Genomic DNA, 272724 nt, shown 5'->3' with positions numbered 1-272724 from the left:
TTTAATTAATCACAATATAATTTAATGATGGATCTTTGATCCAAAATGTTGATGCAAATAAATGATACGTAGTTGTATTGAGAAGCTCAACTCAATTTTTATGTCATTATAGACTTTGGGGTAAGTGCACAAAGATGGGGGACCAAAAAGATGCCAAAAACTTTTTTGGCCCCATCAAGCCCTTTGGCGCACGCTAAATAAGGCATGTGCCCTATTTGGCGCATGCCAAACCTAAGGTTTGGTCATGCCAAATCTATATGGGGAGCACCAAATGGGATTGCATTTTTAGAATTGCATCTTCATTTTGAAAAGCACAAGTTGTCTTTCATTTTCACTCTTTCTCTCAGAAAATATACATAAAATGTAACATTTCTATTTGTCTTTTTCCTTTCTTATACTTTAAGTTATATTTTATGTATATATCGGTAGGATGTTTGAGAGTGGTTTCAGATCTCTAGGAGTTATGATGCAGATTCTAGTTTTTAGAGTATTCATATAAATTTCAGACTTAGTCAAATTTCTGTAATCAGCACTCTCATATCAACATTCTCTCTCTGGTCTCTTCCCTACATTCCCCCCCCCCCCCCTCTCTCTCTCTCTCTCTCTCTCTCTCTCTCTCTCTCTCTCTCTCTCTCTCTCTCTCTCTCTCTCTCTCTCTCTCTCTCTCTCTCTCTCTCAGGTCTATCCCTCTCTTAGGTATCTCTCCCTCTCTTAGGTATCTTTCCCTTTCTTTCCCATCTCCCTCACCCACTCTCTCTCTTTCGTCTATCCCTCTCTTTCCCTCTTTCACTTGGGCTCTCTCTTTCTCTCCCTCTCTCAAGTATCTCTATCTCTCACTCTCTCCCCCTATCTTAGGCGTGTCTCTCTCCCATTCTCTTCCTCTCCCCCTCCCTTTCTCTTCCTCTCTCAAGTCTTTCTTTCCTTAATGACACCATGTGATCCCTCAGGACACTAGGAGGGAGGGGGAGAAATAAAGGGAGGGAAAGAGGGATATGGAAGAGATAGGTTGGGGGAGGGAGAGAGAGAGAGAGAGGGTGAGAGGGAGAAAAAATCGAGAGAGAAAGAGAAAGGGAGATATACTTGAGAGAGAGAGAGAAAAGGGGACTGGGAGGGAGAGAGAGAGAGAGAGAGAGAGAGAGAGAGAGAGAGAGAGAGAGAGAGAGAGAGAGAGAGAGTATATGATGTCTTAAGGGGTCATATGGTGTTCTAACACATGTGTGGCCCCTTAGGACCCCTTATGATCCATAACGACACCATGTAACCCCTTAAGACACCATATGACCCCTTATGACACCATATGACCCCTTAGGACAATATATATGATGTCTTAAGGGGTCATATGGTGTTCTAACACATGTGTGGCCCCTTAGGACCCCTTATGATCCATAACGACACCATGTAACCCCTTAAGACACCATATGACCCCTTATGACACCATATGACCCCTTAGGACAATATGATGTCCTAATGGGTCATATGGTATGCTAAGAGGTCATATGGTCTCCTAAGGGGTCATATGGTGTGTTAGCACATATTTTTACAAAACATTTTGTGCTATATGGAGGCCTTTTTTCCTATCATATGAGCATTTATTGTTGGTTTGCATGTGCAAGAACCTTATTGGCACGAGTAAATTTTTATAAGGATCAGTTGTTTCAGGAGTATCAAGGTATCACTTGGACATACTAAGGGCATGCACTAAGTAAAGACTATATAAAGAGTCCATCATATCAGCATTCTGGCAGATATCAGAAGAGGAGTCAGTAGGATGAAATTAGAAGTGCCTTTGGCTTGCATATACCCTATATGAAGAATTGGAGCCATTAACATTTATGGTAATTTTCAAATTTATAGAATTTAAATTATCAGCATAGGTTATCCCGACAGGACTGCATAGCCAAGCGCAAAAGAAGTGAGACATTATTATCGGGGTAGCTTATACCGAGGAGTAAGTAAGAGGATGTATCCATCGGCAAAAGAGTTCAATATCGGAAGTGTGAGCAAGTTGTTACACTGATAGCTGATGGAGCTATTGGTATAACCCTCACCGATAGCTGATGGAGCTATCGGTATAACCCTCACTGATAAGGAAGAGTGTGATTGCAACATTTTAATTATCGGAGTATCGGGAGACAGGAATATTAGGTTACCCCGATGTTCGATAGGATGAATGGGGGAGACAAGAGGAAAAAGGGGCGAACCAGAAGTAAGGTGGTTTCATCAGAGAAAATGTTAACTTTTGGGAGGGAACCAAACTAGCTACACTGATACCCAATAAAGAAAAGCTAGGCGGGCAACAATATCGGCTGGAGTTATGCCGATAAAGAAGTGTTGAGCGTGGAGTTCAAAATATTATTGGGGTAACTTATATCCATTGGTGAGAGATGTTTACATGTTGTCCCGATGCCTGATGAAGAAGTTAAAGTAGAATGCAGACAAGGAGACCTTGTCGGGAAAAACTATGCCGATAGAGTAGAGCGGTAGAAAGGTTTTTGCAAGATAAAAGTCGGTGTCATTGGGTAATCGGTAAAACATCAACCGGGTTGTTCTGACACCCGATGAAGCAGCCAAGAGGAAATAAGTGCGAACCATAAAAGAGAACTCATTGGGGTAGCTTCTACTATCGGATGAGCATTTCTTGAGTTATGCCGATTTCCAATGGGTAGGATGCCATAGAGGAAAAAAAAAAGCGGATCTATCGGGGTGACTTACACCAATCAAAAGGACAAAAGGGAAATTAAAGAAGTGTAAATTATGGGTGGCGCCAAATAATTAAGTTTTCAGGCAGAGTTACACCGATTAGCTGTTAAGGAATCTGGTGTGAAAACAAACATGACAAGCATTATTTAATGCATCCAACGGATAGCCCTGAAATCGCACGAAGCAAATCTAACCAGGATTTTGTTTCAGATGTTAACTATGATGGAGATTAATTTATATATGAGGTCTCGTGTACATTTTTCTTTCACAAAGTAATCTATAAGAAGTTTTTTATCTTTGAAGTGCTAATTGAAGTTACAGAGTGCAGAACAAAGGATTTGTAAGATGGAGGGTTCAAGTGCGAAAGGAAAAAGGAAGGTCATAGAAATATCTAGTGACACATAGAAACAATCAAAGGCAGGAGAGGCTGCGAAGTAGAGAAAGCTAAAATCAGGACATGATCAATCAGATGAGTTCTCTGGGAGCTAAGTCTAGAAGGTCGAAGACAAATTTGCCAATTCATGATCAACTGGAGGATAGATATGAGGATATAGGTGATGTATGGATCAGAGTGCGAGGATACAAACTGTTCTTGTTTCATTACATGAGGAGAAACAACCTGATGCCTATATCTAACCCATGGAGCACTGGTCTAGGCGAACTCACGGTCCCTAATGTAATTGTAAACATAGACTTGCTCAAGCTCCTGGTCAAAAATTATGATGCCACTAAAAGATGCATCTTGTTACCTGACGGGACTGTTTTCATTCATTTCGCAACAGTGACAATTCAAGAAGTTTTTGGTTTAAATTATGAGATGGAGGTGCCTCTATCTTTCAATGATTTGGAGGAAGAATATAGAAAGATGGACACCACATATCAAGGGTGGAATTTGGTATTTCATAAGGCTGAGAAAGGAAGATTGATGGAGGAAGACGATCTGCCTTATGATATCAACATTTTCAAAAAATATTTTCAGTATACCTACATGGCTTGTGGACAAGTTGGAGGAGTCGAGGCTTCGGACGTAGCAAGAATGAGACTGCTAGTTTTGGCAGCTGATATCTAGAGGCATGAACCAAGAGCATTTGATTTCACTGCACATCTGGCAGACAGATTGCATGAGGGTTTTCTGAACCTGAAGAACAATCCTAATAAGCATTTCAAGCATTATTCTCTGTTAATGTGTATAATATTGTTTTTTGGTAAATTCAAAGGACTATGGTCTGAGGGTTTGAGAGTAAACCAGTTTGGAAAGAATGGATAGGAACAACCTATGCATCTATGGGTTTCTTTATGGGATTCTAGGTATGTGAGTTCCCATTATGTTAAGTTTGAAGAATTTTTTGTCAAACCCTTGTTCATAATGTATAATGAAACTATTGAAGGATCCTTTTCAGAAACTATTAAGAAGTTTCTTCGACCATTTGAGCACCATAATACCAAAGTGAATCATAATTGGGGTGATTGGTTTTCCTGTGCCAATTTCACTTTTGTTAGAGTGTTCGATTTCGAGGGTTCACCATATGTATTGCCTAAACCAACACCTGATCGTATTGCATTTTTAGAAATTGTTAGACAACTTAGTGTTTCCAATGCTCGTCACTTTGGGGATGCATGTAAGCAAGCCTTTTTGCTAGGGACTTTGGAGTTTGGAGATTTTAGGATTGTATCAACCAGGGCTTATGAAGCCATTGACAAAAAAATAGCAGATGAATATAATTTGTTGTTACACACACCCAGGAAGAATTATGATGCCGAGGGATATATAAACATGTGCAGGAAAGTGCAGACCCTAAAAGGTTATATCCATTTTATTGATGATATGGAAGATCTGTGCAAAAATAAGGAAGTGGAAGAATTGGTTGATGTGATGGAAGATTTGGAGAAAAGGTTACAAGAGAAAAAACAAAGGCTGGAGGACCTCCAAGGTGAAGAAGAGGAATGTGCATAAAGTGACTCGGGGGAGAATGAGGTTGTATCAAAATTACATGTATCTAATAGAGAAGAAGAGTCTGATGCACATGACAAATTAATCACAATATTGAATGCAGAGGTAGATGATAGAATGATTGAGCACACCACTTTTGTATCAGATGATCAATTCATAAAATCTAAAGAGTTCAAATCATTCCTGTATCATTTCAAAGGTAAGAAATTAAGGGAAGCAGTGCCAAATATTGCCCCTGAAAATGAAGCAAAAATGAAGAGGAGGTTGAAGAAAGACATCAATGCAGAAGTTGAGAATATGACCCCACAGAAGGGGAGGCAATTACTAGTGGAGGCTGGTATAATTGTGTTTCCAGGATGGGAGTTGAGTGCCTCATTTGTTTTTGATACTTTGTTGCACTCAGATAATAGGAATATGAAATTAGATATCCAAGGAGTAAAAGATGTTTTTATTGGATCAAGGTATGATCCAAATGAGGAAGAAATGTTGCTATGGGCCCTATACCCTCCCAATAAGAGACCTAAGATAATAGATGTAGATAAGGCTTTCAGTCATATGATGAGGTTGAAAGTTGGAGAGGTGGATCGTGTCACTTCAGATATAGGGATTGCCATTTCCAAGTTTAATAAGGCTCAGTTGAAATGGGAACTTGTTAAAAAGCATAAATACAAAGCAATGTATGAAGAAGATTTAAAAAGAGGAGGTCATCCAGTACCACAAATCACTAACTCTAGTGCCCAATGGAAAAGGAAGTTTGAGAAACTAGCCTTGGAACAAAATAAGATGAAGAAGCAAATGAAAACTATCAAGACGGATGTTGTCTATGTATTCATGACAAAGAGATATGAAAATCTGGAAAAGGTTTTGGTGAATTTTGGGGTGTATACCAGAAAAACATGGATAATATAGTCTCAAACCAGAGGATTTATGATAGATTCAATCTACTATTACAAGATGAGACATTGAAAGAAAAGTCTGTCAGAAGGATAACAGAGTTAATTGAAATTCATGAAAAGTATACAAAAGAGTTGAAGGAAGAGTTTCAAGAGTGCCAAGAGGTTTTGCAGAATGAGATTCCCGATTTGGTTGATGATGTAGGGGTTATCAAGGTGTTAGTGAACAGATTTGCTCTTTGTTTTTAAATGATTAATCTTAAACTCTGTTACCTTATTCTAAGAACAAATGATTCACTGAACAGTTGGGTAACTGTTGTTCTAATCACTTCCCTCTAAATTTTTGCATAGGTACAACTCCCTATCTTGGTTTTTCATGAAATGTGTTTTATTTTTATTTATATCTGAATGAAAGCTTTTAACCAGAAAGCGTGTAAGGCCTCCTATTTCATTCTTGGATGAAAGGCTACAACTTTTCTCATGTCTCATAAACAATGAAAGCTATTTCCTTAATTTTCAATGCATGTAACTACAACAACTGAAACAAAGTTCAATATACTTCTTCCACCTAATACTAATAAAAGACGAATAGATTCAAGGAAAATAAATCCACCCTCAATCATGAATCTTTTCTAGAGTAAACAACACATTCAAAGGAAATAACATCAGAGGAATAATGAAATACTGCAATGAAATGATCAATTACTGTTACTTGATCGGATGAACATATGCAAAGACATGTTATCTATTCGGATTCAAAATACACAGATCTTTCTTCTCCCCAAAAACAATATGATCAGATTTCATATATATATCCTTATGCAACAAAGGCACAAAAATACATCTACCAATCTTTTTCCATAATAGATCTCAATCATCCGATTCTTCCTTTGATTAAGAACATAAAATACCAAAACAAAAAAAAAACTTCAGTCGAAGTTCACAAAATTAGTTACTAAAATCTAACCCTTCTACCATCTGTTTTACTTAATTTATAGTCTAAACAGCGGAGGTCTCCCTAAAAACTTGACCACTCCCCGATAAAACAGTTACGAAACCAACGAAAAGTATTTTGGGACAGATGTCCCGAAGTTTTTGCATAACTATGAGAAATGTTTTTAAAAATAAAGGTGTAAAGCAGAAAAATCGAACCCTAGTCGTTCTCCCCTCCCCAACTCCGAGGAGAGAGAAGGGAGGGTCACTAGGGTTGATGGTTTTCACTTAGGAGAGACTTTACATTCAAAAGAGGGGTTGAAACCCACAAGATCCAATCCCACGAAATGCAAGATTGGATTCTATATGAGTTTCAAGGGTTAAGACATCAAGGATACCCTCTTTTATAAAGAAATGTAGATAGAAAGATTGAACTAGGAATGCATGAAAAGTGAGAAAGATTCACTTATAAACAGAGATAGGAATATAGGATGAAGCTGCGGACCTGGAATTAGCAGTAAAATGTCGAGACGGTGCTGTTCTGTAAATTTGAGCGAAAGTTGACGAGACGATGGCGCCCGGCGTGCACACGGTCCTCCGAAAAATCCGCGAAACGAAGGGGGATCTGTTCGTCTCTACACAAGGATTCCAGATCTTCAATTACAGCCGCGTACCTGCAACCTACACACAGAAAAGAGAGGACAATTGGGGGGTTAGGGATGAGGGGTTTGCCCTTAGGTCAAACCCCGGTTTTGGAATTAACCAAGAAATGAGAATGCTGTAAATGTAATGTAAACAAGTACTGATACCTTGTTGTAAGAATGTTTGTATTCTTACATGCGAAGGTGTAATGTATGTAGTATGTGATCTCCTCTTCAATGGTTGAATCCTTGTCTTGAATGCAACACTTAGCCTTGAATGAAGACTTAGAATGCTCAATTGCTTGAAGGAATGCTTGAATGCTTGAATGTTTGAATGCTTGAATATCGTTTCCGCCTTTTCCCCCTTACCAAAATGGGAGAGGAAATGTAGTTTATATACTTGTCAATTAGGGTTAAAAGACTGATTTTCCTGACCTTAGGCCGACCAGGAAATGTTATTTTCCAATTTGCAAACTTAAAGACCCGAAGCCCCATAAGAGACCGGGCCCAAAATAGGGCCAGGGACCAGGGCACTGGGCGCCATGGTCCTGGGGGACCAGGGCACTGGGCGCCATGGTCCCACCTCCAGGGGCAGCAGGGTGCAAGGAGGATCAAGCCAGGGTGCTGAGAAATGCAGTTTTTGATGTCATGAACAAGTTTTGGGGTCTCCATTCAGGTTCCGTGTTGCATCGCCATCGTGAAGACCCAAATGCAGTCAAAATTGCAAGTGTCACAATTTTAGGACGCTACATTTAGCCCCCACTTTAGCGGGAGTATAAGCGTACGCTCATACTTTCGGTAAAGTACAAGGAAACAACATTGAAAAACTTTCACCACATCAAGGAGGCAAGATACACCAAGCCCCCAGTGGACTAAGGATCTTACGACTTTGATTGAAAAAGTAAAAGGGAAGATCACGAGGGAGAACCATGACTGTCAGTAGTAAGGTTCCCTCACTATGAGTCATGCAAGAAAGATATCAAAAAAATTTCAAGGCAAAGCTAAATTTGTCAAGAAATTTTCAAGTATCTTGAAAAAGATATGAACGGGATGTATGCCCCCCTACGTTAAAGCGATCGCACACGCCTCACCGGGGGTGATTGCTTTAAGGTAGTGATACATATAAGAAATGAAAAAGGGAAAGGAGCACGTTATCACAAGGATTTAGCCCCCAAGTGTGAGATAAGCCCAAGGATAATAGACACAAAACACAAAGCACAAGGTGACTTTGCTTTCCTCGGGGTCAGTATGCTGTATGATTATTCATGTATATCATATGTATGTATGCATAATTGTTCTTCATTCCCCAATCAAGGAAGGTCACCTAGAAGAAGGGAACACATGTGTCTTTTGAGTCAACATGATAGAGATCGAGAGATCTCAATGCTTTGCATCGTCCTCAAGTAGACAACACTAAGGACAACAAATAGAAGAATGAGAATAACACATAGAAGAAGTAACAAAAGAGAGGAGGAGAGAATCTGCTATGCTAATGAACTAGTCTAGCACGTCATCTACCCCCCGATCTTGCTGATCAATGTTTCGGGAAGGTAGGGAACACGCTAGAGGAGGAACATCCAACACAGCAGATGGAGCTATCACAAGATCCAAACAAGGGCTATGTTCATATCCCAAGCCACGGTGTTCTTGTCTAGGAGCTAGGATAAGTGCTTTAGAAAATTCATTAGATAGATAATTATCAACATCAACATGTTCATATTCACTATCAAAATGAACAGGAGTAACATTTTCATCATGAATAACATTTTCATCTATATCATCATCAAGATTTATAAAAATAGGATCTTTAACTCGCACAGGATCAAGACCATCATGCATCTTATGTTTAGGAGATTTTGGCTCAATTGTCGGCTAAGGAGAAAATGGAATAATACTGGCTGAAGGTGTTTTTGGGGATTGCAAAGTTTGAGAAGCAGCTGCCTGAGCTCTAAGACGTCGCTTTCGTCGGCGTTCGCGTGCAGAACGATTTCGTCTAGTCTTAGTAGGAAGTTGAGAAGATTGAGGAGGAGGAATGTTCTCATCCTTATCACTTGGGTGTTTAGGTTGTGGTCTCTTAGGTTGAATAATAGGAGAAGAGAAAGATCTCTTCTCTCCATAAGAGGAAGGAGGAGGAACTGCTCCATATAAGGGAGGAATATTTGGTTTAGGAAGGAGACCAAGTCCATCATGATGAGGAGGTATAGGTCTACTTTTAGGAAGTTTATTAGATATAGGCATAGTCACATCCATAGGAATGGGTTGGGAATCTTCTTGAGGAAAGACATTAGTTTTATCTTTCAAAGGAAGAACTTCCTTCTCAAGAATGATAGGAATGTCAAGTTTGGGTGTTCTAGGTTCACTTAGAGAAAGGATCATATCTTTTTTCCACTTTTGATAAGATTTGAAAAGATGATCACTTCGCGGAGGAAGAGATTGGAATTGTTTAGGCCAAAAGTAATCAATAGGAACACTAGAAGTTCTTTCAGTTGGTTTAAAGAGACTATGATTGACAGTAACAACTTCACCATTATGGGGAAATTTCAAACACTTGTGAATAGGAGAAGCAATAGCTTTCATGGAAGATAGCCAAGGATAGCCTAGCTTCACACGAAATTGTTCAGATGATGGAATAATAGCAAAGTCCACATCAAGGGATTTGTTATGAACCTCAATAGGTAATGTAATAGAACCAATTGCAGGAGAAGAAAATGCATCAAATAGTTTCACAACCACATTCGTTTCATCATAGATCACTTGATTCAATTGCAAAGTAAAAAGAAATTCTTCAGTAATGACATTAACCATACAAGAAGGATCAATAAGCACTCCACGACAAGGTGTATTCTTGACCTTTGCAACTATATATAAAGGACCATCGGGTGCCCTGATAGTTTCACTGGAATCAAATGTGATGGAAGGTTCTTTAGGGATTTTCTGCTGCTCCACAAAGTTAATCACATTCGGAGTCATAGACACAAGATCATCAGGTGAGACAGAGGAATAAGTAGTATCAATCGCATTAGAGGTATGAGAAGGCAATGGATCAGTAAAAATCTGAAGATTTTGGTTAGGAGGAGCTACAGATGTATTGCCTTTATCATTCACACCAGAAACAGAGATAGTATTATTATCAATCAAATCTTGAATTTTCCCCTTTAAAGCAAAACATTTTTCAGTATCATGCCCAGGATGACGATGAAATTGACAAAAATATTTGTTATCAAAATAGGGTGAATTAATCCTTGCAGGATCTATTTTCCTTATAGGAGGGAGAGTAAGCACATTTTGTTCCAATAACTTATTCATAATACTATGCAATGATTCATTCAAAGGAGTAAACTTTCTTTCTTTCCTGAAAAACTTAGAAATAGGAGGCACACCTGATGCTCCATTCACATTGTTGTTGATGATGTTTTCATTGAATTTAATTGACTCTCTGTTCGGTTTAAACTTACCAAATGGTTGTTGACTACTATCACCCTTATCACTCGGAGCCATAGGATTTGCTTGTTCCATTTGGCTCACAGTCAGTTGATAATTGTGAACAGTTGCGCACAACTGTTGGAAAGAAGTAAACTCAGAAAACAGGAGTTTCTCTCTAATGTCTTTTTGTAAATTAGAAATAAAGATTCTTTGAATATCATTGTCAGGCACTGGAAAGGAGATTTGAGCATACAAATGCTTATATCTACCAATGAAATCAGTCACTTTTTCTTTAACACCTTGTTTACAATGCATTAAATCAATCAAAGTAACTTTAGGACTTATATTGTTTTGAAATTGTTGAATAAAAGCATTTGCAAGTTGTTCGAAAGAAGTAATAGAATAAGAAGGCAACGAGCAATACCATTGTAGGGCTTTATCTCTTAATGTTCTAGTAAACAGTTTTGCAAGCAACCTTTGGTCATAAGCAAAATCAGTACATATTGTTTGAAAGGTCTTAACATGTGTTAAAGGATCGCCCTTACCATTATAAAGCTCCAAATGCGGAATTTCAACATGTTTAGGGGGGATAGCTCGAACAATGTCAAGAGAAAGTGGGCTCGCAACATCAAATGTGGGCACACTAAACTTAGATTGATTCATAGAGGCAATTTGTTGCTGTAAAGAAGAGACAGTTTGTGCAAGATTGTTAATGGTCGCTTCAGTCAAAGAGTTCATATTAGATGTGTTAGATTGTGATGGAGGTGTTATGTTATTGAAAGAAGGTAGAGAGTAAGGTGGTGGGACACTATGATAGTTAGTCATAGGAGATGATTGGACAGGAGGAACACTACAAGGAGGAATGGAATGGTTAAATGAATTGCCCCCTTGCGTCATGTTCATTTGTAGAGATATAATAGGGACACTTATTGAAGGAATGAATGAAGAAGTTGGATTGAATGAAGGAAGAGGGTTGATTGAAGAAGAGGGATTGCCCCCATGACTGGTGATTATAGGAGGAATGTCTTGTATTGAAGTAGTCATTATGTTTGATGTAAAAGTAGGTATACTAGCAATAGGAGTTGTCAAAGGAATAGAATGATTGACTTGAGTAGGAGGTTGTGTATAACCTAAGGTTTCGGCACAACTCTTCATAGGAATCACATTCGAATCCACAATGTGTGCAATACCATGCAAAATATCAATTCCATTCTTATCACTTTGAACCATACGTTTTAGACCCTCAATTAATGAAAGAGCTTCGCTATCGGGGTATTCTTGAGACATCCATTGTCGAAAATCATCAAATTGGTTATCCAATTTCGAAAGTTGTTCTACAGAAACCTCATGGAGAGCTTCTTCATCATTAAGAGGATTGGAGGAATTACCCATGTCCTCGTTAAAAAGGCCATTCAAATTAGGTTCCATCTCCTCGGTAATTACACCTTGGAAAGACTTAATTCTAAGGCTTCGTCTAACGGGAATAGTGTAAGTAGGGCTTCTTGTTGTAAAACTCATGCACTAAAGAGAGAGAGAAGATTTTGAATTTTAGAGGTAGCAAATTTCAATAAAATTAGCCAATCTCCTAGATTTAAGCTGTAAAATGCAATCAGGACAATCTCCCGAAATTTCAGAAAAAATGTCCGGGACCGTGGCGCTCGGAGTGCACACGGTCCTCGCAACTTTTTTCAAAATTTTCAGGGATGAAAGTTATGATGATTTTAAAGCTAATCTGAAAAAATTGAGTGATTTTACGATCTGTAGATAGGCCAAATTAAAGTTGCAATCTCAAAATTGAACCCTACCAAGATTGTTGAAAAATGCAAATTTTGAATTTTGAAAAAGAGAGGGAAACTGAAATTTTGAATTTTATGATTTTAGAGAGAATACTAAAAGCAATGCAGATTTTGAAATTCAAAAGTTGACTCGATTTCATGCAAAATTCAAATTTGAAAGTGGAAACCAAAGTTGTTGCAATTAAACACTTAATTTCAAAAGTCACAAACTGCAAAAATTTGAATAAAGCACTGAAATTTCGAATGAATGCCAACACACTTTTCAGATTTAGGACTGTAAGAAACACAATTTCGACACAAATTTCAATTTCAACAATTTTTGAATGATTAGAAGCCTTAATCCAAGCAATCCCTAGACCAACTTTGACTTTAATTTTGAAGGTGTTAAATTTGATAAAATCAGCCAAAATTCTGGATTTTAGCAGAAAAATACAGTAAGATCTAGCTCCCGAAATTTCGGAAAAAATGTCGGGGACGATGGCGCTCGGGGTGCACACGATCCTCGCAACTTTTTTCCAAATTTTCAAGGATGAAAGATATTGTGATTTTATTGCGGAATCCAAAATTACAGCCGATTTGGAGGTGTTTTGATCAGTCAAATTATCAGTCAAAGGTTGAATCAAGAAGGTTTTAAAAATTAGGGTTTTGACACTTAACCACTTAATTTTCAGAATTAAAGCACAAATATGAATTGATAATTTGCAATAGAAGGGTAGATCTGAAACAAGCATTAACAATTAAACATTTCACAAGTTTAATTACTAAAAAGAAAATAGCCTCTAAAATTTGCAAAAGATCAAACATGGAAATGTAATTAAGGAAGCAAATTTTTCAGATCTAACCATGAATAATCAGAATGAGGATGTTCACGTCGGGTTCACCAAAATGTAAAGCGGAAAAATCGAACCCTAGTCATTCTCCCCTCCCCAACTCTGAGGAGAGAGAAGGGAGGGTCACTAGGGTTGATGGTTTTCACTTAGGAGAGACTTTACATTCAAAAGAGGGGTTGAAACCCACAAGATCCAATCCCACGCAATGCAAGATTGGATTCTATATGAGTTTCAAGGGTTAAGACATCAAGGATACCCTCTTTTATAAAGAAATGTAGATAGAATGATTGAACTAGGAATGCATGAAAAGTGAGAAAGATTCACTTATAAACAGAGATAGGAATATAGGATGAAGCTGCGGACCTGGAATTAGCAGTAAAATGTCGAGACGGTGCTGTTCTGTAAATTTGAGCGAAAGTTGACGGGACAATGGCGCCCGGCGTGCACACGGTCCTTCGAAAAATCCGCGAAACAAAGGGGGATCTGTTCGTCTCTGCACAAGGATTCTAGATCTTCAATTACAGCCGCGTACCTGCAACCTACACATAGAAAAGAGAGGACGATTGGGGGGTTAGGGATGAGGGGTTTGCCCTTAGGTCAAACCCCGGTTTTGGAATTAACCAAGAAATGAGAATGCTGTAAATGTAATGTAAACAAGTACTGATACCTTGTTGTAAGAATGTTTGTATTCTTACATGCGAAGGTGTAATGTATGTAGTATGTAATGTGTTGTAAGTGATCTCCTCTTCAATGGTTGAATCCTTGTCTTGAATGCAACACTTAGCCTTGAATGGAGACTTAGAATGCTCAATTGCTTGAAGGAATGCTTGAATGCTTGAATGTTTGAATGCTTGAATATCGTTTCCGCCTTTTCCCCCTTACCAAAATGGGACAGGAAATGTAGTTTATATACTTGTCAATTAGGGTTAAAAGACTGATTTTCCCGACCTTAGGCCGACCAGGAAATGTTATTTTCCAATTTGCAAACTTAAAGACCCGAAGCCCCATAAGAGACCGGGCGCAAAATAGGGCCAGGGACCAGGGCGATGGGCGCCATGGTCCCACCTCCAGGGGCAGTAGGGTGCAAGGAGGATCAGGCCAGGGTGCTGAGAAATGCAGTTTTTGATGTCATGAACAAGTTTCGGGGTCTCCATTCAGGTTCCGTGTTGCATCGCCATCATGAAGACCCAAATGCAGTCAAAATTGCAAGTGTCGCAATTTTAGGACGCTACAAAAGGAAACTAATCCTAAATTGATGCATTATGTCATATTCCATCATTGTCGTCTTCTCCGTCTTCATGAGCGTCATGAGCAGTTGTGAGTTCTTGAACCATGGATTGGCTCGAAACTTTCATTGCATTGAGTTTTGCCTTTGCCACCTCTTTATTCCACTTATGTTGCACCATCTTCTCTGAGTGTTTCGGCAGTTGATCATTCCCAATGAAAACCATAGATTCGATCCTAGCCACCTTGGTTATATCCTCCGGCGTGAAGCTACTCTTGACTCTGATCTTCTCCATGTTCAACCGAAAAGATTTGATTGCTTCCTGTGTGCTTGACCCGCAGATTCCTAACTCCCAGTCATGATCAAGATTAACCACTTTATTATCCTTGACTATACCACTTTGCAAATCCTGGAGTTCATAGACAGAGGGTCTTGCATCCGTAATCACCAACTGAAAGGTAAGCACTCACCACATGATAGTTTTCTTCAGCACGAAAAGTTGACATTCATCGGCCACCAGCTTAATTGAATGTTCTGTCAGAAACCTGGTAGTCCCATATTCTTCAATTTTGGCAAACAGAGGCAGGACATTTTGCCATTTGTGCTCTTCTTTCTCCCACGGTACAAGCTGGTTTTGGATTTCAGAAATCAGGCTCTGTACTTCATCACACAATTTTTGGGAGTCGGTAATGTACTTTTCACCATCTTTGATTATTTGTTCAATCCACTTCTCAACCGTTTCAGCGATGCTCTTAGCCCGTTGAACTTGGTTCATCAACTTCTTGTTTTCCGGAGAAGTTGGGTCAAAATTCTCAGTGGCATGGGATATTGGAATTGCTCCAAGGCAATCGATACTATCGATGAATTGAGCCAAAACACTTATGTGTCTTTTAAGTTCTCTTTTCTCCCGTCCATCCTTCTCTGAGCGAGTAAGCATTTTCTTTGTTGACACTTGGAAAAAATGGTTATCTGTATCTCTGCTCATCTTTCCCAACTCTACTTTTGTGATCTCAAAATCATCAGGACCAACCTCTCTATTTTCATCTTTCGGCTTGTATGAGGCAATTTCGGCCATCCATTTTCCAGTTTCTTCGTCATTGTTTAGGTGAGCAGTGGTCTTAAACCTTTTCGGCTTTGGATTCTTCTCGAAGTACTTAGCAACCATTTCCTGAATCAGAATGGTCACTGGAAGAAATCTCCTTTTCTTGTTCACTGAGGTTGTTAACCATTTAGGGGTCGTAGCGGAATGAGTAGTTCCTTCAATCATTTTTGGTGGTGGCGTCATTGCCACAGTCACTGTTTGGGAGTCTAGAGCACAAGCAACTTCACCATCCAAATCTTCAATTTCAAAAATCTGAGCCTCAAGCACGACATCCTTTACTCCCATATCCTTGACCAGGTCCATCTTCCTCTGGGCGACACTACGTGATCGAGTATGCTGAGGGGTACTGAAATCTAGAGTTGGGCTAGACCTACGTCTAGGCTAAGATGACTTGGTATCCTTACCTGCACGAACAGGAGCACTGTTAGAAGGACGTTTTGGTGAAGATAGAGGATCCTTATCATTTCTTGCAGAAAGGGACTTGGCACCTGACTTTATTGCTTTCTTTTTAGCCACCCATGCCACGGTTCTTTCTAGAACTCGTTCGGTCCTCAATTGTAGGTCATCATTTTCCTCCTCATCCCAATTAATTGGGAGCATTTCAGTCTCTGCATGGGCTAAATATCCTGGTTCAAACAATTCAAGATAATACTCTTCAAGTCCTTTAATGTCTAACTTTATTTGCAAAGAGACAACTTGTTCTAGCACCAATCTCATGTTTTCCCTTTTGAAAACTTCAAGTTCATCTGTACAGTCTTCCCAGAAATCTTCTAACTGTGGTGTGGGAAGATAAGGCATTAAGTTAAGGCTCTGAGAAAATCCCTTATTGTCAAACCCTTTCCTTTCAGAATACAGAGAGAAATTAAAATTCCTAAGGTCTGCTCCTATACTTAGTGCATCAGACATTGAATTACAAGACAACACCCCCAACTGTATTGGAAAATGACCTTCCCACTTGTCCTTAGGCTGTGCCTTCTTGATCACAGAGGTCAGTTGTCTGCATACTTCTGCTAGAACAAAACAATCAGAACATAAGTGGGGGAGCTTGAAGGGTTCCTCTTCAAAGCCTCCTACCCGTATATAGCAAAAGCGTGGGAACTGGATTTAAAAACTATCGAACTTCTTAATCAAGGTCTGTGCATCATCTAAAATCTATTTAGCCTTTGTACCCTTCAGTTCATGACACATATCACCCAGGAATGCATTGTGTATCCTTCTGAAATCTTGTAGGGCATTGTCTTTTTGCAGCATAGGATATAACTCATACACCGGAACATCTTCCTCAGTGAGCTGCTTTGGTACACCCGTTAACTCCTTAACACAAGCTAGACAATACAAGAGATATGAGGACATGGAGAAGTTTTGTTGAAACTGCTTGGCTAGACTCAACTGCTCTCATTGAATCAGCAATTAACTCTGCCCAGTCCAAATATTGTTTTCCTTCCAGAACTAATTTCACATAGCAATAAATCCAATCATCAAAGCTATAAGCTTTAGCAGAACCTCTGGCTCGATGCAACAGAAGCATCACATCATGGATATGTGGCAACATGTGGTTCTTGTTAGGATTTTTGGGTAACCTAGAACCACCTCTCTGAGGGACCTTCAACCATAATTTCGCCACATTATTTTGGTGTCCAGCTCTGTCTGCATTCAACTCACTAATTGACTGGGCAGGAGAGAAATTAGAAAACTGGTAATCCGGTATCTTGAAAACTGAAGCAATCGCCTCACGGTTAATGGCAAGAAGGGTTTCGCCATTATCTCTCTTAATAGTTTCAGATACTGGGTCATATCTAGCAATACACTCCCAAACCAACTCTGGACAAGGAATTGTTGGAGGAAAGGCTGCGGCTTCTAAAAGTCCACTACTCAAAATCTCTATACAAAAAGACTTATCAATACCCTTGAACACCCTTTCTTTCAAATCTTCAAGGTTCTCTCCTTTCAGGTCAATATCACTAACTATGGCTTCTATGGATACCAAGCTAAAGACGTTTCCAAACAAATGCAGAGTGGACTTCATAACTTCAAAACAAGAAACCTAAATTTGATTTTAGTGAAACCTTCTGTATGAGAGAAAATGCAAGGGAAAACACTCGAGAAAATAAGGAAAGACTCACCTTCACAGTTGCATAATCGGACGACGGCTAGTAGCAAGAAAGACTCCTATCCAGAGATAACATAAACAAAAGTCCAGTAGCAAGTAACAAATGCAGAACACAAATGATTTTCATACCTTATTGAGAAAGGTAATGATATAGATACATTAAATGCAATGATTTCACAATTTCAGTCTGGACGCGGCAAGTTGGTAGATTAGACCTTTGCACGCATGCATTGAATGCATGGCAGCGTGCTTTAAGAAACTGCCAGTTCCCGAAACATTCACTTACTTCGAAAAAGCCAAAGAATGACATCACTTTAAGATATGGTTCTGCCTCTTCGTATTTAGCAATGAATGCACTTCCCAAAACATTAGAAACTATGGGACCCACCAACATTGAACCCAGATGAACATCTTGAACCTACTTCTTGAGTGTTCAAGTAGTTCAAGATGTACACCGCGTCAAACTGTTGACCACTTGCTGCGTCAAACACGTTGAACATATTTGAACCCTTTGAACTCAGTTCAATAAGTTCAACACAAATGTTATATCACCGAACAGGAAAAACTTTTTGGAAGAGCTGCTGCAAAACACTTAGAGAAAATGTTAGTACAAAAAACTTTTTCTGAACACCTTGGAACCTATTGAACCTAAATGAACCTGTTGAACCCAGTTCAGAACGGTTCGACGTGTTTAAGGAGTTCAATCAATTGTCTGAACCTGACTTAAATGACTAGAAAAAGGATTTGAGGACGCATTAAAGACTTGAACCAAGGTAATATGGCATGAACTAGGACTCCAACATAAAAAGGAAAAGATGACCCACTCTTGCCATGAGGAATAAATGATGCGGTAACACAAGGACAAAGGTGCATGGCTCTCAGAATGTAAGGCTTTACTTAGTGCAGCCCCGAGTTAATTGAAATTCATGAAAAGTATACAAAAGAGTTGAAGGAAGAGTTCCAGGAGTGCCAAGAGGTTTTACAGGAATGAGATTCCTGATTTGGTTGATGATGTAGGGGTTATCAAGGACAAAGGTGCATGGCTCTCAGAATGTAAGGCTTTACTTAGTGCAGCCCTGAGTGTCGCCCAAGCAAGTGCCCTGGATGTGATTGAGATAGTGGACCACTTAGAGAACCTAATCAAGATAGAGATGGCACTTAGGGATACAATTTTTAATGCAGTTACATACAAGGATGAAGGCTACCTTAAACACATCTAGAAAATGCGGGAAGAGGCTAGATCCAAAGAATTGAAGTTTTTATTTCTCATGCTTTTATAATTGTCTTATGTTATCTTAGCAGTTGAGTTGTTAAGTGTTAGGTTCTAGTTAGATTTTAGTTTAGCAAAATGAAAGGGTGTGTCCTTTCATCTATGCCTATTGATTCACATATTTATAGTGAGTCATTATGTATGTAGATGAGATCTAGGATCTAGGATTTTTAGAAGAATTACAAAAAAGCAACAATCACTTCTGCCTGTAAGGGCTGTAAGTTATATGTATCAGGGAAGTCTATAGGAACAAGGATCATTTTTTTGTGCAAACAAACTGTAATGGAGCATCTTCAAGTGCACCTTATGTATGCAATCATTTCCTAAAGATTAATATACAAGGTTCATTGTTTCTTTTCCAAATATTGTGCATACTTTTGTGTTGATGAGTTATCTTTGTCCTCTTGATAAATTTGTCATTTGATTTGCCATGATGTGCCATCACATGCTGTTGCATTAAATATGAGATTGGGTTTTCATTTTTTGTGTGACACATACTGAAGCCTTCATAGTTGATAATTAATATTGTCTCTGGAGTTGATAACATCTCTTATCCACAAAGTTTCATAAATATCCCTAGATAGAGGCACTGGTCTGTTATTCATCTTTTAAGGTCCTGGTTTGTTATGCATTTAAGGTCCTTAATGAAGAAGGCATTCTTGCCAAATCCTATATGAACCGACATTTGCATATTTCTTTCAAGTCCTGAAAGCATTCTTATTCTTAATATACAATCTTAATCATTTCATTTTGTTTCAAAAGGCATTCACTTAAAGCACACAATAAAGCATAATTGCAGAACAATCATTTGCCAGTTTTGCATTTGCTAATCATAAGGCTTAAATCCACTTTAAATAACTCTTTTGTGCTTGAGAAGGAAAGGTATATCTACCTAGGTTCAGTGGAGCCATAAGTGCAGATGGATTTGGTATCCGACCATCCCTGTTCGTTGGCCAAGGCTAGTTGGATTAGTTGAGGATTTGGCAGACCCTTAAGTTTTCCAATCTGTGGTTTTGGGCACCAACATGGTGTTTGAACACGTGTGGGCCCTTAGGATCCCATATGATCCCTAATGACGCCATATGACCCCTTTTAACATCCTAGTACACGACATGACCCCTTATGACACCATATGATCCATTAGGACAATATGGTGTCCTAAGGGGTCATATGGTGTTCTAACACATGTGTGGGCCCTTAGGACCCCATATGACCCCTAACGACACCATATGACCCCTTAAGCCACCATATGATCACTGAGGACACCCTATGACCCCTTTTAACATATTAGCACATGACATGACCCCTTATGACACCATATGACCTCTTAGGACAATATGATGTCCTAATGGGTCATATGGTGTCCTAAGGGGTCATATGGTGTCATAAGGGGTCATATGATGTTCTAACACATGTGTGGGTTCTTAGGACCCCATATGACCCCTTAGGACACCATATGGCCCTTGAGGACACCATATGACCCATTTTAACATCCTAATACATGACATGACCCCTTATGATGCCATATGACCCCTTAGGACAATATGATGTCTTAAGGGGTCATATGGTGTTCGAACATGTGTGGCCCCTTAGGACCCCATGTGACCCCTAAAGACACCATGTGATCCCTTAGGACACCATATGACCCCTTATGACACCATATGGCCCATTAGGACAATGTTGTCCTAATGGGTCATATGGTGTCCTAAGGGGTGTATGGTGTCCTAAGGGGTTATATGGTGTTTGAACACGTGTGGGACCTTAGGACTCCATATGATCCCTAATGACACCATATGACCCCTTAGGACACCTTATGACCTCTTTTAACATCCTAGTACATGACATGACCCCTTATGACACCATATGACCCCTTAGGACAATATGGTGTCCTAAGGGTTCATATGGTGTTCTAACACATGTGTGGGCCCTTAGGACTCCATATGACCCCTTAGGACACCATATGATCCATGAGGACACCATATGACCCATTTTGACACCATATGACCCCTTAGGACAATATGATGTCCTAATGGGTCATATGGTGTCCTAAGGGGTCATATGGTGTTCTAACATATGTGTGGGACCTTAGGACCCCATCTAATCCCTAACAACACCATATGACCCCTTTCAAAAATTGAGTACATGGCATGACCCCTTAGGACAATATGATGTCCTAAGGGGTCATATGGTATTCTAATACATGTGTGGGTCCTTAGGACCCCAAATGACCCTTAACGACACCATATGACCCCTTAGGACACCATATGATCCCTTAGGACCATATGATGTACATATGGTATCCTAAGGGGTCATATGGTGTTATAACACATTTGTGGCCCCTTAGGACCCCACATGACCCCTAACGACACCATGTAACCCCTCGGGACACCATATGACTACTTATGACACCATATGACCCCTTAGGACAACATGATGTCCTAAGGGTTCATATGGTGTTGTAAGGAGACATGTGGTGTCCTAAGGGGCCATATGATTTTCTAACACATGTGTGGGAAATAAGGACACCATATGACCCTTTAGGACCATATGATGTCCATATGGTGTTCCAACACATGGGTGGCCCCTTAGGACCCCTTATGATCCCTAACAACCCCATGTGACATCTTATGACACCATATGAACCCTTAGGACAATATTATTTCCCAATGGGTCATATGGTGTCTTAAGGGGTTATATGGTGTTCTAACACATACCTGTCCCCTTAGGACCCCATATGACCCCTAACAACACCATGTGACCCCTCAAGACACTATATGACCCCTTAGGACAACATATGACCCCTTAAGACAATATGATGTCCTAATGGGTGATATGGTTTCCTATGGGGTCATACGGTGTTCCAACACATGTGTGGCCCCTTAAGACACCATATGACCCTAGAGAAGGAGGGGTGGGGAGGAGAGAGGGAGAGAATGGGAGAGGGATACACCTGAGAGAGGAGGAGAGTGAGATAGAGAGATAGAGGCTGAGAGGGAGAGACTTGAGAGAGAGAGAGAGAGAGAGAGAGAGAGAGAGAGAGAGAGAGAGAGAGAGAGAGAGAGAGAGAGAGAGAGAGAGAGAGAGAGAGAGAGAGAGAGAGAGAGAGCCCGAGTGAGAGAGAGGAAGGGTTTGAAGGAGAGTACAAGAGACTAGAGAGAGATGTGAAGAGAGGGAGAGAGTGAGAAAGAGAGATATGAGAAAGGGAGAGAGGGAGGGGGAGGAGAGAGGGAGATAATGGGACAAATACACCTAAGAGAGGAGGAGAGTGAGATAGAGAGATAGAGGCTAAGAGGGACATACTTAAGAGATAAAGAATGAGAGAGAGAGACTTAAGTAAAAAGAAAAAGGGAGGGGGAGGGAGAGAGGGAGAGAATGAGAGAGAGATACAATTGAGAGAGGAGGAGAGTGAGATAAAGAGATATAGGTAGAGAGGGAGAGATACTTGAGAGAGAAAGAGAGGGAAAGAGAGAGGGAAAAAGAGTTAGAGGGAAAGAGAGAGAAATAATGGGAGAGAGAGAGAGAGATAAATGTTGAGAGTGAGAGACTCGATCGAGAGGAGAGAGACTTGAGAGAAAGAGAAAGGGAGTGAGAGGGAGAGAGAGAGAAAGAGAGATAGAGGGAAAGAAAGACTCTAGAGAGGAAGATTAAGGGAAGGGGAGGGAGAGGGAGAGAGTGGGAGATAGAGACACCAAAGAGCGGGGGAGAGAGTGAGAGATAGAGATACTTGAGAGAGGGAGAGAAAGAGAGAGCCCAAGTGAAAAAGAGAGAGAGGGATAGACAAGAGAGAGAGAGAGAGGGTGAGGGAGATGGGAAAGAGAGGGATAGATACCTGAGAGAGGGAAGTAGAGAGGGAGATACCTAATAGAAAGAGAGAGGTAGGGCTTAAGGAAGAGAGAGGGGGAATGCATGGAAGAGACTAGAGAGATAATATTGATATGAGCATGCTAATTACTGAAATTTGATTAAGTCTAAAATTTATATGAATAATCTAAAAACTAGAATCTGCATTATAACTCATAGAGATTTGGAACCACTCTCAAACATCCTGACAATATATACATAAAATATAACTTAAAATATAACTTATACTTAAATGTTATATTTTATGTATATATTCCAAGAGAGAGATCACTTTGTGCTATCTAAGATGAAAAATTGCTATGAAATACATTTGGCGTATGTCAAATATGGCGCACGCCAAATGGATTTTTGAATGTTTTTTCATTTGGTGTATGTAATATTTGGCACCAAATGTGCTTCCTTGGAAAACACCAAGCCAAAGGCTTGGATTTGCCTTGGGCATCCAACCCAAAGGCTTGGATGCCCTTCTTAGGTCTGAGACGTGTTTTCCAGCAAATATTGAATTTTTTCTTACTTTTTTGTTCATGCTCTTCGTTAGGTTTGCACATGTTTCAATGTAATAAAAAACATCATACAATCCTCAAGCTCTCTCTTGGCTACCCAACCATATAATTATTTTCAAATTTGGATAATGTTAAGGTCTTTATCCATAATTTCTTTTGTTAGTGTGTCTGTTTTTTTTTCAAAAACCAGCATGTCGTATTTCAGCCATAGATTTTTACTTGTTTATCGAATTTTGAAAAAAAAAACTTTTTTAGAAACTAGAATCTATTCTACCCAATTTAAAAAAAAGAAATTTGATTTTTGATTAGTTTTCACAAACTTTTAGGTGGAGCGCACTCAATTTTTTGTTTTTTAGGATGTGTTCACTTTGAAAATTAGTAAAAAGCCATATATTCATTATAAAATTAGCCAAAAAATCTGGCATAAACTACATGGCGTTAGCTAATTTCTCACTAGAGCAATTTTAAAAATTCCAAAAAAAGTTGACATTTTAGGGGGAGCACACCAGGTGCTATGATATATTTTTCTAAAAAAACAACACCACTTTGTGTGGTCCCCCTTTTTGAAACCTTTAATCTCCACCATTTAATTTTTTTTTTATTAGTTTATAAAATAGGCTTGGAGCACTTCAACTCTTGTTCTTGTTGCACCCTCATATTTTGAGTGTAACTATCTTCATTTTCTTGTTGAAGTTCAGACTTTGTTGATTTCAGAAAAAAAAAGTGGCACCTTAAGACCCTTTTTTGGTCCCCCATCTTTGTGCACTTACCCTGTGAAAATCTCCAGTCTCTGAATATAATCTAAGATTAAGAGTCAAGGACTAATAATGATACTAAAATAAATAATAAGAATTAGAGAAACAAAATAATGACAGTACTTAGCTTTAGGCTCAATAAAGATTTGATTGTGATAAATGTCACAAATTGATTTGTCAATATATCACAAAATTGAATATTGACAAAAAAATTGAAACTATTAAACTAATTGTCTTGGAATTTATAAATCTAACATTTGTTATTTGGGTTCACTTATGTAGTTACAAAAGTGATCTTTCTACTTGCATATCTTAACTTTACGCATGAAACTAAACTCTACATATGGATCTAAACTGCATTGAAATCAATATCAAATATTAACTCACCTTGATATATGGAACTTACATCTAAAAGGTAATGGTATTATATGAAAACTTGGCTTCTTTGATTTTCTTTTGGATTCCATACTATTATTTTCATAAACAAGCAAATATTTGGTGGTATCCTATTTTTCAGAGTTAGAATCATCCTTTTGCGAAGGCTCTTTAAGTTCATGCTCCAAATTTTTTTTTTAAAGAGTATCTAAACACCATTGGATATCCTTTCCCAAATTGCTTGGAATCTCTTTTTCTCAAAATGAAGTCAAGTCTCAATATTTGCTTTCTAGCCAGGATCAAGAAACCTTTGACATAATTATAGAAATTATCCTAGCTTAAATGATTCCTAAAATTGGTATTAGATCATACAAACCTTGGTGGAAAGACTAAAAATGGGATCTAGATATTATTTTTCAAAATTATAAGCCTCAATAAGGGTATCATTGGCATTCCCTTTATTTTTCTATGGTGCCTATCTTGAATCAATGGGGGCATTTGTAGTCACTAGTGTTAGTCTACAATGCAGGCTAATCCTCCAAACATGGGACACTTGTGAGCACACTTGACAAGTGTGTGAGCAAGTGACTAACATATATGTAATAGGTGTCTCACTAAGTGAGTAAACATGTCTCAACTAGATGAAGCGAGACAAAATATTAAAACTCCCTAAGTGGAGACTTAAGCAATGCGAATAGGACTATCTCTAGTTATGTTATAAATTAACTAGTTTGGTAAAGTCATCATTTACACCAACACCCCCTTTAAGTGCAACTTAGGGAGTAATGTATGCATGATAATGAGTCTCAACTACTAGTCCATGTTAAGTACTCATATACAAATTTCTCATAAAACAAAGGAAAATACATAGTGGGTAGAAAACTCCTCTCCAAAAGAGAAATGATACAATATGAATGTACAGGTGAAGAAGATAAGCGATAGAAAGATTGATCAGGATCCCCCCAAGAAATATTTCTATGTGTAGTCACATAAATCTGTCCAATTTAATTAAATGAATATTTGCTATTTATTTGATTAAAAACCCACTAGCCATCAGTTAATTAAATTAATATTTAATTAATTCATCTTCAAAATATTCTCCTATTAATTAAATAAATTATTCAATTTATTTTAATTAATTCATTAAACCAAATAGACAAATCAATTAAATGAATAAATATTATTTATTTAATTTAATCCCCTTTCTTCTTTTAAATAAATAATTAAAAACATTTATTTAAATCATTTATCCCCCCACTTGCATTTTCCTACAAATGCAAGTTGCAACTACAAGTTGAAATATATTAATTTTTTTTAATTAAAATCCTATTTTCCCTCACCCACCAAATCCGCTTGCAATCCTAATCCCCTTCTAGATTCTTCTAAACCCCTTCCTTATTAATCTAATACATCCCCAAATTATTGTCACATTCCTAAGCAACTTGGAGTCACTTCTCAAAGACTTCAAAGTCTTTGAAAAGCATTCAATGCTTTGTGTGTTCAACAATTTAACCTCTAAAGTCTTCCAAACCACTTGTGGCTCTTACATGACCATTAATGGTTAAACCCACTTGCACCCATCGTTAGGGACTTTAACCCCTAACTCAACCCTCATGTGACCCATGTGTCTTCTCAAGCATTTATTGCTTTGACCATGGTTATCACTTTAACCTTTGCACAAGAATTTATCCACTGGATAAAAGCATTATTCTTTGAATAATAAATTTATTCACTCAACCCAACCTTGACCTTAACTCCCAAGTTAACTCTCAAGTCATGTCAAGCATTTAATGCTTCTTCCCTTTCCTCTCAACCTATCTTATATTGACACTTGTCATCCTGGGATTGGGTTGAAAGCCCTCACATGGATTGTATATCATTCAATCTTGGCCCTTGTTGAGATTACTCAATCTCAACCATCCATTGCTCCATTTTCCCTATAAATAGAGCCCAATTCTTCATAATCCCGATCCTAAAAACTTGTATGCATTTAACCTATAGTCAATTTTAGAGAGCACTTTAGCATAAAATCACTAATATATTGTCATTTTGGACTAAAATAAATCTTAGTTCATTTCATAGCATCTCATATTTAGCTTATTTTTACACTTGCATAGCTTAAGTTTAAAAGCATTTTCAATCTTGAATCTCCATAAGACATCCATAGTGCAAAAAGCTGCTAAGAGCTACACTAATTTGGAACTTGGAGAGGAGAGGAACAAGGGAGAATGAGCTAAGAGCATGGTAGAAGGCATTTGGAGATGCCTTGTTGTATTTACTTCCATAGTTAAATATTTTATCATGTTTTTAGTGTCTCTTTTGGTATGCCTACGTAGACTTGTTTTTGGTTGATTAACACTAACGTTTGTCTTTGTTTCTTATTTTTTTGTGTGTTATATGACCACTGACTTTTGTCTAATCTTGTCCATTTTGCAGAGCATCATTTGGTGAACCCAATGTGAATCGAAGAACAAATTTTTGAAACTACTAACTCGTTTGATTGTTTTGCTTGACACACAGGTCGTGCTTCGGCGCTTTTGTTCGTGCTTTAGTGCTATTGTTATTTGGTCTTCTAGCGCTTTTGTTTCTACATTAGTGCTATTGTCCAAATTTTAGCGTTGTTGTCTATATTATAGCGCTTCTGTATCTTAAGTAGCACTTTTGTACCTGTTCTAGCGCCTTTGATTTTTTATATAACTAAACTCTTGTAGCGTTGTTGTCTTTACTTTCGCACTTTTGTGTTAAGTAGCACTTCTGTTCTCACATAGAGTAGTGCTATTGTAATAGAGCGTTGTAGAAAAATACCTTGTAACCAAAAACTCAAAAAATTTAGGCTTGTGGAAGCCCCCCATACATGCGCATTTTTCTAACTTGTTTTCTTTTGTGCAGGTTTTATCTAACCCTTACAATAGAAATTTTAGTGATTTTTTTTAGCTTAGGGAGTAAATTTATTATTTAACTTTATCTTTCAAGTTGGGATAAAATAAACTCACTTTCCTTTTGGTTAAAAATACACTACATTTTGCTTTGGGCTTTAAAAATTCACTACATCTTTCATTTGGAGCTCTAAAAAGAACGTCATTGTTACAAGTTAAAAAGAACCACAAAAACAACTTTATTTCTTGCAAGATTAGGATTCATTTTTCTTTTGGTGATTAAAACAAGACAAGGCAAATCTCATTTCTTGCATCAAATTTAAGAAAATTCACAATCAACACTTCAATTTTTGTCTAGGTAAAAAGAACAATCAACTTGTCTCATTTTGCAAAATGATTTACTTCATGCATACGTGTTTCAATTTCAGTTGACCAGGATTTCAAATTCCTAGTTTACTCAAACATATTGCCTTTGAAGTTAAAAATAACATCATGGTTGTTGGAGCAACATCTCCAATTAGATAGAACATCATTTCAATGACAAGTTAAAAAGAACAAGTGTATTTTGTGTTTGGCACACTTGTGCAAAAGAGTTTGTCGAGTGGTCCTACTTCTAACACACACTATCCTCTCCCTTGGATTTCGTGGTCCTAGGTGCAAGAGAAAAGTGTTACTAACACTCAAATTTTATCTTTTTAAAAGAGGTCTTCCAAGAGACATATCACTCTTGGGAACGACTTCGCGCAGTAAATCCTTTGAGCCGCTATAGAAATCAGGTGGCCTTGGGTATAGCTGTTCCTACAATGTAACTTGCCAAAAGGACAAATGAGCCCCACCACAAGTTACAAGGCTCTTAAGTGAGTCACTACAGAATGAAATTATGTCCAAAAACATCAAAAATTACTAAACACCTTTAAGTAGTAGCCCACCCATTCTATTGATTGAGGATATTTGTGATAAATTCAGTGCAAGAGCATAGAAGGTTTTGCTCCCAAGATACTCACCATACATATTTCCTTGAGTAGAAACATAGCTTTTTGAAAGGTTACTTGTAACCCGATAAAAGTGATGACTCCCCCATCATAAGAATCATCTATTTGTTATGCTCGTGCAAGACTTAGTATATCACATCCTTACCTGCCACGACAAGATTCATAAGGTATGTAGTACCAAAGTTGAAAAAATATCAAGATGTGGGCTGAAATTATTACAACTGGCCATTTGACCTTAGGGATAAAGAGTGTTTGAAGTATTTTCGTTTTTGAGTCAAGACCAGTGCAAATTGAGCCGACTTCAGGCTTTGGAAACACCTAAAATACATTTGAAGGAAAGGGTCATAAAAAGCTCAAAATATTGGGTTGATCTAGACCCATACTTACTTGTGCCTTTTGAGGCAACATTCTTGTGTTTGTGTGCTTGCTTTGTTTTCTTGTCAAAGAAACATCATAAACCCAAATCAAAACAAGTATTCATCCAACACAAACATTTTCAAAAACACAAAAAGATCAAAAACAAAGAGCAACAACAAAAAGTATCAAACTATATGACCATTCTTCACATCTTGAGAAAGAAGAATCTTCATCAACACATCAACTTGAAGAAAAGACCATTAAGCTTAAAGGATTTTATCAAAAGGAGGAAATTCTTCTATCTTAATAGACAAATCTTTTTCTCTCATAGAACCTTCTTGCATCACATGCGTCTATACCTTCAAGTGAAATCAAATGAGTTTGATCAAGAATCATTAAACCACAGAGCTTTTACTCAATATAGAGCTTTGAGTTATCACCAAAATAAGGGAGGCAAGATCAATCCTGCCTTCTTTCGAGATATTTGTATCACATATAACTCAGCTAGGGAAGAACCACCAATCCAGAACAAGAAGAGGAAGAGTTTGTTCCTTTTGTAACACAAAGTTTCTATTGAAGTTAAACATGTCATCCATTATCATATTCATATCTCATCAAATCCATTCCAACTCTCAAAACATCAAAAGGTTTTTGTCCTAAGTTCTATTTTTGATATTGCTTGAATCAAACACAATACATCACTTTTTAGTGTTTCTCTACATCTAGGATAAACTCATCCTAAGAGACATTTCTACGCAGGTTAAAACTAGTCTATGAGTGAATCCTCTCATTACTAGGTAGTTGGGTCTGTAACAGATCTCGGATTTCTCTAAACCTTATCACATCAAACTTTGTCAATCAAACACAACAAGCAATTTAAGAAAGAACATTGATAGCATCTACCTTTAGTGTTCGAGATCCATATGCAAAACACTTCACCAAACATCAATATTTCATTTCATCACCAACTCATCATCATTTTCATCAAGCTTTAACAAAAACTTGTAAATAAAATGGCTCAAACCAGATCAAGGTCTAGACAACAAGAAATTGAGGAAGAAGAGGAGGAAAATATCAATGAATTTCAATAAGCTCTTGGAGGAATTCCAAATGATGAAAATCCAAATACTCCTACTCCTGCGGCAATAGAAAGGGCACAACACAACCCTCTCTTTAATAGACTTTTTGATGAAATACTCAGGAGCAATGTTGATGCTCACTTTTTAAGACTTTCTCAAGAGGGGGCTAAACTACCCTTTGACTTTGATGTTGCACAACTAAGACAAGCATCAGAATGCCAAAGTTGTAATGAGGATGAAAGAGGTTGAGATCACATCAGATATAAACTTCATCAAGGTAATCCCCCACCTCCTCCTCCTCCTCCAAATGAAATAGACATGTTGCAGCAACAAGTCAAAAATCTCGCCCAACATCTTCATGGTGGTGTAAAAACTAATCAATTTTCACTCAATGACATTTGTCCCTATCCCTTTGATAGGAATCTTCATATGCCACCTTTTCCATGAGGGTTTGAAACACCCAAGTTCGAAAAGTATAGAGGAAAAGGAGATCCTTGTGATAATGTTAGAGAATTCCATTCAACTTGCCTTGAAGTGGCATACAAGGATACATACCTAATGTGACTTTTTCCCCAAAGCTTGGGAGGAACAACCACATCATGGTTTTCCCGATTACTAGGTGCCATTAGGACCTTTGAAGAGCTAGTCCAGAAGTTCCTGGCACATTACTCACACAACATTGAATGTGATATCACCATGGCTGATCTATGTAACACTAAACAAAAACTGGGTGGGCTATTTTCAATCTTTTTGCAACGACAATGTCAAATGTCTAGCAGACGTTCTCTTCAGTTACCTGAACAAGAACTAGTGGAAATATTTATTTCCAACTTAAATGACAAAATGGAATTTCACCTAGACGTAAAAGACACAGATTCTTTCAATGACATGATCACCAACGGCTTAAAATGTGAGCGGGCTCTCATCAAAAAAGGGCTTATCAAGATATATAATGAGCCAAAGGATGGCCCTTGCCCACGCTTCAATAGCGACAAGCCTAAATTCTAGAACAAAAACAAAAATGTCATCAACGACGGGGTTGTGGATGCAAGAACTATCAAAAGTGCACAACCTGTAGTTCGATTTGCATGATAGAACCCCCCACCCAAGAATAACACAGTTGCTCGTCCAAATCAAGGACGCAATATATCTCAAGAGGAACCCAGACAATGTCAACAAAATTTTAAACCAAAATGAACATACACTCCCTTAGGGGAACCCATCGAAACAGTGTTACGTCAGTTGGTTTCTCAAAATCTGGTGACCTTACCCAAAACATCAAATTTGAACCTCAAGTCAAACCTTCATGGTGGAGGGATACTGAACATTGCAATTTCCATCAAGGGAAAGGGCATAGGACAAGCAATTATCATTGATTGAAAGATCTTATTCAGGATCTTATTGACCGAGGTGAAATCAAAATTGAAGGACATGACCCAAAAACAACAAAGAATGATCATCTTATGTTCAAAAATCCACTTTCATCCCAAGATCAAAGGGGTCCTGCCACTTTAGGGAGAAAAACAGATACCACTGATTATACACAAGCCGCGTATAATTACACTGTGAATCACCTATATGATGCCAGCAAACAAATTGCAACTATTACCATAAAAAATCCCATCTCCACTTGCAATGTTGTTACACGTCACGACAAGATTACCATAAAAGAAGCTCCACAAGGCACCCCATCTATCCCAAAGTAGTATAACCTTGTGGACCAATTAGATAAAATGCCCACACTGATATCTATCTTAGAGCTATTGTGCCTATCTCCATCCCATAAAACAATCTTGGATCAAGCTCTCCAAGAGGCGTCAATCCCTACAAACCTAAATATAGATCAATTCCAAGCAATGGTTGGAAACCTAAGATCATCACCTTGTCTCACTTTCTCGGAAAGTGACAATACATCCTTCGAGCAACCTCATAATGCCTCACTCCATATTGAAGGGTTTATCAACCAACATAGGATCAAGCGAGTCTTGATCGACAATGGAGTAGACCTAAAAACCTGTACACTACAATTAGTCACAACTTTGGGATATGCAAATGAATCAGTGGATCCCTGCAAGAAGATCACAATCAAAGCCTATGATGATGCAGAGCGTTCATCAAAAGGAGCTGTTGTGCTACCAATCCGAGTGGGCCATGTGGTGAAACACATCATTTGTCAAGTTCTGGACCTTCCTCTGCCATACAATTTGTTGTTAGGAAGACCTTGGATACACGCCATGCAAGCCGTTCCATCCACCTACCATCAGTGTATCAAGTTCCTGCATAATGGTATAGAAATCACAATCCTGGGCGATGCAAACCCCTTTGCATATTGTCATATTATAAGTCATCAACCAGAGCTTACCGTTCCCAACAATAGAGAAGCCATCTCATCCACATCATATGTAAGTCTAGCCTCTCTTTTTAGTTCAAACACTACTATACCCAAGCAAGAGAAGCCCAAGATGAAAATAGCAGAGGAAGGTCCGGGGGAGTACAATTTGAGTCAACTCTTTTGTGTTGGACAAATGCCTACTTCTCCTAGAACTCATGGTAAAGCTCAATGGTTACTTCAAACACCACTGATCAAGCCAGCCTGTACTTTGATACCTTTCATCCTTGGAAAGAGTCAAGAAGAAGAAACCAGAGATGAGGACTTAGCATAATGGATCTATAAAGACCCAATCACCACGAAAATCCCACAAGCTAAGCTTCCCACAGATCAGTATGGAAAAGGCTTTCTCATTATGCAAAGAATGGGTTATGATGGTCAGAGTGCTTTGGGGCCTTGCAAGCAAGGATGACATGAACCACTGTAGCTGGAATTAAAACCCAAAGATAACACAGGCTTAGGCTTTCAAAAGGAGATCCTTCCTAAACTCATATTCAAAGGAAAACCTAGCAAACCTCTATATTAGCCTAAAAACCTAAAGAGGTCACCTTTGATTATATTAGCAGCACCACGTGCCATAACAACTGCCCCATTGAGGCTAAAAATCCTAGCAAAATCATCTACAACACTAATTATCCCACCAATCAAACCAGCGATCCCATCAATGACAACAACCGCATCAATAACACCACTGGCACTATCAGAATCCCCAACAGTATCTATGACACCGACAATTCCAGCAGAAGCAACGGATTCAACACTACCAATACTCCCCATATCAGATTCATTGATCCCCATAATCCTTCCTACAACACCAATCATTTCATCTACAAAGGTACATCAACCAGTCACACCTGCAGTGTTTAACTCAAAGGACATCCCAGTATGGTATAGTAATCAGATACTGGAAAGCGACTCAGAGATTGAATCACATGAGTGGGAATTTGATTCCATCCAGCTTAATACTTCAGATGAGGAAGACACATCACTACCTCCACCCCGCAAAGACATCCCTGTTTACGAGGAAGCACAGATAAAGACCTCTTGGGTTCCTAAGCTGGAAACTTCTTCCATAGATCCTACGTCACATCCTATGCCTGATTCTGACAGGGAGAGTACCATCAACGACCTTCACCACAACGTCTTAACCCTCACTGACACATCTAACAAACTTAACCTAATCGATGAGGTAATGCCCATTATCCATCCTGAACTCATCAAATGGAACCAACCTAATCCCCCATGTCTTGACCATTTCCAAAACGATGAGGCGATCATTGAATTTTTGGAACTACGAGATAACATACCAAGCGGGGATCACAAAGTTGGATTTGCCATTGAACTTAATAGCGCAACATACTTCGGGGCAGATGCTAAACCTTTCAGCTGCAAAAATATAACAATAAAGCATGGATCTTCTAGTGAAAACCACACTGTGGCACTGTTTGATCTCGCAAAAGTAAAAAGAAAGAGCATATCCAATGGTGAAAACCTATTTGAGGTGCTGGAGGATGAAAGGTTTGACATTCTCCCTTCTAGTACATAGTAGGAACGATCAACAATCCTTATTGAAGAGACAAAAGAACACAATGTGGGGACTCTTGAAACTCCTCACCACATACATCTGGCATCTCTTTTAACTCCAGAGGAACAACCTAAGTTTGTCAAATTCTTCCAGAAGCGTCAGATCAACTTTGCATGGTCATATGCAGACATGCCTGGTCTTGATCCAGATTTAGTCATGCATCACCTCACCATAGTAGAAGGAGCCAAACCTGTCAAGCAGAAGCTTTGCAAGATGCATCCCCAGATTGTAGTACTCGTCAAAGCAGAACTCAAGAAACTCCTAGATGTTGGTTTTATTAGACCAATTGATTATGCGGATTGGATATCCAATATTGTGCATGTCGGCAAACCAAATGGGGACATTCGTATCTGTATTGACTTCAGAGATCTGAACAAGGCATGTCCTAAAGATGACTTCCCCCTACCAAACATTGACATAATAGTGGACCTAACAATAGGACATGCCATGCTTTCACTCATGGATGGCTTTTTAGGGTACAACTAGATAAAGATCGCACCAGAAGATCAACATAAGACAACCTTCACATGTCCATGGGGAACATATTGCTGGAATGTAATGCCTTTTGGTCTAAAGAATGCATGAGCGACCTATCAAAGAGAAATGACCACCATCTTCCATGATATGATGCATACTATAATGGAAGATTATGTTGATGACTTACTAGCAAAATCACTAACAAGAGAAGTTCATATGGAAATATTAGAGAAAATCTTTAACAGTCTGGAACAATATCATGTTCGACTCAACCCAAAGAAATGTGTCTTTGGAGTAACCTCAGGGAAGCTTCTAGGATACATTGTCTCAAGCAAAGGTATTGAGGTTGATCCTGCAAAGGTCAAGGAAATCATGGACATGCCACCACCAAAGAACATCAGTCAGCTACGGACATTACAAGGGCGCCTACAATCAATTCGGAGATTCATTGCACAACTAGCAGATAAGTGTCACCCATTTACACACCTGTTACACAAGAACATCCATTTTCAATGGGATACCAGATGCCAGCAAGCATTCTAGATGCTTAAAGACTACCTCATGAATACACCATTGCTAGTCCCACTAGATCCGAGTAAGCCTCTACTACTCTATATATCAGCAACAAATACAACATTGGGTGTACTATTGGCACAACACAATGCAGAAGGGAAAGAGTGTGCTATTTACTACATCTCTCGCACACTGGTTGGCTATGAAATCAATTACACACCTATTGAGCGAGCTTGTCTAGCAGTAATCTTGGTAGCCACTAAACTGAGGTACTATCTGTTAACACACAAAGTACAACTCATTGCAAAGATTGATCCACTAAAGTACTTACTCAACAAATTAGCATTGACAGGCCGCTTGGCCAAATGGGTGATGATTCTAAGTGAATTTGATAGCGAGTATGTGGACCGTAAGGCTATTAAGGGTCAAGTTATTGCAGATCAGTTGGCCGATGCACCTCTCATAGGTGATCATCCTCTCATTTCCAATTTTCTAGATGAAGAAATCTTCATGATCACAACAAAACAACCATGGAAACTATACTTTGATGGTTCATACACTAGGCATGGCTTGGGGGCAGACATTCTGTTTATCACACCTCAAGGTGACAACATCCCGAAGTCTTACAGGCTCACATTTCCATGCATAAACAACATAGCTGAATATGAGGCCTTGATCACATGACTCAAGCTAGCCATACAATGGAAGTTACAAGAACGACAAGTATATGGCGACTCCCAACTGGTCATTCAACAAGCAAAAAATGAATATTAGACCAAGGATGACAAACTTATGCCGTACAAACAAATGGTGGATAAATTAAAAACATCATTCACTACTATCACCTTTGAGAAAATACCCAGAGATCAGAATCAATCTGCTGATGCTATGGCTACCATTGCATCTCTCCTAGATCTTCCACATAATTCAACACACTACGAGTTCTTGGTCGAACAACTTTGGATTCCTGCTTATGATATCCCCAAATCTGGGATGATATGTCACCTTATCATTTTCGAATCCCCATCGTATGGTGAGTTCTACACCTACCTCCATGATCACACACTTCCTCCTAACCAATCAAATAACCAACGTAAAACCTTCATTCGCCAAACCACTCGATATACCATTATTGCTGAAACCCTATACCGACGCAGTCTTGATGGTACTCTCCTTCGATGTCTGGAACAAGATGAGATAACAAAGGCCTTGGAAGAGGTACATGAAGGAATTTGTGGAACTCATGCAAGCGGTCCATCACTAGCCAAGAAACTCCTGCGCACTGGATACTATTGGCCATCCATGGAAAAAGACTCCTACTATTTTGTCAGAAAATACAAGAAATGCCAAGTTCATGGAGACCTGATACATGCACCAGCATAGGAATTGCAACCAATCACAACACCATGGCCTTTTTGTCAATGGGGACTTGACCTTGTGGGTAAAATTCATCCATCTTCATCCAACGGCCATAAGTTCATCATTACCACTACCGAATACTTCATAAAGTGGATCGAAGCTGTTCCACTTACCCAGGTCACCGGCAAGCAGATCACCTCATTCATCCTTAATTACATCATTTGTCGGTATGGTGTACCCATGTCCATCATCATAGATAATGGTCTTCCTTTCAAAAATCAAGATGTCCGTGAGCTCTGTGAGAAGTTTCATATCCAACACCGCTTTTTCACGCTCTATTACCCAGAAGGAAATGGTTAGGCCAAAGCATCAAACAAGAACATATTGAGAATCCTCAAGAAGACAGTCAATGATGCCGACCGTGATTGGCATGTTCAATTGAATCCAACACTATGGGCATATCAAACTAGTAGTCAAACCCCTTCAGGCGTAACTCCCTACTCACTAGTCTATGGTGCAGAAGCTATTCTTCCTATTAAGGTCGAGATACCATCACTATGGGTTTCCTTGCACAATCTCATCGATGATGAAGCATACAGAGTATCCCATCTCCAAGACTTAGAGCTACTTGATGAGAAATGACAAGCTGCATACAATCACCTCAAAGCTTATCAGCAACACATGAGCAGAAGCTATAATCATTGAAGTTAGACCTCGTACATTTGAGGTAGGTGATCTTGTTCTTAGGGAAAATCCTTGTAACCAACCAAACAAAGAACATCAAGGAAAGTTTGAATCAAACCAACTGGGTCTATATGTTATCACTGCTGTATTTGGGTCCGGGGCATATCAGTTGGCTACTTCAGAAGGAGAACCGCTAGCAGATCCAATCAACAACATGCACCTCAAAAGGTTTTATACATAAGCTGCACAGAGCATCAGGCTCCCATACATACCAAAAAAACACCAAAAACATTTAAATAAATGTCCTGAAGAAAACACAAAAACATCAAAATAGTAAAGAAAAATCATGCATCCAAATGGTGAACAACCACTTTGGTGGCACCTTGGGTAAGTGTAATGGTGAAAACCTGGCAAACAGGCGCCACTCATAATGGCTATGGCTCCATTGTCTTTTAGACTTGTTGCGATCACATTCACTACATTCACTCATCCATCAGTCCAAAACCATGGCTTGTTATTAATCTGCAATCAAGGATAGTACTTCATACGTCTCGCATCCCTCTTTTTCAGTCATATCTAAATTGGGGGAAATGCCCTTAATCTAGTTGATGGAAGTGGATTCTACATTATTTTGTGATTCATTGAGTTCTTCACTCAAAACTATCTCACAAAATCCAAAAACATTTGGAAAATTGTCTCACAAAAACTCCAAAAAACATTCAAAACAATCATCAAAACTCCAAAAACATTGGAAAATTGTCTCACAAAAATAAAAAAACATCAGAAAGCATCAAAAACATGGCAAACACCTTGTACATATGTTTTTTAAAGTAGATACCAAACAAACATTATATAATAATCAAACGATGACCACTTATCCCATCAACCAAACAATCAACATCAAACACGCAAACTGTCTAGACAAGGATGCATCCTTCCTTACCAAAACAAAGACAAGATCACATTTTCTTTGACAAGAAAATTCTGTTTAAGTTATCAAGTACTTGGTTGATTTGTGGGTTATTTATTCATTTATATCAGGTTCCTACGCTACTCCGGGATATCCACAAGTGATTAGGGTGGTCGGGATGGTTCCTACACATTGTTTGTATGTCTTCTGCGAATTATTCTGATGAAGTTCTGGGGCATGTACTAATGGTGTCTACGTGGGAAGTTCACTAAGCTACGTGATCTCATGCAAAATACGGTCATGGATCACTAAGGCTTGCTGACTACAATGTATACCTTGACCATATGAGCATGAACCATTATCAAGGGTCCATATTCTTTATTTATGCTATTTGTTTGCAGGTACGATGATCCATCCTTGGTTCCTACTGCCTCATACAAGTTCGATATTATCATGCTCAATGATGAAAATAAAGCACTATGGATAGTCATTCCATCTCATCTGTTTATATTGCATTTCGTTGCATGTCACCCATCCATTTACTCACTCATTATTCATATGCATGGTTTTGTATGCAAGTGTGAACAAAGTTAATATGAGCAGTTATGTGAAAATTGAGTTGGTCTTGGATATAATCACGACAGAGTTCTCTGATACATCATCAGTGCATCATGCAAAAGTTTCAACAAGCTTGTATTAATTATCATAAATCACATCATCATTACATTTAGTTGCATTTGCATAAACCCAATTCATTTGCTTGCATATAGGTTTATTAAAAGCTTAAAAACTTCATTAACATACATTTCAAATCATTTAGTTGCATTTAAATACATATAGTTCATTATCATTCATCATTATATCATTTTATCATTACACAAATCATGACATTTAGATTCATTTATATATTCCTCATCATTGCATTTACTATCATTATTAGCCATTACTATGCATTCATTTAGTGTCAGTTACAGATCATCATTTATCATCATTTAAACACGTGTGTACCATACATTTGTTTAGAATTCCATAGTTGCATACATTTATTTATCTATCCATTGGTTAAGTGCATTCATTTATCCATTTAGTATATTTTCATACTCATTCATTTCATTTCATTTAGGATTCATTACAAAACATTCATTATCCTTTTAGTTGTATTAAGGTACAGTTATTCGTTACCCATGAGTTGCATTATCATTACATTATCATTTCACTTCATCATATTTTTCGCTATTTAGAATCATAACAAAACCATTTGTTTCCACATAGATTCATACATTATACATATGTATTCATTTAGAAATCATCATTTAAACGTTTGTACTTTACATTTTCTTATCCATATCACATTCATCTAAAAACCATCTAGATGCATTTACATAAATAAATCATTCATTCAACACATTATATCATAACATCATTGCATATCATTATCTCATTGTCTCATCAACATAAAATCCAAAGTACCATCATAATCATCATTTCATTATGCACATATAATCATCATAGCATTTACATACATGAAGCATTAACATCAACAAATCATGCATATCAACCTGCATCCGCATGTTAGCATCACATCATAAAATATGCATATGGACATTATCTAGGGATAAATCATCATGAAACATGCATAGACATGAGATCATCATATAGTAAGTACAAGCATCCATCTAAGCATAAATCATAAGATCATCATCTGGCATAAGTATCCATACATATCATCAAAATGCATATCAACAAAAGCATATGGGATCTCCTCATATATTATCTCATATCGCTAAAAACATACGTGTATCAAAGTACAATGAAGTCCAAAATATCGGTTACCAAGAGCCATCCAAGACACAGTCCAAAATGACAATATAAAAGCATACAAAAATGCCCTCTTAGATGCCACTCTGACTAGATGCTGCACCACCATCACCACCTGCTCCCCACTAGCTCCTGCACCACCTAATCTATCTCTCCATGGAAGACCCATCACACCACCATTGCTCTGCATCCTCTGCGATCACTTTGATATCGCCCGCCACATCTGGGAATAGCTCAGTGCTCGCTGACTAGCTGACACCACTTGCTCATATAACCCCCACCAATACTCTATCTCAGCCTGTGCTCGTCGAATCTCCCTCATCACCTCCCCAGTAGAACCCTGTGCTCCTACTCCAACTCGGACTCTCTCTTGCAGCTCTACTAATCTCTCCACTACATCATCCCTCTCTTGCAGCACTACCGTCAGCTCTGACTCTCGTACAAACAACTGCACATCTCTAGCGGCCACCTCTGCCTACATATCCTTGAGCCGAGTTTGCAAGAATAATATCATATGGTCTCGCAGATCTCCACATGTAGCTCCCTCCCCCATATCAATAGGTGCCTCTGCAGTGGCTCCCTCTCCTGTAGCTCCCTCCCCTGTATCCATAGGTGCTTGTCCCTCACCTGCATCCTTGCCACCTAATCTCATGCCTCCTTGCATCAAAGGTCCCCGAGATAGCCGCAAAGGTTGCCCACCTCTCCCTCTCCACTGTAATCGTCCACCCCCCCTCCACCTTCGAATCCACCACCTCCTCCAAAACCCCCACCCCCTCCTCCTCCTCCTCCATCCCCACCACCACCATCCCCTCTCCCTCGTCCACCTACCACTCCGCGACCTCCTCTCCTCCTCCATCTCCGTCCCTTATGCTCCTCAAAATCTGGAATCAGCCCTGCTGGATCTGATATCCTAGGAATCGAATGCGTTGCAATGTATTACGTGTACTCATCTGACACCCCAGCATCTACTACCCCTGGCCTCATCTGTGATGGTCTCACCTGTAATGTGTAAAACTCTGCCAATGCCTAATCATAAGGTAACACTAGCCCCCATAAGTACCTCTCTCGTACCACCTGAGCATACTCTTCAGAACCACTAGGCAATCCTTATCGCCGCCCAAACTCTCTCAAAACTCTACCAGGAAGTTGTCTCTCCACATTGTAGGTTGTCCTACCAATGAGGTATCGTGTCATGAACACATACGGCAACGCCTCTGCATCATCCTCCTAGGGCTCACACTTAATATATGGCCTCTAGATCACTGTATCCAAATCGTCCAGTGCCCGCCGCCACCACTCTAACTTCCCTAGGTGGGGCTAACTCATCATACCTCCATATATGTATACATATGGCTGGTCCACTGCTTGGAATCTCAGACTAACTAGTCGGGTAACGAGTAAGTGCTCCCACACCCAAATATGCAGCAACGTGATCCCCACTCCCAATGAGCCCACCCCTCGATATGCTACCTCATGTAGATCCCGATATAAGTGCGATAGCACACACGGTCCCCATGCAAACCGGGTCCCCTCTGAAATCATCTGCTCGATCACTTGAACCCACCCAATGACAAGTCCATGTGATCGTCGATCTGGACATAGCATTCCCCCAGCAATCCCTGATAGCACTGTTGGTAATGGCTCATACAAGGCTGCTATATCCTCCCAGGCTATCGATCCATCATCAATGAAGACATCCTCATCAAAAAATGTATACACTGCTGTTGTCCCCCACGCTCGGTCATACATCACTAGCTCTCCTCAAATAGGAATGTGCAGGATGCGCCATACATCCTCCAGTGTCACTGTCATCTCCCCCTGTGCTAAGTGAAACGTGCATGTCTTACTATGCCATCACTTTGCCAGTGCTGTGATCAACCCACGATTCATCTGAATCATGGGCATATACATAACATCATACAGGCCTGTCGCTGCAATGCAATCCACCTCGACCTCTGTCAATCGATCACACAACACTTGTGTTGCGAGATGCCTCTCGCGTATCTGTAAGATGCAAAGATCCTCCTATACACGTGCATTGACCATCATCATCAGTTGTTTTGTTTCAAAGTTTCTTAAGTTTAAACCTAGACTATCAACAGATACTTTGATCAAGTATCTTCGGGTCTCAACAGGTAAGCAATCATGGCACACCTAGACTACAATAGACATTTATCCTAATGACCCAAGTCTCATCAGGGCTACTATGGTTTAAAACAACTCTCACCTCACATCTCCATCCACCCCTCATTGGCATCAGGAGATTCTTTTTCAAACACATTGGGGCATCTATTTTCCTACACAAAAGCGCTAAATCAACTATGCAATAGCACTAAATCAACAATAGTGCTACATTGACTATACAATAGCGCCACCTCACAACAACAATGCTTAATCAACTACTTAATAGCGCTACACAACAAAAGCGCTAAAACAACTATACCATAGCGCTAGACTTGACAAAAGCGCGAAAACCACTATCCAATAGCGCTATAGCGGCATAATAGCGCTAATTTAGTTGACAACAATGCCAAAACATAGTTTTAGCGCTATTGTGTTGACTCAACTTGGACTAAGCAAAAAAAAAAACTAAAAATGCATGAAATTCAAAAATTCAAATTCACATACCGATGGTCTGTAGTTGTCTGGCTGCTAGAATCGATGGACTTGCTCTAAACGGTTCTCTACTATGGGAACCGACATCTTGACTGCTCCTTGCTCTTCCAAAAGGTCACTCTTAGAGCTCAAATTTCACTATGGAAGCGAATGTAAATGAACCTATTTTCACCCCTTCCCCCCCATATATACCCTTCACCGTAACCCTAATTTTCCCCTGCTCATTGCCGTGGTCCCCGTGAACTTCCCGAGCCTCCCATTTCTCATTTTATCTCCGATTTCTTCTATTTTTCACTAGTATTGCTAAAATCCTCTCTTCTACCACCTGCCAATTTTCATTCTTTTTCGAGAGATTGCCCGATTTTTTGAAATTTTTCGGCCCATCTCTCGAGGGGGCATACCACCCATTAAATTAACATTTTATGGTCATATCTCTTCACACCTATTTCTCTTTCTTTGAAACGACGCGATAAACTGCACCGTCTCAAAGAGGGCAAATGTAGTCACACAAATATGTCCATTTTAATTAAATTCATGAATATTTGCTATTTATTTGATTAAAAACCCACTAGCCATCAGTTAATTAAATTAATATTTAATTAATTCATCTTCAAAATATTCTCCTATTAATTAAATAAATTATTCAATTTATTTTAATTAATTCATTAAACCAAATTCATAAATCAATTAAATGAATAAATCTTATTTATTTAATTTAATCCCCTTTCTTCTTTTAAATAAATAATTTACCCCCCCACTTGCATTTTCCTACAAATGCAAGTTGCAACTACAAGTTGAAATAAATTAATTTTATTTTAATTAAAATCCTATTTTCCCTCACCCACCAAATCCACTTGCAATCCTAATCCCCTTCTAGATTCTTCTAAACCTCTTCCTAATTAACCTAATCCATCCCCTAATTATTGTCACATTCCTAAGCAACTTGGAGTCACTTCTCAAAGATTTCAAAGTCTTTGAAAAACATTTAATGCTTTGTGTGTTCAACAATTTAACCTCTAAAGTCTTCCAAACCACTTATGGCTCTTACATGACCATTAATGGTTAAATCCACTTGCACCCATGGTTAGGGACTTTAACCCCTAACTCAACCCTCATGTGACCCATGTGTCTTCTCAAGCATTTATTGCTTTGACCATGGTTATCACTTTAACCTTTGCACAAGAATTTATCCATTGGATAAAAGCATTATTCTTTGAATAATAAATTTATTCACTCAACCCAACCTTGACCTTAACTCCCAAGTTAACTCTTAGGTCATGTCAAACATTTAATGCTTCTTCCCTCTCCTCTCAACCTATCTTATATTGACACTTGTCATCCTGGGATTGGGTTGAAAGCTCTCACATGGATTGAATATCATTCAATCCTGACCCTTGTTGAGATTACTCAATCTCAACCATCCATTGCTCCATTTTTCCTATAAATAGAGCCCAATTCTTTATAATCCAGATCCTAAAAACTTGTATGCTTTTAATCTATAGTCAATTTTAGAGAGAACTTTAGCATAAAATCACTAATATATTGTTATTTTGGACTAAAATAAATCTTAGTTCATTTCATAGCATCTCATATTTAGCTTATTTTTACACTTGCATAGCTTAAGTTTAAAAGCATTTTCAATCTTGAATCTCCATAAGACATCCATAGTGCAAAAAGCTGCTGAGAGCTACACTAATTTGGAACTTGGAGAGGAGAGGAACAAGGGAGAAGGAGCTAAGAGCATGGTAGAAGGAATTTGGAGATGCCTTGTTGTATTTACTTCCATAGTTAAATATTTTATCATGTTTTTAGTGTCTCTTTTGGTATGCCTGCATAGACTTGTTTTTGGTTGATTAACACTAACGTTTGTCTTTGTTTCTTGTGTTTTTGTGTGTTATATGACCACAAGCTTTTGTCTAACATTGTCCATTTTCCAGAGCATCACTATGTACTGTGTATAATGAATGGCCCCCCCATATGAGAGAAATGAGAGACTATGCAACCCCAACATAATCTGATTCATATTGTCCTAGTATATGCTTAACATTGGATATTGAAGATGATCCACACTCGCTAAACAACAACACAAATGTGGGCAAGATGACTTCACATTCTGAATATTTAGGATGTAATATAACTATCTCTAATGTTTGCACATAATCCAAAGATGAAATGTCATCATACTAGTTTTCAAACCTACAATGCTAAAAACTAGTATGCATATCTTGTTGTAAGGAATTATTAATGCTTTTTGTGGAACATTTTTGGATTCATATGTAAATTGCAGTATATATCAAAGGACTACATTGTTCATCTTTATATAGTGATCAAGAAGGTGCGGAAGTGCTCAAAGACATGACATCATAGAAATTCTCAAAGGCATGACTCAAGACACACTCTTTGATTTAAAATCAAGTGAAACCTCATTTTTTTACACTTTATAACTTAGTGCTTTTTACAATGCATCAAGGTCGATTACATAGGTAATGTCAAAACATTTTTGCAAAAAAACGTGCTTAATTTTGAGCTACCATTTAGAAGTTATTCAACAATCAATTTCTCATAAAATAACCTATTTTTAATTACATCTAAATTTAAATAGTAAAAAATGCTCTAAATGAGATCAAACCTATGATTCCAACCACTCACTGGAATTGATATTGAAAAATATTTCCAATGAATATAAGTTTGTCAAAATTTTCCTCCATGGATAGAAATTATGACAAAATGAAAATGTACCCCCCTTTACATGCAATTAAACCCCCCTCCCCCCCACCTCGCCCCTCTTATACAAGATGTGGTTAACATATTGTGATTTTTAACATTTAGGGTAGGTCCCCATGCGTCTGCTTATCTTATTTTGGCTAGTAGGTATTGTTCAATTTTTTTTGTAGCAATTTGTGGAGCTGGTGACCCCATGGATAATCAAATTTGCTACTTGTTTTTAAACGGTTTTCTTAAATGATATTTTAAAATAAAATTTTAATAATATTTCATGCAAATAAAATTTGGATGCAAAATTGAAGGCAAGTAAAAAATGCTCTAAATGAGATCAAACCTATGATTCCAACCACTCACTGGAATTGATATTGAAAAATATTTCCAATGAATATAAGTTTGTCAAAATTTTCCTCCATGGATAGAAATTATGACAAAATGAAAATGTACCCCGCTTTACATGCAATTAAACCCCCCTCCCCCCCACCTCGCCCCTCTTATACAAGATGTGGTTAACATATTGTGATTTTTAACATTTAGGGCAGGTCCCCATGTGTCTGCTTATCTTATTTTGGCTAGCAGGTATTGTTCAATTTTTTTTGTAGCAATTTGTGGAGCTAGTGACCCCATGGATAATCAAATTTGCTACTTGTTTTTAAACGGTTTTCTTAAATGATATTTTAAAATAAAATTTTAATAATATTTCATGCAAATAAAATTTGGATGCAAAATCGAAGGCAAATAAAAGGATAGAAAAAAATGGAAAGAAGCCACGCCATTTTTTCCAATAAATAGTTGCTACTTATTTCTAGCCCCTCCTTTTTTCTTCAGCTTATTTTCAATTGTTAAGCAGCAACTGCTTCACAAAAGTAGAAAAATATTCCAATGTTTCCTTTCCCATAATTAAAAAATTACATGGCAACACTTTCACTGCTTAAAAATAAGGAGAAAATAGACTTAAGCAACCACATGGTAACATAAGATTAATATTGCAATTGCATCAATACTTTGAATGTAACCATAAAAGTTAAACAAAATGATGAAATTAACAATAAAAATAAAAGTAACTATATATGCAAAACCGTGTTGACGGAGTTGTGGAGGAGTCCATTAAGTAGTTGAAGCCCAAATTTGAGGAAAAGGAGTCGATGTGGTCAGTGCTGGTGAGAAATGAAGTCGTATGGGAGTCTCCCTCTACCAAGTCACATAATCAACTAGCTAAACCTTTGGATATGCCACTAATATGTAGCATGTGGTGACAGAAAGTATAGGTCTAATAGGAGGACAAAGACACGTTGAAGGGACTAACTAGCATTAGAGGAGGATATAGAGATTGAAAAAACATAAGACAAAGAACAATAGATGATTGGCTTAGAAGTATCAATTTTTAGCACATCTGAGAATGACGTGTTTATCATCATCTTTTTATTAGAAGGTTTGTGTATTCAATTTTGAAGGAAAATGCTATGCAATCGTGTCCACTCTCATGTTTTCTCTTATTTACAAATGCAAACAACAAAAAAATATTATATTTTGCAGCACATACAAATAACTATATGCATCTACTCATTTTCCCTTCAATTTATATGAACTATAGACATGGATGACATTACATGACAAGAAGGAATGGATTGCTATATATAGCTTGTCATGTTATTAAAAAAATCTATTAAATAAATAAATATTAGAGAAAAGTTTAAGTATTTAAATTTATACTATTATTATATATATGAAGACATTAATATAGACTAATTAGAGTCTAAATTTGACAATTGATCTTGCATGTCGACTAAACAGTTTTTTAATAAGTGCAAGAAGAATGAATGTAATCCTTTCACACATGGGAAGGAAAACCAAGGCTCACACTACCCACCTAGCCTGTGCAGGTTTTAAATCTTTTATTCTTCAAATACACAAGTTAATCATGGCCTGCCTGATGCAAAGGCATCTTAGCTTGCCTGGGGCATGTCCCTATGTAGTATTAAAGTAAGATGTACAATTTGATAGCTTGAACTTTGGCACCATGGTAAATGTAGAGGATGCATGGACTTTGAGTTTTGTGCTAGAGTTTGGGCTTTTGGCAAAAGTACTCCTGAACTTGGTGCCACCTCTTTTCTACGCAGCTTGCCTATAGCCTGAGAAGAAGCTCAAGAAAGTATTGGGTAAAATAGAATTGCATGTCCCATGATTTGGTTCATCACACAAAACATCTCTCCACCTTGGATGCCCAAAAGAGGCATTAATTGTAAATACAATTGACAGAGGGTGTGAGGTCACAATGGATGCTTGCAAGAGATTGACTAGATTTTAGTGTTGCTTATGCAGGGAAAGGAGATAAAGATGAATGAAAACCTGTTTATATTGAAGCATTTTGTGGGTTGATGGAAATGATCTTTGTATGGTGAGGTATGAAAGTGATTATTTGTAGGTTGAAGCACCCAAACAACAAAATCCTCACCTGTCACTAATGGAACATTGGATTGTGTGGAAGTGAATCTAGGTAATTCTGGAGAAAACCCTTAGTGCTTCTCTTTGGCTATATTTTTTTTTTGAGAGAATGAGGATCAAAATTCTATAAACTAGAAAAAATACTCAAACATATATTTTATTACTCACATCAAACTAAATTAATTTCACTCAAATAATGGTTGTACTGGAAACTCTTTGTATGAGGAACTCTTGATTAGACTATTGGGAAGGATTTTGTTAGCATCGATGTGATATCATGTTGACAAGTGTGTGAGAAAGTGGCTAGCGTATATGCAATATGTCTCTCAACAAGTAAATACACGTCTCAACTAGATGAAGTGAGACAAAATAAAAAAAGTCTCTAAGTGGAGACATCAACAATGTGAATAGGACTATCTCTAGTTGTACTATAAGCTTACTAGTTTGATAAAGTCACTATTTACACTAACATCTTCAACTCCCTCCTCTCAAGGTTGGTCTTCTTCTCAAGGACATCATCATGGTCATATCCAACCTACTTGTGAAAATCCAGATTCTCATTCATAGGTTTCTCTTCCTCTTATGAGAAGGGATTATGTTCAACGAGGTTGGTCATAGTCTAGTTATAGGCACTCTATCTCTGTACCACTTGCTAATAGAGGATCTTCAAGTTGGATAGACCTCAACAAATTCATCCATTTGACTCTTTCCATCTCTCCTATTTGAACATATAAAGAAGAAAACAAATTAGAAAAACCTTTTTTTAGTGAATATGTGTAACACCATTTTTTTAATGTTAACATAGATAATATTTTCGTCATTTTTTTTTTAAGAATTTGAATATAATAAAAAATGTAAAAGTGGTTTTGGAAAATAAATAGTAGTTTTTCACATTCAACTACAAGAAAGATAATGATAAAATTAGCAAGTAGTCATAGGAATGATAAAATGACTATTTTTAATTCTTTTACAAGTTTATTTTTATTTCTCTTATTTTCAAAAAATTATAATTATAAAGAGATAATCAAGGAGAACTAATTTATTAAAACAAAAATGAATTCTTATTTTTTAATCATATACTAAAATATTTAATTTCATTGTAAATAATGACTTGTCTAATCAAAATTCTTATTTAAGCAATTCTCAAAATGCTAGACTTTATTTAAATAATATAATAATTGTAGACAAAATATATTTTAACTCTTCAACGAGTGTCATTCTTATCTTCCTTAAATGCTACTCCTTTATACCATTTATCTTTTCATTAAGCATGTGATTTCTTAATATTTATTAAATTATTTTGTCCATTATACTCCTCAATACAAAAAACTCATTCAACAAAAAAATAGTCACCCAACTAGGTGAGAAAATGGCGCCTACCTTGTGTTTGAAAACCAAATGTATAAAAATCCAGAAAATACATAAGTATAATAAGATTTAATAAAAAATAGTCTAGTGTACAAAATATTACGTTTAAAATTTTGCACTTTCATTGATTTTGATAGATTCCCAAAGAGTCTTTCTAATCTCACACATTGTGCTTGAAGCTACAATTTTGTATTCTATAGTTTGCAAAATTTTCAACCAACATCTTTTGGTGACTTTGTTGGGGATACGATAAGCATCCAAAGGCCACATGCTTTTGGTTGAATTATACCAGTATCCTATTCATTATAATTTGTCAAGTTTCCACCAAGGACACATAAAATGGCTTCTCGAGGTCCTTGGGGGAATGCTTTTGGTCCATTGAATCTGACTCCACCTCTATATGCTCTTCCCGATGGCTCACGAAAGAATTTTCCCAATCTCTATGGGGATGGAAAACAACATCTAGATGAACATATTTCTACTTTTTACATTGCATGCAGTGTTCTCAGGGTTGAACATGAAGATGTTTCAATGAGATTGTTCATTGAGACATTCCAAGGTGCTACTATTGACTGGTTCTATCATCTTGCACCACAAACCATCACCAATTGGCAAAAACTCAAGACAAAGTTTGAAGAGAGGTTCGAACTCATAGAAGATGTGCATGCATTGTTAGCGCAATTGACTCAAATGTAAAAAAAGAACCACAGGAACCCATGCGGGAGTTTGTGGCTAAATTTAACAAGTTGTCTAACAAAATTCCAGCTATTGCTTAGCCAAACACTAAAAATTTGAAGTGCTTATTCATCAACGCTTAGTTTCCAGAGGTGAGTTTCTTGTTGAGAAGGGCAGTTCCAATGGACCTTGTAGTTGAAAAACCCTAGCAGTTGAGATTGAAGATGATCTTATCCTTACAAGTAAGATAAATATAGAGCCAAATGGGTCTAGAGAAAATTCTCCTTTGGAATCATTTTCTATCAAGAGAACAGATCCTATGGTGCAGAGGCTGGCTAATGAAGTATTAGCTCTTAAGAAACAATTATTACAAAGTTCTTCTTTTATCTCTTATAGAGATATCACAAGGACTTATCCAAATAATGCTTTCAATTATGATGAAGGGAATTAGAACAAGATTTCTTCACCACTAGAAAAGCTTGTACTTGAGGTGCCACCAACAAATGCAGTAGTGGGGAACTCCAAATCTGAACAAAGTGATCATGCTTATCTCTTTCAAGAGGAGGAAGCAAACATAACTAACGACTCTCATATATGGCTAGTGCATTATCAAGAAGCTGTTGAGAAAGATACCATGGGGAATAAATCTCTGGGTGATGAAAGTTGCTTTGCCAAAATATCAGTAAAGGAGGGAAATCATGTCATGAGATGTGAAATGATGGACATGCATGAAGGTACCATTCAAGTTGAACAAAATGAGAAGAATGCATCTATATTTCAAGGTCATGAACTTGAACATATTGTGAATGTGGAAGATAATAAGGAACTTGATGAAGACCTTTTCACAAGCATAATAGAGGAGTTTTGCTAAAGTCTTGATGACAATTCTCCCAAATTTGAAGTTGGTGAACAACGTGATGAAGCAAGTAGTGCAACCATGTTTCCACTTGAATCACACGAGGAAACTCATTCCACTCAACATGAGGTTGTGGTTGAAGAAGCAACCAATAAAGGCATAATAGGAAAGAAGAGCTCAAAGTTTCTCATATCAAGGGGATGTCCTATAAGAAATATAGCTTGGTTGGAAGTCAACAAGATGTCAAAGGCCACACTTGTTCCTGAATATGAAGATACAGTTTGGAGTGAGACCAAAGATTCTTTGGCAGTTGAGCAGGAGCAGTCTTGGTTCATTGATTCACTTTGGAGCAGCAATACATATGATCAACTTGAGGAAGCATGTCATTTTGTTCATTTCTTTCAAGAATCAATGCATCATCTCATGGTATTATTGCTCGTGCTACATCTACACCTGGCAGTCTATGCTCATGTCAAACATGGCACCTTGTTAAAGAAGGGCAAATACTTTGGAGTACTAGTTAATGGATTCATTTGAAGGATTTGTTGTTGTTGGTTAGTCTTTAGGTTAGGTTAGCTTCCCTTTCCAATAAGTGTAATTGCACAAAGTTGAGTCTTGTTTCAATAGGTTATTTTTAAAGTTGTTTCTTGTCATCCTTTTATCTTTTATGCATTTTGTTGCTTGAATTTGTATCCCCATGGATGATAAAGACACTTAGAGTTTTGGATTCTACTCCCTCCAATCTTTCCAATGGTTGAAGGAAGTTCCCCAGGCAGAGCCACTTGTTGTACTCATTTTTGGCTAAGTCACAAAAATAGGACAACCCCTACAAATTTTTTCTAATTTGTAGTCCATGTGCTTTAAGCATGCTTTTCGAGATAGTCTTTTCCCCCCCTCACATGTGATTTGGGACCTGAACCTTTGAATCAAGAATTGAGGGTCCCAAATCAAGAATTGGTAAAAGTTCTTAGAGTTGGTACAAATTGGGGTTATAACCCTGACTTGCACCATATTTATTTCTTAGGTGAAAATCGGAGTTATAACCCCGATTTGCACTAGAGTCGGTTTTTCTTCCCTTTGTTTTTGCATAAGTGCAAATCAAACTTATAAGTCCGATATGAACCTATATGAATATTGACCCTTCTCAAATGCAAATCAGCCTTACAACCTTGAAATGCAATTCTTCCACCCCTTTTGGTTGTTTTTTGCCCAACTTTGGGAATTATTCAAATCCATTTCTGCAACTCCACTCCAGATGCTAGATTCAACACATTGGGACCAGATGATTGTGAAATACAGGCTATCAAGCAAGAACATGAAGAATCCATTGGTCAATAATGTTAGAAACAAGACAAGGCTCCAAACACTTAGTCATTTTTATGCATCTCTAGTCTAGTGTCATTTTGTAATAAGGCTTCGACACTTCAAGTGTCATTTTTTATACACACTTATGCATCTATAAATTGCACATGTCCTAAGTCAAATCAAACTCTACCTTTGATTTGGTCATAAATTAGTTGTAACTTTCCTAGTTTCATGTTTCACCTCTCCTCTATATATAAGAGGTTGCTCATTGTAATTTGAAGGAGGGAATCTTTAATCTATATGTCAAAGCTCTGCCGAAGTGAAGAGCAAAAGTGAAACTTTGTGTTCCTCTTGCTGTGTTACAAACTTGATCAAATAAGAAGAAATCTTTGACATCTAGACTTTGTGTTGGATTCATTTGTGGTTTATGGTGAGAGCATTCTTATGACATTCTTGTTGTAAATTCTTATTTTGCTCAAGTAAAGGTGTTGTTTAGGATATATTGTTAAGGAGTAGAAACAATTGTTGGTTTGTGCACTTTGTGTTATATTTCAACTTTTATTTATTAGGATTAATAGAAAGAGATAATAACTTGAAGACTTTGAGTTTCTTATTGTTATTTCAAGAAAAGATTATCAAAACTTTTAATCTAGGATATCAAGATAAAGACTTTGTGCTTTACTTTGTTGTCTTATTACACAATTGTGGGATATAGAAGTTATTTGTAAAAGGTTGATAGGATTATAGTGACTACAAGACTTTGAGCTTGAACACTCTTTTCCCATCCCAGAGAAGCAATGAGGGACTTTGTGCCTTCAAGAAAACTTTGCTTCTTTACTTATTTGTATTTGTTCATTCCTACATTTTGGGTTAATTTGTAACATTGAAAGTGTATGAATTATTACTGCTCTATATTGTAAATCCTTTCCTGAAGAAATAGGAGAGAATAACATCTATTCTGAAAAAGAGGATAGGATAATGCACCACTCAAGCTTAGATTAGAAGTCAGAAGTTATATTCATTTTTAAATAGATAGAGTAGTAAGTTAGAAGGGGAGACTTCCCTAAGGAAGTAGGAGAGATTTAATCTCACACACTATGCTTGAAGCTAGATTTTTGTAAATTTCCAGAATTTGCAAAATTTTCAACCAACACTTAGAATTAGGTTCTTTGTCAATGCTCATTATTGCCCTATACAACCCTTTATTTATTAATGAAAGTTATACTTAATGTTTCCAATCATGATAGTTTAAGGGTGTTAGAGGTGTTTTAGTTTTATTTAAAATTCATTGCATAAATTAAATATTATAGAAATAGAAAGAAAATAGAGATGTTGAAACTAGGAAGTGCGAAAGAACATGACACACAACACCCCCATATTTTATCACTTTATAGTTTTAGTGCATAAATGTTCCTAATAGAACAATCATAAAAAGTCATGATTTTTAATTTTAGTGTGTAGATGTTCCCAATGGAACAAGTATGAAAAAATAACGACTATTGAAAAAATGACATGAAAAACTTAGCACCTTTGAAAATTAAAAAAGTTTTAAATTATAGCTTTTATTTTTGTATGAGTTACTCAAGTGAAATGCCTTGAGATTTTTAGATTATTTAGAGATAAAGTTTTTTTTTTTTTGTTATCTTTTTAATTAGGATATAAAATAATTCAATGTGAGGTGATATGGTTGGGCTTAAAATTCATAATTATTTATATACTAAATGAATTTAATCTAGGTTTTAATTGATTGCTATTTGGTTGCATTCATTTAGTGATCCTAGATTATTTTATATATTTAAATGTGTATAAACTATGTTGAAAGTTTCTACATTTTGATGAAATTTGTGCATGAAGTGAATTACATTTTGATTTATATTAATAGGTTTTAACATAATTTACTAGTTTCATTTACATTTAGTTATTTTTAGTTACATTATTTATTGCACATGCACAAGAACTATCTAGACAAATATATGTTCTAGATCACTTGTTTAGTTGTTTTAAATTTAAATTGAATGTACATCTAGTATTTCATTTCTTTAGATTCATAAAAGAACCTCATTGCTCCTTTAAGTACATCACATGGCATATGCAGGTTAGTTTCACTTGAGGAACTATTTTCACAAACTAATAATAAGATTAAGAAGTTGAGTGTCTTCAGACATGTAGTGTTGTAGTTAAAACACTTTATTGGTGAAGCGGCCACCAAGGTTCAATACCTTGATGGGCCACTATGCTTGCAGGCCTTGTGTCTTTGCTAGGTCATTGTGCTCACGGGTTTGAATAAGTGAAGTGTAGGGATGAGGTACCTCATTTATGGCCTTACCGATTCATAGCTTCAAGTCAAAAGCGTTTCACGTGGAGTTAGAGGGTGTGTCATGCCAGCGTTGTTGGTCATGTTAAAAAGTTTACGAGGCATTAATTTTTTTTAAAAAAAAGATTAAGAAATTGAGATTTTCTTTGGATAAGGGTACTAATACATGACACTTGCAAGTCCGTATTAGAAAGCCTAGAGAAAATTAGAGATAAAATTCATGAAACAAATGCATATTCCCCTAATATTGTAGTTGCTATTCTTGCCCACATGTGACTAGAACTCTATGGTGATGTTACCCTATGTCATATTTAGGGAAATACAAATGTTTTTCATACTATCAGAATAAAACTAAGGTGAGGACATCCCATGTTAGCAAATGTTTAGATGGTTCTATGGTCAATTCGGTCTACCCTTGGTTTCTTGCAACCCATGGTTGTTATCCAAATAACGACCAAATTCTCTTATATTTTGTATAATAGTTGTATGATGAGGTTCATTTGCACCTCAAAGTCAGCTATTGTGACCTTCCAGGATATCTTGGTCAAGGGCATGGTACAGTTGTCGATAGGGACCTTTATCGTTGAGAAGATCAGAGGGCCCCAATGTATAGGAAATTGGTTGGTGAAAGGTATCTTGCTATCTTCTTAGCCCTGGCACCATCAGTAGATTAGGTTGTCATTACTTCCCAAAGGGAAGCAATTGACAATGTCTATGATATTGTAGTTGTTGCCACTAGGCTAGCTAGTGATCATGTGGGCCAGTATTTGATGAGATGTCCATGATCTAGACCTTCATTTATAGCATAGTGTAGCAACACCGATCATGATCCTTATGCTATGGTGGGCATCCCTATACTCATAGACCTAGATATTTTTATAGGAGAGATGGCACAAAGTACTTTGACTTGTTTGGTAGAGGACCTCTTAGAGGCATTTGCCTTCATTGCATCATACCTTGGGATCTTTATAGACCAGGTCAAAGGTCATATAGGTACATCCTTTCATCTACTTTTAGGATCCTATAATTCTCATCACCTTGGTCCCAACACCAATGCATATCAAGATCCACCTACATATCATTTGATAGCTACATAGACTATTGATCCTTCAATGAGTGCTCAAGAGCATCATCATATGTCTAAGGATTTGGATTCAGTTAACTTGGAGAGGATGTAGTCTATAGGGTTTTTGGAATTGATGATGTGTTCAAAGTTGTCATTGATGTCAGCTTAGCTACATCGTCGCCTTCACTCATCATTACTAGGACATGTGAATAAGACAAATGTAGAACATGACAAGTATCAAATAGTTCATTTGGATGGTTTAGTGGAGGTAATCATTGTAAAGGGCTCAGATCCTATGCCACCTAATACATAGGTATGTATGTAGATGTATGTGTCTATGTGCATGTTCAATTCATTTAAATTTTTTTTTTTTAAAGTAAGTTTTACTTTAAATGATATATATTGTATTGCAGATGGAGATTCCTCATATTACACCTAGCTTGAGGTCAAAAAGTGAAAAAAATTGTTTTTCTCTTGGCATTTTTCACTTAAAATATATGTCAATATCACTCTTCTTGGAATAGACCTATCTACTAATCAAGATCCTTTCCTAATGTAGTCTAAACCTTTTTTAATATTTTCAACAATATCTTTTTCTAGGCATGAAGCTTTCCTCTTTTTCAATGTTGAATCTACACCCAACAATTGTAATGGTTCTTTTAGCTCATTACGAAGAAGTAAAAGTGATAATAGTTGGGTTTGATAAAGTGTACCATGATGATTGAAATAATAATTGATTATTTCCCTTACAGATTTATTCATTAACCTATTAGTAGCATTTCTAGGTTTTTTGAAATAACATTTTAATTTCTCCATATCCATTTCAAGTAAATGATTTGAATTTCTATAAGAATTTTTTCTTTTACCTCTTTAGCTAGATTCATACAATCATCCATATCGATATAAGGACCCCTCTCCAACAATCATTGTTTAAACTTGGGCTTCCTCCAAGGCTATCTTTAACTATGCGTTCTTTAGCCTCATTTGCTCTAATATCTAAATTTGGCTCAACTCCTACTTGAGAACAATCTACTTGTTGAGCTTGTTATACACACATAATGAGAGAGAGAGAGAGAGAGAGAGAGAGAGAGAGAGAGAGAGAGAGAGAGAGAGAGAGAGAGAGAGAGAGAGAGAGAGAGAGAGAGAGAGAGAGAGAGAGAGAGAGAGAGAGAGAGAGAGAGAGAGAGAGAGAGAGAGAGAGAGAAAGAGATTTAAAAATACTTAAGTTGACAGAGAGCGATCTAGATAGATAACCATCCTAATTACATCCCTTTAATCCATCCTAAGTAGAGATCCCCTTAAGACATCCTAATTATATCCCCTTAAGCCCTCTGAATGAGATGTCCCCTTAATCCATCCTAATTAGATTCCCTTAAGGCATCCTAATTAGATGTCCCCTTAAGCAATCCTAATTACATCTCCTTAAGCCATCCTAATTAGATGTACCCTTAAGCCATTATAATTAGGATGAGTTAAGGGGATCTCTAATTAGATTGAGAGAGAGAGAGAGCCAAATCAAAATCATCTTAACAATAATACTTCTCATTCCATAGATAGGGCTATGATTATAACTTACCAAAGTAGTATTTGGTTTGGTCTTGATCATTGTATCTCAATTCTTTCTTTTACACACTTACTCTCCTGCACACTCCAACCATAAACATAATTAGGTCACAATAATAAACCATGGTATTTGTTAGCTAAATTCTCATAGGCTTGAGAACCATTAGTGTAACATATGAATTACATCTTGTAATTATGATCATATAAAACAATTCTTACATGCACACACCTTATTAAATGATATTTAAATAAAATTTTATATAAATATGCAAGAGTTATCAATCCCCTATACCAGCCATTCGTAAAGATTGTTCAATTATCATCCTAGATTAAGTCAATTTTTTCTCAAGGCAATTCAAGGAAGAGGGAACCCACATAAGAGTTTAACCAATGAAAAAATAACCACATAACCCTTTATCTAAATATAGCCAGCCTAGATGTATTTATTATTTATGGTTGCAAGAAACCTTAATGAGGCAAGGTCTTACAATAACATTGCTAACTTTGGAATGAAATAAATGAGGAAGGGGTCCTTGGCAAAGGTTAAATGTAGGCCAAGGTTATAGATAAACAAACATCTATATACTACTATTCTAGTATACTTACCATTCATAGCTCTCTCCCATTTTCCCATGTCATATCCATACAACTCTATCTTTCTTCTATATTTGTTAGAAAATAATGTAGATTGGATTTCTTGCATTTAATTGTGTAAAAAGAAACAACATAAACTCTTAAATTTCCGTAGAAAAAAATAAATTTGATTTGAATTGCATTGGTATTTGAGGAGAACACAACCTTCACAATCTAATAGATTCTCCAAAGGTATTTAAAAACATCTCTTATTCTTATACAGATTTAAATTAAGGATATCAAATTTCCACAATCTATAATACTAGTACATAAGCAATTTTAAACATTAGATGTTTAAATAATAGAAATTGTGAGATTTTGCCAAGATCAAGAGCTCAATGAAAAGTACAAAATAGAGACAAAATATAGGAAAAGAATAAACTGTATTCTCATCAATAGATAAAAAAGATTGTTTATACAATGTAGATGAGCCTGCATATATAGGCAAGGCAATATGGATATGTGAGCACACAAACATAACATGTGGCTCAATAAGAAACAAGGGTAGGTAGGAAATAGGTGTGGGTAGGTAGGAGAAACAATAAAATATTCCACATGAGGTCGATCACCCACCAAAGGTGGAATTATCACTCCATAATAAGTGGATATGATATCTAGTTGTAACAAGATCAACACCATAAAAGGTGGAAACTCTCCTACACACAATATCCCAATGTGGCACAAACACCCAAGTGTCTCATACCCAAAATACTATGAAATGCATTTCCTAAGTAAACTTAAGTAAGGTGTAATAATATCCATGATGAATAATTATTTACACCAACATAAATGATGATGAACATGCAATTGTTAGGGTTAGGATGTCATTATAGTTAGGGTCAAGGTTGATGGTAGGCTAATAGTATTAATAACATTATACTATTAATAAATATTACATGTAATATAATATACAATAATATTATAACATCAATAAATAATAAATTATAATATAATAATATTATACTATTAATATATATATATAAAATATTATAATTTAATGTCATATAAAATAATAACAATATATATCTTTATATATATATTAGATACACATCTACCATTATGGGGGTAGTCCCTTTCATTGAAAACCAGAAAAAGAGTACATCATACAACATCAAACTACAATACAGAACACATCATCACACAACTTCCTAAACAAGACTAATACATCCAGTGAAGTATCTCTATAAGTCCTTCACTCGACATATTGGGCCTAGCTACCTTATCAATAGACTAAAGATATCCATTGATGCTTAAGAAATTGGCAAAAGACACCTTTTCGAAATCCAAAATCCCTTCTTTGAAAATCCCCAATGTCTCTGCCATCTTCTTCCCTTCTCCCACCGCTTCGGCATCAAATACGTCCGCCACTAACCCTTCCAACGGGTTGGGGGACACAAAGCACAAAGACACATATAGTGCTGCCTTGTACTTCTCCATCTAGCAAGCCTGTTTTTCACCCTCGCTGTCTTATCGCTGTGGCACGTCACCTCAGACACCATCCTGTAAAATTTCTCCAGAATTTCCCCATCGTGCTTTTGCCCTTCCACTAGAAACTCCTCTTTGATGACATTTCTCACCATTGGAAGCATAAATTCCTTCTTCAACATGAAGAGTCTCTGGATCTGCTCATCCACTTCCTCATCTGAGCAGACACATGTCACCCCAAACCACTTTCGTAGCCATCTCTGTTACAACTTTACTCCCAAAACCCAAACTCTATTTTACTTTAAATAACAAAGAACCTACTAGAAAATAACCCCCGATAATCACAAGGACAATCTCTTAGTCCAAAAGTACAATCAAATCTAGCCAAATCTGCCCCAAAAATCCGAATCGCAGATCGCCTCCATCTTCGCCTTCATACTTTTGTCCTCCCTTGCCGAAACCCATCTCATCCAGTCTGAGAACTATCACTCTTTAATGTCTTGATCTATCAAATCTGTCAACTCATTTGGAAAATCTAACCCAGACTGGACAATTTCACTGTTACTCTACAAAACTCCCATATTCGCTAAGACATCTGTGACTTAGTTCACTTCCCTATAAACACATGACATCGAAAACACCTCTAATTGGGAAAGAAGATTCCTAATATTTTCCACCCACTTCTCAGGTATCCAATTTTGAACTTGACCCCTATTGATAGCATTCACACAAAAAAGCAAATCTCCTTTGATTTCCACTCTGAGGAGTCTCTTCTTAATACATATAAGTATACCACTAGCTAGTGCTTCCATATCTGCCTCATTATTCAAGACTTTGTCGATTCTCCTTGATAATGTCCATAAGAATTTCCCTTCCCCATCTCTAATGATACATGCTGCTCTGGCCAGACCCAGATTTCCTCTTGAGGCCCCATCAAAATTAAGTTTGACGTGATCCACTTCAAAAGTGCACTTCCATTTTGCCTTTCTTCTCTCAATCCCTTTGTTCGATCTCACCCTTGAAGGTTTAATAAGAAATTTCCATCTTTTCTGAATCTCCTCATCTCACGAGTTGTAATATAATTTTTTTTTATCCCTTTGATTAGAATTGGAAACTTCACAAATAGCTATCAGAATCTTATTAACCAATTCTAAACTACTCATCTCCTTCTCTTTAATATTCTCCTATTCCTCTCTTTCCATAGACGCCAAACTAACAAAGATAGAGAGAGAATCTAAATTTCACTCCAAGTGTGCTTACCATCCTTATTTGCCAACTTGTTAGAAATTCTCATAGAGATTATTGTCTCACATCAAAACAACCTAGTGATTCCAACAACAACCTCCACACCTCATATGCATAGGCACATGCATAAAGAATGTGATTCACTGACTCTTCCCTAACTTAGCATAATGGACATCTAGTGGGCCCTGCAATGTCTATTTTCCAAAGCCTATCCCCTGTTAGAATCTTACCATGTAGAGCCATCCACAAGAACGCTCCTTCTTTTGGCAATACAAACTTGTGCCAACACAATTGTCTCAGCTAGTCCCCTCTCAATAAAGGTAAAATCTAAATCCAGTATCCAATTTTGGTGGAATACTTTCCAGATTTTGTTGTTGTCCAAAAAACCTCATCCTCTGAATCTAAAATCTTGATTCGCCTCCCATTTAGAATATCCCTAACCAACTCCCAATCTTTTAAAGGAATCCTATCTCCCAAGTCTATCCAACCATCAAAAACATTCCCTAGGTCGCACTTGACATAATCCCCAACTCAAGTTCCAACTTCTTCTTCAAGTGCTTGAATACAATTGAGATTGCCCAACAAATTAGTGGTACTTTCCTCCCCATTCCATGAATTGTGCCACATCTTGGCCTTCCTACCTTAACCCACCTTCCATGAAACATGATCTATCATAATTGGTCTACATTCACACATGAATAGCCATACCGCGGATCCTCCACTTGGATTCACCAAAGTCAATATTCTCTCTTTATCCTCAGAGTTCAAGTATTTTTGTTTGATCAACCTTGTCCACAATTTGTCCAACTCCTTGTAGATTTTCCAAATTAATTTGGCCCCTAGTACTCTATTCTGTTTATACATCCTGTGAAGCCCTGCACCTCCTTCATCTTTGGATTTTCAAGCTTAGTCCCATCCTACAATGTGCACTTTCTTCTTCTCTCCCTCCTTCACACTATGCTGGCCCATAGGATTTTTTTCAAAATTCCCTTCATGATCCATGTTGCCTTATTTGTAACTTTGAAGCATGACATAATGTGAATGGGAACTGCTGCCAATACCACTTTAATTAATTGTATTCTCCCTGCTAAGGAAAGCCACTTATGTTTCCAAGCCCCTATCTTATTTTTGCAATTAGTGATAGTGCTCTCCCATTGATCCATTCTGCATTCCCCAACTAGCAAAGGAGCTCCCAAATACTTTAAAGGAAGGTTGGAGATATTAAATCCAAGAATATCTAAGATTTTCTTCTGTTCTGATATCTTACAGTTGAAGAAGTATATAGTGGATTTCTCCTTGTTGATTAGCTGTCTTGATTGCCTCACATACTCCTCCAAATAGTTTCTGATAAGGTGTGCCTCCTGCACAATCGCCTCCCCAAACAATGTTGTGTCATCTACAAACTGGGAATGAGTCATTGTAGTTTCCTCTGTAACCTGAATTCCTTTCTATATTTTATTATCTTTTAATCCTTTGATCCTCCTTCCCATATGTATCTTCAGCCATTGTCACAAAAAGAAAGGGTGACAATGGATTCCCCTGCCTAATACTTTTTCTTGCTTCAAAAAATCCACACAAGGACTCATTGACAATAACAAAGTATCTATGGGAGGATACCCACCACTTAACCATTGGAATCCATCCTTCTGCAAATCCAAATCTTTGTAGAACCAATAAGATGAAATTCTAATTCACTCTGTCGTAGGCATTACTAATGTCTAATTTGATGATCATACCACTCTATCTCTTCTTCCAGATAGAATGGGCCACTTCATTAGTAATAATAATACTCTTAATAATCTCCCTTCTTGGAATGAATTCACTCTGTTCTTGGGATATGATTTTGTCCAAACATCTCTTGAATCTATTTGCCATTTCCTTAGTTATGATTTTATAAATAGTGTTATATAAGGAGATGGGCATGTAATCTCTAAAGTTCCTGCAAGAATCCTTTTTAGGTATAAGAGCAATCACCGAATTATTAACATCTGTTACAAATTTATTCTTCTTTCTGAAGTCCTCTGCAACCTTCTTTACATCCTCCCCTATAAAATCCTAACATTTTTGATAAAATTTTGTTGGGAATTTGTTTGGACTTGGGGACTTGTCTGGGTGAAGTTGAAACCTAGCCATTTCCAATTTTGATATAAAAAATTCTCTCAACAAGAAATCATTATCATCTTCGCCAATTAGAGATGGAATATCCTCCAATAGCCCCAAACTGCTTGGATATTCTTGCTTTCCGTTACTAGCTAGAAAAGATTGGAAATACAAAATTGCTTCCTGCTTGATATCTTCTTCCTCCATAATTTGATTGCCTTCTTTATCCTCAATGTTTGAGATCCAATTCCCATCTCTTTTGGATTTAACCAAAGCATGAAAGAACTTCATGTTCAAATCTTCTTCTACTAACCAATTTTCTCTAGCCTTTTCCTTCTAGTAAATATCCTCCCTCTTTAGAACTTCCATATGCATATTTAAAAGGCTTTTTCTTTAAAATAGTCTTCTTCAAACATCCCCGACTGGATCACCTTGCTATTTAAAATCTCTAATTCCTCTTCAATTCTAATTTTCTCTTCAAATATGTTTATAAAAACTTCCTCATTCCAAGTTTTTAGTTTTTGTTTTAGAAAACCAATCCTTCTCATAAAACAAAAAAATGGCATATTTTAAAAATACTTAGTTTCTATCCACCAGTCCTTCAAATTGTCCATCAAAATTTTATCTCTCCACCACATCTGAGAGAATTTGAAGTATCCATTCATCGACTTAGTCTCTCCTTAGAATTTCAAGGTTATTGGATAGTGATCGAAAGTTGATAATGGAATAATGTCAGACTCATACATTACAAAGTCCTTCACCCATTTTGGCCCCACCAAAAATCTATCCAAGCACTCCACAATGTTCATGAATCCGACCCTCCTATTTGTCCATGTAAATTCTCCTCTTTTTGGAATGTAGTCAACTACTTCCATTTCTAACACCATCTCCTAGAAATCACACATAGCTCTAAAGTTGCACCCAATACGTCCTCCTTTCTTCTCCGACGGATCCAATAGTGCATTGAAATCTCCCCTTATAACCACATTACCTCCAACAACCGATTTCTTGTCTACTATCTCTTGCCAAGTTGCCCTCTTATCTTCATTCTTCATAGGACCATAAATGTTAAAAATAAAAATTCCATTTTGATGACTTTATGTTTTATCTTATAGAGCATCCAATTACCCGATGAATAAACCAAATCCACCCGAACCAAGTCATTGTTCCATAACAATGCTAATCCCCCTAGTAACGATCCTATCGCATCTACAAATATTCCTTTCTAGTTAAAAAAGTAATATAGAAGGTGGTGCAGGGCACCTAGCACTCCAAGAATGTAAGATTTTATTTTATTTTAGTTTTGTGAGTTAATGTATGATGTAATAATGGACCAACCATTGAGGACTCAGTAGAGCCATGGTTGAGTTGTCCAAATTTTGGTTTGAGTCAATTGTGCTCAGGATGCTGTTAACCTGAGAAGTGAGATGCTTAGGTAGTTCGCAAGCAAAATAATCCAGATGAATGTATTCATGAATTAGGAGTTAATTGAGTTGTGTTTAAGTCTTTTAAGGTGTTTGAGGACCTTCAAGAGTCTTAGAATGCAATAGAATGCAAAATTGCATCCTGGAGCAAAAGTTGTAAAAAGTTGCTGAGCAACATTTTGCAATTTCTTGCAAAAGTTGCATTTTTGGTTATGGGCATTAGGTAGTTGGTTGAACATAATGAAACAAGTGGATATAAGCTAAATTTCACTTCATTGTATGGGTTGGAGGATTGGAAATGCAAGAGAAAGTTTTTGGTTTGTGAAGCAATCTTGTTCCCACCGATTTTTGGATAGTTTTGTCTTGTTTTCATTGCTTGTACGGTCCAGTATAGACTAGATGGTGTAAAATCATTTCAATCTTTGTATGTTCATTGTATTTTATATCAATAAGGTTTATTTGTAGGTTTGATTGTTCCAGGTTGTAAATATTTCTCTCATTCTTTGCAACTAGAAGCAAAACCCTTGCAAGTAGGGTTTAAGAGCAAGAAATGGCTCTAGCCTAGGAATTCTTTGATGGCACTTGTTGAAATAATTAAGAATGATAGGCTAGGGTATGTATATAGTTTTGGAATAGGGTTTTTGATGTTGTAGGTCCAGGAGGAGGAGAAACAATGAAGACCTAGGGCTCAGCGCTGGGAGTAGGTGAGTTAGGACAGTAAGTAAAGTGCAATTTGTGAGCACTTGGAGATTGTTGTAGGCCCAAGTGGCATATGTATGGAAATCCCTCAGAGTGTCCTTGAAGGTTCCCAAGGTGTTTAGAGTAGGATTTTTTACTGGTGAAAGGTTCTAGACCAAGTTTGTCAATTCACCGGTTAAGCCTAAAACCCCACAAAATAGTGCAACATTGGAAACCACACCTATACAAATAACCCAGATGCAATTTTCTAGTATTGTTTATAACTTCCAAAAGGGTATCTGAATCCATGATTTATTCTTAGGATTTTTTGGGACTTTTGCAAATTAAACCCCAAAAACCTCTTAAGGAGGGCTAATGCAGTTAGGCCTATTTAGGTGCCGGTAGAGACCTAGAAGGCTTGAGAAATCATGGTGATGGAGTTGGTGAGTCTTAAAATTAAAAAAAAAATGAAGACACCTTATTAATGCATTGGGAAACCATAAGAAGAGTTGGTGTGTTAAGATCCTAGCAAGAGTGGTTGGAGCCCAGGAGAGGTGAGTGTGAATAATTGAGGTGACAACCTCAAGTGGAGGAGTTGATTGTCCAGAAACCATTGGCTATACCAAGGAGGAAATTCAAGAAGGTTCAGACCTTGGAGGTATCATTTTCATAACCCTTACCAAGTTCCATAGGAAGGACTTGAGTAGTAGTAGGGTTGAGTAGGACAAGTCACTCAAGAAGGTGAAACAAACAAGGCTCCAAGAATCTCTGCATCAGAAGGCCTTCACTCATCTCCTTCTGTAACTTTGTTTCTTGCAAAAGAAAAATGTCTGCCATTATCACCTCCATATCGTGCTTAATCAAGCTCTTATTGTTAAGGGAAGACATTCCCCTGAAATTCCATAAGGTGATCTTCATTTCCATCCAAGGGAGGTTCCTACTCCCTTGGATTTAGACAAAAAGTTTTTAAGACTCATAAAGACTTTCTTAGCCACCTCCTGCTCCCTCTTGTTTGTTTGTTTTTATCATTCTCTTATTCTTTTGAATATAAGATGGCATCGATTGACTCAAAAATCTAGGCTCTTCAATTCCCATCGAGTCCATATTTATATCTTCCTCTAAGTTCCACTCTTCTATTCTTTCTACTTCTTCCTTCGATCCCTCCCGAGGCAAAAAAACTCCCTTCAACCCCTCATCACCAATGCTCCTATTCTTGACATTCTTTCCACTCTCTACACCCTTATACCTTCCATCTTTAGGGGACACATCCTTATTCTGCTTCCCTTTCAAGCTACCTTTCTCTCGCCGCTCTCTCTTCTTCTACATTAACCATTTTTATAACTGTAACTTCCTTCTCCTTGTGCAATTTCAGGATCCATATGTTTGTAGGCTTATTTTTCTTCACTCTACATTGGACATGTAGTATCCCACCCCCTTGTAGAGATATTTACTCTTGAACTCTGCCCGTTGGTTTGTATGTTTTGTTTTGTTGTTTTATGATTGTTTTGTGTTTTTTTGAATAAATATGACTTATTTCTCTTCTTTTAGAACTCAGACATTTTGTCAAATACTTGTCAATCCATCTCCACAACTATTGTATACTTATTTTTTTTGTCTTTGAATGGCATATAAGGTTTACACAAACTGAAATAGACTCAAATAAAAGTAATCAAATGACTAAAACTTGATGGAGAAGCAATGCAAGTATATTTTAGTCTTCTGCAATAACGATAATTGACAAAAAATGATATCTACAACTGATAGGTAATTTTTCAAACACTTAACATGCAAACTAACCATGCAATGGTAAGCTACAACACTATATAACTTCCCATGTAACCTATTAATGAAATAAGATAGCTGGTATGCGTCTCTAACCAAGGGACATTAAGGTGAACACTTGGCAAGCAACTCACCCATGCAAATGAACACCTACAACAAGAAGGTAGTTTAACAAAAATATCATAGGAAACCTCAATTTACTTTCCTATATAATGATGTATAAGCTGATTGTAATCTAATTGAAAAAACATTGGCTTGCAATGAGAATCAACTAAGACTTGATTATTATGCAATGATAAATATTAGCAGCAATTACAACTGAAATATAGGTGCAAACATTAAGAACTTGGAATAATGACCATATGGAAACAATCAAATAGTCTCCAATGAAATATCTTGCAATAATCTAATAAGCAACTACTTAACCCTTTTAAAAATTAGAATATAATCCCTTCCATGACACTAAACTGCAGATTTCATAGATATCACTGTTCATGTGTATTGTAGCACTAGTACTGTAGCATGGCACTGTTCACGTATATGTAGATGATTAATCTTTTAAATATTCCGATCTGTGGATAGATATGCATGAAACTCTTATGTTATTTATATTTCTTTTTGAATTCAGCACAAATAGAACCTTTGTATGAAGCTCTCCTAAAAGCCAAATTCAATGGATATTTTACCACCTCAAATGGCTGCAACACTGAAGAGTGTAATGTTCTCAAATGGCTTGAAGAATGAAACCCTTGGCTTCTTTCTAATAGACTATTTTTCATGAAATCAAATGCTCAAAAAATAACTTGTACAATTTCATGGAGGAGTATTGATAATTCCTCTTAGGGCTTGATTTCCCATAAAAGACATAATTATAATATTTTAAATGTTATTTCATTAAGACTTAGGGAAAATATTTAATATTTCATTAAGATTGGAATTCATAATTATTTTCTTAACTGACCCCCTTTTAATGAAGAACATGACCCTTTCTTTATGAAATAATAATAACTTATAATATAACATCAAATAGCCTCATATTAATAAAGTTATCACTTTATTAATAATCAAATAAGCATAACTCCATGATTAATCAATATTTATTCATTTTGTCTGCACCAGGGAGTTGACCATTTTATCCTTTGTCCAACCCATTGACTTACTAAAAATAGAAAGGGTCTCTCTTGATCGTCTCCTGACTTACTATTGATGAGTACTAAGAGTGGGGGGGGGGGTGAATTAGTATACCGAAAAACACTGCACTTAAACACTTAAACAGTCTAAAGATAAACTGGTAAAATAGTTTAACAGACAGACCGATTATCACACATGCAAAACAAAATGCAAATAAAGCATTCACCCACAAAAACAATACAACCATAACACAAGATATTTGACGTGGAAACCCAAATGGGAAAAACCACGGTGAGATGGAACTCACAAGTCACTATCTGCAGAATAGAAACCAGACCGATTAAGGTCTTACAATGTTCTTCACTAGAACAAATCCTGTTAGGAATCTCAATCTTTGTTAGGAGATAAGTCCGATCAAGGACTACCTTGTTAGAGGATTTTAGATTCACAGAGGTGAACCACCTTGTTAGAGGATTTTACAAAAGGCTTTTGGGCCTACCCGGTTAAGGGCTACAAACTTGTCAAAGATGTGAGTAATCAATAAGTGTTTGATCTATCTAATAGCACAAATTGCTCGGTTAGATCCTTGATAGCTCGTTCTTAATGCACTCCTGCATTACTTCAGTCTTCTACACATTCATATTCTTTCCAACTCCTCAACCACCTTAAACCCTAGCAACAACATAAACCCTTTCGAGAACAACCTAAAACCCTAGACATGATGTCCTTTTAAAGGAATCTGATTTCATGTTGGTCCAATAGGATTACATTTCAATTTCCTAGGTTTAATGAATCTAGACATACTCAGTAACACGACACAAAAAGCACCGCCAGTGTGTCGACACCATCAAACAATCGGTGTATTGGTAACTCATCACAAAATGCCGGTTGGTAACTCATCACAGAGTATTACCGGTTCATACAAAATGCCGGTTGCCGGTTTATCAAAAATGAAGACTAGTAGAAATGTGTTATGCCGCTTTGCTCCCTCGTACCGCTTGAGATCTACGAACCGCTTGGGGTCGACATGCCGCTTTAGACCGGGAAACACGTTCTGCAAAACATCAATAGTCTAAAAGACTATAGTACAACATACCTACAACTTACCGGTTGGAACGAATACTGGTTGTGCTCTAACTTATACATATAAAGAGGATCTTAATGCAAGTGTGTGTCCATCAATGACAATCACAACATGAACATCAAAAATGCCAACAATCTCCCCCTTTGGCATTGATGGCAACTCTTAAGAAAATAAAATTTTGACATCTAAGTGTTTTACAACAAAAACATGGCATTAGCAAAATTGCTCCCCCTAAGCATATACACTATCCCTTAATCAATACAATGTATAGAAATTTTGCATACAAAGCATAAACATTGAGATATCAGAGCATATAGCATATATCAAAGCATATAGCAAAATTTTAAGTATCAGATACTTCTCCCCTATACTTCTCCAAAATAGAATACTTCTCCCCCTTTGCCAACAATGACAAAGTACCGCTAAACAACCCTGTTTCCATTTGATATAAAAATAATAAAAGTTTATGACAATAAGGAATAGTACTCGTCAAAAATAGATTTATAGTCTTGCAAGAATTGCTTCATTGATAGAGACCAGGACTCAAGTAGGGAGGTGGCCACTTCTTTCTCTATTTGCATCTGGGAGACCTATTCTTCCATGGCATCAACTATGCTCATCTCCTGTGTAACTGTCAAGGCATCCAGGTTCAGATAACACTTCTGAAGAATTTGCAGACGTGGAAGTAAAACCAGTTGTAGCTCCTACAAATCTCTAGACCATGTGCTGATCTCTTGCTCCATTTTGGCTGACTGGATATGAAACCAGTGAATGGTTTGCCCATAAGTTGTGAAGGAATTATAAGGTGGCTTGAATGTGCTCAAGTAAGACTGTAAGTCTGTTTGAAGCTTTTGCTTCTAAGCTAGCACATCATCATAGAATAGATGGGGTTGGTAGATTTTGCTAAGTAGCAGATTTCCCTCATCCAAAGCGTCCCTTATATCCTTTTGGTCTTTCTGCAGTTCAGACCGGAGCTCATTCAACTTCTTTACCAAAGCAATGTTAAGAGCTTTTTGATGCTCTTTCTTGACATTTGCCTCAGCTGCTTCTTCCAGGCTCTACACTTGATCATCCACTACTGTGCATAGTAGCTTAAGCTTTGCTAGTGATGATTCAGTGTTGGGAAGATTTGTACTGGGTAACAAACTGGTAAGTGTGTCCACATCCGCTTGAATTATATCCTGCTCCTTCTTCCTTTGAATGATTTCAAGGCGCTCTTGAGCAACCTTGATGCTCTGCATTAGCTCCGATTCACTTGCAGACTGGAGATCTATAGGACTGGAGAGGTCAGCCGGTTTGGCTTGACTCCTGGTTGCCTTCAGAGTCTCCATCTGGGTGCTCTTCGCCGCTTCTCTCTTCTTTGCTTCCTTGTCCTCCTCAGCCTTTTTCTTTTCTACTTCCTTCTTCTTCTCCTGTTCCTTATCCTCCTCTTCTTTCTTTTTCTTTTCATCTTCTTGCTTCTTTTTCTCCTCTTCATCCTTCTTCTGCTTCTCCTCTTCATCTTTCTTCTTCTTCTCCTCTTCATCTTTCTTCTTTTTCTCCTCTTCATCTTTTTTCTTTTTCTCGTCCTCATCCTTCTTTTTCTTCTCTTCTTCATCTTTCTTCTTCTTTTCCTCTTCATCTTTCTTCTTTTTCTCTTCTTCCTTCTTCTGCTTCTCTTCTTCATCCTTTTTCCTCTGCTCTACCTCTTCCTTTGCTGCTTCCTGTCTGTCCTCGGCTTGCTTATCAGCCAATTTAGCCTGTTGCTTATGTCCTATTGCTTGAGATGGTGTTTCCTGAGTATCATCCTCAACATTCAGAGCATCGACATCAATAGTGTTGATTGGTTCAACGACTGGATTGCCTTCATCATCAAATCCCTCATCCGGTTTGGATATATCCGGTTCTTCTTTTGCTTATCGGTTGGCCAGATGTGCTTTGTGAGTCTGGACAACGGTTTGCATAAACAGATGGGTGTCTTTTTCGACATCAGCAACTCTACCTTCTAACAGCCAGAGTCTTCTTTTTCTAGTGAAGAAGAGTCCTTTATTTAGATCAATAACATCATATAATTCAGAATTTGACAGGTCGGGAAAGTATTGTGCGAAAACCTTCTCTCTAATTTCCTATTCTTTCTCTATGGCAATGCACCATCTATTATCTAATGACATAAATAAAGAATCCGGTGTCTGAGACTTAATCTCTGAGGGCGACCGATCATTACTACACAGATACTGAATTATTTCCTTTTCAACTGCTTCCTTTTCATCCTCATTGAAGTCATCAAAACACTCAAGTAAATCATTTAACACTTTTCTCCTAATATTCTTTATTGTTCTTTGACAATGTGTCAAAGGTTTATAGGAGGAGATATCTATATTTACCGGTGCAGAAGATGCCGGTTCATTCTTGGTCTTCTTCTTTGCTTGATGTGTTTTCTTTGGCTTTTCCTCAGACATAGTTTCCTCTAAGTCTGGAGAGGTGTTCCTTGTCTTCCTCTTTCTCTGGAACACTTTAGCCAGTGCAGCTTCCGGTTTCTTTTTAGTTGGTGACCGCTTGGTCACTTTTGGAGTTGCAGTAGTAACCGGTGTAGATGCTGTAGGCATTGCCTTTGCCTTCTTCACTACCGGTTCTTTCTCTTTCACTGTTGGTGGTTCCTCAGCTGGTGCTATCCTCTCTAGGTAGGTGTTGGTTCTCTTCACCTTAGGATCAAGCGGTGAGGCAATAAGGGTAGAGGCATACCCTTCTAGCATGTCGTACATCACCTCATAGCCCATTGGCTCCACTTCTTCTTGTCTAGGCTCAAAAGCCTCCATTATGCATTGGTCCACCTTGATGGTGAAACAGATGTCATCTTCATATTTCTTGACGATATCACCTGAGATCCTCATCCTTTGGCTCATTTTTCATCTAAACTCATCAAAATACTTGTTCAAAACTTCAGGATAACTGATTCCCACTGCTTGCAAACTTTCCTTTATCTGTTTGGTAACCGATTGGTCCGCAGACCACTGAATGTCTCCCACTCCTGGGAAGTATCCTTGAAAGTAAAAGAACAACCCAACCAATAGTTGTCCAAACTTGAACCTCAGTGTATTATCTTGTTTGATTGACTTTAGATTTGACAGGAGTTGCCTCTGCATGCCGGTACACAGATCGAATGATGCATCCTCCTTTATCATCCGGTAAGCGGCATTTACCGCTGCAACAGATATAGAGTTGATTCTACTGGCAGAGAATGTCTGGTAGCCTATCACCATGCAGGCATACTTAACCAGATCATCCTTGATTGAATTTACAGTCATGCCCCGTGAGTCGCTCACTGAACCGGTGAGCCTGGACATTTCAGACTTGCTAACCGTCCTTAGGGCTTGTACTTCCCCTGTATTACAGAAATCGGTGACTGCATGAATTGCCTGCGGTGTGATATCATGCGTCCTCTCCAGGTACATTTTGTCACCATGGACTCTTCTCAAAATGATCCTTATATGATCCTCTTTAAAGTCTTCCAGGAAGTATACAACATTATGGAGTTTCTTCTTCTCCAAGATACTATACTTCGGTTTGATTTTCTTATCCTTTCCACAAAATAGACCTAGTTGGGAGTGGATGGCTAGAGACCCTAGGTCTTCAATCTTGCAATCTATGTAGTCAGAAATTCCCTCTTCTACTATCACTCCAGCTGGAACTTGTGATAGGGCATTATACTTTGACTTCCGTTGAATAAAACTTTCAGACTCAATAGATGCACTAGATCTGGTATGAGATGCGGAAGCCATTGTAGAAATTTTAAGAACTCGAGAAAAACCTTTTAAAACACACAAATTTAGGGCTTTTCGATTCTCCTTCACTCCTCACTTCGTCGGTAGCTGAATCACCGCTTTGTGTTCTCCACTTGACCGTTTGCTATTTGAATTTGAATCTCCTTCGCGGTTTCTCAATTTCTCCAAATCTCTGCTCAAATCGCCTTTTCGTCGCTCTTCTCTTTGAAAAACTTTTCTTCGCTCGAAAACTGATAGTGAGAAATGATTTCAAAAATGCTTTTAAACATAGTCCTCACCTACCGTCATTAATGCTCCTCCATTAGGGCATAAACCCTACTTTTGGCTTTTTACCATTTCCGGTCTTCTGCCAAATGACAGGTATAACATATCGGTTAAGGTCTTTTGTTGGTATAAACTGAGGGTTCGCAAACATTTTGCCATTTGCTCCCCTAAGCCTTTTAAAGCTTAGTTTGCTGGTTCTGATATTTCCACACTAGGTGCAAAAACTGGTTCCTCTTCCAACATTACTGGTTTCCTCTTCCAGGTTTTGTTCATGTCTGCTTGAACTATTTCAACATCAATTCCTCCTTTCGGAGAGGCCGATATATCATCAGATATACTCTTTCTACTTCTGCAGAATCTTGCAATGTGACCCGGTTTGTTACAGTGATAGCAAACCAATCCAGGTGCTCTCCAAGGTCCATTGTTCATGTTTCCATTCTTCCTTCTGCATGTAGCAGCAGTGTGACCATGACCATGACAAATCCAACAGTTTTCTCTCCATCCGGTTGCCGGTTGATAGCCACTGTTACTTGACTGATGGTTATAAGCATTAAACCGGTTGGGGTTCCGGTTCACAAAAGATTCCGGACCAGCTCCTTGGGTCCTCTGAGGATATCTTCCGGTGTTGTTCATGACAAACCTGCATTCAGATGCTCTATGCCCAAAATTTTCACATGCATAACAATGACCATTGAACTTATTGGATCTAGGTACATTGTTAATAAAGTAAGGAAAATTATTGTAGGCTTTGCTCCTACATACATTGGCAGTGTGTCCTTCTTTAAGACAGTTAAAGCAAACAAGTTTGAATTTTTGTTTACCTTTTCCTTTGAATGCCGGTTGCTTCTTCGATGCTTCAGCATTTGTTCTCGAGGGTTCTCCTTCCTCATGTCTAGAGAAACCAAGTCCATTGGTATTCTTTACCGGTCTAGCCGACTCAAGCTTTGCTCTAGCTTAACAATGCTCTTGTTGAACTTAGCAAGTATTTCCTTTGACTCAGAGAGTTCTTTGGAAATAGTAGCATTTGACTCCATTAGGCTTGCATTCTTAGAGATGGCTGTGTTTAGTTCTCCTTGCATGTCTTCCTTTTCCACCTTGCTTGCATGGAGTTGAGCATTTAGGGCACCCATCTCTTGTTTCAACTTGGAGATCTCAAAATCTCTTTCTTTCACTAGGTCTTCAGTTTTTCTCCGGTTCTCAAGCTCTTGACACATCCGGATAGTCAGTCCTTCCAACTCCTTTCTCAGGTTGGAGTTTGATTCATTCAACTTATTTACTTCTGCAATTAGGGCTTCCATATCTGCTTCATCTGTAGAACTATTTTCAGATAGCTCCATCAACTTTTTTGCATGTTCTCTCCTTTTTGCTTGAGATGCCTTGTATTTGACCATAAGATCATCATAGGCTTGCTCAGACTGAGTGAGTCGTTGAGTAAGTTCCCTCAAGGTGTATTCCCCCATATCTCTTTCCAAGTGGTTAAACTTATAGAAAGGTAGGCTCTGATACCAATTGATGAATACTAAGAGGGGGGGGGGGGTGAATTAGTATACCGAAAAAAACTGCACTTAAACACTTAAACAGTCTAAAGATAAACCGGTAAAACAGTTTAATAGACAGACCGGTTATCACACATGCAAACCAAAATGCAAATAAAGCATTCACCCACAAAAGCAATACAACCATAACACAAGATATTTGACGTGGAAACCCAAATGGGAAAAACCACGGTGAGATGGAACTCACAAGTCACTATCTGCAGAATGGAAACCAGACCGGTTAAGGTCAGACCGGTTAAGGTCTTACAATGTTCTTCACTAGAATAGATCCTGTTAGGAATCTCAATCTCTATTAGGAGATAAGTCTGATCAAGGACTACCTTGCCAGAGGATTTTAGATTCATAGAGGTAAACCACCTTGTTAGAGGATTTTACAAAAGGCTTTTGGGCCTACCCGGTTAAGGGCTACAAACTTGTCAAAGATGTGAGTAATCAACAAGTGTTTGATCTATCTAATAGCACAGACTGCTCGATTAGATCCTTGATAGCTCGTTCTTAATGCACTCCTGCATTACTTCAGTCTTGTACACATTCATATTCTTTCCAACTCCTCAACCACCTTAAACCCTAGCAACAACATAAACCCTTTCGACAACAACCTAAAACCCTAGACATGATGTCCTTTTAAAGGAATCTGATTTCATGTCGGTCCAATAGGATTACATTTCAATTTCCTAGGTTCAATGAATCTAGACATACTCAGTAACACGACACAAAAAGCACCGCCAGTGTGTCGACACCGTCAAACAATCGGTGGATTGGTAACTCATCACAAAATGCTGGTTGGTAACTCATCACAGAGTATTACCAGTTCATACAAACTGCCGGTTGTTGGTTTATAAAAAATGAAGACTGGTAGAAATGTGCTATGTCACTTTGCTCCCTCGTACTGCTTGAGATCTACGAACTGCTTGGGGTCGACAAGCCGCTTTAGATCGGGAGACACATTCTGCAAAATATCAATAGTCTAAAAGACTATAGTACAACATACCTACAACATACCTGTTGGAACAAATACCGGTTGTGCTCTAACTTATACATATAAAGAGGATCTTAATGCAAGTGTGTGTCCATCAATGACAATCACAACATGAACATAAAAAATGCCAACAACTATAAATAGTATGTATATGAAATTGAGCCCAAACAAAGACCAAACTAGAACATACTGAATTCTGGAGAAGATACAAGCCTCATCTGACCAAGGCTTTACCTCATAAAACCCTCTAACCACCCATGCTAGCCTACAAGGGCTAGGAATAGGCTAAATCAACTGAAAAACAAGATCATGCTAAAAAGGGGACACTACAGTCCACCCTCCTTGAAATTTCTTGTCCCCAAGCAATCTCAGAAACAAAATAACATACTAGTTCACTTGGGTCCCAAGGGAAGAACCGTGTAATGTTCTTGTTGATACCAACTAGCTCCCGCAACACCAATACTAGAATAACTAGCAATATCTGCCATTCCAAATCAATACCAACAACTGGTGTCGTAGGAGGAGATGACTCAAAGGGAAGCAACTTAGAAGGCTGACAAAGTTTACTTCCCAAAACTGCTCAAGGTGACTGTCATACACTCTATCTAACACATGCACAATTGAACTATATATTTGAAAGGGGTCATGCACATGAGGATCAAAAGTAAAACTGTAGGCAATCCTCACTGTGTAAACACCTAAAAACTCCTCTGCAAATCTTGTCTGAAGACCCAATGCATTGGAAGGGTCCCAAATGCTGTGATCAATACTCATCTTAGGACTGGGGTCAAAAGAGTGATTGACATCTAATTCAAAAAGGGGATTATCATAATACAATGCAACATATGCTTCAAACAAAGGATTGCTCACAAACTAAACAATACCTCCATTCTGATCTAAATCATACAACTCTAAATCCCCATAATCTTACTCATCACCAACTACACCTGTGGTGGATGTAACTACAAGAAAAACTGGTGCAACAAGCAGTTCTCTATGGCTCCCAATAGATGCACTCATCCCATATGTATCTACATCACTCATCTCATGATAAACAATATCACGTGTGCTATCGTCAATGCACACATCAACAACTAAGGTATTGCTTCTATGTACCTCATAGGATGCCTCAAAAGACATTGTAGAAACTGCTAATTTGACAAATTCTTTGCACACTTCCTCTTCCACAGTAGTTTCATGTCCATCGAAAACCTGGTCCAGGGACTCATTGCCAACCAATGAATTTCCTAATTTATTTTACAAGGTGTGATTTGCAAAATCAAACTTGTTGTAGCATGAATTTGCATCATATAACTCATTTCTAACACCCAAATCTTAAGTGTCAATATTAGGGAACTCCATACATTCATCTTTCACATATGAAATGACAGTTACCTCATGATATTGCATAGAATTATGACTGCGGCTACAAAAATCAAAACTATTAGAGCTTGTATCTTCTGCACATTCCTCATCTTTGACACTTCCAACTTGCATGCCAATGTTGGTAGATCCTTCTACAATATTTTTGTGATTTACTGACACGTCTACACCATGATTAAGTTGAATAGTTTGGCTACAATGTAAATCGACATGTTTATAAGTCTCCTTAATCTCAAAGGCTTCATCATGAGATCCTCTTTGTCCTTCCAAATGATGTGACTCATGAATCCCATCATCTTCATGCAACAAGTGCATCTCCAAATCTGCCTCCTTGATGGCTTCCTCTTCAATGCATATGAGGTCTTCCTCAAGCTTCTTTACCTCATTATATGTGCATTGATGGTTAGGCTCCCAAAAACCTTTGCAAGTGAAGCATTATACCTTGTCTTCTCATTTCATTCTTGCTCATTATGGGAGTTCCTATAACTTGGTCATTTACTTTGGATGTAAAACCATCTTCTTTATCTTCTTTAGTAGTTCTACCATACCTTCTCACTCTATTCCCATGACTGAATTTTGTCCCTTTCGATGATATTTTCTCCTTATACACCCTCCTAAAATACTTTATAAACCCAATCTTTTTAGGCCTCAAGATGACAACAAAGTTTACAAAATTATTATGAGAGTAAGGTGCTTTAAAAGTACTAGGAAAACTCTAATAGTCCTGAAAGAGTCGAGGAACTTCCCATTCATAACTTTCCCAAAATTTGATGGCATCCTATTCAATCTCTTCCCTGGATTTTCCTACAATATTGGAGTAATCCATAACTAAAACTTATGTGTGCTAGTCACTCAAATGATGCAATGCAAGCTCTCTAAATATTTAATTCAAACCCCAATAGGATGGTAGGAAAATGCTCTGATACCACTATAGTATCCCACCCCCTTATAGAGATATCTACTCCTGAACTCTGTTTGTTGGTTTGTATGTTTTTTTTGTTGTTTTTTGAATAAATTTTACTTATTTCTCTTCTTTTAGAACTCGGATATTTTGTCAAACACTTGTCAATCCATCTCCACAACTGTTGTATACTTGTTTGTTTGTGTTTGAATGACATATGAAGTTTACACAAACTAAAATAGACTCAAATGAAAGTATTAAAATGATTGAAACTTGATGGAGAAGCATTGCAAGTATATTTTAGTCTTTTGCAATAATGATAGTTGACTGAAATGGACATATACAACTAATAGGTAATTTTTCAAACACTTAACATGCAAACTAACCATACAATGGCAAGCTACAACACTAGATAACTTCCCATGCAACCTATTAATGCAATAAGATAGCTAGTATGCGTCTACAACCAAGGGACATTAAGGTGAACACTTGGCAAGCAACTCACCCATGCAAATGAACACCTACAACAAGAAGGTATTTTAACAAACAGATCATAGGCAACCTCAATTTTCTTTCATATAGAATGATGTATAAGATGATTATAATCTGATCACCAAAACATTGGCTTGCAATGAGAATCGACTAAGACTTGATTATTATGCAATGGAAAATATTAGCAGCAATTACAATTGAAATACAGATGCAAACATTAAGAACTTGGAATAATGACTAGATGGCAGTAATCAAATAGTCTCCAATGAAAGATCTTGCAATATAATGATAATCAACTCCTCAAACCTTACAAAATCCAGAATATAATCCCTTCCACGACACTAAACTATAGGTTTCATAGATATCATTGTTCATGTGTATTGTAGCAATTACTGTAGCGTGGCACTGTTCACGTATATGCAGATGGTTAATCTTTTAAATATTCTGATCTGCAGATAGATATGCATGAAACCCTTGTGTTATTTGTATTTCTTTTCCACTTTAGCACTAACAAAACCTCTGTATGAAGCTCTCCTGGAAGCCAAATTCAATGGATATTTCACCACCTCAAATGACTGCAACATTAAAGAATGTAATGTTCTCCAATGGCTCAAAGAATGAAACCCTTGGCTTCCTTCTCATATAAATTTTTTCATGAATTCAAATGCTCAAATAATAACTTGTATGATTTCATGGAGGAGTATTAATAATTCCTCTTAGGGCTCAATTTCCCATAAAAGACATAATAATATAATATTTAAATGTTATTTCATTAAGACTTAGGGAAAACATTTAATATTTCAATAAGATTGGAATTCATAATTAATTCCTTAAATGGCCCCCTTTTAATGAAGAACATGACCCTTTCTTTATGTAATAATAATAACTTATAATATAACAGTAAATGACCTCATAATAAAATTTATTAATAAAGTTATCACTTTATTTAATAATCAAATAATCATAACTCCATGATTAATCAATATTTCTTTATTTTGTCTGCACTGGGGAGTTGACCATTTTATCTTTTGTCCAACCCACTGACTTACTAAAAATAGAAAGGGTCCCTCTTGATCGCCTCCTTACTTACTATAAATAGTAATTATATGAAATTGAGCTGAAACGAAGACCAAATTGGAACATTCTGAATTCTGGAGAAGATACAAGCCTTAGCTAACCAAGGCTCTGCCTTAGAAAACCCTCTAACCACTTGTGCTAACCTACGAGGGTAAGGAATATGTTAAACTAATAGAAAAAGAGATCATGCTAAAAAGGGGACACTATAAGACATCCTAATGATCCCTCCTATTACAATTTACACAAAAAAACCTCTCCTCTTCCACCTCTACCTCCTGTCTCCATATTTTATTTTTCACTTTCAAAACAACCACTTTTGGGATTTCTATGATTGCTGCCTCCCTAATTATTGCATTAAAATATGAGTCTCCTGATATTGCTTCTTCATCCATACCCATTACAGTGCCCAATGATCTACCGATTTTCCATAGAAACTCTTTTGTTTAATATTTTACTGATAAATTATAAAGTCTAATCCATTTTTCTGTTTCAAAGGGGTTGGTTTTACCAGGATCAAAATTCAAATGCCATGATGCCATATATATCGGATAGCCTTATGTCTAACAAACCCCTTCCTGTAGAATTTTCTCTTTCCCTTCCATTGTTTCAAAAATGACCACAAAAAAATTCTTCAGGGTAAACTTCATAATAAAAGCTAATTTCCAATTTTTTCTAGCCCAATTTCTAATGGTTTCTCTATCATTTCTGGGGCCAATAATTCTATAGATCAATGCTAGATGTTCAATTAAATCACTCTCCAAAGAGATTTCTTCTTCTACATCAATCTTTTTCCATTTTCTGACTTCCTTTCCTAAATCTCCATCACCCTTCCCGTCTTCTCCCGTGGAAACCTTGTAAACCCTGACCTCCATCGCCTCACATTATGAATTTTAACAATGCTTATTTAATAGATTTAAATAATAACAATATATTATTACAGAATCCTTAAATAAAAAATTAAAATGTAATAATATTATATTATTTATATAATATTAAAAAAACTAATATTAAATAATTTAAATCAGAGTTAAGGTTATAACATTATTATTAATACTACATTGTACTATTAAATATAAAATAATAATAGCATAATATTATATAATATTATTACATAAGAAAATTATTATAATAATATTATATTAATGATATAATATTATATAAGGTTGGAGTAAAATTATGATTACAATTACAATTACAATTATAATAATATATTATTATAATTATTATATATTAATATAATACAAGATATCTTTTTTGTAGATATAAAATCAATTTATCACATTAAAGTACAATAAACATTTCGAAAAGAATATCTCTTAATTTATTTTATATATTATTAAATATATATAAACTAATTAATTTATTTAATTAAAGTAAAAATTGTCTACAAGAGTGATTTTACCCTTAGAAATATATAAAGGCCCATTTCAATGTTGAAAAGGATGGCCAAGAAAAATGTCTCCCCAAAATTTTTCTTCCCATTAAAGGTAACCTTAAATTTTTATTTTATTTTTTTATTTTTTATTTTTTAATTTTTATTTTTTTTCGTGTTGTTGTATTTTATGTGTAACAAAAAATTATATGGGCTCATTGTTCTCCAATGCAATTTGTTCTAAGGTAAGTGCTTTAATAATTTTTGTTGTCGACACAGTGTAGGGCAAGCTGTATGTGGACAAAGAACTTTTCATGTGGCTTCCATTTTAAAAGCCATGACACATTATGTAGCCAAAGCCTTACAAGTCATTTCGATAGAAGAAATGATGTCGTACACTCTTACACATTCCACTATAATGAATTACCTTTAGTTGTAGCACATAATTCGAATATTTTTGTTAAATGTAGCGTGTCAATTCTGCATGAGTCTTTGTTTCTCTGATAGTGTCAATTCTTCTTGAGTCTTTGTTTCTATGATAGTGTCAATTCTGCACGAGTCTTTGTTTCTCTGTCTTTCTTTTGCAATCCTTACTATCACATTTTCTAATTACGTTCAAGGGCGTATTATATTCGAAAAATAAATTAAAAAAATATTTTTAAAATATAGATAGTGCACTTTATTCTATACACTAATTTGTTTGGTCAATTATTTCTATCACTAATAATATCAGAAGGTATAACAATGAACAAGAGAAATCATGCATGTGGTCTGAGTGCAAGAAACAAAGTGTATTATATTCAGAATTGAAGAATGATATATATATATATATATATATATATATATATATATATATATATATATATATATATATATGACACTAGTTTGTTTGGTCAATTGTATCTGTCACTATAAATGATATAATCATAAGGTATAACAATGGACAAAGGAAAGCTTGTGGTCTGAGTGCAAGAAACAAAATATAGAATGCATAAAGTGGCTGTAGATGTGAGTAATGGACTTTAGTCTCCATTTTGTAAGGAAAAGCACATGGTCTAAGGAAGAGAATTTGTGCAAGAGACAAGTGACCAAACGTCTAGAATAGTTTGAAGATTTGAGAGGTGCACTTCACTCCCTATAATGCTGTAGGAAAAGCACATGGTCTAAGAAAAGGAATTTGTGTGAGAGACAAGAGACCAAATGTCTAGAGTAGTTTGTAGATGTGAAAGGTGGACTTCACTCCCCATTATGTTTTAAGGCAAAGAACATGGTCTAAGGAAGGGAATTTGTGCAAGAGACAAGTGACCAAACGTCTATTTTATATTGACAAATTAATTAATTTTGTTTGAAGTAGGGATTATTTGTCAAACCTTTACCCATTTACATTCACCCATATTTCTACATTTTAACCACACCTTACCCAACCCTACACATCATGTTGAGTTTGGAAGCAAAATTACATCATATTTTAAAAATATCATTTGAGTAAAACAAAAATGTTGAAAAATATAATTAATAATTGAGTATTTTGTAATCATGAATTAATATAATTTATGTTCATTTTTTTTTCTTATTTGTTGAGTGTGGAACTTGTCATTTTTACATTAAAATTAAATATTATTTGGAGAGATATTCTATAATGATAACAAATGATCCAATGTAAAATGGAATGAATGTGTAAAAGTAATAATATTAATAATAAACTAACTATTCATGGGAAATAAAATAAATTAAACTAGTATTTTTTTATTACGAATTTGAAATTGCGAGCGAAAAATGTCTCTGCGAGCGAAAAATTGATGCATTGCATCGACCCCCTTTTTCAAGCATTCTTACCCTCAGCAAAGAATTTACAGAGGCTCTGTAAATCGGTTCAGTGTTTTGGCTAGTATCTCTAGGACTGAGGAACCTAGCAAGGTTATATCACGGACCTGCGATCAAGAAGCCTTCTTTGCAAAAACTAAATATTTTTTGTCTGATATGGTTAGGGCTCCCCCTCCTCTTTGCAAGGGCTGGGATCGGGATTGGCATTTGGTGAGAAGCAGAAACAATAGAGCATTAGGGCAACCAAACTACCTCAAGCAGAATCCCAATCATTGCTCGGAGGAGGGTTTTGTAAAACCTAACCAGTCAAAGATTTCCTCCACTGTCCATATGTTTCCTCCATGAAGGTCCTTGGGTAAATTTTTAAAGAAATTGGTATCCCCGAGCCGTCACTCTTTCATGAATAATCACAATTTAAAGGAGACTAAGCATCCTAAGCTGAATTCACCTTCAAATCCTCCAGCTAATCCTAATGGGTTGGTCATTGAAATTGATACCCATACTAAGATCAGGTATCAAATGCATTGCAACGACCGAATGCTCTTTGCTCAGTGGAAAGGTTGGGGGATCCCGTCTGATCAAATTGCTAATTCGGTGTTGGCTTCTCTCAATAACCAGGTAAAAATTGATATCCTTCCTGATAATTTCTTAGCTATTGAATGTGGTAATCAGAGTTTGAAAAATTCTTTGCTAAATGGGGACATATTAACATTCAAAGGTCTTGGGTTTGATTGCTGGGAATGGCAACCCCTCTTTCTTCCATCTCAACTCAATTCCTACATGGTTAACAGAGCAATTTCACTTGATAAATTCCCTGTAGAATTGCGAAATAATGAGTTCTTAAGAATAATAGGTAACAAAATAGGCAAATTTGTAGAAGTTAAAAAATCAGCCCTAAGCTTCTTTAACCAGCTTTTGATTGTTAATATGAATATTAACATTAAATCTTTAGAGCCCATAATAGTGAAATGCGACCATTTCTGCTTAACCCTAGAATTGCCCTTTTAGAATGGCTCTTTCGAAGATTCTATGCCAAGGAAGATCCCCTCTGAGAAACCTTTCTCCGAATCGGTCCTCAAATCTAATGGCACCCCATTTAGATTTATGACAGGAGGGGGTTTTACCTTCGAAGGCTATAAGTTTAATATCAACCCTAATCATCTCACCACGGACTTATGTCCTCACAGCTCCTCTATTATGATATCTTGCCCACCTCTTCCTCCATTTCCAACTATTAATCCACCTATAGTTGACTCATCACTTTGGGATCGAGACCTGGAAGAAGGTGAAATTAGTGAGGTGCTCCCTCAGAAAGAGCAGCCCGGATTGAATAATTTGCCATCATCTAACTCTCTCATCCCACCAGAGAGGCTAAGTCCTTTGAGATCTTCCCCTTTAATGGAACCCACCTCCTCCTCTGAGAAATCAGAGAGGGATAGGCCTCCCCTAAATCCAGGAATGGCACTTGTGCAGGGTCATCCAATCTCTCAAGTCTCAAGAATTGAGACCTTTGAGGGGTCAGAGGTCCATCCTCCATCTGTGATGGTTGTTTCAGACTCAATTGCAGAATCTGAGAGTGATTGAGTTGCTAGGGAAGTTAATATCATTGCCAAATTTGTAGGGGAAGAAGTAGTAAACGACCTCATGGATCAATTGGTTGATGAAATTTGTGATGATGAGGAACTTGAAAGACAAAGGGATTTCTATGTCAAAAATATAATGGATAGTGCTAGAGTCGACATAGAAATAGATGATCTATTTATAGCATTAGATAACTTAGAAAATGATAACCCAAATACTCTAGGCATTCTCAGCTTTGACAGAAGCAAAGACTCTCCTGACTGTGCTAAACATAGTAAGAGAAGAGGTAGGAGATCCCTTGCTGAACTAAGATCAATGGATGGAGATGCCAAGGGTCAGGCTAAAATATCTACTCTTTTTTAATGCAGGGGAGGGGAAGTTCCTCCCCAGAGAGCCATGAAAATCATAACATGGAATGTTAGGGGTCTGAATGCCCCTAACAAACAACACATCTTAAAGTGCTACATCTCTGATTCTAAACCAGATATAATGTTAATCCATGAAACCAAAATGAACTCCTCTGAGATAGCCCTTTTTGAGAAAAAACTAGGCGTTAGACAGCTAAAGCACTCCCCTGCTTTAGGGGCCTTAGGGGGCTTAGCCATCATTTGTGACTCTAGATTCATCTCGTTTACACCTTTAGAGATTAAGAAAAATTGGATGGGAGGAGAAGTAGTAAGTTATAAAAATAACATAAGATTCAAATTGATTAACGTTTATGGTCCTATCCAAAATAGGGATAAGGCTAGGGTGTGGGTGGAATTGGAGTCTTTCCTTAGAAGTTTCCCAAATGATGTATGCATCATTGGGGGAGATTTTAATGCTATCACTAAGATAGCAGACAAAAGAGGAGGTAGCAACAAACTTCCTCCAATGGCTGAAGATTTCAATCATTAGATCAATAGGAACTCCATGTTGGAAATCTAGACGACAGATAATGCCTTCACTTGGAACAACAGAAGGCTTGGTTTCTGTAACTTTGTTGAGAAACTAGATAGGTTCTTTATCCATGGAGGGCTCTCGGAGCTTAACTGTACCCTGAATGTAGATCTCCTCCCTTTAGCAGGATCTGACCATTTCCCACTCCAACTTATCTTATCATCTGACCACTCCCCTAAAAAATGTCCCTTCAAATTTGAGAGCATGTGGTTCAGAGATGATAAATTTTTAAACTTAATTGAGAACTGGTGGAGAAGCTCTATTTTCTCTGGCTTGAAGATGTTTATTATCACAAGCAAGTTAAAGCTTATCAAAAGGAAGCTCTTAGAATGGAACTAAACTAATTTTGGAAATATTTTCGATAAAAAAATCCTAATAGAAAATGATCTTAAGAATGTTAACATTGAGGTTCTTGAGAAGGGGATGGATGAACATCTCTTCCTCAAAGAAAAGGCTCTACTCTCTGAGTATGAAAAGACACTCTCAAATGAAGAGATCTTTTAGAAACAAAAATCAAGGGAGACTTGGTTGAGTGATGGGGACCGAAAAAGTGATGGGGACCGAAATACTAAGTTTTTCCACAATAGTACTAAGCAGAGGCAATGGGTCAATCGAATATCTAATATTAAGAATTGCCAGGGTTCCATTCTGTCTGAACCGGATGATATTGCCTCCGAGGCAGCTAGGTTTTTTGATAAAATCTTAAACAATATTGAAGGCTCCAACCTCAGAGGCCAACTCAATATTATCAAGAATCTTCCATAACTCATTAATGATGACCATAACAAAATCCTGTCAAAGAAATTCTCTAAGGAGGAGGTTAAATCTGTCCTTATGAAGATGAATCCCGACAAGGCCCCAGGCCCGGATGGCTTCCCCACTAGCTTTTTCCAAAAATGTTGGGGTTTAATGGGGACAGAGATCATAGACACCTTAGAGGGTATTAGGAACTCTGGTAAGATTCTCAAAGAAATCAACAATAGCTTCTTAGCTCTCATCCCCAAAAAAGAGAATCTTGAAAGCTTTAATGACTTTAGACCAATAGCCCTTTGCAACACTCTGTACAAACTCTTAACCAAAACCCTAGCAGCTAGACTCCAGCATCTTCTCCCCATTATCATTAGTGAAGAACAAACTAGCTTCATAGCAGATAGATCAATCTATAATGGGGTTATTATAGCCCAAGAGGCCATTCATTCGGTCTAGCTCAACAGGGCCCCGAGTATGCTAGTCAAATTAGACATTAGCAAAGCTTACGACAAAGTTGATTGGCATTTCTTATGCAAATGCTTGGAGGCCTTTGGATTTTCCAAATCCTGGATCAACCTAATCTTTGAATGTATATCCACCCCCAAATTCTCGGTCTTGGTTATTGGTTCCCTGGAAGGTTTCTTCAGCAGCTCAAGAGGGCTCAGGCAAGGAGATCCTATGTCCCCCTTCCTCTTCATCATCATGGCTGAAGCCCTAGGTAGATCCATTTCTAAGGCCAAAGAGGAAGGTGGGATCCAAGGAATCCCCATTACTAGTGGCCTCCCTCCCTTTACCCACCAGCAATTTGTCGATGATACGATGCTTTTTGGGCAGGGAAGTGTAAGAGAAGCGAGCGCCTTCAAAGGCATCCTTAATTCCTATATGCTAGCCTCGGGTCAAGAGGTGAATCTGGCCAAGTCTGCAGTTTTTATGTTCAACATAGACCCCTCCTTAGGGAAAGTGATCAACAATGTCCTGGAGATTAGTGAAGGAACTCTTCCTTGCAAATACCTAGGCATTCCCCTTGACAAGGGTAGAAGACCCTCAAAATATGGGACAACTTGGTGGATAAAATCAAGTCTAGGATTAACACTTGGAAAGGAAAATGACTCTCATCTGCAGGTAGAGAAACCTTGGTTAGATCGATCTTGTCAGCTATGCCCATTTACCAGCTCTCCTGTCAACATTTATCTTCTTCTAAACTTGCAGAGCTCAACAATGATCTCAGGAATTTCTTTTGGCAAGGTGCTAATGACAATCGTAAAATATCACTCATATCATGGGACAAGATATGCAAACCTAAAGAAGAAGGTGGAATTGGCAATAAAAACCTTCATAATCAGGGCAAAGCCTTGGGTGTCAAGTTGGTATGGAGGATGTTCAGAACCCCCCACCTCAAATGGGCTCGCTTGCTGCACCACAAATACCTTAATGGAGGGAATCCTATCCAAATATTCAGAGAAACCAACCCTCCCAGAGGGTCCTGCCTATGGATTTTTGTGTTAGACTATAGGAGGATTATCTCTAACAGACTTACTTGGAACCCGGGGTCCAGGGATAAAGCTCTTTTCTGGTTGGATTCATGGGATGGATATAAGGCTATTGATAATATCCATGACTTTGGTGCTACTCCTATCCTTCTTGAATCTCATAGAGGACCCCTGTTAAACAACTATATCTCCCCTTCAGAGGACGGGGCTGTTTGGCAATGGATCGAGAAGGAAGATGGGGATATCCCAATAAGGGATAAACAAAAACTTATGGCAATTCTTAAATCAAGGAACATTGCCTTAGGTCAGAATGAGGACAAGATCATCTGGGATGGCTCCCTAAGAGGAGAATACAACTCCAAGGATGGGTACTCTCTCATCTCCAAATCATTTTTAAGACCTTTGACTGAGCTTCCCTTGAAACTTTGCTAGGATAAATACTGTCTGCCTAAGGCAGGTATCTTCTCCTGGCTTGTGGTTCAAAACAAGCTCCTAACTGTGGACAAATTTAGAAGAATGGGGTATGAGGGCCCTAGTAGATGTCCTCTTTGCAAGGCAGATGAGGAAGACACCAATCATATCCTCCTTAACTGCCCCTTTGCTCACAAATGTTGGATCTGGTTCACCAACAAACTTGATTGGTCTGTGGCCTTCCCCCACACCATCTTTGGAATGCTCAAGGCATGGCCTCTCCTTAGGCGTGGCTGTCTCTTTAAAGGTTTATGGACAACTCTTCCTTCTTCCATAATGTGGGAACTATGGAAGGAGAGAAATAGACATCTCTTTAAGAATGAAAAACTAGAGGTTCCTAGAATCATTAACAGGATAGAGTCAGCTATCACTGAGTTAATGAAAAACCGTCTGTCATCAGGTTCTTTGAAGAATGCCTCTATCACTTTGGGATGAAAAGATGAAAAAATGTTGGGAAGGCTTACCCTTTCCTCCCTTTGTAGGAGATGGTCCTATTGCAAGTCTTCGATCAAGGGATGCATGTAGATGGCAGCCCCCAGGTGAAGGTTGGGTGAAACTAAACTTTGATGGGGCATCCCGTGGCAATCTAGGGCAAGCAGGGATAGGATGTGCTGTTCATAATTGGGAAGGCAAAGAACTAGCAAACCTTGCCTCTCCGGTTGGCATCAATACCAACAATTGGGTGGAACTTATGGCCCTGGTGGAGGGTCTTCATTTATGTAAGAAACTAGGAGTTAAGAACTTGGATATTGAAGGAGATTCGGCTATCATTGTCAATGCTCTGAGGAAAGGTAGTATGCCTAATTGGAGACTAAACACTTTGCTGTCAAAGCTCTTGACTTATGCAGAGATTTTGACAGGTTCACAGTCAATCATATTTATATGGAAGGCAATAAAAGAGCGGATGAGTGGGCCAACATGGGAGCTGACGACATCAAACTCCTGTCTATGCCACCTTAAGGCAACCCCCTCTTTTGTTTTCGTGCCCTAAGTGTTCGTTAGCATGTTTCTCCTTTCATCACCTTATGTTTCTCTTGCCCAGCCTCTGTTTTAACCCCCTTATTTAAAACTCTCCCTTCCCCCTACATATTCGTATAAATACTTAGACAATCATTCAGTTTAAATATGCCCATATATCTGTGCGTTAAAAATCTGAGTTGTCCTCTCTTTATTTGTCCATGTCAACATCAAGAGTGGTCAAACGGTTGGTCAAACATGTTTAATGTTTCATCTCTAACTCACAAATAAATTTTATGTTTAACAATTTAAGTGGCGAGTTAGCGAGTGTTGGTTTGGGTTTAAATCGCGAGGTCTCTAGTTTTTTGAGTGTTAGCATTTTATGTTAGCTAAGTGGAGATTGTTAGTGAAATCATTTTGGTCGCGAGGTCTCGAATTGGTTTGATGCCATGCATTATAGTTGCGAGAATTAGCGAGTAAGTACTAAGTCATTAATGGTTTTTGTGCCACTGCTCGCGCTTGTTTATGACGGTAATTAACATAAGTCATCAATAAACAGTTTTTAGATTTATGGTTATCGCTAGCTCACAGGTCCTTTATCATCAAGTTAGTTTAAGTCATGAGCTTGCGAGTACTGGGAGATTTCAATTATCGCTACCTCGCAAGTTGTTTTGCACTTGACCATTTTATGTTGCGAGGTTGCGACTGGGTGTGATTTTATGTTGTCGCACGATCGCGAGGTGTTCATGGTTAAGTCATTTTAATTTGCGATCATGCGATGTAGTTGGTATCGCAGCTTAGTTGGTTTCGTCGCTTGCTTGTAGGTTTTGAAGTTGTTTAGCATTTTAAGTTGCGATTTGGCGACAAGTAAGTTTTGGTCTAATTTTGTGGTCATCGCATGTTCGTGGGTTTTTAAGTCTTAAGTCAAAAAGGGTTGTGAGCATGCGATGGCGGTTAAGTGCCTTGTTGTTGTGAGATCGCAAGGGTTTAAGTCAAGTTTCGAGTTGCAAGCTTGCGATGAAATTTGTGGTCATCGCATGCTCGCGGGTTTGTAAGTCTTAAGTCAAAAAGTGTTGTGAGCAAGCGATGGCGGTTAAGTGCCTTGTTGTCGCGGGATCGCAAGGGTTTAAGTCAAGTTAAGTTTTGAGTTGCGAGATTGCGATGAAATAAGTTATTTTGTTAGTTTTGCAGTGGTCGCCAGCTCGCAAGTAAAGAAATATTACAAATGTTGTTGCAAGATTGTGATTGAAGGGCTTGATGAAGATCAACGATTGTCATTCACTCGTGAAATTCTTTGAGGATTCGTTAAAGGGGTTGCGAGCTTGCGATTAAGAGGATTTAGTAGCATTGTCTCTAACTCACCGGTTCCTTTCCTAATTGTTATAACCGGTTGAGAGTGTGCGATTAAAGATGGGGATTGACACGTGGACTTGGTTGTCGGGTTCTGTAAAAGTTTTGAATGGCAATCGCCAATCAAATGCCACAGTAGCTAGTTCATGCAAGTGTGACAATTAATGAGACTTGAGAGAATTGACGACGCCCAAATACCATAAATGGCATGATCGAGCCGAGATTTTGACATTTGTACTATTGCATTAATGCATTCTATCAGTTTAATTGAATTAATGCCACACTAGCTAGTTCATGCAAGTGTGGCAGTTAATGAGACTTGAGAGAAGTGACGGCGCCCAAATACCATTTTATGTTGCAAGGTTGCGACTGGGTGTGATTTTATGTTATCACAAGGTCGTGAGGTGTTCGCGGTTAAGTCATTTTAATTTGCGATCATGCGATGCGGTTAAGTCACTTGCTTGCAGGTTTTGAAGTTGTTTAGCATTTTAAGTTGCGATCTGGCGACAGGTAAGTTTTGGTCTAATTTTGTAGTCATCGCATGCTCGCAGGTTTGTAAGTCTTAAGTCAAAAAGTGTTGCGAGCATGCGATGGCGGTTAAGTGCCTTGTTGTCACAAGATCGCAAGGGTTTAAGTCAAGTTAAGTTTCGAGTTGCGAGCTTGCGATGAAATAAGTTATTTTGTTAGATTTGCAGTGGTCGCTAGCTCGCAGGTAAAGAAAGAATATTGCAAATGTTGTTGTGAGGTTGCGACTGAAGGGCTTGATGAAGATCAACAACTGTCTCTGACTCGCAAGATTCTTTGAGGATTTGTTGGTTGCGAGCTTGCGATTAAGAGGATTTGGTAGCATTGTCGCTAACTGGCTGGTTCCTTTCCTAATTGTTATAACCGGTTGAGAGTGCACAATTAAAGATGGGGATTAATGAGACTTGAGAGACTTGTTTGTCGGGTTCTGTAAAAGTTTTGAATGGTAATTGCCAATCAAATGCCACAGTAGCTAGTTCATGCATGTGTGGCAATTAATGAGACTTGAGAGAAATAACGACGCCCAAAAACCATAAATGGCATGATTGAGCCGAGATTTTGATATTTGTACAATTGCATTAATGCATTCTATCAGTTTAATTGAATTAATGCCACACTAGCTAGTTCATGCAAGTGTGGCAGTTAATGAGACTTGAGAGAAGTGATGGCGCCCAAATACCATTTTATGTTGTGCGGTTGCGACTGGGTGTGATTTTATGTTATCGCAAGGTTGCGAGGTGTTCGCGGTTAAGTCATTTTAATTTGCGATCATGCGATGCGGTTAAGTTGCTTGCTTGCAGGTTTTGAAGTTGTTTAGCATTTTAAGTTGCGATCTGGTGACAGGTAAGTTTTGGTCTAATTTTGTGGTCATTGCATGCTCGCGGGTTTGTAAGTCTTAAGTCAAAAAGTGTTGTGAGCATGAGATGGCGGTTAAGTGCCTTGTTGTCGCAGGATCGCAAGGGTTTAAGTATATATATAACTTCATATACATTTATATATTAGGATTATATTCAGACACACATCTTTATAACCATTTTCATAAATAGTTTCCTATTCTCCTATTTTCCTACCTGTTCTATCAGTTTTAAGTTAAATCAGACTCAGATGAATATGTCAAATATTCCTCCTCCTTCCCAGTAATCTCCAGCATTATAATATTTTTAGATTGAGGGACGACCTGATAAAATTTTGTCTCACTTAAAGCTTTCCCATGACACTCAATTAGGGCTTGGAAGGCTCTCGAATCAAATTCTTTAAGATGGTAGCTCCCCGCTATCTCTTTGCAGGAATATTTATGGAATGTGCCTCGTTATTTATTGAGTTTATGATCCTCGATGGGTAATCACTCCTCGCTTATGTTTCTGGAGATTTTTTGAGACTAATAATTTGAGCTATGTATCCTAATAGGGTGACCATCCAGGTAGGTATGATATATTGTATAAGTTCCTGTTCGGTTTTCCTTTTCCTAACATTTTGGTGTGAGATTTTCTCAAGATTTTGTGCAGCATTGGGAGCAGAGCTTGCTTAATCTTGTGTTTCAGGAATAGCAAGAATTGTCACCCATGGGGATCATCCCAAGAGTTGGGCAATCTGTAGCTCAACTTTACACAGTGGATTTCTACATTCAATCTTCATTATTTTGGACAAGATCCCTTTGTGATCTTGTATCTCCATTTTGTAACTCATTCTTAATTTTTTCTGATCCTTAAGGGATCTGGGCTAGACCGGAGGTTTTCTTCCCTCCATTCTTTCCTACCGGTACCCACACTGAATGGAGGTGTAAATGTAAATCTAACTATTTTTTAATTAATAAAATTCTTTGGCCTCGACCTTTTATTGATAAAAAAAATATATTAACAATAAACTCAGAAATAATATTTAATAATGAATATAAATCTAAATATATGAAACATAAGTGATTTTTTTGTGTTCATCACATTATTGTCCATTTTTTTGTAAACATAATTTAAAAAAAACAAACATATATTTGGAAAAAGGTAAACAAATAAACTAAAAAATGAAAAAATTATAAATTGAGAGAAATATGTATACTCTATTTGTGTAATAATTTTAAGGTGTATTTAAAAAAAGTCGAGAAATAAATTACTTCAAAAGTAAAATTAAATAGTCTTTTTTTTCATCTATTTATTTTTTATTTTCTATTTGTAATATTTGAAGTTAATAGATCTCTTATTAAAAATATGTAAACATATAAAGTAATTTATTTTTTAATTTTTTAATTTTTAAGTTGTGTATTTTAAGAAATAAAATAATATGTAAACGTTGACAAGATTGATATGAAGTAAATATTTTATTAAAACTATAGATAGCAAATAATTTAAATGTATTGAACTTAAAAAACACTAAAAGATATCTCTTGGTATCTTTTAGATAGACATATTTAATATATATTTATGCTAGTTTATATTGATTTTTTTTTTTTTTTATAATGAATAAAATACTCTATAAATATATTCAATTTAAAAACTATTATTAAATTGAGAATGAAAAATGTAAATTTAAAGTATAAATTGAAGTAATTTAAGATGAATTAAGAATTATTATTAAATTGATATAAAATATATTTTAATTATTATAATATTTTGAAAATTATAAAAAAAAATGTTATGTATGAAAGAATTTTAAACACTACCCATTTTAGAAAATCTAAAAGAATGATAAAAATATATCATCTTATAGCACTCTATGTTTTAAAGAACTCAAAACATAGAATTTGGAGAACATCATAGTTCTAGTTTATAGGCATAGATCAGATTTACAAGCACAAAATAAGAAAGAATATACACATTCTTATTCCAAGATGCATTTGTTTCAATTGACATAATATATTTGATTAAATAATTAAGTATTCTACTTCATAACTGTTATTTATACCATGATCATGTTATTTATAGTATTCCACTTCTTGAGTATCTATTATTTATAGCATGATCATATTTAAATTGGACGACAAGAGAATTAAAAAGGGGGAACTGATATAAAGTGGGAGGAAGGTCAAATGAGGTTAGTGGGTATCAAGCATTCTTGATGCAATTTTTTTGGCTCCTTGAAGATTTGCTCTGCTGTTATGTGTGAGTTACAGAAAAAAAGTAGAAGACCATACAAATGCTCAGGTCAAGATGAGGAGGTGCCTTTGAACTTGAAGAGGTAAAGTATCATGAGATAAATGAATGGATCCAAACTCTTTTAGTAATTGCAACTCTGCTAGCTACTGTTACCTTCGCTGCAGTGTTCCAAATTCTAGGGGAAGTGAACAGTGACAAGGGTATTCCAGTGCGGTTGCATTTGGGTGTATTCACGACTTTCATAATAGTTAACACTCTATCTCTCTATTGCTCCATGCTGACAATACTTCTGTATTTCCATTTGCATAGAACGTATTTTCGGTACAACATTTTCATTCAATTAAACATCATATTATGGTTATATAGATGTGTATATTACTTTTGATAATCATGGACTGTTCTTTTATGGAATAATTTATCTTACATATAGAGTAAACTTCTCAACATTCTCTATGAAATTAGAATTTTTTTTTTTAAGTTACACACAACAAATTTATTATAAAAAAATTGATTCTTTCATTTAAAGTACACATTCCACTTTAATAAAGTATCTTTAGTCTTTGTTTCTCCCTATTTTTAGTTTTAGAGCCCTTGCTGCTAGATTTTTGGCTCTCATTCATTTTATTCTATTATTTATCATCAATTTTCACTATTTATTGTATTAATTGTCACTGTCAAGCATTTGTGTCTTATATAGGTATTGCTAGAGGTAAGTGACAAGTGATCGATAGTTTATGTTTGAATGAAAAAACATAAAATAATGGAGAAGTATATCTGGCTATGATGTAGTTTAGATTAGATTGGCATGACAAGGGCCCAAACCCATTTATATTTCAGCCGTCAAGGTAGACGAGACAAATCTCACAAGTAACCAAAAAACAAGAAAAAATAGAATTTGAAAATTATAGCAAAAAACACAGAACCAGTCGAGAACCAACCAACAATCAACTATCATTAAGGGACTATAGTCCCTTAGTAGTGTGCCATTCTTTCTATCAAAATATCCAAATGATCTTTGAAGGAAACTCCTTCGGCCAGAATATAATCAATTTCACCTTCAATTTGATGTCGATAATTGAAGAGTTCGATCGAATAATTTGTTTTTTTTTGAGCCATTCTTTCTATCAAAATATCCAAATGATCTTTGAAGGAAACTCCTTTAGCCAGAATAGAGGAATCAATGTCACCTTCAATTTGATGTCGATAATTGAAAAGTTCGATCGAATACTTTGTTTTTTTCTGAGCTTGTTATGAGAAACCATCCTAAGATGAAAGCACCACATCTCTTCTCAATCATTTCTTCTCTTTTCTATGTTCTAATTCTTGATAAAAGATTTAAATAATGAGCGCAAAGTTCTTAGTAAAATCCCTATAATACTCCATAAGTTGCCAGATGTTCTTCATGAGAACCTCCTAATTCTCCTATAATTTTGTAACCTCAGCCTCCAAATAAAGGTGCTTAGCCTCTTCTTAATTTTATGAATCTCCCGCACAATCACTCTAGTTTTCAAACATCTTTTCAATTTTCTTAGTTTGTTCAAATACCCGATTATGGAGGTTTTCCCTCGTCCACTCTTGGGCTTTCTTGAAAACTAGATTTTCAAGAGTCTGAATCTTACTCTTGGCCTGATGCAATTGGGCCATTTGCCCCTTAGCGATTTGCATATGAGTGTTCATCATCTTCTCTTGGACATTTAAACACAAAATGCATTGCATTTGGGTGGGTTTGAAAATAGGAACCTCTTCCTACTCCACAGTGTCTTATTTTAAGGGAAAATAGGATCTCTTGTCTTTCGACCAATCCGCTTCGGGAGACATGATCTCTTATCTTTCCTTCTCTGCAACGTAGATGAGCATGGGAATGAACTTACAAATGAAGATATTAAGGATAACATTATGCTACTCTTAATCCAAGACACACGCGTTGTCACTCTAGTGTTTCTACTCAGAAATCTAGACCTTAATCCTCATTGCTACACCCAAGTCCAAATAGGTACATCTATAAACAATAAATTTCTGCATAAATTTTCCAAATTTTAGCCCTTTCAAGATTGACAAGTTGTAGGAAAAGGCTTATACAACTTTTTTATGAAGACTATGATTTTATCACAAGCCCATTATCTGCTTATATTCTACTTTAAACTATTTATCGCAGAACAAATGGAGATTTCTAGGGCGATTGAAGGGCAATTGAAGGGCAATTGAAGGGCGAGAACTAAAGTGGGGATGACATTCAAAAAAAAAAAAATACTCATGGAGAGAAACCCAAGAGACTTTGAGACTTGAGGCTCATGGAGGAAATGCATTGCAGATATCTCGTACGGTGGATACACCGTTCGCAAGGGATGGAAGGTACTCTCTTACCACTATAAACTATTGGGAGTTATTATTCCTTTATTTGAGTCCCGAGTTCTAACGAAGAATGCTCTGTCCCCATTCTAACTGATAAGCTATAAACATTCCAAACATGTTTGTATATATTTTGGTTTGTTTAAACTAGTTCTAATGTTTCAATCAGATTGAGACATTGAATAAGCTAGCAAGTGTAATTCAAGCTATGACAACACTCATATTAATGAATAAGTTATCAAATTTTCAAGAATATTTATTTATTAGTTCTCATGTTTAAATTTGAGACATCCAATAAATTAATAAGTGCAATTCAATCTACGATGACATTGAATTTACATATGTAATGCATTTTTCAAAACAATGGTTTATATATATTTTTTAAATGTGTAATATTATAAAGGAGGAATGATTTTTTCTTAACCATAATTTATATTATGTGATTATAAAAATTATATTAGATTAAAATATGAAATTTGAATATTGACAATTTGATATAATAATAACAAATGTAAATAAATGATCGCACTTATTTTAAAAATTTAAGAGCACATTAAGATTATTATGATTTCAATTTGATATGGTTTGAGATCTTAAATAGTGGATATTAGACATAATTCTAGAATTAGAATTTTTTTATGTGACTGTGAATGAGTAAATACGACTACCATAGAGGAATCCACGATTGCACCCAAGATCTTGTGTTATGTAGTCAAGAAACATCTGTATATTTTTCTATTGATCTCTCTCTCTTTCTCTCTCTACCCCCCCCCCCCCCCCCCCCCCACACACACACACATTCCTCTTTATCTGTATCTCTCCCTCTACCTCTCTTATCTCTCCATTTCCCCCTCTCCATTTATCCTCTATCCTCTCTTTGTCTCTCTTTATTTTCCTCTCTCTATCACACACCTCCCTCATTTATATCTCTTGCTACTTCTCCCTCTCCCTCATTAAATATCTATATAATCTCACTATATTTATATATCTCCCCATCATCCCTCTCTATCTATCTATCTATCTCTTATTGTATTTCTCTCACCCCCTCTCTATCCATCCATCTCTATCTCCGTCTCTATCTCTGTCTCTGTCTCTGTCTATCTCTATCTCACCTTTTCTATTTAGATCTCTCTCTTCCCCTCACTCTAACTCTCTTCCCCTCTCTCTCTCCCCCTCCCTCACTATTTCTCTTTTTATCTCCCTTTCTCTAAATTTATCTCTTCATATCTTCTTCTATTTAACTCTAATTCTATCACTCAACGACTACCTTTTTTTCCTTCTCCCTCACCTATGAACTATTTGAGGAAATGTGATTTCCTTTCTTTTGTTGATAAGGTTAACAAACTTTGTGATGGCTACAATAAATAGGAAGCTATAATCCATTGGCTTCTGGGGCAACTAAATGTGGAAAAAAAGAAAATTAACAGGCTTGAGGCCCTTGCTAAAGTATATTCTAGAGCTTCCAATTGGGCAATGGACAATAAGGATCAAAGGGTTTGGGTGGAAACAAATAATTTAGCAAAAAATATTGAAAGTGGGAAAGAGTAGAAGAGGAATTGAAGGAGCTATGTGATAAGATGGACCATAAGGAGAATAGAAAGGAGACGATGAAGGCAATTGAGGTTTTGCAAAATAATTAGGTGTCCCTAAATAGGAAAATGTAGGAAATGATAGCACATAACAATTAGATGCCAAAGAATAACTCTGCGAATCTATAGGTCATTCAAGAAGAAATCAACGTGAGGTAGACAAAGAAGAAACATCATTTGGTCTCTTCCCCTACTATTGGTTTATAGCCGTCGATGTTTAGGGTGAAAGCTACCTCAAAGTTCCCTGCTATTTTATCTAGAACAAGTTTAAACAAGAGGCTTTCCTTATCTGACAAAGTGAAAGCGATGAGCTAGCATTAGAAAATTGAGGAGTCCTCCACAAGGTAGGCCATCAATTTGTGTATTAGGTGGGGGTGTGTTTGTTAGTTTTATGTTTTGTTTGTTAATTCTATTCTAGTCTCATCTTCTAGTTTTGTGGTGTTTGATTTTGGGTGTCTGCTAGGTTTTGTTCTTTTTTGGCATCTAGCACTCTGGTCCAGGGTTATCACTCCTCATGAGACCCTTGGTTTCTTTACTTTAGTGGCTATGCAATAGTTTGGACCTCTTCCCTCTTAATCTAATCAAACTACATTTGCAGTATGTCAGTTTTTATATAATGCACGTGCATTTGATTTAAAATTTCTCAACAAGATACCTTTTTTCCCCTCAATTTTTTGTACCATGCTTACATATTAGGATACATAAATATGAGCTTAGATTTCTAATTATAATTTGTGACACCATCTTACATTCAGGTTATTATTACCATATATTTTTATATGGGGGGGAATATACACCCCTCTTTTACATTGGTGCTATTTTGGAAACCTTTTTACATGGAGATATTGAACTCCCTATTTAAACACAATAGTACACCTTATTACATTATCTTTCCCATATGGAGCCTCTTATTCATATGATCTTCCATGTTTTTATCTTACATTAGTGTGCACCCTTGAGACAATTTCAATCATTTTTTAAGGTATTGCGCTAATTTCTCTCCTTTATAATTGTAGTCCCTTTCCCATTGTCATGGACTTATGCTTTATTTATGGTCCTTACTTATAGTTTTGATTCCATATAATTTTTACATCATTAGTAAGAAAGTATGGCCTTACCTATCATTCTCTTGGGTCCCACATTGGAGAAAAATGCCTATACAAGTACCTTTTATATTGACATGGGTATGATTGACCATTATGAGATGCATCACCACTTTATCACTCATAATATGGGAAACATTCATACTCAGCAATATCTTCTCCAATCACTTAGCCGAAGCCATATGATATTTTCAGCTCATTGATCTTGCTAGCAAATTGAACATTAAAAGTATATGGATAGAGGGGGACTCTAAGAACATTATTGAATACATTCTAGGTAATCCCCCCCCCTCACGAACCATCAAAAGATGGATTGACGAGGCCAGATCCCTCCTTCACAACTTTGAAAATGTGAAAATGTCACAGGTGTTCAAGGAAGCAAACACGGTGACCGATTATTTTGCCAGCGAAGGAGTCAAGTTGACTAGTTGATAAATGTGGCACTCTTATAATGATCTAGAAGTGGGGGTTAAAGCCTTAATTAGATATGATGTCAGGCATGGAAAAGTTGCCATTTCAAAAAAAATGATTAAGCGGATCAGAAGAGAGTACAACTTTATTCATTATAATGATGGTGCCATTATAGTCTCTTTAAACTGCGTTAAGTGACACATTTTGTGGGTGCTTGGGCATTGCTATAATATTGTGGCCAAGTTTTTCTGCTCTTTTATTGTGAATAGAGAAGTTTACGAAAAATGGGGGGTAACAAGAAGAGGGTGGAGCATAAAAGCTACTTTGAAGCTGACACCATCAACAAGCTTTGGATGGAGGTGCTAAGAGTGGTGATGGAATACATTACCATGGATGACAGATTCACTAGAGTCTATGACTACCATTTCATTCTTCTTAACCACTTTAGGTATAAGGTCAGAGTTTCTTTCCCCTACTATCTATTATGTTCTCTGAAACATTGCATCCTGGAACACCGTAAAAGTCCTAGGAATTTCCCTGTTCTGCATGTTGGTCTTATTTAGCTCATTCATGAGCACTTTGCTAGTTTGCCTGCCCCATCTAACCCTATTTTGCCCCCGGATTATAATGGGTATGATACAGAAACTAGTGTGTCTAAGGGTAATTATGATGAAGACTCTGACTGGGAAGAAGAAATTACCCCCTCCTAAAAAGGTGCCTAAAAAATCTCCTTTGAGTAGGCCTTTGGGCGAATAAGAGTTCTCTGTAAAAACCCAGTCCAAAGCAAAAAAGAAAGGAAGGACCCTTCCCAAGCATAAGTTGGCATCTTACTCTGTGGACTCATCAGGTAATTCCCTTGATACCTCTAGCTCCCCTAAAGGTTCCCATTGTTCCCACCCAACCACTGACAGGGAGAACAGGCCGAGATTTCCCAAAGACCTTAAACATGATGACCACTTTTTCAAGCAGGACTAGGAATCTCCAGATGATATTTTGGCTATAGCTAGAAATGGTTCCGTGGACCTCTTTAGGGTTTTTAAATGGGTCTTTTATGAAATCAAAGACATTAATCTTAAGAACAAGGCACTTGCAAGCAAATTGGATGAGCTAGTTGAAAAAGGGCAGCCTTAGAAGTTGGAAGGGCTAGCAGTTTGGACCGAGGAAGAGAAACTTTTCATGACAGACTGTCTACAAATATCTCTCAAACTTTTGAAAAAGATGAAAAGAGAAAATGAGAATAAAACCGTGCAGTTGGAAGGGGAAGTTCCTAAAATCATGGAAACTTTGAATGCAATTATGAAACAGAGCCACAAGATTGTTAAAAACTCTGTAGCCACTATGAACACACTGGTGGAGAAGTTAGATAAGTCCCAACAGGGTTCCTTGATCATGGACCTCGATGCTAATATAGAAAAAGGCTAGAAAGGGGAGTCCCGTCCCTCCAAAAAAACTAAAGTCAACTTGAAGCGAAAGGCAGAGTCCTCTAATCAGGAGTTCCAGGACCTGAAAAAGGCGGCCCAAGAGATGAACACTCTGAAAATGAGATAGCTGAGACTTTAAAGTCTTTAGGTTAAGGTTTTTCTACATTTAGCTTCTGCTGTCTTTTTGTTTGCTCGACTACTTTCTTGTGCTGGTGAACTTTAACTGCTTATTTTATTTTAGTTTGTAACTTTGTGGTTTCAGGTCCCTGTAAAAACCGCTTTTTTCCTAATAAAAAACAATATCATCTCCAAACCATGTGCTTGCATGAATTGTTAATAGTCCTTTTCATATCCAAACACTGATATATGAGTAAATGCTCATATAATTAAAATAAATTTAATTATCATTTACTATTTTTATTTCTTCTAACAATTATATGTATCCTACAAATACATTAGATTGTTAAGGTTTATATCCATTCATTCATGTTACTACATCAAGATATGTAGGTGATTATATGAGGCTTATCAAAACTCATCTTATGGAGAACACATATATAGAATGTGAACACATATGATGATATCTCCTAAGGGTCCATTACTCCATATTAAATCCATGACAATATCCTTTTAATATTTGAGATATTTAGATTACATAGGTGTTGTATGAGTGTTGCACACTTGTATATGCATGATTTTTCTCAAATTTACATGCACATAAAAGTGGAGGCAAAGTGCAAAGATGTGATTTGCATACCCATGACATTTTCCATTTATTTTTGTGCTTATTTTAAGGGGAGTTCTTTGATACATTATCATAGTGATATGGTGTAATGATGTGTAAGGTTGAATCCCTTTCCCTATGTTATTCAATACCACTTATTCCCACAATTATGTTCATACGCCCTTGTACATTCACCATATCCACTTATTTACCACTTCTATGTGCACCCACAATTTTATGCATGTGTTATCACCAATATCTAGCCCATTTTCTATAATTTTAGATTATCCTCATGGTTGTAGAATTTTCCCATCTATATTCAAATATTTAACTTAAATGTGACTAACTTTCTACCTTTAGCCTTCTCTCATAAGGCTAACTAAACACAAGTTTGTGAAATATGTTTCCATGCCTTTGTATTTATACTCATTCAATGTGTTCATCATATTCATATAATAGTCTCCTTATCATTAAAGAATCAAGGAACACATTTGCAAATTTGATTGCTTCTCTACAAGAAACATACCTCTACATTATCATTTTAGAGGCATATGCATGATTGACAATTTCTATTTTAATTAGTGTTTAGTTTTTTAGGGTTGATTTAGGACAAAATGAATCCTTGTAACTAATAAATAGTCTATAAAGTATTTCTAAATACCACCAAGTCTCCAAATATTCAAGAAAAGAAAGCAAACTACTATACACTAGGCAAAAGAAAGAAAATATATGTGTAGACTACATAACACAAGATCTTGGGTGCAATACATCTTCATAGTCATGGATTCATTTGTCTTAGCCATATTTATCTCATAATAATATAAAGATATTTTGTTATTTGAATTATTGCTAGTCTAATATCCACATGTATTAATTCTAATATGCTCTTCTATTATTAAGATAAATACAACTATTTATTTACATTAATAATTAGTGAATCAAAGTATCAATATTCAAGTCTTATTTTTTAACCTAAAATAATTTTATAATCATATAACCTAAATTAGGCTTAAGAAAAGTCATTTCCCCTTTTCAATAATAATAAATAAATATATATCATTATTATAAAGAAAAAAACATTACACATATAAATCTAATCAATATAAATGATAACATATAGATTGAATTGGACTTCGTGGCTTATTTAATGATGATATCAGTTTTCCACAATCTATTATGTTTTTTGCTATAATTTTTTAATTTGATTTTGTTTCTATTTTTTTGCATCATTGTTTCAAATCACACTCTAAGATTCATCATCAAGATGATAGAGAGCTCAAGAAATTTATTCAATATTTCAAATTTGAACATAAACACTAATAAATAAATATACTTGAAACTTTGATAGAAACTTTGGTTAGCTTATTGATTAGTATGTATATTAAAATAGATTGAATTGCAATCGCTAATTTATTCAAAGTCTCAATCAAGTCTATTTGAACATAAGCACTACTTTAAACAAACCAAAATATAGATAAATCTGTTTGGAATGTTTATAGCTTATTGATTGGAATGGGGACGGAGGTTCAGAGGTAGCCCATTGGTAAGTCGAGGCATGGGATCAACAACAATTTTCTCATCTGCATCCACCAAACTCCATTTAAAATGTTTCGCTACGTTGTGCAGAAACACAAGTATGACCATTCGAGCATATTCATTCCCAGGGCACATGCGTGGTCCACCTCCAAATGGCACAAAAGTATAGGGAGGTGGTCCACTCCCTTCAAACCTCGATGGATCAAACTTGTCTGGAACAGGAAAATGCTCTGGATTCATGTGGGTTGAAAATGCTACCCAGCAAGCCTACATCCAAGCATTCTTCGTTAGAACAAAGGATTAATAATTCCCAATAGTTTACAGTGCTGAGAGGGTACCTTCCATCCCTTGGGAATGGTGTATCCACTATAGGAGATATCTGCAATGCACTGCCGCCATGCACCAGGAGCTGGAGGATGAAGTCTCATCGTCTCTTGGGTTGCTCTCCATGAGTATTTCATTTTTTGAATGTCATCCCACTTTAGCTCGCGCCCTTCCCTCGCCCTAGAAATCTCCATTTGCTCTGCGATAGATAGTTGAAAGTACAATATAAGGAGATTGCGGGCTTAATGTTTTAATGCAATTATTGTCTTTATATTAGCCTTTTCCTACATTTTATCAATCTTGAAAGGGAAATTTTTTTGAAAATCCTATGCAGAATACTATTGTTTATAGATGTACCTTGGTGGAGTTGGGTGTAGCAGTGAGGATGAAGAGCCAGATTTCTGAGCAGAAACGCTAGAGTGACAACGCTTGTGTCTTGGCCGCCCTCTAAGAGTAGCATAATGTTATCCTTAATATCGTCATCCGTAAGTGTATTTCCATGTTCAGCTACGTTGCAGAGAAGGAAGGATAAGAGGTCCTCTTCTCCCGAAGCAGATCTTCTCGCCAAATCATTTCTCCTCCGTTCAATCAGCTTTTGGAGTATTCGGTGAAGATGACGTCGTGCACTCATGGCTTTGCGATATGGCGTTCCCGGCAGATCTAGAGGAAATTGCGTCATTCCCTTCACCAATTCTGTGAAATAACTATACAATTCTGAAATATCAGTATCATCATTCAGGCTTAGAAAAAGACTGCAGGCCACAGCGAAAATGCAGCGCCTGATGGGAGGGAAGGCCTTGATTTGCTGCTTTTCAAACCACGAACTCTTCACGTGGTTGTTAATTATGGCGTCTGCTCTGCCCACGAACTTTTGCAGAGCCTGTGGCTTCAAGAATGCCATCAGCATCTTCCTCACATCATTGGCCTCTTCCCCAACTATGCCAAGTAAAGAGTTTCCAAATAACAATTTAACCGAATCGGGCCAATAGTGCTGGAAAAGCTTGTTTTCGTTGTTGAAGAGAAAGCGATTGCCCTCAGCACTATAAAAGGGCCAGCCTTAAACAGCACACATTAAGCTTTGACTGCTTAGGTGGCTGTGGGCCCATTCTTTCTCTCTCAACGGACTTCCGTCCGTTTCCGTTAAAAAATTATCGCTGTTAACATTCAAATTCGATTAACAGTGTTCCCGCCTGTTTGATTGCTTTGGGCAAAGCAAATGGCAGACGTCAGACATCTACCTAGCAGCCATCATTTAATGCTTCTGTGTTATTGTCGATTTTTTCCACTTCCCCTGTTTCGATATTACCTACAAGTCAAAAAAAATTTCCATGCTGTGTGGCTTTTTTCCAATCTGGATGGCTAAAACTGTTTTTAAATCTTTACCACTCAGTCATAGCATGCAGTGATAAAGATTGGTATAATATAACACCACGGAGGTATCTTGCACCAAAATTGTCCACTTAAACACAGCAAAACACATTAATTAAGAGTGCAATAGTGTTCTCTTTCAAAAGTCTCTTCAGAAAAATATTATGTTTCACTTAAATATAATTTTAATCAAAATAGTCAGAATAAATTCAAGCTTTTGTTAAATTTGATTTAATTTTTTTATGTTTGGTTATTTTTATTTATGTTTATATGTATAATTAATCATGATAATATTATTTAGATTTGATGTAAATATACATGAAAAAAATAATAATGATGACATAAATCTAATTATTTAGATAACATTATAAGACAAACATATAATATCACATTTAACATAATAGATATAAAAAATTATATAAATTATTGAGCATACTTATATAATATAATTTTTTTCAATAATTGTATTTCTAATCTACTTTTTTCTTAAATATGCTTACTCAATATTTGCATAAAAAGAAATTCATTAGAAAACTAGATAAAGATATAAAAATACATCAAACCAAAACCACATAATCTATAAGAAAAACATGGTATTACTAATACAAAAGACTAATATAGGACTAATTACATTAAAACCAATATAATCATTTCTTTGTCAAACATGTGGTTTAAGGATTATATATTCATGTTTTAATACATGCCAACATGTAATCTCAAAAAGATTATGACACATTGTTGTATTGTGACATAGAAAAAAGGTAAAAAATTAAGAGCTTTATGGTTGGATAATTTTAAAGATATAATATTGTGAATTAAATTTTGATGTTTAGAAGAGAAAAAAAATGGAAAAAGGATGACCAACAACAATGTGTTATATGTAAGATGCAATACTATTAGTGAGAAATCATGGTACAATAGTGCATGTTGCAAAGAGTACACTTTCATCATTGTTTTAGGTCATGTATCAAATCCAAGTTTTAATACTCTTCAAATGGTTGATAAAATATGATATATTTTGGTTTTAAAGAATTATAAGTTGAATTTATAATAAACTCTTGTACATAGAATTAAAAAGTGAAATTCTTAAACAATACAAAATTTAAAGAAAAAATTATCAACAATAAAATCTATTGATTTAGTTTATTATCTTTATACTATTTATGTAATTAATTTGCATCTTAAGTGTTATTTTTCTAAAATATTTCATATATAGTTTGAATTGTGCAAACTCTTTTCAAATTTTAAAATTAATTGATTTAATTGAAAAACATCATACTATACTAATAAAACCACGAATTAATATTTACTTTTTTAAAATTTTAAAAAATATATATTATATTTAAATTTTGTTTAAAATAGTCATTGAAAATAATTAACAAATAACATCACAAAAATTACTACTAATAAGTTTACTCATTTTTTTCTAAAACAATAAAATGCATGTTTTCCTAATTATAAACAAAGATGGTAAATGGAAAAAACAAAGCCGTATTGCGGAAATTCTATGGAGGGTAGGAAATGGAAAAAAACAGAACCGTATTGTGGATTCCACTAGCCTTAACCAATTCTTCCACCAAGGCGAAAACCCTATCAAGAGGGCGGGCAACTTCAATAGGGAGGAGCTCCCTCACCCGTGGGATGAGGTCTGCTATATCGTGATGAAGTATTTTATGCTGGAGGGAAGGTATGGCATATTCTACTACTACCATCTCCATTTCCTAAACCACTTGAGGAATAAAGATTTCATTTTCATTCCCTTCTTTTTGCTGCATTCTATGGACGTTAATGTTAAGGATATAGCTGAAGCTAAGAAAAAAAGGAAAGATTTTCCCATCCTGCATCAGGGCCTCATTCTCCGCCTGTATAACTTTCACCTCACCCTCTGCCCGCCCCGTTCCATCTCTATCTAGAATGTCAGCCCTTCGACCCACCCTCCTGCTATTAATGATGCTAGCCCTCCTCGGCTCTCAGAAATTGGCTTCTGCAGCAAGAAAACCAAAAATCACTCCCCGGAGGAGGTCAAAACTCCCAAGAAAGTCAAAATCCAAGAGATTGACTCTGATATGGAATTTATCGAAGAAGCCAATACCCCCCGTCGTTCTAGTAGACTGGCCTCTAAACCCTCGAAAAAATATCTGAGAGACCCTTCCTCCTCGCATGACACCGGTAATTCCATTCCGACTGATAAAATGCCCCTGGCCCAGCATAATCCGACCCCTCATTCTGTGAGCTCCACCCGGGTTTCAGAAAGCCCCACTTCATCCAAGAGTCCGGAGCCATCAAATTTCCCCTCCCTGACCTTTAAGCCGGAAAAAATGATGGTCGTGGAGGAGGCTAGCAGCGTGAAAGAGGAGGAGGAAACCAACTTGGTAGAGCTGGAGAAAAAAATGGAGGCCCTCTCTGACAATGTGCAGGTGATCACCAGCAGACTGGAGGCGGCGGAGTCCAAGATGCACGATGTTTCCAAATTCTCTCTGAATGTTATGCGATGCTCGACTACTACTCTGTGCCTCATGCAGGAAAGCACGACCAAAGGGAAAGGCAAGGAGGACGAGGACTACAAAGCCCTGTTCAAATTCCTCACTAAGGAATGGGCTAGAAAGCTGCTCCCTAAGAAGAGCCATGGGAAAAAGAAATAATTTTCTGCATGTGGAGGATTTCTGGGTTTTTGTCTATATCTAGTAGCCGCTGGGCAGATAGGGCTAGTTTATGCTTCTGTTTATACTTCTCTGTTTATTGCCCTGCGTGGAAAATGGCTAAAACTCTGATTAGTAATACTTTATCTTTGATAAACTCTCGTAGAATGATTTTTGTTTTTGATAGAGGCAAAAGGCTACTACAATGCTGATTATCTAAGGACAGTGGTTCTGCCACTGACCTTCTAATTGTTCCTATGGGTCGGCCCCCTCGTTTTTGGCTACAGTTTTTAATATAAAAAACAAAGATGTTAAATACTTAATATGGACAAATGAAATAATTTGATACAATAAAAACTATATTATAAGGAAAAAGAGTATCTATGTATATATGTTTTGGCATTCATATGGATTTTTAAAAGCCATTGTTGCATATTAGTGTCTTCGGTTCATATCTTTAAATAATTAGTATGATGGTTTGAATGTAACATGCCCATTGTTCTACCCATTCGATTTACGAACTTTTAACCCATAAATGAAAGAAATACATTGCAAAAATACAAGTAATAAATTTTTTTCTCTTTCCTTTCAAAAATAAGATACATATTTGAAATAAATCTCTTTTCAATTTTCATTTCAACATGAATCATATACAATACCATATTCATAAACATATGAATACATTTACATTTTACCTTTCAAAATTCTATTTACTTTAGGAATATTTGAATACATATAAAGCTTCTAGGAGCTTAAAGAAACATAAAAGATACAAAATGGTCCAGATGTCCTTCTTGGTATACATCCTCAAATACTGGCCACCGACTAAATGAGGAAGAGCATCACTCAAGCGCTTTTCCACCCATCCAAGACTTCACAGTCCCTCGTGCCTCTTCTAATAGAGCCGACCCGACCCTTTGACGAAGATTTTGGTTTGGTGACCTCATAATAATACAACCTTATGAGCATATTGTTGTGTCCTAAATAACTAGAGCTGCCATACATTGGCTACAATCTACATGTATGATGTTCTCTATCTAGTATGTAAACTTGGATCATAGTGAACCAATAATGTACATAGTGGCAACCTATACTACTTCGGCCAAAGAATTTGTCACCCAGTATTTCAAGTGAGAGTCGTATATCCACCCACTTGATTTTTCTATTTGGTAAATTGGCCATTAATTCTATTCCCATACCTTTTCCACAAGGTTAAATAATAGAATGTCTATCTAGGTTATTCCCATCCACAGATTATCCTAAACCCAGGTTTAACCAAATCAATCATTCCTACATTATATTTATACACTTCATCTAGCATAATACTATCCTAGCTATTACATATATATACGTAATTTTGTATCATAAGGAATATCAAGTTTCTATCAACTCAAGAATGCATATCCTACGAATAATTCAATTTCAATCATTTCTTTAAATCAATCTTATGCAACAACATAACCTATATATAACATTATTAAAAAAGAAGGTAGAATCCTCATGCTCGTATTATAGCTTCCGTGCAAATACTGATTCCTTTCCATAAACACGCAAGTTGCACAGATTATCCACTAGGATAAGAATTCACTCTCTCTCTCAATGATAACCACCAACTTATTCTATTGTAATGATCATTTAGAAAAGTCATGGCTTTTCGTATATCTTTCCCTATTATTCCTTCTTCTACTTCACACACACACACACACACACACACACACACACACACACACACACACACACACACACACACACACACACACACACACACACACACACACATATATATATATATGGACACCTAATGGGATGTGTCCCTTACATTCTATTATTTTCTCCAAGTGTGTCTACTCATTTAGGAGCTTTGCAACTTTTTTGTGGTGGATTGTGGTATGTTATTCATCATAATTCTAGCTCTGGTAGATTCCTTGCTAATAGGAATTGACGTAAAACTAATATGATGCAGGCATTACAAATTAAAATCTATTGGAACAAAATAGATAGAATATCCTATAATCTATGGTGAAATGGGTTTAAAAAACATTAGTTGAGGCTAAGGAAACCTCAATTAAAATTATCCATGACATAAAGTATTATACTTGAAATAACGAGATTACAAATACCTTACTGAAATTGGTCAATTCATTTTCTTCAAGATGGCTTGCTCCCTTAAATTGGGAGAAACTCTTTAGCATGAATGTATACCTCAACTATCAAACCAAAAGGTTCCTCTCATGGTTTCATTTTTTTATCGAAGTAGGTGTGATCAACAAAATAATTAATTGGAAACTCTTTTAGGTAACTAAAATTATCTCTAAACTATAATTTTCTATATGCACCATAAAAGGACCTAAGTGCCCCACCATTAGGAGATAACTATGGGAGATTATATGGTACATTATAAAACTCATAAATTAATTATACATGATATGTGAATATTTTTCTACAATATTAACCTCAAATGAAAAATAGGGAAGTATACAACATTTAGTCATGATTTTAGTCCCTTTATAAATAAATGAATACCCTCTTAGATTTAACACCTAGGAATGGAACACTCACATGGAGAAACAAAAGGCCCAATTTAAGTAAAATAGAAAAGAGATTGGATATTAATTTTATATTTCCTAAATGGATTGAACATAATGATTTTATAAAATTTTAAATAATTATATGCTTGGTTTAATATCACCTTTTGTTGACTATACAATTCATTGAAGATCATCTTAAGCCCAAATGTACCTTCAACTTTAAAAATATGTAGTTTGAAGATCAACCTTTCATAGATCTTGTCAAACATTGATGAAGTGAGCTTATAGAAATAAGAATAACCAATATGTATGCTCTACTAAAAAACTCATTGTCTTAAAAAATCCATAAAGATTGGAATAATAATTCTAATTTTCAAGAACACTTTGTTGATAAAGAATGGATAAAAATGGAACTAAACACTCTCAATAGATTTATCATAGTTAGAGGGATGGACTAGGATCAATTCATGGAGAAAGATCTTTTATCTCAAAATCAATAATTGTCCAAGCAAAGGAAAACAAAATCTAGAGGTAAAAATCTTGAGAAATTTAGCTAGCTAAGGATGAAAAGAGCATAAATTTTTTAACAACATAACTAGGGAAAGGAGGAGCTAGAAAAAACACTTTTGTAAAATTTCCTAATGGAGAATCTCTCATTGATCCTAAACCCATCAGAGTTGAATCAATCTTCTATTTCAGTGAAATTATTGCAAGTGAGGGGGATTCAAGATTGTAGGAGCAAATATACTTCTTATATTCCATTCCCTTTACTAACCCAAATGAAGATATTCAAATATAAATGTCTCCTTTTGTTAAGTGGAGATGAATTTGGATTTATTCAAAGTGAACTCAAACAAAGCCCAAAGGCCTAATGGATTTCATGTTTCCTTTTAGTAATATTGGCATATCATTGAAAAATAAGTCACGGTGGCTTGTAGTGAAGCACAAAGATTCAAAAAGTACTAAAATAACTTGATTCTATATTTATTGCATTAACCCCTAAGAATGCTTCCCTTGAGTCTTTTATAGATTTTTGAAAAATCTCCCTTTGTTACACTCTATATAAAGTCCTATAAAAATCAATGAAGGAACATCTAAAAATATACACTCCCTTTTCTAATCTCCCAACAACAAACTAGCTTAATCTATGAGATATTCATCATTGAAGGTATCAACACTAGACATTAAAGAAATCACTCAATTTCCAATACAAATAAAAAAAAGCATGATAATCAAGCATAATATTAGCAAATCATATGGTGGAGTAATTGGACGTTACTCATGAAAATCCTAAAAAAAAGCTTGTTTCTATGCTAATTTGAGGGAATTGATCTTCAAATGAAGTAGAAGTTGAAGCCTTTTTGCTTGGTTTCTTATTGTTTGAATCATGTAACATTGACACAATAATAATTAAGGCCAATTCTATGCTGATCATTCTATGTATATAGAAAAGATGCTCTATCAATTGAAGAATAAATATCACTTTGAATGAATTTACTGGTATACTTGATAGTTTAACATCTTTAATTGCCATCTTTAATTGCCACATATTGCTGTCAATGGTTGGCCTAGCATTAACAAAACATGTAACCAACTATACATTTAATCTTGATGTTGTTATAATCATTCCAACTTCTTATGTAAGAGTGATACTTCCCACATGTTTGATTTAATTCAAGAAGGTTTTGACCTCATTATTTTGTGTCAGTTACTTCTCACTCCATATATTTATGACCATCATTTATTTTACTTTAAAATTCACAATGGAATTGCTCATTCACTTTGGTGGTGAGTTATATAGTAAATGGGCATCCTTGTGAATACCAACAAAGCAGATTGAGAAAAGTTTTCTTTCTTCCACACTAGTGATATTACAGTTATGAGATTTTACAGCCCATTATTGGGTGTTTTGGCACTCCCTATACCTAAGAAGAGATCCTCAATCCATTTTGTTTATATCCTACAATCAGGGGAATCTACGAGAACATGTTTCTTTGAGCCATTATGTCAAACCGTTCAGGTCCCTTGTCTATGCTTCAACATTTTACATATTCCTCTGCCAAACAATTTTTGTTTGCATTTTGTCAAACAGTTCACATTCCTTTTCTATGCTTACACATACTACATACGTGTGTGCCAGAAAAGTTTCAGCTACAACATCTGCAAAGATGCTCTACCGTTTATTGTGTGATGGACCTCCATACCCTGTTTCAAAGCTCCCATTTTCGCACAGGCTGTGAAGATGTTGGCAGAGGTTGCGGTGTTTGGCTTTACTCCTACTAATCACTTTTAATTCAAAGCTTCTAAATCCTATTCAAGGAATGCATTTTGTGCATATCATGTAATCATGCGGGGTAAAAGATGACAGCATAGCTGCTGCTAAGTCGGCTTGCCCCACTCCATGTTGAAGGTCCTGGAATGGAGAGTATGCTTTCTCTGTTATTGCTGCTCAGGGATCTTCAGTGTTGATTCCCTTCAATGGAGAGTAAGCGGCGCCCTATTCAAATCAATTCCCTTCCATTACGCTTTCTTGGATGTCCAAACCCTGTTCCAAAGCTCCCATTTCAGCGTAGGCCGCCAAAACACAGCGAAATAAAAGATGACTACGGGCTGCGATCAAACATATACGCCACAGCCATCCGTCCAAATCTGCGCGGGAGAAATGTTTGTTTGAATTTGTAACGGAAACGGAAACGGCTGAAAGCAGACCTTGGCAAAGGGAGTGGGCCCACAACTGCCACCTAAGCGGTCAAAGGCTTAGTGTGTGTTGTTTAAGCCATCCCCTATAGAAGATGGCCGTCTGGTGTCCAAACATGAAAGTCTTGAAGATATGTCCTCCATATCGCTCAACTCTCCGCTTGAAAAAGTCATGAAGCCTGTTTCTTTTCAAAGAGAGCAGAAGCTGAGGCATTTCTCCCAGCAGAGGCCACCCGAAGCTCCCTGGAGGAAGATTAGCAGAAGCTTTTGAGGAAAGATGAGCAAGCTTCCTAATTATAAAATAAAAGAGCACAAAAGCTGCGCCAATGATTAAAGCCTTCGTAGTGAGGATGTCCATGGCTTTCTCCCGATACAAAGATGGTGTTGAGAGGTGATGGTTATATAGATAAGAGGGGAGTTCGTAGGGAAGTTAAGAGCTGAAACCAAACCGTAAGCATTTTAATTTAATGCAAGAAACAGTTAAAAGTACGTTAATTCACCAAGTGCAGTTTTGCAGTGGAGTAGGTATACACAAAGCTTTCAGGTTTAAAATAGGGACCAACCATTCATTGTAACGTTGATTCACCACGTGCAGTTTTCCAGTGGAGTAAGTATACACAAAGCTTTCAGGTTTAATATAGGGCTCAACCATTGATATGTTTCCCCTTATATAGCAAACTTAAGAGTAGGAGGGATAGATAGGGGAGAGATAAGGGGAGAGATAAAAATAGAAAGATAGAGTGAAAATGTGTGTTATTAAATTATAAATAAATATTGTTAATGAATAAAAAAGGGTGTTATTCTTTTTTTTTCTAATGTCTAAGTTTTTTTAGTTTTTTATTAATCAAGAGTGTTACCAAATTTTAATTAAAAGTGAGTGTATTAAAATTTAATTGAAATTTATTTTTAATATTTGAAAATGAGCACTACTAGATTATAAACAAGTGTCACGTAGTGGCTAGTACTTGTCGTTTTAATAGAGTAATAGATATAATTAGATAAATACATAAGATTTAAAAAATAGAAATAGTCATTGAATTATAAGTGAAACTTGGAAATATATACATTGTAGGTTAAAGTTATATGTAAATTGTAATTTGATTTTAATTTTAATTTTGAGAAAAGAGATTGTATTAGAAATAATAAAATATAATATAATATGATCTAATTCTATTTCACTTATTAGTAATATAATATTAAATTACAATAAATTAATACGATCTCCCTGCTTCGCATAAGAAGACCTACAACATGATCAAAACTGCTTGCACTCCCCTTAATCTCCCTAAGACGCCCAAGTTGACGCCCATAGGTACCTTACATTCCTTTGGAAAAAATGGCTTTGCCCTCCCCAAGATCAAAGCCAAGTCTATCTATACCTTGCTCAATAGCGACACCTCAGTGATCAAGCATATCAACACTTTGTGGTATACCAACCACACCCCCCAAACTTGGCAGAAAACCTTTGAGAAGCTCTGGCGGTCCCCCATCCCCCCTAAGATCAAATGCTTTAGATGGCAGCTTATATTGGATAGACTACCTGTAAGGAATAAATCGGCTGCATATGATCTTTGTTTTGTCTACAGAAAGCCTGAGGCCACGCGCCACATCTTCTTTGACTGCCCGTTTACTAGAGAAATTTGGCTGCTGTTTGGAATATCTATTACAGAATATATTTACACTCTTGATATAGTTACTAGTTTTATTCAAGGACTGAGAAAGGATACTAACCTTGTTTGGCAAATTCTATCTTCTTACATTCTCTGGTTTATTTGGAAACTTAGGAATGAGGAGAAGTTCCAAGGTATTACAAGGGAACGTACTGGGTTTTTAAAAAAATTCACACATTACAAAATTGTTGTGCAGGTCTGTTTTCTGATGAACATCAAGAGAAACAAGCTCCTGCGATTCCTCAAAGATGGCAGAGCTACCATGTTTGTCTATTAGATGCAAGATGGGTATGAATGGGCCAAGATTGCAGAGAATCAGACCTCCTTTGACAAGGGAGTAAAAAAGCTGATAAAGGATCTCCAGGACAGCAGGCCCCCTCCCTTCAACAGGATAGAGATGTGCTCCCAGATCCTAGCCAGAAAGAAGGTGGTTTGGATGGAAGGAGTTCAAGGTTGGACCACTTGGTTGGAGGACTAGGATGAGGTTCTCCAGTAGTGCTCGACTCTGCTGCGTCCCTTTTTTTTTCTTTTTGATATGATTAGCAGATAACTGTATATAGCTCTCTCCCTGGTTTACCAGTTTGGCGGTTGAGGCCCGACCCTCTGCCCCTCTAATTTTTGTATAAACTCTTCGTCTCCTATTTGAACTCTCGATTTCTAATATAAAAAAATTTACAATAAATAATATATTGTTATTCTAGATATTATATTATTTTTATTATTTAAAAATAATTTATTGCATATGAGGATAACTAAAATTATATTATTAGTTTATGTTTTCTCTCTCTCTCTCTCTCTCTCTCTCTCTCTCTCTCACACACACACACACACACACACACACACACACACACACACACACACACACACACACACACACACACACAAACACACACACACACACATGTATATATATATATATATATATATAAAAGAATTACATATAGAGTCAAATTTAATTGTTAAATATTTGTTTGGTGGATGTGTAAAATAAATTTCATAAGAAAATTTAAACATACCAAATATTATGTTAAAGTACCTAAAAATAAAATTAATTTCTATCATTTAAAAAATAAAAAATCACGCATCTTAATTTTATATATATATATAACCAAAAATCTGTAGGTCTAATTGGTGGAGAAACAATTGAATAATAACGAATTAACAAAAGTACTAATAAATATTGTTGTTAATGATTAATAGGCAAGTGTTACTAATGATGAAGTTTAGCATTATTCACCTCAGCTTCTTTATTTTTACTTATTATTGAAAGTGAACTAAATAAATAAATAAAACTAATGTTACCAACAATATTGATTTTTTGAAAATTAATGTTACTAAAAATATTAACTTTTAAAAATGAATGTTACAAAATTTTAATTTTAGTGTCCATGTTCAAAATAATATTGATAATTAGAAAGTTTGAAAATGAATTCTACCAATGGTATTGATAACTTTACCTAGTTTCTTAACATATTGTTAATTATTTATTTATTGTCAAAAGTGGTTGGTGCTAAATTTAATTGGGGACACTTCAAATAAATAAATATATAAATAAAATGAATGTTACCAACAATATTAAGTTTTAAAAAAGAATGCTATGGATACTATTAATCTTTTCAAAATAAATGTTACCAAATTTCAACTAAATATTTTTATGATAATTATTTATTTAATTAAAAAGGCTACCTAACAATATTAATGTTTGCAAATATAGCTTTTTCCCTTTCATATACTCTTACAATAGAAATTTGAATTTTTCAGTACCTAGTAATTTTTACTTACCTAGGACATTGTTATGTGGATTCTCTCTATTGCTTATCCTCTCCTAAAACCAAATTCAAATACAGTAGAACAATACTTTTCATACTATTGAATTTAGTTTTGATTGTTCTCCACATCCTTTTAAAACATAGCTATAATGAGTTATTATTTTGCATGGATTTCTCATAGAGGCCAGGTTAATCATTTCATTATTTACTCTAATTCCATTTGAATCCATAGGAAAACTCATCAGGCGGGCTTAGAAACGAAGTATATTCATGCAGAGGATAATGTTTCTTTTGTCACGACATGAATATTTATGTGTTAGTTATATGCAATAGTAGTTATGTCACTCAAGAATTTATTATTGCTAATGTTTCATTAATTTAATTAATTAAATGCATTAAAATACGTTATTTTTTGGAAATACTAAATTATACACTTAGTTTTTTGGAAAAATTGAGTTATACAGTGAAAGACACTACCAAATTTCTCGCAAAATACCCCTAGGTTTGAATAAGTAATTAAGGGATTGGGATTGGAGTGAAGAAACCAAATCGAAGATAATGATTTAGATGATGCATTTGATAGAAAATGGGAAGAGGGGCATTCAACATCTTTTGATAATCTAGAAGGGGAAGGAAATGTTCATGTGATTGAATAAGAACAAGAAGAGAGAATACCGAAACAAGGACTAGTCTTCAGACTTCCACAAGTGCAAATGCTTATAGAACCCATTGTAGCTCAAATAGAAAGTCCAATAATTATCATAGAAACCCTAAACTGATTCAAAGTGTGCACCCCAAATTTGAATGTTCTCCAATAGAAAAATTTTTAGAGAAAAGGAAAAGGAGATGAAAAGTAAATCCTAAATATTTCAAAGACTATAAGGATGAAGAAGTCATAATTTTTGCCACACAAGTTCCTATGGTTTCTTTGGCACAAGTAAGTTTTTCTCTCCCTCTTCTGCCTTCTACTCAATCTTTGGTCAATCGCTCTACGCCCATGTTTGTTTCAAGATTTGATGCTTTCCTCACCACAGAAGGTTTTTCCAAAGCGTTAGCTTTTGCAAATGTGTCACTAGCCAAGACCTCTGAGGCATTCAAACCTACATTGTAGGTTTCACCTTTTCCCGACATTAGTAAACTATCTTCTATAGTTATAGCTACCACTTAGGTGTTTGCACAAACCCCTATCCCATAATTCACGTCCATGAAAATGATTCCTGTCTCTATGCAAGTTGTGTCAACCTCACCCTTTTTCTTGTCAAGTCCTTTCTCTTCCTCATTTGATATTTTTGGTTCTCTAGGGACAATAATCACTTTGCAAAACATCCCACAAATTTCCTCGAAATCCTTGAGTTTCCAAAAAATCACTTCACTTGAAGTGAAAAGGCAAGCCCCTACCATCCAGTTTCCTATTGGTCTGCCTCCAGGTGCTCCTTTTGTAGGATAGTATATGAGTTCCCCAATCGTGTGGGATAATAAAGCACAAGAATATAAACAATCTCAAGAAGATAAAATATTTAAAAGAAAAGAAAAAGATGTAGCTCAACTATCTAGTTAAAAAATGGAGACCATTTTCAATGAGGATCATCAAATAATTAGGATTGCAATAGAGATCCACATTATAAAAAAACTAGAAGGGTAGATGCAATCAAAATATTACATGGTGCATGCCATTAGAACTAACATGAGATTAGACCACCCCCAAGATAAAGTTGAATTTACGGAAGAAACTCAAAAAGTGGTTACTTTCAGTTTCCTCAAGCTGAGCAAAAAGTAGGCCAAGTTAGAGACAAAGTTATTGAATATGGATTCCATGTTCAAAAGGAAAGAAGATAAAATAAGGGAAAAAGGCCTACAAATTAAGATTTAAGAAAGGAATGCAAAGAAAGATCATCAACATCACTTGAGGAGAATATTTTGTATAAAATAAGGCTTCAGACTAAACAAAATAATTTGACGGTGTGAATGCCACTAAAAGAAAAGAAAGAAAAGATTTGAGTCAACAACTCCAAGAGAAGGAGAATGAGGTAATACGAAGGCATCAAATTGAGTATACGACTGCTAAAGAGAAACCTGACATGAAGGCCCAAATAGGAAGAGGGATGAGTGCTAAAGAATTGGTAGAAGGTTAGTTAGTCCAACTTCAAAAGGAATAACAAGATCCCCGATCATTAATAGAATATGAGAAATGGAATAAGGAAATGATGGAGCTTTCTTTGCAAATAAGGAATCAAGAGTTGGCTAAGTCCCAACTAGAAAATGTTGCCTCTCTAGCAAAAGTTAGTAGATTGTATAAAGAGATTGAAGATCAAAACTTGTAGATGCAACATTCGTAGGTTGCCTTAGCTTCCTTAGCCCAAAAAACTAATTTTCTCCCCATGCTTCAATAATTATATATATATCTTACTGGGAGAAACTCAAGACCTCCATTGCCTCCTTGCATCCAACTTTTTAGTTCATTGTAGGTGATAAAAAAATGGCAAAAAAGGTTGGAAATATAGTTGAGAAAATATTGCAAAATATTATTCCTAAGATGACCGAATCTAAGTCACTGATAAAAAAATTATGTGGCAAATAATGACTCCTTGGTTTATGTTGGCATCAATGATGAAAGGTTAGTTGCAAAGAGGGCCAATGAATACACTAAATACAATGCATCATCTCTCAGGAGAAAAGAATTTATCAATACTCTTGAGCTCTTTGTAGCTCATATAAGTAGCCATATTAAGAAATTAGTCCAATTTGGGCTCCATTCTCCTTTTCTCCTAGATGAGGCAATGCCGAACACAAAATAATTAATGCAGTTGCTAGATCAAAGACAAAAATATCAATCATACTTACAAGAACCAAGTTTCAAACCCACTATAGCATAAATTGAGCTAATATTGGATCCCCTCACTCAACAAAAAATTCACTTGGAATCTTCACTTCTTGTTTTAACATGCACCTCCTTCTAAGAGATAATTGATCTTGACCAAGATTATGAAGCTATGCAACTAATTCATTACCCCTTCATGTACACTAGGCCCTATTATAGTTTGTGATTCAAAAATTATAAGCTTTCCTTTCTTTCCCTCTATAGTTTTGGTGTGGAAGCAAAGATCTTGAAGTTTCTTCCCACAGGGAGGGAACCCAAAAAAGTTGCCAAATTTGTAGATTTATCTAGAACAACTGTCACAAGTCATTCTATAAATTTATCTATTGATTCTAAGAGTCAAGATGCCCCCCTTTTGTTTCCATTATGGGTATGTGCAGGATCATGGTGTGCCTAAATAGGCCCTTAAGTGGCAATGAAATTTCAAAAAATCAGAGTTATGCAACTTGACATGAAAAATTGAATAAATTATGAACATTATTTTTAAAATATGTAAGAAGAGAATCTATATAAAATTGAATGTAGTTTCTAAGCTACTAGTTTTTAAAAAAAAAAAAAATCCTATTTGAAAAATTTCAAATTTCAATGCAGTGGTACAAAAATTTTAGGAAAAAGATAAGAAGTAGGTGTATGTCTGACCACCCTAATTACAACCAATCATAATATTTTTTTATAAGATTTATAATATAAGTATTAGACTCATGTCCGGATGTGACACATATTTTTTTATAAAGTAAATAATTATTTATGAATTTTTTACTACAGCTTTTCATAAATTCAGAAACTCCTACGTCTAACCACCTTAACTTGGTCAAAAACTTATGAAATTCAATTTTTAAAATTTTTTCCCTATAGTAGATGAAGCATAGGATGTGGCGCATGTTTCAGATTCAAAAAATGTTATGCGGTTTGAAAGTTATGAGTATTTTTCAATCGGTCTATCAATCAAGACTTTTGTCAGATTCAATTAGAAAATAAATAATAATTATTTATTAAAGTTGAAATAAGACAATCCTTATATTGTTGGAAAGATGAGAACATCCTTAAAAAACCCTTTTCATTTTATCAATTTTGGCTATAAAAAAAGTTGTGAGCCACCAGTGTAAAGTTTGGAAAATCAAGGAATACTGAAAAACACGTTTTTACAGTTGACTTTCCAAGCTTGTCACTTCCAAGCCAAATCCCAAAGAAAACCCTAACCAAAATATAGAGGAAAAAATTTATGTTTTAAAATTGGACATCTGATAAAATCGGATATCTGTTAAAATAGGATATCCGTTTTTGAAAAAATAAAAAAATAAATTTTAGTAAATTGGGCATAACTTTTGCGTTTTATATCAAATTTTTTATTTTTTACAGGCATTGGAAAGGTAATTAAGAGATATATGATATGTAATAGGTATATTTTCAATTATTTGTTTTAAAAAATAATTATAATTCATTTAAATTCATCCTTCATTTTTAAAACATAAAAAACTCATGACTTTTTCATATGATTTCCCTATTGCATGAATTTTTGTAACAATCATCTCAAAATAAACTAAATAAGTAATTAATTAATAATAGAAAATTTATGAATTTTATTGAGTTCGATAAATTTTGATAAACCATGTTATCTATGTTTGTTCCTTGCTCCACCTCTCTCTCCTAAACCTATCACTCCACCTATTTGTTTCTTCCTCCCTTTCTTTTGTCCATATTTATACATCTCTCTCTAGACCTATATCTTTAACTATCAATGAATACCTCATTCAATCTCTCAAGCTCTACAAGGTGCTTATATTTCTACCTCTTCATAATTTCCTCCTCTATGTCACTCTCTCTTCCCTAAGATCTAGACTAGTCTCTTTGCATTTCCTTCTCATCTCTAGCAACAAAATTCAAAGGGGACAAGGAGAGGTGTAGGGAAGTATCAAAAAAAGGAGAGGGGGAGAGAGGTGAGAAGGAGATATTAATTGGGGGGAAGGGAGAGTGTGAGAGAGAGAGCTATAGGTAATTAGGTGGAAGGAGAAGAGAGAGAGTGATCCAAATTATGGATTCGGACGACAACACCTAAGTGAGAACCTGCGGTGTTGTGGATGAATAAGATAATATAGAATTGAAGTAAGCCAAAAAGTATTGTATTCAATTCAAAAATACAACATATAGTAGTTAAAGGGATTCCAAGGGTCACCAACAACTCCTTGAGAATCGAAAAACCAACAGTCATATCAGGTTTATTTACATAATAAAATCTAAAACTATGTAATTTTTCAAAAAACTATATAAAATTTGTCCTAACTTTAACTAGGCATAACTTTCTGCACAGGACTCGAAATTACGAGCCGTTTAACTCATTGGAAAGGTCTCCAAGAGTTGTAGGAGAAAATATGAAAGAACATGCCTTACCATGTTCTTTAGGCTAAAAATGCCCCGAAGGCCTTCAAAAATGCCATTTACTAACATATAGAAAAACTAAGGAAATATATAATAATATTTTCAAATTTTCTTTTGATCATTACTCCCCCCTTGAAGAGAAATGGGCTCCATTGCATCAATACTCTAAATGAGATGAGGGAAATGGAGCCGAAGCTTCTCCTTGGTAAACCACTTTCCTTGTTGAGTGATCTACCCTGTTTGAACCACTTTGTCTAGATAAATCTGTTGTTGTTTGAGTGTTTTCACCATGATGTCCACAATATGATCATATTGGAATGGAGAAGTTGCACCTGGATTCAATTCTGTAGTGGAAATTGTTTCTGCAACATCTAATAGTGGAGGAAAATATGGCTTCAAGAGTTCCTTCTAAATATGCAGCCACACCTTGTCCCCGACATGAAAATTATTAGTGCGATACTCATCATGTCTCTCCTTATATTTCTTATTGGTATGCTCCAAGATTTCATCCTTTTTCTTTGCCAGAACCATGGGACTGCCACAGGGTGATGCACTTGGACGAATATGTCCTCTCTCAATCAATTCTTGTATTTGCCTCTTAGTTTCATCATTTCCTAATATTGATCTACGATAGATTGGATCATTAGGCAATGGAGTTCCTGGTATCAAACCAATAGTGTGTCTTACTTGGTAGTGTGTAGGTACCCCAATTGGCAACTTAAACAAATTCTCATATTTTATCAAAATTTGGTCCATTGATCTTTTCTGCTGTGTTGTGGTGTTTGTGATGTCATTGGAATTATATACAAACTTCCTTTCTTCTTCAGAATGAATCATTAATAATATGAATGTTCCTGTTTTGACAACCAGCCTCCTACCTTGCTTAGCTCTAATCAAAGAGGTAGTGTATGTAGGGCTTACCTCTGGTATTCAGTATTTCTACTCACCTAATATGATTGTCACACTGCGAGGTCTGGATTCATAGACACCATGGCGTTGGTACATATATGGTTTTCCTAACAAAACATCACAAACATCTAAAGGATCCACATCACAAATTACTTCATCTTTGAAAGGCTTTATAGAGTAGGAAATGCAACACTGAGCTGGTGCACTTGGATATCTCTCCCTTGACTTACCCATCCCATAGAATAGGGTTGCAGATGTGCTGTTGTTTTTAGATTCAATCTTTTTACAGTCTCTGCTAATATTAGGTTCTTTTGACTTCCACTATCAACAATAAAGTGTAGGGATTTTCCTCTGACCCACATCTGTGAGTGAAGCAATCTCTCCTCATCCTCCCGGGGCAATATCTTTGTAGTAGCTACCGTTGCGTATGGATCAGCCTCAATGACCTACTCATGACTTTCTTTTGGACAAGATTCTGCCACTTGAGGTTCTTCTTTGTCCTCATCTGTCTCCATCATTAAACTTTTTATGGTTCTACAATCTTTTGTGTTGTGAGAGGGACTCTTATGGAATTCACACCACATATTGTTCTCTTGTGTCTTCTTCATACCCCATGCCTTTTTCATTGGTGAATTGGGAGGAGATTCCTCGGAGCTCTTCCATCTGTTATTTCCGAAGTTATCCCTCCTTCCTTTCTGTTTGAATTTCTCCTCAATTTTTGTAGCAAATTTATATGCACCGGGTAAACTCTCTATGTTCAGGAATTCCATTTCGGTTTGGATATACCTATGGAGTCCACTCTGATATTTTAAAACTCGATGCTTCTCACAATTTTTGATGCCAAGTTTTGCTGTTAAAGCATGAAACATATTAGTATATTCTTGAACAGTTTGGTCTTTCTTTTGTCGAAGCAATTGCCATTGCATATATTTTTGTTCATATGTATCTACAGAAAAATATTCTTCCTTTACGTGCTCCATGAATTCTCCCTATGTGGGTTTTTTATCAAAGATGAACGTAGTGCCCATTTCTATTGCCTTGGTTGCTAACTTCGATTCCCAAGAATCTTTCACATGATTTTTAGCTTTGAGAAGAGTGAAAGTTATTTTCTCTTCATCTGAGAACTGGTTGACAGAGAAATATCTTTCCAGTTTTGAAACCTAGTCATCAACAACATCTACATCAATCATTCCTTTAATGGTGGGTATATTGAAATTCACTTGCACCTTGAATGGTGGGTTTGTAGGTGACCCACGACTTTCCAGCATCTGCTTGAACTTCTCCATCATTTCTTCTTGTTGTTTTGTTAATGCATTTGCAACCAATGCTTTAATGTCTTCATCGGTCTACAACTTAGCCATATGCGATCGTGTGCGTCTCAAAGGAAGGTAGTTTGAAGGATTCCTTGTTTCCAACCCCAATATTTGATATGTTGATCACGTGTAATATGACATACAAGAGTGAACTTTCTCTGATACCACTGATCCAAATTATGGATTCAGACAACAACACCTAAGTGAGAACCTGCGGTAATGTGGATGAACAAGATAATACAGAATTGAAGCAATCCAAAAAGTATTGTATTCAATTCAAAAATACAACATATAGTAGTCCAAGGGATTCCAAGGGTCACCAAAAACTCCTTGACAATCGAAAAACCAACAGTCATATCAGGTTTATTTACATAATAAAATCTAAAACTATGTAATTTTTCAAAAAGCTATATAAAATTTGTCCTAACTTTAACTAGGCATAACTTTCTACACATGACTCAAAATTATGAGCCGTTTAACTCATTGGAAAGGTCTCCAAGAGTTTTAGGTGAAAATCTAAAAGAACGTGCCTTGCCATGTTCTTTCAAGGGCTAAAATTGCCATGAAGGCCTTCAAAAATGCCATTTACTAACATATAGAAAAGCTAAGGAAATATATAATAATATTTTGAAATTTTCTTTTGATCAGAGAGGGAGGGGGTGATTGGGGTGAAGAGAGAATGAGAGGGAGAGTTTGAGATTATTGGGGGGTAGGAGGAGAGGGGGAGAGGGGAAAGTATCAACAAAGAGAGAAGAGAGATGGGGACAGAGGTGAAGAGAGACATAGAGAGTAATTAGGGGGTGGGGAGAGGGGGAGAGGGAAGTATCTATAAACCCATAGGAGGAGAGAGGTGATAGAGGGTAATTGAGGGAAATAAATAATGTGAGAGAGAATTGGGTGTAATTATCGGACAAGAAGAGAGGGAGAAGAGTAAGTATCAACAAAAGGAGAGAGGGAGAGATGTGGAGAGAGGTGAAGAGAGTGATAGAGAGAGGATAATTAGTGAGAGTAGAGGGAAGAGGGAAGTATTAACAAAGATATGGATTAGAGAGGGTAGTCAGGGGGCTCTTTCCCCATCTCTCCCCCCTCTTCCTTTGTTGATACTCCCTCCCTCTCTCCCCACTCCCCTTCCCCTAATTACCTTCTCTCTAGACCTCTCTCTTTGAACCTCTCTCCTCATCTCTCCCTCTCTCCCTTTATTGATACTTTCCCATTCCCCCTCTCCTCCCAACACCTAATTACCCCCAACTCTCTCTAATTCTATCTTCCCCAAATGTCATCTCTTTGTCATACCTATCCTTACCTCTAACTTTACCATATGACCCCTTAGGTGTCGTTAGGGCTCATATTGTGTCCTAATAAGTCATATGGTTTCCTATGAACCCTTAGGACACCATATGATGTTGTTAGGGGTCATATGGTGTGCTAAGGGTTCATATTGTGTCTTAAAGGGTCATATGGTGTCCTATGATCTCTTAGGACACCATATGAATCATTAAAACACTACATGGTGTTGTTATGGGTTGTATGGTGTCCTAAGGGGTCATATGGTATCCTATGACCCCTTAGGACACCATATAGTATCGTTAGGGTTTGTATGGTGTGCTAAGGGGTCATAAGATATCATATGACCACTGAGGACACCATATGACACCTAAGGTGTCGTTAGGGGTCATATTGTGTCCTAAGGGGTCATGTATGGTGTCATATGACCCCTTAGGACACCATATGGTGTCATCATGGATTGTATGGTATCCTAAGGGGTCATATGGTATCCTATGACCCCTTAGGACACCATACGACCCCTTCATATAGCATCATATAACCCCCTGAGACACCACATGACCCCTTAGGTATCATTAGGGGCCATATTATGTCCTAAGGGGTCATAGGGTGGCTCGTGACACCATGTGACCCCTTAGGACACCATATCATGTCGTTATGGGTCTTCTTGTGTTCCAAGGGGTCATACGGTGTTATATTACCCCTCAGGATACCATATGAACCCTTAGGACACCATATGGTGTCGTAAGGGGTCCTATGGTGTCCTAAAGGGTCATATGGTGTCCTATGACCCCTTAGGATACTATATGACCCCTTAGGTGTTGTCAAGGGTCGTATTGTGTTTTAATGGGTCGTATGGTGTCCTATGACCCCTTAGGACACCATATGACCCCTTGGGACACTATATGGTGCTATGGGTTGTATGATGTCCTAAGAGGTCATATGGTGTCCTATGACCCCTTAGGACACCATTTGGTGTTTTTATGTATCATATGGTGTCCTAAGGGGTCATATGATATTATATGACCCCTTAGGATACCATATGACCCCTTAGGACACCCTATGGTTTCGTTAGGGGTCGTATGTTGTGCTAAGGAGTCATATGGTGTCCTATGACCCCTTAGGTGTCGTTGGGGTTTATGTTATGTCCTAAGGGGTTGTATTGTGTCCTATGGGGTTATATGGTGTCCTATGACCCCTTAGGACATTATATGATATCGTTAGGGGTCATATTATGTTCTAAAGGGTCATATTGTGTCTTATGACCCCTTAGGACACCACATGGTGTTGTTATGGGTCATGTGGTGTTCTAAGGGGTCATATGGTGTTCTATGACCCCTTAAGATACCATATTATGTTATTATGGGTCGTATAGTCTCTTAAGGGGTCATATGGTGTCCTATGACCCCTTAGGACACCATATGACCCCTTAGGACACCATATGGTGTCATTATGCATTGTATGGTGTCCTAAAGGGTCATATGGTGTCTCATGAACCTTTAGGACACCATATGATGTTGTTATAAGTCTTATGGTGTCCTAAGGGGTCATATGGTGTTATATGCACCTTTAAGACACCATATGGTGTCGTTAGGGGTCGTAGGGTGTGTTAAGGGGTCATATGGTATCCTATGACCCCTTAGGACACCATATGACCCCTTAGGACACCATATGGTGTCGTTGGGGGTTGTATGGTGTGCTAAGGGGTCATATTGTGTCCTAAGGGGTCACAAGACGTTGTATGACCCCTTAGACACCATATGATCCATTAGGTTTTGTTAGGGCTCATACTATGTCCTAAGAGGTCATATGGTGTCCCATGACCCTTTAGGACACCATATGACCCCTTAGGACATCATATGGTGTCGTTATGGGTCTTTTGGTGTCCTAAGGGGTCATATGGTGTTCTATAACCCCTTAGGACACCATATGACCCCTTAGGACATTATATGACCCCTTAGGATACCATATGACCCCTTGGGACACCATATGGTGTCACAAGGAGTCGTATGGTGTCCTAAGGGGTCATATGGTGTGCTATAAACCCTTAGGACACTATATGACCCATTAGGTGTCATCAGGGGTCTTATTGTGTCCTAATGGGTCATATAGTGTCGTATGACCCCTTAGGACACCATATGCTTGGGATACTATATGGTGTTATGGGTCGTACGATGTCCTAAGGGGTCATATGGTGTCCTATGATACCTTAGGACACCATATGACACCTTAGGATACCATTTGGTGTTGTTATGTGTCGTATGGTGTCTTATGACCCCTTAGGTATCATTAGGGTTTATTTTATGTCCTAAGGGGTCGTATTGTGTCCTAAGGGGTCATATGGTGTCCTATGACCCCTTAGGACACTATATGATGTTGTTAGGGGACATATTATGTCCTAAGGGGTTATATTGTGTCTTATGACCCCTTAGGACACCACATGGTGTCGTTATGGGTCGTATGGTGTTCTAAGGGGTCATATGGTGTTCTATGACCCCTTAGGACACCATTTTTATGTTGTTATGGGTGGTATGGTCTCCTAAGGGGTCATATGGTGTCCTATGATCCCTTAGGACACCATATGGTTTCATTATGCATTGTATGGTGTCCTAAGGGGTCATATGGTGTTCTATGACCCCTTAGGACACCATATGGTGTCATTAAGGGTCGTATGGTGTGCTAAGGGGTCATATGGTGTTTTATGACCCTTTAGAACATCATATGACCCCTTAGGTATCGTTAGGCGTCATTTTGTGTTGTTAGGGGTCATATGGTGTCCTATGACCCCTTGGGACACAATATGACCCCTTAGGTGTTGTTAGGGGTCATATTGTGTCCTAACGGGTCATATAGTGTCCTACAACCCCTTAGGACACCATATGGTGTCATTTGGGATTGTATGGTGTGCTAAGGGGTCATATTGTGTCCTAAAGATTCCTAGGACATCATATAACCTCTCAGGACACCATATGACCCCTTAGATATCGTTAGGGGTCATATTGTGTCCTAAGGGGTCATATGGTGTCTCGTGACACCATATGACCCCTTAGGACACCATATCGCATCGTTATGGGTCTTCTTGTGTTCTAAGGGGCCATATGGTGTTCTAAGGGTGGTTGACCCCTTAGGATATCATATGACCCCTTAAGACACCATATGGTTTTGTAAAGGGTCATATGGTGTTCTAAGGGGTCATATGGTTTTGTATGACCCCTTAGGACACTATATGACATTGTTAGGGGTCATATTATGTCCTAAGGGGTCATATTGTGTCTTATGACCCCTTAGGACACCACATTGTGTTGTTATGGGTCGTATGGTGTTCTAAGGGGTCATATGGTGTTCTATGACCTTCTAGGACACCATATTACTTTGCTATAGGTCGTATGGTCTCCTAAGGGGTCATATGGTGTCCTATGACCCCTTAGGACACCATATGGTGTCATTATGTGTTGTATAGTGTCCTAAGGGGTTATATGGTGTTATATGACCCCTTAGGACACCATATGATCCCTTAGGACACCATATGGTGTCATTAGGGGTCATATGGCGTGCTAAGGGGTCATATGGTGTCCTATGACTCTTTAGGACACAATATGACCCCTTAGTACACGACACAGTGTCCTTAGGGGTCATAGGACAAGGTCATATGGTGTCCTATGACCCATTACGACATAATATGACCCCTTAGGTGTTGTTAGGGGTCATATTGTGTCCTAACGGGTTATATGGTGTCCTACGACTCCTTAGGACACCATATGGTGTCGTTAGGGGTTGTATGGTGTGCTAAGGGGTCATATTGTGTTCTAAAGGTTCCTAGGACATCATATAACCCCTTCGGACACCATATGACCCCTTAGGTATCATTAGGGGTCATATTGTATCCTAAGGAGTCATATGGTGTCTCATAACACCATATGACCCCTTAGGAAACCATATGGTGTCGTAAAGGGTGGTATGGTGTCATATGGTGTCCTAAGGGGTCATATGGTGTCCTGTGACCCCTTAGGACACTATATGATGTTGTTATGGGTCATATTATGTCCTAAGGGGTAATATTGTGTCTTATGACCCCTTAAGACACCACATGGTGTCGTTATGGGTCGTATGGTGTTCTAAGGGGTCATATGGTGTTCTATGACCCTGTAAGACACTATATTATGTTGTTATGGGTTGTATGGTCCTCTAAGGGGTCATATAGTGTTCCATGACCCCTTATGACACCATATAATGTCATTATGAATCATATGGTGTCCTAAGAGGTCATATGGTGTTCTATGACCCCTTAGGACACCATATGGTGTCATTAGGGGTCATATGGGGTGCTAAGGGGTCAAATGGTGTCCTATGACCCCTTAGAAAACCATATGACCCCTTAGGTATCATTAAGTGTCATTTTGTGTCGTTAGGGGTCATATGGTGTCGTATGACCCCTCAGGACACAATATGACCCCGTAAGACACCATATAGTGTCTTTAGGGTTCATATGGTGTCCTATGACCCCTTAGGACACAATATGACCCCTTAGGTGTTGTGAGGGGTCATATGGTGTCCTACAACCCCTTAGGACACCATATGGTGTCATTAGGGGTTGTATGGTGTGCTAAGGGGTCAAATTATGTCCTAAAGGTTCCTAGGACATCATATAACCCCTTAGGACACAATATGACCCCTTAGGTATTGTTAGGGATCATATTGTGTCCTAAGGGGTCATATGGTGTCTCCTGACACCATATGACCCCTTAGGACACCATATCATGTCGTTATGGGTCTTCTTGTGTTATAAGGGGTCATATGGTGTTATATGACCCCTTAGGATACCATATGACCCCTTAGGACACCATATGGTGTCGTAAGGGGTCATATGGTGTTCTAAGGGGTCATATGGTGTCCTATGACCCCTTAGGACACTATATGACCCCTTAGGTGTCGTCATGGGTTGTATTGTGTCCTAATGGGTCATATGGCGTTCTATGACCCCTTAGGACACCATATGACCCCTTGGGACACTATATGGTGTTATGGGTCGTATGGTGTCCTAAGGGGTCATATGGTGTCCTATGAACCCTTAGGACACCATATGACCCTTTAGGATGCCACATTTTGTCATTAGGGTTGTATGGTGTTCTAAGGGGTCACTTGGTGTCTTAGGACACCATATGGTGTCATTAGGGGTCTTATTGTGTCTTAAAGGGTCATATGGTGTTTCATGACCCCTTAGGACACCATATGACCCCTTAGGAGACCATATGGTGTCGTTAGGGGTCATATTGTGTCCTAAGGGGTCATATGATGTTCTATAACCCCTTAGGACATGATATAACCCATTAGGAGACCATATATACTAATTTTCAAATAAGGAGAGATATAAGGGTGAAGAGAGATGAAGAACTAAAGAGAGGGAAAATAACTAAAGGACAAGGACATAAATAGAGATATAGATATTAAGGAGTATGAAGTGAGAGGGAGAAAACCTAAAGGACAAGGATGGATAGAAAGAGGTAGACATATCTAGATATTAAAATGGAGAGAGGATGATAGAGATAAAAAATGAAATAAAGCGAGAGGGAGATGAATAGATATAGAGAAAGAGAGAGGTAAAGACAAAGATAAATATATGAAGAGATGGAGAAAAAATGATAGAGAGGGGTAAAGAGAGAGATAAAAAAAGGAAGAGATAGAGAGATATAAAGGAAGAGAAATGTCGATAGATAGAGAGATATAGATAGTGCAAGAGTGTGAGAAAGAGAGATAGAGATTATACATTGGGATAGATAGAGAGGGAGAGAGAGAAAGAGGAAGACATAGAGATATATAAAGGCACTATAGAGAAGGATGTGGGGAGAGAGCTAGAGATATATAAATATGGAGCAAATAAAGAGATAAAGGTAGAGAAAGGGAAAGATACTTCAAGAGGGCGATAGAGGAAGAGACAGAGAAGTAGATTAATCATGTATAGAGGAAGATATATGAAGATAGAGGAACATATAAAAAGAGAGATTGATAGGGAAAGAGATGGAGATAGAGATAGATATGGATAGAAAGTGATAGAGAGAGTAAGACAAATGGAGGGAGAGATGGAGTGAATAAGTGGGATTTAGAGATAATGAGATATAAATATACATGAAGACAGATCTATAGGGATATAGAGATAGAGGGGACAAGATATGGAGAGAAAGGAGGTGATAGAGACAAGTAATATATAAGTATAGGTAGGATAAGGTAGATGAGGGAGATAAATAGAGAGAAGAGAGATTATTAGAGAGAAATATAGAAATAAGGAGTGACAATGATGGAGTGGGAGAGGGAGAGATAGGAATAGAAAGATGGAGATATATCCAAAGATGCATGTAACTTGGGAATTTATTTATCTAGATGGGATTAGAAAATAAGTGACATAATGAGAGAAGAAAGATAGATAAAATATATTATATAAGGATAGATAGACAAGTGATAGATATCACCATCCCCACCACCATCTCCATCTAGTAGCTCCCTTGGATCTGTCAGGCATGGGAATGGATGCTCGGCCCAGTATGCTGTGTACTCGGCATCCATGCTGGCATCCTCGATCTCTGGCCACATGTCCCAGGGTAGGGGTATCATCTCTATGAGCTGTGTAACAGCCTGATCATATGACAATAGGGGCCCAAACTGCGCCTGATCTCTGACAGTCCGTGCATACATGCCTGAACCCCGTGGCATCCACTGGATCCTGCCGAACTGCCTGCCCACCCTGTCTACTAGCTGCCTCTCCAGCACATAGGGCATCTGCCCAATCAGGTACCTACTCTGGAAGGTGTAGGGAAGCTCTACCGCATCATCCTCCCACTGCTCGCATCCCAGGTATGGCCTCCATATGACCATATCAATATCATCAATCACCCGCTGCCAGTGCTCTAACCTACCAATCCGTGGCTGTGAGGTGATCATGTCGTACAAGTGTATGAAACTGCGTCTGTGACCTCTGCCTCTGAAATGTATTGGTCTCATCACTGGCAGATGCTCATAGGCCCACACCTGTAACAATGTGACCCCGCAGCCCAATCCCACTGACCCGTGGTACACGAACTGATGCAGCTCATAGTACAGGTGTGCTAGCACACACGGTCCCCAAGCATATCTAGTGTGCTATGTCACCAGTGTCTCTAGTGCACCTCCCCAGCCTATAGCCAATCCTCGTGTCGCTCTATTAGGACACAAGAACCCACTGATCGCTCCTCTTATCACTGCTGGCAACGCTAATCCTGTAGCTGTCATGGTGTCCCAAGCCACATGTCCAGCCCTCATCTCCAATCCTGGGTCCTAGAACACTCATCTCAGGGCCTCTCTATCTCCATCTCGATCGTATAGAATCAGCTCCCCGTCGATCGGTATCCTCAGGATCCTGTATACATCCTCAAGGGTGACTGTCATCTCACCCATCGACAAATGAAACGTACATGTCTCGGAGTGCCACCTCTCCGCCAGTGCAGTCAGCAGTCCCATGTTCGCCCAAAACTCAGGGACATACAGAATATGTCTCAGACCCATAGCCTCGATCGCCGCTGGGTCCTCGGCTGTCAACTCAGGTCGCAATCTCTGCGTCGATGGGAATCTCTCCCGTGACTCCAACATAGGAAAATACTCTTGCAGTCAAGCAAATCAATCATGTCAGTCATAGTGGCATTCACTGTTCATCACAAAATGCTACTTTTTATCTAAATGCATATGGCTATCTACCCTAGTGACACTCACTGTTCATCACAAAGTGTTTCTATTTATCCTAGTAGTACTCCCTGTTCATCACAAAGTACTACGTGTGTGGCACTCACTGTTCATCACAAAGTGCTGCTCACATTTGCACTCACTATTCATCACAAAGTGCTGCTCACACTTGCACTCACTATTCATCACAAAGTGCTGCTCATATTTTAGTACTCCCTGTTCATCACAAAGTACTATATCTTGGTACTCACTGTTCATCACAAAGTGCCTTGATCTATTCTAGTCTTCCCTAGAGGACCTGCTTGAGTGTATCCTCTCAGGAGCTTATCCAATCGACAATGTATGTTCATCATATAATTGCCGATTTGACCTAGAAGACACAAATTCACCTTTTTTTTGGACACAAACGCGCTTTCCTGACATAAACACACTTGAAGACTGCATAAACGCGCCTGTTTTACACAGACACGCCTGAAAGACACAGATGTGCCTATGCTCTGCACAGACGCGCCTGGGCGACACAGACGTGCCTTCTTAGCATAAACGTGCCTACACATCACAGACGCGGACGCATTTGGCACAGACGCGTTTTCAATCATAGACGCGCCTGGCACCAACATAGACGTGCCTGGCACCAACACATAAGCGCCTCGCGAGCATAGACGTGCCTGGCACCAACGTAGACGTGCCTGGACGTTTTTTGACATTTTTGGACCCTAACCTAAAGTGCATTTATTACCCTATCTAGCATGCATTAATGACAATAATAAATGCATCAAAGTACAAGGTGGTTTTGCAGTACTTACCAGCTCTCCTGCCTCTGCTCGCCTCTGGAATCGGCGAACGCGGTCGAATCTGTGAACCAAGGCCATCGCTGTGGACTGCTGCTGCTCTTTTCTCTCTCTGCACTCTACTCCCATGGATGTATGGATGACAATGAGGATGTATTTTCCCCCGTGGTCTATCTTATAGACTACCCTAGCCCTAGCCCTCGTCGCCCGAGTCAGTCTTCTTTATCCCATGACTCTGTCACTTTATCCGGTTAGTCTATTCTAACCTTTCTTTCTTATCAAGAGATTGCCTGCAATCTTTTCAGACATTTTCATCCAATCTCTCGAGGGGGCATATCATTCCCATCTTGGGGCAACTCTGTATCAGTTCATCTTATCTTCTTTGAAACAATGCGACAAGCTGCATTGTCTCAAAGAGGGGCAAAATGTAGACACCCAAAATTGTCCAGTCTAATTAAATAAATATTTTATTTATTTAATTATCTAAGCTTAATTCTTCTATTAATTAAATAAATCTTTATTTATTTAATTAATTCATTTATCCTCTTCTAACCTTATTTCTCATTTAAATAAATACATTTATTTATTTAAATTATCCTTTTCCTAAATTAAATAAATATTTTATTTATTTAATTGATCCCACTTCCTCTATTAATTATATAAATCTTTATTTATTTAATTAATTCATTAACCTTTTCTACCCATGACACATGTCATTCATCTCTTAATTCATACACTACCTACCCCTTTCATTATTTTATTATTTCTTTTACTTACCCTCTAATCATAGCCGACCTCCTTTTACACCTCTCAATCTTATCCCTCCATTTCATATAGTGTCTTCTATATAAGGAGATGCTTCCTTCATTATCAAACCCTAATCAATCATCTTAAGGACTTGACTACACTACAATCCTACTTGCAACCACATTCCATTCTTTGTTGAGCTCTTGTGCACATAAAATCTGAGAGCAAATATATCAAGCAAGATCAATGGAGATAGGAAGAATGGAGATCCAAACCCTATTGGATATGTGATGGTATAATCTTTGTGATTTCATTTGATTTGCATTGTCTTAGGTAATCTTCATATGTTATGGTGGATCTTTGTTGTTGTTAGGCTAGGGTTTTGTGGTTGAATTCATTTAGCCTTTCAATATCATTATTATTGTTATCCATTTTCACCATATATAGTTATATTCTTCCTTATGGAATCCAAGATGACAACAATAAGAGAATCAAAGAATTAAGGCATACAGGTTTAGATATTTGGAGTGAGTTTCTGTGTTTTATTGATGAGGATTCAATCATGTTCATTTTGACTCACGTTCAGAATGGTTTCATGATGTTGGACAAACCTTTTCGAATCTCAAAGGAAGATATATCAACAATTTTTGGTCTTTGTGGTGTTGGAACTATTTCAGTGAAGAAATCAATCAAGAATAAAGAAGTCAAAACCCTAATTGGCATTAAAGGAGATCAAAGAGCATTGATAATTGATACAATCATTGATTTTTTGGTGAGGTATGTTGCTTATGGTATTTATTACAAGATTTATTTATAAAACAAATAAGGTTCTACCTCTGCTATAGCCGTGTATGTCACACATCAGATGGTGAAAGAAGACAAGGATTTTGATTTGTTATTGATGCAGTTGATTGATAATATAACCATGTCAAAAGAGAATGGACATCCTTTCCATTTTGGTTCTTTAATCATGTGTAATGTTTTATTTCTTGAGATCTTTACCTTTGAAAGAGAATGTTGTGTGAAATTCAAATATCCTTGTTGGAAAGAAAATTTACAGGTATCTGAGTTGTCTAGCAGACAAAGAAAAGGCATGCAAAGATCATTTCAAAAATCTTTGGTTCCTAGAGTTGTCAGTCCTTTTGATGAGATTCCTTCGTACAACAGAAGAAGGTTGAAGAGATCAGTTGCAGTTTCCCCTCTGAAATTGAAGATGAAGAGAAGTTGTGAAAAGAAAGAATTAATTAATCTTGATGATCCAGAACCTCCTAGAGAAGAAAAAGGAAAGAAGACTGAAATTGAAAAACAAGAAGATAGTATGGATGAAGATGACCCTTGTAGAAGATTTTTTTTTTGAGTATGCTTGAAGAAGAAGATGGTATGAAGAAGGTTGGAGATTTGTGGCTTGTGTGTCCATCATATGATGAGGATAAAATTGAAGAAATCTTAGTTGATTATCTGGTCCAGAAGAGCATTGGTTTGAATAATATGGTAGATATCTTAGTGGATGTCTTGGTTGAGCTACTTAAAGATCCATTGAAGAAGTCACCAGAAGAAATTGTTGGAAAAGATAAAGTTTAGGAAGCTATGGAGAAAAGGTGTTTCAGTGCACAGGGAAGATTATCTAAAATCTTAAAGAATATGAGAGATTGTGTTGAAGATGTGGTCAAAGTGTACAAGTATTATCTTTGGTGGCTTGCCGATATTGAGAATTTTAGAGTTAAAATTGACTCCATTGAGTTTGAGCTGAAGTCTCTTGGTATAACATTCGACATTTTTAGTGATAAAGATGGTGAACAAAGAAAAAGGATAAATTCTTTGTAGTCAAAGTTTTTATTTATTCTAAGGCTGAAAGAAGATATAGTGAATATTTTCTAGAAAGTGAAGGAGATTGTTGAAGCTAAATTGGAACATTTCTTTAGTCTCCTTGTTGAAGCTGAAAAATGTGGGCAAAATCCTTGTGTACTTGATTCCTTATCTGATGCTATTGATTTGTTGGTGGAGAATGACAATTTGTGTATAAACCTTAGGGTGGCAATAAATTCTTGGAAGATCTTTCTTCTGGAACTTAAAAAGAGGTATAAGAGAATTTTTTATGTGAAGAGAAAATGAAACATTTTTTTTTTTGGGAAATACAATTTTTTGCTAACCTTTTTGTTGTTACCCTTTGTCCTTGATCTCAAAGGGGGAGAAATATTAAGGTGTCCTAAGGGGGGGAGATATGGAGAGGTATGGAAAATATATAATATGTTTCTAAGGGGAAGAAAAGTAGTTATAAGCATTTTTCAATCAATTACAAAAGGGGAGATTGTTAGAAATATATGTTTGGTTATCATTGATGTCAAACCCGGTGATTCAGATTGGTCTAGATGTAGCAAGTTAGTATGTATAGGTGTTGCAGAGCATTATGTATAAGTGTTGCAGAGCACTGATACACATGTATGATGCAAAATAATGGAAGACAGGTATGTATGTAGAAAGGTAGAGAACATCATTGATATGTCTAGTTGCAGATGTGTTGCAATTGTTGATGTTGAGTTGCAAATTTGTGTAGTTGTTGTAGATATTGTAGGTATTTCTCTAGAAATGTCTGTTGCAACTATGTAGATGTGTTTCTCATGTTATCTGAGTTTTGGTGCTGGTTGTAACAATTGTTTTGGTGCTCTAGAATTTGTGCTCCAAAAGTGTACTCAGTATTGATGGTGTTCGATAGTGATTGCAATGCTCTGCATTAATCCATATTTTGGTTTTTGGTGTTGATATTTTGGAAATATGTTGTTCATGATCTTGATTTCTCTATGTTAATTTGGATCATATTTTTGTACTTCGAAAGTGTGCTTGCAGAAGTTCGAGGATATTATCATTCTAGGTTTAGCCGAACTTGAATGTTTTTGTTCTTGTTTTGTTTTGGTGCTTGTAATGTGTAATTTGTTCACTGAAATATCCTTAGAAGACCGATGAATAAGTACTCTTGGGGAAAGTGTTCTTAAGGCCAACTTGGTGCATATATCCATTGTATATGTATATATATGTGTGTGTGTGTGTATGTGTGTGTGTGTGTGTGTGTGTGTGTGTGTGTGTGTGTGTGTGTGTGTGTGTGTGTGTGTGTGTGTGTGTGTGTGTTATGATCTCATTCGGTTGTGTTATGATGATGATGATAATGAGGATGATGGGAGGATGAGTGTGTGAAACTGCAAGTGCGAGTAAGAATGTTCATGAATTCATGTGTTGGAGGAGAAAGGTAGAATTGGCACGAAAGTGATTGGAGAAGGAAAATTAAGTTAAAATTGTAGAGATTCTTAACAGGGTCTATTGCAAGTAGTTGTTTGGATAGCTGAGCTTATCAGGAACTGATCCCATGCATGTTTAGATGCAATTTTCTTAGTTTATTTTTTTCTCTATTTCTTGGTAATGATCCTTTCGGTAGTAAGCCATTGTATTTCAATTAGTGAACCCTTTAGAAGTGAGACTTGTAATCTTCATATAACTAGTTATATTTTTCTTGAGAGTTAACCCTCTCTGTAGTTTTTCCCATTTGGGTTTTCCATGTATAAAAATATGGTGTCTCTCTTTTGGTAGTGCATTTCTTTCATTTCATTTTTGTTGCATACATTTCTTTTGGGTTGAAGTTAATTAATAATAAGTTAAGTTTTAGAAGTTTAGATTTAATCTTTCTAAAAGAAAATATTGATTCACCGCCCTCTTACTATTTGAGTATGCTCAACAGGTCATCCCAGGGAGGTACCGAGCTGTGCCAAGTGTCCAAATGAAATATTTGTTTTTGAAGAGAGTTTTTGTATTTAAAAAGTTACAACTAAAAGTGATGGATAACCCAGTGGCATTTTTTCTTGCATAAAGAGGAACTAATGGTTTTTTTCAATCATGGGCTCAAGGCATTTCAATAGATGCCATGATGATTAGTACACGAGGTGAATATGCTAGCATGCTTTTTGTTATGCTCATTGATTGTAGTTAGTAAACTCTTTTCCACACAACTCTTTTTTGCATCCTCCATGCGATCCCACACATCTCCTTTTCACGCCACTCTTTTCTGCATCCTCCATGCTATTCCACTCTCTCTTGCATTGTTTTCTTCCCACATTAACTTTTCTATCTGAATCCTTCTTTTTTTCTAACACCCTATATCCCCATCGCTAACTCTTACTCTCCCATATTATTCATGAGAAGTCCTCTGCACAATAATGCACCTACAACTATTTTATTTTCCTGTCAAAGACTGGGCACAATACATGCCCCATGCTTCATAAACACTTTTTGCCTACAACGTGGAATGAAGGAAATTCACCTCATAAAATGCCCATTTGATTTCTTTTATCCTTGTTGTCTATCGCTCACTGATTAGCCACATTTCAACCTTATGTTCTCCATGAAAGAGACCTTGATGTGGAAGTTTTCTCGATACTTTGCATCATCCCCAAAATGTAATGGAATCAAAATAAATAACAAAAGGAGGAATTATTGTAAGGTTAGAAGGATGTAATGATACAATCAATTTCTTCAAGATAATGCATACAAATAGATTGGGAAGTAAGAAATATGAATAAGAGAATACATGTATCATAGGCTTCCAAGGTTGTAATGCCTAAAATGTACACAGTTTAAAAAATTGAACAAAACATTAAAAAATACACCAAACTTTACTATTTTTGTAATTTTCATTTTAAATAATAAAATAATGCATTTTTAAAACCACAAGCAATAGTAATAATTATCTGGTAACCTCTTCAACCAAAATTAATGTTAAATTAATAAGTTAATGCTTCTTTTAGTTTACAACACAACATACCTCCTTACCCAAGTTGCTCTTGCATTTCATCATGACGTATTTGTCTTTCCTCTCATACTTGCAGTTGCAAGATGTCTAAATGTATAGATGTTCAACACAAGCTCATAAAATAGTTAGGTACATGGTCATCATGATAAATAATATCATTAATTGAAGTGGGCCAATGAAAAAGTAGTCAACTATTGAATTCACAAAGATGGACAAGGAGTACATATTAATATGAAGGTATGGTTAGTTCAAGAAAATATCACAATGACAATATTTAGGGGCCAGACCTATGCCTTGAGGGTTCATCACAAATGGTCTTGCCTACATAAAAAAAAAGACATTATAGTTTGACTTTTCAAATTTTTATGAAATTGCAAACATGGGTATGCAACCCTTTCTAGGGTCTATTAACCTAGAAAATCTTTTTGTCAACTACCATCCACTTAGGTGAAATGTAGACAAATTCCTAGCTAGTTTTAATAGATAGATATTGTTCACACTCCTCATAAGGTTTCTCAAATTATCTACACATAAATTTCCAATATTGAACCACAATACTAATATAAAATAATATGTTACTTTTAATTATACAAAGAATTAATCATAAATTATATCTGTAGAGGGTGAAATATTAGGGTTTTACCCATTAATGTAGTAAAATAACTAATGTTTACTTAAGGACTATTACATTAGGGAAAGATGGAATTTGATAGATCTAAGCGTAAAAGACCAAGATTTTGATCAAATTCCAGGGGTTTTAGATACATGCACCTTCTTTCCCTTTAAATTGAATTGGTTTAATTAAAGATTTTAAAATTACGATAAATGTATGTAAATTAAAGAAATTATGCATAAACAAATTTCTACAGTCGTCAAATGGAGCTACAAACCTAGAGATAAGAAATACGTGAGTGTTCATATCCGTTTCAAGAAGGCAACCTAAATTGTCAGGACTAGACTGCCCATTGCTCTAGACCTCTAAAATTTTTGCCATCCAAAAAGGAACCTGTTTGTCTTTGCAAATAATGCTGATCTTGAAAAATTATAGCTTTGTACATATTACTACACACAATAGAGGAGGGAAAATAGTTAGGAATAAGGTTTTGCCTTAGGTCAAACCCTGGTTTTGGAATTAACAATGAAATAGAATTGAAATGTAAATGAAGTGTTGTAATAGAAATGATTTCCTTTTGAGGGAATTGTTGAAAATGTCTAAAACACTAATGTTATACCTCTTTATGAAGTTTTGCTTGTCTTCACAAGGAATTAGGGTTTCATGTAGATAGTCTTCATAGAACATAGAATATGAATATTATCTCTAATTCTTGAATCTTAACTTTACTTATGCTCCAATGCTTGAAAGAAGACTATTTGCTTTCTCACTTGAATTTTTATAGTTTGTAATTAAGGGCTTAGAATTTAAGAGATTGATCACTTATTATTTTAAATGAGAGGGGTAGACCTCCTTTTATACATGTTATTTGAAAAACAAATTATTTTTCGATACTAGCCAACACAAGATATAGCTTCTCACTCAAATCATGTTACCATTATGTGGCCCCAAAATAGGCCCTTTTGGAGAGGACCAGAGTGCTAGGCACTCTAGTCCTAGACATCAGAGTCCCAGAATCTTGGGAAAGAAAATGAAAATGATGAAAATTTGAGTGAAATACATATTGTGAGCAAAATCCGTGCTTCAATTAGGCCTTAGGAGATGAACGCAAAGGTGAGGGCCCAAGTGTGGACAAAATTGTAATGGAGTACAATTTAGGATGCTACATTTAGCCCCCACTTTAGTAGGAGTATGAGACTATGCATACTCTTGGTAAAGTACAAATGTTTGCATTGAAGTTTTTTATGAAGTTATCAAAGAGATAATATCACACACTAAGCTCCCATGGGACTTTAAGATCTTACTACTTCAACATCACGATAAAAGGGACATCAAAGGAAGGAGGAAAGAAAAAAGAGTATAATGACTAATAGATTAGTAAAGTTCGCTTACTATGAGTCATGAATAAGAGAAATACCAATCTACAAAGAAAAAGGATCAGTTTGTAAAGTAGCTTGAGTATCAAGACATGTGATAGTGTGTGCATAAAGTGAAACATTGAACAAAGTGTATGTCCTTATATTAAAGTGATTGCATATGCCTTATTGGGAGCAATTGCTTTAAGGTAGCATGCATACAAAGAAAAGCACATTATTACAATGATTTACCCCCTAGAAAGGAAATCAAAGGATAATGGTCACAAAACGTAAAACACATAAGGGATCCACTAACTCTGCCTGTTCAATATGCTCTTATGATAAATGATGTATGTCATGAAATATTTGTATTGAAATGACCTCGTCCCCCAAAATTAGTGGAACCACAAGCACAATGGAAGAAGAGCACACATGTGTCTTTTCAGCCAACATGGAAGAGACCAAAAGAGATCTCAACGCTTTGTATCATCCCCAAGTAGACAAAACAAGGGACAACAAATAGAAGAATTGAGATACAAATAGAGGAATGCCATAAAAAATTTGGTCACTTTATTACTTTGCACCAATGGAGTGGCAAAGGTCATACAAAGAGAACCTAACATAACAAAAAAACACATCATAAGGGAAACACATTACAAACAAGCAAGAGAGGAGAGAGAGAATCTACGACACAAATGAAGCTAATCAAGCAAATCATCCACCTCCAAATCTTGTTAAGAATTATTTTGGGAAGGTGGAGAAGATACAAGAGGAGAAACTTTAAGCACAGTAGATGGAGAGATTCCAAGTTCCAAACAAGGACCATGCTCTAATGACGAATCACTTTGTTTGTCACTAGGAGCTAGGATTAATGCTTTTGAAAATTGTTTAGATAAATCATTGTTAACATCAACAAGCTCATATATATCATCAGAATCATTATCATCAAGATTGTTATCATGAACATTATTTTCATCTATTTCTTCATTAAGATTAATAAAAATGGGATCTCTAATACAAATAGAACATGAATAATCATATTTCTTAAGCATTTTTTATCTTGGTAATTTAGGTTGAACTTCCTCCCTAGGGTTAGGCAAATGCTAGACAAATGGGAATGTCAATATTTGGTATCCTCAAGGAGGAAATGGGTTGAGAATCAATTTCAAAAGCCTTAGCATGATGTCTTTGTTGGCATTCTCTTGCACAATAGTTTAATTTAGTTTTAGTTGAGGTTTGTGAAGGTTTTGGATCAATGGACATTGACTTCTTCTCTTCCTTTAAATGAGGATGAGTGGGAGAAGGTCTACTAGGTTGAAAAATAGGAAATGTTGGTCGCTTCCCTTTGTTAGATGTAGTAGGCGGGGCTGCAACATATATAGGAGGAATAGAAGGTGTAGGAAGGGTACCAGGTCCATCATGAGGATGAGGAATAGGTCTAGGATCTCTAGGATTACTCAAAGATAATATCATCTCATTCTTCCACTTTTGATAAGAGAGAAAAAGAGCATTAGTTCTAGGATTAAGAGGCTCAAATTGTTTAAGCCAAAAGTAATTAAGGTTGACATCTCCATGCCTCAACATGGGTTGATACATGCTATGATTGATTGTTATGATTTTGTCATTATGAGGGAATTTTAAATATTTATGAATAGTATAAGGGATCACTTTCATGGAAGAGAGCCAAGGATGTCCCAACTTCACACAAAATTGATCCGATGTAGTAATGATAGCAAAAATGACATCTACGTGCACTTAGTACCAACCTCAATGGGAAGAGTAATAGAACCAATAGTAGGGAAAGATAAACCATCATATGTATGTTAACCACTACATAAGATTCATCATATATGTTACTTGATGAAATTGTAATGTATAAAGATATTCTTTAGTGATCATATTCACCATAGACACTAGATCAATAAGCATCCCTCATGAGAGTTTGTCTTTTATCTTCGTAGTGGTATATAGTGGGCCATCAAGTGCATCAATAGTCTCACTAGGATCAAAGGTAATGTATAGGTCCTTAGGAGGTTTAGATTTATCAACAAGATTCACCACATTATTAGACTCAATGCCAAGGTCATTGGGAGAAAAATCAAGATGTTCAGACTCAATCGCATTAATAGAATGGGAAGGAAAAGGATTAGTAAATATTTGGAGGTTTTGATTAGGAGGAGCTATGAATTTTTTCCTTTGTCATTCACATCGACCACATATATGGTATTGTTATCAATTTAAGGTATTGAATTCTACTCCTTAAGGTATCACATTTGTCAATCTCATGACCAGGTTGATGATGAAATTGGCAAAAGGATTTAGGATAATGATAAGGTGGCAAAGGTTTGGAAGTATCAATGGGATTGATGGAAGGAAGTTTCAACATATTTTTATTTGTCAACTGTCTCATTATTCTATGCAAAGACTTAGAAAAATGAGTAAGTTATTTTCTAAAGTATTTGGATAAAAGGACCACACCTGATGTCGTGGTTGCCACTTGAGTATTGATATTTTCATTGATCTTGATATATCCCTTATTTGATTTAAACTTCACATAAGATTGTTGAGAACTCTCATTCTTATCAACCAGAGCCATTGAAAGAGATGATTCAAATTGACTCACTTGAAGCTGATAATTATGAAGCATTGTGCATAACTGCATAAAGGAATTAAACTCAGAAAAGATAAGCTTATCCCTAATGTCTTTTTGTACTTAGCAATAAAAGTTATTTGAACATCTTGACTAGGCATATGGTAATCCATTTGAGAATACAAATGTTTATATCTACCAATAAAATATGTCACTTTTTCTTTAACAACTTTCTTACATTGAATCAAATTAATCAAAGTAATTTTAGGACCAATATTATTGTGAAATTGTTGAATAAAAGTATTAGCTAATTGTTTAAATGATTTAATATAATAAGGAGGCAAAGAACAATACCATTGCAAAGTTTTATCCCTAAAGGTTCCAGTAAACAATTTACCCATAAGTCTTTGATCATGAGCAAAGTCACTGCACAAAGTCTGAAATGTTTTCACATGAGTCAAGGGGTCACTTTTTCCATTGAAAAGCTCCAATTGAGGGATTTTCATATGTTTAGGAGGGACAACATAGTAAATTTCAACAGATAATGGGCTCTCTACATCAAATGTGGACACATTAAACTTGGATTCGGTAATGGAAGCTAATTGTTGTTGTATGCAACTGTTTTGGCTAGGTTATTGATGGTTGCTTCAATGGATGGATTGAAATTGGACATATTGGATCGAGATGAAGGAGTAACATTGTTTTATGTAATTTGGATTTCAGATGAACACATAATATGTAGGTATGGGAGATGATTGGGTCAAAAATAGAAGACTCACATAAGGAGGTATAAAATAATTTTGATTAACATAGTTGCCCCTTGACTAACATGTGTAGGATTAACATTTTGTGTGGAATTAGTCATGATAGAAGATGTGAATGTAGGCACACTAGGTAAGGATGTAGGCATATGAATAGAGCGATTGACTTGACTATTGATTTGAGTGTAACCAAGGAATTCAACACAACTTTTGATAGGAATGATATTAGTGTTGAAAATATGAGCAAGGCCACACAACAAATCAACACCAACTTTATCACTTTGGACCATTCTCTTTAATCCTTCAATCAATGGGATTGACTCACTTTCTAGGTATTGTTGACTCATCCATTGTTGAAGATTTTCAGATTCATTATCAATCTCCTTCAATTGGTCAATTGAAACCCTAGTTAGTGATTCATCCACATCATGAGAATTATGAAAAGAATTCAATGATAAATGACATCATTTGTTGGATTAGAGGAACCACCAACATTGTCATAAAATAAGTTATCCAAATTAGGTTCCATATCCTTAGTAATTAAACCTTGAGAATCCTTATTTCTACAACTTCTTCTCACAAGAATAATGTAGGTAGGGCTAATGGTAACAAAACTCATGCACAAAGAAGGGAAATTTGAATTTGAAATTAAAAAATTGTGATTAAACAATGCAAAATTTTATAAAAGTGATTGATTAACCAATTAATTAACCAATTGAATTTGTGAATTTGAAAGATAAACACCTCTAAATAATAAAATAGAATATCATAAAGATCAGATTAAAAAATAGATTTTAAAAATTATGCAACCCACAAGTAAATTCAAAATTATAAATTAGGGTTTTGTGAAATCAACCTCTAAATTTATATAATTCAATTGAAAATAAGATCTATGAGTGCAAATTTGAATTTTAAATTTCATAAATAATTAGGTATGAAATAATTACTACAAATTAAGCAACCCACAAGTTCAATTTTAGAATTAAAAATAAGGCCAAATTTGTGAATTTAACCTCTAATTTTTTGTAATTCAATTGAAAATGAAACTTGTGAATGTAAATTTGAATTTAAAAATGCATAAACAATCAGATCTAAGAACATAAATTAGAAATTAAGGTGTAAGATTTCAAGTTCACCAAAATGTACATGGTGAAAAAATAGGGTTTCACTCATTAATGTAGTAAAACCACTAATTTTTGCCTTAGGGACCATTTCATTAGCAAAAGATGGAATTTGATAGATCTAAGACTAAAAGACCAAGATTCTAATCAGATTCCAAGGGTTTTAGATATACCTCTTCTTTACCTTTAAATTGAATTGATTTAATTAAAGATGCTAAAATTAGGTTAAACATATGTAAATTGAAGTAAATATGCATAAACAATGAGCTACAATCTTGACTTTACTTCTTCTTCAATGCTTGAAAGAAGATTGATTGCTTGCTCACTTGAATTTTTCTAGTGTGTAATTAAAGACTTGAATTTTTTGGATTGATTGCTTATTATTTGAAATGAGAGGGGTGGACTTCCTTTTATACATGTTAGTCGAAAAACTTTGAATTAATTTTCTGACATTGGCTGACACGAGATCTAGGTTCCCACTCAAATCATGTCACCATTATGAGGCCCCAAAATTGGCTCTTTTGGAGAGGATCAAGGCATTGGGTGCATCGGTCCTTGAGGACCAAGGCTCTAGGAACTAATGCTCTGGTCCTAAATATCAGAGTCTCAGTATCTTGGGGAAGGAAATGTAGATGATGAAAAGTTGAGTGAAATACATAGTATGAGAAAAATCAGGGCTTCAATCGGGCCTTAGGTGACAAATGCCAAGGTGAGAGCCCAAGTGAGGAAAAAATTGTAAGGGAGTACAATTTAGGATGCTACAATATCATACATTTTTTAGTAGATTGATACAAGGGTGATAAACCTAACCCTATTTACAAATTCTTATAACCATTTCCTATACAAGTTATAAGTAGCCTTAAGGACATTGTTCCAAGATCAACATCCCTTTCAACACATAGAGCTAGAGAAAGTAGACTATCCATGGCCAATACACATACATAATTTACACCACAAATCATATTAACTTAATCTTATTCTACCATTAGGTACAAGGTCATCAACTTTTTTATCTCATCCAAGTTGTATTCTACATAGACCTATAATCAAGATAATTCATCTTTGAAGATACATGGATATTGAACTAGTTCTTTCAATGAATATATTAAGAGTACAACCTCTTTATAAAAATCATATTAGTTTATTATTCATACACAAAATATTCACACACACACAAATATATCTTTGTGTGTGTACATACATATATATACATATACATATACATATACATACATATACATATACATATACATATACGTATACATATACATATACATATACATATACATATACATATACATATACATATACATATACATACATATACATATACATATACATATACGTATACATATACATATACATATACATATACATATACATATACATATACATATACATATACAACATAATTCAACAAATTGATAATTATATAAAATTTCTGCCTACTGACATCTCAAGAATACTCAAGATACTTAATATAAAATTCCACACATACTACCTACATATTCCTACAACAACATTGATCATAGTAATAAGAAACCATTATAATGAATCTAAATTTTCATAGATGATAATGAATAATACAGCCCAACATACATGAAAAATGTTGGAATAATGATTAAATGATGATACCTAGCTGCTAATCTCACTTATTTTCAATAGCATCCTTTCCATGGACTAAATAGGTGTTTCTAAGCAATTTCCACAATATTGTTTTCCATAATCTTTAATGCCTATCAAACATCATTATACACAAGTAGTAATGAAATATACAACTAAGAATGACAATATTAAAACTATTCTCTAGTTCTACTTGCTATTTATCAATGTAATAAATGGTATAAAAGAGAAAACAAAATAATGAATAAGCTGGTGCAAACAGATTGACAGGACGCCTCGAAGAGATGCCAACTCATGGAATGCAATGATTGCAAGATTTTGCAGAAAAATGATTTTGATGAAAAGGCTTTAGAAACTTAACTTTTGAAAGTATGCAGTTGCCTGGCATAAGGCCAGACTCCCCACACATCTCCTTTCCATGCCACTCTTTTCTGCATCCTCCATGCTATTCCACTCTCTCTTGCATCGTTCCCTTTCCCACATAAAATTTGTTGTCTGAATCCTTCTTTTTTTTTAACACCCTATGTCCCCATCCCTAACTCTTACTCTCCATATTAGTTCCTGCCGACAAGGACTATAGCAGAGGCCTCTTTCATTAACTAGTGCCTAATGCGGTGGCAATGGACCAATCAAAAATCATTGTTTTCAATTATTTTTGCATTTGCTAATATTCACACCCGTGAACTTGCACATTATTTAAACAAAATGTTTTAATTAAATTGTTTGGCATTTAATGGTTGGCTTTGTTCATGGTGTGCAGAGGCTTGTACGCTTCTCAACGGGAGAGAACACACGAGTCCAAATGAAGTTGCAGGGGCCTCCAAAACAAATGTTTTTAGAGTGCAGCTGGTAAAAACATGGCTGATAAATAAAACCCACGGATTGAAGGCAACATTTGGTGAGATCGCATGCAGTATGGATTTGAGCTACATAGTTGCCGATTAGGGTTTTCATTTGCAAATGACAGGTGTGGTATGACAGTTCCTGCCATGAATGGGTATTAATGTTGTTGGCTTTGCTAAACTTCATTTCAATATTTCATATGAAATGTGATGGTGTGATTGAACTTTAATTTGTTGCAGACTGCCACAGGAGCATGGATGGGCGGCGATTAGGGTTCTAGTTTTGCCATTATTAAATTACATAGTGGATGCTAACTACCACTATATTATTGGCGATAGACAAAAACCTCAACAAAGAATTCCTTTTCTGGTTTTGTTTTGCAGATGTGATTTGGATAACTTTGCATTGTATACCACTGTAGTAAGATACTATTCATCTTCTTTCATGGATGTAGAATCATTTTCACATGTTTTTAAACCATTTTTAGATCTTACCCATTCAAGTGTGTGACTTCAGGTTGGGAGTAGTTCAGAAATTGTGACTTACGAAAATCTACAGACTAAGATGATTAAGGGCTTTGAATCTCTAAATCCAGACAATGAAAAACCCCAATTGAAAAGCCATTCAAAGGTTTGTTGGGGCAATCCGTCCTAAGAGGCATGACATATTGTTTAAGAAAAAAACCCAATTCATAGTTGTTTGCTATGTAAAGGCATTTGAAGATAGACACAAGAAAATAGATTCTTTGTGTTGTGTCTTTCTATGTTGTGGTAGGTGAGGGTTTCTCTCTTGGCCTTTCTAATTATCTTCCTTTAAGAGGAGCGTACAATTTGAACCTTAGTCTTTCCTTATGCACTGAATCCACAGTGAGGAAGCTACATAATAGTAGGGGATGATCTTGATTGTTGATGTAAATATTTTGTAGGCTGTGGGGAGTTGTTTGGCAAGCACAAGTTATTCTCACTTAAACCTGGTGAAATCATTTTATATGATGCCTGTGGAGAGCAGGACATGAAATTTGATGGCTGCCTTATTGTGAGGTGTGCACGTCTTCTATTCTCTCTCTCTCTCTCTCTCTCTCTCTCTCAAAGTGATTTACCTCTGCATGTTTTTGGTCCTCTTCATGTGGCGTGCGATGGAACAACAAGGAATTTTTCAACCATTAAATATTTTCATGAAGAGCTATTATTATGCATTTTTTTAATGTTTTTAATGATTTGGTATAATTTGTTTGTTTATATTTTTGAATTCCCCATTCATTTTGTTTTGTGTATCTTCCTCTTGCCTTGGGTTCTGGGCATCTTCTTTGAAGGAATGCTGCAAAAGGCTTTCTATCCTTCTATCCCATACGCTTTAATTAACCCTAGTAGTTGCTTCGTCAGTTACTTCACTCCAGTAAAAATGTAAAACATATGATATTGCTAGGTATAAAAGACCAAGTAAATGATTGACATACTATACCATAAATTGGTTGAAATTAATGGGATATATCTTTGTCTCTTTAATTGAGTCTGAACTACCCTGGAACCAAAAAATACAATGCATGATTGAAGTGATAAATTCAAAGAACGGATAGGGAAGAGAAAAAAGACAAATACCCTGACTTCTTCATAAAGCCGCTTCTCTTGAGCATAAAGTTTTCCCAAGGTTGAGAAATGGCTTCTTCGCATACTTGACTCATCAATGTTCTAAAATTTAATTATATCTCTATGAGCAGGAAGTGATTTGGATTGAATGAACTCTTCCAAATTGCATGAGTAGTAATCAGATGTAGATAAATAGGTAGAAATGAGGTTTTCTTGAATTGATAGGAGGGCAAAAGTCTTCTCTTTTCATCCTTTAATCCTTGAATACCATATAACTTCCCTTATCCTTGGGAATGAATAGAGACATTACACTTGTGAATTGCTACAACAAAAACCTGGACAATTTGAGTTACTGGACTGGTATAAGATATTTTATGTCGGTAAATTTTTGTTCTGCAGAGGAAAGAGAAAGAGCTATAGACATGGCTGCAGCTAGGAGAGCAAAGCCGAAACTCCACCCAACGTTTTCTTGAATGTAAACAATTACAAGAACCAATATAAATAAACCACTGCATAAGCCAAAATACCACCAATTGAAGAAGGAGCTCTTATTCTTCCTCTTTGTTGAGTCTCAGATTAACCTAATAAAAGAGATATCAATGGGCGACACTCAAAATTGACTGACATTCTCTAAACTTAATATATTGCTTAGTGTATTCCAAGAAATCATGTGATTAAAGAGCACCTAAATACCCAATAGTGTAGTCCTTCTCAAGGACCTCATGGAGATCAGCCTCAACCTCAACCTTAGACTCCAACGAGAAGATAATGTTTTTGGTATCCTTAAATGATGCACCTTGGTTGGCAAGGAAGTCAGCCACCCTGTTGGCTTCACAATACAAATGATCGATGGAAAATTCATCCAAACTGTCCAAGCAATCCCAGATTCTATCAATCCTTTACTGAAGCTTCTAGTTTGGTATATTTTTTTATTCGGTTGCATTGATGTTGATGAGGGACTCCCCTTCAATATCCAATCCCTTCACACCAATGGACTTGCACATGCATAACCCTTGAGCAAGCGTTTCTAGTTTAGCCTCATTGTTTGTGGCCCACGCAATCTTCCTCGATAGAGCCCAAATCATCTATCTCTTGTTGTCTCTAGTCAAGCAAGGGTTTCCATTTGAATCCCAACAAAGTTCATCTTCAGCCTCCTAGAGGGAAGTTACATGCTATTTTGACAGGTATCTTATACTTCGTCACATTTGCATATGAATGTTTGATCATTGAATCTTCTTTGCTATGTAAATGCTATTGTTCAATTCTTTGTAATGCTACTTCCCTCTTCTCTATCATTTGGCCCTGCTAAATTTCATCGTTGGCTGTCCCCTAATGCTCCGTCAGTGGATTATCCTTTTGATCCATGGCAATGTCTTAACTTTTCTTTTGTTCCCGCACAAAGGCAAAAACAATGTAAGCTTTAATAACGAGAAAACTATTTTCTTGAATATCCATTTGCCTTTGTGTCACCATTACTTTCTCTCATGACTAATTTCTATGCCATTTTGACTACAAAAGACATGAGACTTTCTAAACCCCTCGTGATTGTTCACATTTTTTGTTTATGTAGCTCTTCTTGATACTTATCAGCTCCACACACTCTATCATGCACCATTTTGCTGTTATATACTTCTTTAGTGCTTTTTTCATTGTCAACTTTCATTTTTTATCTCCCTCTTCTAGCATTCTCTCTAGTAGTCCCTAACTCTGTCTTCACTGACCATACTAGTCCACCTTTTACCAACTTTGAACCAAACTTAGCTTCAACCATATGCATTTCTTTGACCAAGCTAGGAAAATCCCTCATGGGGACCATCCTGTCCCAAGAATCATCTTATAAGTTCAGTATAAATCTGTTGTTGACCTTTCATGAAAGATGATAAAAAAGGATGGATATGCATTCACAGATGAAATATCACATAGTCGATCCATCCCAGAGTTGGCAACAATCAAGATTCTAGATAGGTCATTAGAGTCAAGATATTTATGGTGTAACTTTCGTGAGGATCTTGATACATCATCCAAATCAATTTTGTGTCAAGAGCCATGTTCTACATTATAAGTTTTCTCAAGCCTAAATGCCCATCATCCTTATGCAAGCACGCTTGTCCCAACCAATGAGAGATATCTTCTTGTCCTCTTTAGGACTAGCCCATAGAAACTTCAAAATAGCCTCCATAACACCTATCACGCTATTACTTATGTGATAAAAAACATTGATGCTAAAAAATTCTATACATTTGAATCCTGAATCCTATCAACCATTAACCAACCAATAATAATTGCAAGTTAAAAGCAAAAGAGTAGCCAAGGTTCAAACCTACAATTTAATCACAATTTGGTAGCTACATAGTAGATAGTGATTGATTGAATCTGGGATATAGCAATCAAGATGCACTTGGTTTTCATAAAGAGACAGAACATTATGTACTTCCATGATGTGCTAAAAAAAAATCAAAATAATCAGCGTTTAATTCTCTTTTTAATAACTAGAAAATTGAATATCAGTTATCTGCCTGAATCAAATTCCATACTAGTTAAAAATTTCTACTTGTTGCAACACAAACATCCACAAGCATTCGAGTTTGTTTTAGAAAGGAAACAAAGTTAATAAGGCTTTCATTTCACATATTGTCCTCACCACTCTATCTTCCTAATCCAAACATCTTTTCCTATTTGGCGAAGCCAACCCTTTCAAATAGTTTGATTATTAATTTTTATTTTGTGAACCAAATACTTTAAATTGAGTACTAAGGATCTTCTATTTGAATAAAGGCTTTAGCTTATTAGTTCATCAACTCAGAGGCATAGTATAGAATTATAAATTTGATAGCATGCACATCAAATAAAAATTGACACTTTCCTTCATAGATACAACATCTCATCTAAATTTACCATCTTGAAATCTTGGATTTTTTCTTGGTGCATATTTTCATGTTATTTGTTAACAATTGAACTTTAATTCTACCAAGGAAATCAAGAAGTTTTCTCTCTATATATGCTATGCCCCTAAATATTCTTTTGCAGAGAGAAGTGATACAACTATAAGCACCAAACAAACAAGGTTTTGAAGTTTGACAAAGGGTAGTGACATGAGCACTTCTCAAAGACAAAAAAATAGAGATCTGCAATGAAATAGTGATAGTCATGATACAAGGAAAGTTGGTATCAAAGCAATGTGATAGACCAACATATCAAAGCAATCAAGTAGACTAAGAATGAGACAACCCATTGGTAGCCCTACAGGACAATAGAAAAAAATCTGAAGACCAAGGCTTGTATACATCTATGAAAGTCATTAGTACATTATATATGTTCATCCATTGTGAATAGTATTAGAAACCCTCAAAAGTCCAAAGAAACATAATGAAAGAATAGAAACAATAACAAATGACTGTCTTAAAGAGCAGCAATCAAGTGGCATGCTACAATGCACTGTAAAGAGAAATGGCATATAGGATTAGTTCAAGGGCGTTGAAAGACTACATTCGCTTAATGATCAATAAAAGATATAGTTGTGACATTAAACATATCATTCACAACCAAGAATCTTCATGATAGTTGTTAACAACAAAGGCATAAAGGAAGCTAGAGTCAAGGAGTCACTGTCAAATCAAATCAGTAAAAATTAATGTAAGATAGTTACCATCAAAATGCAGTCAAGAGGTTAGGGTTCCAAAATGTTGGCAACATCTCCAAATGATGGTATCACCATTCTAGAAACTAAGATACATTGAAGACAAGGACAGTGATAGAGCCAACCTTATAGCTTGCAGGAAAGACTAATGCATAGATGAGAAGGTTGTGTTCCACTGTCATAACCTAGACATATCATCTCACACAAAAGATCACTAAAAATTAGTCATGACAAGGCTCTTTTCATTCCAATAGTCAAGGTGAGTAAGGAGTACAATATGCAACATTGCAGAGATAGTGAGGGTTTCATGTGATAGTTTATAATCAACAAACCATGAAAACACAGAGGTGTCCTTGTCAAAGACCAATGACAATTCAAGGCTGAAAAGACTTATGGCATCTTACTAAAGATTTTATTTTGTTCCATGTTGCTTAATACCAAAACAAATCAAGCAGATATAGACATACAATGTCTTGACACTCACATATCAATCATCTTTCCATCTCATCGCAGTTAATTGTGGCATAGTCTTATCAAAAGATGTATGCTAATTTAATTTGGTTTGGTTTATCATGTGTTGGCAATTTGTCTTGGCACCTTGAGAAAACAAAGGTTCTTCTGGTTTCAACACTTGTAAAAAATATGTAAATCAGACAACCTTGAAATTAATGTTTTGAAACTCACAAAAGAAGTAAGGTCATCTGAGTTCAACCTCTTTGCTAATCCAAAGTCTCCTACAGATTCATTATACCAATAACAATTGTGAATATTCTAGACTCCCATAGAAAACCAAGCACCTTTGAAGTGTCGAAAGTGTTACATCTTGTAAAGTCTATTCCAAATAAATAAGAACATACCAAGACACACATCCCGCTCCTTTGTCAAGAAGATATTTGAGCACTGCAAAGAAATTGGCACACTACAATCATGTTACCATTTCCCAAGAGAAATGCTGAAATGAGTACAATCTCTTATTAACAAATATTAATAATAATCAATAACTAACCTTCATATCTCTATGAAGGATATGATTCAAGTGCAAATAGTCCACTGCAAGAATAAGATTTACAAACCATTTACATAGTTTCTGCTAGAAAACATGAAGTGAATTTATAAATGTACTCAAAGATAAAAAAAAAAAATTACATTTGGATAAGTTGATTTTGAAGTAACTTGGCTTTCACAGGATTACTCCTAGCTTCTACAAGAAAACATACTCCATTTGCCTTTTTCATTGTCTCAGCCTTGGATTAAACATTTCATTTTAGATCAGCATTTAATCAGGCATTTAAACGGGATCCAAAATTGAACACTATAGGCACAAGGCATGACATTGATTACATTAAGCTAATTGATATAAAACAACGGATAGAGAGATATTGATTCTCCTTTCTTGCACATTAACACAACATGCAATATGTGATTTCAGACATGGAAAATAGTATAAATAGCTTTTGTTTCTTATATTTTGAATAAACTATTACTGATATCTTGTAAGTTCAGTACTACCTACTTCACCTTAGCATTTATGAAAGCTGATTTATTGATAGTACAACTAACATGACCTATGGAACAAATATAACCCTTGCACGCAAAGGGCATATTAGAAGACCATCTCTGCCATTTGATTTCAAAACCATTTCCTTTGCTTGTGTTTTTGTCTCAAAATAAATATCATTATGCTGCAGTCAAAATCACCTTGCCTAAAATCACAGAAGAGGAGTTCACTTCAGCCCCACTGACATTGACCTTTAGCTAAGGCTGTGACAAAGGAAGAACTAACACGAATCATGAAAGAATTCTATAATTTTACTCTTACAATCTTGTCTTCTATAGTCTCATGATGGGTAAGCTAGCCCAATTTTCAAACTTGACACAATTTACATTCAAATAATTTTCTAAGCTTAGATATGAAATCAAAAGAATCTTCACTCGTTACAGTTTAGGAATCAAAGGTTAGATAAACCTGGGAAATTGACATATAAAAGATGTCTAGAGAAATATTTAGGAATGTTAAGTGACTGTTACCCTCATTTGTTGTTTCTTTTACCTTATTTCAAGATATTTATGTGGTAAGTTGTCATCATTTTAACTTGGAAGGGTTTTTAGTGTTGGTTTCTACCACTCCTTATTACTTCTCTGTTTCACTTTATTTACGGGTTCTCTATTGTTTCCAGTATTTCCAATCTATAGTTCATCAACACAGAGCATGGCTACAACATACAAAGCATAGCTACAACAAGCCTAAAGAATCCAAATCATAGCATTGCATAAATTGGAAGTGGTAAGATATTGCTAACTTGCATTGTTTGTCGTTGAGTAGTTGCTGCATTATGGACAAAAAAAAAGGAAAAAAGAAATTAACTAAACCAGTAGAACATATCATAGATGTGGAAAATTACAAACCAATTAGTAAACAAGTACCTGTTCAAACAATTGACGAAGTGTTGCAAAATAATAACTTGTTTAGGATAGAACCATTTGTATATAGTATGGGTGATTGCCTTTTTGATTCTTTCTATCTATTGTTACATATGCAATACACTTCTCTAGAACTACGCAATGAAATTATTGACCACTTCATAAATAGACTAGAATTAAATGATCTTGAAGCTCTATTTTCATACAAGCATGAGCTAGATGCACAAGCATTTTATGAAATGCATGGATTGAATGATATTGACACATACCTGCGACGTATGTGATTGTCAGCAACACGAAATCCATAGTGTCGTGAATACGACCTTTGGGGGGACATATTTTGTATTAAATGACTGGCCAATTGGCTAAAGATTCGAATATGTGTTTGGTCTTCAACAGGAAAGTGTAGGTACTTGCAATTCAATGAGAATTTGCAAAGTAATGCATACTCTATTTTGTTCCATGATGAAAATCCTATTCAAGGACATTTTGAACCACTCATCAACAAAAAGCAATGCCTACCTGAGAACTAGATTTACGAATCCAATAAGCCTAAAACGATTTTCGAGCTAGATAATAGTTCTCTACAAGACAAGTTAGAAAATGCTACAACTCTTTTGTGCAAAGATGCACTATCAATATTAGATTGTGGTGATATCTTGTTCAACACTGTTGTTTCTTTGACAAATAATGAATTTGATAGTCAATCTCTTAGACGGTACATGGCTCAATCATTTTGCAATGCAATACTCTATGGAAACAAAATAGCAATTGCTTGCATAGAAACATGTATCAAATCTGACATGAACATTAGTTGTGATGTTGCAAGATGGAAAACATTTATTGCAAAAGTTGGAGAGCCATATGAACGAAGCGGAATCGAAGGGGCCCATTTTTGCTTTGAATGGTTATCTTACAATTTGAAAGTGAAGATCAAAACTTGGTCAACAACCACTAACATTTATATTAAGGAATATTGCAAATGTCCAAGACCAATCAAAGTATACAATATCAAGTGTCACAAAGTTAATGATATGCATATGCACTACATACCACATGATGTAGAAGTCATAATGCTAGGTAACAGTAACACTAAACAATCAAACGAAATGGCATTTCATAAAGGAAAACAAAAAATCAGTACTCACAAATTGAAACAAGCTATTCAAAGCAATGACATGTACAACTTCGACATAGCAACCATGCAGATCACAACCCGCCTCAACAATGCACAAATAGTTTTGACACAATCCCGCCCAATCCCCAATCTATTGAAAGCAATACACATCTACAAATGAAAAGCTTTGCACAATTGCCGAATACGTCTAACAAAATCCCAAATGATTCACTCCGTAAAGTAAAAAAACAAATACGTGAAGCTATTGTGATTCAAAGACTAGAAGCAACAACAAAGAAACAACAAACACCAATAGAAACTTACCTGGCAAAAATACAAAACACACCCAAACATGTATGTGCAATTTGCACACGACTTCAATTTAAAAAGAACATGATAAAGCTTAGAAGAAAAACAATATGTACCCAACAATTACTATTGTCAAAGCAAGAAAACTTGTTTGGAGCAAAGGTATGCAAAGCTTGCAAGTGGTGCTTAGAACAAAACAAAAAGCCATTATATGCAATGCCAGAACATATCTAGACAAATAAGTGATTACAACATACTGCTACACTTACAGAGCTTGAAGAAAGACTAGTATCACTCCGGATAGCATTTGCACAAATATGGCAGCTAGGACACAAAAGATCTCAAGTTGGACTAAATGGAACTATTATCAATGTGCCAACTGATATAAATATCATACAAACACTCCTACCATGATCATCAAATGAAACATGGACAGTTGTTGTTGCATTAAAAAGACGTTTACAATACACAAATGCATATAAAAAAGGTAGAGTGCGACCAAATATTATTATGAATTCCCTTAATGAGTTATGCAAAATGACACTACAAAATGCAAAAAGTAAAATTGAACAACAATTGGCAAAAACATTTGCATTATTGCGAAAAACAAAAACCTAGTATTGACTCTTCGTCAAGTGATGATGACAATGCAATTTCATCAAGTGACAATGATAATGATAATCCCAATGCTAAAGAAATTGAAACAAACACATTAATACATGGTTATACTGAGCCAAGAACTATACATTCTCTTCAAGATAAAGTCATAGAGATTGCACCACCAGAAGGAAACCAACCCCTAGGAATATTCCAAGATAAATATGCAGAAGAGATGAACTTTCCAACACTATTTTTTGGAGAACCACGTGATAAAGAAATTACCAAAAGGTTTTCATACCAAAAAATTGCCCAATGGGAGTTACAAAATTCAAATCGATCTTTTGCATATCATAGCATATCATAACACTAACTTGTTCTTTAAAACTATCAAAATACTTATTAGCCAAGTCTTTTCTACTATATGGATAAGAATCCGAAAGGGCAAACTAAAAGGGAAAATACTACTAGCGAAAGATGTCAAGTACAAACCAAATCTTGAAAGATTTTTTCAATCATATATCTACATAGATTTCAAAAAGATTAGAAATTCGCTAGATTACTTGCAATATCTCAAAAAGAATGTGTTTGCAATGATCCGACAATTAGGGCCACCTACCTTTTTTGTCACTTTCACTAGCGCAGAGCAAAATTGGCTCCCACTAATACAAACTTTGGAAAAACTGTACATGTCACACTACTCAAAGTCAACTCAAAACCAACTTGATTCTTCTTTAGAAGTCGACATATTCTCTTTGATTAAAAAAGATCCAATAAATTGTACGCGCTATTACAAACATATAATTAATGCAATGAGACAATTACTATGTTCAGACACAACATTCTTTGGAAAGGTATTGGACTACTTTTCAGTTACAAAATTCCAAAGTCGAGGAAATGAGCATGACCATTTCATGCTATGGGTTAGAGATGCACCAATCTATGGAAAAGATAACAATACTATCATTGAGCAGTTTGTCGACAAATATATAACTTGCAATACAGAGGCATTAGATGATCAAATAGCCAAATTGCACATACACCATCACACTAAGCAATGTACAAAGATAAAAAAGAAAAAAGTGTCGATTTGGTTTTCCACAACAGCCAATGAAAGCAACTACAATACTTGAACCATGCGCTAACAAAAAACAGGACACTATGCACATTGCTGAGAAACTCACAACTATTCTAGAAACTTCAATTTATGATACTTCTATATTGTTTGAGGATTTCTTGGCGAACATAAACATGACTGAAAATGAATACATAATAGCCATACGATCTACATTTCTTAGGCCAACATTGTTCTTAAAAAGAAAGCCAACTCACAGATGGAATAATTCGTTTGCAATGCATATTCCACACCTTTGGAAAGCAAATACAGACGCACCATTTGTTCTCAATGCATGTGTTGCAACAACTTATTGTAGCTCTTACATGACTAAAGCTAATAACTCAATGATATGAGGCCCTACCCCGAGCCGTCATAGAATTTTAGTTATTTTCATGCTGGACCTATTATTGATACTATATTTTGATGCATTATGGACATAGATTTTATATGATCTAGTGTTTAGATAACATTGATATGATTATGTAAATTACTTTGATTTGCAGTACTTTATTTTGATGCTAGAAATTATGGATGCATGCTCTATAAATGATTTATTTCCATGATTATGATGATGATGCCATTTAGTAGATTATTTATGTGGATGTTATTAGATAATTGGATACTTGATTATTATAATTGAAATTGTATACAATGTCTGAATTGTATTCTTTTTATATGATAATATTATATGTGATTTTTGGAATTACTAATGTGCAAGTGAGATGTGCAAGAAAATTATTCCATGTGACCATGGAAACTATTCAGAGAATCAAGCCTAGACCTATGTGTGTTTGTGAAGCCAAGAGTTGTCTATTTGGAGAGACAACACCTCGTTTGTAAATGTGTTTTAATTTGTAAATGTTATCCTTGGATGTGTGTTTAATTTGGAAATTGTTTAATTTATAAATTCCAAAAAAGGGACATTTGCCATGTGTGTTTTAGTGATGTGTAATTCTTTTTGTGGTGTCACTTGACACATATGTTGTAAGATGAGTTGGCAATGACATGTCCCTTTGGAGGAAATTTGTTTTACCACTACATTTTTCAATTATTCTAGTATCCTCCCAAGAAAGTCTTTGATAGGGAGCCATTAGAAAGGTCAACTTAGGGTTGACCCGTAGGTAAACTTTGGGTGAGTTTTTAGGGGGTTAAACTAGCTCCTAGGGTCAAGTTAGGGGCTTTTTTAGTGGGCCATATGATGTACCTATGGATGAAGGCCAAATTTAGCCATGTGTCCACTCCCTAGGGACTGTTTAGTCACCCCAAAAATTGAGTTTCCCAAGTTGGCCGAATTTCAACTTTAGAGGAGCCTCCCTAGGTTAGACAAGCCCCCCCATGAGTGACATTTCTCTTCCCCATTCCTTTTACCTTTTTGAGGTGCCTTGGCTAGAGAGTTTGTAAGGTGTTGGGAAGACCAACCAATGAACATCCTTCACCCTTCCCAAGTGGCACTAATACATTTGGGGTCAAATTCCGACGGAGGTTTCCGATGGACAAGGAACATTGTGTGAAAATTTGTTTTTTTTAAAAAAATTCCCATGTTCGTTGGAATTCTGACGACATCGGGCATTTTATTAAAAAAAAAACACAATGCATTTTCATTTTGAAAGCAATTTGAAGCAAGTGGCGACCGTCTTGCCTCCCTGGCCCCCCCGCCGGAGTGATCTCTGCACAAGCAAGGTAAGGGCAACTAATTTTTTTCCGCATTCATATTGAGACTGGTTATTTTTTGCGAATTAATCACATGCCGTGTGTATGCTACCCCATTTTGCAATTTTTGTTATTGGAGCATTTGCAACTAATTTCTGACAAAAAACCCCCTTCGATTATGCTTTGATGGATGTCCATACCTTGTTCCAAAGCTCCTATTTTGGCACACGCAGGGAGGATGCTGGCAAACATTGCAGAGAAACTTTATCAACAAAATACAATAGTTATGGATCATGAAACCCTTGACCCAATAGGCACTACACATGCAAAGCTCGAAATGGGTTAATAAAATGTTTTTGAACCAAATGCTTAACAATATTTAGACATGACAGTAACGAGGATTTTTACAAAAACAACCCTTAATCATACAATAAATATACATACCAGTTTGTATATTTATCAGACATAGGCTACCAATTACATAGTTGAAAATATAACAATCAATGGCAAACAGGGTAACAAACTTTTACTTTTCAAACCTTGAAACAAAATGAGAATAATGAAAAGATACACATAAATATCCATTGTAACTGAAACCAATGCCTTTCATTCACTATTCAACGAGTCATCGACTTCCTTACCAAACTATCATGGAATGTCCAAATTTCTTCCTCATCCAAGAAGCAAGAACCCTAACTATCGTGTGTGTCATAGCCAGAGCTCGAGATATTGTAAATGAATTTCGATGGGATGATAAAAAAAAGTTAAGTATAATATATTCCCATTTTATAGTGACATAAAGTGACCCATTCTTTTAATGCCTTTAGAAAGTGTTTCAGGCCCAAAGTCTTTTAGACACTATATTCAATGCCGTTAGAAAACTACTAGGCAACAATTCACTTAGCCAATGATCAAAACCATATAACATATGCTCACATATTCAAATAGTATCACCAAATTTGATATTCTATGCAATATAAACATAGACTGGAGTAAACATATGAATGATGAGTCTTACTAATAAGACCCTTTTCCAAGTACATATTAAATTTTATCTTTGTCAGCCTATATCATATGGTAATGTATCCTTTTTCAAACCATGTAATTGTATTTGCATATGATCACTATATTTTTCTATAGCAACCAAAGTCAATGAAGATACATGCTAAGAGATGATTGTTCACTGATGTCACTGTAATGTGAATCCTGTTCATATTTCCACATGATCACTAAAACCCACCAAAAACAATCAAATGCACTATCATATTGAGACCAAACATGCTATGGTCATGTATCAAGTCATCATCATGTATAGACCAAACACGCTCTAGTCATGTATCAAGTCAAATACCACATGGATACTTGAAAAGCATCCAATGCCAAATGCAAACTACCTTTCTGACACCAATGACAAAATCTTATGACAAGGGTCAACACCTTCATTATTGTGAAGTGCTAATATAACTAAAATAACATCCCATGATATTTTCCCCCCACTATAGAATTGGGAGCATCAATGTTAGATAGTTCAAAATTAATAAAAAAGAGAGATACAAGAACATGAATCCAATTTGTTGAAGAGGAAACTTCAGTAATTTGAACTCTTTTCTAATTCCATAGAATAGCTAAACATCTAGAAGCTCCAATGATTTCATTTAGTGAATGGGTGTTCCTTTTCTAGCTCTAAATTTTTTGTTTCTTATAGGAGAATAATGTCAAGCCCACCAGACTCAATTTGAGATATAATAATTTGACTCCTGTTAGGGGCATTTAAGTCCCTAATGTTCCAGGATATTATTTTCATGGATACTTATGAGAGCAGAAAATTCTCTAAGACTGCATTTTGTCATTGAATGTAGTTTGAAGACCATTTTTTATATCTTCAAGGGTTTTCTTTCTCTTAGGTGGTGCTCCAACTTTCCATTTAGTCCTCATAATTGGGCTCTTCATTATAGAAAGAGATGTTTTTCAAATGGTGGATGAATAGTGTTGGAAAAGGGACGTCTCTAGCTCTACCAACACTTGATATCCAATCTCCTTAGCCATTACTGAACAAACCTGGTAAAGGACTTCCCCTACCATAATGTTTAGCTTACCTTCCAACAATGGTTGCTTCAAATGATATAGCTCCACCAAAGGGGAGAATGAGCTCCAACATTTCAAATTGACAGTAGCAATAGGAAAGGAAAGGGAGCAAGAATGAATAATCAACCCAAAAAAGAGATTTTTAGGAAATGGATACTATTGATGACATAGATATATTGGAAATGAAGCTCTCCACACCCTTAGGACAATTTTACAAAGATGAGGGTGGAAAACAACCAACCAAGGAAAAAAGAAATCCATCACACTAAAATCAAAGACTATACCCCAACTTGAAATGTGTGACTATTTAGTAATCCTAGAAAAATTGTGAAGGGGGTAAGTCTTGATAATAGCATTTGGTACAAGTGGTGAAAGAGCCCTAGAATATTTGAATGAGCACAATTGGGGATTCAAAACTGGATCAAGACAAACTATTATTTCTTCAATAGAAAATTCACATGCATTTGAGAAATGCCTAGAAATTTTGTGTCTGGATGATACCTCCTCTCGTTTGTTTATCACAATATGTTGAGACCACAAACCATGTATACATTGGATCTTCAAAGTTGAAGGGAGAAATTTGGTAACATCAAATAATATGGATAACTTAACTTAACTGAGAATGTTGCATTATCAACAATAAAAATCCCGATCTAGTTTATGGATGCAATTTTGTGGTTGAAATTTGGGTCTCAGGGCCGACATTGAGATAAACATGACTGTATTTCATGAGGATTTGAACTCAAAGCATTGGCACTATCACTTATGGCTATATTAGATTTTTAAGACACTTTCATAGTGCACTTCACCTATCCTAATAATGGACTATCATGAGATTCTTAAGAATGGAAATACTCCAAACATTCATGCCCTCTATGTTGTCATTGTGGTTTTCAATCATTGCGACTACATGGATTTCAAGGACCAAGTAGTGTTCTTTTTTCATTGTTCTACTGTGCTTCTCAAGCTGCACCAACATAGTTTTATTTAATGGCTTTGTTTTGATAGTGATTTCTCCATGGCTTCCACTGTCTTTTTCTTGGCACATTCAATGCATTGTCATCTATCACTACTATTTATTGTCCTTTTTACCTTTATTGAGGTTGTTCTCATACATGTCATTCACTTTGTCTATGAGTATATCTCAACCAATTCACTGTTGTAAGTAGAAATAAAAGATTAGTCTCATCTCTTTTACTATTTTAGACCTTGATAGTAATCTTTGCAATATATCATTTCCTTCCAATTATATGGAATAATGATTTTCTTTTTATGGAATGTGATGAAGGCTTGATTGTGTCTTCTTGAACAAAAAGAGGACTTAGAGAAAGTAGATTCACATAAGGATAGGTGGATTTTCCTAAAGATGAAGGGATAAGACTTAACAAAAAGAGGACTTAGGATGATGACAAGGAGGATTCATTTAAGGATATGGCATATTCACCTAAGGGATAGTTTATTCTCCCAAGAATATGGAAAAATTATTGATTGGTGGAATGACATACTAGATCAAGGAATGATACAAGGATAGATTCACCTAAATATAGGGTAAATTCAGCTAAAAGGGTACCCATGAGATTGTGGTACTGAGTACCTATCTATGGATGGTGTATTTGGATACAAGTATGATGAAACCATGCTTGTGTATGATGAAACAAAGTCTAGGTCTCTATTATAGGTCCAACATAATCTCTATTATTTGAGACACCATTTTATTAGCATATCCAATTAGGGTAATTTATGGCTTTAATTATGGATCATGTTGTCTATTTCCATGCACTATTGAGCTTTTTTGGATGTATTGTGATATTTTAATTTTGAAGTTATAAATAAATTATGTTTGTACCTTAGAGGTAACTCCAATTGATGTTTGGGCAATTTATTTGAAAACTTATGGTGATTATTGCCCTATGTTATGTAATGGAGTTATTTTTACACTAATTAATTAACTAGAAAAATGAATTTGTATTGTTGTACAAGTATGATGAAACCATGCTTGTGTGTTTAAATGTTTGTGCATCCTATTGAGAACCAACCTCATTGTTGAGGAACTCAATAAATGTGGTGTTAAGTAGAAGAATGGAAAACTCAAGAAGCTATGGTGACATATTGTGGCATTAGTAGGGATTATCTCTATTGACCACACCTTTCAAAGATAGTATCCCCTAGTTCTCCTCATAGAATGGACCATTGGATGGCTCATAGTGGTATCCTATCCTACATTTATCTTGATGGCATTGCCGATAGTTGGTATGTGGTTCTTGGTATGGGTTTCCTCTTACCCTATTATCTTATTTATATCTTTGTTCCAACATGTGGAGATTGATTTTTGTCATGCTATGATGATTTTCATGTTTGCATGTGTTTTGACATTATGCAAATAGATATGATGTCACACCATACTTATGTTTTGATATAGTGTAGGTGATGGTTACATGTTGTTGATGGTAGCGATTTGGGTTCAAAGACGCAATTCCACACACACACACAAATATTTGAAGATGCATTTTATATTATTCCTTCTTAGTGGCGATTAGTGTTGGAAGATTTGCACACATGTAGAGAGGAACTCATGTTAGATACAATAGGTTGTGTTTGATAACATATGAATGTGCCTCATGATGTATACATATAGCTTTGGTGTGTGACATGCATGCACATTTTTCCATAAGACACATTGCTATGTGGCATGTGCCCTATGCATGTCTTCTTTGTGAGGCACATTGCTATGTGCAATGTGGCCCTAGGTGTGTCTTCTCTATGAGGTGTATTGCCATGATATGTTAGGATTTTTAGTGTGCAGGCCACAAATGCATGCATGAGGGACTATTATTATAGTCATGTTTTTTGGGCATGTAGCCTAGGCATGTCTTCTCCATTAGGTACATGGCCACGCCATGTGGGAGTTTTTGTGTTCATGCCACAAATGCACACATGAGGGACTATTATTGGAGTCATGATGAATCTTCACTCTATTTGGCCACAATTTCTAGTCGTATAGTTATGTAATGTGCACTTTTAAGGATTGTGAAGTTTCCTTCAATTATTGATGATCTCTCATCTTTGTTGCATGGGCCAACAATTTTATTTTATCCTATTTGAATTAGTTTAATCACTATTGTGAGTTTTCTCTATTGTGTAGTTATTGTGGCTATGTTTGATTTGCTATTGGAATTGAACACATTTATTTGACTTATTATTGGTACTATTTTTTCTTTCTTTCAATATTTATGATCTTTGGTAGTTTAGTGAAACTCTTGCTATTTTCAAATGTTGCCTTCTTTGTTGTGATGTGATTCCTCACCAAGATCGACGTAGATAACCTTGGATGAGTGTATATAAGGAATCAAACATTGGGAAAATTTGAGGATAGGGGTAAGTGTTTGTTGTATGGGTAGCTACGATCCACTTGTACATTCTTAGTGATTATTGACGGCTATGTCTTGGAGGCTAATCCCATTAAACAAACAAGGGGGAAGTCATACATAATTGTATGGATCCTCCCTAGTTGTGTGTGGATTCAAGACCATCATTTCATATGGTTCTTGGTTACTTTGTGAGACCATGGCATCCTCTTAGACCAATATGTGAGCCTTGTATTATTATCCCTGCAATGTGGATGAATAAGTGTATCTTAAAATAAATGCTTTGCTTAGAATACTAAAAAATGTCTCTCAGAAAGTCTGCAACAGGCAAACTTTTAGTAAGAATTTGCAGACACAATGCTCAGAAATTCACACAATCAGCTACATTAAATACGTTCTCTATTAAGTTCAATGTTTTAAGATGAAAAAGATAAGTTAAATGGTTTTGGTTCGATTTGCAATTTTTGTGAAGCTTTTGCACTGAAGTTTTCATAGCCTGATTTTTTTGCCTGTGAAGAAAGACCATGTTAGATAATATCAGCGAACAAAATAAGGAGACAATTGCTAGATTATGGTCTAACTTGAAAAGAAAAGGTGATGGGAAATGTTATTGTCCCTGCAAAATTTGTAAGGGCTTAAAGACTAGAAGACTTCTAATCAAAATAGCTAAGAAACATTGTAGGTAGCATGGTCACATTGAAGGGGGACATGATTATCATCCATTGGTAAGTTGTTCATTATATCGTTTTAACAATTTATATACATAATAAATCACTTGATACTAAGATCATGATCACAATTTATTTATGTATATCAATTTTATATAGGTGGAGCACCCTGGAGCACATGGTATGGATCAACAAAACCCTGAGAATATGGTTTTCGAAGTGGAGGAACATGGAGGTGTGAATATTGAAGCTAAAGATAATGATCCCATGGAAGATGACGATCATGCACCAGAAAACACAATTGAAGATGATGGTACAAATACATTGATCCATGACACATTTAGTACTGGCACAACTGATCATGATGATCAGGATGACATTGATGTTCATGATTTACCTCTTCTTGAGAAGGCATATGACCCCCTTTACAAAGGCTCCCAAACAACTCTTCTCTCTGTTGTATTGTTGTTGGTGAACTTGAAGGTTATGAATGGTTTATCCAACATAACAATCTCACGTATGTTAAGGTGTGTCATACATGTCATTACAGTTAATAAATGGTGAATCATGTACCATTAATATTCTTTATATTAACACCTCAAACTTTTTTTTTTGCTGTAGATTGATAGGTGAGTTTTTCTTACCACCATCAAATATTCTACCTCGCTCATACCGAGAATTATCTACCATTATGAAAGATATTGGAATGGAGTATCAAACAATAGATGCTTGTCCCAATGATCATATTATATATCATAAACAACATGAATTTGGAACAGAATGCCCTGAATGTCATATCAGTAGATATCAAATAGATCAAATAACAAAAAAGGTGTCTCGCAAGGTTCTTCGTTATATTCCCATTATTCCACGTATGCAACGATTATTCAGGTGCACTAGCTTGGCACAATTTATGGATAAACATGCACGCAATAGAAGTTGAGATGACATTATTCGAATGCTTGCGGATGGTTCAACATTTATGGACATAGAGGAAAAGTGGCCACACTTTAAAGAAGAACCTCATAATCTCAGGCTTTCATTGGCAGCGGACGGTGTCAATCCATTTGGAGAGTTGAGATCTGTTTACTCGGTGTGGCCTATTTTTGTTATCAACAATAATATTCCTCCATGGATGTCAATAAAGAGGGAGCACATAATGTTGGCAATGATTGTTCCAGGTATTTTATCATTTAATAGTCATCTACATTTAATTATAAATATTGCAGTAAAATGGTCATAATAATTATGTAATGTTTTTGTTTATTCCACTAGGCAAGTACCAAGTTAAAGATATGAATGTATATATTGAGCCTCTTATCAACGAGTTGCTGGAGTTATGGAATGGTGTGACCATGTATGACATCTCTAGACCAATAGGACAAAGACAATTTCAATTCCATGCAATGCTTGTATGGACAATACATGATGCCCCAGGGCTAACACATTTTTGTGGTATGTTATAGTGTTCAAGTTGCGCATGATAATTATAATTATAAAAATTAACAATTTTAATAGAATTATACATTATCTTGTAGGTCTTCAAACAAAGGGAAAATTTGCATGTCCAGTTTGTGGTCCAAAGATGAAATCCCGTCATTCAAAAAGTTTAGGAAAGCAGGTGTTTGATGAGTATAGGCACTTCCTTCACAAAAATCATAAGTACTGGAATACTGAAAAACATCTTTTCAATGGGAAAGAAGAGACTACATCAAAGCCACAAAGAATGACTCCTCACTTATGGAAGTTGGAATATAATAGAATTAATCGTCAAGGTAATGTCATTCCATCTAATGGTTTATGTTTGGAATTTGAATTTTTCTATCGTGTTTTGTTTACTGATGATGTAATTGATGATACTGAAGGTCGTCAAGGCATGGATGGCCACTTTCCAAAGGGACTAAAAAGTTATCCCAGACAATTCAGTAGGTTGCCTTACTACGAGCAGCTACAAATTGTGCATTTGTTTGATATAATGCATATTGGAAAGAATATGACAGAGACATTATGGAAAATATTGGATGGAAGGCGTGACAAAGAAAAAATTGTCAAAATTTGTAGTGACATTGTGGAATCCAAGCATGCAATGAAAAATGTCATTCAATCAAATAGCAATGGAGATCAGATTAATATAAGTGCCCTTCCTTGGTTATTAACGGAGCAGCAAAGCAATTCTATAAAAGAAGTCATACGAAAAATTCGATTTCTCACAGGATTTGCTGCGAACATAAACAATCTCATATCAAAGAAGAGTGAATTTGGGCTAGGGATGAAAACGCATGATTGGCATACCTTCATTAAGGTAATTCGCGTTCTTGTGTATTTACTATATATTTGTATACTGCGCATGTACTTTTCATTGTATTATGTTAGAAAACAATGAAAAGATCATTTTATAATTGTTGCAGTACGTTCTACCTCTATCTCTCCCAGACCACTTCGACAATAATATCAAGCAAGTCATATATGATCTTGGAAAATACATGAGGTAAGTAGTGATGTTTGTTCAATTTGTTGTATAGATATTATATTTGCCATTTGTTTTACTTGTTATGCAATATATTGTATATTATTTTGTAAAGTCTCGTTTATATATTTTTGCGTCTTCAATCTCTTTTTGGTGGTTGCCATCTAAAGAAATCCACAAGGAAGATATAAAATATTGGAAGAGAAAAATCCCTCATCTAATGTGTGAAATGCAAAAGTGTCTACCTTCAACTTTTTTCAATGCACAAGAACACTACCTCATACACCAAGTTGAGGAGATCGAATTGTGTGGACCTGTACACACTAGTTCAATGTGGATGGTTGAGAAGCACTTGAAATTTTTGAAGGCTTTGGTTCGACAAAGAGCACATCCTGAGGGTTCTATGGTGGAGGGATATATGGTATACCAAACTATGGTGTACATTACTGAATATCTTCCTAAGTTTGCAGCAAAAATCCAAGTAGATCGCATTTGGGATCCCAATCCCATTAATAAATTTGAAGGGGAGCACTTGATGGGGAAAGGTAGATTGAAGAAAGTGAGAGGTAATTATAAGATGTTATTGTAGTAAATTAATTCTTCATCTTCTAAATAAATCAGTTGTAAGTGGTCTATTAATTATTTGTACAGTTGGTCGGGAGTGGGATGCGCTACATTTGTATATTGCAAACAATCTTGATTGGATGAAGATGTGGATTGAACGATGTCAACATTCTGGTCGCACATTAACATGGGATGGTGTCGCTTCATTGGTTAAAGAAGCTCATTGTAATGGAGATTCCAATGTTACACAAAGGGAAATTGATTTAGCATATGGTTTAAGAGATTAACAGGTACATATAATTTTATTAATCACCCGTATGTTTATCAACTCATGATGCAATAATTTTAATATGTTGGACATATTGTAGGTCAAACACCACAAGGCTATGTGCTGCAATGGTCATAAATTTCGCATCAAACAGTTGGATGACATGAAGAAAACTTATGATTCTGGGATAACTGCAGTCTTTGAGGTGACCAATATTTCATCTAGAAACGACATACATCCTCAAGAGTCTCAAAATCGATACTATGGCATTTTGGATGATATACTTGAGTGTGACTTTAATTCCTTCAAATTAGTTATGTTCGTCGTCAAATGGTATAGGCTATGACTGAATAAAAATGATCCTGATAGAACTATTATCGAACATGATAATGGATTTAAAATGGTTAATACAAGGTCGTTTGAATGAGTTGGGGATGAGCCCTATGTTCTTCCAAGTCAATGTGAGCAGGTATTTTACTCGGAGGTTCCACATAAACCGGGTTGGTCATTTGTTGTTAGACATGATCCAAGAGGAAGGCCGATAATGTATAATGTGATGGAAGAAGAAGACACTGAAGAAGTAGAAGATGATATAGATGATGATCACGATCGACGGTTAGTCGATGATGTTCTTGACAGAAATGTACACGAAGAAGAAGCTGATGATGATGATGCTGCTGTTGCTAATGATGATGGTGATGGTGATGGTGATGGTGACGGTGATGGTGATGATGATGACGATGACAAACACAAAGATGATGACGACGATGATGATGACAATGATGATGACGACGATGACGACGACGACGACGACGACGACGACGACGACGACGACGATGATGATGATGATGATGATGATGATGGTCATGATGATGAGTTGGATGAAGAAGAAGATCAATGACATGAATGAAATGTATGAGATGCGATTATTATATTATCTATTTAATAGTGATATCTTGATAGAAATTGATTTGACTTATATGGTTACATAAATAATTCATATGTTTTGAATTCTAATGCCATTACTTAATTAATTCATGATGCACCTCTAGCTATGTGATAGATGGTGATTTAAAATACATATGTGATGGATTACATGCTTATGATGATACATGTGACATTTTTTGAACTTTGTGTTTATTAATGGAATGTGGACTACTTATTAGCTATGTGATGGATTACATGTTTATGATGATACATATGTGATTCTTATGATGCTCAATTACATATATGATGATACATATGTGATGCTTATGATACTGTAGTATTTATTGTTTATCAAATTACAAATGTAATGCTTATGATGCTCAATTGTTGGTGCAGGAACCTGAACCCCTTTGATGAGGATCCTACACAGTCTCATGGATCAACAGGTATAAGTCAATACACCTTATAGAAATAATATATTTTTAAAAAATTACAAGAAAAACAAACTTCCTCAGTTTTTCAAACCTCAACATTAGCAGCAAATCTAATACAGTTATCAACACTTGAGGCCCTAGTTGGACTTACTCAAATTTTAATCTCAACATCAACTTTATGGCCGACTTCTTCATCAATATTACCCTCATTTGCAAAATATCTCTCTCATTACCAACTAACTCTCTCATTTGATGGTGCACAGGTATGACCAAATAGGTATTTGTCAGATGTGTCTTCCTCGAGTGAGGGAAATGTAGGAATAGAAGAGGAAAGTGAGACATGTAGTAGATCTCAAATAGGGAGATCAACTAGAGGTCAAAAGATTAGAAGAAAATTCAATAAATGCATGGAATTTTTTCTTGCTCAAGGGGGGTCATGTTCTTATGATGATGAGACCAAAGGCGACATTGAGGTGCCCTTGAGGTACAAACATCTACTAAAACAATGTGTACCCAAGGAAATTCCTCCAATAAACACTGATTTTTGTATTAATGAGAGGATATATCGCATAGCACCTTCATCGTTACATGGTTTGGGCCTATTTTCCATGGACATCATAAAGGTCTCTTACAACAAAGTTGCTGAATTGATGGAGTTTGTTGGACCTTGTTACAATTATAATGATTGGATGCAGATTGTTCGATATAAAAAAAGTATGCGTAGGTATGCACTGTCAGCCAATTATATACAACAAAAAGATAATGATCAAAGTAAATGAGTGGTTGTATACATTGATGGAAGGCCAAAAGCAACAGGGAATATTGCAGGTTTTATAAATAGTACAAGACCCGGGTCAACTAATAGGCAACCCAATTGCATATTTGAGGCACGTGAGGGAAATTGTGTGTTTGTATGTGCGATAAAATCAATAAGTGCAGGGGAAGAGCTGCTAATCGATTACAATTTGAATCGTATAGATACAAACAAAGTTACTATCATGGGGGTGGTATGTACTATATATATACCATTTAAGCCAACTTCCAATTAATGAATCCAATAAACCATTGTATTATTAAGTTTTTTTGCTAAGTCTATTGGTTTCATTTCGCTAACATTTTTATATTTTTTCTTTGTCACAAGGCCACATGGATCCACCACATAGCACAGATAGGGGTGTAAGTCCCGACACTTCTACGGAGTAGGTAAACCTCATTGTAATTGTACAAATTAGATAGAAGCAAACTGTTACATTATGATCTTTTCTTGAGTGTTTTGAAGTAATTTTGATAGTGTTAATTATATTCTTGTCACAGACGGATGTTCAAGATAAGGGATAGGAACCTGCAGTACCTCAACACCTCCATAGGGATGTGGGGCACTCGATAGTGTTATGCGCTGATGACATCGCACTTAGTGCAAACCCTATACAATTGGTACAAAAGAATATTAGAAAAATTGGCCAAGAGATTGTTGATTTGGCAACCATAAGCCCTCAGACTGATGAGATAATAGAGAGGGTGCAACTATTGTTGCGGACAGTGGAAAAATTGCAAGTAAGCAGTAATGAAAGCTTTAATCATAACAAAAATTCAATAATGGTTTATATTTTTTTCTCTTTTATGTCATTAACTAAAATATGTATGTGTTGTTTTTATAGAAATTTATAAGGCCTCATCATCCTGGTGGCGATGATCAGGGTATTGCGGGTAGTTCAAGTGATGACCATGTTCTATATATTAAAACCACTCCTTTGGACTTGTGAACTTGCTTTTTTAATGTTTTACATATTTAATGTATTACTCTTCAGGTGCTGACATGGGTCCGAGGTCGACCCCAACTGTATTGCCGACTGTAATGTTGGCAACACGTAGCATGCAGACATTGTCTGTTGCACCGGCTCGTGTTGACCCACCCACTGGTGGTAGATCCCTCTTTTTCTCTCTCTTTCGTTATATGTTTATTACCCTTGAAGTGTTCTTTCTTGGAGGCATTTCATGGTGGATTCATTTATTGTGGCAGGAGATGCACATGAGGATGCGCCAGAGGTGACTACTGGTGATAACATACCATCATTTCCTAGATCTTCCCGTATTGCTAGTACGGGAACGTTGCAGGCCACATTGGTGGTGAGCGATGAAGAATTGATTCCCTTGAAGATACAAAAGGTTCCAGGTACTTTAAAATTATTATTATATATAGTCTAATTGTAATTTACTTACTGATCACTCATTTTGGACTAATGATCCCATGTTTTTTTTGCAGGAAATGATATTTTTTATAAAAAATCTTAATGACATTACATTGTAGATATTTGGGCCCACCATATGTAAAAGGTGGAACATCATACGTGAACTAACCCTTATCCACTATTTTGATTTCATATCATTGCTAGAATAGTTTTCCTTTTATCCATTTCTTGAACTATATCAAAGGTAGCTTCAGTTTCTTTCTAAATCTAACAGGTTTGTTTTTGCTTTAAAGGTGGAATGACCAAGAAAAAAAGTTAAAATATGAACTCACAAACCGTATGGTAGGGTTGTTTGGAAATGACACATTCGACAAGACTAAGCTCCTGGAAAAAGCTGGCACATATCTAAAGTATGTGAGGGACCAATACAAGACACATTTAGAGAAGAACGTAAAGTATGAGCGCCCCCCCATGATTCCAGAGAGAGAGTGGAAGGACCTGATTTTGGATGCAAAGGAGAGAATTGAAAGGAAAAAAGGAAATACACCACCAGATGCCAGAAGAAGGTATGTGATACTATTAAGAATGTGAATATGTACTAATTATTCATTATATTTATATAATCTAACATATTTCAAACTTTTCATAGATTGAGTGACACGTCAAAGGCAACCAAGGCAAGACAAGAAAAGCATGGGCAACACAAACTCAGCTCTGGTGGTTATATGAAACTTGCCGCACAAATTGTAAGAATCAGTAAATTAAGTATCACATCAAAATATTTATAAATTGTAAACAATTTTTTTTTTATCAAACAATACGAGCAAAATTCACAATACTAAGCAAAAATGCAGGGCTCTGAATTCAATAAAGTGCCCATAGAAGATGACAAGAGAATTGGCTACCAACAAGGCTATATAGCCATGGCTGAATGGCTACGAGAATTGAGTGGGCACACACAAGATTCTGATGCATCTGTTACAACAGTAATTAAGCTAAATGAAAATTATTTCAAATTGAATACTTAACCAATAATCTATTTGATGTTAAGTTTCAACATAAAGTGACTATATTTTTTTAAAATAAGCAAGCAATGATAACACTGCGCGTCACATTGGAATGCAGCATGATAATCGTGGAACAGAACCTGTACATGAAGGTCTGGATGTGCATCCTAGTAGTGGAGGTATTCATTTGCCATTCAATTTTTTTTATGTAATTATTAATACAATTAAACATCTTAAATTGAAAATTAGTGTAGTAATTAATGTAACCTTTATTGTTAATATTTTAGAGCATGTAGTCGGTGGTGACCAAGTGGAGCATGATCCGGGTAGACAACATCAGGAACGTGATGTTCCCCAATCAGGTAAAGAGGACCACTGTTATTCCTTTAAACAAATTTAATTGCAATTGGTGTATTGATTAATGTAACGTTTCATATTTCAACTCCAGAGGATCTAGAGGGTCTTCAGCATGTTGAGGTTGAGGCTAGACAAAATGATGTGGCCCCATCAGGTAAAGAGTGTAATGGTTGTGTTCTTTAAATTAATGAAATACTTGTAACAATAATAAAAAAATGTTTTAAATTTAACCCAATTCTTTGTTATTGCAGAGGACCCCCCTTTGGTTCAGCATCCTCATCCTTTGTACAGGACTAGGCATACATCAAGAGCACGAGAAGAGGGTAGAACATCCAAAGATGGGGGAAATGATGAAGAAACCGATGTTCCACTTAGTCTTTTCATAGCTTCAAAGAAAAAACAAAGAAAGAAATGATTGTAATCTACCTTATTTGATAATGACTGATTTTTATGTGTTAATGAATGTAATTATGTGCTAATGAATGTTCATGAATGATATGTGTTGATGATTATTGATGAATGTTGCGTTTTAATGAAAGTTAATGAATTTTATGTGTTAATGAACGTTATGTGATAATGAATGAATGTTATATTTTAATAATGGATGAAAGAATGAATGAATGTTAGATGTTAATCGGGAATTTAGAGTGATGTTGGGGGGGGGGGGAAGGGCCAAATGAGCTTCCACCTTCACTTGGTTGGCCCTATTAAGTAGAGAATATTAAACTATTCTCGAAACAAAGTGAAGCTCAATAAGATAACACACTTTTCAATATTTCATTATGTTGCACAGTTAATCTTATTGAATAATGTACGTATATTGAATCTTAATTGTAGGGTCCAACAGAGCCAACATGAACAACACCATGGTGCGACTGCAAAAGTTGTGAACATGCCTCATCATGAATAAAGATGAATTAGCACATTCTCTGTAAAATCTCAAATGCTCTATACTTTGGAAGTTTTGAAATTTTTATGATCATATCGGTCCCCTGCCTAAAAGCTTTTTTCCTTGATTTGTTTGTGATACACATTGAGAGATTTTTGTTTTCCTTTTATTTATTATGTCATGGCTCTTGGTGTTGGAGGCATTAAGGGATCTTTGCCTGTTCATGGGGTAGAACAATTCGATGAGAATGATGGAGAAGAGAGAAAGCTGATATCAAATTTCTTCAACTGGTTTTTGTACAGCATAAGCATTGCACTTGTATTAGCTTTCTTTCGATCATATACACTATATGCAAAATTAACTCGTTGTCTCAGATCAAATAACAGTTTGTTTGCATGATGACATTTCATAATGTACAATAATGGATTTATGCTTTCATCAGGCTTTAATTATTGGCCACTTTTCTACAAAACCTTCTTTCTGCAATCATTGACATATTTTTAATGTTTATTGTAAAATTTACATAGTGTGGCAAAGTTTTATTTACAGTTGTTATACTTATTCTATACACATCCTTTTATAATTAATTTTTTAAGTTGTATATATATTTGCATCCCACCCCACCCCCTTTGTCATCCCCCTGTCGTCCCCAAACTTAAGCCCTTGGTATGTTAAGATATGAAAGCTCACAATAGTTTCATTTGATATGTTAATCGAGGAAAAACCTACAATACATAGCTTCCAAGATTCCAAATCCATGAGGATCATGAAGAGGTAGAAAACCAAAAAAAGAAATTGCTTATCCAAGTTTCCAAATTTGTGACAAGGAAAAAGTAGAATCTCAATCAAAGAAGGAGAATGTGCAACTCATTATCTTATTCTACCTAAGTAAAAATATTACCTAATTAAGCTTTTTAATAGTGGAATATCACAGTTAGGATAAAACATATCCAAGGTAAATAAAATATTACATTGATAGGCTTCTTTGGCTGCTCTAAAAGTGGTGCCTTATGAATTATGTTCTTGGATACTAAAGTTTCCAAATTCTGGGCACTCTTGATAGCTTCTTGTAGAGATTGTGATTCGAAGGCTTTAACCAAATCTTTCAATGGTTTTTGTTGATGTGTTTTTTATGCACTATGCAACACAAAATAAAATACTAAGTATTCTATCCTCTCTTGAACAAAATCCTCCCAAGTGCTAAACTACGTGATCAAATGGGATGACTCCAAGATTCCAATAGTCAGGTCTTGACTTTATATTGCAGATAGACTCAATGATTGTGATGTGATATCTGCTGGAATCACAAGGGGGACTTACGTTGCTTGGGTCAAGACCTATCCATTCTCATGTTTCATGATTGATTTACACTCCATGATTTAGGTCATCCTTGAGCAACATCTCGACTTAGCCAAAGTTTGTTTTTTGTACCCTGATTCTTTAATTTTGACCCCTTACTAGCATTGCCTTAGGTTTTATTGGAATTCTTGCTTCTCTAGCATGGGCACATTTCTAGGGTTCATTGGCACAAATTACACTTGATGAGCAAGCTAGTATCATGACCATGACTTAAAACAAAATTTTAACTTAGTCAAATCATCTCCTCCAAACTTCTATGAGTTCATCACCTTCATTATTCATCATTTGGATGTCTTTTGTCATTGGAAGGTAATTCTTGACCACCATACCTCAATCTTGACCTATGCTATACCTTAAAACCCTAGAACCTAGTCATGTTTACAATTGAGATCTTGGTGACTTGATCACTTAATACAACTTAATCATGCAAGTCTCATCTAACTCTGACTCCAACACTTAAGCAAATAAACCCTAGCAACCAAGTACTTTGGGAAATATCTTGCAACTTGACAACATGGGTAATGATGGAGGAATGGAAGGTGAGACCTATAGAGGTGAGTGAGAGAGAGAGGGTGGGAGGAAGAGATAATGACCTGGAGAGGGTAGAGAAAGAGAAGTAGAGAGGGAGAGAAGAAGAGAGGGATGGAGAAAGAGACCTAGAGAGGGGAGAGAGAAGAGAGATAGTAGAGAGGGATAGAGAAGAGAGATAGAAGAGAGATACCAATGTCAATCTTTTTCTATAAATTTTTTTTTTTCGAAAAATCAGCCTATCGTTAGAATTCCGACCCGAAAGGATAAAATTCCGACAGAGGAGTGCGCCTCCAGGAGAGTTTCGACAAGGATTCTATGCATCCGACGACACTCCACTATCAGAATTTTATCCTTTGGAGTCGGAATTCCGACGATAGGTCGAGATCGCGACGGTATTCTTTCGGGGTATGAGCATCCATGGCAGCTGTCGGAAAGGTTGGAGGTGATGTCGGAATTGCGACGACCACAAGGATAGTCAGAAATTGCGACACAAAGTTTTCGACGGCTTTTTTTGTCGGTAGTGCGATGAAATTATGTCAGAATTACGACGATTTGCCGTCGAAATTTTGACCTGAATGTACTAGTGTGGGTTGGAAGGAGTGAGGAGTGTCTTCTTAGGGAATAGTTTGGGAGGGAGAAGTTTGATCACCCACTCTCCATTTTGGAGACTTAGATTCTTGAGTAGTTTTGGTAAGTTTTTGGAAGGGTTTTGGCTAAGTCTTGAAGGGAAAAGATAGTGGATTTGGGCAGCTCTTCTACAAGATTCATCACCCTTTTAGTAGATTTAAGGTTGGTTGTTTTTCTAGCTCTTGTATGTTGTTGTACATTTAAAAAGTTGCTTGTTATACTTATTTTCATTGTTGATATCTTAGTGTGTTAGGAAGATGTTGAGTTCTTCCCTATGTATTCTTTTATTTATGTGATTTTAGAGTTTTGTTTTGGGACTTTTTAAGGCCAAACTCACCCTTGGGAGGGTAGGGTGGCCTTGGGGTGAAGGGTTGTTTGACAACCTATGAGTGTAGAGGCTCTCTTTGAAAGAGAGTGATTTACAAGGGGTTATGGGACCCTTGCTGCATAGTATTCTGTTTATACAATGGGGGTCATAAGGAGAGTTTGTTGGCTTGTATGCCTTGGGGGACATAAGGAATTGTTGGGACAAGTTTGGAACTCGTGGATGTGTTTATTTTGTAGCCTTGCAATGACATTATGTTCTCCTACTTGCAGAATTCTCCTCTAGGTATATGGTTCACCTTCACCCCACTTGAAAAGTCACATAAGTGACATTGTTTATCCTTGGGTTGGGAGTGTTAATGTTGTTATGAGTTTTCTTGCTTGTATGTGTTTTGAATGTGTGTATCCCATCTAACCTTGGTTCTCCTATCTCGGGGGTGGCTTCTTGTAAGCCTAGGTTGGGAGGTGAGCCTCCATGGTCACAACCTACAACTTTTATTTGTAGGTTTGCTTGGGAAGAAATTGGAAGGGAAGTTGAAATGGTCCTATTATTTATTGTATTTTAGTTGCAGAGAAGAAAAAGAATTTCTTAATGTATTTAGTTATAGAAAAGAAAATGCAACTTATTGGAATAGTTTTTACCATGAAATAAAGATGTGTTTTAAATTTGAAGTATTTATATTTTTGCAAAAAGAAGAATACATTTGCTGATTATTTCTGTATTGATATAGTTTCTTGAAAAAGATTAAGAAAGATATTATATTTTGTTTCTGATTGTTTTTGAAAAACGAAATGCAAAGTTAAATGTCAAATAGGAAAAGTCATTTTTAAACAGAAATGAAATATTTGTTTACATCTATAGTTCAAACTCAAAGGAAGATAGATATTTTAGAGTGTATATTATTATTGCACATCTTGTTGTTTATGGATTAAATGATGATTTTTAGAAAAAGTTAGTTGCTGTTGTAAATGAATAAAATTTTGTCATATTTTACATTCTGTAAAAGCATGTTAGTGAAAAGAAAAGAAATCTAGATATAGAGTTATTTAAAACAAAATGTTAACTATATGTTATTGATTAAAAAAAGAAGAGAAAACAAATTTACTCTATTATGTTATTTAACATACCCTGCTAAAATGCTTTGGAAGAAACAAATTTAAAACAAGATATATATATATATATATATATATATATATATATATATATATATATATATATATATATATTGTAATAACTATGCCTAATGTTTTAAAAAAACACCGCATCTAACTGTTGTAATTATTTTAAAATAAAATGATTAATACATGTTCTACATCAAAGTTGAAATATATAGATTTAATAAACTATGAGAAACCTGTAAACAAAGGGAATGTTAATTTATTCTAAGTATTCTGATTTTTCCATATTAAAATCTTGAGAACAGTTTGCAAAAAAATAAAATACTCATGTATATATATGTACCCTAAAATATAGATTATAATGTTTGCTTTTAAAACCCAAGGATGCATATATATATATATATATATATATATATATATATATATATATATATATATAGATATATACATATATATTAATGTTTTAAAAAATAATAATAATATTAACAATTTTTTTTTTACCTAGGGTAGCCACCGTGGGCAACCATAGTGGGCGGCTGCTGCCATTGTGGATAACCACAGTGAGCGAGATGGGGCCGACACTGTGGGTAACCATAGTGGGCGGCACGAGACTGCCACTGTGGGTATCTATAGTAAGCGGCACACGACCGCCATTGTGGGTATCCACAATGGTGCCCAGGTGCCCCTCCGCCCCACGCCATGCCAATCCCCCTCCCGTCCTTTGCCATGACCGTCTCCTTCGGCCTCCCTTTGCCCGTGCCACTGCCCTATTTAACACACACAGAAAAAAAAAAGAAAAGAATGTAGAACAAGCAACCCTAACCCAATTTCGGGTTAAGGTTAGCTTGATAAGAATAAAAGATAAAAAGAGAGGAAAGAGTTAGTATAAAAGAATAAATCAACCCTAGTTAGGGTTTGGATTAAAATATTAATATAAATGAAATGAGAGGGAATTCTTTTTAAAATTTGAAAAAGAATTTCCCCCCCATTTATCTATAGCCAATATGTAGGATTAAATAATCCCCTAATATCGACTAGGGTAAAATTGGTTCTTAATATAGACTTTAGTAGGGAAATGTGTGTTAGTATACACCAATATATATATATATATATATATATATATATATATATATATATATATATATATATATATATATATATATATATATATATATATATATATGCTAGTTCATATATTTATTAATTATGTTATTTGGGATAAAAATCTTTTGGGGAATTTATATTAATGGAATTTATTAAAAGTATTAATGTAAACTTTTCACCTATGAGGTCATTGATGCCCAATTATATAATAGTTAAAATTTAAATATCTATGGGGAATTAAATTTGAACTTAATATAAAATGAATTTATTAGTCTAATATTCTATTTGATTTGGTAAACTTTATTAGTTTAATTTAAAGGCGTTTTCACGTTTGCTCAATTAATTATTTTTAATGAGTTAACATTATTTTATTTAGCCTTGAGTATATTAATACTTTTGAGATAATTAATATCTCTCGATTCTTTTTGGAGAATTCTAATTAGGGGAAATTAATTAATATTATTAAATGAATTAATTAAGTTGTGGCGACCCTTTTTTTAGGGAATAATTAGTCTACTCTAATGTTGACGCTATAATGATGGAGTTGAATTAAATCAGCTTAGGAAACCATTCTATTTAACCCTGACTTAACCCTTAGTTAAGACAAGACTTATTTATTCTTTTTTAAATGTAGATTATTTAATGTATTTATATTGTTTTTTTTTTTTTTAAATTGTTTCGTTTTTGCCCAAAAGTTTGGGCATGACATTTTGGTATCAGAGCAAGGTTTCCAACACTAGGAACCTTTCTCCATTACGTTTCGCTTTTAATATTATTTTCTTTAAGAATTGTTATTAATTAATTAATTTACTTTATTTTATTTTATTGATCATTAAGGATGCCGCTAGTTAGGCAACAAGCTCATAAGCGCGGTAGGGGTCCTAAATGTGCTCGCATGGCATGCGAGGATGTTGTGTGGGACAAGCCAGATCCAGAAGGGGATCAAGAAGCTCTTCCCAAATGACCGATTGACCCCAACAGAGACATTTTGGTTGCACTCCAGAACCTGATAGGGATAGTTCAGGATAGATTCCCAGCAGTAGATTGTCAGGCAGAGCACCAAAATTCTGAGAGTCATAGATCTGCAGCTAGGGAGCAGAGTAGGAGTCCACCTCCTAACCATATAGAGGACCACTCAACATGAGCCTGAGTTGGTCCATCTACATGAGGCACCTCCAGTAGTGGCATCAGTTATTTTTGAGAGAGCACCCCGTGATCCCAGGGATCGGATCAGAGAGATTTTACATCTTCAGCCACCATCCTTTGCAGGATCTACCAATGGGGTAGAGGCTGAGGCTTGGATTTTGAGTCTAGAGAGGTGCTTCAGATTACATCCTTATGAGAGCAATTTGAAGGCACAAATTGCCATTCACCTTCTGAGAGGGATGACTTCCACATGGTGGAGGCAAGAGGAGTACAAGAATGATTTAGTTGGGGACACTGTCACTTGGGACATCTTTACAAAGAGATTCAGAGATAGGTACCTATCAGAGCACTATAGGTAGCGTATGATTGACGAGTTCCATGACCTTCAACAGAAGGGTCTCTCTGTGTCCCAGTATGAGAGCAAGTTCTTTGAACTCTTACCCTACGTTGACTACCTGAAAGATGAGAAGTTACTCGTCAACTAGTTTATCAGAGGATTGAATGCCGGTATAGCAAGACTACTTAAGATGGCAGCTCCAGGGAGCCTTCGGGTTGCCATGGAGAAGGCCTTGATATCAGAGGAGATTTAGGGTAGATCGTAGGACATGCAAGATCGACATCAGAATCGAAACCCTATACCACAGTATTTTGGGTTTCAGAAACCCCTCTGGAAGGGTAACCACAAGATTTCATTGGGGTCCTTTAAACCCCCTCTGCCGCAGTAGCCACAACAGAATCAGAGGCAAAGGCCTCCATAGGGTCAGCAAGGATTTAAGCCCAAGCAGTGGTATTCATAGGGTCTTAGGCGTGACCAGTGATCATAGGGTCCTTACACACCTCCGACATGGACTCAATAGTTCTCCAAGGGTGGTTTCAGTGGTTTGAACAAGACAGGAGGATAGGGATACTCTAGGCCACAGGGTGTTCAGTTTCAGACACGTGGTGCTTGCTTTAGTTGTGGGGCCATGGGGCACATGGCAAGAGAGTGTCCATAGGGTCAGATGATAGGAAGTCAGTGGATGGCAGGTTCAGAACCTACAGTTGGGGACATGGGTAAGTCCCACAAAGTCTTCGTAGGGGTTGACAACTGCTAGGCAGAGCATCAGGCCACTGTCATAGAGGCCGCAAGTATGATCAGAGGTAGTAGTGTTTCTATCTTGTTTGATTCAGGAGCTACAAATTCTTTTATATCTCCATTGGTAGTGGAGCATTGCGGGATAGTGGCATCTAGGCAAGGTGTTAGTTGGGAAGTGGAGTTGGCTTCAAGAGCTAGAGTATCTGTTGAGTTAGTGGTTAGGGGTTGTCAGCTTCAGATTGAGAGTACAACCACATTAGGAGACCTTCGAGTCACACCTCTAGGATCTTATGGCATTTTTCTTGAGATGGATTGGCTATATGCCCACAGAGCCAAGATGGACTATCACCAGAAAAAGATTGAGTGTGTAGACGATCAGGGTACCTCCATAGTAATTTCTGGGATTCAGAGGCCCATATGACTCCATATGATTTCCGCTATGCAGCTTAAGAGGAGCATGCAAAAGGAATGCTAGTTATTTGTCATCACCATCAGTGATAGAGAGGAAGAGAATGAGAAGGAGCCTTACCTAGATGATCATCCCATCCTTGAGGAATTTGTAGATGTGTTTCCTTTCGAGCTACCTGGTATGCCACCTAGCAGAGAGATTGATTTTCACATAGATCTTATACCAGGAGTTGAGTCGGTTTCGAGAGAACCATATAGGATGACCACAAATGAGCTTAATGAGCTCAAGATCTAGCTTGAGGAACTCTTAGAGAAGGGTCACATTCATCCTAACATCTCCCCTTGGGGCACACCAGTCATCTTTGTGAAGAAGAAGGATGGATCCCTTCGGTTATGTATGGATTACAGGTAGTTGAACAAAGTGACCATCAAGAGATGATATCCCTTGCCCAGGATCAACAACTTATTTGATCAACTTCAGGGTGCCAAAGTGTTTTCCAAGATAGACCTGAAGTCAGGGTACCATCAGTTGAGGATTGTAGTAAGTGATATCCACAAGACCACTTTTTGTACCAAGTATGGCCACTATGAGTTCACCATGGTCCATTTGGTCTTACGAATGCTCCAACTGTATTCATGAGTCTCATGAATGGGGTATTCTGCACTTTCCTTGACCAATTTTTGATTGTGTTCCTTGATGACATATTGATATATTCTCAGAATGAGAAGGAGCATGAGGAGCACTTGAGATAGGTATTGCAGTGCTTGAGAGACAATCAGTTATATGGCAGTCTGTCGAAGTGTGCATTCTTTAGATCAGAGGTCAGATATCTAGGACATGTTATATCCAGTGATGGGATCTTAGTTGACCCATCAAAGGTCAGAGATATTATGGATTGGCCAGTGCCAACTAGTGTGATAGAAGTCAGAAGTTTCATGGGTCTAGCAGGGTACTACAGATGCTTCGTTGAGGGGTTCTCTAGGGTTGCACATCCTAATACATCCCTTCAGCAAAAGGGAAAGAAATTTGAGTGGATAGAAAGGTTAGAGAGGGCCTTTCAGGATCTAAAAAGGGCACTCACTAGTGCACCTATTCTTGTTGTGCCAGATCCCTCAGTTGATTTCATGGTATGCACATACGCTTCCTTAGATGGGTTAGGAGCAATCTTTATGCAGGAGGGTCGAGTTATAGCATATGAGTCTAGGAAACTTAAGACTCATGAGCTTAACTACCCTACACATGACCTTGAGCTTACAACAGTAGTGCATGCACTTGGGAGGTGGAGACACTTCCTTTTGGGTCATCATTTTGAGCTTCATTCAGATCATCAGAGCTTGCATTACATATTCAATCAACCTAATCTTAATGCTCATTAGAGGAGATGGATGGAGTTTTTATGTGAGTATGATTTTGATGTTCACTACATCAAGGGGAAATAGAACATAGTTGCAAATGCCTTGAGTAGGAGACGTCATGAGTTATGCTCCATGTCTATGGACATAGATCTGAGAGGTCATTTATTGCAGTAGTTGCTAGAGGATGAGTGGTATTTAGAGGTATGTCAGGTAGTGCGTTCTCAGGAGACCTTGGAAGGGAAATATGCAAACTATTCATTAGAGTCTGATGGACTACTACACCATAGAGGGTGCATCTATGTACCTTATTCCGATGGATTGCATGATTTCATTGTGTTGGAGGCTCATAGAGATCCTTATGTAGCGCATCTTGGAGTTAAGAAGATGCATGTAGATTTGAGACAGTTATATCATTGGCTAGGTATGCGGCAATTCATTGTTGTACTAGTAGCCTGATGCCTTGAGTGCTAGAGAGTCAAGGCGGAGCACCGCCATCCAGGTGGGTTGCTCCAGTCTCATGTGATACCAGAGTGGAAGTGACATACTATATCGATGGACTTTGTCATTGGTCTTCCTATGTTGGTGCGTCATCATGATGCCATCATGGTGATAGTTGACAAGTTGACCAAGGTGGCCCACTTCTCACTAGTCCAGACTACCTTCACAACACCAGTAGTGGCACAGGTATTCTTGCGGGATATTGTTAGACTTCATGGCGTTCCACTCAAGATTATCTCAGACAGAGACTCCCTCTTCACTTCTTCCTTTTGGAAGGCAATACAGATAACAATGGGTACCAGACTCAACTTCAGTACAACCTATCATTCGAAAACGGATGGACAGACATAGAGGGTAAACTAGGTGTTAGAAGAAATGATCTATATGTACGTCATGGATCATCAAACCAGATGGGAAGAGTATCTTCCTTTGGTAGAGTTTGCCTATAACAATGGGCATCACACTTCTTTGGGGATGCCACCTTTTCAGGCTTTGTACAGCAGACCTTGCAGGACACCTTTGAGTTGAGACCGCATTGAGGATAGAGTAGCCATAGATCCTGAGATGGTTCGTGATATGGAGCTGTAGGTGATTTTGATTAGATAGTGCCTTAGAGAGGCATAGGATAGGCAGAAGAAGTATGCAGATGTGAAGAGGATAGACTGTAGCTTCATAGTTGGGGACAAAATTTTCTTGAGAGTGCGACCGCATAAGAGTCCAATTCGTTATGGAAAGGGTTCTAGGCTCACACCTCACTTTGTTGGACCATTTGAGATCCTTGAGAGGATAGGACCAGTTGCATATCATCTAGCTTTGCCACCTAGCCTGTCACGCATCCACAATGTGTTTCATGTATTAGTTCTGAGGAAGTACATTTATGATGAGTCTCATATTTTGGATTGGGATGCCTTGCAGGTAGAGTCAGACGGGCAACTAGCTTTGGAGCCCATCCGCATTTTGGCTCATCGGACACTGTCTCTTTGAGGTCGAGAGCTGGACTAGGTTAGGGTCCAGTGGGATTGTTATGACGAGGTTACAACATCATGAGAGGATGCAACACAAATGAGATCTCAGTACCCCCATCTTTTTGATGAACTCCAGGAGGAAGTTCATGCCTAGAGGGGGAGGGTGTGAGGACCTACCCCGAGCCATCATAACATTTCGGTTATTTTGATGTTGGACCTATTATTGATACTATATTTTGATGCATTATGGACATAGATTTTATATGATCTAGCGTTTGGATAACATTGATATGATTATATCATCTACTTTGATTTGCAATACTTTATTTTGATGCTAGAAATTATGGATGCATGCTCTATAAATGATTTAATTCCATGATTATGATGATGATGCCATTTAGTAGATTATTTTATGTGGATGTTATTAGATAATTGGATACTTGATTATTATAATTGAAATTGTATGCAATGTCTAAATTGTATTCTTTTTATATGATAATATTATATGTGATTTTTGGAATTACTAATGTGCGAGTGAGATGTGCAGGAAAATTATTCCATGGGACCATAGAAACTATTCGGAGAATCAAGCCTAGACCTATGTGTGTTTGTGAAGCCAAGGGTTGTCTATTTGGAGAGACAACACCTTGTTTGTAAATGTGTTTTAATTTGTAAATGTTATGCTTGGATGTGTGTTTAATTTGGAAATTGTTTTATTATAAATTCCAAAAAAGGGACATTTGCCATGTGTGTTTTAGTGATGTGTAATTCTTTTTGTGGTGTCACTTGACACATGTGCTGTAAGATGAGTTGGCAATGACATGTCTATTTGGAGGAAATTTGTTTTACCAATGCATTTTTTAATTATCCTAGTATGGTCCCAAGAAAGTCTTGGATAGGGAGCCATTAGAAAGGTCAACTCAGGGTTGACCTGTAGGTAAACTTTGGGTGAGTTTCTAGGGGATTAAACTAACTCCCAGGGTCAAGTTAGGGGCATTTTTAGTGGGCCATATGATGTACCTATGGATGAAGGCCAAATATAGCCATGTGTCTACTCCCTAGGGACTGTTTAGTCACCCCAAAAATTGAGTTTCCCAAGTTGGCCGAATTTCAACTTTAGAGGAGCCTTCCTAGGTTAGACAACCCCCCCCGCATGAGTGACATTGCTCTTCCCCATTCCTTTTACCTTTTTGAGGTGCCTTGGCTAGAGAGTTTGTAAGGTGTTGGGAAGACCAACCGATGAACATCCTTCACCCTTCCCAAGTGGGTTGGAAAGAGTGAGGAGTGTCTTCTTAGAGAATAGTTTGGGAGGGAGAAGTTTGATCACCCACTCTCCATTTTGGAGACTTAGATTCTTGAATAGTTTTCATAAGTTTTTAAAAGGGTTTTGACTATGTCTTGAAGGGAAAAGATAGTGGATTTGGGTAGCTCTTCTACAAGATTCATCACCCTTTTGGCAGATTTAAGATTGGTTGTTTTTATAGCTCTTGTATGTTGTTGTACTTTTGAAAAGAATGCTTGTTATAATTGTTTTCATTATTGATACCTTAGTGTGTTAGGAAGATGTTGAGTTCTTCCCTATGTGTTCTTTTATTTTTGTGATTTTTGAGTTTTGTTTTGGGGGTTTTCAAGGCCAAACTCACCCTTGGGAGAGTAGGGTGGCCTTGGGGTGAAGGGTTGTTTGACAACCTATGAGTGTAGAGGCTCTCTTTGGAAGAGAGTGATTTACAAGGGGTTATGGGACCCTTGTTGCATAGTATTTTGTTTATGCAATGGGGGTCATAAGGGGAGTTTGTTGGCTTGTATGCCTTGGGGACATAAGGAATTGTTGGGACAAGTTTGAAACTTGTGGATGTGTTTATTTTGTAGCCTTGCAATGGCATTATGTTCTCCTACTTGTCGAATTCTCCTTTAGGTATATAGTCCACCTTCACCCCACTTGAAAAGTCACATAAGTGACATTGTTTATCCTTGGGTTGAGAGTGTTAATGTTGTTATGAGTTTTCTTGCTTGTATGTGTTTTGAATGTGTGTATCCTGTTTAGCCTTGATTCTCCTAGCTCGAGGGTGGCTTCTTGTAAGCCTAGGTTGGGAGGTGAGCCTCCATGGTCACAACCTACAACTTTTATTTGCAGGTTTGCTTGGGAAGAAATTGGAAGGAAAGCTGAAATGGTCCTATTGTTTATTGTATTTTAGTTGCAAAAAAGAAAAGAAAAGAATTTTTTTATTATTGTGTTTAGTTGTAGAAAAGAAATAAAAAGAATTTCATAATGTATTTAGTTGCAAAAAAGAAAATGTAACTATTGGAATAGGTTTTACCATGTAATAAAGATGTATTTTAAATTTAAAGTATTTATATTTTTGCAAAAAGAAGAATACATTTGTTGATTATTTCTGTATTGATATAGCTGCTTGAAAAAGATTAAAAAATATATTATATTTTGTTATTGAAAAAGGAAATGCAAAGTTAAATGTCAAATAGGAAAAGTCATTTTTAAACAGAAATGAAATATTTATTTACATCTATAGTTCAAACTCAAAGGAAGATAGATATTTTAGAGTGTATATTATTATTGCACATCTTGTTGTTTATGGATTAAATGATTTTTAGAAAAAGTTAGTTGCAGCTGTAAATGAATAAAATTTTGTCATATTTTACATTCTGTAAAAGCATGTTAGTGAAAAGAAAATAAATCTAGATATAGAGTTATTTAAATCAAAATGTTAACTATATGTTATTGATTAAAAAAAAAGAGAAAACAAATTTACTCTATTCTGTTATTTAACATACCCTCCTAAAATGCTTTGGAAGAAACAGATTTAAAACTAACTAACTAACTATATATATATATATATTGTAATAAGTATACCTAATGTTTAAAAAAAAAAACTGCATCTAACTGTTGTAATTATTCTAAAATAAAATTATTAATACATGTTCTGCATCAAAGTTGAAATATATAGATTTAATAAACTATGAGAAACCTGGAAACAAAGGGAATGTTAAGTTATTCTAAGTATTCTGATTTTTCCATATTAAAATCCTGAGAACAGTTTGCAAAAAAAATTAAATACTCATGTATATATATGTACCCTAAAATATAGATTACAATGCTTGTTGTTAAAACTCAGGGATGTATATATTGTCACACACACACACATATATATTTTAATGTTTTAAAAATAATAATAATAATAATAACAAAAAAAAAATTTAACCTAGGGCAGCCACCATGGGCAACCACAGTGGGCGGCATGGGGCTGCCACTGTGGGTATCCACGGTGAACGACACACGGTCACCACTGGGGGTATCCACAGTGGTGCCCGGGTGCCCCTTCGCCCCGCGCCATGCTAACTCCCCCTCCCGTCCTCCGCCATGCCTGCCTCTTTTGGCCTCCCTTCGCCCATGCCGCTGCCCTGTTCAACACACACACAGAAAAAAAAAAGAATGTAGAACAAGCAACCCTAACCCAATTTCAGGTTAGGGTTAGCTTGATAAGAATAAAAGATAAAAAGAGAGGAAATGTAAGGAAGTAAAGTAGCGGAAACAACTTCCTACACTAACCTTGAGAGGAGAGTAATGCAAAACTTTTTCAGATCGTTACAACAGTTACAGAAAATAGAAATAGATATAATAACATTCATACCACAACACAATGATTTACGTGGGGAAAACCCTTTCGGGAGAAAAACCCCACCCTCCAAAAGCAGCTCAATATTTTATTCAGCAATCAAAAACAGATTACAAAATACTTGCAGAGCAAGCTCTTCGCAGGAGTACCACTAATCAAAGATTCAGAGGCAACTCAATAGCCATGAGACTCTTACACACAACCTCTATCTCACACACCTCATAAATAGGAGATACAATACAAGAAACCGTCAAACGGTATTACAAAACCATGGGCTAAAACCACCCAATAAGGTGTAGCCGACCTTATCTCCCTTCTATGACATGTTAAAGCACACATCAACACGTGTCGCTCCCTTTTACAACTCATTTATGTATTCGATACAAATTATTTTTCCTATTTCAGGAGTACAAACTTTCGGAGGCCATAACTTGAGAACCGGGTGTCCGATTGACGAACCGTTTGAAGAGCCGGAAAGCTCGCGAAGTGCTCTATCACCTCGTAACCCGCTTCACCGGTTACGGCAACTTTTCAGGGCATTTCGGAGCCTCTAAAGTCCCCAAAATTAAGTTTAAACATTTTATTGCACCCCTCCAAGACGAAAACTTTAATATCTTCAAAACTAGCTGTGACCTTGCGACGCAACTTTACCGGAATGCTTATCTAGCCAACCAGAAGCTTCAGGGAGAGTTTCGCACCATTTCGTGCTCAAATAAAAACTTACTATAAATAGTAACCTCGCATAAATGCAATGTTGAGACACCATTTTTTCCAACAAATCTCCCACTTGTCGAACACCTTGCATGAGCGGAAGGGAATGTCAACACAATGAATCAATTGCTAGGGGCCATAAGGCCCATAGACTCTGAACACCATCTGAACTTCTCTGTGCTCACAGCCTTAGTTAAAGCATCTGCAACATTCATCAAAGTGTCCACCTTAACCAACTTCACCCTACCATCTTCGACCATATCTCTAACAAAATGATACTGAACATCAATATGTTTGGTCCGGGCATGAAATGTCGGGTTCTTAGCTAGGCTAATTGCACTCTGACTGTCACAGTAAATTGTCACTGTACCTTGTTTTATTCCAATATCCGAACACAGTCTCTTAAGCCAAATGGCCTCTTTACAAGCATGAGTAGCTGCCATATACTCTGCTTCAGTAGTGGATAGAGCAACCACAGCCTGTCGCTTACTCATCCAACTAATTGCACCACCAAACAAAGTAAACACATAAGCACTGGTGGATCTTCTTCTATCAATATCACCTGCCCAATCTGAATCCACATAACCATGGATATCAAGGGAAGTCATGTCTCCAACTGAATTACCATGATAACACAAGGAATACTCTGAAGTACCCTTCAAATATCTGAATACTCTTTTGACTGCATCCCAATGAACTCTACCAGGATTAGACATATATCTAGAAAGTACTCCCACTGCTTGGGCAATGTCTGGTCTAGTACAGACCATAGCATACATCAAGCTTCCAACCGCACTCTGGTAAGGCACTCTGCTCATGTCTTCCATCTCCAATGGGGATGTAGGACAATCTGAAATGGATAGTTTCATTCCAACTGTAAAAGGAACACTCAATGGTCTACAATTCTGCATGTTGAACCTCTGTAACACTGAATTCACATACTTACTCTGGCCTAGCCATAGCTTTCTGTTCACCCTATCTCTTCTAATTTCCATCCCAAGAATGTGCTTTGCTGCACCAAGATCTTTCATTTCAAATTTAGCAGCGAGCTGAGACTTCAGTTCTGAAATCATACCTTTCCCTTTACCAATGAATAACATATCATCAACATACAATGCAATGAATAAGAAATGATCACCATAAGATTTATAATAAACACAGTGATCTGATTTAGAACGTTCAAATCCCAAACTCAACACATATGTATCAAATTTCTGGTACCACATCCTAGGACTTTGTTTGAGGCCATACAAAGATTTCTTCAATTTACAGACCAAATTACTTTTGCCTTTCACCACATAGTGCTCCGGCTGTGTCATATAAATATCTTCCTCCAAATCACCATGAAGGAAAGCAGTTTTTACATCCATTTGCTCAACCTCTAAATCATAAGCAGTAGCAATCGAAAGCAAAAATCTAATGGACGTCATTTTTGCAACAGGAGAAAATATCTCACCGTAATCAACACCCTCAACCTGAGAGTAGCCTTTTGCAACCAACCTTGCTTTATACTTCTCAATGCTTCCATCTGAACCAATCTTTTTCTTGAACACCCATTTACAACCAACAGGTTTTCCTCCTTCAGGCAACGGTACAAGATCCCATGTATCATTCTTTTTCAAAGCTGCCATTTCTTCCTCCATAGCAATCTTCTAGGATTCTGCATCATTCATACCTAATGCCTCTTCTACAGATTTTGGTTCATCCACACTAGTATTCAAAGCAAAAATACATCTCCAATCATCAGGTGAATACCTTTTAGGTGGTTGTCTATATCTTGTAGACCTTTGAACAAGCTGAGTTGGAAGTTCTTCCTCTTCTTCTGAAGATTCAGAGCTAGACGAGCTCTCCTCAAATTCTTGCCTATCTAGGGGTCTTGATTCAACTCTTTTAGGTGTAGAAGGAAGTTGAATCACATCTTCCTTTTTAGTCTGTTCTGGCTGCAGTGTAACAGAAGGAGACTTAATTTCTCTAAAAATAACACTTCTACTGTGAATTACCTTTTGTGCAACAGGGTCCCAAAGCTTGTATCCTTTCACACCATAACTATACCCGATGAAGATACATTTCACAGCCTTGTTCTCCAACTTTGTTCGCTTCTCCTTTGGCACATGTGCATATGCCTCGCAACCAAAAACTCTAAGATGTCTCAATGAAGGCTTGTGACCTGACCATGCTTCCATAGGCGTTTTATCAACAAGAGTTGATGTAGGAGACCTGTTAATCAGGTAGCAAGCAGTGGCAACAGCTTCAGCCCAAAACTTTTGTTCGAGACCAGCACCACTCAACATACTCCTAGCCTTCTCCATCAGTGTCCTGTTCATTCTTTCTGCAACTCCATTCTGCTGTGGAGAATACGGAGTTGTCTTATGCCTGTTAATTCCACAGTCTTTACAGAATCTATCAAAATCATTAGAGCAAAACTCACCGCCATTATCAGTTCTCAAACATTTTATTTTCTTTCCAGTCTGCAACTCAACCATTGCTTTAAATTCTTTAAAACGACTAAAAACTTCAGATTTGCTCTTTAGAAAATATACCCATGTCCTTCTACTAAAATCATCAATAAATGAAACATAATATGTGGATTTTCCAATCGAAGAGACATCTACTGGACCAAACACATCAGAATGGATAAGATCCAAAACACCACAAGTTTTATGAGAACTCGAGTAAAACTGAACGCGGTTTTGTTTTCCATAAATGCAATGCTCATAGAAATCAAAGTCAAGATTACAATCATTCAAACCTTCAACAAGATTTTTATTTTTCAAGGTCCTTAGACCCTTTTCTCCAATGTGGCCAAGTCTCTGGTGCCATAACATAGTCTTCTCTGCAGGTAACTTTGCTTCAGACGAAAGAGCACCCTTAGGTACCCAAAAACCATTTCCATCTGCTGAAGGTGAAACCTTCAAATCTTCTAGTGAAGTATCCACAAATTTGCTTTTTACAGAAGTGCTATTACATTCAACAGTGTATGCTTCAAGCTTATACAAAGTGCCAAACCTGACACCTCTAGCAACTACCATAGCACCCTTAATCATCTTACATCCTGCTTCAGAAAAGACTACCTGCACACCTGCATCTATCAGTTTGCTCACAGATAACAGGTTTCGTTTTAATCCAGGGATATGCAGCACACCATTAATCCTTTTTATTCTACCATCAGAAAACCTGATTCTAACTTTACCTCGACCAACAATGTCTAGTTGTGAATCATCACCCAAGTACACCTTACCTCCATTAAATCCTTCATATTCAGAAAACCAATCTCTATTGGAAGTCATATGAAAAGATGCACCTGAGTCAATTAGCCAGGCATCATTACCTGCATGAGTCGCCAAAGCCGCAATAAATGAATCGCCATCTTCCTTGTTGGACTCAGAATCAGAATCGAACTTTTTCTTTTTCTTCTTCTTTTCTTCTTTGCAGTCCTTACGGATGTGACCCGGTTTACCGCAATTCCAGCAAATGACTTTGGACTTTCCAGGAGATTTCGACCTCCCTTTGGATTTGGACTTGCCGCGCTTCTCATTCTTCTTGCCTTTCTCCTTAGGTCTTCCACGAACGGTTAGGGCTTCCTTTGAACTGATGGATACCTTCCTTCGCATCTCTTCACCGAGTAGGGCACCCACCACGTCTTCAGATTTCAAAACAACAGAAGTACTACCGATAGCCATAACAAGAGAATCCCACGAATCAGGCAAAGAACAAAGCAAGATCTGACATTTCTCCTCCTCATCCATCTTAACACCAACGGATACTAATTGAGCCACAATCATATTGAATGCCTCTAGGTGGTCTGCAATTCGTCCACCCTCTTCCATCTTCAAGGAATACAATTTCTTTCTTAAGAAAATTTGATTTAATAAAGATTTCACTTGATACATCTCACCAAGCTTAGTCCATAGCTTCTTTGCAGAGTTCTCTTCATGGACATTGATTAGAACAGAGTCTGCCAGGCACAGTCTGATTAGACCCTTGGCTTTTCGGTCCATAACATCATACTGAGCTGCCGCAGTAGGATCTGAGGGCCTTTGGACATTCGCATCAACAGCATCCCAAAGATCTCGATCTATTAGCAGATCTTCCATCTTCAGCTTCCACATCTCAAAATTACTTCCATTAAATTTCTCCACCTCTATTCTCCCTGACGAACTCGCCATCTAAATATTCCTGCAACAAGATCAAAAAGTGTCTTCTGCACAAGCTCCCACTCAAATCTGGATTAGTTCAAAAAACCCAACTGCCCACAATTGAAACCAAAGGTGATCAGGCTCTGATACCACTTGTAAGGAAGTAAAGTAGCGGAAACAACTTCCTACACTAACCTTGAGAGGAGAGTAATGCAAAACTTTTTCAGATCGTTACAACAGTTACAGAAAATAGAAATAGATATAATAACATTCATACCACAACACAATGATTTACGTGGGGAAAACCCTTTCGGGAGAAAAACCCCACCCTCCAAAAGCAGCTCAATATTTTATTCAGCAATCAAAAATAGATTACAAAATACTTGCAGAGCAAGCTCTTCGCAGGAGTACCACTAATCAGAGATTCAGAGGCAACTCAATAGCCATGAGACTCTTACACACAACCTCTATCTCACACACCTCATAAATAGGAGATACAATACAAGAAACCGTCAAATGGTATTACAAAACCATGGGCTAAAACCACCCAATAAGGTGTAGCCGACCTTATCTCCCTTCTATGACATGTTAAAGCACACATCAACACGTGTCGCTCCCTTTTACAGCTCATTTATGTATTCGATACAAATTATTTTTCCTATTTCAGGAGTACAAACTTCCGGAGGCCATAACTTGAGAACAGGGTGTCCGATTGACGAACCGTTTGAAGCGCCGGAAAGCTCGCGAAGTGCTCTATCACCTCGTAACCCGCTTCACCGGTTACGGCAACTTTTCAGGGCATTTTGGAGCCTCTAAAGTCCCCAAAATTAAGTTTAAACATTTTATTGCACCCCTCCAAGACGAAAACTTTAATATCTTCAAAACTAGCTGTGACCTTGCGACGCAACTTTACCGGAATGCTTATCTAGCCAACCAGAAGCTTCAGGGAGAGTTTCGCACCATTTCGTGCTCAAATAAAAACTTACTATAAATAGTAACCTCGCATAAATGCAAGGTTGAGACACCATTTTTCCCAACAGGAAAGAGTTAGTATAAAAGAATAAATCAACCCTAGTTAGGGTTTGGATTAAAATATTAATATAAATGAAATGAGGGGGAATTCTTTTCAAAATTTGAAAAAGAATTTCCCCCCCATTTATCTATAGCGAATATGGAGTATTAAATAATCCCCTAATATTGACTAGGGTAAAATTGGTTCTTAATATAGACTTTAGTAGGGAAATGTGTGTTAGTATACACCTATATATATATATATATATATATATATATATATATATATATATATATATATATATATATATATATATATATACTAACACACACACACACACACACACACACACACACACACACACACACATATATATATGCTAGTTCATATATTTATTAATTATGTTATTTGGGATAAAAATCTTTTGGGGAATTTTTATTAATGGAATTTATTAAAAGTATTAATGTAAACTTTTCACCTATGAGGTCATTGATGCCCAATTATATAATAGTTGAAATTTAAATATCTAAGGGGAATTAAATTTGACCTTAATATAAAATGAATTTATTAGTCTAATATTCTATTTGATTTGTTTAACTTTATTATTTTAATTTAATGGCCTTTTTGCGTTTGCTCAATTAATTATTTTTAATACGAGTTAACATTATTTTATTTAGCCTTGAGTATACTAATACTTTTGAGATAATTCATATCTCTCGATTCTTTTTGGAGAATTCTTCAATGTTTAGGGAAGAATTAGTCTACTCTAATGTTTACACTATAATGATGGAGTTGAATTAAATCAACTTAGGAAACCATTCTATTTAACCTTGAGTTAACCCTTAGTTAAGACAAGACTTATTTATTCCTTTCTAAATGTAGATTATTTAATGTATTTATGTTGTTTTTAAAAAAAAAAATGTTCCGTTTTTGCCCAAAAGTTTGGGCATGACAAATGACAACATCATTTGCTAAGATACGTGCAGACCATAGACAACATAACATTGATGCTATTAACACGGTAACCAAGCTTGGCAATTCATTGCTTAACTTACAACATATGTCTGCACAACAAGCTGCACATATCGTTCTTTCCCTCCCTCTGAAATATAGTTCATGCAAATGTAAATTCATAAACACTTCTGCTACTGATAGTTGCACATTTGTTCTCAAAACTTCAAAGGTTTTAAGCAATGAACTAGATGAATCACAGAATATTGATTGAAAACCTTGATTGACCATTATATAAAACGCCCTAAAACGTTAGCCGATATTTGTCTAGCAGATTTTGTCGCAGAATATACAATAGAAAAAGGAAAGATCACACAATGAACTAGACCACAAATTATTAGATTCATCACATACAATAAATATATTGATATTGAAAACTATTACAGAGAAAAGCTTTTATTGTATGTTCCTTTCTGGGATGATGAAAATTCATTGAAAAAAGGCTTCACAACATGGCAACATCCTTTTGCCAACTATGAAAAAATAGGAAATGTCATTGAAGCAAAATATACATACAACATAAATGAAATATGGAGTGATATGGACGTTGCTACCATTAATACCAATGATGAAGAGGAAAGCTACAAACATGAAAACAATATGCAAAGGTTCACAAGCAAGGACAATGAACAATATAATTTACAACCAGATTTAGATACAATAAGACATAATGTCTCCACCAAAAAATTAACAAGCCCATTCGAAATAATTGCTCATCCATAGTTACTTGACAATACAAAATAATACAATGTTCGTAGAGTGTTGAACAATGAACAACAAACGATAGTCAAAGAGATACAAATGAAAAAACAACAGGAAAACCTTAAGCCATTGCATTTGTTCTTAACAGGAGATGTCGACATAGGGAAAACCTTCACTGCAAAAGCCATATATCAAGGTCTTCTTCGTATATATAATAACTCTATTAATAGTGACCCAGACAAAAGAAAAGGCTTGTTTCTTGTATTCACAGGGAAAGTTGCTTACAATCTAGGTGGTACAACTCTAAATTCTGCACTTCTACTACCTTTTAAAAGATCAACCTTTGCTCCCTTGAGCTTAGAAAGATTAGATGCATTGACAAAACAATATCAACAACTGCGAATTATTCTTATAGATGAAATTTCCCTTGTCGACGCAAGGCTGCTATGATGCATAAATAAAAGATTGTGTGACATAATGCAAATACTTACTAAACATTTAATTGGCTTAGATATTATTTTTTGTGGTGACTTATACCAAGCAGAGCCTATACATGATTCTCTAGTGTTTCAAACTTTAGCAATGGATACTGAGCTAATGCCATATGACTTTTGGCAAGAAAATATCAAATGTTACAATTTACAAACAACAATGAGGCAAAAATATGAGATCTTTATCACCATTCTGAACAAAATACGTATTGGATCTCAAATAGAAAATGACACAACATATTTGAATAAGAAATGCTTCCGCTCCCCACCTTCAGACCCATCATTTCCTTTCCTCTTTTATAGGAAAGAAGACGTAAATAAGCACAACCAAAAAATCTTATTTGGCCTTCCTGGAGGACTCATTATAATAAATGCAATTGATGAACCTCACGGTTTTGCTGATATTGACCGCATACAGAAACATAGTGGAACTTTGCCAAATCAAATAATGTTAAAAGAAGACATACTAGTTGAGATCTAAGGTGGAAATTATGATATACAAGATGGCCTTGTCAATGAAACAAATGGTAAATTCAAAGCATATACATAGACTATTGATATGGATATCATTTGGGTTCAATTTTAGCTACCATAACATTGGGAAATCTCAAGTTACAAAACTAACACAATTCAATCAAGCATACATTGATAATGGATGGGTACCAATCTTGCGAGTTGCAAGAGCAATAGAAAAATTAAATTCCACACAAAAGATCACTATTAGAAAACAATTTCCCATACAGTTAGCATGTGCTCGAACAATACATAGAGCCCAAGGACTGACCATGCATGGTGTTGCATTTGACCCTTCCGGTGTGCATCCACATGGCTAACGTACACAACTCTATCTCAAACATCAAGCATTGAAACACTATTTCTCTTAAGCCCTTTAACATAAAAAACTTTAAAGTAAAACCAACAATTGTACAAGAATGACACGACTTGAAACAACCGCTCAATGGACTCTTCAAAATGATTCCCAACGTCAAGGCCAAATGACATCTATTATCATATCAACATTAAATACACGACATTTTCACCCACATAAACAAGACACTTCACATGACAAAGACTTAATGTGCTCAGACATTATTTGTTTCCAAGAAACACACCTCAAAGCACCAATGAAAGATAACCCATTACCAAACTATAATTACTTTGCAATATACAATGTCCATGGTGTAATGACTTGTGTTACAAAAAAGATACATGTGTTGGATGCAATACTTTTAATAGATGAAAATGTTGAAGCATTCTTGCTTTCTTTCATGATTAACAAGCGAACAATTTTCATTTGTAATATTTTTGCCAAACCAGGAACAACACTTACAAATATCATGACAATAGTCACCAAAGTTATAACAATTGCTTCTGGCAACAACCTTGTCTATATTACAGGCAACTTCAACATTGACATATTCAAAAACTCAAAAACTACAAACATGCTTAAAGAACACATGGAAATACAAAATTTGCACTTGTTAGCTGAACAAATACATCCTTTGTCAACAACAACTATTGACCACATTTGGACAAACAATAATGCACACATGACTATAATTCAAAGATTAAAAGCATATTGGACCGATCATGACATTCTTTTTACTCAGATTGACAACATCGTATAAATTATTCATGTGCATTCACAATGCCTACAAACTACTTGTCAATAATCTTTTACTAAAATATTTCACAACAGCCAACAAAAGGTAATTTTATTACTAGTCTATTCAATTCTTAGTTGATAAATTATTGAGTAGATTTATTCTTGTGTTTGACTTTGATTTTTGTAACTATTATTCCTAGCAAATTGTTAAGGAGATTCATTCTTAAGTTCAAGATGACATTTTCCTTACTTAGATTGACACCATTGTATAGACTGTTAAAGCTATAAGATTTTTTCATTTGAAAATATCTAAATAGTCATGTGCATCAACAGTTGCGATAGCTACAAGTTACAACCACCAACAAAATTAAAGCATTTTGCTCTCAGCCAAATTTATCGCGCAGGCTTAGATGGATAATCCAACACCCAAAGACAAATTGCCATCAAACAAATGAACATCACAAGAAAATATGTAATGCCTTTACACACTCTTCTCCCCTTTTCTTCTCTTTAAATTTTCATCAACACAGTCTTTTGACTTTTCTTTTTATTAGTACATCAGAAAGTAAATTATCTTATTCATTTCTTTGCAGCATTCAGACAATCCCTGATCCCCAAGATGCCCCTCCAGACAGTGGAAGTTGTTCTACTGACAAACCTCAGCCAAAGAAGTAAGTGCTATTATAGATTCCTAAAGTATTTGTTTTACTTCTACTTATACCATAGAAACTAAAACATTACATTTCATTCCAGATTAAAATTGCAACCACTGCATATATCAAGTATCATTGAAATTTGTACAATGCAATTTGCTGTCGCATTTGAAGGCGATGTTCTTGTCACTTATGACCTAGGTTGTAACAAGAACCTTGTAGGCCAAATAAAAGCACCGATCATGCATGTGGACACGGTTGACAATCATGGTCAGATGACTATAATAGTAAATATCAAAAACAAGTTGATTGATACGCTCCTCTCACAACTATTTCTTGGTGCTAGTGTTAGCCTAACAAACTTCATAATAAAAAAGAAAAGCCAATACGAAAGAGGAGATGTTGATTCCTGTCTCCAGTTAACTCCAAAAACAACAATTGAATGCATTGGAAAAGTATGCAAACAACGCAAGCTAACACCAGACATAACTATAGCACAACTCATCCACTCACCTAGCACTTACTCAGTTGTTTTGTTGGTTGTTCTTGTCGTTGGTTACACTAAGGCACCAACAGAATATCAATTACTAGTTAAAGATGGCGAATCCGCCTCTGACACAGCCACTGTAAGATATTCTGTAGCGTCACTAGAAACTAAATTATTCCTTTTCCATTTTGTATAATTCTTTTGCTATGTCATTTAACACATTTCTTTTTCTTGCAGCTCACAGTCCCAAAAAACCACTCAGATGTCTATGCCACTCTACAACAACTTCTTCCTACAACAACATCGCCCCTCTTATTGTTCAAGAACATTGTATGCAATGGGGCCCATGGAACCGACCTGTTAAAGTCAAGTTTGTCAACTTTTGTTGATGAACTCAATGATGATTGCAACAAAGCTTCTCTACAAAATCTAGCTTCATCCAACATTCAGGTACTTATTTTAAACACTTTATATTACACCACAACTTTCACTACTCCCTAAATTACACATTTTCCTCCACCCCACACTAACATTGTTCTTTTGTTCACAGGTCACTGGAACCCTCAAGCCCAAAAATTCCCACCTTCCTCCCTATCAGTCCCTCTGTTCCATCTTCCACCACATTGTTTGTTTACTTCCCACTGCCACTGACAACTCAACCCAATGTCTTACTTGTGCCACTTCAACCCCATTCACCTACGAACCTTACTTGCAATGGACAATTGAAACTGCAACTAGTACCATTGATTGTAACTTACACACCACACTCTTGCAAGAAAAATTTCCTCAGCTTGCCAAAATCCCATTTGAAAATTACAAGACAGACATGTCAACAGTTGTTTTCCTTATGTGCAAATTCCAAATGCATGCAAAATTCACCATTGCAATGAACAATTCTATTATTCACATTGCTAAGGACGACAATGAACTAACACTCTCAAACCCACTTTTTTTAATATCATTATTTGTAAAACAACATGGCTTAAGAATAATATTTCGTCTCTAAATAAATTGTTGTGCAAAAACTGCAAGACCTATGAAACCAGATTGCCATATGAAAGAACATTTTGCCCAACCAAATGCTTTTTTGTCAAGGTACTGCCAAAACCTTTAAGATTTAATATCAAGTATAATTTGTCATACTCTAGCCATTTTAGAACTTTGGATTGATTTTGCATGCAATAATCATTAATATTTAAACATTTTAGATTGTCACTATTACTCAATTAAAACTGGTTTTTCATCTATTTCAAACTTTGTGTCTTTTTTCAATGCATAAACATTTATTTCAAACTTTGGCTTTTCTATCAATAAATAAAAATGGGCAATGACAATATCTACTATGATAACTGTAATTTGGTTTCGGTACGTTTGAAAATTTGGGATAACAATCTATCTTGATTACTCATATTCAATGCTTTTCAAAGTACAGTGCTCCATTTTCAACGGTTAATGGCTCTGACCCACTATCACATATTGTCATAGATATATAAGAATCACTAATTTGTTCTTTCATTTGCAATACCAACTCCCTTGTAGGTTGACAATGATGTTAGATGTCATTCATTTCAAGGAATCTAGTTTGGACAGCACCGATTCCCACCGTTTTAATACCCAAAGCCATTTTATCTTCTTCACATCATTGCATGAAACTTCAATATTTTGAGTATAGCATATGACCATTTAAATGGAAGGATGGACTATAATGATCAATGACAACCATATGGATTTTTAAAAAATTCAATGGTTTCCATATGAACTGCTATCGTTCTTTTATGCTTCTTTGGACACTATAAACTTTGCCCTTCAACATAACTATCTTCTTATCATCTTGAGAGTCTTATTCTCTGATTTTCTCTTCACTTTCAACTCACCTACTCTTCCTGCAACTGATATCTACTTGCATAACTTGGCATGTTAGGCCTTCCCCTTCCTACTATGCAAGACTCCTATCCATGATTGTCGCTTCGCCATATCTTAAATACCTCTATCATTGCTCTTTTAACACCCTTGTCACTGCTTTTGTTATCACTTTGAGAATGCTACCCTATAGTTTGCTCATCAAATGAAACTTGAATGGCTTTAAAACTGACAAATTTTATTCTCTTCCTATCACTGTCCCTTTGAAAAATAAATTGCATCACTGTTGAACTTTGTCCAACTTTATATATATATTTTTCCTTCATTACATGAATGCCTTTTTAATAATGACTATCCTTGTTTGGTCTTCATGCTTTGTCCAATATGACTATCCTTGTTTGGTCTTCATGCTTTGTTCAATATGATTGTTTACATTGATGTGAATTATATAGTGCATGCCACATATTTGTTTCGTTTGACTGAAAAGATATAATGTATGATATCATGAGCGCAGAGTAATATAACTCTATAATATCTCTCTTAGTGTCTCGCCCTCATCAGTTCTCAAATTCTATTGAACTAGAATTTAAGAAGGTCAATTAAGAATTTAGGAAAGAAAAATATTTACACCATATAAATGCATATTAGACTCAAACATTTAATCCCCTAAATTAAAAAACATAGATAAATTAAGGTCACAAATTTAAACAGTTCAGATTCAGGAATTTCAATTAGCAAATAGTTTTCTCACAAAAAAATTATTTTCAGGGTAGCAAATGACTTACCCACTAAAAGAAAGATGTTCGTTCACAGATCAAATTAGAATTGTAAATAAGGATTGTTGACAGGCATAACATGAATATGATTACATTGTTGGTCTTCTCTATATTGACATAATGATCCCTAGAACATTTAGACTGTTGCAACAAAGAAGACCACTTTTCTACATGCATATTTAAAACTAGAAATGGAATTTAAATTAAGATGATAACAAAATACAATAAAAAATAGTAAAATTTATTTTGAACATATAAATAAAATTAATTAATAAAATTTATAGAAATGAAAACTTTTACATTTTCCAATTTAATGAATATGCTACAACTCAATAGAAGTTCTCAGATTAGTTTGGCATTGATTTATAACTTGAACTCAAACATCGATAACTCCAGGCATGATCATAATATAGTCATTTTCAATTTTTTCCCTAAAAACGTGTTTCAACTTAGAACTGTTGTTGGGTTGTCATATCTCTCAAAAGTCTAGTTATAAATGTGAAATCCTTCCTCACAACAAAGAAAATCTGCACAATCTTGCTCACACAACATATTAAAAGTACTCCAATTCATTGACTTTCATTCATGATAAATTAGAAAAAAATAGTTATGATCATAGAAAAATTCTTCTTTCATTTAAAAATAATGAATTGCTATATGAAACATAATACAAATGAATCTCTATATGGATTGTAAATTGTGCAATAGTTGATCTCAAACATAATATAATTAATTTCTTGTACTGCATTATGCTTGTTCATGAATTGCTTTTGTAACAAGATTTTGCAGTGATCCTCAAGAATTCAATACATTGGAATTTCTGTACATGATTTGAAGAATGACAAGTGGCCATCATGTAAAAAATTATAGCCAAACATCATGGGTATATTTTGAATAAGCTATTACTGATATCTTGTAAGTTTAGTACTACAACTCTTTGGAGCAATGCAATATTTTTGTCTTTTCAAACTACCCAAGCATGAAAATTCTCTCCCTGCATTGCAAAACATGTTATCCCCTAGTTTCTTTTAAATGCAAGATCAAATATTGTAAGGGGCACAAGTTTGCAAATCTATTTTGTAATAGAAAGATCAAAATATTATAAAGGTTATTATTAGGCCCTAGGATGACATATTTTACACTTTCCTATAAAGGGAACCAATTCATAGATCGGATTTAGGTACAAGTTTTGTGATTAAGCTAACTACCAAATTTAATGCATTTTGCAGGTCTTTGAATATAGAAGATGAAAACAATCACAAAACCTATAGAGAAGCTCAAGATAGTCAAAAAAGTCTACAAAGAAATTGAATCAGAAAACACAAATGAAATTAAACGGTTCATTACCACTATACTAGTTTTGTACATAGTCAATTGACAAACAATGTTTAGGACAAAAACTTTCAATTTAAATACCATGTAATCAATTAACAATGCTCAAGAAACATATGCCAATATATATACATATTTTCTCCTTTTGCTCCTCTGTATTGTAGTATTTTGTCTAGACATGCAATCAATCATTTCTTGCTTCATTTTGTTCTTTAATTTTGAGACATTACTTTGTTGTGAAATTAAAGCTATGAGAATTTGTTTTATGCTTTGTTTTTTTGGCTAGCCACACGTATTGATGTGCATTTTCCAAGTATTAGATTCTAGATTTCTCAAATTGTGCAAAACTTCCCAAAAAAAGAATTAGCATGCTTTTGTCAAGAAACCTATTTAAAACAGTAAATTACAAACCAACCAAGCTAAAACTCACAAATCTATGACAAAAAACACAAGCAACAAGCAATGACTCCCGACAGGAACTTCACTGCTTGCAGCTCTTGTTATTCATGGGAAGACCTCCGCACAATAATTCAACTGCAATTGTTTACTTTTCTTGCCAAAGACTGGACGCAATACATTCTCCATGCTTCATAAACGCCATTTGCCTGCAGCGTGGAATGGAGGAAATTTACTCCATTAATTTCCCATTTGCTTTCTTCTATCCTAGTTCTCTCTCTCTCTCTCTCTCATTAGCCTCATTTCAACCTTATCTCCTCTATTGGTGTGTCAAAATAATAGCATATGCATAGTGAGCATTTAGATTTTATCTCCAGTTAATGCCTGTCCAAAGGCCCATATCGTATCCTCTTTTATCTCCTGAATTTTATGTTGGCACAATGAATGCCACCACAAAGTTTGTTTGGCCATATGGTATGAAAGATCAACATCATTATGAACATCAATTTTAAATCCTACCTGCCTCCTCAATGAATTTGATTCATTTACTATCTAGGCCAAACGACAATCAATGAATGATTTAATAAATAGAGATCAATCAGCTACAATTATCCCAAGCTTATCAGTTTAAATTACTAGCCAAGAGTAATCTATTTACATATGTAACATAATCTAGCTTCTTCCCAAAGTACCAAGTTTTTGAATTTAAATATGGCATAAAAGTATAGATATTTTATTTTAAATATTAGTTTAGCTATCTTTGTCAAAATTGGTTTTCACGTTGTTGGGTTAAATGGGTGTTTTCATGCATATCTTCAACCCATTTCTCAGTGTTGATTAATGGTTCTCCTTCGGGGTTCTTTGCTTCCTTCCGGGGAATTAGGCAAGGGGATCCTCTCTCCCCTTTTTTGTTTATTCTTTTGGCTGAGGCGTTAAGTAGGGCCATTTCTAACGCTACAACATCTGGTTTGTGGTTGGGATTCAAAATTGATGGCCTTCTTTCTTCACAATCCCATTGCTTGTTTGCTGATGATACGCTTCTGTTTGGGGCTACCTCGTTGAAGGAAGCTAGAGTTATAAAGAAAATTATTTATGATTATGTTGCATTTTCTGGTTAGAAGGTTAATAACCAGAAGTCTAAGGCTGTCTTTGTGAATGTCTCTCCTCTAGTTAGAAATAGACTCGTCCACTTTTGGGGCTTTCAAGTAGGGCCCTTTCCTTGCAAGTATCTAGGCATTCCTTTTTTTCTGGGCTCTGAAAAGACCTCCTTTTGGGATAAACTTGTTCATGCGATCACTTCCATAATATCTTCCTAGAATCACAAGTGGCTTACGATGGCCGGTAAGATTGTTTTAATTAAATCAGTTCTAAATACCATCCCTACATATTTGTTGTCTCTTTTGAAGGCTCCCCCTAAAGTTGTTAAGGACTTTAAGATTTCCCTTAGGTCCTTTCTTTGGAATGATAATGTGGGGGGTAGAAAGAAGATTCCTCTTCTTGCATGGGACAAAATCTATCGTCCTAAAGAACTAGGAGTTGCGGGTATTCGTGATTTAGTAGCTCAGAATAAGGCCCTGGGGGCTAAACTGGTGTGGAAGTTATATGCAGACCCTTTATGTAAATGGGCTTCCATTATGCTTGTTAAGTATTTGAGGGGAGCTTCTAGAGAAAGGATTTTTATGACTACATCTCTCCCAAAGGGTTCTGCATTTTGGAACTTTCTGGTTTCTTGCAAGTTGGTTATTTTACCACACCTTTCTTGGGTTGTTCATAATGGGAAGAAGGCCTTGTTTTGGGATGAAGTCCGGAATGGTCATCCCGCTCTTTCATCTATTCGGGATCGGTCCCCTTTTCCTGGTATTTTATCGGATCTTTGGGGGGCTTTTGTTGTAGATTATTTTGATATTATTTCTACGGGTCCATATTTAGTAGCTAAATGGAAGGATATTCCTCCTTTTCCCATTGATAACGATCTTAGACTTGCTTTTATGGAAGAACTTCATAAAAGACCTCTTGTATTTCAAGGTAAGGAGGATTCCTTGGTATGGACTAAGAGTGCCTTAGGTGCTTATTCAGTAAAAGAAGGGTATAATTCTTTGTCTCAGGATTCCTTGACCTCTCTCTCCTGGCCTACTAAACTATTTTGGCATCCGGCTTGTCTTCCTAAAGTAGGGTCTTTTGCTTGGTTGGCAGTCCAGAATAAAGTTCTCACTGGGATGTGATTGGACAGGCTTGGGATTACAATGGTATTCCCTTGTGTTTTTTGTGGATATTGTATGGAAACCATGGATCATCTTTTTCTGCTCTGTCCTTTTGCTCGTGACTGTTGGTATTGGCTTTTTGGGATGCTTGATTGGTCTTCTACTTTTAGTTCTAATCTATTCTTGCACTTCATGGCCTGGCCCTTGTTGTACTCGTCTTCTTTTTATTCCTCTCTTTGGATTGTGGCACCGTCTCTTGTGGTCTGGAATCTCTAGCTAGAAAGGAATTCTAGGATTTTTAAACATAAATCTGCTACACTTGATGAAGTTCTTGGCAAGGTTCAATCCTCCATTTGTGAGGTGGTTCTTTCTTACATCCATAAAAAATTAGATCACCTGAGGTCTTTTTCTCACTGGGATAATTGGGTCACTTGGAAATGGGGTTCTCTTCATCTAATGCCCTCTCATGGGGCTATATCAGCTAGTTTATCTTCTCTTGTTAAGCGTAGGATGGCCAAATGGAGGCCTCCCCCCCCAGTTTGCCTTCAAGCTCAATTTTGATGGGGCTTCTAAGGGAAATCCGAGAAGGTCTGCTATTGGAGTGGTCATTTTTTATCATTCTTCTAAAATTATCAAAGCTGTGGGAAAATATATTGGTCAGGGTTCTCATAATGTAGCCGAATTTCAGGCATAATCCTTTGGTCTTGATCTCACTATCTCTTTGAATATTAAAGACATTGTTATTGAAGGAGACTCAATGTTGGTTTTTCAGGTGGTTGTTGCTAATAAATGTATCTCTTGGCATTTACAATATTTTTTAGAGCGCATTCTTGTGCAATTGAAGTGTTTTTCCACCTTCTCCATCTCTCATTGTTACAGGGAGATCAATGTCATTGTGGATTTTTTGGCTAATAGGGCTATTGTTGAGGGTGCCGATTTCTTAGAGGTTCTTCCTTCGGACATTCCAACCTCTTGCATTAGGCTTCTTCCTTAGCAGGAATTGGGTCTTACTTGGAAGCCTTCCTCATTTTCTATGCTGGATGTGGTTTTCTTTCGCAAGTATCAGCAGTGAGGGTGTTGCTCCTTATGATGATATCTTTGTTGTTGATATTTTCAGTTAGAATTTCTTCATAGAGCCTGGAGGATGTTGTGGCTTCTCTTGCTGGTGTGCTATCTTTCTATAGAATTGTGTTGTAGTCTTCTTCCTTCTCCCTGTTGGGTGTGGTTTTTCTTTCGCATATGGCTACAGGGAGGATGTTGTCCTGCCTTATGGCAACATCTTTGTTGTGGGTATATTAGGTAGTATCTCCTCATTGAGCATGGAGGGTGAAAGGGCTACTTTTGCTTGGTTGGTACCTTATGTTTCTTGCATTTCTTTTGTGCCTTGGGCTTTTTTATTGTTTGGTGATTGGGGGAATTCTTCTATGTCCTAAGTATGTTCTGTTCTGTTGTTTGGTTTTGGCTTGGGTTTCATTTGTTGTTATTTTATTGGTGGGTGACTCGAGCTCCTTTGATGATGTGGCTTAGATTCTCTGCGGAATGGTGTCGGGTAATAATGGTTTTCTATGGTGTTCGATCTTCTGCATTATTTGGCAATCATTAACTCCTTGGTGTGGGCATGGTGGTTATTTGGCGGGGGTTTGGGTCATGATTGTGGATTGGTTACACTGGCCTCATCATTACATAGTCACCCGATGTTGTGTTTGTTCATTTCCTTTGTGAGTTGCTCATTTCATGATTGGGGGTGATGTGTGAGGAGGTTGTGTTCTTCTACATGATTATGTTTCATCATTGGTTGGTCATTATCTGCCGAGCTCCTGCATTTTCTTTTGAGCTGCCTTTTCTTGATTCGAAGGGCTAATCATGTTTTTGATATCTCTTCTTTTATTTATATGCACGGAGGCTTGTAGTCTTGGTATTAATTCTTTCTTTTGCATTAGTTTTTTTACTAACACAAAATGGTTTGTTTTCTTTGGAGAGTACTTGTTAAAATTGGTGGTTGGTGGCTGTTTTTGAGAAACTAGAAATTGCAGATAGCTTGGTGTTTCAGATGGTTTCTCATCCTGTTGCTATTTCTTTGGTTGTTGCTTTGTCTTACCTTATGGATTGGTCTTATTTTGCTTCCTCGGGGTCTTCAACATCCCTCTCTTCTTCTTATCTGGATTGTCATATGTTTGCTCACCATTTTTGTGCTGGCAGGTTCACTTATCTTAGGTTCTTTTCTGGTTGTGAGTTTTATTCTATTCAAAGGTCTGGAAACATGTGTTGAGTAGACATGATGGTTTTGGGTTGATGACACTGGTTTTGGTTCTGGATTGATGGCACTGGTTCTATTTTGATATATTCTCTACTATGTTGGTTGAGGCAACTTCTTTTATATCTAATGCAGATGGCTATGTAACTGGGAGGGTTTTTGGGGAGCCTATGGGATTTTGTAATGGGGTAGATAGGCCTATGTTTTCTTGAGCAATATCGAAGGGTTTTCTTACTGGTTCTTTCCCTTTAGTGCTCTTTGAACCAGACACATGTAAAAACAAAATTTTTAATATAATTTCAGTGGTTTCATCCACTTTTATCAAAAAAATAAATAAATTAATGTTTATACATTCCTAGAAGAATCCTACTTCATATGGGAAGTATCATATGATGGAATCCTTATGAGTGAAGCCTAGCATATCTAAATCAATACACTATCATGTCAATTCTAATATATTTTTATAGATATTTCAAAGCATTTTTAATTTGTAAACATCATGTTAAAGGTCTAGTATAAAATCTAATTTAATAGAAACTTTAATTACACTTGAATATCAAAACTTATACATAATCATGTGTCTCTTATCTTTTATTAATCAATATGGTTACCGTAGCGTCGTAAATTGTACGCACTTGCTAGGGTGGTACAATTTCACACCTAGTTTAGCACCCGCCTTGGCGCATTTTGCATTTTGCATTGCATTTCCCCATTAGCACTTAATTAATTAAATTAATTAGGTCTAAGGTTCTATTTTATCATCTCCTATATAGCCGCCCACCACACCTTTTCAGATATAAGTGCAGGTTTCGGAATTCGGACGACACCGCAAGTTATAGATCCGGAAGAAGCAGACGGAGACCGAACTTCACACCAAATCCCAGAGCAAGAGACCAGGACAGGGGCGCTGGGCGCCCTGGTCCTCCTGACAGACAGCATTTTCAGCATTTTTGACAGCTTTTCCAGAGTGCAAAACAACAGTTTCCGGAGCAGTTTCCGGGGCAGAATCAGGACAGTGGCGCCCGCGCCCCCGTCCCGAACATTTTCAGTCAGATTTTAAACTCTGGGTACGCATTTGCATTCTTGTCTTGTCCTTGTGTTTACAGCTTTCCATTGTTTAAGTTCAATTCTACAATCTTGTTATTAGTTCGTACTTGCACTTTGGGGTTAGGGATTGAACTTGCATCATTTCATCTTTCAATTGCAACAAAGGAATAGAAATCCTAATAGGTAGCCCGTGGCTCTCTCTTCCACAAGAAGAAGTAGCCAATTGTGTGATACCTCTAGGCTCTTTTGTATTCCACAAGTGTGTGGTTGAAAGTGAGATTAGGGCATGTTTACTTAGTGTCACTTTTTCTCCCACACATTTTGGTGAACCCGACGTGAATCTATCATTGCTTCCTCTTGCATTGCATTTGTTAGATCTAGATCTAGATTTAGTGTGTTTTCATTTCATTTTCATTAAAAAGAAAAAAAAAAAAAGGTGTTTTTCTTTGCATTGTGTGTTTAAATTTTATGCAATTTCAAAATGTCAGATTTTTATTTGCAAGACGTTCATATTTGTGATGATTATAAGTTAGATGAAGCTTTAGATGAATTTTTGAAACCTAAATATACCAAACCTTCATTTTACCAAAAACTCATAAACATTGTTACTATGCCATTTCGTTGTGATGAGAAAGATAAGTCGAATGATTCCTCTCAAGGGTACATTCCTATCAGCTCTTCCACTAAATCTAGTAACATGGTTGTTTTCAATGATCCCCTCTATGAAGAGATATCTCCTTTTGAATCAAAAGATAAACCTTTTAATAGATATGATCATGCTTTGTTGAATGATGCCCTTGATGCCTTTGTGTCCCCTAAAAAACACTCCCTTCATGAGGATCCTTTTGTGCAAGAAGATGACATTATCCCTACATTTCCTAGTGATGGCCTTTCCTTTTCCAACAAAATTCCCACTAGAGATGATGAATTAATGGTAAATGCTTACCCTTCTCCTAAAGTTGGTCTTACCCATAAGCATCCCTTAGAGAAAGAAGATGAAATAATAAGCAATTTCCTTAATTCTCTCTCCCCTACTGAACATATTTTGAGGAAAGAGGATGAGTTTAACACATCTATTGATGCTCTCCCTCCTAAGGATGAGGAATTAATAAACAATGTTATCTCCTCTCCCAAAATTGACAACACTTCAAACATTCCTTTCAACAACCTCACTATTTGGGATGAACCATTAGAAGAAGGTATAGATTATTCTCTACCCCTAGCCAAAGGGGATGAAATCAAGATTGAAAACTCCCTTGATAGTTTCTCACCTTCCTTGAATCTCAATTATTCTCCCTCTCCTCAACTTGGTTCTACTCATAAGGAAACCCTAGTTCAAAGCAAGATGGTTAACATCTCTTTCAAAGATCTCCCTCTCAAAAGTGAGACTTTAGAGAGTAATGTTGATCCTTCTCCTAGAGAGTTTATTCCCCATGTAGATCCTTTGATGATAGAGGATGATATGACCTTTGCTAGTATTACTCTTCCTACTAGAACATCAATGCCTATCCCTTGTCTCTCTCCTAAAATTGATTTGATCCGTGATAAGATTTTAGTGCAAGAGAAGACTATCAATAATTCTTCCAACACTTTTGTTCATTCCTCTAAACCATCCTCAATCAATTTGATACATGTGAATGAGACACCTAACAAACCTCTTCACTGTCCAAGGTGCTTGTCCTTCTCAAAATTCTCAACCTTTAAATAAGCCTATCTTAGTGGTTCAAGGTGGTTATGCTAATGATTCTTTTTGCACTCCTAAGACACCGGTTATTACTGTGCAAGGAGGTTATTCCTCTAAGAGCCCTTATGAGTATGCTAAGCAATTGACTAGAGAGAGTTATCATGCGGTTGCCCATACCTATAACACAAGAAACAATAGGCAACCTAATCCTCCTCCAGTTATCCCAACTTCACTTCCTCCTTCCCAACCTATTCTTCCGCAGGCTCCACATATTTCACAAGTTCTCGGTAAGGAATATGATCTCATAGAACAACTTAAAGCTACCCCTGCTAAGATATCCCTTTGGGATTTGATCCAAACTTCTTCCACTCATCATGGAATGTTACAAGATTCCTTGAAAGATTTGAATGTTCCTCCACCTAATACATCTAGTAATATAGTGTCTTTGGTTAACTCTATGATGAATCCTAAAGCTCAAATTGTGTTTACTCAAGATGAGTTGCCTACTAGTGAAATTCAACATCAATATGATCCCTTGATGATTGTGGTTATCATAAATGACACTGCTATAAGACGAACACTGGTAGATAATGGCTCTGGCCTTAATGTGTGTAGCATTAATCTATTGCATAAGATGAATGTGGATACATCCCTTATTGAGCCTGACTCTCGTCCCATTCGAGGCTTTGATAATGTGGCTAAGACTTCATTAGGTATTATCACCTTACCCATCACAGTGGGACCTATTACTTTGCCTACTCCTATCCATGTTATGTCGGGAAATCTAACATACAACTTGTTATTAGGGAGACCTTGGATTCACAGTATGCAAGCTGTCCCCTCTACATTGCATAGACAAGTTAAATTTATTTATAACAATAAGACATATACCTTGATAGGTGATACTAATCTTCAAGCTTGTTTGCAAACATCTAAGCCTTCCTCTTCTAGTAATGACTCTTTGAACAAGATACCTATGGATGAATCCTTACCCTCTGATAATCAAAATTCTTTGGATGAGTCTGAAGCTCCTGAAGAGGATCCTTCTCGACTTGAATATACGCATAAAAAGGCTTTTGATCCTGAGAAGGTTCTTGCAGAAGACGATTGGGGATCCCTTGATTTCAATCCCACCTTTGTAGGTGAGTATAGGGTTCCTCCTAGAGAGTTTAAAGTTAAAAAGAAGGAAGAAACTAAAAATCAATCAATCTTACCTAAACCTATGAGCAATAATTTTGTGGCCGCTTCTCAAACTTCTTCTCCTCACATCTCTAATTATGAAGAGTTTGATTCTTTGTCTTATGAAAAACCACCTTCTCTTCCTGAAATGGTTGATTGTTATGGTCGTGGTTTTCGCATTTTTGCTAAGCATGGGTATCATGGAAATGGTTGTGGCGCTCATGAACAAGGGATAAAAGTTCCTCTAGAGACTAATTTTCACAATTATGCCTTTGGACTCGGCTATAATCCCTGCAAATGCACTAAAGCATCTAAAAGACCATCTCTCAATGTGAATGCTATATTTAGTAGTGATGATGATCTCACTTCAACTAAATCATCTTCTACTTCTATCAACTCTCATTCCCCTCATAAGGAAATTTTGGCAATGAACAAATCTCTTTATGAATCCCCTCAAATTTCTAAATCCACTTATGAATCTTTATCTCCTATTCATCATAAAGTCCTTTCCTCTAGGGATAAGGCTCTAATAAATTACACTCATCCCTCTTCTAAGATTTCATGTGACTTTTCTTCTTCAATTTTTATCATTTTATACATGTTTTTGATCTCACTTATAGTTGAGCATTTAACACGTCATATTCAAATACCTCATTTAGTCTATCATGTCTTTAAATAACATTAATGGCTATTATGTTGCTCATCATTATGTGACATTGGTAGCTCATTTACTGGGGGCTCATTGTCATTCATGATGGTACAATTTCAAGTGCAATCATATTTTTATAAGCAACATAATAGCCTAATTTTCTTGTTCCTATGGGGACAAGAATGATTTCATACATTTCTTCTTTTGCTTATGTCCAAATCTCTCCCTAGAAGATTGTGTAAGTCCTTCTCATTGTCCTTATCCTTGGGAGGCAATGATCTTTCCTTATTTTTATCTAAGGATCCACTTTTTCCTATTTCGTGGATGGTGTGAACTTTATTACTTGATGTTATTCGTTGTATGCATTTGTTGTTGTTTGTTCAAGGATTCTCTCTTACAAGAGGTGTAAGTCCTTGACTACAACCTCTTTTGCACTTGGTAAAATACATCCATAATGAATTCACTCTCCTAATTGGGTTAAAAAGAGTGACATCCTTCATTAAGAATCACTTTCACCTCGCAAAAAGAGGAAGTATTGCATTCTTATTCTCTTCTTTGTCTTATCCTAGAAGATGTTATATTTGTCTAAGACAATTCCTCTTGGGAATAGGTGTCTTTTATACAAAGATTTCTTCTCCTCTAAGGATCTCCTTTACACATACTACAAGATATCCCTTTTCAACTATCTTATCCTTGCTTAAAGAGTGCAAAACTCTCTTGCTTGGATCTATGACATTGTTGCATTTTTGGGGTATCTTCTTTTGTGATGAAGGTAGGTATCCTTGTTCTACTTTACTTATGACATAAACATTACACTTTTTGAGCAATGGGTCATTCTCGGAACCAGAGCACAGACTCTTAGAGCGAGGTGTCTCCATTTTTTCTCTTATGCAAGGTGATTATTCTCGGAACCAGAGCACAGACTCTTAGAGCGAGATGTCACGCTTTTGTACTATACATATACAGGTTGTAGCATACTCGGGCATAGACTCCTATGAGATGCTTCTAACCTCACTTACACACACATGCACGAGGTTGAGTGGAACTAGCGGCATAAGGCTAGACTTTCTCACTCTCCTCCCTTACATGGATCACCTAGACAGACTCTAGGGGCTAGTTTTCCATGTCCTTTGTCCCATGGATCACCTAGACAAGATCTAGGGGTGAGAAGTCCATGTTTTCTCTCTCACTATTCTTCTCATGGATCACCAATGTGTGTATTCATGGTTTTTTCCTTTCTTTTCTTCTCTTTGCATCCTTCATCTTGTGTTAGAGAACTCTCAAATCCTCACACTCTTTGTTGTGTTGGAATTGAGATTTAGTCCTCTTTCTTACCAAATGATTCTCCATTAGTGTTTGATCTCATATCAAATCTTCTTGTGAGCATTTGTCATCAATATTCTTTAACAATTCGAAGTGGTAAACATGATACCCTGTTTCAACTCACTAAAATTAGCAAGCCGAAACAGGGGGGGGCATATAGCTACCCTCGAATTTTCATCACCTTCCTTAGTAAGCATTAGGTGATTTCGTGATCTAACGTGTGTTTTGTAGGGTGCGGTTCCTAACTGTGTACTGCAGATGCCACTGGGGGCTTCGTTCGACAGACTTATGGATATATCCTTTTTCAAATAATGTTTACTTTTCTGTACGTTAGCTTGCATATGCACGTAGTGTTCATATGACCGCTAAAGTGGGGGCTAAATGTAGCGTCGTAAATTGTACGCACTTGCTAGGGTGGTACAATTTCACACCTAGTTTAGCACCCACCTTGGTACATTTTGCATTGCATTTCCCCATTAGCACTTAATTAATTAAATTAATTAGGTCTAAGGTTCTATTTTATCATCTCCTATATAGCCACCCACCACACCTTTTCAGATATAAGTGCAGGTTTCGGAATTCGGACGACGCCGCAAGTTACAGATCCGGAAGAAGTAGACGGAGACCGAACTTCACACCAAATCTCAGAGCAAGAAACCAGGACAGGGGCGTGGGGCACCCTGGTCCTGCCAGGACAGGGGCACTGGGTGCCCTGGTCCCTGGGACAGGGGCGCTGGGCGCCCTAGTCCTCCTGATAGACAACATTTTTCAGCATTTTTGACAGCTTTTCCAGAGTGCAAAACAGCAGTTTTTGGAGCAGTTTCCAGGGCAGAATCAGGACAGTGGTGCCCGCGCCCCCGTCCCGAACATTTTCAATCAGATTTTAAACTCCGGGTATGCATTTGCATTCTTGTCTTGTCCTTGTGTTTACAGCTTTCCATTGTTTAAGTTCAATTCTGCAATCTTGTTATTAGTTCATACTTGCACTTTGGGGTTAGGGATTGAACTTGCATCATTTCATCTTTCAATTGCAACAAAGGAATAGAAATCCTAATAGGTAGCCCATGGCTCTCTCTTCCACAAGAAGAAGTAGCCAATTGTGTGATACCTCTAGGCTCTTTCGTATTCCACAAGTGTGTGGTTGAAAGTGAGATTAGGGCATGTTTGCTTAGTGTCACTTTTTCTCCCACACAGTTACACTCCACTCCTAACCATCAACTCAAAGATCTTATATGGACATATTTTAGGGCTATATTGGAGGATGTGGAGACCATAGCCTCACAAGCAAAGATAAACTACATGCATATGAGTATAAATAGCACACATCCTACAAGTAGTTATAAGCTTGTCATCATTACATTAGAACTCCTTTCAAGATTATCATAAGGCTAAAGGTAATTAGCAATTAATATATGATGCATTATTTCTAGTCGCAAAGGAGGAAATATAATTACATTCATACCATGATATCCCTACCATCCTTAACAATTCTCAAATCAATTAGGATGACACAATAAATGAGAAATACACATTATTGACTAAAATACAACTTATATTGATTTGAATACTTAATAATGAAATGATTAAATATTTAAATAGCTTGAAGTTGTCCAAGTCGCATACTTTGTTATATAACAAAATATTACATTGCCAATAATTTATTTAGATTTCATTCATAAAGCATATACATATAAATATATGATATTATTATTAAATAATAAGTGAAAGCAATTCCATTTTACTTGCCTACTTTGTCCTTAAGAATTAACATATTTTTAATTGCACCATTAGTAATATATTTGATGTAAAATATCAACAATAGCAAATAATGAAAACTCATAGACAAAAGGCCCATCCTCTTTTTTAAGACACCTATATAGCTTGTAATTCCTTAGTAGATAAGGAGAATATTCATTTTAGAATATTAAATGCTAAACATATTGACCATTTTCATGTGGTTGCAACTTCCAAGTATTATTCATAAGGTGAGAGAGAGCACGGACACATAAAATATAATTCAAATTGACCCTTTCATAGGTCCTTGATACATCAAAATTTGCAATCATAATAAGGTTGTTCATTACCATAGCCTAATTAGATTCCATATTCCAACCTAATAAAGTTGTGTGCGTGTGCATGTGTATATACGCATATGTATATAAATATATAAATTTATGTGTGTTTGTGTGTGTATGTATAAGCATATACATATACATATACGCATACACATGCGCAACACACACACACACATGTATATGTATATGAGACTCAATTAAAACTCGAGTATTAATGGTACTTCAATGTACTTTAACAATAGTTACCATATTTTGCACCACCCTATTTCTTACTTTTTAAATAATTTTTGGTTATATAATTGATAACTTTCAGGATTGCAGTACAAGGGATAGGTTCATGTTATCCTTTAACAAAGTGGGCCTTATAAAGGTAGAGCATGTGAAAGGTACATAGACTAGCAATTTGCATTGTGCTAGGTCTTTCACATGGTACTAAAAGTAGGTGATATACAAAGTATATAGGTTAGTGAATTCCATTGCTAGAGAGTTCATTAGGTTAAAAATGTTATAGGGACTATGCTAATAACTAGTATTGCAAGAAGCATATCACTAGTGTACAACGCATTTATGCATGGGCATGTGATTAGAACATAGGAACCTCTTGAAATATTAATGTTTATGATAATGAAATATCTTAATTTAATATAAAGCTTAAAGAAAGAAGATGCGGTAGACTAAAAACGTAAGTACCCCCACCCCTACCCATAATAAGTTGTCCATTCTCCCTAGAATATAGGTGATGATGATAATGACAAATGATATTATCATTTACCAAAGGTAGAATATGGTTGCACTTAAAATTGTAACCACAACTCCAAACGCGTGAAAAACTAAAGTTATGTATGCTACATAATGGGAAACACAATTAAAGAGAACAATATAGATGAAGAAGCTATACCATGCATAAACAATAAGAATGGTTAGGTTAATATCAATGTGATGTCAAATGTGATCACATGCCATAGATAAGGAACCTCAAGATAATAATGTATATGCATTATAATTTTATGAGAAAGGTGATCTGAATGTTGTAATAGAGGAGGAATAATGAACTAAATAAAGTTGGTTCTCAACTTCATATGTCATGGAGAAGAGATAGATGCATCAATATGAAGAATAGTGATGGTCCATATATCGAGAAGGTGTTTTATTTCATGTAGGGGGACTAAGAGCTATAAGTGGAATTTGAGAAGCCTCAATCAAATACACTTATGTTTGAATGAAAGAGAAATTCATGGATATTTTAAATGTGTTGAGAAGTAAGAGTAGGGATCAACCTTTTTTAAGTGAATAATGATGCAATTCTTGAAAATTAGAAATAATATAGACATCAAATTATGTAGGAGGAGGTGATGTAGATTGAGGAGAAAGTTAGAAGCATAAACCCATGATATAAATTTATGGTGTTGTTTCCATTGGGTATTGAATTCCTACCATGTGTCAAAAATAATCTTTGTTGTATCTATATTGAAAGAGAATTTTGATTCCAAGATCATAATATATCTCCAAATTAGATGGGAGAGTCAAAATTACTAGCCTTGTAGAAATGAGATTTATAACGACATGTGGGAGGAGTGACAAAATTTATATAAAAATAAGGATTAATTATGGAATGAGAATATGAATCTCATTATTGAACATAGGAAATCAAATTTAGAAAGGTCAAACTTATATTCGTCAAACCTATGAGAGATGAATTCTAAAGATCCCCAATTGTCACCAAGACATGTGATTGAAGAAGAATAAGGCACACCATCATCAATAGAGGGTGACAATGGTGTTTGGAGATTTCATGTCGAATTAAGTAAAAACTTCTAAAGAGAATTATAAGGCTTTAGATCACCCAATTTAAACTATTGATTGTAAATCCATGGTCTACCAAGAAGGTCATAAGAAAGAGTCATAGCATGGCATAAAAGATTGTAGGTGATATAATGGGGCCTATTGTAATAGGAAATGTGATAATGTCTAGATTTGATCTTTCCACATTATCACAACCTCTAATGGTATGCCACAATGAATTAATAGAAGAAGCGGAAATATGGATAGAATTAAGGAGGTATTTAAATTATAGATGTTAAGATTGGAACCACTATTAACAAGGTTTCATTTAATCCTTGTCAAGTGTATAGAAATAATAATCATACTAAGAGAATCATATTGATTCTAAAGATAAGAGAAAAGTTTTTCAGAAAGATGAAAATTTATATTAGTTGTATCAAACATAATGTATTTAAGAAAAGTGTAAACATCAATGGAATTCACAAATGATGAAATAGATATATTCTAGAGAGCTTGTTAGAGGATATTATTTTAAGAAGGTAAATTTTGCAATGGGTTCCAAACAGATATCTAAGGTTATTTATCCTAGAGTTGTTTAATAAGACCATATTCTTTTGTACTCTCCAAAAAAAGACAAGGAGTTTGTGAAACAAAAGGATTTGATATGGGAAGGGAAATGGATATTTGAGTGACTTATTTATTTTATTATGTTATATGTGTGGGATACTACATATTAATTGTATTCATATAAATATTAAACTTAATAAATTGAGTTGTATGCATTAAATAATTAGATGAGTGTTCTGATTGATTAAAAAATAGGTTTTAAGGACCCGAAACCATTACATCACAAAAAGGAAAAGAGAAGCAAGAGGAATTAAAGTCCGCATACATAGCAACTGGCCAAAAGACCAGTGAATAGAAAGAACAACAAAACAACAAAACACAGCAAAGAAACCGAGGAGACACTACATAGCAATTTTCTTTAGCAGATCCTTTGCCTTTATCACCAGTTCATCATAGGTCGCCCCGATAGCTTTCAACTCTTCCAGATCCTTATTCATTTTCCTTTCCTTCCTCTTGCCTCTGGTGCGGGTTCTGGGGCCTTGAGCTTCCCCTGTTCCTTCAGCGTCCAGATCAATTTCCTGGATTTCCTTGTCGTCATCAAGCTTACTGATGAGGGTATGAGTATTATTGGCTGAGATTTTCAGAATACTAAGGCTCTGCTCTGCAATATTCTTAAGGCACTCCTTAATTTTTTCCACTTTGGTGACTGTATTTGAGAGTGTTTTTTCACTAGTTTCCGCAAGGCTTTTTCTATCCAGCATCCCCTTTTCAATCTTCTCAAACTTGGGGTTAAAAGCATCTCTGATGTCTTCCACTTTAGCAATAGTGTTCTTCAGGTCCTCGATATAGTCAGCCATTGTATTCCCCTCTCCAATATTAATGGTCTCCAGAATCAGGACTCTCTTGCATAGTTTTTTATACTCATCCACAGCTTTCTCGGAACCATCAATGAGCCATTCAATCATTTTCATTAAACCATTCAAGGCCTCGGGAGGAGGGCTAGAAGAGGGAGTCGCTTTTCCAGGGGTTACCTGTTCATCTTTAGGGATATGGAGGGCGGAGATAGTGTCGGAAGCCCTGAGAGTCTCTTCCATTGTCTCCTTTTCCAGGCTGTGCTCGGCTTCCAGGGTCCTAGCTTGCTTGTCAACTTCCGGTTCCTTGCCAGTCTCCTCTTTTTTCTTATGCTTCTTCCGGGTCTGGGCTTTGTTTTTACTTTTCTTCTTCAGCAACCCCTTAGGGTTCTTCTTCTCCTCAAAATAATCTGAATCCTCTTCTTCTGAAGAGATGCTGATCAAGGGTTTGCTTTGAAGTTTTTTGCCCTTAGAAGTTGAGGGTTTTGATTTCCTCTTCTTACTACTCTCATACTCTGAGTCATCAAAGCTATCCTCATTATCAGACGAGGAGTCATTGTCAGAATCCTCCTCCGCTGAAAAAGTAGAATTAGACATATCTTCCTCAGAGTCCACAGAGAGCTGCATCTGGTTAATTTGATTGGCCTTTAAATGGTCATAAATGAGGACCATAAGACCTTGGTGCATTGCGGTATCACCCAAAGGATTCTCTTTGTAGGCTTTTAGGGAGGCATTCATTGAGCAAAGCAAGAAATAAGGAAAATTCACCTTATCATTATGCCTAAAATGGTTTAATAGAACAAAATGATACCCATAGACATGTGTAAACCTACCATCTAGAGTTATATACCGCATTAAAACAAAGAGAATTTCCCGCCAGGGTTTGGCAAAAGCCCTAGGTGGGTAATAGGTTTTGCTCAACTTTACCAGTCTTTTTTTCTCTTTCTCAGTAATTGGGTACCTTTCAATGGCTTCCCTGCTGACCTTCCTATCTCTGTAGAAGTTGCAGCCTTCCTTGTTGAGACCCGTAGCTTTAGCAATTAAATCTTCATCAATTTCCACCATTTGATCACCCATTTAAAGCATGCCCTTCTTCCAATTTTTGCAGAAGAGGCTAGTTACCATTCCATCACGGTCGTGTAGTCTCTCTATGAAGTTAGATAGACCACCCTTCTGCAAAATAGCCCACACCTCATCCTTCTGTCTCCACTCCTTGCAACTACTTGGCTCATATCGACTCCTATTTTCGCCCATGGTGTCGCTTCTCACAGTCAAATTTTGAAAATTGTAGAGTTGGTAAAGCAGAGAGCTTTTTGGAGCTAAAACAAATACCCAGAAAGTGTGTGAGTTGTTGGCCTTAATGATCTGATTGATTATAAAACAAGTTTTGATGGCATTGATGTTATAATGAGCGATTTTCTCATTATAGAAATAACTCAAAGTGCTTACATCAATACTTTTCATAATTACCCTGTCAATCAAGAGTCTTTGGGGTACTTCGATATCTTTCATCACTTATAATTTGTCTAACATCTTCAAGGATTCCACTCTCACCCATCCATGTGGTAATTGTCTCATTCTTAACCGCCACAATTGCAGCCCAATTAGCAGAACAGTTGGCCTCCCGATAGATATGGGATATATGGCATTTTTTAAAGGTTCTAATGATGTCAATAGCAGAAATGATTATGTTGTGAATCGACCATGAGGGTTTTGAAGTCCCATTGAGGCACTTTATTATATTATTTGAGTCCCCCTCTATCCAAAGATAGGGGAAATTCCATTTTTTGGCTAGGATAATGCCCTGAAGAGCTGCCATAGCTTCGGCTTTATGATTGGTTTGTGTACCAATAGGGATAGCAATCATCTCTTTGCAAATGCCTCTATGATCTCTAAGAATAGCTCCACAACCTGAAGGACCTGAGTTTCCTTTGGCTGCACCATCAAAATTGATTTTGAGCCAGCCTTGGGGAGGGGTTTTCCATTTAGCTTCAAGCCTTTTATTATAGCTGAGATTAGGACCATCAGCGATCTTCATATTCCAAGCCCTTAAGATATTTGACTCCAAGGAGTTGTTTGAGTAACAAGACCCCTCCATGATTCCCATATTTTCCTGGATAGCCCTTTGAATTTTCTGGAAAACAATATCATGATTTAGGGAAACATCCCTAAAAATTCGGTTGTTTCTTTCTTTCCAAAGACCCCACAAAATGTGAGGAAGAGAGAGCTGCCATATACATCTTAGAAAAGAGTTAGTCCATTGAATTTGCCAAGAGGAGAACAAATCTCTGATGTTACTAGGAAACACCCAGGCTAAACTAAAGCTCTTGAGGAAACTTTCCCAAACAGAGGCTGAGAAGGAATAGTGGAGGGAAAGGTGGTCCACAGACTCTTCCTCTTGAAAGCATAATACACACCTATTTGGAAGGGCAAAACCCCTACCTTTTAGGTTGTCAACAGTAAGGATCTTATTTTGGAGGATAGTCCAGAAGAAAAAAATGATTTTGGGAGTGAGACCTTTTATCCAAGCTTTAGACCAGAAAGGATTTATAGGAGGGGAGGGGGGATAGGACACAATACATCGAAGACACAGTTAAAATGCCTTTCAGATCATGCTTCCAAATCAGGGAGTCCTCTTCATTATTCAGCCAAATAGCAGACAGATGGGTCTTGAGCTTAGAAAGGCTAGGGTGGATACTATCAATGTTCTGCCAATTGTTCCCATCCCAGTAATCTGCCACTAAGGAGCCAAAAGAGCCAATACAGGAAGGAGCATGGGAGGCCCATTCATGGGAATCCATTAGGGGTTTATCAAAAAGCCAGGGATCCTCCCAGAATCTAACTTTTCCACCATTTCCAAGTTTCCATATCACTCCTTTAGCAATCACATCTTTACATTTAGAAACATGGTTCCAAATATGGGATCCATTTATGCTGAAATCTGAATTAAGAAAAGAAGAGAGAGAAGAAGATAGGAGGGAATACTTACTTCTCCAAATTTTGCACCATTCAGAATCAGAATGAAACCATCTCCAAGCTTGTTTGGACAAGAGAGCTTCATTTAAAGTACGAATCCTCCTGAGACCCAGACCACCTTTGCTTTTCGGCCTATAGGCCTGATCCCATGCCACCAAGGACATTCTTTGCTTTTCCTCAACCCCAGACCATAGGAATCTTCTTTGAATTTTCTCAATAGCTTCAACATACTTGACTGGAATTCTGAAGAGACTAAGAGCATAAATAGGAATACTTTGAAGAGTAGCCTTAAGGAGAAGGAGCTTACCAGCTTGACTTAAGAGGGCCCCTTTCCAATTTGCAAGTTTTTTGTGAAATTTGTCAACTAGGGAACTCCAGAAGGAATCAGAAGGGGAAATCCCCATGGGGAGTCCAAGGTAGGTAGCAGGAAGGTCAGTAATCTTACACTCCAAAATTCTGCTAATCCTCTGTTGTCTTCTCTCAGGAGTGTTAATGAAAAAGACATCACTTTTGGCCTAGTTAATAAGTTGCCTCGTAGTAGAGGCAAATTTACACAGGGTACTCTTCAGTACTTTAGCTTCTGAGATACTTGATTCCCCCATAATTATTGTATCATCAACAAACTGCTGGTGTGAACAAATAAGGTCAACAGAAGAAGGTTAGAGGCCCTTAAAGGACCCTTGCTGCACCAAATTTTCCATGGTCCGACCAAAGCATTCTGCCAAAATAATGAAAAGGATGGGGGAGATAGGATCTCCTTGCCTAAGGCCTCTCGAGGCTTGGAAAAAAGTTGAAGGAGAACCATTGACAAGAACAGCAAAAGACACAGAAGTAGTAAGCTGGGAGAAAAGATCCACAACTCTAGGGGCAAACCCAAAAGAAGTGAGAGCTTTCTGGAGAAGAGACCAGTCGACCCTGTCATAGGCTTTGGAGAGGTCAAGCTTAAGGATGAGACCCTGCTTCTTATCTCTAATAAGAGAGTGAATGTTCTCATGAACTGTAATAATGGAATCAAGAATTTGTCTTCCAGGAACAAACCCATTTTGCTGGTGTTTAATTAAGGCGGGAAGGATAGACAAAAGTCTAGTAGTCAAGACCTTAGAGATAATCTTGTAAAAGGAGTTGCAGAGGCTAATAGGTCTGAATTTGTCCAAAGAGTCAACACCTTGAATCTTGGGGATAAGAGCAATAAAAGTACCATTGATTTCTTTCAAGAGTTTTCTAGCCCCAAAGAATTCCTTAACCCCATTGGCTACATCAGTCCCAATAATATCCCAAAAATCTTGAAAAAAGAACATTGGGAAACCGTCAGGTCCAGGTGCTTTGTTGCCATCAAAGGAGAAAACAACATTTTTAATTTCTAAGATAGAGGGAATGGAAGAGAGGAAGGCATTATTTTTGTCATCAATGAGACAAGGAATGTTTTGAAGAAAAGAGGATTGGTCTTCAGCATCCAGACTGTGATCCCTCTTTAGGAGGTCCGAGAAATACCTCTTAGCTTCATTCCTTATTTCATCTTCCTTGACCAGCTCCCCACTTTCCACAACTAGCTTATTCATTCTGTTGACTGCTTTATGCTTGATAGTCAACATTTGAAAGAATCTTGTATTCCTGTCCCCTTCCTTGAGCCAAATGCATCTCGATCTCTACTTCCAGAACATTTCCTCTTTGGCAATAATGTCATGGTATTTCTTAAGGATCTCGTTTTCATCAGCAATAGACACAGTACTGAAACCATCCTTCTAGATCTGGTCCTGTATTTCTTTAAGGTTTTCCTGAATTTTTCTCTTAGCCTCAAATATATTCCCAAAACTGGTCTTATTCCAGAGTCGAATGTTGTCCTTTACACTTTTGAGCTTCTTAACAACTTTGAACATAGTTGTTCCCTCAACTTGGATACTCCACCATTTCTGAATATTTCTTTTAATGTCGGGGTGAAGGATCCACATTTTTTCAAATCTAAAGGGATAGTTTCTCCTTCTATTGATCAAGTCAGCATTGAAGGTGATTGGAAAATGATCGGATCCAGCCCGAATATGGGCAGATAAAGAACAGAAGTACTGACTATACCAGTCATAAAAAATGAGAGTTCTGTAAAGACACACTTGGATAAGGTCATTACCATTTTGCTTGTTAGTCCAAGTATAATTGCAACCATTTATCTCCAAGTCATTAAGAGCTTGGGAGTTAATAAAATCCATGAGGGCCATCCTACTTTCCAACTGAGGAGGACTGCCTCCAAATTTTTCCTCCTCTTTCAAAGGAGTGTTATTGGTAGACCCCATGCATGATAATTTTAAGAGTAGAAGTTTTTTTTTTTTAATATTAATGTATTTATCCACTTTAACCTTAGGAAGTGGATAAACATATTCACAGTGATTGAATTAGTTGAGTGATTTTCTTCATGAGGAATATAAAATTTAGGGTAACAAATATAAAGAGTTTTCTCTAATATATCCATATAAGATCTAATGTAAGGAATATTTTCCATCCAAGAATTTTCATTGTTGAAGGGAAAGTATTAGAATGAAGAGGAGATAAAGTAATGTGACTAAAATTATCAATGATTTCAACTTCATCCTCTATAATTTCCTTAGAAGAGGGAGAAAATTTACGATAGATATTGAGAACAAAGACTCACATAGGAAAAGCTAAGTCACTTTCACATGCTTGTAAAAGAATACTTTGATCTTCTTGAGAAAATCAAGGAAGTGATGTAAGGAAAGAAAACAAGAATTTTATTGTTAAAAATATAAGGAGAATGTTAACTGATAAATTTAACTAAGAGCTGTTAATATTTTCCTTTAGGGCTATGAAATAAGGTTCAAAATAATGCCTAAAAATATTGAGAAAATAAAATTATTTCTTTTTGTTTTTGAAGAAAATTTTATTTTTATTTTTTTATGCTTAAAAATATTTTTAACTGTAAGAATATTGGGTTCACCAAAATGTACTGTACAAAATTTCACTTGAAGAAAGAAAGATTATTTTCCCTTGTCAAACAATTTTACAAGCACTACACTAGAATAGTTGTTAGGAAATAGTGCATAACACATTTTAGTAATTAATAAATAATAAATAATAAATTAGCATAATAGTGTTAATTTATTAGTTGCTACTTAGGTGTGTGTTAGTTATTGGTTAGTTAGAAGTAAGTTGGATTTGTAAAGTCATGGAAATGTAATATCTAATTGATTTTGATGAATGAATATTTGTTTGTAGATGTAATATTTTTTCAATTATTCAACATTTGGTATCAAAGTAGGTTTCAAAAGAGGCCTCTCTAGTTTTCACTCCACTCATTTCTCATCTATCTAGTTTATTAAGGCAATATATTACAAATCCTACGCTCCTTAACAATTCCATTACCTTTTTTCATGCCCATTCACTTGATGTAAAATCAAGTAGTGCAAACAATGACTAGCAACATCCTTTGCATCTTATGCAAATTTCATGTTTGCATAATCCACCATTATTGCATGTTTATTATTGATTCTTGTTGGGATCCCATGCTCCTCATAGAAATTTTTTTGACCATCTGTCACTCATGAGCATCGTATTTCTCTTCCATTGTGTATATTATTTTCATCAATTTTTTCTCCACCACGTTTAATGTGCTCATGATTATATTTAATTTTTTGGTTTCTATCCATAGAAACCCTCGTAAGCCTCTATCCATAGGTTATTTAGGGATTTGTTTTCCATAGAAGTATAGGAACAAGAGGCAAATGTACAAGAAATCAAGGTTGAGTGTTTGAATCCAAGGCTTCTCATTTTATATGACCATGGCAAGAAAATGATAGGTTGCCTCACATTATGGTTTCCTTGCATCACTTTTGGGAAGATATAAAAGAAGTGGTGATTGTTGCCATTGATGGGCACTATGCCACAAATATAGAGAGCTTAAAAATATAGGAAGAACAAAAGTTCTTTAACCAAAGTCCAATTCAAGATGCAGTTTCATGAAATTCCATGATATCCAAGTATGATATGAATGCCAAAGTAGAGGATGTTCATAAAATGTTTGATGAAATGCTCATACAAACTCTTATGTTGTGGATGAATTTCATTACAAGTTACCTCATTGAAATTTGATCTCTCCTAAAATGCAATGATAGTAGCAAACTGAAAGTGCACGACTTATTTGAACAAATTCCAAAAAGAAATGTTACTAAAGATATAGAAGGCATAGTCGCTAAAAATTTACTAGTGCTTTCCACCTATACAAATATATTTTAGTTAGCCAACTATGTTGTCATTCCATTTTTTGAGTTCACATTTTGATTTCGGACTTCAAGTCGACTCTTTCCTCTAGGTTAGTCTCATAGAACGAGGAGTTAGTTATGTTGCAAAGAGACTAAAGATTTATGTCGTCCATAATATATTCTGCCAAGAAATATATTGGTTATGCCAATTTCATATGGCTAGCTTGTTTAAAATAATGGATCAATCTATGATCCTACAATTCTTGATCTCACAAAAAAAAAATTAATTAATTTTTTTTTTCGTATTTCTAGTGTGGGTATTTTATTGTAAAGATGTATTATTGGTTAAAACCAATATTTAATGATATATTTTCAATTAAGGGGGTAACCAAAATAATTCCTATGCTATCACTAATGGGGGAGGGGGGTGTTAGAAAATAGTGCATACATAGGTTATTAGCTAATAAATAATAGATAATAAATCAACATATGTAGTATCTTAAATTTATTATCACTTGTTGGTTAGGCATTAGTTGTTGGCTAATTGTTGGGTAGTTAGAAGTTAGATGGATTTATAAAGTCACGGTCCAACACAATAGCTAATTGATTTTGATGAATGAATATTTGTTTGTAGATTTGAGATTTTCTCAATTTTCCAACAAAAGAAACTACCCTTATGTGCTGAAGAGGCTAACTTGTTGCTATTATGTTAGAATGAACAAATTATCTAATTAATCTTGATATGTTTTAACTATGAAAGATTTTATTTGTCTAAGAAACCCAAACAACTATAGAGGAACCAAATTGTTGTTTTTTAATAGAAATAAAATGATAAAATTGACAAAATGAAAAAAAAAAAAAAAACTAAACAAGAGAGAAGAATCTAGTGCCAAATTATGGAGGTCTCTAGACTAGATGCCAACATCAAGTGTAGATCTTGGAATGATGTATGATGCTTGAAGGAAAATAGAACGACAATGGTGATTTAATGGTCACAAAATAAGAAAATATATACTAAAGCCTCAAATTTTCTTGATATAATAAGATGTGGGGTATCTATTATATAGATTTTTAAAATAAAAATGATAAAATTGGATATCTATTATAATCTTGCAAGCACTACACTAATATTAACTACTCTTATGTGCTAAAGGAGGCTAACTTATTTTTTATTAGAGTAAAATAGGTTTTACAGGGACCCAAAACCCATACAAAAAGAAATAGTCATTAAAGACAAACAAGACACCAACCCATAGCGGGATAGTAGCAACAAAAATAATAGAAAATAGGGTCCAACAATCCAGAGATTAAAAAATTTAGTTCAACATTTAAACAATCTTAACTTTTTTATCAATAAAAATCCCTAGTGATATAAAAAATCTCCTCCATATCACTTGCTTTGACCTGCTTACCTCTATCCTTGCTGTGAGTTCGAGTTGAAGGTCCTCGATTAATATGGGTCTTACCTTCCAGGACAGATTCCTTCACCTTGCCTTTTTCGCAAACCAAAATGGAGGAGGAAGCATGAGTAGCTAAGGGGGAAACATTAAGAGATTGGGCTTTTTCATTTAGTCTTTGAAGGCCCTCCGTGCTATTCATCATAGTTGTTCTACTCAATGCAATAACAACTCTTAGCTTCTTATTGACCTTATCCAAAGCCACCTCGAGGTTCATTATTTTTTCTTCACGGTCATTCTTCATGGATTTAACATCGGTTACCAGTTTCTGACAGAGATCAAACAGGTTGTTTGTGTTGTTTGAGGAGGGGGAGTTTAAGGTGCTCTATCTTGTAGAAAGGTTATTGATCTTGATTTTCAAACCAGAGATCTTCGTGACTACCCCATTGAAGAAACTAGTTTGTCTTTCCATATTTGCCTTCACCACAACCTCTTTGGCCCCAAAATCCACCATAAAGGAGCCCATATCTTTACTCACAGGGGTATCCCTATCCAATTAAACTGGAATTTCAATATGAAAGTCCAAATTCTGTTGATCCCCAACAAACCTAGTGAGAATTTTAGCCACAATTCTCACATATGCAAGCATGAAAAAGTGATTGACAAGAAACATAAATGTAAGAAGCTAAATGACAAATCCAAATTATGCAAAAATGCAAATATGATGCCCCCCCTTAGAAGGAACCGCATGAAAGGCATATTATTCTATGGAGAAGAGCAGTTGTAGCATGTCAACATAGTAAAATGTTTTTTGTGGAATTCCACTAGTAGTAGGTGACACATAAATGTCCACAACCTCAATGATGGACGTGTTGGAAAAAATGCAACAAACTGAGAGGGGGGGGGGGGATGAATCAGTTTGCTCAAAAACTCACTGCAACTCAAACCACAAATCAAATCTGATAATTAACAGTTAAAGCATGAAACAAGTACACCACATCAATAACACACATAACACCAAGATTTTTGAGATGGAAAAGTTGGTTAAGGGAAAAACCTCAGTGGGAACCTACCCATAATGAGATAATACCCTATTAGGAGTAAATGTAAATATTACAATGGGGAATGCACATGCATTCAAGAGCACTGCCTAGAGCTCATTGCTCAAATAAGAAACCCAGAAAGGCTACAACCTTTAGGGAAGGATCAATGCCTTACAAGAAGTCTCACTGACTTACAAAGGCATTTAGACAACAATCCAGATTACATGAACTATGAGAATAACATCTCCATATGCTTGAGTACAGTTTCAGTTAAGCACACAGTCTTCTCTATAGCACTTCTCTTCTCTCCTTCACACTTTTGAAGGATCAAATCACTTGTTTGCACATACAACTCGATCATACAACTTGATCATAAACACATCAATGTCCTTAACACGTTCCACACATCCGCAACAAAAGATATAATAATTTCAGAGCAATACAGAGCACAAACAAGAATAACAAATAACAAGAACAACTAAATAACATCCTCAACACTGGATCTCATAACTTGATCAAAACATCATGCGGATCTCTACAAATGGGATTGAACCATCCACAAACAACATACTGGAGACCTTTTAAACTACATCAGCTCATCTACAAAACCAACTCATTCAATAAAATTGCAACATTTGAATACACAGAAGAATATGTTAACATCAATGACAACACATCATTCCAACAAAATTCTCAGCAACATCCAACATAATGCAAGAGGATAGGGGGATCCAATAGTTTGGCATCAGAACCCATAGCAGTGAGAAGAATATGTAATATAGCTACGAGATGGGTATATCGTCATAGTGCCAAAGTTCTTGGATCTGAAGTACATGAAGACAAAGATAAAATAAAAATTCAAGTCAACATGGAAGAAGGCTAAAGATGCCCTTAACACTTTGCATCGTCCCTGAATATTGATAAAGCAAGGTACAATAGATAGAAAAATAGATAATAGATAGAATAAGTTGTATGACAAAATAGAATCCCCTGTATCTGAGCACCTACAGAGTAACTCGAGTCCTCCAAGAGAGCACAACAGATAAAGACAGTCAACCTCCCATATCCAAGCACCTACGGAGTAACTTGGGTCCTCCGGGAGGGAACAAACATATAAAGCAAGCACAGGGGAACACAATCATGCACACATACTATGCTAAAAGATAAAGAAATATAGGGCCCTAGAGGCCTTCAATGACTTGGTCATCATTCTCCCAATCTATATCATATGGGGAAGGAGGACGAGACCAAAGCAAGAAAATGGCAAGAGTGGCACTAGGTGCCTCACCAGTAGCGAGAGAAAGGGATGAAGCAACATCAACATCTGCATCCACAGGCTTAGAGGAGGCAAGGGCCAATGATTGTGTGAAGATCGTAGACAATGTCAGGATGTCCTCCAAGGAGTTGAACAAGAAAGCCTTCCCAGAGGAAGCAGGTGACTCACTCGAAGAAGATGAAACAAGAATAGGATTGCTAGCCTCTAGAAGAGGGGAAACAAAAAACTCAAGAGAAGGTAGAGCCTTCTTAATCACACACATAGAGACATACAAAACAACAAGCAGAGAAAAGGATGAGGAATATACCTGCGAGGATTTTCGTCATTGAAACTTCGGGATGGGGCCCTACTCAAACTTGCATTTGGGTGGGACAGGATCAATAGGTCTCATATCAACCATAGTAGGATGAAGGACCCCGGGAAAAGTTTGATGCAAAAATGACTATGAAATAGGGTGAAAACATAGAGTTGCGCTAGGAACCACCTGCGTATGTAGCATATCAATAGGCAGAGACAATGGAGGGACATCCAACAAGGAGATAATGAGGGGTGGCTCTAAATAAGGAGCGATGAAAACCTACATCCATTTAGGGGGAGGTTTATCAATAGGCCCCAAAGTAGCTGGAGAAAAATCAAAGATGATGCAGAAACATGAGCAACAAATGAAACAAGATTGGATGCAACATAACTGGGTGTTGAAGATGCACCAGTAGATTTCAAAGAAGCATCGCACTCTCGAGCCATGGCCTGTCGATAGTGCTTACACTCATGTGCACACTAATTACGATGGATATGAGGGTCACCAATTGAAGTCCGAGAGGACTCAGAAGCATCATGCTCCATAGGAGAGGCCTCAAAAACCATGTTAGGGAAAGGAGAAGGCCTAACTGATGGAAAAAGAGGTGCATCCGAGATAGATATAACATTCACAACAATGAGCACCCTACCTCGCTTTTCTCAAGGAGAAATTGGAGGGTCGATGGAGGGTACAAACATGAGCTAGGAAGCAAGAGTAAGCGATGACAAATGAACATAATATAAACACTTCCCTTTCTCATATTGAGAGGGCCGAGGGATATCGACCATGATCGAGAACTCGAAGGGAGGGCAGGCCGCAAAATTTGACTGACTACACTTGGTGCAGTCTTAGGAACAAAAGGGACCACTGAAGGCTACACAGTCTTGGGTGAATTGGGAGGTCTATTCAGAGGAATAGGCTTAGCCTCTATCCCCAATAATGAGGGGGCATGAGGCACTACCTTCTCTAAGACAAGAATAGATGGAGTAGAGATTGATGCATGAAGAGGCAACAAATTAACTAGGTCGAGCTGATTTATGGGTCTACTCCCTCGTCTTGTATTGGTAATATGCATGGTACATCATGTCACCATAGGGAAGCAAGGGCTCCACTAGAGCAAGCCAAAAAGGATCCATCAAAAAATCCCCATAAGCTACTAGGGGTCGATATCTAGTATCCTAGATGACATGCACCGAACCCTCCTAGGGAAACTTGAGGCACTTATGAATCACTGAAGGAACCACACCCATAGCAATCAACCAAGGAATGGCTAGTTTGAATTAGAATAGGTCCGACTTGAGAATGATTACAAATGTCAACGAAACAACCTTGGGTCCCACAAGGACCGTCAAGGTGATGCTATCCAAAGGAGGAATAGAGAAACCGTCATGTGTCCTCAGGGTTGCTCGACATTCATCATATGCAACCCTATGCTAACAGTTCATGAATAGAGTCTCCTCCATAATGACATTGACTCTGCATGATGGGTCAACTATCACACCATGATAGTTTGACCATTCAATTTAGCAGGAATGTATAGAGGAGTAGGCTTTCCACAATATGGGCATCCAAAGGGGTGAATAATAATGACATGTCAAACACCTTCCCCTTCTGACTAGGAGGCAAACTAATAGGAGTGATAGTGACCATGTTCATGAATGGACAATCATGCGAAAGAGGATCTAATGCATAAATGAAATTTGTTGAATATGGGGGAAATGGATCAGTGTAAATCTGCAAGTCACTATTCATCTCATTAGTAGATTTGTTTGACTTGTGCTTTCACACATCAACTTTAATTGCACCACCTTCGATGTGGTCTTGGACAATATTATGAAGATGATAACACCTCTCAATGTCATGAATAGGTACATGATGATAATGATAAAATTTTAATCCATCGTACCAACACATATAGCGTCTGTTATTAGGCAGTGATCGAACCTTAGGAAGGGTAATTAGATTATCCTTTAGCAATCATTGCATTATGCTTAAGTAGGAGTCATTCAATTTAGTGAATGTTATATTTGTTGGCATATGTACAGAGTATGATGACATGATGATATTGTATGTTGTCATTGATGTCAATATGCCAAAGTATGAACTGGTATATTCAAGAAAGCAAACTGGCAAGAAAACTGGTATGATGGAATGAAGTGAACTGGTATGTTGACGTGAACCGATATATGTGAAAAGGTGAACTGGTATGTTGGAATGTGAACCGGTATATGCAAAGTTTGTATTGGGGTTTCATTTGATATGACTACCGGTTGGTAGTCTCAGCTTCAGGGTTTCCGGTTGATGTATTTCAAGTCTGTGTGATTCGACCGACGACATCCTGTGATGGGTTAGCATTGAAATGAAGATCAGATCATGGTGCCACATCAGCCTTGTGCGCATGAAGAATCTTGAGGATATTGCATGAAGAAGATTGATTCTATCCACCTCAGGAATGTGCAAAATCACAATAAATGGTGGAAAGCACGTGATGGGTTATCAGCTTCCAGAAGCGGTGAAGAATGAACGATGGAGAATGTCTTGAGATTTATTCAAAGATTGTTTTACTCTATGCAATGTCATTGAACGGTCAAGATTGGACCAATTATATTGATAACCTAGATGCTTAGGGTTTAGGGTTTATGCTACTGACCTAATTGTTGTCTATAAGGTCGATGATGTTTGTTGTTGTAAAGTTGTTGGCAAATGTTATGTGTGTATCCAAGTGAAGAGATACTTGATTCTTGCTAGACCAGAGAAGTAAGTAGATACCTGTAGAGTGTGATTGCAGAAGTATAGTAACTAAAGTGGAGCTGACTTAGCATTGAGTGTTGTTATCAGATCAATGTTTTACCTATTGACTTCTAATCATTTCAACAATTGGAAAATCCCTTTACCAGGTAGCTTTAACAGGATTTTTGTAAATCCTTTAACAGGGTGACTCAAAATCATTGAGTTCTTAAAATCCTCTTGCAAGGTAACCTTTAACAGGATTTTAACCTCTAACCAGGTATTTAGCCATCCCTTAACCAGGTGATCCCTAGAAGGATCGGTTCCTAGCAGAACCTGTTGTAAAAGTCTTTAACCGGACTAGGCTCCTAACAGAGCGGACTTCAAAAGAGTTCAAAGAAAAAATTGTGGGTATTCATCCCCACCATGGTTTTTCCCAGTTAGGTTTCCACGTGAAAAATGACTGTGTTATGTGTGATGACTTTTCATGTGATGTTTTAGTGTTTTCTGTTAAGCGGTAATGCAAGCTAATCCAGTGGTCATTATAATAATGATGTATTACTTGCTTAAGCATATGGGTGAAGTTGAGATAAGGTATTAGGCTGTGAGATGATCTAGATGACTACCGGCTTATGTCTATTACAGTCATACTGTGTTTTACCGGTATTGTCTTGTTTTAGATCGATGATAAAGTTTGTCGGTTAGTGCAATCTTTGTAGTTTGAATTGTTTAAGAAGTTTTTGTCCATACTGATTCACCCCCCCTTCTCAGTATCTATTGAGTATTTACTGTTCATCATTATTCATCAATATTCTATTGTAGTAGCCATCAGAGGAACAACCACAATATTAGCTACAACTTTGTTCTTTCTAGACCCTTTTGTGGACGTGCCTGCAAAAGACCCACCACGAAGGTTCGAAGTGGAATCTCCAAACTAGGTCATGGTGTGCTAGTAATCCATGAGCGCAGAACACATACTGGCAAAGTTTTGATAGCAGTTAAGAAATAGATTCTCAATCGATGTCAACTATAGATTCCAATGAACATCCTCTACAAATTGCTAGTTGGCAGGGCAAAGGGGATCCTAGTAGAGAGACTAATATATTGAGATAAAATATATGACCTTTTCATTGGGTTTTTGCTTATAGTGAACAAGGTCAGCGATAGTGACCCTGTTGCTAATGTTTGCCTGCAACCATTTAAGGAATATATTCATAATCTAGTTGAAGGTATGAATAGAATGATCTGGAAAGGAGCTATACCACTCTAACACAATTCCTTTAAGGGACGATGAGAATAGTTTAGGAAAGATAAAGTCCAGGTTTTGGTAATTGCTACACATGGTCATACAAGAATCAATGTGCACATTAGGGCCCCCATCACCATTGAACCTATTGAACTTCAATGATTCAGCTGCAATCTAGGAAGGATAGTGTTCAGGATAGTGATGTCAAGGGAACTGTTACTATAATATGCAAGCATAGATGATTGAGAAGAAGCAAAGGCTAGGTTTGTAAGCTGTAACTGCAACTACCCCATGTTCAATAAGATAATGCTCAAGACAAGATTAGAGGGTGGAGGAGGTGGGCCATATGTGCCACCACCTCCAATGACACCTCCAAGAGAACTAGTGCCATTGACATATGCAGTACTAGTGCTGATCATAGAGATATAAGATGCAATAGAGGTCGAGGTCGAGCTACTAGCCATACCTGTGTAACCTAAGAGAGTGGATAAGGCATTGATTCTAGGAATGGTGGGTCCAGGGTCAACCATGTGTACCATAAACTAGGCATGTCAACACCAAGCTGAGAACCACAAGTGTCAGACTGGCCATCTTGGGGAGAGGTACCAGCTAAAGGCACATGATTCTTAACAATCATAGATAATGTCCTCAACATCTCCAAGCCTCTTCTATCTAAGATCAACATGTCTCTCAGAGTGCTTACAACATTTCCAGCCTAGGGGAGGACATTCTCCTGATTTAGGAAACCCTCAAAGTCTCTTAGATTCTACTCTAGCATGTTAATTTGTTCAAAATCAATGGTCATGACATAATAGTGATTAACAAGAGGAGGGGAAGATGGAGGAGTGTTGGCAAATGCACACTCCAATGAGACATTGTAGGTGATTGAAGGTTTTGTCATTGATGGCAACCTTGCAATCCTATGACACCGGCAAGACAATTTATCGACACCAGCAAGACAGACTCTACACCGGCATAGAGACCACCGACAGTGAAAGGAAGTATACTGGCACCTAGGCCGACAAGAATTTTGTTTGTAATTTATTGTAAAATCATTGTAAGCTGACTTGGCAAGTTGTAAAATGACTCATATATGTATGAGATCATTATAGAACATTTGTAAGGAAGAAGATAGGCAAAATAAGGCAGACCTATTATGCGAATTATAGGTTAAGGGTTTATGTATGAAGCAAAGCTAAAACCGGTACTGGGTCTGGCATAGTAGATGCTATTTTGAAGCAATACAAGACATTGGATTTACATAATCTATTTTGTAAGTCAGTGAGACTTCCCATTTTGTAATTGAACAGTGAGCTCTAGGCACTTGGCCTTCATGCATGTGCATGCCCCTATTGTAAGAGTAATATTCACTTATTGGCCAGTAAACGAATATTGTGGGTCACAAATCCCACCGAGGTTTTTCCCACACTGGCTTTCCTCGTTAAACTACTGTGTTATGGTGTGTTTTCTTGTGGATGTTGTTATTCTTGTTTATTGCTTTATTTATGGTTTACCGGTACATAGTATTGATATGGTTTTCATGTTTTAAATCTAGTAACTTCTTGAGCCGGTTAGATACTGATTCACCCCTGCCCCCCCCCCTCTCTCAGTATCTTTGGGAATCCCAACAAGGAGAATTTCTTAAATAATTTTTTTGAGAGTTAGGTGGTGAATTAGGTGGAGAAGGACCCCTTGTCAAAATGGTCTAAAGAGTGTAAGAATCCAGGAACTCATTCGGGTCGAGAAGCTAATTATTAAACATTGGACCCGACCCAAGAGGCTTGTAGAAATTTGTAGGAACACTCAAGTCCTAACAGTCCTTCTCACGACAACTCCCATGACAGTCTGGGTCATAAATCCAAGAGAACGAATTGGCCCTCCAGTACCTCACTTATACTAGCACTAAGGGTGAGCCAGGGGATGGAAAATACAAAAACTAAACTAACAAACTACAAATCAGGCTCTTGGAAGGCTCTACTAAGCCTGTCTTGGGGATGAGCATGCAAAAATAGGACACCAGCGTTGCGCGCTATCATCTCGTACTGGCAAGGTACAAAGATTGTACAAAAAATGATAGACACAACTATATTATTAAGTAAACATGAAAATGACATGACTAAGTTAACAGCATAAAATATGAAATACTAGAATGAAATAGGAAAAGAAATAAGGGAAAGCACATAATCAGTCCACGATTAAAGCCTCCCACAAGATAACCACCTTCCTACGACTATAAACCTACACACAAGTAAGAAGGAAAACGTTGGGGTTTGTGTTTTGGAGTCTACCTTAGTCAGACCCCCATTTTGGTGTTTCTACCTCCATGGATAACCCTAATAATAACAACAATGAAATAAAATGATAAAGATGAAAGAAAATCAATTGGAATGATAGATAGATTGGAGCAAAAGGTTATGAATATGCAAATAAATTAAAGAAAGTAAGTGAAATCCCCTTCCAAGACTTGTGAAGATAATGTTGTGAGTTGTTTAAGAGAATGCAACAATGGTGGTGTTATGAAAACCTGTGAATATTGCTCAAGAAGATCACCAAAATCTCTAACCTACAAGAAAACAATCAAGAATCCTCAAAATGCCTTCAAATGGGAGAGATATAGGCCCTACAAGGCAAACTGTCGTCGGTGGATGCATGCAGAGGCATTATGATTCTTTTCAATTGCAAGCGTAATGCATAAACAACCATCTGCAGGCTGTCAGATTCGCGGGATGCTAGTGCATCGCACAGACATCTCCACGTCGCACTAATGTCCCAAGGATGACAGGTCGACAGAGTTGGTAGGATTTTGGTCTGGAGTTGATGAAACAATCTAGGTGGGTAAGAAGACAAAAGCGGTAGTACACAACCTTCGATGATGTGGAGGAAGGCGTTGTTTGATGCGCTGAATTATACAAGGTGTGATTTTTGACATTACAGAATCAATAGATAAAATTGCATAACATCTTGTGATAGTTGTTAGACAAGTCTAGAAATTTGGTAGCTTTTTTGGGTTCCCTACCTACAAGGAGAAAACTCACGATCTTTGGCTCCATACCAAAACTATAGAAAGGGGAGGAAAGGAAAGCTTACAATTTTTTAAGCACAAGATACAATACTACTCAATCTACATCAAGTGGCTAATGGATTAGTTGCATAGCTTCATAATCTTGATCAAGATCAATCATCTCTCAGAAGGAGATACTTGTTAAAACAAAAAGTGAAGATTCCAAGTGAAATTTTAGTTAAGTGAGGGGATGCAATATCTACTTGTTTTATGCTATAGTGGGTTCAAAAATCGGTGCTTGTACTTGGATGATTGAATTTTTTTTCTTTGATCCATCAACTACATTCACTGTTCTTCATTCAACATTGTCTCATCTAGGAGAAAAGGAGAATGGAGCCCAAGCTAGACTAATTGCTCAATATGGCTCCTCATATGAGCTATGAAGAGCTCAAGGGTTTTAAGACATTATTTTCTCCTAAGAGTTGATGCATTGCATTTAGTGTATTCATTGGCCTTCTTTGTAACTAACCTTCTATCACTAATGCCACTAGGAACCAACAAGTCATTATTTCCCACATATAATTTTTTTATCAATGACTTAGATTTGATCGTCTTAGGAATAATGTTTTGCAATATATTCTCAACAATAATTCCAACATTTGTTGCCAATTTTTTATCACCTACATTGAACTAAAAATTTGGATGCAAGGGGGCAATGGAGGTCTTGATTTTCTCCTAGTAAGATATATACAATTGTTAAAGCATGGGGAGAAAATTAGATTGTTGGGATAAGGAAGTTAGTGTGGCCTACAATTATGTTGCATCTACAAGTTTTGATCTTCAATCTCTTTCTACAATCTACTAACTTTCACTACAGAGGCAACATTTTCTAGTTGGGACTTAGCCAGCTTTGGATTCCTTATTTGCAGAGAAGACTCCATCATTTCCTTATTCTATTTATTGGATTCTATTGATGCTCGAGCATCTTGTTATTCCTTTTGAAATTGGACTAACTAACCTTCTACCAATTCTTTATCACTCCTCTCTCTTTCTTTTTGGGCCTTCATGTCAGTTATCTCTTTAGCAGATGTCTAATCAATTTGCAACCTTTGTATTACCTCTTTCTCCTTGTCTTGGAGTTGTTGAATCTGTTGGTGTAAATAAATATTCATTTTGGATATTATTACACTTACTTAAGTTAACTCAGGATAATGCATCTCTTCATAGTTTGGATTTGAGACACTTAGGGAAGTGTGCACATAGGGATAGAGCTTGTAGGAGAAATTCCACCTTTTGTGGTCTTATTTTGTTGTTACACTCCACATTCGGTGGGTCATCCACCTCTTGTGGAATATTATATTATTTCTCCTACCTACCCCTAGTATTTCTTACCTACCCTTGTTTCTTATTGAGCCACATGTCATATTTGTATGCTCATACATCCATATGGCCTTGCCTATATAAGCAAGCGTCTATTCATTGTATTGGTTAATCCAGTTGATCATTTGCATATTGATGAGAATATAGTTTGTTCTTGTCATTCTATTGTCTCTTTTATTCTTTTCATTGTGCCCTTGATCTTGGCAAAATCCTACATGGTATCAGAGCTATTGGGGCTTCATTGATTGGTTTTTTGGAGACATCGTGGAAGGCTTCTATTTTCGGATTTGGGGATCTTCATTTTTTGGGGGCGTCATACAGCGATTTGGACATCACCGTTGAATCTGGGAGGCCGTTTCCATAAATTTCAACTATAAAGTTGACCTATTTTGGTGAGAAATTTTTATTCCCCATTTTGGCTATTATCGTACGGATTTAAAAAAAAAATTAAAAAAAAAAAAAATTTTGATTTTTTTTTTTCGAAAAATCCAAAAAGGCGAATCAAAAAAAAGTTTTTTTTGTACTGTTTTTGGGGGTCTGCAGACCCCCCCGTATTCGGCTGTACCCTGTGTTGCAGGGTCGTACCCTTTCTGTAGGTCGTACCTGCACCGCCGCAGGTCCACGTCGTCCACGCCGCCGCCGCCTGAGCAGGTTCCCGCCAGTCTCTGCTCACTACCGCCGCCACCTCCGGCGTCCTCGGCTCCAACCGCTTCCTCCTCTCTGGTGATCGCTACCTCCTCTCCAGTGACCGTCTACCTAACGCTGCCGGCCAAAGATCTCCAGCACCGCCCAGTCACCGTCGGCCGCCACGTGGAGCCTAGTTGGCTACCAGGACCCCACCATGCGGCTCTCACACAACCATCCGTACGACACGTCACCCGCCACGTAGAGCCACCAGGTCACCACGCACGTCGACAAATCCGTACGGTACGGCTTGCATAGTCATCTGCCACATCAGCCTGTCCATACAGTACGAACGCCACGCAGAGGGATGACATTTTCGTGACGGCCAGACGGGCGTCAAATTTAACACAGTGAATTGCTGATGTTAGCGCCACATCAACATTTTTTAAAAAAATTTTGACCCCTCTCCATTGAGCTTTTCAGTTTTGCAGTCCAACTTTGAAAGGCCATATCTTGCTCATTTTCTCTCCTTTTTTGGTGCAATTTTTTTTGAAATGGGCTAAAATTTAATGATATTCATAATGGTGTAGTTATTTTCTAATTTTGGTGCACAGGTTTTTTGGAATTTTCAGATTCTCTCAGCTGTACCTGTCCAATCCTCAATTCTGCAACTTCAAAGGCCTCGTTTGAGCTCATACGACCTCCTTTTCAGGTGCCGTTTTTTTTTAAAGTGCTTATTTTTTCATCTACTTTTATAATCTATGATCAGAATTTAGAGATTTTGAGTTTAAATTGTACTTTCAGATATTGGTCTTATTTGGCCTATTAGGTACTTGTAAATTGCTTGGATCTTAGTTAGATCTCTTGCATTATCAGTTTGAGACTCTTTTGGCATTATTGAGGCAGTTGTAAAATTGTAAATCAGAAGTCCACTTTGCCATTTTTTGCAAGTGGCCCATTGTATACGCACTACTTATAAAGTGCCAAATCATCACTTTTGGGGGGGGTTCTTTGATTGAGTGAATTTGGGGGGGTGTCTTGTGTGATTGTGCCTCTCTTTGTGCTCTTTCCATTTTTGTTGTGATGAGTCCTAATAAATTTCCACCTTTAACTCCACATAATTATGCATCATGGAAAATTAAAGTATGGAGTAAATTAATGGAAAAGGATCTCACACATTACATAGATGGAACAATAACAGTACCACCTGATCCTAAGGCTGGTCCAAATGCTCAATTAGAATGGCTCACAAAGAATTGCATGGCTCTTGGAACCTTGCGCAAGTATGTATCAGATGACCTCATTTTTCACATTGAGAAGTGTAAAACAATCAAAGAGGCTTGGGATATGTTTCAGAAATTGTATGGTCAAGTTGATGAAATCAGAGGCTATCAGATTGACAATGAGCTCACCAACTTGGATCCCAAGAGTTTTGATACAATCCAAGATTATGTCACCAAAGCAAATGAGCTAAGAGCAAAGCTTAAGGATTGTGGAATTGAAAAAAAGGATGCTCAGTTGATATTCAACTTGTTGGACAAGCTTGCACCAGAATATGCAACATTTGTACCTAGCTTCCAAACTCATCGTTTGACAGTGGGGAGTTCCTATGTTATGCCTTCATTTGATGCTTTCACAGAAATGTTGATATTGGAACAATCTAAGTTGTTGAACATGGGGTTTCTCAAGTCTTCAAAGTCCAAGGCTTTGGTGGCTAATCAAGGGAATCAAGGAAGTCAAGGAAAAGATTCCAACAAGAAGAAGAAGCACTCTAAGTCTAAGCCACACCAGGAAAAAAGGCAATCATCCTCTCCATCCCAAGGCGATTTTTCATCCTCTTCCAAGAAGGGGACACCACCTAAGAAGGATAAACCAACTTGTGCATATTGCAAGAAGTATGGTCATGATGAGCATCGATGCCACACAAAGCAAGTTGATGAGTTAACTAATCTACTTAAGAAAAACAACATCAAGTTGCCATCTGCCTACACAAAGAAGGATTCATCTCCTTCCTCTTCCTCACAGTCTAAGGGAAAAGGGCAAGCATTTGTGGCTACAACAGGTTCTTCACAGCAATGGATACTTGACTCGAGTGCCTCATATCACATGGGTTCTACAAAGGAGCAGTTTTCTTCATTGGAGCCATCTAAGGTACCCCACATTTACATAGGTGATGACACACAAGTAGAGGTTGAAGGGAAAGGTTCAGTTGACATGGATGATGGAACATTTGAGAATGTTCTCTATGTTCCTAACTTGTCTACCAACCTTCTCTCCATCTACCAAATCACTCACTATGGGAATGGGAAAAAGGTTGAGTTTACACCAGATTCAGTTGTGATAAAGGAACTTGATGATGATGCCTTGGTAGCAGTGGGACAAGTCAATGACAACTCAAGGCTTTATTCATTCTCCCACTTTGTGCCAAGTTCACCTTCTAGGGCCTTGCTTACTCATTCAAATTCAGAAAGCAAGCTATGGCATGAGCGGTTTGGTCACCTCAACTACCGCTATCTTCAGCAGCTCAGCACTAAAGACATGCTCACAAGTCTACCTCGAATCAGTTTTTTAGAGGGTGTATGTTCAGGTTGTTCCATGGGCAAGCATCCCAAAGAGAAGTTTGATAAAGGGAAAGCTTGGAGAGCTTTGGAAGTTCTTCAACTTGTTCACAGTGATGTAGCAGGTCCATTTCCAGCACCTTCATTTAGTAAGGCCCGCTATGTTCTCACCTTCATTGATGACTACATCCGCTTCACTTGGGTCTACTTTCTCATTCATAAGAGTGAAGTATTTGACAGATTTCAGGACTTCAAGACTCGTGTGGAGAAGCAATCAGGGAAAGTGGTCAAGATTCTTTGCACAGATAATGGAAGGGAATATGTGAAAAAAAGACTTGAGGATTTTTGTACATTTGAGGGGATTGATCTTCAACATTCTATCGCATACACTCCACAGCAGAACAGGGTTGCAGAACGCAAGAATAAAACTCTCAAAGAAATGGCTAGCTGTATGATACATGCACGTTCTCTTGATCCCGCCTTTTGGGTAGAGGCTATCAGTTGTGCCACACACATCCAGAATCGGGTTCCTCACAAAGCTTTGCAATGTATTACTCCTTTTGAGGCTTGGGCTGGTAGGAAACCGATTGTGAGACATTTCAGAGTCTTTGGGTGTCCAGCATGGGCTCACATACCTCTGCAGAAACGCAAGGCATTGGAACCTCAAAGTCGGCCTTGCATATTTGTTGGATATCCTGAGGGTGTTAAGGCATACAAATTGATGGATCCAGAGACACATGAGGTATTCATTGAGAGGAGTGTTCACTTTGAGGAAAGCTCTCCTAGCTTAGCCTCTCTACCTCCTCCACCTTTCTCCATTGTGGATAGTGATGTTAGTGATTCAGATGATGAAACTCCTTCAACTTTGACTTGTAGGGTTACACCTCCGCAGGGTCCACTTGAAGTTGAGGAGCCTCGTTCTCCTCCTCCACCTAGACCTCACTGGGCTCGACAGACACTTGAGTCCGCAGGTTCTCTTGTTGGGGATCCTTCAGATACATGGAGGACTCGATCACAACATCAGGATCTTCCACATGCATTCATTGCTACCGCTTCCGATCCACAGACATTTAGGGAAGCATCAGGGGTTCCTGAGTGGGACCAAGCTATGGAGGAAGAGTATAGTTCCTTGATGAGGAACAACACATGGGATTTAGTCCATCTCCCTAAGGGGAGAAAGATGGTTCGATGTAAGTGGATCTATCGGACCAAGTTTGCAGCGGATGGTAGTGTGGATAAGTATAAGGCTCGGCTTGTTGCGAAAGGTTTCTCGCAGGTTGCAGGTGTTGACTATACTGAGACCTTTGCACCCGTAGCCAAGATGAACTCCATTTGTTTGACACTTGCTATTGCTGCAACCCATGGTTGGGCTGTACATCAGATGGATGTGAAGAGTGCTTTTCTTCATGGTGATCTTGATGAGGAGACATTTATGGAGCAGCCACAGGGTTTCATCCAGGATACTTCCTTGGTTTGCAGACTAAGGAAATCTCTCTATGGCCTTAAGCAAGCCCCCAGGGCTTGGTACGCCAAGATGGATTCCTTTCTTCTCTCTGCAAGGTTCACCAGGTGTCATTCCGATCCGAATGTCTACATTTTGAGATAGGATGACTCTCACTTGATACTTGTGCTCTATGTTGATGACTTGATCATTACAGGGAGTACTTCATCCATCATTAGCAGGGTCAAATCTGCTTTGCATGACAGATTTGCTATGACTGACTTGGGTCTTTTGCAGTACTTTCTTGGGATAGAGATTTCATAGTCACCTTCCGAGATTACTCTATCGCAGCCCAAGTATGCTCTTGATCTACTTGCACGCTTTCATATGGCTGATTGTAAGCCTGCTTTGACTCCCTTTCTTTCAGGAGTCAAGCTTGAGGCTTAGTGTTCTTCTCCACTAGTTGATGCCACTTTGTATCGTCAGCTTGTGGGTAGTCTTATCTACTTGACTCATACACGCCCTGATATTTCATTTGCAGTTGGCATGGTTTCCCGCTTCATGCAGGAACCACATGAGCTTCATTGGAAAGCCGCCAAACGCATCCTTCATTACATCCAAGGTATACATCACTATGGGATTCACTATGCAGCAGGCACAGGACTTCGCTTGGTTGGTTACATAGACTCCGATTGGGCTGGCGATCTAGTTGATCGTAAGTCTACTTTTGGTTACAGTTTTCACCTTGGTTCGGGCCCCATTTGTTGGCAGAGCAAGAAGAAACATGCTATTGCTCTCTCTTCGACTGAGGTTGAGTATCGAGGCGTTGTTAACGCAGCGACTAAGACCATTTAGCTCTAGCAGATCCTCACAGAGTTTGGATTCACCACTCCACGGCCGACAGTTCTACATTGTGACAATCAGAGTGCTATTGCAATCTCGAAGAACCCGGTCCAACACCAGCGGACCAAACACATCGAGATTCATATGCACTATATCCGAGAGCTCATCCAGGAGCAGGTCATTGATTTGCAGTATTGTCCTACAGCAGAGCAGGTTGCTGACATATTCACCAAACCTTTCACCAAGAGTAAGTTCCAGCAGTTGCGAGCTCTCTTAGGGGTGCGGGATGTGTCATTAGGGGGGGTCAGCTGACTTCTCCTTCCTCTCTAATGGGGGGACTTTTTCCTCTTTGAGGTTTTGTCCTTCTTCTTTGAGAGTCTTTTGTACATTCATCTCTCTTTTGGAGGCAAGTTTTTTCCCACTGGGTTTTCTCCCTTTCTCCATTTGTGAGAGATTGCATTGCATAGTTTTGCTTGCATTTGCATATTGTACATGGGTACCTATCATGGCCTAGTAGCCGGGACCCATCTTGCATTGTTGACTTGAGTCTTCATTCCCCTAAGTTGCACTTAAGGGGGGGTGTTGGTGTAAATAAATATTCATTTTGGATATTATTACACTTACTTAAGTTAACTTAGGATAATGCATCTCTTCATAGTTTGGATTTGAGACACTTAGGGAAGTGTGCACATAGGGATAGAGCTTGTAGGAGAAATTCCACCTTTTGTGGTCTTATTTTGTTGTTACACTCCACATTCGGTGGGTCATCCACCTCTTGTGGAATATTATATTATTTCTCCTACCTACCCCTAGTATTTCTTACGTACCCTTGTTTCTCATTGAGCCACATGCCATATTTGTGTGCTCATACATCCATATGGCCTTGCCTATATAAGCAGGCCTCTATTCATTGTATTGGTTAATCCAATTGATCATTTGCATATTGATGAGAATACAGTTTGTTCTTGTCATTCTATTGTCTCTTTTATGCTTTTCATTGTGCCCTTGATCTTGGCAAAATCCTACGGAATCAAATGTTCTCTTTCTTTTCTTTCAATGGAAATCACAACCATCAAATTATTTTGTTTAGTTTGAAGCCTGTTTTTCTATACAATCTCCTCATGAAGGGATTTTGATGATCTTTCTTCACATTCCTTTCTTAAATTATTAATTTGCAAATATTTTCCCCTTATTTTATCTTCTTTCCTTTTGAGCATGGCATCCATATTCTAATACTTTGTCTCTAACTTGGCTCGCTTCTTACTCAGCTTGAGAAAAATGGAAGTAACCAATTTTTGTGTTTCTTTTATAAATTCAACTTTATCTTCGGGGTGGCCTGACTCCTGAGAAATGTCAATTCCAATGGCATGCACCATTTAATCTTTTGATTGCATCTATCCTTCTAGTTTGTTGATACTGGGGGTCTTTGCTGCAATCATAATGATCTGATGATCCTCATTGAAAATAGTCTCTATTTTTAACTAGCTAGTTGAGCTACATCATTTTCTTTTCTTTTAAATGTTCTCTCTGCTCAAGGTTGTTTAGATTCTTGTGCTTGATTATCCCACATGATTGGGGAACTAATATAGTATCCTGCAAATGGAGCACTTGGAGGCAAACCAAAAGGAAATTGAATTGTAGGGACTTTCCTTTGCATTTCAAGAGAAGTGATTTTTGGGAAACTCAAGGATTTTGAGAAAAATTGAGGGATGTTTTGCAAAGTGACTGTTGTCCCTGGAGAACCAAAAATATCAGATGAGGAAGAGAAAGGACTTGACAGGAAAAAGGGTGAGGTTGACACAATTTGCGTTAAGGCGAGAATCATTTTTATGGACATGAATTGTGGGGAAAGGGTTTGCGTGGATACCTGAGTGGTAGCTATAAAAATAGGAGATATTTACTAATGTCGAGTAAAGGTGAAACTACAATGTAGGTTTGAACACCTTAGAGGCCTCAGCAAGTGACAAATTTGCAAAAGATGACACTTTGGAAAAATCTTATGTGGTGAGGAAAATATCTACAAATCTTGAAACAAACATGGACATAGAGCTACTAACAAAAGATTGAATTGAAGGAAGAAGAGGGGGAGAAAAATTTACTTGTGTCGTGGAAACTATAGGAAACTGTGTGGCACAAATTATGTCTTCTTCATCCTCAAAGTCTTTGAAATATTTAGGATTTAATTTTTGTCTCCTTTTCTTTTTCTCTGAAACTTTTTCTATTAGAGAACATTCAAATTTGGGGCTCATACTTTTAATCGGTTTAAGGTTTCTATGATGATTCTTATACTTTCCCTTTGAGCTACTATGGGTTCTATAGGCATTTGCACTTGTGGAAGTCTGATGACTAGTCCTTATTTTAGTATTCTCTCTTCTTGTTCTTCTTCAATCACATGAACATTTCCTTCCCCTTATGGATTATCAGAAGATGTTGAATGCCCCTCTTCCCATTTTTTATCAAAGGCGTCATCTATATCATTATCTTTGATTTGGTTGATTCGCTTCAATCCCAATCTGTTATTTGCCTTCAAACCTAGGGGTATTTTGCAAGAAATTTTGGTAGTGTCTTTCACTGTATAGTTCAATTTTTTCCAAAAAAATACACATTTTAATGCATTATATTAATTGAATTAATGAAACATCAGCAATATCAAATTCTCGAGTGACATAACTACAATTACATATAGCTAACACAATAAATAGTCATGTCGTGACAAAAGAAACATTATCCTCTGCATCATTAGACTTTGTTTTCGAGCCCACCTAACAAGTTTTCCTATGGATTGAAATGGAGTTAGAGTAAATACTTAAATGATCAACCTCACCTCTGTGAGGAATACATGCAAAATAATAACTCATTACAACTATGTTTTAAAAGGATGTGGAGAACAATCAAATCTAGATTCAATAGTATGAAAAATCTTGTTCTACCATATTTTAATTTGATTTTAGGAGAGAATAAGCAGTTGGGAGAATCCACATAACAATGTGATGGAAAAGTAAAAATTACTATATACATATTAGGTGCTATAAAATTCAAATTACTATTGTAAGAGTATATGAAAGAGAAAAAAACTATATTTTCAAACATTAACATTGTTAGGTAGCCTTTTTTTAAGTAAATAAATAATTATCATAAAAATATTTTACTTGAAATTTATTTATTTAATTTTTGGAGTTTCACCAATAAAATTTAATAGCATTCACTTTCAATAATAAGTAAAAATAAATATTACTAAAGTGAATAATACTAAACTTCACTAGTAACACTTGCCTTTTATTCATTATAAACCATAGTTAGTAATAATCTAATAATACTATTTTGAAATATTCAAAAAGAATTTTAGAAAAATAAAAAATAAAAAATTATAATTTAATAACACTCATTTTCACTTTTCTTTTCTATTTTTTATCTCTCCCTCTATCTATTTGTACTCTAATGTACTCTAAGTCCCTATATTAAGGAGAAACGTATCAATGGTTGGGTCGTATATTAAACCTGAAAGCTATGTGTATACCTACTCCACTGGAAAACTGCACGTTGTGAATCAACGTATTTTTAACTGTTTCTTCCATTGAACTTAAATGCTTATTGGGTATAGGGTTTTGTTTCAGCTCTTAACTTCCCTACGAACTCCCCTCTTATATATATAACCATCACCTCTTAACACCATCTTTGTATCGGGAGAAAGCCATGGACATCCTGACTAGGAAGGCTTTAATCGTTGGTGCAACTTTTGTGCTCTTTTATTTTATCATTGGGAAGCTTGCTCATCTTTCCTCAAAGGCTTCTGCTAATCTTCCTCCAGGGAGCTTCGGGTGGCATGGAAATGCACTTACGCTACTCTTAGAGAGCGGCCAAGACACAAGTGTTGCCACTCTAACGTTTCTGCTCAGAAATTTGGTTCTTCATCCTCACTACTACACCCAACTACACCAAGGTACATCTATAAAAAACAATTGCGCTTAAACATAAGCCCGTCATCTCTTTATATTCTACTTTGAACTATCTATCGTAGAGAAAATGGAGATTTCTAGGGCGAGGGAAGTGCGCGAACTAAAGTGGAATGACATTCAAAAAATGAAATACTCGTGAGAGTTGTTGAAATTAGTAGCTAGCTCGGATTATGCTAACCCAGATCATCAAACTTTAATGTTGCTAAAAGCATTTAAAGTTTGATTATTATTCATAGACTTAAACTCATATAAGGCTGGTCCTATTTGGGCGTATAAGCAATGTGTAACGTGTTCTAGGGCAGGGTCCAAATTGGGTGGTTAAGCAAACATAATATAACGTGTGCATGACCTACTGAGCAGTCTAATTGTAAAATGTTAAACATATAAGCAAGCCGACTTGCTAACTTGACACCTCAAGTCAAGTATATAATCAAGTAAATTGTATGGCATTAAACACAATTATCACAGCATCAAATTATCTCTGCAAGACTAGCGAATTTCTCCAGCATATAATCAGCGAAGCTCTTCTGTGATTCATCGCTCTAGAGGCAACGATCTATTATTCATGAACTGCAAGTTTGAGAGCGGCGAATATCATCCTTGGTCAGCAAATTGACTTGCATAATTTGTGCATGACAACGAACAGACTTCTGAGATCTTGCAGATAAGTTAATGCTATTGTTTGTACCCTAGTTTCATGTCATCATTCTATTATTCTAAGTTATCTGTTGCTTTAAGTGTTGAAGCAAAATTCTAATGTTACATTTTGTTTCTACGTAATTAAGATTGAGATTTGTTGTTGGGTTTTTCACCTCCAAGAGGGAGGTTTTCCTAAGGTACTCTTGTGTTTTGTGTGTGCATTGTGTTGTTTTCTATTTATTTCTATCAGTCTGACCTAAAAATAACATGGTATCAGAGCTTTGGGTTCATTATAAAGTAATCAGATTATCAGTTATCCTTCACTTTCAGTTTGTTGTTTTAGTTTTGCAAGATGGTTACAGGACTGAAGGTAGAGGACAGACTTGATGGTGCTCTCAACTTTACTTCTTGGAAAGTTCATGTTCTTCTTGCCCTTGAAGAGGTTGAGCTATTATAGTTTGTGGAAGACAAGGATTTGCCTGAACCCTCAGATAGAGATGAGTTAAAGCAGTTCAATAAGAATGATCTTAAGGCAAAGAAGTTTTTAATTGATTCTGTGAAGGATCATCTTGTTCTTGTCATCTCCAAGTTACCTTCAGCCAAGGAGATGTTCAAACACCTAGAAGGAATATACGAAATCAATAACATCAGTCAGGCACTTACTCTGAGGCAGCAACTTCTTCAAATCAAGATGAGCAAGGGAGATTCAATCATGTCCTTCTTCATGAAAATTTCATAATTGAAGGACCAACTCAGCTCCATTTGAAGTGAATTAGTGGACAAGGATATTGTCATGATTGCATTAAATGGTCTCCCTGATTCTTGTGATCCAGTCATTCAAAGCATAAGCGGAAGAGCTAAATTTCCCTCATTTGATCGCATCCGGTCTGATTGCATTCAAGAGGAATCTCGCCTAGCCGCAAGAGGAATGCTCAAGGGCACTCATGGAGGTGACCATCATGTGCCTGGATCTCAACATGTCAAAAGAAAGGGTGATCATTGGAAGAAGAACAAATTCAAAAGAGATAGAGACTTCAGACCTCCTACTGCTTACGATTCAAGGAAGAAGCCAAGGGATCTTTCACATATCCGTTGCTTCAAATGTGATAAGTTTGGACACTATGCTAAAGAATGTTAGAATCTGCCCAAGCAAGGAGAAGCAAACCTAAATGAAGTTGCAGATTCGAAGGATAACGAAGACTTCCTCTTCATTTTTGCCTTATCCAGCAATGTGCCAACTGACAGCAACACTTGGTTACTAGACAGTGGTGCATCCAGGCATATCACGGGATACCGGGAGCACCTCTCAGACTTAATGGAGTAAGAGTCCAATCTTCATGTGGTAATTGGTGATGATGCTCAGTATTCGGTAAGAGGTTTTGGCAATACTTCTTTAAATTTAGAATCTGGTATCTCCTTGTATCTTAGTGATATTTTATTTGTTCCTGGAATTAAAATAAATTTAATGTCCATTTCTGCCCTAGAAGATAAAGGTTATCAAGTAGCATTTTCTGAGGGTAAAGTACTTGCATGGCTTAAGAAATCTAGTTTAAAATCTGCTCGTGTTATTGGAAATAGATATGATAGTTTGTATAAGCTTTCAGCTGATCCTGTTCGAGCACTCATTCATGAAGCTCCCGAAACTAGCGAGCTATGTCATAGAAGGCTTGACCACCTTCACTTTCAAGTGCTTCCCTCACTTGAAAAGATGGTTAAAGGTATGCCTAAACTTAGTCATTTTCATGATGATACTTGCAAAGGTTGTGCATTAGGTAAGAACACTAAAAGTCCATCTCATAAAAGTGAAAGTAGAGCTAAGGAAAAATTAGTACTTGTTCATTCTGATTTATGTGGACCCATGTCTGTTCCTTCACCTAGCAGATTTCTATACTATGTTACATTTATAGATGATTTTTCTAGAAAGCCTTGGATTTACTTTCTAAAATCTAAAGAATCTGATGAAGTGCTAAGTAGGTTTAAAGAATTTAAAGCCCTAGCTAAAAACATGTCTGGTAAAAGGATTAAAGTGTTAATATCTGACAATGGAGGTGAATACAACTCAAGTAGTTTCAATGAATTTTGTCTAGAGATAGGATTTAAGAGGGAGTTCTGCGTTCCCTACAATCCTCAGCAAAATGGTGTGGCTGAACGAAAGAATAGAGTCATTGTTGAAGCAGCTAAAGCAATGATTCATGATTAGGATCTGCAAACTTTCTTATGGGCCGAAGCATCAAAGACTATAGTATACATTCATAACTGATGCCCTCACCGTGTCCTGAAGAACATGACTCCTAAAGAAGCCTTCACTGGAGTCAAACCGGGGATCAACCACCTAAGGATTTAAGGAAGTCCTGTCTATGTTCATGTGCCAAAGGAAAATAGAACTAAGCTAAAGCCATCCGAGAAGAAAGGTATCCTTGTTGGATACAGTGAATCCTCCAAAGCATTTGTATCTACATTCGAGGACAAAGGTATATTGAAGTAAGTAGGGATGTTACGTTTGAAGAAAATGCTGCTTTTAAGAAATCTAAAGGTTCCCTTGTCAATAATGATAGAGAAGTTAATGATAATCAAAACATGGATATTGATACTAACCCTGAGATTCAGAGGGAGTCTATTGAGCCTCTCAAACCTATTGAGCATGGTCATCCTCCTGAGCCTTTCGATCCAACTTATGGACCTAGAGATATTGTAGTTAGCAAGAAAAGGCCACTTTGGGTTAGGAGCACAATTCAAGAAGTAGAAAAGTTTACAGCTTCTAGTGACACTTTCAGAGAAAGTAGGAGACCTCAGAAGTTCTCCAACTATGTTGCAATGATGTGCAACATCATTGAGACTAAACCATCCAACATAGAAGAAGCTATGAACCAACAAGCATGAAAACTAGCTATGGACGAAGAGTACCAATCCACCACCAAGAATGATGTCTAGGATATTGTACCTAGACCTAAAGGTAAGTCTGTTGTTTCTTCTAAATGGTTGTTTAAAATCAAACATGCCGTTGATGGTAGTATAGAGAAATATAAAGCTAGATTTGTAGTTCGTGGTTTTTCTCAAAAGGAAGGCATAGATTATGAAGAAACATTTGCTCCTATTGCTAGATATACTTTTATTAGAACTATTATAGCCATTGATGTAGCTAACGGTTGGAAGTTACATCAGATGGATGTAAAGACTGCCTTCCTTAATGGTGTCATTGAGGAAGAAGTCTATATTGAGCAACCAAAAGGATATGAGACTCACAATAGAGAATCTCATGTATGCAGATTATAGAAAGCTCTTTACAGCCTCAAGTAAGCTCCTCGAGCTTGGTATGAAAGAATTGATAAGTACTTGGTTAGTTTAGGGTTTTGTAAGAATAATGTTGATCCTAACCTTTACTGTAAAGTACTTAATGGTGAAATGCTAATTTTGGTTTTATATGTGGATGATTTATTTCTAATTGGTGAAGATAGTCTCATCATTAGGTGTAAGAAATAATTAGCTACTGAATTTGAAATGAAGGATCTAGGTCTAATGCATTACTTTCTAGGGTTAGAATTGTGGCAAAGACCTAATGAAATCATTCTCTGTCAAGAAAAATATACTGTTGATATTTTGAAGAGATTTGGAATGTTGGATTACAAATCTATGTCTACTCCTATGGAAACTAACTTGAAGAAATTAAGTTTATCTGCAACTAACTCTGATTTTGCAGATCCTTCTGAGTACAGGCAGTTGATTTGATGATGGATGTATCTGGTTAACACAAGACCAGACATTTGTTATATAGTGAGTGCACTCAGCCAGTTTATGAACAAGCCAAAGCATGTTCACCTTGTTGTAGCCAAACATATTCTGATATACTTGCGTGGAACTGTTGGCTATGGGCTAAAGTATCCAATCAACACTACCATTACCTTGGAAGGTTACTCAGATTTTGATTGGTTAGGAAGTGTTACCGATAGGAAGAGCACTTCAGTGATATGTTTCAGTTTGGGTTCTGCTGTGATTTCATGGGCCAGCAGGAAACAATCCTCAGTAGCCTTGAGTACTGCAGAAGCTGAGTATATTGCATCGAGAGAAGCAGTGTGGCTTTGAAAGCTTCTTGCTGGGTTGTTTGGACAACCTTGGGAACCCATAGTTATTCATTGTGACAATCAAAGTTGTATTAAAATGTATGCTAATCCAGTGTTTCATGACAGATCAAAACATGTGGAAACTCATTATCACTATGTTCGTGATATGGTATAGAGAGGTGCCATTCAGCTGAAATATGTCAGCACTAATGAGAAAATTGTAGATGTTCTCACCAAACTTCTAGCTTGAGTGAAGTTTGAATACTTCACAAAGAGGCTTGGAGTTGTGGAGAACACAGCTTTGATTGAGAGGGAGTCTCAATCTAAGTGATGCAATCAAGTTGCATCTGCCACCCTCTGCGGGCAATGCAAGGTGGAGTCACCCTCTGCAGGCAATGCAAGCTAACATTGTGTCCTTCTTTGGGAGAAGGCTGAGGTGTAAGACCTCTTCCACCCTCTGCAGGCAATGCAAGGTGGATCCATCCTCTGCGGGCAATACAAAATGGATGTCATGGAAGGTCCATGACGTGTTATGGTTACTTAGTGTTATCCTCCCGAGCTAAGAGGGAGTGTTGAAATTAGTAGCTAGCTCAGATTATGCTAACCCAAATCATCAATCTTTAATGTTGCTAAAAGCAATTAAAGTTTGATTATTATTCATACACTTAAACTCATATAAGGTTGGCCCTATTTGGGCATATAAGCAACGCATAACGTGTTCTAGGGCAGGACCCAAATTAGGTGGTTAAGCAAACATAATATAACGTGTAATAACTTAATTATGAGGCAGGACCTATTGAGCGGTCTAATTGTAAAATGCAAAACATATAAGCAAGCCGACTTGCTAACTTGACACCTCAAGTCAAGTATATAATCAAGTAAATTGTATGGCATTAAACACAATGATCACAACAATGAATTATCTCTGCAAGACTAGCGAATTTCTCCAGCATATAATCAGCGAAGTTCTTCTGTGATTCATCTCTCTAGAGGCAGTGATCCATTATTCATGAACTGCAAGTTTGAGAGCAACGAATATCATCCTTGGTCAGCAAATTGACTTGCATAATCTGTGCATGACAACGAACAGACTTCTGAGATCTTGCAAATAAGTTAATGCTATTGTTTGTGCCCTAGTTTCATGTCATCATTCTGTTGTTCAGAGTTATCTGTTGCTTCAAGTGTTGAAGCAAAATTGTAATGTTACATTCTGTTTTTGCGTAATAAGATTGAGATTTGTTGTTGGGTTTTTCACCTCCAAGAGGGAGGTTTTCCCAGGGTACCCTTGTGTTCTGTGTGTGCATTGTGTTGTTTTCTGTTCATTGCTATCAGTCTGACTTAAAAATAACAAGAGCAACCCAAGAGACAATGAGACTTCAATCTCCCATGTTAATTAAAAAAACAAGCAGAAAAATAAAATTAACGAACAAGAACACATACAGACAAGAATACATAAATTTTATAGTGGTTCGTCAAATCACTACATCCACTTTAACCGCAGGGAATGAATTCATTAATCAATCTACCAATACAATATAGTACATAGACTGCACACGTATATTTATAAATATATTCAAGTATGAGACGAAGAGTTTTGGGGAAGACAAACAGTCATGTGACCGTTGGGCTTCATATACCCAACAATCTCCCTCATGAAGACCAACTGATACATCCATGCACTGTAGCATCCCCGCTCTCCATTTCGATCCTTACAGAACCAGACCGACCAAAGATTTTAACTTCGCCAAAATCTGTTCACAAACACTGCAAACCAATCTTCTCCAAAGTTTGTCGGGCTGAACAAAATTGAAAATCATTCTTATCATTAAGTAAAATGAAACGCAGCTTCCCTGGGACATTGATGAGCGCAACCTTCGATTCATCATTTGTCGGCCCTTCAGCAACGTCCTTTAGAGATGAATCCTCGTTGATTTGCACTTCCCTTGTGCTATGCTCTGCTTCATGTCCATTATCAGATCCAGAGACTTCCACTTCTTTAATAGTAGATTTTTTGATCTGCCGAACTTTAGCATACTTTCCCAGCAGTGCCTCACACTTGCCCTCAACATCAGACATAAGGGAAGATCCCCGCTCCAATACTGCCCACTGGAGCCCGAACCCTAAGGCGGCTGTTAAGAAAAATATTCCGAGCGGTATTCCAGCCAGAAAGGGGGCATTCTCGTGGACCAAAACAACCACGTCCAGGATCAGGAAGATGCACAACACGGTGGAAGGTTGCAGTGTTGCAAAGTGGTTGAATGTACTACAGAGTTCCCACTCACTGGTCACTGCCTCAATAGCCACGGGCCTCACTTCCATCTGCAATGATTCCTGCATCTGCGTGTTCTCCAATACGTTGCCAAAATCCTTTTCCAAAAAGGAATCCACCCCAAAATCGAATCCGCACCCTAAATCTTCTACCGGTAGCTCCTGTTGTTCCTTCTCCAGCAAGGTATTCCGAATTAATACAAGGTTGTCAAACCTCTTCTGCTCCCAATCTCTCCTGTGGTTTCTTTCCACCAAAATATTCTTCTTGGTCAACAAGAGATGCATTTTTGTGAGGAAAGAGTCCTCTGTCAAGATCTGATGGACCTTCTCATTACTTTTCTCTTCCTGAAACAAGGTCTCTTCAAGAAACTCCTATTCTTTCTCAAAGCTATTTTTCTCCACATTTATCATATGACACAAAACCTCCAACTTCTGATTAATGCAAATCAATTGATTTGTGAGTAAGAAATTTTCTTCCTTCAGCTTCACAATTTTTTCAATTTTTTCTTCTTGGTAATCTTCCCGAGTCTTGGTTTCAACTTTCTCAATTTCATCTTCATTCGCCTCAACGTCCTCCTCCTCAGCGGAATCCAAATTGTCAAGAAATTCTTCAGTAACAAAATCAGCATATTCTATATTATCAAAAAATTCTTCGATGATGAAATCATCTTATTCCATCTCTGCTCAATAGTTTCACCTAAGCTTTGATACTAATTGTTAATTAAAAAAATGAGCAGAAAAATGAAATAAACGAACAAAAAAACACACACAAACAAGAACACATAAATTTTATAGTGGTTTGCCAAATGACTACATCCACTTTAACCGCAGGGAATAACTTCATTAATCAATCTACCAATACAATACAGTACATAGACTGCACACATATATTTATACATATATTCAGACATGAGACGAAGAATTTTGGGGAAGGCAAACAGTCATGTGACCTTTGAGCTTCATATACCCAACATCCAGCTCCTGGTGCATGGCGGTAGTGCATTGTAGATATCTCCTATAGTGGATACATCATTTCCAAGGGATGGAAGGTACTCTCTTATTACCACTGTAAACTATTGGGAATTATTATTTCTTTGTTCTAACGAAGAATGCTCGAATGTAGGCTTGTTGGGTAGCATTTTCAACCCACATGAATCGAGAGCATTTTCCTGTTCCAGACAAGTTTGATCCATCGAGGTTCGAAGGGAGTGGACCACCTCCCTATACTTTTGTGCCATTTGGAGGCGGATCACGCATGTGTCCTGGGAATAAGTATGCTTGAATGGTCATACTTGTGTTTCTGCACAACGTAGCGAAACATTTTTAATGGAGTTTGGTAGATGCGGATGAGAAAATAAGCTATAAACCCTACCAATGGACTACATCTGAACTTTTGTCCCCATTCCAATCAATAAGATATAAACATTCCAAACATATTTATGCATATGTTGCTTTGTTTATATTTTGGTTTGTTTAAACTAGTGCTTATGTTGAAATAGACATGATTGAGACTTTCAGTAAGCAAGTGCAATTTAATCTGTTTTAGCACTCATATTTAAGCTATGAGAGTTTCAATATTCTACTAGTGTATAGGTTCAAATTTGAAATATTGAATATTATTTTTTTAAGCTTTTTATTATTGTGATAATGAATCACAAAGTGTAATTCAAAATACAATCAAATTTCGAAATTGCAGCAAGAAACATAATAGATTGTATAAAACTGATACATCATTGAATAAACCACCAAGTGCAATTCAATCTATAATAATATTTAGATTGATTGAATTTATATATGTAATGCATATATATTTATTTATAATGTATAGTATTGAAAAGGGGAAATGACCTTTTCTTAAGCATAATTTAGGTTATATGATTGTAAAAATGATTTTAGATTAAAAAATAAGACTTGAATGTTGATACTTTGATTCACTAATTATTACTATAAATAAATAATTGAATATATCACGTAATAATTGAATAGCATATTAGTGGATATTGGATTGGCACTAATTCTACAATCAAAATATTTTTATGTGACTGTGAGATAAATATGGCCATAAATCCGTGACTATAAAGTTGTAATGCACCCAAGATCTTGTGTTATGTAGTCTACAAATAAATTATCTTTCTTTTGCTTGGTGTATAGTAGTTTGCTTTCTTTTCTAGAATATTTTAAGACTTGGTGGTATTTACAAATAATTTAAGGGCTATTGATTAATTAGAAAAAATATTTTGTCCTAAATAACCCTAGAAAACTAAACAATGATTAAAATATCAATCCTCAATCATGCATATGCCTCTAAAATGATTATGTAGAGGTAGGGTTTCTTGTAGAAAACCAATCTATTTGTTACTTAATTTTTTAATGATTACAAGAATATTGTATGATTATAATGAATGCATTTAATGACTATAAATACAAGGGCATGGCAACATGTTTCATAAAATTGTGCCTAGTTAGCATTATGAGAGAAGGCTAAAGGTGAGAAGTTAGTCACATTTGAGTTAAATGTTTAAATATAGGTGGGAAAAGTCTACAACCATGAGGATAATATAAAATTATAGAAAAAGGGATAGATCTTGGTGATAACACATGCATATAAATGTTGGTGCACATAGGAGTGGTATATAAGTGGACATGGTGAATGTACAACGATGTGTGAACATAGTTGTGGGAATAAGTGGTAGTGGATAGCATAGGAAAAGGGATCCAATGTTACACATGAGTACACCATTTGTCACTATACTAATGTATCAAAGCATTCCCCTTAAATAAGGACAAAAATAAATAAGAAATTGCATGGTTATGTAAATGCCATCTTGTCACTTTGCCTCCCCTTTTAGGTGCATGTGAATTTTAGAATTATGATGCATATAAACATTTTATACACTCACAAACATCTATGTAAAGTAAATGTCTCAAACAGTAAAATTATATTGTCCTAGGTTTAACATAAAGTAATGGACTCTAAGGGGATATTATCATGTGTGTTCACCTTCTATGTATTCCTTCTCCATAAGATGGGCCTTCATAAGCCTCATATAATCACCTACATATCTCAATGTAGTAAAATAAGTGAATGGATATATACACCTTAACATTCTAATGTATCTATAGGATATAATAGTTGTTAGAAAACATAAAAATAATACATGAAAATCAAATGTAATTTAAATATATGATCATTTACTCATATAGCAATGACAAGATATGAAAAGTACTATTGATAATTCATGTAACCATATGGATAATATTGTTGAGTATTAATGTTTTCCATATTATGAGTGCTAAAGTGGTGATGCATCTCAAAATAGCCAAAAAATACCCATGTAAATATAAGCATTTTTCTCCAATGTGAGATCCAAGATAATGAGTACACAAAGCTATAATTGAGGTCGTACTTTTTTAGTAGTTATTTAGAAATTATGCTCAAATTTGATGAAAAACTTATGCTCATCGACTACAAAGTGGCTCTCAAGCCAATAATCTCTCTATAAAATATTTATCTAATATTATATTTTATCCCACTTTATTAGAATGAAAAAATAATAAAATCATCACAATCTATAATGGATTGTAACTCTTACTATAGAACAATGGTTTTATAGGTAGAACTAACACATTGTACAACTACAAGATGTGGCATGAAATAATAAAGAAGGGCATGTTATGGAAAAGTAGAATAGATAAAATATATGTATCACTGAACAAAAAATAACATAACACATAATTTTACATAAACATGGTGAATCACATGGTTCATTAACAACTCAAAAACCTTCTTGATGGGTATTCATGGCCACTTCTAAGGTAAAAATAAAATGTAGGCCTAGAAATGTAAAAATCCATTAAGAGCTAACTTGTACATCCCATGGATAAATCATCAAAAGAACTATTAACAAAATTATTTGATGTGGATTCTAATAACCTAGATTGAAACCACTATCTTATGGCTCCTTGCAAGATTTAAAATTATTAATATTTGATGTTCAACAAAAATAATGGCATTGAAATTTATGATGGCATATTGTGCCCCATGTTAGTGCCTTTCAATGATTATTAGTCAATGATTAATTTTTTTTATTTGGAAAAAATGAGACGTCCCACTTTTGTGGGATCCTATTATCGATGCAGAACAAAACTATGATATTTATGAGCCTATAAGAGGGAGCTACATTGGAATCTTGAGCATATAAGATAAGGAGTTATTTTTTTCTTTCACAAGTGCCTATTTTGGGATAGTAAGTTCTAATCAAACTTGAATTTATATACATGGGAATCTAAGCAGTGTTTGAATTTGGCTATAAATAATCTATTTTGAGATGACAGTTTGCAAGGACCTAGGTAATACCAAAATTACTTAGTATTTGAATTCTGGTTAAATATTCTTATAATGGTGTATATTTCAAGTGTGTTGTAATATTTTATTGATTTGATAATATATTGTGTGAATTTTGAAGTGTAGAGTTTTCCTCTCAAAAAATATTTTCTCCACATAAATTATTGTGTCATGATTATATTTTTTATCTATTTATGAATATGTTTCTCTATTTTTTGGGTAATTATTTTAGATTAAAAAATCATTTTTACAATATTTCCCTCAATATTAATGTAGCGAGTAGTTTTTGTACACCTTGCTTAATTAAAATTAATACATTAAAGACAACCAAATTAAAATGAACCTAATAAATGAACTACAAGACTTTTTCTTCAACTTGGATGAATCCTATAAACTACAATTATCATAAAAAGATATTTTTTTATAATGTCATTATAATAAAGATAAACTAGAAACCAAATGAGTCAAATAGGCACATATTAAAACTCTCATCTACTTTCAAAAAGTATGATTTTTAGTGGAAAGCATCATAATTATTCTACCCAAGGCTTAAATTAGATGGTTATATGCCTATAGTTAAATATTTTTACTATAAAATAAGTTAAATATAAATATTTGACTATGTTAATGCATTTAGTTTAATTTATTTTAGAATTATATATTAAAAAAATGATAATTTTAATGCTAAATTTTTAATGTATTATATGATATGAAAAATCAATTTTATAATTAAAAATAATGAGTTCATATATTTTTTCTTTTATTTCTAAATTAGTTAATATAAAGTTTTATATATATATTTTTAATTCTTTTAGATTTTAAAATAATTTCCAAATATTCTTGATTCTCAAACATGAGGACATGGTTGAAAGCAAGAGGGGGAGGAATGATTCAACACATTTATAATGTCATTTTAATCTTATATTTTTAACATAAGATATACTCTATTTTGATATTTTATTGATATTGTTACCTAGAAAGAAATGGTCTTGGATATATTTTTGAAACTTATTGATATAATAAAGGAATAATGTAGAAATGTTATCATTTTATAAATTTTTATCTCATGTGATCAATATTAATGAGATATGAGATTTCCACAATCCATGTCGTATTCTCTTCATTTTTTTTGGATTCGATCGTGTATGTATTTTTATCAACAACATTTTGAATCACGCTCTGTGATTCATCATCAAGATGAAAAAGAATTCTAAGGAGTTGAAAAATAGTGAGTTACAGATCAATATTGTCGATTAATGGTCAGCCATTGGACTAATTTGTTTCAATGTGCCTCATCTCTATTTTGATTCTCGTTGATGGCCCTTTTTCATAGGTTCTATTGATAAAATCTCTTAGGGCTCCCATCTTAGTTTTGTTTTCTTTGATGGGGTTCTTATTCATGGATACTTGTTCGTATGATATGAGTCCTTGGCTGATATTGTTGATTAATGGTCAAGTGTTGGACTAATTTGTTTCAAGGTTCCCCATCTCTTCTTTGACTTTGCTCCATTTTGGTTCTTGTTGATGACCCTTTTTCACAGGTTCTATTCATAAAATCTCTTAGGGCTCCCATCTTAGTTTGCTTTTCTTTAATGGGGTTCTTATTCATAGATACATGTTTGTATTATATGATCCCTTGGTTGATATTTTGTATTTTCCTTTACATTCATTAGACTCATTCATCCCCTATTATTGGGATGGCTTTCAATTCACTATTTCTAGTTTTGGTTGCTTATATTTTATCTAATTCCATGACATTAATGAATATTTTTTAGCACTTTTAAATGTATTATATGCACAAAAAAAAATTGTTTATTAATGGTCAAAATATACTTTTACTATGAAGTTATCATTTGCATTTGATCTTTCCTAAGATTTGATGATGAGAAGATCTCAAGTGGCTTTTTAAATATTAATATTTCCTATTTAATGTTTTTTGATGTGTGTGAACATTGAATTGGACACAACTGTGAATGGATGGTAACATGTAGCTATTTCTTTTTTGCTTGGGTATAGTGGAATCTTCTATTTCACTTTGTTCTATTCTAGTGCCTATAATTTCTCACGATGTCTGCAAGACTCCTTTGTGCTCTATTATATTCCATTAGTTTGAAATTAGTTCCTCTGAGTTAGTTAATGCCACTATATATGTTGGCCAATTAGTTAGTCTTAGGCTAATTGATCATTTAGTAGATTGAATTTTTATTTTGTACGTTTCCTTCAAGTCTAGAAAACTCTATAATTTGCACCCCTAGGGCCAATTTTAATGTAAGTTAGAAGCTTTTGATATCGTGAAGTGTGTAAGGTCCCTCCAAGAGATATAAGACTGATACTATAGACAATGCAAATACATGAGGCTTGAAGTCCTTTATTGTATATTTTGGTTAATTAATGAAGGGGACTAGTCCTAACTAGTAGTTTATTTATAAAAAAAAAGATCCCTCTAAGAGGAAGAGCAAGGCCCGCTTGACTAAAGGGAGGTGATCTCATGTGTTGATTTATTTCATTTTAATTTTGTCATTCATTTTATTTTCATTATTAATTCTTCAAGTTTCATTTTGATACCTTTTTGTAGTTGTAGAAGTAATCAATAGTTTCAGGTTTGTTTTGACGCATGAATATGATAGAATAATCTACAAACAGGATAGTATTTCAATTCAATTCATTGAATTGGTAAATTAGATGGTTACTTTTTTGAATAAATATTATAGTGAATCCAAGTTTTATATTTGAATTAATGTAAGGCAATGGAGTTCTATTTCCTTTATGAATGTTCGGTTTGATTTCTACAGAGATAATTTAGATTCAATTTCTACAAGCGTAATTAGATTAAATTTTTTCTAGTGTATTTAGATTTTATTTGTATAATTAGAATATAATTTATTTTACATCAATTGTGTGGTAGATTAGGGAACTACATTACTTTGATAATGATTTTGAATCCAGACTAAGTGTTTTGTTATAGTTGTTAGTTTAGATGATTTTATCATGTTAGAGTTAGAAGTTTAAGTGAGATAAGAAAGTTAGAGTAGCCGAGAGTCCCATCGAGATAGCTCCCTAAAAATTAGGCAGAAAACCTTAAAATCGGGACACGAATTTTGGTTAAAAATGGACATCACCAAAATGAGAGAAGAACAATCTAACACAAGGGGGCCAAAGGAGATGTAAAAATGCAACCTTAGCACCTGAAGTGGGAAGATAAGGGAAAGATCTAGATAGAAAATGGAAAAGGCGAAATGGGAGAACTGGATCAAGAGCAAAAAACCCCAATTAGGATGCAATTGTAAAAGCGATAATGGAAAGAACTAGCGCAAGGGGGAATGAAGTTAAGGGTAAAATGCAACCCCAAACCTGAAATGGGAAGACAAGCGAATGATCCAGATGGAAAATAGAAAAGGGGAAACAGGGCAAGATCACACGAATAATGATCATATATGTGATTAGATTAAAAATGAAGAACACGAATGATGTGGATTTTTAGTGTCTACAACCTCTGTAATATATCTAAAGTATATTATATAACAAACATAATGAACATAATTTAACAAATTAATAATCTTATGAAATTATTTAAAGAGTACTCAAGATACTTAATATAAAATTGCACACATACTACCCACATATTCTTGCAACAACGTTGATCATAGTAACAAGCAACCACTATGAATCCAAATTTTCATAGATGATAACGAATTATACAGCCCAACTGTAATGTTGAAATAATGATACATGGCTGCTAATCTCACTTATTTTCAAGGTAAATAATTTCCATAGCATACTAGTCCTATGCTTATGCACTATTGTTTTCCATAATCTTTAATGGCTTTCAAACATCATTATACACAAGTAGTAATGAAGTATACAACTAAGAATGACAATGTTAAAACTCTTCTATAGTTCTACCTGCTGTTTATCAATGTAATAAGTGGTATAAAAGAGAACGCAAAATAATGAATAAGCTGGCGCAAATAGTTTGACATGACGCCTGAAAGAGATGTCAACTCATGGAATGCAATGATTGCAAGATTTTGTAGAAACTTTTAAACGCATGCAGTTGCCTGGCATAAGGGCAAACTCCCCACGCATCTCCTTTTTATGCTACTCTTTTCTGCTTCCTCCACGCGATTCCACGCATCTCCTTTCCACGGCATCCTCCACGCGATTCCACTCTCTCTTGCATCGTTCCCTTTACCACATAAAATCTCACTCAGTTTCAATAGCATCCTTTTCATGAACTAAATAGGTGTTTGTAAACAGTTTCCATAGCAATACTAATCCTATGTTCATGCAATATTGTTTTCCATAATCTTTAATGGCTATCCAACATCACTATACACAAGTAGTAATGAAATATACAACTAAGAATGGCAATATGAAAACTATTCTCTAGTTCTACCTGCTGTTTATCAATGTAATAAATGGTATAAAAGAGTAAACAAAATAATGAATAAGCTGGTGCAAACAGTTTGACAGGACGCCTCAAAGAGATGTCAACTCATGGAATTCAATGATTGCAAGATTTTGCAGAAAATGGATTTGATGAAAAGGCTTTAGAAACTTTTCAACGCAATCAGCTGCCTGGTGTAAGCCAGAGTCCCCACACGTCTCCTTTCCACGCAACTCTTTTCTGCTTCCTCCAGGCGATTCCACACATCTCCTTTCCATGATCCACGCTATTCCACTCTCTCTTGCATCGTTCGCTTTCCCACACAAAATTTGCTATCTGAATCCTCCTCTTTTTTTAGCACCCTATATCCCCATCCCTAACTCTTACTCTCCCATGCGAAGACCTCCGCACAATAATGCACCTGCAATTGTTTTCTTTTCCTGCCAAAGACTGGACGCAATACATTCTCCATGCTTCATAAACGCCTTTTGCCTGCAGCGTGGAATGGAGGAAATTTACTCCATTAAATGCCCATTTGCTTTCTTCTATCATAGTTGACTATCGCTCTCTCATTAGCCTCATTTCAACCTTATCTCCTCTATTGGCGTGTCAAAATAATAGCGTATGCATAGTGAGCATTTAGTTTTTATCTCCATTTAATGCCTGTCCTAAGGCCCATATCGTATCTCATCTCCAAAATTTTAATTTGGCACAATAAATGCCACCACAAAAGTTGTTTGGCCATACCGTATGAAAGATCAACATCTTTATGAAAATCAATTTTAAATCCTACCTGCCTCAATGAATTCGATTCATTTACTATCCAGGCCAAATGACCATCAATGAATGATTTAACAAATAGAGATCAATCAGCTACAATTATCCCAAGCTTATCATTTTAAACTACTAGTTAAGAGTAATCTATTTACATATGTAACATCCATATATTACGGAATCTAGCTTCCTCCCAAAGTACCAAGTTTCTGAATTTGAATTGAATTTGAATTGAATTTAAAAATATAGATATTTTATTTTTAACAGCATTTTCGATATCTTGGCCAAGGTTAATGTTTATACATTCCTAGAAGAATCCTACTTCATATGGGAAGTATTATATGATGGAATCCTTACATGAGTGAAGTCTAGCCTATCTAAGTCAACATACTATGATTTTATTTCTAATATATTTCTATAGTTACTTTAAAGCAATCTTAAATTGTAAGCATCACATTAAAGGTCTAACATATATGTATAAAATCTAATTTAATAAAAACTTTCATTACATTCTAATATCAAAACTTATACATAACCATGTGTCTATTTTCTTTTATTAAACAATATGGTCATACTCCACTCCTAACCATCAACTCAAGGACTTTGTATGGACATAATTTAGGGCAGGGATGTGGAGATCATACACACACAACCAAAGATATAACTACATAAATATGAGTATAAATAGCACACATCCTACAAGTAATTACAAGCTTGCCATCGTTGCATTAGAACTCCTTGCAAGATTACCATATAAGGCTAAAGGTAATTAGCAACTAATATATGATGCATTTTTTCTAGTCATAAGGGAGGAAATATAATTATATTCATGCCATAATTTCCCTACCATCCTTAACAATTCTCAAATCAATTACATTGGCACAATATATGAGAAAAAAATATTATTAACTAAAATGGAACTTATATTGATTTGTATACGTTCTTTAACTTAATAATCAAATTATTAAATATTGTAGCCTGAAGCTATCCGAGTCACATAATTAGTTGTATAACAAAATATTACATCGCAAATATTTTATTTAAATTTCACTCATAAATCATGCACACATTAATATGTGATATTATTATTAAATAATAAGTGCAAGCAATTCCACTTTACTTGCCTACATTGTCCTTAAGAATTAACATATTTTTAACCACGCCATTAGTAATATATTTGATGTAAAATATTGTCGATCTAGCAAATATTGAGCACTCATAGATGAAAGGCACGTCGTCTTTATTTAAGACACCTATATAGCTTATAATTCCTAAGTAGACAAGGAGAATATTCATTTTAGAACATAAAATGTTAAACATATTGTCCATTTTCATGTGGTTGCAACTTCCAAGTATTATTCATAAGGCAAGAGAGAGAACGAGTACACAATATAATTCAAATTGATCCTCTCATGGGTCCTTGATACATCAAAATTTGAATTCATACTAGGGTTGTTCTTTACCATAGACTAATTAGATTCCTTATTCCAACCTAAAGTTGTGTGTGTGTGTGTATGTATATGTATATGTATATGTATATGTATATGTATATGTATATGTATATGTATATATAGGTATATACATATATGTGTGTGTGTGTATGTGAGAGAGAGAGAGAGAGAGAGAGTATGCATATATACATGTTATTTTTATGTATGTATGTATGCATATGTATATGTATATGTGTGTGTGTACATATATATGTGTGTGTGTGAGTATATAGACATAAACATACACATACACATACACATGTATATGTACATGTACATATATACATATACATACACACACACACACACACACACACACACACACACACACACACACACACACACGTGTGTGTGTGTGTGTGTATGTGTGTGTGTGTACATGTGTATATGTATATGTATATATAATTGAGACTCAATTAAAACTCAGGTATTAATGGTACTTCAATGTACTTTAGCAATTGTTACCATATTTTGCACCACCATATTTCTTACTTTGTTAATCATTTGTGGTTACCTAATTGATAACTTGAGTGAGTGCACTAAAGGGATATGTTCATGTTATCCTTTCACAAACTAGGCCTTATAATGGTAGAGTATGTGAAAGGTACATAGACTAGCAATTTTAATTATACTAGGTCTTTCACATGTTACTAAAAAGTAAGTGATATACAAAGTACATAGGCTAGTGAATTCCTTTGCTAGATAGCTCATTAGTTAACAATAGTATAGGAAGTATGCTAATAACTAGTATTGCAAGGAGGATATCACTAGTGTACAATGCATGTATGCATGGGCATATGACTAGAATATATGCCCCTTTTAAAATATGTAACCACATATGGAAACACATGAATTTTTTTTTTATGTATGCTACATAATGGGAAACATAATAAAAGAGAATAATATAGAGATAGAAATTATACCGTACATAATCAATAAAAATGGTTAGGTTAAATTCAATGTGATGTCATATGCAATCACATGCCATAACAAAGGAACCTCAAGATAATAATGCATATGTTTTATAATTTTATGAGAAAGGTGATTTGAATGCCCTAGTTGAGGAGGGATAATGAACCAAATAAAGGTCATGCTAAAATTCACATGTCATGGAAGAAGAGATAAGTGCATCAATATAAGGAATGGTGATGGTATCTGTATCGAGAAGGTGTTGGATTTTATTTTTCAAGGCTACACATTCATTGGTAGAAATATTCAATACTCAATTATATGCACAAGGAAAGAAAGTGTTGGTTGGATGTTTCTTGGAAATTTATTGCATGTAGGAGAAGTAAGAGCGATGAAGTGGGATTTGAGAAGCCTCAATCAAATACAATTGTGTTTAGATGAAAGAAAGAATGATGGATATTTTGAATGTGTTGATAAGTAGGAGTAGGAAGCAACCCTTTTTAGGTGAAGAATGATGCAATTCTTGAAAATTAGAAATCATATAGACATAAAAAAATGTAGGAGGTGATGTAGATTGAGGATAAAGTTAGAAGTCTAAACCCACTATAGAATCTTGTGGTGTTGTCTCCATTGAGAATTGAACTCCTTCCATGTGTCAAATATCATTTTTTTTGTATCTATATTCAAAGAGAACTTTGATTCCAAGACCATAATATATATCCAAATCAAAGAGGAGAGTCAAAATTAATAGCCTTATAGAAATGAGATTTATAACCACATGTGGGAGGAGTGACAAAATTTATATAAAAATAAGGATTAATTATAGAATGAGAAAATGTATCTCATAATTGAACATATGAATATCAAATTTAGAAAGGTTGCCCTTATATTTGTCTAACCTATGAGAGATAAATTATAAAGATCTCCAATTATCACTGAGACATGTGTTTGAAGAAGAATACAACACACCATCATCAATAGAGGATGACAATGGTGTTTGGAAATTTCATGAATAAATAAAAAACTTATGAAGAGAATAATAAGAATTTAGATGACCCAATTCAACCTATTGATAGTAATGAAATGATTCTTGAGATCTTTTTTTATTATATATACTTTACCATTATGAAAAAAATTAAGAGACTAATGTGGGATTATACTGAATTGATCCCATATTATGAATCCATGGTCTACCAAGAAGGTCATAAGAAAGAGTCCTAGAATTACATAAAATATAGTAGGTGATATAATGGGACCTATTATAATAGGAAATGTGATAATGTCTAGATTTAAGCTTTCCGCATTATCAAAACCTATAATGGTATGACATGATGAAGAAATATAAGAGGCATAAATATGGATATAATTAAGGAGATACATAAACTATAGACGTTAAGATTGGAACCACTATTAATAAGGTTTCACTTAATCCTTGTCAGGTGTATAGGAATAATAATCATACTAAGAGCATCATATTGATTTTGAAGATAAGAGAAAAGTTTTTTAGATAGATGAAAATCTATATTAGTTGTATCAAAAGGAATGTATTCAATAATAGTGGAAACGTCAATGGGATTTTCAAATGATAAAATAGATATCTTCTACAAGGTTTGTCAAAGGAAATTATTTTAAGAAGGTAAAGTTTGCAATGGGTCCCAAAGAGATATCTAAGTTTATTTATCCTAGAGTTGTTTGATTAGATCACACTCTTTGGTACTCTCCAAAAAAAGGTGAGGTATTTGTGAAAGAAAAAGATTTGATGTGGGAAGGGAGAAAAATATTTGAGTGACCTATTTATTTTATTATGTTATATGTGTGTGATACTACATAGTAATTGCACATATAAATATCAAACAATATATTGAGTGGCATGCATTATATAATTAGATGAGTGTGTGCATCTGATTTGTTGGAGGCTTGCAAGACAACAAGCAAACATCAAATGCACCCATGAGATATTATATCAAGAAATCCAAATGAAGAAAACATGTTCATCAAGTAAAATTGCTCAAAACCGTCTCATGGCCCTCTATCTCCAAGGATCTTCAATATTCAAGGTGGCCCTCACTTGGAAGAGCACTTGATATTTAAGATGACAACCTAAAGAACGAGATTGAAGGATATGATCTAGGATCAAAATGGATGCAACTAAGATCCTAGTGATTAGATGAATAACTATTGATATGATATGCAAGATGGAGGTGTATTTCCAAATTGAAAGATTAAGTGATCTAATAAAGCTAAGATGAAGATGAGATATGAGAATGCTATTGAATTGATATGAAATTAAGCTAAGTGATAATCTAAAACATGATATAATCTAAGCTATGATGCAATTAGGATGGCCTAGATGCTTGAGGATGAACGATTGGAGCTCCTTGATAGCCTGCACAACAAAATAACTCTAATATGAATGCAAAAGATGACGGATCCTTAGATTGAAGAAAGGGACTCTATTTATAGAGAAAATAGAGAAATGGATGGTTGAGATTAATAATTGTCAACAAGGGCTAGGATTGAAAGTTATCAATCCATGGGGAATTCAATCCAACCCCAAGTTGACAAATGTCACCTTGAGATGGCTTGAGAGGATGCTAAGCAAGAATTAGATGCTAAGTAAGCATTAGGGATACCATCAAGGGATGACATCATTGGATAATGCTATTATCCAAGGGAGCGTGATATTGTCCAAGGGGTAAACTCTTGTGCAAAGCTGAGGGATGGCCAAAAGGACAACCATCATGGGCTAGGATGATGTCTTGTAAGAGGCATTAAATTCTCTTTGAAGAATTTGGAGGTTAACTTGTTGAAATTTAGATAACCTTACAAGTTTGGAAGACTCAACAAGTTAACTTGTTGAAGAAGGTAGAGTCTTCAACACATTTAGAAGACTTTCTTCCAAATTTGGAGAAGTAACTTCCCCAAATTTAGGGACGTGACATGATTAGAGGAATTAGGCTAATTAATGAGGGGTAAGAGAGGTTCTAGAATAATATTAGCATGCTAATGGAAAATGTTGGAGAATGCAAGTGGAGGAAAATAGGCATTTTTTAGATAAAATAGAAGATTTATTTTAGCCAAAAGGGGTGCAACTTGCATTTGTAGGATTTTTCAAGTGAGGGGACTATTCACAAATAAATAATTATTTATTTAAATGCAAAGGGACTTTAATCAAATGTAAATTCAATTAAAAGGGAAAAAGTGGTTTTAATTAAATAAATAAGATTTATTCAATTAAATGGCTAGATGGTACTTAATCAAACCTTAGTTTAATTAATAGGTTAGGCTAGAAGAAAAGGATTTTAATCAAATGTTTAATTTGATTAATAGGTTGATTGGAAGAATAGGGATATTAACTAAACCTTAGTCTAATTAATAGGTGAATAAATGATGATTAAATGAATAAAATTCATTTAATTAGTTGCGCAAGTTTTAGGTGTCTACAAAGTGTTATTGGTAGACCCCATGCATGATAATTTTAGGAGTTGAAGGAATATTTTTAATATTAATGTATTTATCCACTTCCACCTTAGAATGATTGAATTAACTCAATGTTTTTCTTCATGAGGAATATGAAATATAGAGTAAGAAATATAAATAATTTTCTCAAATATATTCATATAAGATCTAATGTGAGGAATATTTTCCATCCAAGAATTCTTCATTGTTGCATGGAGAGTATTAGAATGAAGAGGAGATAAAGTAATGTGAATAAAATTATCAATGATTTCATCTTCATCCTCTAGAATTTCCTTAGAAGAGGAGAATTTTAGCATAGATGTTGAGAACAAATAGTGACATAGTGAAAGGTAATTCACTTTCACATGCTTGTAAGAGAATAATTTTATCTTCTTGAGAAAATCAAGGAAGTGATGTAAGGAAAGAAAACAAAAATTTTAATGTTAAGAATAAATCCAACTAAGGGTTGCTAACTTTTTCCTTTAGGACTACAAAATAGGGTTCAAAATAATGCCTCAAAAAAATTGAGGAAATTAAATTATTGCTTTTTATTTTTTGAAGAAAAAAATTTATTTAGTTTTTAATGTTTAAAAATGTTGTTAACTATAAGAATATTGGGTTCAAAAAAATTTAGTTTACAAAATTCCACTTGAAAAAAGAAAGATTAGTTTCCCTTGACAAATAATCTTACAAGCACTACAACAACAGTTGTTAGAAAATAGTGCATAACATAGTTTAGCAATTAATAAATTATAAATTATAAATTAACATAATATTGTTAATTTATTGTTAGTTTCTAATTAGGTTTTAGGTGTTAGTTAGTTATTGGGTAGTTAGAAGTAAGTTGGATTTGTAATGTCATGGCAATATAATATCTAATTGATTTTGATGAATGAAGATTTGTTTGTAGATTTGAGATTTTCTCAATCATTCAATATTTGGTATCAAAGTAGGTTTTGAAAGAGGCCTCTCTAGTTTTGAATCCACTCATTCCTTGTTTCTATAGTTTATTAAGGCAATAGATTATGAATCCCACACTCCTCAGCAATGTCATTACCTTTTTTCATGCCTATTCACTTGGTGTAAATTCAAGAGTGCAAACAAGGACTAGCAACATCCTTTGCACCTTATCAAAATTTAAAGTTTGTAGCATCCACCATTATTTCATGTTTATTATCGATTCTCATTGGGATCACATGTTTCTCATAGAAAACTCATTAGCCATTTGTCACTCATGAGAAGGGTATGTGCAAGATCATGGTGTGCCAAAACAAGCCCTTAAGTGGCAATGAAATTTTAAAAAATCAGAGTTATGCAACTTGACATGAGAAAATTAGAATAAGTTGTGAACAATATTTTTAAAATATGTAATAAGAGAATATATAGAAAATTGAATTTAGTTTCTAAGCTACTAGTTGTTTTTTGGAAAAAAAAATCCTATTTGATGAAAATTTCAAATTTCAATGCAATGGTACTAAAATTTCACGAAAAAATAAGAAGTAGACGTATGTCTGACCACCCTAATCACAATCAAATCATAATATTTTTTTATAATATTTATAATATAAGTATTAGACTCATGTCCGGACGTGACACATATTTGTTTTTAATTTTTTATAAAGTAAATAATTATTTATGAATTTTTTACTTTAGCTTTTTAGAAATTCAGAAACTCCTACGTCTGACCACCTTAACTTGGTCAAAACCTTATGAATTTTTTTCAAAAAAATTTCCCCTATAGTAGACGAAGCATAGGATGTGGCACATGTTTCGGATTCAAAAAATGTTATATCGTTTGAAAGTTATGAGTGTTTTTCAATCAGTATATCAATCAGGACTATTGTCAGAATTCAATTAGAAAATAAATAATAATTATTTATTAAAGTCGAAATAAGAAAAGCCTTATATTGTTGGAAAGCTAGGAATGTCCTTAAAAAACCCTTTTCATTTTATCAATTTTGGCTACAAAAAAAAGTCGTCAACCACCAGTGTAAAGTCTAGAAAATCACAGAATACTAAAAAACACGTTTTTTCAGTTGACTTTCCAGGCTTGTCACTTCCAATCCAAATACCAAAGAACTCCCGAGCCGAAATTTGAAATTTGAAAATTTGACTATAAAAATCGGATATCCGATTTTATTATATAAATTTGTGGTCCCCAAAAATTTTCCCATTGCCGCCTTTTATTTACTGAACTGCCACATTAATGGCGATGGCAGAAATCCGATATCGGATTTTATTAGTCATATTTTAGAGATAGAGAGAGAGAGAGAGAGAGAGGGAGAGAGACACAAATTGTGTCGTTATGGGTCATATGTTGTCCTAAGAGGTCGTAAGACACAATATGACCCCTTAGGACACAACATCTGATTTTAATCAGTAAATTCTCTAACTATATTTGTTTATTAATATAT

General features: G+C 36.3%; 1 protein-coding gene across 1 annotated transcript; it reads right to left on the bottom strand.

Moving 5' to 3' along the window:
• Positions 1 to 101633: 101633 nt before the first annotated feature.
• Positions 101634 to 227892, bottom strand: LOC131051115 (cytochrome P450 716B1-like). The gene is made up of 8 exons (XM_059217639.1): positions 227604 to 227892; positions 187812 to 188010; positions 178634 to 178808; positions 112826 to 112932; positions 111402 to 111575; positions 102411 to 103093; positions 102068 to 102252; positions 101634 to 101996 (listed from the first exon to the last, which is right to left on the bottom strand). The coding sequence occupies exons 1-8, from the start codon at positions 227890 to 227892 to the stop codon at positions 101694 to 101696; spliced, it is 2115 nt and encodes a 704-aa protein (XP_059073622.1). The 3' UTR covers positions 101634 to 101693.
• Between the last annotated feature and the right edge of the window lie 44832 nt (positions 227893 to 272724).

The sequence above is a fragment of the Cryptomeria japonica genome, chromosome 3 (genome assembly GCF_030272615.1).
Source record: "Cryptomeria japonica chromosome 3, Sugi_1.0, whole genome shotgun sequence".
NCBI lineage: Eukaryota > Viridiplantae > Streptophyta > Pinopsida > Cupressales > Cupressaceae > Cryptomeria > Cryptomeria japonica.
The sequence above is the reverse complement of the archived record's forward strand: the minus strand, read 5'-3'. Positions and strand labels throughout refer to the sequence as shown.

Excerpts from the sequence above, each read along its gene's own strand:
- LOC131051115 (XM_059217639.1), bottom strand. The coding sequence starts at position 227,892 with ATGAAGAATGACCGTGAAGAAAAAATAATGAACCTCGAGGTGGCTTTG. Across the intron at positions 111,576-112,825 it reads AGCCGATTTATTCCTTACAG|GAAGCTTGCTCATCTTTCCT; the intron begins GTAGTCTATCCA and ends TTTTATAATTAG. Across the intron at positions 102,253-102,410 it reads CTACACCCAACTCCACCAAG|AGCAAATGGAGATTTCTAGG; the intron begins GTACATCTATAA and ends TATCTATCGCAG.